A 288,358-nucleotide genomic window follows, 5' to 3' on the forward strand; every position below is an offset into this window, starting at 1 on the left:
CCTTAACCTTCCATATGGATTTCCAAAATTTATTAACAGCGTTAGTAGGGTCCATAGGATGGTGAAGTTGGATATAATAAGCTGATTTAATATTAAAAATCTCATTCTTGGAATATTGCCATCTAATGAAATCCTCTTCTTTATCATTCTTCGGAAGGGGGTAAGCTAAAATAAGGTTAATGATGTTAGGAGGGAGAAGGAGTTGGATGTCGTTTATATACCAATTCCCATTTCGAATAATTTTTGTTAACAAACCAATGAGCTTTGGACTCCGGAAATATAACATTCTCTAAGGTGTATAAAGGTGCATCTCCTATCCAATGATGAAACCAGAGAGAAGTACTGTTTTCATTTCCAATGTTAATCACAGTGCCTTTCTTAAGAATCTCACGACCTTTAAGGATGTCCCTCCATAGAGGAGAGTGATTACTATGGGCTATGCAATCCATAAAATTTGACTTTTTCATATACTTCTCTTTAAAACCTTAACCCACAACTTCTCTGGTTTAGTTAAAATCATCCAACCTAACTTTTCCATAAACGCCAAATTCCATTCTCTTAACCTCCTAATACCTAAACCACCACTATCAATCGAACAAGTGATCTTTTCCCAAGAAATTCTAGACAAGTAACGATTCCTATCTGATTTGTTCCATAAAAATTTCCTGTTACATTTTTCCAAGTCATATAAGGTAGAAACAGGTAAGATGCTTTTGCATAACGTAAAGAGGCTGAGAATTAAGGACAAATTTGATTAGAGTACACCTGCCTGCCATATTTAAAAGCTTACCCTGCCACCCCCTAACCTTGGTCATAGATTTATCCAACAGCTCAAGGTAATTACTAATTTTAAGCTTGTTAGGTCTAATATCCACACCTAAGTATTTACCAAAGCATGAAGAAATTTTGAGGATTCCCTTACCTCTATAATCAACCCAAATTTTTATTTAAGGATTGCGTACAATAAATATTGTAAGGCAAAGGTAATGTTAATTAACTTAAAATGTTTAAAAAGTTCTATCAATACAATGTAGAAGTTATCTTTTTTTTTATGCGGTTGCTAAATACAACCTGATTTTACTTGACGTAAGCCTTTTTGCTTTCATTTTTTCACTCCAAAAAAATGTTAAACACTCACTTTTATTATTTTCTCTCCACCTTTTTTGATAATATTCAGGTTCAAATAAATTTGATTTTTTTAGTGTCACGTGTATCTAATCAAATTAAAATACATATTTTGTTTGGAATAGACGATATTTTTTGACTTGGAAGACCTTGGAATTGAGGTGACTTTCATTATTTTTCCTGCTTTTTCGAGCTTTTTCATGCAATTTGTATGAAATAAAATTTCTATTTTGTACAGATTTGATAGAATATAATTAACTATTTCGTACAGATTGAACAAAACATAATGAACTATTTCATACAGATTGAACAAAATACGATTAAACATAACAACAACCGAGTATTTCGTACAGATTGAACAAAAATTAAGCATGACAGAAACCGAGTTCCATAGCCCACTTGAAGCAAAATGAAAACTAGCCCATATGTCCTTGTTATTGAGTTCTTTAGCCCAATTGAAAGAAAAAAACGTACCTTCACGTGAAGTAAACTCAAGATAAAAAGTAATATATGATTTTTTAAAAAATTTGTAAAAGATAATCTAACTTTTATCCGTTCTTCTAAAAACGGTATCACATTTGATTTATTCTTGAATAATCTAATTTAAGCTTTTGGGTGTATCTTCCCAAAACAGTACTTGGCCTGTTGGTGACCAGATTTATAAGTAAACGTGACGTGTGTCACTAACTAATTGGTCCAACTTTATTTTATTTAATTTTTTTTTTTTTAAAAAAACTCATATTTCTTCCTCCTCTATTTCTCCCATGGCAGCAAGTTAGCAACCCCTCCTCCTCCTGCTCCTCTCTCCACCTCTGTCTCACGCACCCTCACCCCCTTCTTCCCCTACGTTCACAACTATCCCTCTTTCCCTATTCTATGTGAATTCACCCGCACCATTTCCCCCTCTCTTCACCAGCGCTACCACCATGCAATCAACCAAAAGTAACAGACAACGATCACCCTGGCCTTCACCGCCGAAAAAAGACAAATTCCTCCTCTCCTCCACCATCTACAACGGAAAGACCCTTCCCCTTGCAAAGAATTCATCCTTGTTGTCGATGAACTCTAGTAACTCTTCAATGTTGACGATTTAAAATCACATCTTTCTCTCTCCAACGCGCACATCCAGTATGTTGGTGCAACCTCTCCTCACCTATCTCTCAATGATTTCATTGAATATTTTCCAATCAAATCGAGTGGAATTTACAGACAATGGGCCATAGAACAATAGAGAGCAAACAATTCCTCGATGACAATGTCCCAAATCTCAACGGCGAATCCAGGGAGGGCTGGGTGGGCCTTGGCCCGCCCCATGAAAAAAATCGGATCTTCGGTGTTTTTAAAATAAAATAAAAAATTATTAAACAGAAATTGCAGGAATATGCGTGAGTTTGTGAGACCATTTTGACACGGAAATCGAAACATTGAAAAGTACCCTATACATACTCCTTTTTACCCCACCTACAGATCTACCTAGCACCTATATACCTACTTTCCATCTTTTTTTCCATCTTTATCACAATTCTTTACCCCTTTTTAATTGCTGCAAAGTTGTCTGGTTGCACTATACCTCCCGCCTGCATCATTAATTTGTCAATCAAGATTCTAATTTTCAAGATACAATTTGGTGACTTTGTCAAACGCAATTAAGCAGGCTCTAAATTAGAGTTTTAAGGTATGTACTCTTAGTTTTAACTACTTTTAAGGTACTTTGTATTTTTTTTCTACCGTACTTCATAGTCTCGTATTACAGTGTATTTCTACTAATTTTAATTTTATTTGTTGAACCTTATTTGATGAATTAGAGTAAAGATAGATTTTTTGGGGTAAATTGCAATATAATATTATAAGGTTAAGAAACTTATTAATTTGTTTTACAAACGGAGTAGTTTATATTAATTTGTTCATATTAATTATTTATAGGTTTAATTATGAAGAGGAAAACAATCGATTCATACTTTACAAAATCGAAACCCACTACGGAAAATAATGTTGATAATACCAATCCCAGTGGTATTGTTGAGACGAATGATGTGGTTGAAGAGACATTAACTCAAACTCTTGACGCAACCTTCGGATACACATAGAGTTGAGTCGTCTACATTTAATTCGGGTGATATTTTTGTGCGTGATCCAGCATTGCGTAAGCCAATTACTAGTTATCCTGCAGACGAACAAGAAAATATTGTGGTAAAATTCGTAAAGTACGGACCTTACCAAATTCCTATGAATGAATATCCCCATTCTGGTCCAGTTGATCATTCACGGCGATTTCAGTCTAAGTGGTTTGAGACTTTTAATTGGTTGGGGTATTTACCAACTACCGATGCTGCTTATTGTTTCCCATGCTTTCTTTTTGGAAAAAAACCATTAGGAAAATCTAGTTCGGATACTTTTACAATGCAAGGATTTAGGAACTGGAAAAGAGTTGGTGGAAAAGATTGTGTATTTGTATCTCATATGGGAAAAGATACTAATTCAGCTCATGCATATTCTGCTTTGTGTTGGGAGAATAGGAAGAATCCTAAAGGTCATGTTGACACTGTCATTGAAAAACTTGCCCCAAAACAGATTGCTGATAATTGTTTGAGACTAAGTGTTTCAATTACAATTGTTCGATGGCTTACATTTCAAAAATGTGCATTTAGGGGACACGATGAGAGTGCAACATCACTAAATCAAGGGAATTTTTTAGAGATGTTGAAACTAATTGCTTATTATAATAAAGATGTACAAAAAGTTGTGTTAGGAAATGCTCCACAAAATGCTCAATATATAGCTCCGGACATCCAAAAGCAAATTTTGCACATCTTTGCTCAAAAAGTGCAAAATGAAATTCGCAAGGAGATTGGTGATTCAAAATTTGTATTATTGTTGATGAATCTCGAGATGTATCCAAAAGGGAACAAATGCCTATTTTCATAAGATTTGTTGATGGGAATGGGATTCTACTAGAACGGTTTCTGGAGTTGGTACATGTCAAGGATACTACTTCTAAGACCCTTAAAGAAGAAATCACCACAGTTTTGTCTAATCATGAGTTAAGTATTCAAAATCTTAGAGGTCAGGGATATGATGGAGCTAGTAATATGCGTGGGGAGTGGAATGGTTTGCAAGCCTTGTTTATAGAAGATTGTCCATATGCATACTATGTGCATTGCCTAGCACATCAATTGCAATTGGCTCTTGTTGCTGCTGCCAGAGAAGTGTTCGAGGTTCATGAATTTTTTAAAGATTTGATATTTATTGTGAATGTAGTCAATTCTTCTTCTAAGCGTCACGATGAATTACAAGATAGACAAGTAACCGAGTTGGAATACTTGGTTGAAATCGAGGAGGTTGAGACTGGTAAAGGGTTGAATCAAATAGGCACCTTGAAACGTCCCGAAGATACTAGATGGAGTTCTCATTTCAAGTCCATATATAGTGTTGTAAAGATGTTCAATGCTACTCGTTGTGTCCTTGAGACAATTGCTACAGATCGTCAAGCCACTTATGCTCAACGTGGAGATGCCACTTATGCTCTTAAAAAGTTGTTGCCTTTTGATTTTTTATTCATTTTACATGTGATGCAGGAACTTATGGGATATACAGATGCCCTTTATCGAGGTTTGCAACATAAATCAATAGACATTTTAAATGCTATGGATTTAGTTTCTAGCACAAAATCTTTAATTCAGAAGTTGAGAGATGATTGATGGAAAAATCTTTTACAAAGTACTCGTATTCTGCAATAAACATGCGATCACAGTCTCTGATTTGCATGTTCCTTATTCTGATTTTATTCGGTCTCGGCGTAACAAAGATGTCATATCGGTGGAGCATCACTATAGGGTGGATGTATTTACAGCTACCATGGATCAACAATTGCAGGAACTAAATAGTCGTTTTAGTGAGCAAACAACAGAGCTACTTATTTTAAGTACAACTTTGAATCCTATTGATGGCTATAAACATTTCAATGTGGAAAAAATTTGTCGTCTTGCAGAGAAATACTATCCGGAGGACTTTTCTAATCATGAAAATTCCAAATTCCATTTGAAGTATCAACTTGATTTATTTTATTGTGATGCTCCTAAACATCCAGAGATGAAGAATTTGTGCACTATAGCAGATCTATGTCGAAGTTTGGCCGAAACTGGGAAGTCGGATATCTATCCTTTGGTTGACAGATTGATTAGACTTATTTTAACACTACCGGTTAGTACATCGACTACTGAGAGAGCTTTTTCAGCAATGAAAATTGTCAATACTAGTTTGCGGAATAAGATGAAAGATGACTTTCTTTCAAACTACTTGGTTTTGTATATAGAAAAAGAAATTGCTGAAAAATTTACGGTTGAATCCATCACATCAGATTTTAATTCCATGAAACCAAGGAGAGTTCAATTTAGTTGAGAAAAATAGTTTATTTATTTGATCAAACAATTTTTTGAGAATATGTAGTCGTATGTTTCAACGCACAATTATTATTTTTGAATTGAAAGTTATATGTACAATTCATACTAGTTAAATTTCTTGTTATATTTAGTTTGGCCCAGGTCATAATTTTTTTATAGATCCGCCGCGGCCAAATCAATTATAATCCCACTTGTTACTGCTAGCTTGTTTAATTTTATTATTCTCCAATTCAATTTAGCAATTATTATTGATTTCTATTTTATTTCCTATTATTCTTTGGGGCTTTAGTAAGTGTTGACCTGATGTACAAGTAGAATACATTTGATAGGAGAGGAATGGAGTGATTGCTTCGTAATTGTTTACAAGTGTACTCTCATAAGTATGTCACATACATGTACAATGATTATCATTAATTGTTGGTCAGTTTATTGTTGTTGTATAACTTTGTGTTGACAGAAATGAAGTGGAAAGGTTGGTGTTATGGTGTACGTGGCTGGTGTTGGCGATGGATTAATTAGGGGTGTTGATGGTGACTGGTGGGACATTGTTGCGGTGGAGATGTGCATCGGGGTTGAATGTTGGCTGGATAATGTTGAGTAGGTTGGAGTAGACAAATAAAAAGGGAGTGAAGAGAGGAAGAAAGTGCAGCGAAGGTAGAGAGGTAGAGAGAAACGGGTGGTGGAGGGGTGGAGAGAGAAAGGGGCGTGGAGGTTGTGGAGGGGAGGAGAGGTGGTGGCGGGACTTCTTCGATGGGGGGTGTGAATGTTGGGGAAGGAGGTGAAGGAAGGAGGGAGAGTTCATCTTTTTAAAAGAAAATAATTAAAATAAGGAAAAATTAACAATAATAATCCGAACTATGGATGGTATTCTAAAAATAATCCTAACTATCGATTATTCCACTATAATCCCAACTATCAACCTAGCCTTCCCAAAACAGTCTTAGATTTTTGTCGACCTCTTCAACAGGTAAAATAAATTAGGTGTCGTAATATTATTGGTCCAATAACTTTTTTTTTCTATCTAACTTCCTCCTCCTCTTCTCCGGCATGTCAACAACTGAAATCAAGACTTTGCTTGATTAATCACCAACTCACTGTTAATTGCCATCGCATGATCCTTATTATCAAAAACAACATACCTTCATGATATTAACCTTGCTTAATTTTACATAAAATCCCCTGATTTACGTCTTCTTTGTATTCTTGTTCAACAGATTTTTGTTTTTATGAACTTGTGATTTGGGTTTTCTTCTTTTTAATAATAGTAGAACAGGAAACTATGTTAAAATGTAAAAGGAATGGGGATGGGGAAATTAAATTTGAGAAGAGTGGATTTGTATTCATATTATCCATCTTTGAATCTTTGATGAAGGATCTAATGCAAACTTCATGAACAAAACTCACGTGCAGGAGAAAGATAGGTGATTACAAAAACTCAGACAATCAAGTACCTACCGAACAATCTGGTTAGAGATAGTTCCGGTATTGAATGTGAGTTGGGATATTGTCGTGGTTTTTTATTGAGAAAGAAAAGGGGTTGAAGTGTTATGGTACGCTAAGGTGGAGGGAGAGAGACAGATGAAAGGTGAATAAAATAAGGGAAGAAGTCTAGAAGAAAAAACCGGCTTCGTAGGTAAATGGTAAACTGAGATTGATTTTGGAAGGCTAGGTTGATAGTTGGGATTATAGTGGAATAATTGATAGTTGGGATTATTTTTAGAAGACCACCGATAGTTCGGATTATTATTGTTAATTTTTCCTTAAAATAAATATAAAAGAATGTAAACCAATTATAGAATGACAAGTGGCATATATGTTTAAACTTTAAAGAAAACTTTGGATCTACTACTAAGGTCGTAGGTAAAAAGTACTATTTTGGAAGATACACCCCGTAACTTGGATTATTCGAGAATAAATCAATGGTGGTACTGTTTTTAGAAGAACGGACAAAAGGTTGGATTATTTACAAATTTTCTTTTTTTCTTTTTCCTTTTCCTATTATTTTTATCTTAATTCCATTAGATAGTGGACATCTTATCTTAACACAAAAAAAATGGCCTGATAATTGACAGATTCATCTCATCACTCTCTCCTCTGCATTGCTCGTATAATACTGGAATACCTACCATTTTAGTAAAATTAGTCTTTTAATTTGAAAGGTAAATATATAAGTCAATATTTTTAAAACACACTGCTTTTTTTAACAAAATAAAATAGTGATATGGGGTTTATAGTTTTTTTTTTAGGGAATGGGGTTTATAGTTTCTAGGATTTTTTTGGTATTTACTACCTTGAAAATACACCACTTTTGTATTTACTATCTTATGAAAATTTTATTTTAAATTACTACCTTAAAGTTCCAATTTATTTTTATTTACTAACACTTTACAGTTTTCTCATTTTAAATTTGAGATATTTCTTTCGTTTCTTAATCATTTTAAGTGATTCAAAGCCCATTCTTCTCATTTATGTGTAAGGATTCCATAGGGATCTTGCTTTTAAAATTTTGCAAAAGGTAAAATGAATTAAATATTATTTGTAAAAGTTTAAAATATTTATGAATTATCAAACGAATTGTTTTTAAATGCCATTCTCAATGAAATCCCTATAGAGCAAGGAGAATAATGAACTTTGAATCACATTAAACAATTAAGAAACGAAAGAGATATCTTAATTTTAAAATTAGAAAACTGTAAAGTGGTAGTAATTAATTTTTTTTTGAAAGTTTAAGGTAGTAATTTAAAATAAAAATTTCATAAGGTAGTAAATACAAAAGTGGTGTATTTTTAAGGTAGTAAATACCAAAATTTAAAAGAGTGTCAAATTATCGCAAGGAGAACAAAATTAATTTTAATTACCATCATTTCTTATCTTTTATCCTTGGGAGTGGCCAACTTAGTTGTTAGTTTTGTACTAGAATATACATAAAGGCATTATAAATAAGAACCAAAGAGATATTCGAACCAAAGAGAAATTTGCCCTCCGATTTTTATCGCTACTCATAGAAATTTGTGAATGATCACTTGTTGGAAATATATCGAGATAACTAAGTTGATCCTACCTTGTGTAGGAACTTTCTCAAAGTCTTTTATAACGGTTTTATATAGAAATGAACAATTTATACAAAAGGTCTTTCATGTACGCGCGCACAAGATGTATAATAAATAAGGGCTTGTTTGATTGACATGGGAATTAATTCCCATAGCAAGGGAAATTAATTCCCTTGTTAAATTCATGAGGATTATTTAAGTTGTTTGGTTGACAATATAGAAAATAGAAATTCCCATGAACTTTGATTGGCCAGGGGGTTAGGTAATTTATTTCCCATGTTTTGTACGAATTCCAACTTCCCATGAATTCCAACTTCCTCTATTTTTATTTTTTTATATCAACCAAACAACTAGTCAATATATAAATTTCCATGAATTTCCACTTCCCTCATTTTTAAATCATTGTAGACCAAGATAACGTTTATCCAGTTTTTTGTGACTTTTATCTACTTTTTTGTAACTTTTATTATGTTTTGGTTAACTTTAATTTATGAAAAAAAAAGTTGATAGATAAATATTTTAAAGGGTTAAATGAGTAATATTATGCATTATGAGTGATTTTAAAGAAATATTTTTATTAAAATAAAAAATCTTATCACTAAAAATAGATAACTTTTAAGTACTTTTAATTAACATTTGTTTCGGTGTACATATTGTATACTCCGTACTATTTGTGAATATGAATTCGTGTAATCTATATTAGGAACTCTCGACACATGAAAGGAATGTATATGACACAAGAAAAACACAAACTTCGTACACATTTTAGAAACTCTTAATTAAATCAGTCTAAGCCACAACATAAAAGAGACGAATTAAAACGGACTGTATTTTCACGCATTAATTGAAGTTGAAACATAACATCCATATATGGTATCATAGATTAAAATTTAAAACACTAGGAAATAACAACTTTGCAACGCAGAACTAGCTACATGTATTATTCATGTAATTTACAACAAAGCCACGCACTATCATAACTTAGCTAGGAAAGTATACTTCCATAAGAAGTTATTTTCCTAGTAGTGTGCTTATTATTAAGTAACGACTATTATTAGAAAGCAAAACGACTTTGCCCATCATCAAACCCGACCCGGCGACCCATTGGCAACTTTCAGCGTGAACTCGATCCGATCAAGGAGCTGTATGTTTAGCAGCAGCAGCAAGAATCTGACGAGTATGTGCGGCAATGTCACGGGCAAGGGCTTCAGACTCCTGATCGGGAGTGGCGCGGCCACAATATGCAGGTCCAGAACCACAGTAATTGAATCTGCTACAGCAAAGTCCTGGTCGGCAACTGCGGCTGGGACCACATGCACCTTGCTGCCCCATTGATGTTCCCACCATAGCAGCCATGATCACCATAATGATCATCACTAAGCTTTTCATCATCTTCATCATTTTGCTATTTTCCGTGAAATTAATTAAGTGTTTCTCACTGCACGTTAAGCTCTAATGGTAATATTATTATGTTATTTTGGTTTGTTTTGGTGATGGGTAAAAGTGGTGATGGATGAGAGGGTATTTATAGTGTTGTTATCGATCTTAAGATCAATGGAGAATTGGACAGATGTCGTACAAGTCTAAGAAAGAGACGAATTAATGGTGCGAGGGCCGAGGAGTGGCGCGGCGCTGTCGCAGCTTGACCTTTGAATGGAACTCCCTCGGTGGTGATAGAGTATGACAAATTGACAATCTCCTTAAACGTAGAGTTGCAGACGGATGCCGCCAAAAGAGTAAAGAGGTGATCTAAATCTTATCGTCTTCTTCAGTCAACAAAGTCAATATATCTTGTACTCCCTCGGTCTCTTTTTGTTCTTTACGTTTTTCTTTTTTGGTATTTCAAAATGTTCTTTACGTTTTCTTTTATATTATCACATAAATGACTTAGTATTCTATCAAAATTGTATTCAATTATAATTTTAACCAATTAAATTTATTGTGTCATTTAATCTCTCACACTTTTTTAATTGGTACATTAAAATTTTCTCATTTCTCAATATCAGAATTTTGATAAAAGTGAAAACATTATAAATAAACGTAATTATCTTGTTTAAATAAAAAAAATTAAGGAATATCGATGCAAATTAATTAATCGTTAAAACACGTGAAAAATAACAAACATAAAAACACAAAAACAGACGGAGGGAGTATCTTGGTATTTGTCCGTCAAATAAATAGGACTTTGCCGCCTTGTCTCTTATCATGCCTGGAACTAAGGTAAAAGATGATTGGGCCTGCCTAATTTTTCTACTAAATTGTGGGCTTTATAATAATATTGATTATAAAATAGGATGAGATCGAGTACTTGTTCGTTGTTTTGTACTAGTAGGCTAGTAGCAATCTCCTACTCCGTACTACAATCGAAGTGAGTTTAGGGTGATCACATTAGTAATCCAGCTATATTAAACTGAGCTGAACTGAATTAGTATTTAAAAAGTAAGGAATTGAGTTGAGCTGAACTAAACTGAGCTAAATATTACTTGAAATAAAGAAGTAATAAATAATAAATACTCTATATGTTCCTAAATATTCTTCATATTTCCCTTTGGCACAATTACCAATACACATTTTAAATCGCTAATATCTCTAATTACGTGTTATTAAAATTTATAAAATTTCGTATTGTTAAAGTATTCATTGTGACGAATCAAACAAGACCCCCACTATGTTTTTTCTTATCTATTGAAAATAATTCAAAAAGATTATATTCCATTGTGAATAGTGGCAAAATTCCAAATGGAAAGAATATTAAGTGTTTGGGAATACAAACGGCTCACGACACGTCGACACATGGGCCATACGCAATAGGCCTTGACAGACATTAACATGGGTAAAATACACATATTAGGGATGACCCACGGGGGACGGCCCACAAGAGTCGGCCGGCCCGTAGTCATTAAGATCGTCCAATTATACTCCACCGAATGGATGTGCTCCCAAACCTAACAGAAGTCGGCTAGGCAAAGAGTTCGGGTTGACCAAGGAACCAGATTAGGGTTTCTATCCTATATTCCTATATATACGGCCCGAATGCACATCAGAAGGCACGCAATCAAATCTCAAACCGAATTCTGGAACTTGAGCCCAGAACCTCCGTCTAACTCCGCCTAGGAAGAAGACTCTTGAAGACCTCTGGTCGTCTTTACCGTACAACTCATTAGTCAAGGATACCCTGTATTTGTGCCGAAACATTAAGGAACGGAGGCGATAATATATAGACAATAAACAATAGATAATAAATAACAAAAAATTATTATAAATTTTATAACTAGTAGTTTGATGATATTAGTTGATGTTATGAATAAATTTTGTTGCTTCCTGTTTTCATATATCATAAATGTTATTACCATCTTACGAGTCTTTTAAAGAAAAGTGTATTCTTTACCTGTTAACATATTAGCTCATTTGCACAAAGAACAACTTATTGAGAAAGGGGACATCTTGCAACACTTGGAGAAATGGAGTAGTATTGAGGAGAGAGCTAGTCTGGTTATAGAAAAGGACTGGAGTAAACTTGGGGATGCTAATACAAATGTTATAACAGATGCAAAGAAAGAACAAATAACGTAATAAAGAACGCAGAGAATTTAACGTGGTTCACTAACAATGTGTTAGCTACGTCCACATGCAAAGGGGAGGAAAGTTTTATTGATCTTGAGGATTACAGATTACAAAATACAACTAGGTTATGACCTAGAGAGTTTATATAGTACTGCTGATAACCCGTGCTGGGGCGTTGCAGTAAGGGGCTTGACTGATTCAAGACATTATCTAACAAATCTCCACCTTGACTTGAATCCTCTCACAAATAACCGATGTACCAGATGCACCATTACAATGCCAGATGTGCCAGAAACTCCTCTGCCTCAGATTTTTCCCTCAAAAGGGAAATCAACAACTCCTAACATTTAGCAAGTTCAAGCAGTGTTGAAATTTGCTATGTGGAACCGGCTTGGTGAACATATCGGCTGGGCTATCAGCAGTACCTACTTTGTTCACCTTAATTTTTCTTCTCACTTCTCAGAAAATGATACCTTACATCGATGTGCTTAGTCCTCTCATGATGTACTTGATCCTTAGCTAAACAGATTGCACTGAGACTGTCACAGTACACTATAGTCTGATCATGATGTAGACCCAAATCACTGACCAACCCTTTCAACCATATTCCCTCTTTTGCTGCTTCTGTCAATGCCATGTACTCTACTTAGGTTGCAAAATAGCTTTCCAACTGACAACTGAACCACCAAGAGTGAAAGCATAACCAGTCATAGATCTTCTACTGTCAACATCTCCAGCATAATCAGAGTCTGAAAACCCTGTCACCAAACACTCTGTATCACTTCCATAAATGAGACCAACATCAGATGTACCTTTTAGGTACGGACCGAAAAATCCTCTTCACAACTTGCCAATGCTCCTTTCTAGGTTCACCCATAAACCTACTAACAACACTAACAGACTGTGCCAGCTCAGGTCTAGTGCAGACCATTGCATACATCAAGCTTCCTACTGCACTAGCATAGGGAACTCGAGACATGTACTCCTTCTCCTAAGCAGACTTAGGTGCAAAAGCAACAGACAGATGTGCATTTGCAGCACTAGGAGTATCCACGGGCTTTGCCGTAGGAGTATCTACAGACAGATGTGCATTTGCAGCACTAGGAGTATCTACGGACTTAGATTGCTTTAGTCTATACAAGGACTTCTTCAACTTGCAAACATAATCTTCCTTACCAGGAACCTGAAAACCATCTGGCTGAGTCATGTATATCTCCTCTTCTAACTCTCCATGCAGAAAAATTGTCTTCACATCAAGTTGTTCAAGCTCCAGATCCTAATGTGCAACTATTGCTAGTAGCACCCTGATGGAAGTGTGTCTGGCCACTGGTGAAAAAATCTCATTGTAGTCTACTTCCTCTCATTGAGTGAACCCTTTAGCTACTACTCGAGCTTTATACTTGATACCCTCGACAAATGTTTCTCCTTCCTTTTTCTTGTAGACCCATTTACAAGTGACGATCTTTCTTTCTTGAGGTCTCTTGGTTAATTTCCAAGTCTGATTCTTATGAAGTGACTCCATCTCATCTCCCATTGCAGCAAGCCATTGGGTAGACTCAGTACATATAACTGCTTCTTTGTAGGTGGATGGCTCATCAGAGTCAGGATCCACCTCTTCAGCAACCTGTAGTGCATAGGCCACCATATCTTCAAAACCATATCTCTTGGGAGGCATCCCATAATTAGCTCTCTTTGATCGATCAAGAGCCAAACTGTGTTGATTCGCTACTGGTAATAAAGAAACTGATGGTTCTGACTCTGACTGTGGTTGTTGACCTTCATCTTGTGGTTCACTCTCGTCTAGAGTGACTTGCTGCTCCACCTGTTTCTTAACACTACCACTTTCTGACATAACAATAGACTTCACAGTAGGGTAAACATAGAATTTTCATCAAAGACTACATTTCTACTTAATATAACCCTCTTTTCAGATGGGGACCAGATTCTATACCCTTTAACCCCATCCCCATAACCTAAAAATACTCCCTTTTTAGCTCGTGGCTCTAATTTACCCACATTTACATGATAATAAACAGTACAATCAAAGGCTCTTAAACTAGAGTAATAAGCAGGCTTACCAGACCACACCTTAATAGGGGTTTTGAGATGTATACCTGTGTGAGGTCCACGATTGATCAGATAACAAATTGTACTAACCGCTTCTGCCCAAAATATTCTAGTTAGTCCAGCATTAAAAAGCATGCACCTAGCTCTCTCCAGAAGTGTCTGATTCATACGTTCTGCTACACCATTTTGCTGTGGTGTATCCCTTACTGTATGATGTCTAGCAATCCCTTCATTCTTGCAGAACTCATCGAACTCAGACCAACAAAATTCCAGACCATTATCAGTTCGCAGCCTTTTGATCTTCTTCCCTGTTTGATTCTCCACTAATGCTTTCCACTGTCTGAAATTCTTAAAAGCTTCACTTTTATGCTTCATAATGAACACCCAAGTAATCCTTGAGAAATCATCAATCATTGACACAAAATATCTGTGACCTCCTAAAGACTCCACCCGGGAAGGACCCCAACAGTCAGAATGGATGTAATCAAGTGTGCTTTTTGTTCTGTGTATACCTTTAGGGAACTTGCTGCGATGTAGTTCCCAAAAATACAATGTTCACAGAAATCAAGATCCGTGACCTTGTGACCACAAAGAAGATCCGCTTTCGACAGAATTTGCATCCCACTTTCACTCATGTGACCAAGCCTCATATGCCATAACTTGTTCATGTTCTCCTTATCAATCTCCGAGGACGCAACAACAACAAAACCTGATAACGTATATCCTTGAAGAAAATACAAGATACCACGTTTTACACCTTTCAGAACCACATTCGAACCCTTGCACACATGTAGAACTCCACCTTCACCCTGAAAACTGAAACCCTTGTTGTCTAACATACTCAAAGATATCAGATTCTTTGTCATAAGTGGAACATGTCTAACATCATTCAATGTGCAGAATTTACCATCATGTGTTCGAATTTCAATTGAGTCTACTCCAACCGCCTTACAAACAGAACTATTAGCCATAGAAATATTGCCACCGTCTACTTGCTCGTAGGTTGTAAACCACTCTCTGTGCGGACATATATGGTAAGACGCTCCAGAATCAAGGATCCACACATCACTCTGATGTGTGTGCTCATCAGCAACTAAAGCAATATCCTCTTCAGAATTGGTATCAGCTACCGCAGCAGTACCTGACGATTTAACCTGTTGCCTCTTCTTCTTGGGACAATCAGATTTCAAGTGTCCCTTCTCCTTACAATAATTACAGACATCATTAGATTTAGGACCCTTAGAAACTGGTTTCTTGAATTTCTTCTTCCCCGAATTTCCATGCCCATAACTCCCACTGGCTACTAACCCAACAACCTGATTATCTGTACATGTACCAGTCGCCCTATGGCGCAGCTCTCTAGTATGGAGGGACGATCTAACCTCCTCTAGAGAAATAGTATCTCTACCAACAATAAACGATTGCACGAAATTTTCGTACGATAATGGTATAGAAACTAACAGAATTAAAGCAGCATCCTCATCTTCAATTTTAACATCAATATTACGCAATTCTAATAAAATTGTGTTTAATTGATCTAAGTGATCTCGGAGAGACATACCTTCCTGCATTCGCAGACTGAACAGACGTTGCCTCAGAAGCAACTTATTCGTTAAGGACTTTGTCATATACAGACTCTCGAGCTTAACCCACATACCTTGTGCGGTTTCCTCCTCCGCGACCTCGTGATGATATCGTCAGCAAGACAAAACAAAATCGTCGAGTGTGCCTTCTCCTCCAGAACGGCCATCTCATCAGTGATTAGATCCGCCGACTTCCTAGCAAGCGGCGCCCACAGCCCTTGTTGTTTCAACAAGGCTCGCATCTTGATTCACCATAAACTAAAACTATTACTCCCGGTAAATTTCTCGACCTTCACGTTAATACCAGACATCTTTCTCAATGAAGTTTCAAACCCTAGAGCGGATCCGACTCCGATACCAGTTTGTTATAACGGATGAAAAGAAAGAAGAAATAATGTATAAAGAACGCAGAGAATTTAACGTGGTTCACTAACAATGTGTTAGCTACGTCCACAGGCAGAAAGGTGAAAAGTTTTATTGAACTTGAGGATTACAGATTACATAATACAACTAGGTTATGACCTATAGAGTTTATATAGTACTGCTGATAACCCGTGCTGGGGCGTTGCAGTAAGGGGCTTGACCGATTCAAGGAATTATCTAACAACAAGATATTTCCATGCCTATACTAAACTGAGACAAAATCAGAATACCATCAAGGTGATTATTAGAGATAATGGAACAAGATTATGTTCCCAAAATCTGATCAAAGAAAAAAAATCAAATCCTTTTATAGTAATCTGAGGGCTCAAAAACTTCTAGTCTCCCTGTGGTTGATAGAAATATTGTGGAGGGGGGGAATATCCTTAATTCTTCTCATCACTCTTATCTCATCATGCCTTTTGCGGTTGATGAAATTAAACCAACCTTATTTGGATGGATAAACTTAAAGGTTGCAGAATAGATAGATAAAACGTCCATTTCTTCAAGAGTTTCTTGGTGATTGTTGGCCAGAGTATTTATCGCAGTTCTATAAGATTTTTTATCATTTTAGTCCTCTTCATAGATAGGTAGACGACACTTATGTTACTTTGAATCCTAAAGTTCAAATTCAGTTCATGTTAAGAATTCTAGACCTGTTGTGTGTTGTACTGTTGTACAGTGTTATATAATATCATCTCCAAAGTCCTTGTCAATAGAATGCAAAATATACTTCCTGGTATTGTAGAGATAGCCAAACAGATTTTGCTAAAGGTCAATTAATTTCAATAATATCACTCTAAATCATGAATTAGTGAAGGGTTATACTATGAAAAGTTTTTCTCCTCGTTGTATGATCAAGATAGATCTCCAAAAAAAACTATGACTCTGTTGAATGACCTTTTTTAAACATTTTTTGATGTTTATTGGTTTTTCAACTCAATCCTCACCTGGCTTTTGGAGTGCTTTTGCAATGTTCCTTACACTGTAATCATTTGCGGAATCATTAATTAACACAAAGAAGAAATCAAACAGAATTTATCGCCAAAACTTTATGCCCATAACTCGAATATAATACATCAATAATGGGGGAAAGTATAGGAAAGAGAAAGTTCTCTCTGATTACAAGCTAATGAAGACCAAAATGAATAGTCAACTATTAGGACAAAATATCATATTTATACTACTGCTAGATTACAACTAATAACCTGCTAATATAAATAGGAAAAGAGCATTAATTATTTATTAAATCAATTAATATGTAGCTGACGTGTCATCCTTGTAACAAACACCAACTAGGCAGTTACATGGGATATAATCCCCTGTTGTGAAGAGTAGTTTAAGCTAGTGTTGCCTCGGCTATTGTCAAGAACAAAGTACAACCATTACGAGTCACGGCTTTGTAAGGCCCCCAAACATCTACATGTAGAATCTCGAATGGTTTGGTAGTTTTAATTGTGCGATGTGGGAAGGGTAACCTAGTTTGTCTAGCATCAAGACAAATTTGACAAAAACTGTTAGAGGCGTGCTTGACACTAACATTATTCTTGACCAAAAAAATATGAGAAAAAGGTAAATGACCAAGTAGAAGAGGCCACAACTTGGTTTCATTTGTACAAGAATACTGAAATTGAGCATTACATGTGACACTAGCAACATGTTTATCGAAAACAACAGAAGCAGACTCCCCTAAGCTAAGTTGGTCACCTCTTTTGACCAATTCTGATTCAGTGCAGTATATCCTTGATTCAAGTTACCAAGAACTTGTGGATGGGTCAAGTGAGGCCCTTGAATCACACAAGACATAGTAGTAAACTCTACGGTACAGTTCAAATCTTGACAGAACTGATGAACTAACACCAAATTGAACTCAAAACCATGCACATGCAACACATTTTCAGAACAATGTTATATTTCAAAGTTATGATCAATATGTGTGCTATTGCTAGATGTGTTCCATCAGGAATAGTGATTGTGTTCTTTCTTTTATTATGCATAGAACATATTCAAATCTTGACATATGTGATCAGTTGCACCATTATCTATCACCCAAACATTACTCAATTTAGAGAATAAGCAGAATTTACCTGGCACAAATGCATTTGCAGAGTTGTGGTGACTGTGAGATTTTTCTTTGTCGTTTTCAAGCTTGCTCAATAAGTCCTTCAGTTCGCTGCATTATGAGTGGTGAACAAAGCATGGACCATATATGATTCTTCATGACAAGTATCAACATCACCACCTCCTGCGCGCTTGAGCCAAATTTGTGCAGTCCTTCTTTCTTTAGCCCATCCTTGAGGATATTCATGCAACTTGTAACATCTTTATATGCCATCGCATGTGGCTTTACAGTGTTCACATAACCAAGTTCTCTTGTTTCTCGTCAAGATTTTACTATTTACATTCCCTCCTTGATTCTGGTAAGCAACTCTTGGATTATGCTGGTATCCTTAATTTATCAGTGTATTTATTATTGTACCTCCTCTTTTCTGCTGCAAAAGCCATCGGCTCAACATGAGTAGACATATTACTCACTTGCTTATGGCTTTCTTCTTGTGCACATAGCCTATAAGCCACAATCAAAGTAGGTAGAGGTTGCATCATCAAGACATTAGTTCTCACCATACCAAAATCGACATTTAACTTCATTAAAAACATCATGAGACTTTGATCTTGCTGACTCTTCAAAATCTTATGAGTGATCGTACATGTGCAATTAGTATAAGAACACAATGGCAGTGGATTATTACTGTCAATTTCATCCCATAGTGCTTTGATCTTGGTGAATAAATCGGAAATTGATTCATTTCTCCCTTATTGCATCTCAGACAGATTGTGTTGTAGTGAAAAAAGTTGTTTAGCAGAAGGTTGTCCAAACCTTTCCTCTAAGTCATTCCAAAGACTTCTTGCGGTCTGACGATACCACACACTCTTAACTATTGGCTTTTCCAAGGCCCAAAGCAACTAGCTAAGTACCAGATCATTGCACCTAGACCAAGCCTTATACATAGGATCTGTGAGACTATGAGATTCTAATGTTCCATCTATGAAACTCAACTTGTTTCTTGAAGACAAACTAAGCATTACTGACTGTCTCAATCAACATATCCAGTTCGGACAAACACATCACTAACTAATTTGTTATTTGAAGCATCAGGAACAATAGTTTGATCAACAGGTGTTTCATACATTGTTAAGAAGCAAATTGAACCTAGAGTTGTTCAAAAATGTGAAACGACAAAACCTCTATTCAAAAAGAATATCACTGGAATCTTCCAAGGAAGACAAAATTCAACTCATGATTACCATAACTTGATGGAGAAAAAAAACACAAAACCTCTTCAAATTTTGACGCCAAATCAATCGATCAATTGAATAAATAACATATCCAAAAAAAACTACAATTAACGATTTACTACAAAAATCACAGTGTCAACTATAAAATCCACCAGAAATCAGTAGAAAGAATTACCAGAATCAAGAAGAGTGCATTCCAAAAACCTCCCCAACAATCAACATCAAAAAAAGCTGATGGACAACAATCTCAGAATCATCATTTACGGAATCATTACATAAAGAAGAAATCAAACATAATTCATCTCTAAAACCTTATGCTCGTAGCTCAAAGATAATACTTCATTAATGGGGGGGAAAGTATAGGAGAGACAAAGTGCTCTCTAATTACAAGCTAATGAAGACCAAAATTAATAGTCAATTATTAGGATAAAGTATCCTATTTATACTACTGCTAGATTACAACTAATAACCTGCTAGGATAAATAGGAAAAGAGAACTAATTATTTATTAATCAATTAATATGTAGCTGATGTGTCATCCTTGTAACAAACACCCATTAGGCAGTTACATGGGATATAATCCGTTGTTGTGTAGTGTAGTTTTAGCTAGTGTTGCCTCAGCTAACATCGGGTATATTGTTTGAGGTGGAAGGTATATCATCCTTAACAATATACACTTTTAGTGTAAATAGAAATCTGGTTTTTGTCTCCCTATTTGTTTGGGATATGCATAGAGTTTCTCAATTGTTGTCCCATAATCCTTAGAGAGAATTTTGCTTTATGTTACCACCAGTCCACCCTAGGTACAAAAAACTTGATCCCACTCATGTGTGTTTTACAGATGATTTACTTCTCTCCTCTTCTCATATGCTTAATTAGGGTCTTAAAACAATTTTGAGAAACCACTATTTATTTTGGAGGAGCTCAACAACATGTCCAGGATGATATTCTTTATGAACTTTTGGCGTCCTTGAGAGTTCTTCTTTTTAAATATCTTGGGGTTCCCCTTTATACAAAGACATTATCATTTATGCAAAGTCAACCTTTAATTAAGAAGATTATAGAAAAAATCGGTTCATGCACTGCCAAACTTCTTAGTTATGCAGGAATTTTGTAACTTACGGAGTATTAGATTTGTCTTGTTTAGTATGCAGATGTATTGATGTCAAATACTTTTATTGCAAAGAAGGTTTTAAAATTGATACAAGCTGCTTGCAGGCATTTTTTTTGTGGACTGGTAACTTAGGTGCTCTCAATAAATCTCCTGTTGCGTGGGACCAACGACGGATCTTAGTTGGTGTTGGGGTGGGCCTGGCCACCTGGTCAGAAAATTTTATAGTGTATTTAATTACGTCTCCCCCTAAAATTTTGTATATAATTGTATTATTACATGGTATATTGATTAAATTTTTTCTACCGGACCCCCACGTAAAACTGTTCAAGATTCGCCCCTGCGTGGGACACCATTTGTACGACAAAGAGGGCAGGAGGTTCAAGTATTACTGATATGTTTGTTAGGAACAAAACAACAGTGTTGAAATTTTTTTAGAATATCCACGAGAAAAAGGATAAGTTGTAAGTTCATTGTATTCACGCTTATTACGTGAAAAATCATAATGTGCTGCATTTGATTCCACCATCCCAAGCTTCTTGGGTTGTCTGAAAAAATCTAGCGTTACTAAGTTTAAAGCTGAAATTCCTAATGATGCAGAACTTGTAAAAGGTTCTTCTTATTCTATAAGGAAGGTTTATACATCAATGGGGGGTGATTTTAAGCAAGTGGGACGGAAAGCTTATTTGAAATAACTAGCTTTTTGATCTCGTTCAATGAACGACGAATTATATAGTGGTTGTTAAGCCGTCTTTTAAAATATTAATTTTATTGATAGCTTGTTATTTTAGTGGGAATGTACTCTGTGTGATTTATATAGATATCACATTTGAAAGTTGAAAAAAATATAAATTAGATGGTGAATTTATATTGAGTGGTAAAGAGGGAGATGGAGTGAAAGATGTTGAATGAACATATAAATTAAATAGTGAGTTGGTGTTTAATGAGGAATATGAAGTAGAAGAAGTGTTGAAGCTGTAAAATATTCGTATAATGAACAACAAAAGGAAAAATTGAAAAAAAAAACAAAAATAAATTTATGGATGAAAAATGGGGGTGACACGTGTCATCTAATCATCTATGGATTTCCTTTTAAAATACTAGGTATAGATAGATTTAGTCATCACGAAGATGTGTTCTTATTAACTAGTTAGTTGCTCATGCTAGATTGTCTACTTCTAACAAACTTGAGAATTTTGGGGTTCATGTTGATCCTTTGTGCAACTTGTGTAATAAGAAGTTAGAAAATATTGAACATCTTTAGATGCCGAGATTTGGAGTGTAGTCTTGAAATGGTAGGTTATCACATACAACATGCAAATTAGCATCAAGAGTTGCAGAGTCTAATAGCGCAATTTAATGGAAATTATGTGAAACATTATTTCTAAAAGATTGCTATTGTCTTGTCACTTTGTATACGATATGGAAAGAGAGAAATGCAAGAAGATTTAGAAGTTGTAATTAAGCTTGATGTTCTTGTGGTTTTTGGAGAGACTCAACTGTTAGTTTATGATAGATGTTTCACTTATTGTAAAAAGCTTCGAAGTGTGAAGCTTATGGGTCAATTGTTTTAGGGTAAAGCTAAAAGTGGGGAGTCATCCTAGATGGGTACTTTATTTTTCACTTGGGGTTTCTTTTGATTTGTTCTTTAGCTCGTACTTCATCCGTTTATTTTTACTTACAATAGTTTGCTTTTCATGCTTGTCAATGCATAACTTGAAAAATTAATATATTTAATTATCGATAAGTAAAAATTATAAAAGATTGATATTCAAATAATATATATTAAGACGAATCTAACAAGAACCCACATGATGACATGATTATATTTTTCCCTAAGTATAAATTGTCAAAATAAACAAAGTAAAATACGTAAATAGTGCAAAAAGTAAAGTATTCCAACTATAAAGAAATGGAGGAAGTATATATTATTTTGGTCAATATATTATTTCATTTACCAAAAAAGCATGTAGCTCAATCTCTTGAAAACCAAAAAATCAAGCTTTAATCAGACGGGCATACCAAAATGGTTCAACCGGGAATAGACCGGTTGAAATGAATTGACCAAAACACTAACTAATACGAAACCCGAATTTTGGATGAAAAAAGACAGAAGTTATAATTTCTCCGTTTAATAATGATGTTTCAGTTAATATTTTTCACGTTTGTCAATGAACATTTTACATCATTTTTATCTTTAATTACACATTATTGAAATTATAAATTTTGATATCTCAAAGTACTTATAGTGAATTAGTGATGAATCAAACAAAATTCTACATGAATATGTTTTTCTTATATAATGAGAAAATTTTAGAAAATTCTCTTTAATTGTAAATAGTCAAAAAATTTAGAGCGATTTCCTTCAATAATGCTTGAAGATCCATTAATTCCCAAAATACGCTACATTATCACTTGAATTCGTATTTTGAAATCAATACGAGAGGGAGTCTTTGATTATCTGGGTTTGGAAGTGAACCGCCGAGTGAAATGACGGTTCCTTTAACGCTTAGTCGCTAATTGAAATAGCGGTTTGTATGTATGTTAACCGCTATTTCTGTTGGCGGTTTAACGCCGATTGATTAAATTTTTTTGACAAGTTTTAATGCTGACGTGGACGGTAAAGTGTGAAATAAGTGATAACATAGCGTATTTTGAGAATAAATGGATCTTCGAGCAATAGTGAAGGAAATCGCTCAAAATTTTAAATTGAAACATCATAATTGAACCGAGTAGTGTGCAATAATGAATATTGGTCTCTAAAAGAAAGTAAAAACAAAATAATGTCTATTGGACTAAGAGCATATGCAATGGTGAGTTGCTACTAACTCACCATGTTCTCTCTCCTACTTGTGAGTTAACACACCATTGTAGGTGGTAACTCACAACTTCACCACGCGGAGAGGAAGCAACTACTGTAGAGTCACTGAATGTAGGACCCACACTAGCAGAATCTTTTTTTTTGGTCCGTTAATTGGTAAAAACGACACAATTTTTATAAAATAGGGAAAATCTGCCTTAACACTGACGCGCGTCAGAAAATAAGAAAGACTCATTAGAATGTTGACATGTGTCCCTTGCATTTCATTTCCCCTGCACACAAATTACCGTTGGTGTTGATAAAATGTTACCACCTTTTTTTTGTTCTTTGTTAATTTTCTAACGTAAATTGACAATTCATTTAATTTTTTTTCACAAAAGTAATTACACCAGTGGTATTCTTATAATTTCATGTATAAATAGAGCCCATTATTGGTATAGTTTTTCACCCTTAAAATTTCACCCTTCTCTTTTTCATTGTAAAATCAATTTACATAGTATTTACATATAAAAATATTTCGTAATGATGGATCTTAATAATCCTAATTACCGAAGTGGTTCCTCTCAAATTAATCCAAACTATGGATCTTCCAATTCTCCAAATTTCTAAAGTAATTTTTCTTTTGATCCAAATAACCTTACTAATCCAAATGCTCAAAGGATATTGTTTTATAACATGCCTAACCAACCAATGCATCAAAACCAACAATTTGTACAACAATTCTCAAATCAATTTTCAAACCCAAATTTCCCACACACCAATTCTTAAATAGACTTGGTCGACACTAAATTTATTGTGGACATGCCTTAAAATAAAGTCAACAATTTGTTCCTAATTTATTTTGGCATTTTATTAGGATTATTATGAAAAAAATATCAAATTAGTGTTGTTGATACATGTTGTGCTTGAATAATGTGATTTTAAGTCAAATTCGCTTTAAAAAAATATAGGGTTACTATGCTTAAAAAATGGTTACTATGTCTAAAAATTTTGGTGTTTAATTTATTATAGTTATTATATGAACAATAAAGGTCACTATGAGCGTAAAAAGGGTGCTAGAGAAAACTATTGATTTTGGGTCCTCACTAATATTATTGTGGACCAAGTCCACGCAAAAATAACCCTTTCCCACAACAATTTCCAAACCAATTTTCACAAAATGACTTGGTTGAGTATATATGAAGTCGTTTCGGCAACGAATGAAGAGATTAAGAAGACCAAAGTAGTTCTTATTGAAGATTGTATATTAAATGTTTATGTATTTCTTTATGTTATAAATTTTTTAAAATTTTATTTTATTTTCTTTTTTATTTCGAATTCAAAAATTAGCAAAAAAAATTGAACTAGCTTACGTATTTAAGTGATTATATATTAATTAATAAAAAATAATTAATAATGTCATTAATTTTATTAATTAATTATATAAGCTTAATAACTAGAAATAATTAGTAACTAGTGTGTTGCCCGGGCGTTGCTCCGGGTTTCACTTTTAGTGGGATTCACCTTTTGTAAATATGTGTTTATATATATAGGTGGTGGTGCCGTTATCAGATTTCCACGCAAGATCATTGGCCAGTCAAAACAAAGTCGAGTCCTCTTCTTCATGATTAGTTGATTATTATACCTCTGTTAATGTTTCTGTCTTTCGTACTCATAATTACACTCCATTACACTAAGTTTTTATTTTTATTTTTATTTTTTAAGCTTAAGATGAAAAGAGAAGAATTGTACATTTATAAGTTAAGTAATTAATTCCCGCCCCTTTTGTTTTTTTTCTATAATTCATTGTTATTCATTTATATTTATATTTTATATTTATAATGGGAAAATATAACATCATTGTGGCTAGTTAAGATGGTAAGAAGTGTAACTTTTAATTCAAGAGGTCTAGTGTTCGATTCTTGCTATATGCTTTTTGGTTGTCAATGACATGTCATAATACTTATTAATGGTGATGTGGCGTGATAAGAAGGGATCTACGTGGAACATATACGTTCTTATAAACGCCTTTTAATATATTAGTATAGATAGATATAGATACATAAGAGAGAGAATAAATGGTGGGGTATTGATAAAATTAGGAGAGAGAGTGGTGGACAACCTCACCATTGTAGAAAAATTAAGGAGGTGACTCATAATAGATAGTGGGAAGTGACGTGGACGAATATATGGATCGAAGAGAGATAAAATCATAGTTATCAAACACCTTAATTGGTTTGGCCGGTGTTTAGGAGAGAGAAGGAAATAAAAAAATCATAAAAGAGGTAGAGAGATGAGTGAGAAATATAGATATTGGTGTTCATGAACACCAAATGGAAAACTAAAATCTTGCTTGGAAATATTGACATGTGCCACAAGGGGACCAAAGTTATTTTTTTTTTTTTAATTGCAACGTGATTTGTGACATAGATTTGTTGTGTTAAAAGTACATACCCATTGCAAATTTACAATGGCCATAAAATAAATATTACAACTCAAAAAATAAAAATAAATTATAAGTGTCTTTATTTTTTTACGTTTTATAAATAGACACCAATATAGATCCACTTTAGATCACAAAAAAATAATCATAATTTTCTCCTCTCTTGTTTAACTTTAGATCACAAATCTCTCAAGAAAAACCTTATTGAAAATGTATGGCAAAAATGTAGACAAACTAGTGATTGATTAGTTATAGTGATCGATTAGTTATATGTTAGTAGTATGCAATATCACTTATTTAAAGGTTGTAATGATCGAGTTTTAGGTAACAAGTTAAGTTTATTATTGATATAAATTATATACTTAACAAGGGAAGTTTTACTTAGTTTAATTTTGAAGTATTTTTTATTAAATATTTATTAGCTGATTATAAACTTAATTAATAAACAATTAATATGCTCTAACTTAATTACTAACGATTAATTATGCTACTAATAATTTGATTATTTACTCATCCATAACATCATGAGATATAAATGTAGGTGGGTATAGTCGTATAGATGACGTAGGAGAGATGATATTTTTGATAAATGTTGTTAAATGTTGTTGGTGTTGAATTTGGTGTTAGAGAGATAGAAATGAAAAAATATTTTATTTTATTAGGTTGAAGGCCAACCAAGATGTTTGATAAACATCCTCAAAGATCATGTATGATTGCGAGCATGTATGATAGTGACTCACCATTAGCCATGCTCTTATGGTAGGTGAAATCTGAAAATCGAAAAAAAAAAACAAAAAAAAAACACTACAGTACGTAGAATCTACCCAAATCCAATCGACTTTCTACTCTTCTATTTCACATTTTCACCCTTCTTTTTTTCAAAAAAAATCACCCTTTCTTCTTTATTCAGTTCGCCACCTCATACAAACATGTTAAACTCCAACGAAATTGCAGCAGGGCAGCAGCCATAACCATCGTCCAGCTCTTTTTTTCTCTCTCCTCTCTCATCTTCCATTAAACTCTCTTCCAAAAAACCTCAATAACTATTTCCACTTGCTCAAAACAAGCTAAAAATCAGTGATCTACAAGTCAAATTCAACGCAGTCGATCGTCAAAAAATTGAAGTCAAATCAAGCAAATTCAACTCTTGGATCTCTCAATTTCAGCTGCAAAATGCATTGAAATTTTCAGCTATTCGAATAAGAAGAGAATGATTGCGATGAAAGGTGCGAAATCGAAGTTAAGAATTGGTGGATTATTCGCGCTAACAACATTAATTAGTATAATTGGATTATACGGATTATTAAAGCCAATTCAAAATGGTTGTACTATGACATACATGTATCCGACCTACATTCCGATATCGGCGCCCAAGAATTTGTCGTCGAATAAGTATGGATTGTATTTGTATCATGAAGGATGGAAGAAGATTGATTTTGATCAGCATCTTAAGCAGCTTAATGGTGTTCCTATTTTGTTTGTTCCTGGCAATGGCGGTAGCTACAAGCAGGTATTCCAAGGTTTCTGATTAATTTGAAATTTATTCATATTTCTAAATTTGCTTAAGTTAGGTTTTACAGTTTTGATTGAATGCATTAGATAGTAACAAATTCGTTTAGTTATACTAGCGTTATACTACGTATGAGTATTGAGTAGTAGATTTTGTTGCTATTTTTGTATTTTCCGTAAGATTTTGTTACTATTTTTGGCTAGTAAATTATTTTAGATTAATTTGTTTGATTTTGATTCTCCAAAAATGGAATAGAAGTAGAAAGTTAGGGATTAGGATTTGAAATTGGCAAAAGATATCCGAATTACACTAATGTAAACTCAGATTTGAATCTAGAATTACAGCCTGGTTTATTTGGATTCGAAGGCATTTGATGATAAAGTTGGTGATAAAATATGGCCCTAGCTCTAGTCGGAAATTTGCCAAATGTCTTTAAACTAATTTTAAGCTTACATGATACATGATGATATGGTATACAGACAGATGTAGTCTGGCTCTGGTTTTGTAAGAGCTAGGTTAGGCATATGTGTTCATGAGAAAAATTGTACATCTTAGAAAATATGTGCATCAAGAATAGGACATAAGCATCATGACTCGTAGAGACGTAGAGTCAATAGACCGGTTTAATGGTTTGGAGGATGGGTAACTCTTGGATTGAAGTATGATTGCAAATTTGCAATAATAGTCAATGGTCTTCTGCATACACATTTGCAAGTTTAGAGTTAGGAAGAAGAAGACAGTTATAAATTGGGGCGAACAAATTTCCACAGAGGTCCCCTATATGTTATGCAAGGTTATGAACTTCTAACTATTTATGGTTTCATGCCAATTATGCACTTAAGCTACCATATTGCTGTTCTTAGTACTTGTATTTTGCTGCTCTTGCTTCTGTTTTTGACCAAGTTGTTGCAAAAAAGAGAATGAGAAACTTTCTCATATTCCTTTTTCAGAAGATTTTTTTTGTCGCTTTGCTCCTCATAGGTGCGCCCGGTCGCAAAAGAGTCTCATTGGGCATATATATGGTTTCATACCAATTATGCACTTAAGCTACCATATTTCTGTTCTTAGTACTTGTAGTGTGTTGCTCTTGCTTCTGTTTTAGATTGAGTTGTTGCAGAAAAGAGAATGAGAAACTTTCTTATCATTCCTTTTTCAGAGGTTTTGTTTGTTGCTTTGCTCCTCATAGGTGCGTTCGATCGCAAAAGAGTCTCATTGGGCATATACCTCAGGGCCACCTGAACGTACCTATTATCAGGAAGCTTCCCTGAGTCCAGAGGAGGGAGGGCTGGACATTGACACAACTAAGTTTTCTCTGCCCAATAAATATGCTTCTACGCTGGATTGGTTTGCTGTGGATTTGGAAGGTGAACATTCTGCCATGGATGGTCAGATCCTTGAAGAGCACACAGAATTTGTTGTATATGCCATTCATCGGGTATGGTACCATCTGCCAACTTAAAGCTGGCTACCTGTTTTTTGCTTTTCTCAAATCGCCTATATTGTTTTATCCGCTTGTTTTTATCTTTTGTGTTTCTTAGCTGCTATTATTTATTTTACCAGAAAGAATATTTTGCTTGCTTTTTCTTGCTAATTTTGGATATGGTAGCAGATACTGGATCAGTATAAAGAGTCTTCTGATGCCAGAACAAAAGAAGGTGCTGCTGTCTCTGTTAATTTGCCAAAAAGTGTTGTATTAGTTGGTCACTCCATGGGAGGATTTGTTGCTAGAGCTGCAACTGTTAACCCTAACTTACGGAAATCATCCGTTGAAACGATTCTTACACTTTCAACTCCACACCAGTGAGTTCTTATTTTCTTTTTTCTTTTCTATTTGTCATGGGGGTGAAGTGGGGAGTTAGGGGGCTGCTTCACTGAACTGCATACACTATAGCCACTCAGTAATTTACCATATGAGCTTTACTTGATACAGGTCACCTCCTGTGGCATTGCAGCCGTCTTTGGGCTACTACTACACCTCCATAAATCAGAAATGGAAAGAAGGATACCAAATACAAGGCCCTCATGCTCAGAGTTATGCATCACAACCTATGCTCTCTCATGTTGTTGTGATCTCAATTTCTGGCGGAATTAATGATTATCAGGTTCCTTTATGTCTTACTTATTCAGTTTGATTTGTGCTACTGTTGTCGGATTATCTCAATTGCATTGCTCACTTGGTTATTTGTTCACTGTCATCCTTCTGTTGTTCAAGTTATTTTCCAACTTGCTTTGTGGCAATTGCAGATGGTTTTTGTATTACCTACAATGATATATTTTTTCTTGCTATAATGATTTTCTATTTTTTTGATAAACAATTACACATTTACACCACTGCAATGGCTCTCAGTACTTGATTAACCCCCCCCCCCCCCCCCCACCAAAGAAAGGAGTACTACAGTATATAATATCCTTCGTTTAATAAGTTTATTGTACTTGATCTTTTCATAATAAAGTAAAGGTGATAAAGAACCAGTATGGATAGCTTTTAGAGGATCACTGCAATAAATGCTTGGAAAGATAATGGATAATCTAGGACAAATAATTTGAAATGTTATCAACATGGTAAAGAGGTAAATTACTGTAAGAGGGAGGGGGTAATTATATTGAGTTCTGCATCTTGCAAACAAGTTATTACTCTTTAAGGTAGTATGTTTGTAATTTTGAAAGTAACTAGACTGAGATCTTGGCAGGTTAACATATTGTATTGGCTGAGTCTGTTGATTAAACAATAACTGATAGCCAACTTATCAAACATTTGATTAGCTGAATACTTTATTGCACCAAGCTGACTTGTGATATTATCATATTTGGTTAAGTTTTATTATGCTGTGTGGCAATTACTAGAATATTGCATGGTCCAGCATTTTGTACTTGTGTCACTAATCCCTTTTAAGCCTTTCACTTCGTATATTGTCACCTGCTAAATCTTTTGGATGAAACAAAAAATTGTCCTAGTTTTATGAATATTTGAACTGACTTATAGAAGCGCTAAGATAACTAAGATTTTCTAGTATCCGGAACAACAGTTTTCTTAAAGAAACTCCAATGGTCGTAGCTAGGGACTTGCTTGCAACTTTTAAAAGTCTCAAGCTACTAGCTTAACCATTGGAGTGGAAATGACAAATTAGCTTGGCCAAGCAAATTAGCTTGCCCAAGCTAATTTGCTTGACAAAAAGTAATTGATGGTCGATTGACAAGTGGGACACAATTAAATAACAAGCTAGTAGCTAACCATTGGGGTACAAATTAGTAGCAATAAGAATAGCTTGTAATCTTATGTGGCATGGCAAGCTAATTTAGAAATTAGCTTTCCATTGAAGATTACTCTCTTAGTAATCTAAGTACTTTGAAGGTGGGACTCTAACTAGATTGTTGCTGATTTGACTATGTCATTAAGGTGCTCCTTTCATAGGATCCTGAGTATGCATTCATCCTTTTTGTTTGCGGCATCTCTGGTTTCACTAAGTGTTTTAGCTATTTGTGTAATTGCATGCTGCCTAGGTGATGTGCATTCTAACTCCTTTTACCCTATCTAAAGGTGCGGTCGAAATTAGAAACTCTTGATGGCATTGTTCCTCCCACTCATGGCTTCATGATCAGTAGCACCGAAATGAGGAATGTGTGGTTGTCAATGGAACACCAGGCCATTTTATGGTGTAATCAGCTTGTTGTCCAAGTAAGGATCTATTGTCTCTTTCCATGAGAGTATATAGCATAATTCTTCTGTTCAGAGTAATGATTTTTTGTACGTTCAATGTAGGTGTCACACACACTTCTTAGTTTGGTGGATCCAGACACGAGAAATCCATTCACTGATAGACAAAAACGACTGGCAGTATTTACGAAGATGCTTTATAGTGGCCTTCGACAAAGAGTTTTAACAACTGGTGGCGATGAAAGCTATTCACATGGTATTATCATCACGCTCCTAACTGCAAATGCTGATTTTTAAACCAAAGTTTCTGCAAATAAATTGATTTGCATTGTTTTATGACACAAAGACAGTTGCATATTTGGGTAGAATCTTTTAATGACAGGCTTGTATTGAGCCATGACTCCGTGTAAAGATGTAGGGAAATAAGGAGCAGGATATGCTGTTGTATGCACAAAAGGCTAAATATTTTCCTAATTTTAGGATTATAATATGCATTGGGCTCATAGCCTCATATAGAACTTATGTTGTTAGTAGTTAGAAAAAGTTATCACTGTTTTTAAAATAGTATGGTGGTAACTTCATTTGAATCATGTTATTAGAATTCTTATTCATTTTCAATGACGGTTTGGGAAAAAAATACATGAGCATTTAATTGTCAAGTATCCAGAAGGGCTTATCCCTCTGAGACTCTGACTATTGTAAGAATCTTAATATGCACTCAAGAAAAGTTACTTGGAATACATTGCTTATGCTTCAATATTATGTAACTGGTATCTTTGCAAGGAGCTAACTTTTGACGAAAATCCATATTGCAGGTTCTTGTCCAAAAAACATTCAATGGGATATGGACAGTCTTGAGAAGGATCTTTATATTCAGACGTCAACAGTCACTGTCTTAGCAATGGATGGCAAGAGACGGTGGTTGGACATTCAGAAGCTGGTTAGTCTGGGCATTCGTTGAACAATCAGTGCAATCAATATTTCCTGTTACTTTCCTTTACCTGCTGTGCTTTCTGCAAAATTGAACGTGTCAAAAAAGGAAATCTAATAGGAAAAAGGGATATGGTTGTATCCTCCTCCAACTCAAACATTGCAAAGAATCAGTGATTCTTTACTTTGCCCTCTGTTTCTTCTCTCACAAACTACGTAGTACTCCTTTGTCCCAATTCAGTTGTCGTAATAGTAGTTTCAGGGAGTTTTATGCGATAAGTTATTGTAAGCTTATCTATTATAGTTTAATAGAAAAGTAGGTATGTGGTAGATAGTGGAAGAATTCTTTTAATTGAATGTGAGAGGATGTGGGGCCATAACTTTTGGTAATGGGAAAAGAGAGGTAATAAAATATTAGTGGGTCCATGCCATAAATGGAAGTATGACAATTACATTGCGACGAACGAAAAAGGAAATTGTGACGATTATATTGGGATGAAGGGAGTACTTCTTTACACATCCATTAATACTTTAATTTCTAGTGCCGTTTAAGAGGGGTATTTGTTTGTCTGAAAGTGTTGCAAGAATTGCTATTAAAAAATTTCATCTAGTCCTTTTAGGTTGTTGACTAAAAATATTATGCCCATGGCTATAAATTCAATCTTAGTAGTCAGAAATTTATTGGTATGTTGATTTGAAAATCCATAGCAGCGGGAAAATGTCAATGGTTTATGTTGTTCGACTTCGGCTGCTTGCAGATGATTGTTTGTTTTTCTTGAACGCTCTGTATCTCTAATAACAATGTATCATTGTCTTTAGGGTTCAAATGGGAAAAGCCATTTTGTTCTGGTTACAAATCTTTCTCCATGTCATGGGATTAGAGTTCATCTCTGGCCTGAAAAGGGAAACTCTTCAACCGACTTGCCTCTGAGCCAAAGAGTAGTGGAGGTGACATCAACAACGGCACAGATTCCATCAGGACCAGCACCAAGGCAGGTACCAATCTGATACTTCCTAGTGTTACCCCTAAAGGAGTTGTAACTTGTAATTGGTTAAATGACCCTCAAAATTATATTTTTATGCCGAGGTTTCTTACTTTGCGCAATTATTGTGGTTTTTCAATTAATGTATGTGGAAGTAAATCATCCTCAATTCATGCTTTGTATCTGTAACCTGTCAACTTTTTTTTTTTTTTTTTTGCATATATTGGATTTGCAAGTTCCTTGTTGATAATGGTAAGTTAAACACATTCTTGTATCTTTATTTTTATCTTTCTATGGTCATTATTATCAGATAGAACCAGGGAGTCAGACAGAACAGCCTCCTCCATCTGCTGTATTTTGGTTAAGCCCTGAAGCTATGCAGGGATTCAGATTCATAACTATTTCAGTTGCTCCTCGGCCGGTATTGTCTTAGGACACCCTAGCCATATACTCTGTACTTCTGTATTACCTAATTATGTTAATTTTGAGATTGATTTGTTTGGCGTCTGTGTGTAGACGGTATCCGGTAGACCTCCACCCGCAGCTTCAATGGCTGTTGGACAATTTTTCAATTTGCAGGAGGGAGTCAAGGACATTTCTCCATTCTCGTTACTTCTGTCTGCTATTTCGCAGAATGTAAGTGTTCTTTCATTTGTATTCTTAAAAAAAAAAATTACATTGATATTAATTCTTACTATGCCAAAGAACTGATTGTGCAGGAGATGTTGTTCAAGGAGGATCATCCTATAGCTCTTAATCTTTCATTTTCCATTAGTTTAGGCCTACTACCTGTCACAATGTCTCTAAAAACGAGTGGTTGTGGAATAAAAAATTCAGGGCTTTCAGCTCAAGAGGATGACGATGCTGAAAACAACCGTAAGAACTCACTTTCTAAGTCGCTTGTGTTTGGTAGATCTTCATTTCATATTTTTAGATTTTGTTAGCTGTCAAATCTGAATTTGTAATCCTAATGCAGTGTAAATTCCCTCCTTTCCTAGTATCTGTTATTGGCAACTAGCCGAAAGAGTTCCATCATAGTATCCGGTTTTTCTTTCCTTTCCCCTAGTTTTGGACTCCATGATGACATGATTCTGTAGAATAGTAATCTGGAGGATTCTTATTTCCTACTTTCTCTTGGCTTGAGTTTCATGAACTCCTTCCAGTCGTCCCAATGATTACTGTAATCTGTTTTCAAAACTGGAAAAGATGCATCATAAATTGGACGAAACAATGAGTTGACTTTTATAAGTCTGCTGAACTTTTTCTAACTTTTTGCAGAATCTGCCTTCGTCATCTATGTCAAAAAGACTCTTTTCCCTGCTATGGAATGTTGAACATTCTAATAGTTGATATATTTCCTGAAGATGTTACATAAGTAAATGTGGTGTGCTTTATTGTCTTTGTTTCAAATTAGCTAGGATATAGACATACTATACTGTTGTAAGATTCAGCTTCCTCAAGATATAACAGAATAGACCCTCAGTTCAGCATCATTGTTATCAGTTCTTGAAGGGTTGCAGTTATAGTTAAAAAAATGTGTTACTTTTTGGCTTGTAAAGGCTGCCGAGTATTCCTAGTTCCTCCTTACATACCCAAGTCCTTTTACCGACCATTACAAAATTTCTAGTATTATACTACCTATGTCTGGATTTTGTTGTCAAATAATTAATTTAGTAGTTAGTACTCATTATTTATGGACAGAGGGATTATATGTTAAGGGTAATATTGTAATAGATGTTGCTGGGATTGCAAGAACCGTATTCTACAAAAGTGAAAGATTTGAGTATCTTTTCATTCGGCTTTCTTGCATTGAATTTTTCTCTCTTTCATATAGTTTCTCTATTTTAATTTGTGCTTGTTGCTAACTGTCATATCATATTAGGACTCTGCAAGATGCGATGTTTTCCAGCTGTGGCCTTCGCTTGGGACAGGACATCTGGCCTTCATATACACCCAAATTTGAATTCCGAGACAGTCGTCGTAGACTCTGCACCAGCACTCTGGAATTCAGCCCAGGGATCAGAAAAAACCACTGTCCTGTTATTGGTACAGCATTTCTTTAACTGCTAAGCTTGTTATCAGCTTATCACCATTCACCACTCATCATTACTTAATGATTGTATATACTCTAAGAATTTATTCAGTACGTAAATACTCATTTATTCCATTTATGATGTCTACAGATCGATCCTCATTGTGCATACAACGCTAAATTCTCCGTTTCCATCACTGCGGCTGCAAGTAGATTCCTGCTTCTATACTGTTCTAAGGTGACGACTTGTCCTCCATAGTCTAAGTATCAATGTTGTTTGCTGCAAATTTTGTTATGAAAGGGAAAGGCTCTACAATTTTATGCAAGCATTTTAAAGCAATTGATTGAGGGAAATTGTAGAATTTCACAATGCTCTGTATCCAATGTTACAGCCTTTTTTAGATGATAATGTAAGTACTTCGTGTTAACATTGCATCCTAATCAACCGAAACATTCAGTCTTTGATCAGTATCACATTTTACCAATAGCATTTACTAACTAGTCAGTGATAGTTTGGAAGTACCACAAATACCACCCCATCCCTCAAACAGCGTGAACGATTCAGTTTTCTTGATTCCTGAAAGACCATCAACGTAGATTATATTTTCTGATAACCAAGTAGAAAGTTTTTATTTTTTTAATTCTATAGAATATATTACTTTTATAATCAAATAATGAGATAGTAATTATGAAATTTGGTTTGGATTTAAATCAGTTTATTCCTATTAATTTGGAACTAACAATTTAGAAAGTAAAATTAAACTATGTGAAGGCAAAAAATCTTCCTGCTGTCGTACGGCTGCGTCCATTCTGAGTTTCTGACCCACCAACCCCTGCCCTAGGTGGGTGCCCTTTAGAGGTATGAGAATAATTATGGTAGTGAAATGGAAAGAGCTATTACATTATTTAAATATGCAGTAGTTAATTGTGATAGTTCTCATTTGTGGCAAATACTCCCTCCGTTCCAAAATCTTCTTCTACATAGCCTTTGGCATGCACTTTACGATTTTTAGTGGGGTGGAACAAGTAGTTAAATATGAATGTAAAATTTTAGACTGGATAGTGAAAAAGTAGTAAGAGGAAGAAACTGTGAGAGAAGTGTAGTAAGAAAAAAGATGGGACCACATCATATTCTTAAGAAACAACATTTATAGTTATGCCTGTAAACCTGAATTGAATCATAAGGTTCCTTATGCAATCAGTCATGGTTTCATTACATTTTGAGGCTTCTTTGTGGTTTTTACTGCTTACTAAACATAATTGTGAATTAAGCTGGCAGTGGTTCACTGTACACTTTCAGCAGTTTGGTTTTTGAATTTAGAGTAAGAGTACTAATAATTATTTGTTTTTATCACCTATTCCCTGTTGACTTCATACACTACCTTGTGTCGTTGTGTGCACTACATTTAGATCCTCCAATTGCCATCTATTTGCTGAATGCCTGGTTATATTACTGCTCTAGTTTAAAAAAATTGAATGATCAAATTTGTACATATTGGCAATGTGAGCTACGTTTTAAAATTTGCTGAGCTTTGCTTTTTATATTGTATCAAAGCCACCTGATATTTAAATCCATTTAAACAAATATGCCCATTCAGTATTTCGGTGTTGATCGCCAATTTATACGGCTATGTGGTTTCTGTTGCAGATAGTTGGTCTTGCCATTGCCGTAGTCTTCTTTGCTCTCATGAGGCAAGCACGTGCTTGGGAGCATGACTTGCCTATACCGTCAATGCTAACAGCAGTTGAGTGTAATATGAAGCTTTCCCCATTTCTCCTAGTGACTGCAGTTCCTCTGTTGATCCCGTTGGTCCTCTCGGTCCTTCAATTTCATCCAGTTCCATCAGTCTCAAGCTTCCTTGTTGTATCACTTGCCTGTTACATGGTTGCAAATGGCCTCATAATTATTGTGATAGTAATCTCACAGTTCGTTTTTCATGTCTGTGCTGTTGCTCATGTTTTCTTCAGAAAAAGGTCAGTTATCCTCCCTCGTTCACTTCTTTTTTTGAAGACAACTCATTCATTTAGCACAACTTTATTCTGCTCTGGCCTCGCTTTGGAGGGTTTCTTCTCTCCAATTATTTAATATAGTACTGCTTGTTATTCCTATTTTTTCTGCTTCACTAGATCTGCCTTGCGTTCTCCAAACATGCAATGAATATAGTTGTGCTTGATTTGAACTGTTGTCAATATTGTCCGTATGCCGTTTTGCACTTTCTGTGTGCTTGTTCTGTGCAAGTTCATGCACAAGGAAGAAGAATTTATAGAATTTCAAATTTGCGCCTGCAAAGTCAAACTATTATGTTTTGTGGAAGGTTTGTGATTTGTAGTTATCTTTTAAATGAAAGAATAAATTATCTAGAGAGAGTATGTGGTTATTGAATAATAGTCTATAGGGCTTGATAAACAATATAACTTCCCTGAGTCATTCACTTTCTTTTCAAGTTATAGTGTGCCATAATTTTCTAAAATGTACTTTAGTTACACAAATACTGAATGTCAAATGTCCTTCATAAAAGTCAAAGATTGTGAAACCTTGAAAACAGTCCTGATCATATATAAAGAGATTACATATTAGGTGTCCAAAAATATAGGGCTCTGTAAAATTTACATTACTGGATAAACTCGAATATGTATCACCCTAATAAAGTTAGAAAGAATGAAGAAAATCTTACAATTTTCTGCATCTTGTGTCACTGTTTTCCTTCTGTATCACCCTAATAAAGTTAGAAGGGGGAAATAGTGGGTTTTGGACCTTTCGATCCCCACTCTGGGTAGTAGATTAAGTAAAAGTAAAGGAGGAATAAGGGCAAAATTGAAATTAATACTGAAAAGTTACCAAAACTAGTGAAGTTGCAACTATAAGGAAATTTCCGTTTTAGGGAAGTGTGGCAACTATTAGAGAACGAAGGAGTATAAAATGAAATATTGCTAGTGCATTAGTATCTGGACTCTGGACTCTGGAGTAGTGAATTTTAAACTTTTATAACTTCAATGACACTATAATTGTAAAGTCGGAATTATTCTAAGATAACTGATGCTTGGAGAATAATACAAGAAGAATGCCAAAATTTGGCGTTGTTCTTAATAATTGATCAATATTCTCCTGTAGCTTGTTCAATTAACATTAACAAAATTTTCCATCACTATTTTCCTTCCATTTACCCAGTTGTATGTTTATAGAAATTAAATGTCCCGACCAAACTGAAGTAGTGCCATTTTTGTTTCGTCTATTGCAAGTAGGGTGATTAGACTTATCTGTTTTATCTTTGAATATATATTTTTGGTTTTTGTTAGCTGAAGAATGACATAAATTTCCAAAGAATGAATTCTAGCTGATTTGACAACTGTTGGGCTAGCACAGACCCAGCACAAGCCTGACTGGATTGCACTTATACCAGGGTACTAGCCTAGCTGAACCTAAATAGACATTGCCAGAAAACCTCTCAAGGAACTTACTGGTCTTACAATACTTACTGGCTTACTGCGAGCCTTAGCTTCAAGTGATGATCTTTCAGTTGTTCACTTCTCCTGAGTCAGACACTCCTATACATGCCTCCTTTTGTTCTTGTCCATTTATTTCCATTGTATTACAGTATTACTTCTTGAATACTTATACTAGATTCCAGTACTTTTTTATTCTTATACTTCCTCCGTTCATAAATACTCGCAACGTTTGTCACTTTTCACGCATGCCAATGCACAATTTAGATCGTCAATATCTTAAATTCTATTCAAGCAAAAATTATAAAAAGTTGATATTTTGAAAATACGTATTGAAACGAATCTAACAAGATCCCACGTTACTATGTTTTATTTGACATATAAATCACCAACAACAGTCAAAGTTGAATATGTGAATTGTGTAAAAATATCAAACGTAGCGAGTATTTATGAACAGAAGAAGTATAAGATTGATCGTATTTTTTAAAAATAATCGAAATGAAGATAGGTTATGCGTATGTCATAATATTTATGTGAATGAAGATGCACTGCTTACTGATGCATTGTCTCTTCTCTCTGTATTCTTTTATTATAATAATAATATTATTATTATTATTATTATTATTATTATTATTATTATTATTATTATTATTATTTATCATTATTATTTATCATTATTTATTTATTTTTATTCCATTTGCTCCTTATTATATGTTATTTTGGGGTGGTAGGTGGCAAGTGTGGGAAGGGAACTTTTGTTTGGTCTGTCTCCAACAGTTTATCAACCTTGGCTCCAGGATCTTTTCAATTAAGGTAGTCCTCTCCAACACATACAAGTTGCTCTTGATCTCACAGACTGACACACTAATAGTAGCTGTTCTGTAGTCATTTAACCTTAAATATTACTACGTGCATAACAAATTAACAACCATCTTGCCTTTTGTTTTTCTTCTCGTCAATTAACAGGAAATGTATGCCTTCTCTGATTTGTTTGGAAACAGGTGGTGAGAGTTGTTAGATCTAATCCAGTACTCATGACAGCCTTGGTAGCTATCATTTTGGTGTGCTTTGTTCATCCAGCATTGGGCTTATCAGTACTGCTGATATCACATGCTTTATCCTGCCATAATGCATTGTGCAGGTAATCTTTGCAAGTTGAATATTAAGTAATTTTTGTGAAAGATCTCCCTGTCTGTTACAACTATTAGAAGCCAGTGTCTAATTGTATTTATTAGGTTCTTGACATCCTTTGGCTAACAAAAACCCATAAATTTCTGAAATGAAATCTAGTCATAGAATGTCTCAACTCTCAACTCTCTGGGGTTTTGAATTAATACAACTTTTCTTTTTGTTAATGGTCGATATGCTTGGAGATACCAAGTAGGTGAGAGAGACCGCGAGACATTAAATTGCAACAGCATGTTTGAATGTAGACCTTAAAATCATTTCTCTGCGAAAAGTATTTTGAAATATAATAATGGGAATTGGTTACTTGGCGGTAATTACCTATGTGCTAACCTTCCTGGCATAGCACATGCTTCTTTCCGGCTCCCCCTCTCCCTTTTTTGGGGTGTCATGGAGGAGATCCTAAGAAAAGTCCTTTTGTGACAGCTATCTGACAGCTTCCTATCGCAGAGGAACATACAAGAAAGAATCAATTAGTTCTAAAGATAAAGACTATGATCGACCGGTTCAGTATGCTTATCAGCACAGCCGTCGATCGAAACGTTATTTGCCTTTAGAAGAGAATCATAACATTACTGGTGGATCCCCTTACAGCTACGATGACATACAGTTAGAGATCTTTCACCACAGACATGGGATGCTGATTTTGCATTTGCTTGCAATGCTGATGTTTGCTCCCTCCCTCGTGGCTTGGTTGCAGGTATAAATGCTAATATCTCGTTCTTCTTTTGATGTCTTCTTTTCTTTTTTTATATGGCTTTTTCATTGGTTGTAGTTACTAATTACTTTTTTCACCCACTTGAATCCCCTGATATTATTAGCTACTAGCACTATGTTATGATGGAGTATGAACACAATCAACTGTTATAAATTGTGTGAAGACTGTCCAATCTTGCATAACGTTCTTTGAACTGGAATAGGTTTAGCGTATTAATCTTACCTTCCTGATCTACTTGGGCTTTGGCTGTATTCTCGCGTTAAACCTTTGTTAGATTAGTTTAGATAAATTAAGTTCAGTTGAGATGAAATAAGTTAAGCAACTCACAAGTTAACGAAATTCTGAAGAAGCTTAAACTTCAGATTAGCTTTAAGTAATACGCTTCACTTCCCAGTCCCCCAGTGATATCTTCTCTAAAAGTCTTTGTTTTTCTGAAATAAATTTCTTTCATTTATATTCCCTAGTGATTCCCTCTCATGTGTCAACTTTGGGCATTGCTTTTGTTTGCAGAGATTAAGACTAGGTCAGAGCTTTCCATGGTTTCTAGATTCAGTTCTTTGCATTGGTGTCATCCTTCATGGTGTCTGTGACTCAAATCCAGAACTTAATTTCTTCGTGTATCCCATCCCTGGTGTACGTGGGCTAGAAGTAAAATTGAGCATTGCCTACTTGCTTGCTGGATACTTTTCATTCTTGTCAGGCCTGGCATTGGCTCCTTATAGGGTGTTCTATGCCATGGCTACTATTGGAGCATTTTCATTTGTATTCAGAATGATCCGAAGGAGAAACAGAGAAAAGGGAGAGGCAATTTTTAGTAGCCGGAAGCACTCTCATCGACAATAGTACGTGCCCCTCTTACTGTAAGTGTTCTTTTTGTAGGTAGGTTCTGTATGTTGTACCAATCATTCGTTGATTGCTTTTTGGAGGTATTGTAAACCTAGCCTCTATTACCGCAATTCTATAACCATAGTCACGCAACATGATTTTTACTCAACAAAAATGTAGATTGAAGCCTGATATAGGACAAAGGTTTTATGTGAAGTCACTAGTCAGTATCCCTTTAGGGAGATTACATAGTTTTTGCCTTTCTGTTTCCTCCTGTAGCTGTAACTACAAATTCTTATATGGATTTTAAACTTCAGCGTCGTTACAATTCTGGACAAAATTTACAATCAATCTGAGCTGAAATTGCTTGATATGGTTGTGAAACTTTTTGTTCTTTCTGAGAATATCGAGACTCTGAAGCTAATCTACGAACGGAGGGAGTATGGTCTTATAATTATCCTTGACTAGTCTTCCAATTACACAGTAGACCTGTAAACTTTTGGAAAATACGCTGTGGATATGCAAGGATTATCAGTACTTTTCTTCTTTTAACATAAATCAAATCTAGAAAACTTCTAGCAGTGAATATACACTAGCATTCCCATTTTAATCAATCCCCACATCATAATTAAAAACAAGAAGTAAATCATTGCAAATTCCAAGTGATTGTAACGTAGAAGAATGAGTAATATACTCGTCTTACTGGTAAACTGAACACCGTCTCTGTTTGATTGACAAAATTCATAGTCAGAATCAAGACAAGAGACAATTAAAAGGCCAAATAATGATAGTTCTGTTTTTACTACAGTGAGTAGCTAAATAGTATGCTTCCAAGAACAGAATATCACACCACTTAACTTTTGAACTTCAAAGATAAATCACTACTAATGGTTGCACAATCGAGGATAAGAACTCCAGGGAATGCTTTATTCGTTACATAACGCAGTTCGGTGAATCAGCCCATTGTGTAGGTTGGAGTAGGCAAATTGATTACTGTGCTCTTAATTTTCGTCATCATAGTAATACTGTTAGTTATCCCCTGGGAACCAATTCCACTGTCCTTTATTCCCTGCATTACAGAAGAATCATGAATTAGGCCTCATGGCTCATGCAATAGATTATAGACTGATAGATTGTTCATGGAAATATTGATATGAGTATTCTCATGTTCTACTGTAAAGTTGTTCTGGAATGATCTATTTGATAGCTTTAAGATGAGGTAAGTTTAAGAAGATGGGTAAAGCTCCATTCATGTCGATTTTCCCATTCAATTATTATCCAAAAATGGGACTACTTTATATAGTCAACAAACTGATTAAGTATTTAGCTTTGGAAAATCAGTATGTTAAGCTCACCTGGAAAGGGAAGTGATCTGGTCCACGAGCAGGCGCTGAATTGATCTGGACTGTTCCTGACTCCATTGCATCACTGATCAACATTGCCTTGTTTATGTCTTTGGTGAAAACACATCCCTACATGACATAAAATAATGTCAAAACAGAAAAGAGAAGCATTTTTCAAATAACCTAGTAGAATACTCCTATTCTGAACTGCCAGTGTGGCCAGACACGAAAATATGGTGTTGAATCAGGAATATTGAGTTTCATAGTCGTAAAAATATTAGTATCGAATAATTTTTAACTGTATCTGCTGATTTTGGTAAAATTACTCTTGGTAAAGATGAATGATACCTGGAGACCGAAATTACTAGCGTTACAATGGTGAATCCCTTCTTCGACAGAGTTAATCCTAATAACAGGCAAGACAGGGCCAAAAGGCTCCTCCCATGCAATCCTCATGTCAGGTCGAACGTTATCCAACAGCAAAGGCCAAATTAGATTGCCTTCCCTTTTATACTCTTGGCAGAAAGTTGCTCCCTTCTCCTTAGCATCCTTGACTAATCCTTCAATAAAGTTTGCAGATGACTCTGTGACTACCGGAGTAATATCACAGTTTTCTTCAGGAGGTCCAACTGTGAGTTTGGCCACTTTAGCGTTCACTTTCTCGACAACGGTATCAGCCACCGATTCCATTACTAGCACCACTTTAACCGCTGTGCATCTTTGGCCACTGAAGTGTAGAAATATAGGATTAAGAATATGTACGTTAAGGCAATTAGCTTAAGAAGAAAATAAATTATTATCAGCCAAAAGTTACACTACTTCCTCAGTTTCCTTAAGGCTTTGTTTGGCCATACAACATTAGTAAAGGAAGGGCGGGGAATGGAAGAGAAAAGAAGGGAAGAGAAAGAAAACTTAATTTATTTTCCGTTTTTAAAGATTGTTTGATGGATGTGATATTAATGGAAGAGAAGAATTATTAAAGATTGTTTGATATTCCGTAATTCAACACACACTTTTCTCTGGCAAAATAATTGAAAACAAGGTAAGAAACAGTACGATAAACAAGAAGCTTGGAGAAGATGTTACCTGTAAGAGAAGCCTCCTTTAACAATATTAGCAGCAACAAGATCCAAATCGGCATCTTCAAGAACAATGCAAGCATCTTTTCCACCAAGTTCCATCTGAAGAGGGATCATTCCGGCCTTCTTAGAAATTGCAATTCCAGTGTCTCCTCCAGTAAAGCTGATGTCAAAACAAAAAAAATATTCAGATATGCAGTATTATCCTCTTCCAGAACAGTACATTTGCCCAGGTGATGTAAAGTTACAAACTTAATCGAGATTATATATATGCCATCAACATCACCATCACCATCACCTTATGCAGTTAACTGCTGGATGCAGTGTTAGGAAATCGCCAATTTCAGAGCCTTTTCCGGTGATGCAACTAATAAGTCCCTTGGGAAAGCCAGCCAAGTGGAAGCAATGGATCATGTGGAGTGCAGATACAGCACCCTACCATATATACAGGTAACCCTCTAATCACTAAAATTGTCTTTGCAAATTAAACAAAACGATGAAAAGTTCAATATAAGATCAGTACCTGTGTTGGAGGCTTTAGTACAAGGGAGTTTCCAGCTATAAGTGCAGGCGCAATTTTTGAGACAGCAAGGTTGACGGGATAGTTGAATGGAGGAATCGCTAAAACAATCCCCAGCGGAATCTGCATTATTTGTGCTGATTGATATCATTATGGCAGCTTATAGTAATTGAGAATCAGTTAATTTCTGTTATACAAACTCACTGATCATTATTTGTGCTGATTGATATCATTCTGGCAGCTTATAGTAATTGAGAATCACTTAATTTCTGTTGTATAAACTCACTGATCAACTGTAGTAATTAATCGAGAAAGACAGCAGTTAAACGTTATTAATCAGTTAACTTCTGTTATGAAAATAAGCTCGCTTCTTCAATTCAGTGTATCCTAATCTGTTATAAACATATTGAATCTCGGATATTCAATCCATCAAGAACACCAAAGCACCGGCCACACTTGTGATGTTACTCTGCTGAATTATAGCGGCAATCTTAGTTCAGTAATCTTATCATAATGTAGGTGAATGGTGGGTCTCAGAATAAAAGGCTTCACAAAATTTTGGAGAGGTTGGTTCGATATTATCAACAGTCCTTCTCAATGGGTGGTTCACCATGTATGCAGGTAATAGCTAGCTATCCACATCTTTAAGGGGACCATTAGCCAGTGGCTACTAAAGTCTTTCACCTAACATGAATCCACGAATAGTAGATGTGTGTCTTGGATTATTGGATCTATCCATTCCATTTCCATATGTTTAGGAAGCCAATCATGTTAACTTACACATAACTAGTAGACAAACAACTTGAGGAAAACACATCCAAATTGATAATTTCTATCTGTAGTTTTGTGTTCCTTATCAAACGAACCCCACAAAAGCCAATCTAGATTTTCTTGAGTTTTAAACATAGGGTGATGATAAAGGTCGCAAGTTGCGACAACATTTAGTTATCGCAATCTTACGTGTCGAAATTTAATTGGTACACATAGGCGCCACGTGTGTTTTGTGTCATCAGATTATTTTTACTATCAATACAATATTTTTACTATGAAAATATTTAAATAAGGTATTCGAGATAAAGAAGGAAACAAATTAGAATATTAAGATTTTCCTACTTTTTTCTGAAACATGTATAATAGGTTATATAAGTTAAATATTTTAGTTTCCAATTTAAATCATGACACGTAAGCATGACATGTCATCATTGTGACACGGCTTAAAGGTCGCATGTTGTGACCTTTATCATTTTCGTTAAACATAATCAATCTCCATTCATAATTTTTGTGTTTAATGCAAAACTTATTGATGAACGAATATAAATAAGGAAAAATTGATATTATCGGTCCCAACTATAGCCGGTTTAGTTTAAAAGATATCAACTTTTGATTATCTTAGAGTGATCCCAACTATAGAGAGTCCTTCCTAAAAATGGTCCCTCAGTTAAGATTAAATGCTATATAACTTAATTAATATTCATATCTCTCATGCAATAATCATGTTTTTTTAATGAAATGAAGCTAATGAAATAGTATGATATGCTTAAATCAATTTAATTAATAGTTTAATTAAGCTAAATGACCATTCTGGGAAAACACACCTCAACTTTGAGACCGCTCTAGAATTATCAAAAGTTGAGACCTTTTAAAGTGAAGTGACCATAGTTAACCCGTTAGTCCGAAAAAATCACATTATCCCAATTCAGCGTATGAAACACTTTCATAAGAAGTGCGACACATATTTTTGTCCAGACATGCTAAGAACTGCATCTTGGTATAAGGACTAAGACACATTACACATAAACAGATTAAAAAGATAAAAAAAATGTGAGATTTAGGAATTTGTTTACCTTGGATGTTAAACAATACTTGGTCCTGTCATTTCCAGGGAAACTGTCAGAAACCAGGAATTTTCCTTCACCAAGAATTCTCACCCCTTCCTCGGCACAATAAGACACCAAATCTCCAGACCTAACAACCTACATTATTGGCCAAACAAATAAAATACTAGAGTATTAAAAACCCGAAATCAAAACTATGCTGAAACCGGAATTTCATACCAAATTAAAGAAATATTGATCATGCAGAGTTAAAGAAAACTTGTACACAAGTTGATTAGAAGACGGTCTCAAATGTCACAATAACATATTGTGGAAGGTTTCTTTTACCAAATATCATATCGCATATATACTCGTTATAGATTGTTGTGAAACGGTCTCATCTAAGACTTGCTCACTAAGGTCATCTGAAGATATCACATTTCCTAGAAGACTAGGAAGTCTAGACTAGTCAACGAAATATTTTGATAATTATGCTTTTGCGGTTAGAGAGTTTTATCCTAGACTGATTATACTAAATTTAAGGACTAATGAGACTAGGAGTACCCATAATTTGAACCCTTTGTTTGAAAATCTCTACATTCCAATTTCCAACTTCTAAAATAAAAAACAGGATTACCACAGAAAATAAGACAAAGACTTGCAATATATTATGCCATAGAATAAACCCTTTCAAGAACATTAAAATAAATTAAGGATTCATCTAAAACTGACAAATGAAATAAAAAAATCATGTTTTGAAGTCCATGAAATCAACTACTTCCTAGCAAATAAATACAAAGGTAATGATATATGCAGTCCTTAACCATGAATAAGTATCTAATGGCTTAATGCATATCCTAAATGTGCGTAAAAATCACTTATTGATCGGTATAATTAATGTTTAGTACTATGCATAAGTTAGTGTTTTCGTCCTTAATCAAACAAAGTTTAGTAACAAAAATGAGGGGGGAAATGATTACTTCAGTGACAGCATCCTTAGCAGGCTTGGCAATCTCTTTAACCAAACATTCAGCAATTGGGTGTTTATGTTCTTTCAAAATGGCAGCTGCTTTATGCAGTAACTCTGCTCTCTTCCATAGTGGTGTCTTTGCCCATGACTTCTGTGCTACTTTAGATGCTTCCATCACCTTATTTACCTCCTCTTGTGTGCATGCTATGTAACACAACCAAAATTCAGATTAACTTGTTGTATGAACATGAGTCATACCCTAAAGCCCAAAATAGGAAACGCGCGCAAATTCTTGTACAAGACTGTCTGATAATAAGAAACGCAAATTCTTGTACAAGACTGTTTGACAGCTAACTACGACATTAGTTAGTTACACACAAAAAGAACATTAGAAGAATATATATTAAAAAAAGAGGTTACCTTGAACTTTATATTGGGTCTTCCTAGAGGTAGGATTAATGATGGAAACAGATTTACCAGATGATGAAGTCTTCCATTCACCATCAGCATAATACTTAAACACTTCACTTTCAATTATATCAGCAAATACTCCATTTCCTGCCATGTCTAATTAAACTCTTAATCTTTACTTTTTGTTTTACACTATCTAAATAAAATTAGGGGATGATTAAGTAGATGAGGTTGGGTGCTAATTGGAAGAAAATAGTGCTGTGGGCTGATGGGTGGCCGAGGCTTATACAAGGTGTAAGGGGGAGAGCTTTTAAAAAGATCACGTCTTTGGTTTTTGTGGGGCCACAGTGAAGTGGTAGGTGGTTCTAAACTTGCCAAGTGTTACCATATTGTATGTCTCCAAAATGGTACCTAACACCTGAGATCGAGTCATTTTCTTTGTGGCTGGTAGCTTTCCTTTAAATAAAACATTTTAATTTACTAATACCACTATTTTTATATTGCTACATATTTCTAAAAGTCATTTTAATGAACATTAGCAACATCATTTCTCATAAGAGAACCTATTACCCACAATACACGCGTGATTAGTTATTTAAATGTGTTATTTTTTTTGTTATCACCCGGTTCACCTCTTTAGGATTAATTCGGATTCGGGGCGAGTTATGGGTGGATAGGTTCCAATCCCTTTCCAATTGTTGTTGCGGGGGATCGAACACGCGGTCATCTCTACCAAGCTCTGCCTCAATCACCACTGAAACAACAGACGATTGATATTAGTTACTTAAATGTGGGTGGCACTTAAGCATTGACACGATCATATGTTTCATTTTATAATTCATCTCGTGCTTAAATTAACTTCTTTATAAGTTGGGAACATAACTGACTTAAATGAGTACTCGGTCTAGTTAATTATGTGAATGTGAATGATGTGGGACATTTATATAAAACGAGTTACATGATGGGATATGTAATAGGATATGAAATATTATGCAATTAAGGACTTTGATTGTACATATACAGATAATAGTATGCTATTGTTCGCAAAATAAAAGCAAGACTTCCATTTTACGAAGTATAATTTGTTTTATGAAGGGGACATGTAAAAAATTACCTTTGCCAACTATTATGAGTACTACCACGTACTGACGTACCAATACATACCGGCATTCAGTCTCATCAAATTTGAATTGTTGTTGGTATTCAATTCAATTTGAATTGTAGGGTTGGACCGTTGGATATTGAATTTCCTATCATTATAAATGAGTTAGCCTAAGATTTGAACATATTTTCTTAACAACTCACAATATAGCAAAAACTAATTCATAAAATCGAGTTGATATAAGCTCCCTTTCTAAAAATTTAAAACATCTAGCTCCAAACCGCTAATTAGTCTTTTAAATTTAACATTGAGTAATTAATACTTATTTAATGTGGGTGGGGGAGCACATGATCTTCTATTTGTTTAATAGAGGTGCTTACAAGTGGGTTCAAGACTTTCAATCTCCAATTCTAGGGACATAAGTCCCGTTGTTTGGTTTGAGTAAATACTTCATCCGTTTCGCAATAGATGTATCATTTCTTTTTTCACGTATCCCAAGATGTTTCTTTAAACATTAAATATCTCCAATTGTTTGTTAGTAAAAATTATATAAAAAAAAAATTGATATTTGGAATCCTCATATTGATACGAATTTAACAAGATTTCACTTGACTATGTTTGTTTTTACATAATGTGAAAGAATAATTGTCAAAGTTAGTTAATGAATAATGTTCAAAAGAGAAACGATGCATCTATTGCAGAACGGAGGAAGTATGTGAAAACCAACCACAAATCAAGAAATACAAGCAACATTATGTTAGTACCAAAATATGGGACGGATACTCGTGGAGCATGAGCTTAGCTTATAGCCGGTAGTTGGGAGGGTCCGCTAATTGCTCAATCGGGTCGTCACTTTCATGCCTTATAAATTATAATGTGTGGATAAAAAATGTTGGGTACTTGGGGTCCATTAAACGAAAATGGACCCAAAAGACTTAATTTCATTTTTATGGTTTTGGTTGGCATGGTGGATGGGTTTGGCACGTTGGTTAGATGGAATTAGACATGTTTATTTGACTGGGTTACCCAATTGATATAGGGTTAAAATTGTGTTAAAAAGGCTTTTATTGAATATGTCTTTTATTGGACATGATTAATATAAGGTCCAACTTACACCCCAATAATTTAGAGAAAAAAAAGTTATTATTTACTTCATAAATTATTGTATGTATAGTTTCGCACTCATTTAATCATGTGTACTTGTGTTTGTTTCGATTCTTTTCATTTCTTCCTGATCGTTTAGTGGTTCGTCTATTATGGATCTGTTATTGACATGCGGCCCGCTTCAACCTGCCCAATATTGATCTGCTCCAAAATAGCATGTTTATGACCTAACCAGCTTTTGAACTACACCGTTCATAACTTTCTGTTATCAGATTGCCGATATTTTTACAAAGGGACTTGCACTCGTACTCTTCACTGATATTTGGGACAGTCTTAGCGTACAACATCCTCCCGCTACGATTGCGGAGTGCATTTATAGGGCCTACGAGTTTACGAACAAACTCCACCATTAGTATAATATTGTCCACTTTAGGCCAAACTCGCACGAGTTTATTTTTGGTCTCCTTCCCAAAAAGTTTCATAATAATGTAGTTGGTGAACTCCTATAACTAGGTAACTCTTTCTTATCTCTCCGATGTGGGACTTGGGATGTATACCCAACAACTTGGGACTTGGTGGTCAAGCGGTGTGTTCCGCGGGTTGGCGACAGTACAAGTTGATTAGATAGATTATCGCTAGAGGGGAGGCTTGTGGTTAGGGATGGCAATGGGTCGGATCTGGACCGGGTCCGACAGGATCCAGACCCAGACCCGCTTTTTAAGAGGTGGATCCAGATCCGACCCAGATCCGTTGGGTCCAAAAAAATCAGATCCAGACCCAGATCCACTGGGTCTAATGGGTTTAGGGTCGGATCTGGGTCCTAAATGGGTCTAAGCGTATTTGTTTTCCAAAAAAATTGTCCCTCATTTTTCTTATATTATGTAATTTTTTCGCCCATTTTTTGTATGTAAACGTAACGTTGCTTTAATAAAACCACTAAATATGGAATATTCGTTAATTTTGTTTAGGAAAAAAAATCATATTAGCCTTGTGATACAATAAGTATTTAAAGTTTCTAATATTATTATTTATATGTCACATCAAACAATTTTTAAATAGTTTAATATCATAAGAACTGAATAAAGTTTAGCACGCAAAGATTGAATTATATTTAAATTTTAATAATTTTTTTAAAATTATATATATGGGTCTGTGTGTCGGATCTGGACCGGATCTGGATCTTTAATTCCTGGACCCGGACCCAGACCCGCCCCATTGAACAAAGACCCAGATCCGCCCCAGATCCACAGGGTCTAATTTTTTTGGACCCAGACCCTTAAAAATGGACCGGGTCCAACCGGATCTGGGTCGGGTCTTGGACCCATTTCCATCCCTACTTGTGGTCCTTGTTTTGAGGGGAGGATTGTTGAGTATACATCTCAAGTCACACATCGGAGAAATAAGAGGAGTTACCTAGTTTATAAGAGTTCACCAACTACATTAGAGTAAGGCCTTTTGGGAAGGAGCTCAAAAATAAACTCGTGTGTGCTTGGCCCAAAGCGGGCAATATCATAGTAATGATGGAGCTATTGGTGAACTCGTGGGCCCTACAGTATTGGTATAGTAAATATCTTCATATATTCTAGAATATTTAGTGGAGTATGTAATCTTATACGGAGTATATACTAATACTCCCTCCGTCCCGGAATACTCGACCCGGTTTGACCGGCACAGAGTTTAAGGGACTTGAATTGACTTATTTAATTTAATAGGTAGTAGTTGATGGTGGGGTATTATTTTAATGTAGTTAGTGGGAAATGTGTGAAGGGGTGGGGTTGGGGAGAGTAGGGGTTGAATTTTTAATTATTTTTTGTATGGAGTAGGGGGTAGGTGGGTTAATAGGGGTGGAGTGAGAAATAATATAATATTGTTAGAATATTTCCATTTTTAGAAACAGGTCAAGTATTAAGGGACGATCCAATAAGGAAAACAGGTCAAGTATTCCGGGACGGAGGGAGTATAGTTTTACCGCACGCGGTATCTTGAGGTAAAAAAGTGTTGTTAAAATATATATGAATAATTATCTTATATGTATCATCCAATTGATGAACGATTATCTACAATTTTCATTCTTATGCATTAATATGTAAATTGAAATTGTTGTTTCAAGCCTTATCGTATAATAGTTATGCAATATAATTAGATTTAGTAAACATTGAATCGGCATTTGTGCAAACCAATTATTATTTTTTTATTTTTTTATTTTTTTTTGACATAGGCTTAAAGAAACAAACTAAGGAAAATTAGAAAACGAAAAAAGTAAAGTAGATGTTGCCTTTGCCAGCTCGTGCGCCTGATGAACCCGTTGTCTATCTACCTTGTTGATACACCACCATAGAAAGGTAGTCCAATCTTCCGAATCTCTGCAAGCGTCAAGATGAGCTGGATATTTTGTCACTTTAATTGATCTTAGTAACTCAATCAAGCGTTGGGAATCCGTAAAAATTGTAACCCTAGAAAACTCAACTTGAGACGCCTAACGCAAACTCAATATACAAGCCATAACCTCAGTGTGGAGAACTGAAATCGCAAAACCTGCTTGTGCTCCACCTAAAATACGGTCACTCCGAAACTGCCTATCCAAAACCCAACCCATACCCGCGCCGCCGAGCCCAATACATCTTACATCCATCTTTAGTCTCATGCCATCGTATGTTAAATGGGTTAGATACTTCGTATATACAACATACAAGTACTTGTATTTCTTTAAGCCAAATGGATTGTCAGAAGCGATATGGTCATTATTGTTAATCAACTTACCATAAGTATGGTTTTCTTGAACCAAACAACTTTTTACTACGGAGTATCAAATTAGTGACTTACCCATCAAGTTTGGGCCAAAAAGGCTGGTACACCACTTTAGAGGCCAAGATTGGGGCTCAAATGGATCAATTAGTAATCGAACTCGGTGACAAAGGCACATGATCATCAGTCATCACTTTCCAAGAAGGGGAAAAGAAATGGACATTATTCAACTTGGTCCCCATCTTTATTCTTTCATTCTATGCTTTTTTTTTCTTTTTTTTCTCCATATTTAGATTTTATTCCCCCTTTTACTATTAACAACTTTTTCTTTACAAACTAGAAGCCTACAATTACAACTAGTCTTTATATCAACCGTCTAATATTTATTTAACTGTCATAACATGCTTAATAATAGGGGTGAGCAAAAAGCTAGGGTACCTAAAATTGGGAACATGTTGCAACAGGTTCCGATTCCGGTTCTCAATTTTTCGGAACGGGTATCCTGTTGGGTACCATGTAGACACCAATTCTAATATGAAATACCCAAAATAAGGGTGATGATAAAGGTCGCAAGTTGCGACAACATTTAGTTGTCGCAATCATACGTGGCGCAGTTTAATTGGTACACATAGGCGCCACGTAGGCTATGTGTCATAGAATATTTTTACTATCAATTTAATATTTTTACTATAAAAATATATAAATAAGGTAATCAATGTAAAGAAGGAAACAAATTAGAATATTAAGATTTTTCTACCTTTTTTTTTTAAGGTATATAATAGATTATATAAGTTAAATATTTTAATTTCCAATTTAAATCATGACACATAAACATGCCATGTCATCATTGTGACACGACTTAAAGGTCGCATGTTGCGACCTTTATCATTTTCGATAAAACAATTCAAGCTAATTCTTAACGAAATATAAATATAGAATTACAGTTTAAGCCCAAACTATAAAACAATCAAAGCCCAAACCATAATTTAGTTTTTTTTTCAATAAATTAACAATAATTTATTTAAATTTTTAAAATGACAGGGTACCCTGAACCGGAACCTGTTCCAATAGGTTCCGGTTCCGGTTCTCATTTTCAGGAACCTGTTGTAACAGGTTCCGATTCCGGTTCTCATTTTCAGGAACCTGTTGCAACAAGTTCCGGTTTCGGTTCCTGAAATTTTGACAGGGTACCCTGTTGTGCTCACCCCTACTTAATACTTAATAGGTGAAATGATATGCGGTCACTAGTCTGACATACTTCGTATGATAAATTGTCAAAACATATTTTACAAGAACTTATACTACACTCATGTGAGATTAGTTTTCTTTAATTCTTCTGTTTCTCATAAATCATAATGCAAGTTTGGAGAAGATTTGGTAATCATTGTTTTATGAATCAATTATACACTCTTTTAGACATTGATAAAATTCGAGGGGTCCATAAAAATGTTACTCCATATCCGAGTATATGTCTTGTGTTTTTCATTAATTTGTTTGTCGGTGAGTTAGTTACATCATATGCCAAATTGGTATCCAAGTTAGATAGCTTTTGATAATGCTTTCATCATAATACTATGATAATGTGTACTCGAGTGTGGGTTAAAAACAACACTCTTCATTAATCAATCACAAAACTCATGCTACATGGTAATTGGTAAACAATTTGGGTTGTTTAGTATTTGGATATAGGTCAGTTTTGAATCGCTAAATTCACTTTTTTTATTTCTCACTCAACCAAAGTTTTTCATCCTCTACCCCCTCCCCCTCCCCCTCCCCCTCCTATTTAACATACTATTTTAGCACTAAAATTCCAAGCACACGTGGAGTACATAAACACTATTCCATTTTAGAACAAATATAATCGTTTAACTGACACACGTGCTAATACAAATCTTTGACCAACCATATATTTAATCGCCTATTAGTACAATTTATAATAAATTTTGATATTATAAAAATGTACATTGTAATTAATCCAACAACATATTACATAATACTCTCTCCGTTCCTAAATAAGTGTCACTTTTCCATTTTTGGCATTCCCTTATAAGTGTCACATTTCTATTTTTGAACATGTACTTTTTCCACTTTTCCATACATTTTTCACACTTTTCCCACTTTTCTATAAATCATACTTCCTCCATTTTTTTTATTATTGCACCATTTACCTTGGGCACAAGAATTAAGAAAGGAGGTAAAATGTGAGAGATTGACAAAAATACCCATGTGATTAAGTACAAGTTTTTATGTAAAGAACAAGTGGGGTTTGGTCCCCACCACCCATATGAGGATACAAATGTCATTTCATGTAGGTAAACTTGATAAAAAAGGAAATGGTGCAATTAATATACAACTTCTGAAAAAGGAAAACGGTGCAATAATAAAAAAAAATGGAGGAAGTAACTACTTGTACTTACACATTCTACACTTTTCCACTTTTCAATCCCCACATACACTTTTATTCGTACTTTATTCAATTAAACAATTATCTACTTTATCATTTCCCAAAAAAAAAAAAACATTCTCAATCATTAACTCTTACACACTTTATAATTTTCTTAAGTACCGTGCCGAGACCGAAAAGTGACACTTATTTAGGAACGGAGGGAGTAATAATTTTTTAATATTATTATTATTAAAAAATGAAGCCCAAGTTTCCGTATTTAAATTCCACTTCTTTTGAAACAAATTACTCCGTAACAATTTTGAAACAAATAGTCAAGATCTAATACTAATAACTATGGAGTAGTTCATAATAAAGAAAGAGGGGTGCTCCGTACAACACTTAGATCGACAAGATAGTAGTCCATGCATGAATCCTAGATCTTGACTATTTATAATTTTGTAAATTCCCCTACAAGCCAACCTTGTGGAGTTATGGGAGTGATGGTCAATCCTTAATAGTGGAGTACGAAGTAATTTACCAATTGGTCGTACATAACAAAGCACATGAAACATACGCTACGTTCTTCTCGGTAGCCCCAATAATTTATATAAATATTGCTGAAATTTTGACAAAATTGGTCTTGATTCTTGAATAATGGTGTACACACTAACCAACAAACTGCTTCTGACTAACTTGGACTTTCGCTTTCTCTACACCACCTTCCGAGTCTCCTTTTTCACACATTCAAGTTTACTTCTTTGCCTTCTATACTTCTATTACTTCCTAGCTACGATGTACTTTAACCAAAAAGATTTCGAAATTAGTAAAAGCCGGTGCACAACAAGCCATATCCTTTTTGGCTTAATTTCAGTTTCAATACTTATTTTACAGTTCAGTTCAGCTCTAAAGAACAGGGCCTTATTACGTTGTGGCTGTCAAAAAAATAAAAACTTATTAAGTTCTCCCGTGTGAGACTAGTGTTACTTCGTCTGTTTAGTGTTAGACGATCTCACATAAAACTAAATACCACATTGACGGTTGGATCTGGATGACTGCCACAGTATGCCCGCCTAATAATTTGTTGAAAGGACATAACCTACAAAGTCAAGCATATGCTCATGTGGTGATAAAGACGCCTATGGGCCGGGTCGGGCTTCGGACCATGGGCCTGAACAGACCCGGCCTACGCCAGCCCACTCTGCATCGTGTCAGACCAAGCAGGGCATTTCAAAATGTTGGGCCAGGTCGGGCCGATGTGCTAAGCCTAATTTGGTAACTAAAGTTAGAGTGCTTTGTCATATCGTACCCGAAAAAATGCGGCCCAAGCCCAACACACTGTCATGGCGGGGCCATGTTTTTTTCGTGTCGGCGCGGGGCGGGATTTTTGTGTGTCGGACCGGCCCTGCCCACATCCATCTTTAAACGTGGTGAGGGCTTCATTTTCCGGGGAGTTGAAATACAAATCGATTATCACGTGGAGAGCCAGAGAGGGTGAGAGCTGAGGAGAATGTAGTTAGGAATTTGGGTTAGCCCTTAAAAGAGCATCCCACATGAATCATGATCCCTAAAATAAACAAGTACTAAATTCAAAGGAATAAAGACTGGACACTATTTTGAAGTAAAAGGGGAGCACAAGAATAAGCTGGTTCTTGAAAATGTGAGGAGTGTAGGGACCTTGAAGTGATGCTAAGGCGGCCCCTCGGACGTTAATCATTGAACCAAGTTGAATATAAACTTGGCAAAGCTAAGCTATACAAAGCTGGCTGTAATACATTCACCTTAATGATCAATTATATACCTCCTATTGGGCACTACATGTCCAAATCAATGAAGTTAATTTACTGTGAAATTACGACCATTCAACAAATAACCTCAAAAAAAACCATACATAGTTTGTCTACCAACTTGTGCAAAAATCCAGAGATTTGAGAAAACATATCCCCAAATGTAATAACGTTTAGATCTAATGCAATTGTTTTCAAAAGTTTGTCCTTGAAGGCGAAGACGGTTGGAAAGAAAAAATTATGAGACAAAGACTTCAATAATGGGTCTACAATCAACTCATCAAGGGTCGGTGCACAACTGCTTAAATACGACTTAACTAGAAGATGAAACGGATGGAGTAATTGTCACTTCGGAAGTAAACATTGGTAAGGGGGGATGATTTTTGAACACTCATTATGAGAGCACATTTCTACGCGCTCTACTTAGAGGTGTGTCGAAATCAATATATGGCGTAAGATTCTTTTCACCTATTACTTCGATTTGAACAATCTATTTGATCTTATTTTTCCTGAAACTCTTTTCTAAGGTGAAAAAAATTAAGCATAATTGGATTAGAAACACTTCCGCCCTCTCGAGTCTCGAGAGTAAACATTATTCAAAACACTAACATACTACTCCGTACTCCATACTCTATAGTAGCTATAAGCCTAAAACCAAGATTCACACATAGAAGTTGACCAAGAAACCACCAACACAAATGGTACAAAACTTTCCAAGAAAACCTGAGCTCACCTTCTCAGTCTCTCACACTCACTATATGAGCTGGCTATCTAAATACATCATCTCACTTGAATCTAGTGGAAGTTCACATGACTCTACTAAAAACATAGACTTAGCCTAACAAACAATTGCCACAAATAAACAAAACAAATTGACAATTAACAAAATGTAGTACTCCTTAATCCTTATGTTTATGATCATGACATTATATTAATATAAGACAGAATGATAGAAATGAACAAAATAGGTCAGGTCAGGTCAGGGCATTATCATGTTCATTAACACAGATCCAGAAGCATATTTACAGCTAAGCAAAACACCCTCTAAGTCTAAGTATGTACTTAATTACAAGAAAGCAGAGAGAAAATGGGAAGTGACAGTTAATTAAGGTTGAAAACCTTAACCTGCTCTCAGAACCCGTCATGTGCTTACCATCTATTTATAATTATATATTTACCTAAACAAGAACAGAAGAGAAGCTCACTTTGCACTTTTTTCTTGTCTTTAATTACACTTCCGGCCACCAACCTAGATTCCTCTCTCTTTGTACTCCATTTCCTTGCCAAAACCCCTGCTTTAATATCTTGCTTTCCTAATCTGCAACATTTTTAAACAGAGGATTACTCAATGTTTAGTGTTAAAAGTCACAATGGTTCAGAGATAAAGAATGCGCGCAGTTAATTAATACTGAGTACTTCTCCCTAGGCTGGACTAAAGCCGTGATTATAAAACGATAATCCGGTGCATCTGATTACTATATATGTGAATGTAAATTTACGCGTCTTAGATCCAACATGTCCATGCTTAACGGCATAAGCAAAGCTTTCGAGTAGTAAATATGATTAAGAAAAGAAAATGACTTGAAAACTGACCCTTTTATGCAAGGAAATGAACATGGGAGAGGCTATAAGAATTGACCTTTTGATTGAAAGCTAATCCATGGCATTTGGTGATTTATATGGCTACCCTTAAGTTTCGGGGGTATGCAACTATGCAATGAAGCAACTTGAAGAATGTACATAAAAAAGCATTGCATATTGCTCTCAAGAAAATGAAAGATTGTGCTATTTAATTTATTCTTCTAGCCTTCAATAATGATAAGGACAGACACTACTATACAATGATCCTCTAGGCTCATAACAAAGAAAATGTCTAGTACTACTACACTAGCCAAACATGGATACAGCACATAATTATTAACTAATCTATATGAACATATTATGATTGATATCAGTATAATGCCACCATTACAAGCTGCAAGTGACACTGATGCAAGGAGAATGTGAGAGAACACTAACTCTTATTGCTCGGGAACTATCTTCATCTTTCGATATATAATCTTCAAAAGGGCAAGCTCTTCGATGTTGAACTCACGGTAAGAGACCGAAGATGCTCCGAAGGAACAAAATCTTGAGGCAAGTTAGCCCTCTTGACAATCCTTTTCATATTGCTCTGCAAACTCTGTTGAACTAATTGTTTTACCGCCTTTTTCTCTTCGCTCATCATGACATCATCCTCTTCTTTATAAACACTGTTTGTAGATGAGGAAGACCCACAAATAGGGGCAGAAACAGCTGCAGTTGATTTACCATTAATAAAGCTTCGAGAAACCTGCTTCCCCTTATCAACCCTTAAACATTCCAATATCCTTGATGCCCTTTTCTGTGCTAATGTGCTACCTAGAAGAGTTAATTCAAGCAATGCTGATCCAACCCCGGCTTCTATCATTGTCTGTCTATCACTATAAGATTTATGGGCCATCACCATTATTACGTAGCACGCCTTTTCTTGGCAGCCTGGCGAGTCTGACCAATTCAAAACATCTATCAATATCGGGAAAACATCCGGGGAACTGCTAATTGCTTTCCTCCCTTCCGAGATTGAAACTACATTGCTTAATATCGAAAGGCTTCGTTCACTCATTTCCATATCTCCCAACTTGCTTACGAGATACTGAATCAAATTAGTCTCGAGAATTAATGCAATGTTTGTTGGTGATATTGAGAGATTGTAAAGTGCTCTAAGCGAGTCTTGCCTCGCTTGTGAACTAGATCTTTTCTCCGTGTCTAGGAGTACGCTAACGAGATAAGGGATTGCCCCGGAAGTACCAATGATCGGCTTATTTGTATCTAACGCGCTCAATGCAAGGAAGTTCGCCACAATGGCTTCTGAAACAGACGGTTTCAGACACCAATTCGAGGACTCGATCTTCTTTAACATCTTGTGTACTGCCCCTGCTTGTACTATAGCTGCTTTATTCCTGTGATAAATTTACCAAAATGTTAAAAAAAATTCACAAACTTCTGAATGTATTATTTACCCTCCGAACAAAGATCAAGCTCAAAAGTAAATGCCTAAATTTTCCAAGAAATATTTCCTCTTTTCAAAAGAAAACAACAATACATCACACTAGAAAACAGAATATAGCAGGAAACGTGGTTGAAGTAAGAATCTAAAACAAAAACCCCAATTTACTCAAATGAAAACGACTAGAGATGAACAGAGTTCCCCATTCTACTGTACAAAATACTTCTTTTCTAAGCACAATCTTTCACTTTATTTTCTATTTTACTTTATTTTTTTTGTCCATTTTCAACAAATTTGATCCAAAAAATAAATCATCATTCATTTTGATAAACAACATGCATTCAATTTCATCAAATCAAAAAACCCAGAAACCAAATCTGAAAATTCATCTGAAAATATCTCACATTCTTTCCTCTCTTGTAAACTTCTTGTTGGGTCAAGCTGTCAAGTAACAAAATCTCATTTACTTACCCCAAAACAAAATTACAAAAAAAAAAAAATGCAGAAATTACCATTTGATTTATGATTTCCGAAGAACAACATGCATTGCATTTAAATAAAGGAAAAGGAATTAAAAAAAGAGGGGATCAAAAGAACTTACAAATCATTGCCAATGCCCAAATTAAGAAGGGCGTAAAGAGCTTGAATGAGGGATTGATCATCATCATTATCATTTTCATTATCAAGCATGGAAACCAAAGGAGGGATAGCACCAAGCATAGCCAAAGTGCACCGTGCTTCACTGTCTTCTTTCGCGAAGCTTCTAACCGACTTCGCGCCACTTTCTCTCTCCTCCACGTCACTCTCATTCTGCAACAACTTCACCGCCGCTCTTAACTCCTCTAGCCTCTCCTCCTTTCTCCTCACCTCAACTACATCTTCCTCCACTTTCTCTCTCCTCCCAGAAGAGCAAGAGGAGGAAGACAGGTTAAGGAGATCCGCCAGTTTCCCGGACTCCGCCCGAGAGGAAACATTGCTGGGTGAGATGGGTTTGGGCTTGGGTTCAGGTTTTTTGATTTGGGGTTTCGGGTCATCGGAGGTTTTAGCTTTGGTGCCGCCGCCGCAGCTGACGGTGGCGAGGAGTTTGCGAAGAGAGAAAGAAGTCCAACGACGGCAATGGTTGTGGTGGTGGGAGGAAGGGTGGTTAAGGATGAGAGATCCGACGTCATTTCGAGGAGGATGACACTTCGCCATTGTTTTTGTTTGTTGTGCTCTGTTTGATGCTACATTTGCGTGGAAAAACAGAGCAGAAGACGAAGAAAAAAAAAGAGGAGAGAGATTAGAGAACAGAGGGCTGTTTGGAAAGAGAAACGGGGAATTTAAAGGGGGGAGAAAAGTAGAGAGAGAAAGTGAGTGGGAGCTTTTTTTGTTCAGAATAGTGGAGTTTGAGGGTGGAGGGATGGGCGATGAGAGAGAAAGAGGAAGTGGAGATGATTATTGTATTGGAGTGTGTGAGTTGAGATTTGAGGGTATTTAAGGCTTTATTTGGTTATTTAATGTTTAATTAATGTTTAATGTTTAGCTAGGTTGACCATGTTTGTAAAAGTGTGTTTTTGGTGTGGCAATTGGTTTACTGGTTACAGCTTGTTTACGGAGTAGTTTCTAATTATAGTGGAAAAAGGAAGGAGGGAGTATGGGATTTACAAAAACTTATACGCACTACAAGTATATCAAGAATCAACGATTTTAGATATTTTTAATGATGGTATTAGCGAGCCTATGTATATGATGGTTCCATATAAGAACTATCCATGGTACATATTAAAGATGGTCGTTGGATGTACTTAGTGTCAAACTTGCATGTCTTGGTTCTAAATGGGTTCAACTAATACAAAAGCCTACTTGTTTTGTACTGAGTCGTGTCGTGACGAAAATATTAAAGGGGTAATCCAGTCACGCTCAAGCCCAGGTGCCCTCGTGCAGTGTTGTGTCGTATTGTGCATAGTTTCTTAATTTAAGTATTTAACATGTTTAAGTTCCCTTAATTTGAGTTTTTAGCATGTTTTGTCGGACCATACCTTGTCATTCCTTTTCAACAAAAAAATATATTGTGGCCCGGCACAATCCACATGCTTCGTATCCATACTGCGTCTTGCCTCTTCCCGACCTGGCCAAGTGTTGTCTTTATAAGGGATATTAAAAAAAATGATTATATAAGGTCATATTTGGTACTCCCTCCGTTTCATTTTGTTTTTCACAATGTTTGTTACGTGGGAGAATTTTTCCTTTTATAAATTTACTATACTATCATTTTTTGTGCCAACTTTTAATTTTAATTGGTCTAATTTTTTCAACTCATTAAATTTCTTTACAATTTCCCAAATATGTCAAGTTAGCAATCTTTGTGTTTTTCCATTATTGGTTCATTTTGATAAATAAAATAATTTTATTGGTTGTTGTAATGATTAGTTGATTGAGGTTTTACTTGAGTTTATTTTTTAATAAAAAAGAAAAAGAATTTTTATTATACGTTAATAAACGTGCAAAAATTTAAACGTAACAAACAAAAAGAAACGGAGGGAGTAATTAGCCGTTACTATGTATATAGATACTTGTAAGTTGTAATTGTATGATGTTACTTGATTATACTTCATGTTTAGCTTTTTCAAAATTAGGCTATGGAAATCCCTTCTCTGCCAAAATTCTCTTAATTAAACACCAAAACCGAAAATTTTAGAGAAGTTGGAGTAGTTTATCCATAATGAGATTTGAACAGTAAATATCATCATTGAAACTTTAATACTTCGCGTTATGTTGTTGTTTTTTGAGAGGATATATGTTTTCGTTCATACGGAATACTAAAATCGGCGAAGGTGTGTGTACATGTGTACAACCAAGTACATTGTACACAATAACACAAATACGGAGTACAACTAATCATTAAGAAACTCATGCAAACAGAACAACAGATAGTCAAAATCAACTACGGAGTATAATCATTTCCTAAATCTTCCATTAAATGCTGATAATTGGAAAATTAGCAAGCGCAAATTTTATGAAATATTAATGGAGTATTCATTAGAGGTTTTTTTTTTTTGACAGGCACTAAACAGATTACACTTATGAAATGTTAAAGAGACTAACCATACGATCCTGAGTAGGTCGTTCATGGGAGTCCTTAACATTTTCTCTAGAAATATGAAAAACATTGCATGATAGAAACTGCTTCCTACGGCCATTTAAAGCCCTTACACACCCAAAGTTATTTCGATGAGCTCTACTAGCTCTTACAAGCTTTGAAGCTATACCATTACGAACTACAAGCATAGCCAGAGCTTTGGTCGATGGCCCTTAACTGTTGCCTTCACCTTGCGCGCCCACATTCTCCTTTCTCCTCGGGATGAAGCTTGGGTGATAAGCAATAACAAGAACCCTTAATCGGTGGAACTTGGAAGAGGACGAAAGAAACGGAAGGACATGAAGTTTACGAACCGATTGAAACGACTTTGTGAGCAAGGGGATATGCTCACGAACAAACTCGACACTCTCAAGAACGAGCACCCAGAGTCTCCCAAAGAGACTCGTCTTAGTGAACATACTATGAACCCCCAAATTTTCTATTTGGGGAGAAGTCTTCAAATATGAATTTTTGATTGTAATGAGAGAACCTCTCACCGCGAACCTAAACTGGACAACCGAACTTCGAGAATACAAGATTCTCCTTCCATAGTCACCCCTACAACCTTCTTTCTCCCTCTTTAGACCCATCATACTATCGTCCAAGGGAGTATAAACACCAGGGACAAGTCCACTACCTAGGTTGACTGACTTTTTGATGACAACCAACTGGGAAAAACTTAAACCTAAAACCTCTACAATCCTCAGCAATGGATATCCCACCATAGAAGAACAAACCATTAACCAACTGTAACACCCCGGCCTCTAAATCACTTATTAAGGAATACTTAGCATCGGAATTACCATAATTAGGTCGGGACATTACCTGCCGTAACTCCCTCTTGGGAATTACAAGGCAACCATCAATCATAAGCTATTAAACTCCAAAATTAACATAATAATCCTTTTTAATTCCTTAATCAAAGTACGTAACTTAATCTCGAATCTTTACTGAAACTTGTTACAACTTAACAATAACTTAGGTGAACCTAGCTATAGTGAAAATCATCGCCACTACTCGTTTTCGTTGTCCCCAGCAGTACCTAAAACAGAAAACAAAACGGTGAGCCGAAGACTCAGTAACGAGTTACCCTAGCATCGTAACATCATTTCAATTCATTTTATTTAATAACACAGGGAGAATAGAATATAGTAAAACATTTAATAAATCATCATTTCAAAAGCATCATTTCGAAACATCATTTCAGTAATATCATTTCAGGAACATTATTTCAGGAACATCATTTCAGGAACATTATTTCTTTAACCTTTTTCCTTTTAACAGTATTATTCTGGTCGTCATGACTTTACAGGAAAACATGGTAGGACGTCTCCTACGAACAGGGGAAGCCAGTGCTTCATAACAGGGGGAGTCAATGCTCCATAACAGGGGAAGCCAGTGCTTCTTATCAGGGGGAACCTTGGTTCCATATCAGGGGAAGCCAGTGCTTCTTATCAGGGGGAACCTTGGTTCCATATCAGGGGAAGCCAATGCTTCTTATCAGGGGGAGCCTAAGCTCCATATCAGGGGAACTTGACCAGTTCTTACACTTTCCTTTATCATGTTTACATTTCTTTTACTGGAACATTAATCAGGAAAATCTCATTCATTCAGGGTGGTTCAATAAAATCATTAAATCTCGTTATTTCATAAAATCATTTCTTTCAGGAATAATAATTCATTAAATCAACACTTTGCATAAAGCTGCATTATCATAAAACAATTCAATCAAATCATACTTGTAATCCCGCAAATCATAAAACAACATTATAAAACATCAATCGTTCCTAACATCATTCATAAATACATTTCGAATGGATTGCGGGTACTAGCAATAACCGTCACCTCAATTCCACGATTTGCTAAGCCTTTCGTTGGTTCGTTCTTCCTGAGCTCCGAGTCCGAATTCTTTCAAAATATTAACTTACTGAATTAATATTATGACGATAAATACTTAAAACTAATATTTTATAAATAATACATTTATAGATATTAATTTTAGAATAATTAATTTAATAAAAATATAATCTTTGAAAATATTATTAAACAACATTTCAATCAAAATATTTATATATTTCATAAAACGATTTACATGATTTAAATTTCATAAATTAACGAAAATATTATTTACACCAAAATTATAGTCAAAATATAAATCTGAATTTATCATTTAAATTTCATTTAAAACAAATAATAATTGATTAACATGAGTGCTTAAAGAGAATGGAGCTTACTTTAGGGTATTGGGCCAAGACAAGAGTTGGGCCTTATTGTGAAAAATAAAAGAACCAAGTTCCAATTACTGGAATTCGTTCTCTCCCTTTTTTTTTTTTAAACTGACGTGAAGAACAGGGGAGGGGCCGAGACAGGGGAACATGAAAGGGAGGAGGAGAGGAAGAAGGTGGCGGCTGGGATCGGGTTTCTCGGTGTCGCTGGGTGGTACCGGAACCTCGCCTGGGAGGCGTCGGAGGTGGGGTGGTTCCGAGGCGGCGGAACAACAAGGGGAGGGGAGAGGAAGGTCGAACAAAGCAGGGGATGTTGAGGGTGTTTCTGGGCGGTTCTGGGCGGCGTCACGCCGGTTATTGGGGACGAAGGTGGATTCACATAGTGGAGAGGGTGGCTGGGAGCGGTGGTGCGACGCTGGTGGTGCCGCAAGGGGAGAAAGGAGGAGGGAACAGGGGAGTGGGTGGCTGCGGGAAGGGAAGAGAAATTAGGGAGGTGTTGCGGTGGTGTGCTGGGTGGTGATCGACCGCAGCAGCTAGGTGGTGGAGTTGGGTGGTTGACGGTAGACAATGGTGGTGGCAGCCACCGACGGTGGTGGTGGTTCGAACAAACAGGAAACAAAAGGGGAGTAAAATTGATTTTTAGTTATTGAAATTCAACTTGAAATTGGAGCTGATTGAATGAAGAATTGGGGCAGACTTTTGATCTGATTTATAGTTTTAAGTGGAGTGAAAAAGAAGCTAAAGTCCTTGGGGAGCAAGGCATGAACAAGGACTGAATTCAGGGAAGAGAGAAATGAAGAAATTCTTCATTCTTGCTTTGTACGTGGAGAGCAACGTGGAGAGCAAGGAAAGAAAGGGAAATGGAATTTTTGGTGCTCCAAGGGCATTTTCGTAATTTCACATGGTTGGACTAAAATTCAGAAATCTTGTTGTTATTTTTGGAAACTACTAAAATAGAAATGTTTAGCTAAAATTATTCTTTATGAAAATATTGTTAACGAAAAATAAATTTAGTTTTCGAATAAATTAAGAATGTTCCGAAATTATTAAAAATCCGAAATAAATCACATAATTTAGATTTTTAAAAAGTAGCCTAAGCTCGTAAATTTGAAATTTAATCATAGAATCTGAAAATTAATAAATCGTGTAATAATATTAAAAATTCAAGTGAAATAAATCTTCGTTAATTAAAATAAAGTTCGAAATTAATATTTAAAACGATTTTAAGCTAAATAAAAATAATTAAGCATGATTAATCAAATTTAAAAACTTCGGGGTATTACACTCTTACCCCCTTAGAAAAAGTTTCGTCCTCGAAACTTGAAAATTAGATTTATAAAATGTTTGTTGAAAATTGAAAACGCTCGAATAAAAGTATGATGTTTTATTTAAAACCAAGATCTCACAATTTCAATTCTGACAATGTCTAGCTTTCATTCCGCCATCATCTTTTAGGACTCCGCTTCAACCCGAGACCTAGAACCGAAGAGTAAAGAATACAAAAGGGGCAAAATTATATATTGATCCTTAATCGTCATTAAGGTCAATTACATTTCGCCATCGTCTTTCGTATCTCCACTTGATTTCATATAATAGGATCGAGGAGCAAAGAACGTAAAAGGGGCAAACTTGTTAGCATAGACTAGGCTCCTATTTTACTTTGCGAGATCCTGTTTGAAAATATTTTCCACCAAAAATAGTAGTTTTTAATGCGAAATTATAATTCTGAAAATATATGTATATATATAATGAAAATAAATATCTATCTATCAATTGCAATACTCAAATAGTTGTAAAAGTTATTTATTATAATAATAATCTCGTACTCTGAGCTCAGGAGAACTTCCATCGAAGACGGCATCCGCGTATAACCATTAGATTTCCAGTACAATCATGTCAGCATAAACATAATCCATATCATAGAGACATAATTCATAAATTGAAAATTTCAAATTCAACATAAGCATAACATTCATAATCATTTGATCTAACACACGAGCATGGTTGACCATAACATAATCATTCATAGAAAACATAGTCATTCATACAGCATATCGTTCATGGACGAATAATTAGAGACATTTCACTTTCATTTGCTATTGGCTTCTTTGTTGCAGGAATCTTGTCATTGACTTTCGTTGTTCGATTCGTTTTGATTTCGATCTTCGATCTTTTCTTATGCGTCAAACAACTTCGTTGACTATGTTCGTTGCGGGGGTTTGAGTCCAATCACGTGACAGGAACTACATCATTAGACGTACGACTTCGTTACTTATCCTTAGTATTTTAAGTCGACAAACACTTGGGTTTTGTCGGATAATTCTAAGCCATCGCATGTGCCTTAATCAGAAACAACCTAGGTTCCAGAGACTTAGTTCAGACTACCTGGATGTCATTTCGTCGATTCCTTTTCTTAACTCCATTGCATTCCTCAATCATAATTCTTTTCGAACTTCATAACATTCATTGATATCATCAACCTCATAGACAGACTAATCCTCGATAACTTACATTGGTAAGATCCCCAAAACTTTATGAAAACTTAGTTTCATCTTTTCGATCACCAGAAATCATGTTTTCCACCTAACATTTTGCAAAACCTTAATTCTCTCGCTTAGCTTTCTTCAAGCATTCTTTCAAAAACAATCCCTATAAATAATGCGGAAAGGTATACTGAAAACACCATCAACCTTACTGACTGACTAATTCCTGATTACTTCCTTTGGTATAATCCTCAGAACTCCATGTGTAACCTCAATTTCATATTTTCACCATAAATCATGTTTGGTCTCGATCACATAATATTTTGCATAACTTTTTAATACTCTAGCTTAGCTTCCTTAACATATCTGAAAATACACTTAGGTTCTTATAACCACAAAACAATCATTATGAAGGGTGCGGGAAAATAACCCATAAATCAACCTTAATCATAACTTAAACGCTTTGAACCCTGAATAACCTGATTTAAGTGATGATTCACCTTTTATGAAATACAAACTCACACTCTTCTTGTACTCTATCATTCATCCTTAAATACAAACTCATGCTCTTTCGGTACTCTAAAAAAAATCAACCTTAAATAATTCATAAACATAAAAGTTCCTTAAAACAATTCATATCCACAAAATTATGCTTTTATTAATTCTTTCATTAACTTCCTTGAGAACATTAATGATCCTTAAACATTTCATAACATGTCCTTGACAAAAGATCTATAACATGATTCAAATCTAAAACAGGAAACTTAGGTTCAAACGTACATGAGAACTAAATTTAAATGGTATCAACGTTGGCGTCATCTTCTTCTTCCTTGTCATCTCTCATCATGTAAGCCTTTCCAGATATTGGTGGTCGTGGTGGATCATGATCAACCTTAGCATTGTTGTTGTTTCGTTCATGATTGGTCGAGGTTGCTCTTCCAATATCCGTGGGAGGTGGTTTAGGGCAGTCTCTGACAAAATGATCTTTTCCTCCACATCGATAACATGTCTTTGTTCCTGCACGACATTCATTTTCGGTATGGTTTCTCTTTCCACACTTAGCACACCATACCTTACGAGATGCTCTATCATTGTAACCTTGGTCTCTACTATCGTTCCTTCTATGATTATGGTTTCCTTGGTTTGGCCTTTTAGCTCCTCCATGGTTTTGATTATCATTTTTCCTTTTATCACCAACATTGTGTGCTTCTCGAAGTAGTACAACTCGTTCAACATTAACTGCAATATCAACCATATCTTGATAGGAAGTAAACCTTTGAGTTTCCAACCTATCTTGGTATTTCAAATGAAGACCTCGCTCAAAACGGTTCATCCTAGATTGTTCTGTGGATACCAGCTCCGGTGCAAATCTTGACAATTCCATGAACTTGTTTGCATATTCCATAACACTCATTGTTCCTTGTTGCAAGTGCAAAAACTCGTCTTCCTTTTGTTTCCTCAGGGATGGTGGATAAAACTTATCTCTTAGTAACTTTTGCAGTTCGGTCCAACCAAATCTAGGCTCATTCTTACTTTCCTTATTAACTTTCCACCATAAACTTGCTTGACCCGTTAAGTAAAATACGGCGAAATCGACTCTCCATTCTTTAGGACATTGCAAGGTTTCAAACAACTTATCTATGCGATTAATCCAATCCTCGAATTCTACAGGGTCGGGCTTTCCATCGTAAGATGGTGGGTTCAGGGATGAAAACTTCTTGAGCATTGACGCATTTTCGTTCGCATTCGACGATTTCTTTTTCTGAGAATCTTTGATTAATTCAGCTAACATCGTGCTAACGGTTTCTAATCGTTCCATCCTTTCTTTGTGATCTTCGATAGGTTGATCGTCGTAAGGATCATCGTGGGCAACATCCTCGTAGATAGTGTCATCGTTGACATGGACGTTATGCTCGTGGTGCGCTCCACCGTTAATATCGTTAGTCACCTCGATAGTTGACATTCTGCATAACATGCTCAATCAGGAAAACATACATAATAGGAAAATAATCCCTTTTCAGCCCGTTCCTACACTCACACTCATTTGATTTTAACTTAACATGATTTTAACATATTCTTTTAAACTTATTCCTTAAAACTCTTTGCTTAAAGCCTATTGAATTCTACTACGCGCAAAACCCGTAAGGTTTAGCACTTATGGTCCAGAACCTTTGCTCTGATACCAACTGTAACACCCCGACCTCTAAATCACTTATTAAGGAATAATTAGCAGCGGAATTACCCTAATTCGGTCGGGAAATTACCTGCCGTAACTCCCTCTTGGGAATTACAAGGCAACCATCAATCATAAGCTAATTTAACTCCAAAATTAACATAATAATCCTTTTTAATTCCTTAATCAAAGTACGTAACTTAATCTCGAATCTTTACTGAAAATTGTTACAACTTAACAATAACTTAGGTGAACCTAGCTATAGTGAAAATCCTCGCCACTACTCGTTTTCGTGGTCCCAAGCAGTACCTAAAACAGAAAACAAAACGGTGAGCCGAAGACTCAGTAACGAGTTACCCTAGCATCGTAACATCATTTCAATTCATTTTATTTAATAACACAGGGAGAATAGAATATAGTAAAACATTTAATAAATCATCATTTCAAAAGCATCATTTCGAAACATCATTTCAGTAATATCATTTCAGGAACATTATTTCAGGAACATCATTTCAGGAACATTATTTCTTTAACCTTTTTTCTTTTAACAGTATTATTCTGGTCGTCATGACTTTACAGGAAAACATGGTAGGACGTCTCCTACGAACAGGGGAAGCCAGTGCTTCATAACAGGGGGAGTCAATGCTCCATAACAGGGGAAGCCAGTGCTTCTTATCAGGGGGACCTTGGTTCCATATCAGGGGAAGCCAGTGCTTCTTATCAGGGGGAACCTTGGTTCCATATCAGGGGAAGCCAGTGCTTCTTATCAGGGGGAGCCTGGGCTCCATATCAGGGGAACTTGACCAGTTCTTACACTTTCCTTTATCATGTTTACATTTCTTTTACTGGAACATTAATCAGGAAAATCTCATTCATTCAGGGTGGTTCAATAAAATCATTAAATCTCGTTATTTCATAAAATCATTTCTTTCAGGAATAATAATTCATTAAATCAACACTTTGCATAAAGCTGCATTATCATAAAACAATTCAATCAAATCATACTTGTAATCCCGCAAATCATAAAACATCATTATAAAACATCAATGGTTCATAACATCATTCATAAATACATTTCGAAGGGATTGCGGGTACTAGCAATAACCGTCACCTCAATTCCACGATTTGCTAAGCCTTTCGTTGGTTCGTTCTTCCTGAGCTCCGAGTCCGAATTCTTTCAAAATATTAACTTACTGAATTAATATTATGACGATAAATACTTAAAACTAATATTTTATAAATAATACATTTATAGATATTAATTTTAGAATAATTAATTTAATAAAAATATAATCTTTGAAAATATTATTAAACAACATTTCAATCAAAATATTTATATATTTCATAAAACGATTTACATGATTTAAATTTCATAAATTAACGAAAATATTATTTACACCAAAATTATAGTCAAAATATAAATCTGAATTTATCATTTAAATTTCATTTAAAACAAATAATAATTGATTAACATGAGTGCTTAAAGAGAATGGAGCTTACTTTAGGGTATTGGGCCAAGACAAGAGTTGGGCCTTATTGTGAAAAATAAAAGAACCAAGTTCCAATTACTGGAATTCGTTCTCTCCCTTTATTTTTATTTTTTTAAACTGACGTGAAGAACAGGGGAGGGGCCGAGACAGGGGAACATGAAAGGGAGGAGGAGAGGAAGAAGGTGGCGGCTGGGATCGGGTTTCTCGGTGTCGCTGGGTGGTACCGGAACCTCGCCTGGGAGGCGTCGGAGGTGGGGTGGTTCCGAGGCGGCGGAACAACAAGGGGAGGGGAGAGGAAGGTCGAACAAAGCAGGGGATGTTGAGGGTGTTTCTGGGCGGTTCTGGGCGGCGTCACGCCGGTTATTGGGGACGAAGGTGGGTTCACATAGTGGAGAGGGTGGCTGGGAGCGGTGGTGCGACGCTGGTGGTGCCGCAAGGGAAGAAAGGAGGAGGGAACAGGGGAGTGTGTGGCTGCGGGAAGGGAAGAGAAATTAGGGAGGTGTTGCGGTGGTGTGCTGGGTGGTGATCGACCGCAGCAGCTAGGTGGTGGAGTTGGGTGGTTGACGGTAGACAATGGTGGTGGCAGCCACCGACGGTGGTGGTGGTTCGAACAAATAGGAAACAAAAGGGGAGTAAAATTGATTTTTAGTTATTGAAATTCAACTTGAAATTGGAGCTGATTGAATGAAGAATTGGGGCAAACTTTTGATCTGATTTATAGTTTTAAGTGGAGTGAAAAAGAAGCTAAAGTCCTTGGGGAGCAAGGCATGAACAAGGACTGAATTCAGGGAAGAGAGAAATGAAGAAATTCTTCATTCTTGATTTGTACGTGGAGAGCAACGTGGAGAGCAAGGAAAGAAAGGGAAACGGAATTTTTGGTGTTCCAAGGGCATTTTCGTAATTTCACATGGTTGGACTAAAATTCAGAAATCTTGTTGTTATTTTTGGAAACTACTAAAATAGAAATGTTTAGCTAAAATTATTCTTTATGAAAATATCGTTAACGAAAAATAAATTTAGTTTTCGAATAAATTAAGAATGTTCTGAAATTATTAAAAATCCGAAATAAATCACGGAATAATTTAGATTTTTAAAAAGTAGCTTAAGCTCGTAAATTTGAAATTTAATCATATAATCTGAAAATTAATAAATCGTGTAATAATATTAAAAATTCAAGCGAAATAAATCTTCGTTAATTAAAATAAAGTTCAAAATTAATATTTAAAACGATTTTAAGCTAAATAAAAATAATTAAGCATGATTAATCAAATTTATAAACTTCGGGGTATTACACCAACCTTGCAAGGACAATAAACCAACAACCCCAAACTTAACACTTTACTAAATTAAACATCACTAAACAGCTAGACCAATAAAGCAGGGAGAGGGTAAGAATCAAGCCAAAAAACCACCTAAACACGTACCAAAGATGTTACTGAAAAAAAGTAATTAAAAAAGCCTTAATCTAAATCCCAAACCTAACCTTTACCTTTACCGGCAAGATCGGGATTTTCCCGACACTACAAGCCGGCAACGGCTGGGAACACATTTAGGAATCAGGGCCTTAATTCCCAAACACACAGAATACAACCCAAAATCAGCTATTCTATTCCAAAATTGAAACCTTACCCCTAAAACTTAACCTTTACTTGCGAAAAATACCAGCGGCACATACCTTTACCGGTGACTAATGCGACGACGATTAGGAGGTAGATGGAATAGATTAGGTTGAAATTCCGGTCCAATAACTTCCGGTACGAACGAACCAACAGCACCCCTACCTCTACCGACAAGATTATCGATGGCGGCGTTCGGAGGAGCTTTGGAAAAAAGGTCGGTGAAGATTGAAACCCAGATCTGAAAAACCCTCTCTCTTTATTGAAAAAGCTTGATTCCCTATCTTCTTCACCGGAAGGGCAAAGACACCAAGTGAACTAATTTCGGCTCGCCGGCGCCCTTAATTGAGCAGATAAAACTCAGGTCCGGCACCAGCGAGCCGGTTGCGGTGGTTAGGGTTTGAAGGGGTGGGGTTTCGTTTTTAGAGAGGAAAGCTAGAGAGGTTCGATTAGATGTTGTATTGAGTATCTGAACTTCGGACTGTGTATTCATTAGAGGTTAAATGATTAAGTGGAGCGCTAAAAGCCACCCCATATTACTCAAATTCGCCTCACTATTTTTCCTGATTTTCCATTAGTAACCTTACTTAATCTTACTTTCCAATTCTCTCCACCACCGTCGGCCACCATCGCCGGCCACTACCTCCGGCCACCACCATCACGTCGTCGGCGAAAAAATGGTCGAGTCTTCACAAGAGTTCTTTATTTTTTTGTCCGGAATTTTTTTTAGAAACTTATGCATTTTTAGTTTATACCATGGTACAGGCTTATGAATTTTAAGCTTGTACCATGGTACAGTCTCATGAGTTTTTAGCTTCGACCATGGTATTGACTTATGCAATTTGAGCTTGTATCATGGAAGGAGCTTAAAATTCATAAGCTCGTACCACGGAAGAAGCTAAAAATTCATAAGTCTCTATTTTTCTTCCGGTTACATTAAATCAAATGCAACAACAAATCAAAACCTTAAATAATAGACATATGAATATTTAGCTTGTACCATGGTACAGGCTTATGAATTTTTAGCTCCTTCCATGGTACAACCTTAAACTGCATAAGTCAATAGTCAATACCATGGTCGAAGCTAAAAACGCATAAGTCTGTACCATGGTACATATTAACTTACAATTCATAAGCCTGAACCATAGTACAAGCTAAAAATGCATAAGTTTCTAAAAAAAATTCCGACAAAAAAAAACTCTTGTGAAGACTCGGCCATTTTGTCGCGACGACATGATGGTGGCGGTGGTGGACGGCGGTGGTGGTTAGATTTGGGGTGGGAAGGTAAGAGGGTAAATGAGGGGGTAAATAAAGGAGGGTATATGGATAAATGAATGGGGCGGTTTTGAGTAATATGAGGCGATAAATAGTTAGATCATTCCGTTATATTGTACTCCGTCCGTCTCTTTTTGTTCTTTTTGTTTGGGAAAAGGCTACATGTACACCTAGTGTACAAGATTCTCTTGTACAACATCATTAATTTGTTGACATATCATCAAACCCACTAAAAAATGAGAATGAAAGACAATAAATATGTCTTGTACAACCAATAGAAAAGCATGATGTACAAGATGTCTTGTATACTAGGTGTACATGTAGTAGGATCCTTTTGTTTATATTTTGCACGCATTTTAACGACTAATTAATGTGCATTGATATTCCTCTATTTTTTTAATTGAAACAAGACAAATTATGTTTATTTATAATGTATTAACTTTTATCAAAATTCAGATATTGGAAAATGAGAAAATTTTAATGTCCCGTTGAAAAAGTGTGAGATATTAATGATCCAATGAATTTAATTGGTTAAAATAATCATTGGACACACATTTGATAGAATATTAAAACATTTATGTGATAATATAAAATGAAATGTAAATAACATTTTGAGAAACCTAAAAAGAAAAAGGTAAAGAACAAAAAGAGACTGTATACATTCACTGTTTCTCAAATCTCTTAACTCTCTACAATACTATTTTTATGTGATCAAACTTATAATACCCTACCAAGCAATGTGTTGGTCCAGTGAAAAAGGATTTCACCTTCCTACCGGTTAGGGGTTCAATCGCAATAGAAGCACTTTGAGGGAGGGTTCCCCTTATCATGCCCTGTTCTCAAAGTGCCTAACCCGCTATCTCGGATCGGGTTAACCCGTGTAGATTTTAGCCCATTATGACACTTTATCTTACCTTTAAAAAACACTTATAATACTGCGGAGTTGGTGAGGAACTCACCTTGTGACTTGGAGGTCACATGGTCAAGCCTCATCGGCTGCAAAAATCTTGGGAGTGGCTCAAGCGAAGACCTGCATAGCTGGACTTGTTAACCTGTGCTAGGTGCTAGTTCAGTAAAGTTCATTCTTCTTACCTTTTAAAAAAAAATACTCGTATATATATATATATATATTGTGTATGTACTCCATATCAATACTATTGGATTCTATTTTCCTTTATTTATTCTCATTTTAAAAGCATAGGAGACAGTGAATAATGGGGAAGATGAGCTTACTCTCCATTTAAGAAGTTACATTGCTACTCTACAGTCATGTACTCTGTATGCAGAGATGGCTTACGTGGCGGGTTGGGTGAATTATGGGTGGGTTTGGTGGATCGCATGGCGGATATATTTGACACATAACTGATAACCCACCTTATTGAAACTCGGGGTGAGTTTGGCCGTGGGTTGTGTCGGAAAAAATGGACACAATACGTGATGAGTCGTAGATTACGTAAATCGTGGTAGGTTGTACGGGTCGAGTGGCCGAGTTCGATGGGTTTGGTGGGTTACTACAAGTTTTGGGTCCTGGTGTTACTCTGATGGGTTCAGGTGGGTTAGGCGGGTTTATACGAGTTTTAGGAGCTGATGTGGGCGATGTGGGTTTGGACGAATACGTAAGCGTACAAAGTTATAAATTTTATACTTCCTCCGATTTTTAATACTCGCAACGTTTGGATTTTTTACACTATTCACATATTCTACTTTGACTATTATTGGTGATTTATAAGTAAGATAAAATATAGTCATGTAAGATCTTGTTAGATTTGTCTCAATATATAATTCCAAAATATCAATTTTTTGTAATTTTTACTTAAAGATAATTAAAGATATTAATGATCAAAGTTGTGCATTGACATGCGTGAAAGTGACAAACGTTGCGAGTGTTAAAAATCGGAGGAAGTATGGACTTAAATTAATTAACTTTTATGTTGTTTTTATACTCACATAAATGAAGTTAATGTATATTTAGACAATAAAAATATAATTTGTTAGCATTTAAAACATACAAAATAGTTTAAATTATGATGACGGGTGTGATGGGTCACGGGGTTAGGTAGGTTGATCTCGTGTGTCAAGTGGGTTGGATTCATGTGTCGGGTGGGTTGTGTTTTTTGGGTTGGGTTGGGTGTGTCAGGTGTGTCGAGGTGGGTTGTATCGGGTCTGATGGAGTGGGTCGAAATGGGATGCGTTGAAAAAACTCGACTCACGACACATTAAAAAAAGGGTTATAAGTGGGTTTGACCCACGTGACACACTATAGTTTATGTCCTCCATTATATTGAGATTTGATTTTGTTACCCGGAAAATTAGGAGATTTTTATTCGACGACCGTGTTTTCCTAGCAATTGGCCCCACATACCACCACGAGTTATTCTGGCGCATTTTGTCCTCAATAATGTGCACCCTGGAAAACTTCTCACAGGAGGTCGCTTGTCCTAAGACTACTCCCAGTCAAGCACGCTTGTGGAATATGATCTCAGGTTAGTCGCCTAACGGGGGAGAATTCTAGCCAAATATGTGATTAGTTTTCAACATGGGACCGAATTTCAGTTCTCAGGCGCAACGAGAACGTTACGATCTTAAGCAGGGGTGATATTATCCCCCTGCTTTTCTTTAACAATATTTAATGTACTACTTGTACCACCAAGGTGCACCTTGTTAAGTTATGATACATATAAAGCATATATATTTCATGCGGAAAAACCATAAAGCCAGGAATCCAAATTAATTGCCACATAACAATTAGCATAATTTAGGATGCATACATTTGTAGCGTGCCCTCCCTTGCTGCTTCCGAACCGAACAAGAACAAGTTTAGGACTCCAGGTGTAGTCCCTCCGTAGATAGTCCGCCTTAGATTTAATTAACTAGAATTCAACCTAAAGTTTTAAGTTATTCGAATATAATTTATGGAAAATTATTAGCTTAGTTTTAACCTTAAAACTTATATGAATACTTGAATTGTGTGTTTATAAATTGTGAATGCCATCACCTATTTATAGGGTTGGAATAATGGAATTAGAAGTCTACTAGGTTTCAATTAATTTAATCCAATTAGAATTAGACATTAATTAAAACTAATAAGTTAATGTTTAATTCAACAACTAACTATAGTAGCTTTAGGAAATTAATCTTTAATCTAATCCTAATTGCTTAAGGATCCGATGCATGCACGAACTCAACGCACACACGCACGCACAGCCCACGAGGGGCGTTGGGCATGCTGCGCGCGCCCGGAGCAGGCTCGGCCCACAGCGCTGCACGCTGCCCATTGCTTGGGCGCGACAGCTGTAGACACCTACTTTTGTCCCCATTCCCGAAAGGGAAAGGTTCGATGATGAAAGCATAAATCTCCACTTGACAACGCATCTCCTATAAAATAAACGAATCTCAATTCCCCTTTTCATTTCACCCGAAGCCTGATATTTATAGAAAACTGCTATTTATGGAAACCTGCTAAAAATAGTAACTGCCGTAAAAGGTAGCTTCTAAAAGTGGCAAATCATAAAGGATAGAAACCTGTCAGAATTAGGTGTTGCATTCCAACATAAATCCTAAATGAGATAGAAAACTGCGAGAATCCTGTTCCTAATATGATTCGGAAATAAGAGTTACGTATTAATTAAAATCCTAACGAGCCTAGAGTTCGTAACGGGCCCAGACGCATTCCGTCATGAAATTGATACGCACTAAAAGACTCGATTAAGTCTCAAACACTACGGATTTCAGAAATCCGAATCTGACTAAGAAAACAGCCCAGACCCTATTTTCAACGCCTGGCTCTGGGCGCTGAAAATACCTGGGTACGTGTTTTTTCCTAATTCTTTGTGGATTAGAACTCTGCAATTCTATCTTTCCACGAACTCTTCCCTATAAATACAGCCCCAAATTCGACGTGAAACACACACAACACACAATTATATTCTGAGTATTGACTCCAACCCTTAGCCTAAGCCTCACGCTGCGAAATTGTTCACGCGTTCTGTCGCAATCGATCCATAAATCGAACAGAACGTATCCTGTCCCATAATTGAGATTCGTTAAATAAAAAGGAGATATAGCAAAGTCAAAGTGGTTAGTTTTCTGAGAACCGTGACGCACCTCTCAAGGGTGCGTCGTAATGTGTCCCTTTTCGATGATTTAATTGCTTTCCTCGCCCCTTTTTATGAACTGTTAAGCTAACTAAATCTGATTGTTCTATCACGCCTAACAAATATAATATTTTCGGGAAATTGGATTATCATGCTAGGTCCCTTAATACTATTTAAATCAGATAATCGCGATCGATCTAGTATTATATGTTGCATATTGCTAAAATCAACTCAGATTAGTTTAATAGTTAACGCATGTCCCTTCAATTATTTATGCTGAGCTAGTAAGGATATCCTGCCTCTGGAGTTATCGACGAGCGAAGTACTCCTCTCGATAGTTACAGTCCCCCGAACCCTCAATCTCTACCTTGCGGGTGTATGTTGAGAGATCCCCACACCAGGGATCACAAGGGAACCTACGGCCGTCGTGGTCAAACATAATTGCACTCCCTTTATGTCACGATAACCTGGGTTTGTCAGTTTTTCTCATTGTCGTTAAAAACTGAATGGCGACTCCTATATTACTAGTCAATTGGGTGTAAACTCACAGGAAATCCAATTACACTTGATTGAATAAAAAGAATCGTCACACCCAAGAGGGACGAGGTCACGCATTAGCCTCGTGCTTTTTCGACCCCCTTACAGTGGCGACTCCGCTGGGGATAGTGAAGGAAATACTCGTGCTTTTAGGTAATCAAAATAGCCGAAGGGTGAAACGATCCTACCCCGCGTTTATTTCCCCATCAAGTTGGGACGACCTGAAAATCAGCATATTAATGTGAACGGGCAGAACCGCATAACGAATCTCGGCTCCCTCGGGAGTTGGGACTAAGGATACCTTTTTCCGCCAATAGGGGGGTGCATACGCCGCGCATGTTGCCCACTCGGTACTTGTGTAGGTAGTACACCTATCCCGAACCCAATCGCTCGCTCATTAGGTCCCTCTCGCCTGAATCCCCCTTGGCTTGCACTTGCGGGTTGGCCTCTTGGGCGAAATTCGTCTGTTGAAGACACTACCTCGACCGGGGCATGTGTTGGATCTACGATAGAAGCGGTACCAAGCCAGGCGCAAATAAACTACCCATAGAAGCCTATCATAAACTACGTGACATACTTAATTTTCAAATCCATGTTTGTAATGTAGTTATGTGTAGCGAAATATGTGATTGTGTGTGACAAACTATCCTAGAAAACCAGCGACCTTAAAAATTGCCCAAACATTCATAGACTAATTTGCCAAAGAGTTATACCGAAACACGTGTTCCGCAAAACCGAATGATCGCCACAAGAATAAGCGGGGATGGCCTGTAACGAATCCCACAAACGCTGCTACGCGTAAAGGACGTTATTAGGCAAGCACGCAAATCGAAGTCGCATAAACAGAAGACAGAAAACGAGAACCAGCCAGGGACGCATTTTCAACGCCCCTGGCTGGGCGCCAAAATTTCTCACGCCCCTCGCTGGGCGCTGAAGTTGCTGCTTGGCCTTCTGGTCAGGCGCAGCAGCCTCGGTGCCCGCGCGAAAGGAAAATACGTAGCACAAAAAAATGTTCGTAAAAAGAATTGCTACGAGGGCGTAAGAAAAGCACTCGATTTCAAAAGCGACTCGTGAAAAAATTAATAAATATTTGTGTCGTTGTTAGGCCTCCTACGACGGCAATGCTCGGAACCAAAACCGAACATGCTAATAACTATAAATGTCACACGGGCAAGTGTTTCGAAAATCCAAAGAATGACCAAAAAAAAAGACCAAAAAGTGTAACCAACAAAAGAAAGAGTGAAGAACCAATAGAGAGAGTCGAAGTCTAGACTAAGTAATGCTTGAAACTTTGGGAACCTAAACTTTAGCTTATCTTATGCCTAGGACTGGTCCTGCCACTTGGTGCCGATCAGGGAATCAACGGTTAGTGCGTCTCGAAGATACATCGCCAACATCAGGTTTAGTGACTCCAAGCTCCGTCCGTCATCCCTCATTTCAAGGGTTTCCGCTTCCCCAACCTCGATTCGCACCTTCAAACATGCCCATCGAAGATTTGCAAGAGCAGATGGCTCAAATGACCCGACTCATGGGCCAACTGAAAATGGAAAATGAAGCTTTAGCGGCTGCGCAAGCCAAAAATGACCTCGATAACGAGAAGAGGATTGAAAAATTGGTCCTACAGCAAACCATGGGGAGCAAATACTTCTCCCTCGATCCTGAACCTTTTCCTGGCAAACTACCAGAAAAGTTCAGTTCATCTGACTTACCAAAGTTCAAGGCCACGGACAACCCCCGTGACCATCTACTGAGCTTTGTGAATGCCATGAACTTGAAAGGCGTGGACAAGTCCATGTATTTACCTGCCTTTCCTTTGTCCTTGGAACCTGTGCCGCTCAAATGGTACTATCACCAGGACCCTAAGCTCTTCCCCACTTGGGAAGACTTTGTCAATGTCTTCATCAAGCAATACTCGTCGAACATGGATTTCCAAGTCACCATGCGCGAGCTGGAAGTTCTCTTCCAAAAGAAAAATGAGGGTTTCACGACCTAATTTCCTAGATGGAGGGACCAGGCGGCCCAGCTAATCAATAGGCCTCCCGAAACAGAATTGGTCCAAAAATTCATTGAAAACCTGGACCCGGCTTACAGACAACACCTTAGGTACCTGGGACTTGACACTTTCAAAAGAGTTTATGATGTGGGAATAAAGATCGAGGACGACCTCGCCAAAACCATACAAAGCAAACCCACATATAAAAACAACACCTATAATCGGGATAACATATCCCAAGCCCAAGAAGTCCATGCTGTAGAAGAGACTCCCGCCCGAAGAAGCCCTGGAAGATGGGTCCGAGACTGAAAGTTTGCCCCACTCGGGTCGACTTTGGTACAAGACTTTGAAAGACTAACCAATCAAGGAAAGTTGAGACCTATAGGCCCCACCCGTGACCCTCCTGTCAAAAGCAAATACTGGGTCGAAGGTACTTACTGCAAATTCCATCAAGGAAATGGGCATGACACTGAAAACTGCTGGAATCTAAAACATACGATCCAGGACATGATTGAGGATGAAGTGATACCTCTCCCTAACGTTGGCAAACCCAACAACAACAAGAGCCCACTCGGCTCTTGTCACATCTCTCTCGACCAACCAGAGAATTTCGACCCCACGGTGTATATTACACCTCAAGGTGCACCACTCGCTGTGGTCCCTATGGATCGAATCGAGAGAGAAGTGTGCGGTGTTTGGAATGATGATGCTGAAGATATTTACCTATCTCAAGTGTCGGGCCAGGACCTCTTCACTGAAACTTGGCCCGGGTATGCTCTCATTGACACCACCCCTTAGGAGCCCGAGGTCGACAACCTCACCCGATCCGGAAGAATATACCAACCGGATATTCACCCACCTCCTATGGACGACATCCCGGTTAGGCAAACTCCTGAGAATGGACGGCACGCCACCGTCGCAGAAGTCATTGAAAATCCTCTCCTGAAACAACTAAAAAGAACCAAGGCCGAGATTACCATCTGGGATCTCATGTGTACTTCAAAGGAACATCGCGAAAAGCTTATTCGCTCACTTGACCTCATCTCAGTACCTACAAATATCACACCTGACTCATTGGTTAGCCATGTCACGAGAGATGCGGGAGAAAAGGCCATAGTTTTCACTGACAAAGACTTGCCCAAAGAGGGGGGTGCTCACAATAAAGCCCTTTATCTAGTGGTTGGATGCAAAGGACAAAACATCCCTCTAGCGCTCATAGATAACGGTTCGGCGGTTAATGTCTGCCCATTGCGAACCGCCCATTGCTTGGGGCTAGGAAACGATGACTTCCAAACCTCCACGCAAGGGGTACGAGCTTATGATAACTCCCGAAGGCCTGTATTGGGAAAAATCAACCTTACCATACAAACCGGGCCTGTGGCACGCGCCACGGAGTTTCAAATAATCGACATCAAGCCCACTTTCAACCTCCTCTTGGGGCGACCTTGGCTCCATGACTTAAGAGGTGTGGCTTCTACCTTGCACCAAATGGTTAAACTTAACCATAACGGGGTAATACTAGAAATCCGCGCCCCTCCCCTCGACGTCAGTTGTACTATGGTTGGAACGGCCGAAACTGCAGACGACCTTTATGGGTTTCAAATGGAAGAAGCAATCCAGTTCATCGAAGATTATGATCCAGCATTTCTAGACCCGCATGCATCCCGAGTCATCCCTAGAATGCTGTTAGCTCAAGGTTATTTCCCAGGAACCCCATTGGGCATAAGGAAGAAGAAATACACATTCCATCCTTTTCCCGACAAATCTACTCCCTTTGGCTTAGGTTATGAACCAACGGAGGAAGATATTGTTGACCGCCTGTCTAGGCTACGCCTTACCAAAGCCAAACAAACCACCCTCCTTCCCCCGTATCAAAGGACCCTTAACGGGATGTTCGTTCGGGAAGCAGAAGAACAGCCATGCTGTGATTTCCCTGAACCCTTCGTTCAGGATGGCTTGCTAAAACCCGGATTTGAAATTTTCCATGACTGCCACATCTTGGATGAGGCACCCCACCTCACCAAGACTAAAACAGCTGAAATATTGGACAACCAGGCTCTATGGACATTGTTTAACGAATCGAGGCCTATGGAGAACGAGACTGTGATGACTACCCTAGCTTTACAAGATGAAGGTTTCGATCCAACCCGGTTAATCTCTCCTGCATCAACACTAGAAGAGGTCGAGAACGGATGGGTGAAGATATATCAGTGGGTCAATGCAAAAGGAATGGAATTCAAGATGAGTACCGGTGAAGGACCGAAGTTTTATGAGACTAAACCCCAGGCTTGAGCCACATAGAGCACCATTAGTAAAAAGCGCCTAGTAGTTCTTTAGATTGATAGGAAAAAAAAATAGAGACTTTAGATGTTCCTAAGGCCCCTTAGAATATGGGTCAGTTTTATTTCAGTGTGTTTTCCTTACTTTCCGAATCAATAAAGGCGTAGTATTTCTCCTAAATTTTTTTATTCTAACACTAAATAAACACCAAATGTACTTGCAAAATACTAAAATAAAGAGGCGGCCCACTCTAGGCCCAACAAACAAAGCCCACTCGGTTTTGAAATAGTGCCATGGGAACCAATTACCCACAAAATAAACCACACTATCCCATTCATATCCCCAAAACCTAAAAAGCCAACCAGTGTCATCATAAGAGCCAATCCATGCAACCCAAAATCAAAGGAAATCAAAATCCAAAACAATGCAAATGTTACCAAAAAACAGATTCATAAAACATAGATTCCATCATACCCTTCACTAACAACACGGACTTCAACCCACCTCAAAAGCCTACACAAAGATCTTCATAACTTCCGTACCCTAACCCCATTTTCGAAACTGTTTCGAGTCACGAATAGAAAAAAATTAATCCGGACAAAAACGCATTTCACGCTAACAGTCAAAAAGGCCTCCAAAATAGCCTCAAAATTGGCTTTAAATACGAGCAAAATATCAAGGCACAAAAAAAAGAAATAAATGCAAGAACATGTGAAGCAAAGCATCAAAAATTGACCGCCCAAGTCATTTTCAGCGCCCAGGGCTGGGCGCCGAAATTTCTGACGCCCCAGTCTGGGCGTTGAAACTCTTTGCCTGACAAAAATTTTCTTTTCAGAAGTGCTCGTCATTTTATCCGCACACAACGGAAAAATAACGAACACTTGGGGGGTACAGTACGTATCCAAATAGGCTTACCAACCAAGAATATAGCCATACAAATTAGTCGAATTTCGAATTTCATATTTTACGCGACTTATGGCAAAAAAAAAAGCGGCAGATGAAAATAATGATAATACTTCACTCATTTGACCGATTAAGTAATATGTTTCCACCTCAGGGCATATCTACCGAAATCCGGCATACTAGAACTTATTCTAAAGCTAGAACTACGCGCGACCTGATTCTGACAAGATACGTAGGCAATCCTTACCAAGGATTCGGTCCAATAAAAAAACGACGAATATTCTTTGTGCAAAAAGTGTTAGACATATAAAATACATAAAAAGAGGAGAAACAAAAATAAATGAAAATGAAAAATAAAAATACGCCTTTATTGAGAAATAATAAGAAGGAAAACAAAGTGCTAGGAATAAAAACAAACACAACTGAAATAAATAAAGGGCACCTACACCCTAGCAAGAACTACACTACTCTAGTTCTTCCGGATCATCAAATAAAGTCTTGTAGAGGGAAATGTTCGCAGGATCCACCCCCACAGTCTTATGCGCTGCCCCAATATCAATCTCCATAAGAACCGACTCCTGGACACTAACTTCCAAAGATGCCAAGGCTTCAGGAACATTCTCAGTTATAGCCCGCTCAGTCTCAAGGGCACAGACAATGGTGGGAGAAGAATTATTATCATCAACTAGACTAGCCGCTGTTTCTACAGGCGGCTGAGCCTTCCTAACCCATACATTGTTCCGGCGATGATCTCCGCGAGAGCTTGCATTTCTTTTAACAACAGCAGGCCCCTTCATGTTAGGCATCTTTTTAGGCCTGAAACTGGAACAGGGAGGAACTTCCTTTCGCTTTCGATCAGGACGAGCTTTCACAGTCTTAATACTATAGGTACGAGGTTTGGCAGAATCAGGACCCTCATACTTAACATGAATACGAGGTATCAAAAGCTCAGCCGGCTCCCCATTACGAGCCTCGGCCCTCACATCTTTATCATCGGAGCTCATCCACAACTTGTAGTTTTCAGAAAGACCCACAAAGCCATTTGTAGCTACGGCCCAACGCGGGAGACCATCATAATACTTAGCCCACGCTAGGACCCGTGTTTGTGAAAAGGCCGCTACCTTAGGTGGTACCGTATCAGAAAAGGGGATAGTCTGCCTTAAATCATATTGACGCATGACTCGGTAAGGGAAAATATAAATGGGACGAGATAGCCCCAACAAAGAAACATAAACCGATACATCAGAACCCCCTGTCATAGTAGTCAAACCCCACCATGGTACCACCCACTTAATAGAACAAATGCCATAAGTAAAAAAGGAGGTCCATTCGGCCTCGTCCTGGCCTTGGTGCAAGTATTTTCGGTTACCCAAAGCTATAGGGCGATAATGTTTAGGATCGGCAGGAGCTTCCAAAAGTCTAAGCCGTTCCGCAAGCCAAATCTGCAAAAACAGGTACGATCGAATCAAAAGAATGAAAAGAAAAAAACGGTTCCTGGGGCGCAGTTTCAACGCCCAGGACCAGGCGCCGAAAATTCCAGCGCCCAGCCCTGGGCGCTGAAACTCGGCCCCAGGCAAAAAGAAATATATGCAAAAGGGACGTATACGTGCGCAAGGAAAAATCGATTACCTGCAGTAATAGGGGGCTTCCCTTAAAGTGGTCAGATTTGGCATCCTTCTTCAGCTCATCCGCACTCAGCAAAGTCTCGGCAACAACCAACGGCATAATAGAATAGCAACTTTCCATCTGGCTAATCAAGGGGATCAACCTTATGTCACCGAACTCACCATTGTTATTCGATAGCAAATAGTGATTCAACAAGCAAAATACAAGGCCTCGAATATTCAATTTCTGTTCGGTCATATTCTTACTAGGCCTAAAGTGATGTTTTACAAGTTTTGCCAAGTTAACCTTATCATCTACAACAATTTCAGCAAACATGTTATCATCTAGTCCTAGGAAAGCCCTTATGGTTGTTTTACCCTCTTCAATAGTGCCAGGGGTAACAGGAGTAGCATTAGTAGGATAACCAAGGATCGCAGCAAATTCATCGGGCAAAGGACATATTTCGTTGCCCCGAAAGGCAAAAACATGATGATCGGAGTCCCAAAAGCTTAGGGCAGCATGCAGAAAGTTATAATCAATATTAATTTGTTGTAAGCCTAAAAGTGCCTCTAAGTGGTATTCTTTTAACAAAGCCTTTTCTGTGGGAGTAAGGGCCCGTAGCCAACGCCTAACAGTCCGTTGGAGTGAGAAAGTAGGGATCGACATGGCAAAAGTAATGAGTAATTAAAACACAACAAAAAAGAGAGAAAGAATTTGAGAGTGGTAGAAAATAGGGACGTATCTAGCCCCTATATATAGCTGGACGCACCCTGTGACATCCTGATCCCATTCGGAAACGTGTTAGGAAATCCGAAAGTCAAATATCACCAGGAAAAGACTTTCAGCGCCCACGGCTGGGCGCCGAAATGTTTAACGCCTCAGCCGGCGGGGTCTACGGCGCAAACCACGTAGGTCCTTATTTTCAAAAAAAAAAACACAAAACAAATTTCAAAATAGATTCGTCCACTTCTATCGGACGGGGTGTCCACCCTTAGCGGACAGGCTCGCCGTCTTTAGCCGGCGGGGTCTACGTCACAAACCGCGTAGGTCCTTATCTTCAAAATTTCAAAAACAGATTCGTCCACTTCTATCGGACGGGGTGTCCACCCTTAGTGGACAGGCTCGCCATCTTTAGCCGGCGGGGTCTGCGTCACTAACCGCGCAGGTCCTTAGTCGCTGCAGCGATAACTTTTTCTGGTTTTCCCTTTTCCATAAATTAAAAGGATTGGTTTTCCGTTTTTTTCCAAAAAAGAGCGATGTGCTGGATTTTCCTTCGTTTTATGTCCCATAAAAACAAGGGGGTTTTCTCGTTTAGCTAGCCCTGAAAATGAGAATCTTTAAAAACATTTTTACCTCGTGGTTGGGCTTGGCCAGGCCCAATTACACTTTATAGCTTTGATTTTGAAAACATCTGTAGCTACTCCCAATGACAAAGTGAGGGAGTTTCTACGCCCCTTTAGATCCTTCCAATGACAAAGTGAGGAAGTTTCTATACTATCAGTTGACTAATCCCAATGACACGTGAGGGATATGTCGACACTTCAAGTGATGACCCTTAAGTCAAATGTTATCACTCGGGGGCTCGTGAGACCCTCGCCAAAACGGGTCACATACACCATGGCTTGTGTGACGCACTCCGTCTAATACTTTGACCATCGTATTACTCCAAGACTCAGTCAAAGTGGGGGCTAACTGTAGACACCTACTTTTGTCCCCATTCCCGAAAGGGAAAGGTTCGATGATGAAAGCATAAATCTCCACTTGACAACGCATCTCCTATAAAATAAACGAATCTCAATTCCCCTTTTCATTTCACCCGAAGCCTGATATTTATAGAAAACTGCTATTTATGGAAACCTGCTAAAAATAGTAACTGCCGTAAAAGGTAGCTTCTAAAAGTGGCAAATCATAAAGGATAGAAACCTGTCAGAATTAGGTGTTGCATTCCAACATAAATCCTAAATGAGATAGAAAACTGCGAGAATCCTGTTCCTAATATGATTCGGAAATAAGAGTTACGTATTAATTAAAATCCTAACGAGCCTAGAGTTCGTAACGGGCCCAGACGCATTCCGTCATGAAATTGATACGCACTAAAAGACTCGATTAAGTCTCAAACACTACGGATTTCAGAAATCCGAATCTGACTAAGAAAACAGCCCAGACCCTATTTTCAACGCCTGGCTCTGGGCGCCGAAATCTTCGGCGCCCAGGCCTGGGCGCTGAAAATACCTGGGTACGTGTTTTTTCCTAATTCTTTGTGGATTAGAACTCTGCAATTCTATCTTTCCACGAACTCTTCCCTATAAATACAGCCCCAAATTCGACGTGAAACACACACAACACACAATTATATTCTGAGTATTGACTCCAACCCTTAGCCTAAGCCTCACGCTGCGAAATTGTTCACGCGTTCTGTCGCAATCGATCCATAAATCGAACAGAACGTATCCTGTCCCATAATTGAGATTCGTTAAATAAAAAGGAGAAATAGCAAAGTCAAAGTGGTTAGTTTTCTGAGAACCGTGACGCACCTCTCAAGGGTGCGTCGTAATGTGTCCCTTTTCGATGATTTAATTGCTTTCCTCGCCCCTTTTTATGAACTGTTAAGCTAACTAAATCTGATTGTTCTATCACGCCTAACAAATATAATATTTTCGGGAAATTGGATTATCATGCTAGGTCCCTTAATACTATTTAAATCAGATAATCGCGATCGATCTAGTATTATATGTTGCATATTGCTAAAATCAACTCAGATTAGTTTAATAGTTAACGCATGTCCCTTCAATTATTTATGCTGAGCTAGTAAGGATATCCTGCCTCTGGAGTTATCGACGAGCGAAGTACTCCTCTCGATAGTTACAGTCCCCCGAACCCTCAATCTCTACCTTGCGGGTGTATGTTGAGAGATCCCCACACCAGGGATCACAAGGGAACCTACGGCCGTCGTGGTCAAACATAATTGCACTCCCTTTATGTCACGATAACCTGGGTTTGTCAGTTTTTCTCATTGTCGTTAAAAACTGAATGGCGACTCCTATATTACTAGTCAATTGGGTGTAAACTCACAGGAAATCCAATTACACTTGATTGAATAAAAAGAATCGTCACACCCAAGAGGGACGAGGTCACGCATTAGCCTCGTGCTTTTTCGACCCCCTTACAGTGGCGACTCCGCTGGGGATAGTGAAGGAAATACTCGTGCTTTTAGGTAATCAAAATAGCCGAAGGGTGAAACGATCCTACCCCGCGTTTATTTCCCCATCAAGTTGGGACGACCTGAAAATCAGCATATTAATGTGAACGGGCAGAACCGCATAACGAATCTCGGCTCCCTCGGGAGTTGGGACTAAGGATACCTTTTTCCGCCAATAGGGGGGTGCATACGCCGCGCATGTTGCCCACTCGGTACTTGTGTAGGTAGTACACCTATCCCGAACCCAATCGCTCGCTCATTAGGTCCCTCTCGCCTGAATCCCCCTTGGCTTGCACTTGCGGGTTGGCCTCTTGGGCGAAATTCGTCTGTTGAAGACACTACCTCGACCGGGGCATGTGTTGGATCTACGATAGAAGCGGTACCAAGCCAGGCGCAAATAAACTTTCCGTTTCCGGCAATATCTTCGTTCCCGGAGTATTCATAATTTGCCTTTGACGATTTCAGCTCCCACTGGAACCGAGATCCGACGATTCCGAATATCCATAAATGGAGTATTTAATTCACTTAAATACTTGATCCGTTCACATACTATTTGTGTGACCCTATGGGTTCAGTCAAGAGTAAGTTGTGGATTAATATTATTAATTCCACTTGAACTGAAGCGACCTCTAGCTAGGCATACAATTCACTTGATCTCACTGAATTATTAACTTGTATAATTAATTAATACTGAACCGCATTTATTAGACTTAGCATTGAATGCATACTTGGACCAAGGGCATTATTTCCTTCACACCTTTCTATCAGGAGCCCATATGCTAAGAAATATTACAGTTAAGCATTGGTTGAGAGTAGTCTTAGGATATATGGGTGACCTCCTGAAATTTTCTCATTTCGTAACAATCGGCTACACCATAACTACGGGTTGGGGCTTGGGGGTGTTAGCACGTTTAGGGTGCTTTGCCACTGAGCGCCCAATTATTATGTGTGAGTAGGGATTTATCCTTTCCGGTGACCCTCCTCTCCCTCCCTTCCCCTGCTAAACTCCAGTGACCAAGGTTGCCCCCGACTCCTTGCTTCCCCTCCCCACACCCCTTGCCCCACATACATTCACCCAGTCGTCGCGCATTCTCGTTGACGGGAAGGGAAAAAAAAGCGATAGCTCACGAGAGAGAAGAAGCAGAGGGAGGGAGAAGAGAATTAAGTCGCTACCGCATGCAACGTCAAACCCGTTGTCACCTAGTCGTAAAATAAGGATTTAATTTTTAATTTTTTTAATGGTAATCGCACACAGTGCCAAGGACATGGCGGTGCAACGCGAGATATGTGGGACAGTCATGTCATCCGTGCAGAGCTCGCACGACACCTCCACCTCTCCAGCAAAAATTGCGTGCGACACATTATTCCAAATTTTATGATTTAATTTGTTTTATATTTTTTGTTTAATTATGTAATTAATTGAAATGTTTAATTATAATGTTTTTTGTGTAATTATAGATTAATTAATAATAAGATTTTTTGTTTTTGTTGTAAAGTTTAATTAATTGTCGGGCATATTAGCATTAATATAATAATCCTATTATTTATTATTATTATTATTATGTTTAGGACAAATTGTTTTTTACCACCCGAACAACTAAAACTTGTATTTTACCACCTAAAAAAAATTAAAATTTGTTTTTTACCCCCTAAAAACGGAAAAAAAAAATGATATCTTTATGTGAGGCTTCCTGATTCAATTGTCCTCTAATTTAATACACTTCCTCCGCGATTTTCTTTAACTTCTTCACCCTCCTCTCTTCATTTCCATTGATTTTTGTTAATTTTGTGAATTAATGAGAGGAAAAAATCATGTGAATTCATAAAAATAATGAAGTTAGAGAAGAGAAGGGGTTAAATACATGAAATCGTTGAATAAGAGAAAATATTAGATATATTATCATACTGTGGCCCTCCACATAAAAATTTCACCTATTTTTTTCATTTTCAAGTGGTAAAAAACAAGTTAAAATTTTTTTTTGGTGGTAAAGTACAAGTTGTAGTTTTTTAAGTGGTAAAAAAGAATTTTTCGATTTTTTTAGGTGGTAAAAAACAATTTGTCCTTATGTTTATCATTTTTTTCAACAGGGAAAACGATCTAGCATATCATTTAAATTGTAGCCTTGTCGCCAATTACAAAAGCAAGGGCTTCAGGTGGGCACTCCTCCATCCATACCACCAAATCTTTGAAGAGAAGAGAGGAGTATGCAATGGAGTGAGCCACCTTGTTTCACCTTATATTAGAAAAAACAAAAGAAATTGCATCAAATGAAACAGCTTTAGTAAGAATATCATTAACAATAGCCTGAATATACAACCTCTCCTTGCGTTTGTTTTGCAGCATAGACACAAGCACCAAACAGTCAAATTCAAATTCCAATTATCGAAAGCCTGTATCAAAACCTAATTCCAGGCCTAGTCCCATCGCTTCCGCTTCAGCTCACAAGGCTTCCATGGCATAGTCCACTCTCTGGCCTGCAGACATTAGCACATCCCCCACAAAATCCCTCACAATCATCCCATATCCCGTAGCATTTATAGCTGCTGCAGCATCAGTATTGAGTCTATATAAGCCAGAAATTGGGGTTGTCCATGTATGATATTCATTGTAGCTGGGAAGGTCCAACACATTCGTCTCACTCTTTTGCAGCTTCAAATTCGCCCAGAAGGTTCATCAACGTACCTATTGCAAGCCAACGCCAAATGAACTCTCTTTCTCTCAAACACCCACAAATTTCTTAGGTTCCAAACCTGCCATATAACCATCATCACTAGCTTCCACAATCTATCAATTTTACATTGTCCCATGAATTTTCTGCACCACTCAAGAAAAGTGTATGAGGCGTTGATATCGGGTTCCAATCTTAGAGGGGAGATGCGCCAAAGAAGGCGACTTTTCGGGCACCCCCAACACCATGTGAGTCACACTTTCATTCTTCTCACTACACCTTGGACACACTGGATTCACTTCAAGCCCACGACGAGCAAGAGTATCTGTTAGTTTTCATGATCTAATCATGAAGAACTTCAGAGAAAATAACAAGATAAAGCTTTGAGAGAGAAAGATTTTGAAGAGAATCAAACGAACTATTATTGAATTATGAATTGTGTTAAGTTATTACAGTCAAGCTAGCTTAAATACTACATAAACTATGATGTGTTACAACCAATCAAAAGTAATCTAGAATGTGAGAGCCAATCAAAATGATTGAGTTGTACACCTAGGATGCAACCAGTCTATTACACATAACTGAAGAGAATAACAAACTCCCCTAATTCAAGGAGAAGGTTGTTATAAGTTCAAGCTTCTAGAAGCTGCACTGTTGACTTGGTGCTGACTGTATTGTAATGTTGTAATGCTTGTTGTAGTGTGGTGTTGTAGTGTGGTGTTGTAGCAGTGTTGCAATGCGTGTTGTAGTGTGGTACTGATGCAACATGAGCATGGTGTAAACCAACACCCCTCCCCCCCCCCCCCCCCCCCCCTCAAATTAGGAATGGGATAGACATGAACCATTCCAAGTTTGGAAGATAATGATTCGTGTTGAGGACTAGGGAGGTTTTTGGTGAATATGTCAGCCAGTTGGTGCTGAGTAGGAAGATAGCTAAGTTGGAGTAAGCCTTCAAGCACCTTGTCCCTGGTGAAGTGGCAGTCCACTTCTATGTGTTTGGTACGTTCATGGAAGATGGGGTTTTTGGAAATGTGTATAGTAGACTGATTATCATAGTGCAACTCAACAGGTTTCAAATTAGTTATACCCAATTCCTCCAAGAATCGAACAACTGAAGTAACTTCACTAGTTGCCTGAGACATAGCCCTGTATTCAGCTTTAGAGGAGCTTTTGGAAACAATTGATTGTTTCTTAGAATTCCATCTTATAGGAGAGTTTCCTATTAAAAGAATATAGCCAGTAACTAACCTTCTAGTGGTAGAACAAGCAGCCCAATCTGAGTCTGAAAAAGCTTGAAGTGTTAGTTGGTCTGTAGCCCTAAGTAAGATACCTTGTCCTGCAGTATGATTAACATATCTGAGGGTGTGAGTGAGAGCTGCAACATGTTGAAGAGTAGGGGAAAGCATGAATTGGCTCAAGACCTAAACAACAAATGCAATGTCAGGTCTAGTGTGAGTAAGGAAGTTGACTTTTCCCACATAGCATCTATAGAGTTCAGCATTATCATAGGCTTCACCATCAGTAAGGAGTTTCAATTTGAGGGGAAAAGGAGTGATAGCAAGTCTAGAAACATCAAGTTCACACTCAGATAAGAGATCCTTGGTATACTTCTTTTGGGTGAGAATATAACCATCCTCGGTCTGACTGACTTCAATGCCAAGGAAAAAAATGTAGGACACCCAAATCCTTAATGTTGAAAGTCTTATGCAAATTATCTTTGAGAGAAGTGATTTTAGCTTCATTGGATCCAATAATGATGATATCATCAACATAAACTGCTGCAATAGTAAGGTCCTGGGAATCTTTGTTAATAAACAAAGAGTAATCATTCTTAGATTGAATGAAACCCTGAGATTTGAGTTCAGCGAGAAGCCTTACAAACCATTGCTTGGAGGCATGTTTAAGTACATAGAGAGACTTAGTGAGCTTGCAGACATGGCCTAGAGGAGCATGAACTCCTTCTGGAACCTTCACGTAGACCTCCTCATCAAGGGTTCCATGAAGAAAAGAATTGTTGATATCTAACTAGAATAATTTCCAGTGTTTGTTGGCAGCAAAAGAAATGAGGCACCTCACAGTAGACATCTTGACAACAGGTGAGAATGTCCCATGATAGTCAATCCCATATTTTTGGGTAAAACCCTTTGCAACTAATCTGGCTTTGTACCTTTCAATGGTTCTATCAGCATTTTTCTTGATTCTAAAGATTCACTTACAACCTATGGTCTTTGTACCTTTAGGAAAGAGAACAAAGTCCCATGTTTTGTTGTTCTAGAGAGCTTGAATTTATTTATCCATTGAAGCTATCCATTTTTCATCATAAATAGCTTCATTGTATGATGTGGGTTCAATGCACTCCATGTGTGCAGTAATAAGAAGTTTGTGTTTCTCAGGTAAGTTGTCAAAAGCAACCAGATTACACCAGTGCTTAGTTGGTTGAGGGAAAATGAAATCATTCAAATGAGAAGGTATTTTAGTGGATCTTGTGGGTTTTCTGATAGGAAGATAAATAGGTGGAGTAGGAGCAGAGATAGAATCAAGAATAGGATTAGGAATAGGATCATGAATGGGATCAGGAATTTAGTCAATTTCAGTGTGTGAAGGGTCAAAAGTTGGGTTTGAGAAAGAATGTTCTTCTGAAGAAAATGGTGTAATGATAGGTAAGAAGAATTGAGTGGAATAATCAGTGGATGGGGGTAGAAGAGAAGTCAAAGGAAAGTGTTTTCCATAGAAAATCACATCCCTTGAAACTATGGTTTTGTTGGTAGATAAGTTCAGTACCTTGTAAGCCTTTTGATGGTGAGGATAACCAGTTAGAACACATGGATCATCCCTTGGATCAAATTTTGATCTATTGACTTTGGATGTAGTGATGCAACAAAGGAAATTCCAACCAATCACCTTTAGATGAGAAATATCAACAGGTGTTTGAACAATCTTTCATAAGGTGTAGAAAATTGGATGCTCTTGAGGGGTTTTCTGTTGATCAAGTATGTTGCATTCAATACACAATCACTCCAAAATTTATCTGGAAGTTTAGATTGAAAGAACAATTCTCTAGAAGTTTTCAGAAGGTGCTTGTGTTTTCTTTCCACAACACCATTTTGTTGGGTGTATTGCTACAACTCTTTTGCTGTAAAGTGCCTTTACTGATCAACAATTGTTTCATATCTCCTTCTGTTAAATCAAGAGCATTGTCTGATCTAATGTGTTTGACAGTTATACCAAATTGATTCTCAACATATAACAAGAATTGAGTCATAATCTGAACTGAATCAGTATTACTTTTCATTATATGAGTACATGTCATTCTGGTGTAATCATCTACAATGGTAAGAAACTAATTACACCTTGAGGACTCATATACAGAGTAAGGACCCCACACATCCATGTGTAACAATTGAAATGGTGTTGTAGTCTTGATACTACTAGTTGTAAAAGGAAATCTAGTTTGCTTAGCCGGAGGGAAAATCTGATAGAAACACTATGCTAAACAACCTTTAACATCAACGCCCTTAATGTTATTTATTTTACCAAAAGATACATGACCTAATCTAAGATGACACGTCTTTGCTTCCTCAATATCATTGGTGCAGGCACTTGATAAGGCAAACTTATTTAAAGTAGACTTGTTGGCAGTTCTTAAAAAATCTTCATGTAAGCTGTACAAACCATTATCCAGATTACCAAGCAGAGTATGCTTGTTCTTGGAAGGGTCCTGAATAAGGCACCAATTATCAATGAAAGAAATAGAGTATCCAGTGTCAGAACAAATCTTTGAGATAGATATCAGTTTGAATTGAAACCCTGGGACATGGAGAACATTCTTGAGTGTAATGTTTCCATCTAGGTGAACCTGACCTTTATGTCTCAATAGGAGTTCGTACCATCAGGAATAGTAATTGAAAGTTGTCTGTCAGTTAAGGGTTCAAGAGAGCTAAACATAGTCAAGTCTGAACACATGTGATCACTGGCACCACTGTCTAACACCCATTTTTGCTTGAATTTAGACAAAAGACATAAAGTACCTCTCATTGAAGAGCTTGTTGGTAGACCAAGTGAGTTAGAGCTATGGTTCTCAACTTGGATAGCAACCTGAGTGTTATTAAGATGCTTCAACAACTGATTATACTGCTCCTCGGTGAATGTTGCATGAACCCCAGTCCAGTATTTTCATCACCTGGTTTCTCAGAGGCGGGACATTCTTCCAACCGAGCTGCAGCAACAATTCTTTTACCTTTGCCTTTGAAATCTTTTGGATATCCATGTAGTTTACAGCACTTATCAATTGTGTGATTTTCATCTTGCAATGTTCACAAAATAGATTGTTCCTTGACTGGCCTCCAGAGTGCTTTGTGTACTAGGTCTAATAGTGTACTGAGATTTGTAGTTAGTGTTGCATGCTTCTTTTTGTTGTTCTTCAAGAAACAATAAGACGTATGCCTTTGATATAGTTGGCAGAGGATTGATCATTAAAATCGTACTCTTAGGATAATCATACTTCTGGTTTCATTTCATCAGAAATTGAATTAGCCTTTGGTTTTGCTGAGACTTGAGAAGCTTTTGAGTTAGAGTACAACTAAAACTTGTGCAACTGCAAGAAGGCAGTGGATCCAGACCATCAAGTTGATCCCACAGGAGCTTGATTTTTGTGAAGAAACTTGAAACTTTTTCATCATTAGCTTGACTCAGATTATATAGTTGTTGTTGTTGTACAGAAAACAATTAAGGTCGAGATGATTGGAAAAACCTTTCTTCTAGGTCAAGCCAGATCTCCCTTGTTGTTCTTACATATAAAACACTTCTTGAATTGAAGGTTCAAGAGAGGCTAACATCCAAGAGATTACCAAATCATCACATTTGCACCAGATTATATAGTTAGAAGAATTTGCAGCAGGTTGATTGAAACTTCCATCAACAAAGCATAACTTGTTCCTTGCTGATAATGCAATCATCATGGAACGTTTCCAATCATTGAAAAATTTTCCATCAAAAAGAATGGTGACCAATTTGGAGACATTCAGATCATTATTGCTTAAGTAAAAAGAAGATTTTGGATTGAGAGAAGGATCTACTTGATCAGCAAGGCATTTTTTTGGACTTCCTGATGAAATTCTAAAGAATTTGAGTTGATCAAGTGAGAAATTAAGAAGAAATTCTACTGAATTCAGAGTGAGAATAGAGAAAACTTGCGGAATTTATGCAGGATCTAAAGATTATGCTCTGATACCATAGTTTTCATGATCTAATCATGAAGAACTTTGGAGAAAATAACAAGCTAACGCTTTGACAGACAAAGAGTTTGAAGAGAATCAAACAAACTATTATTGAATTATGAACTGTGTTAAGTTATTACAGTCAAGCTAGCTTAAATACTACATCAACTATGATGTGTTACAACCAATCAGAAGTAAGCTCGAATGTGAGAGCCAATCAAAATGATTGAGTTGTACACCTAGGATGCAACCAGTCTATTACACATAACTAAAGAGCATAACAAACTCCCTGAATTCAAGGATAAGGTTGTTATAAGTTCAAGCTTCTAGAAGCTGCACTGCTGACTTGGTGCTGACTGTATTGCAATGTTGTAATGCTTGTTGTAGTGTGGTGTTGTAGCAGTGCTGCAATGCGTGCTGCAGTGTGGTACTGATGCAGCACGAGCAAGGTGTAAACCAACAATATCCATAGTAGGTAAGCCCTTGCACGCAACCCTCTAAACCAGATTTTTCACTTTTCTCAGGAACGGTTGCACTCCATATCTTCTTCCAGATCTCTTTATTCCCATCTGCCATAGAAAACCCAACCTCACCCCTTTTTCTTTCCATTTCCACATGTTTATCATTACAATTATTATTTATTGTTATCATTATTATTGTGATTATTATTCTTAAAGTTATCAAAAGTTATTTTTAGGGAAAATTGCCAAAAAGGACCTTTATAGTCCAAAATTTGCGAGACCCTTATATATATTTTCTTAAATCACACCTTAATGTAATTTTTTTTTGCAAAAGACAACCAAAAGAAAGTTTTCGGCATTGACTAAGTTTTTTCGGCCTTTTACTTGCACGTGAACAACATGTGTTGCTTCTTTTTACATGTTAACTTGTGAAAACGAGCATGTTTAGTGGTAATGAATCAACTTCTCTTAAACACGACCACAATATATCAAAATCGAGCACTACCACAATAAACATTACTTTAACAATGCGTTTTGTTGAAAATGTAGCAAAATGAAGCCACACGTGCTGCTCACATATAAGTCAATGGCCGAAAAAAATCAGTCAATGCCGAAAACTTTTCTTAGGTTGTCTTTCGCAAAAAAGGTTTACACTAAGGCGTGTGTGATTTTACAAAAAAATAAATTATATAAGGTTCTTTCTCGCAAAATTTAAGTTATAAAATGTACTTTTTTGACAAATTTGCCTTAGTTTTATAAAGGTAATAATGTACTTTAATATTAAAAATGTAGACAATTTTAGACTTTAAAGTATGCGGACGTCGAATAACATTATATATATAAAATAAAAGGCAAATTTGCCAAAAAGGACCTTTTAAAACTCAAATTTTGCGAGAAAAGACCTTATATAATTTTTTTTGTGAAAACACACCTTAAAGTAATTTTTTTTGCGAGAAAGGACCTAAGGGAAGTTTGCGGCATTGGCTTAGCTTTTTCGGCCATTGACTTGAACGTGAGCAGCACGTGCGGCTTACGTTGGCTAAAGACATTGATTTTTCCGAGTCTTGAATTTTCAAACTTGATTTTATTTCGATTTTTTTTTTCAACTTTAGGTTTTAAAGCTTAGAATTTTGGAGGAAAATTGGGTGTGATTAGCAAAATAAAGTCACACGTGCTTCTCACGTGCAAGTCAATGGCCGAAAAAGCTCAGTCAATGCCGGAAATTTACTTTTGGTTGTCTTTCGCAAAAAAAATATTACATTAATGTGTGATTTCACAAAAAAAAATTATATAAGGTCATTTCTCGCAAAAAAATTACATTAAGGTGTGATTTCACAAAAAAAAATTATATAAGGTCTTTTCTCGCAAAATTTGGATTATAAAATGTCCTTTTTAACAAATTTGCCAAAATAAAAAAAGCTAAGATAAGATTATTATTTTTTTGGTTTTGCGGGGGATCGAACACCGGTCCTTCATATCAAGTTCAACCCCAATCACCACTTAATCAACGGACAATTAGTTCAGATTATTGTATTAAAATACTTGTAGTCGGTAAATCAGAGACATTGGACTTTGGGACAACTAAGCAGTTCGACATTTAGTGTGGGAAAAGCCGTAGACAGTAGAAACCTTCACCTGCTAGAGACTGCAAACTCGCAGTTAATGTGCGGTTCATCATGTGTCAATATTTTTATTTTTGATAACTTATTTTATTGACATTCTTTTTAATACTTCGTTCATATTATATGTATTTAAAGTAAACAATTGAAAGTTTAACAAAAAAATATCTCAATGGTGATTTTTAAAAATCTCAACTACGATTTAAACTATATAATTCTATTTACACGAGTAGCCTTTTTTACTTTTTATAATGTTATGTCTTCGGTCTTCCGGCCTCAAAAGTTGTTTATTTCTGTTATTGTTAGAAGTGAAATTTTCAAGAAACTGTATGATCGACTTCCCATACTTCTGTCAAGCAAACAATATCTCCTCTTCCTAAGGACACGCTTGGATTGGGTGTAATTCATTATGGGGGTAATAAAAGTCAAACCACCATAATAAAAGGACAATGAAGGTGAATTGAGGTGGTTGTAACGAGGGTGGTGCGGTGGTATTGTGATGAGAAGTTGTGGTAGTGGTGGTGTTGTGAGGAGAAGGGAGGAAGGGGGGAAGTAGTTACCCCCCAAATGAGGGTGATAATCACCCTAGTGGGATGGTGGGTAACTATTCCCCCTATAATGAGGGTATTTGTTCCCCCTTCCCTTTTATTTTCTTCTTGCCAACACTAGCTTGTTCCCTTTGACACCACTTCATCCCCTCATCATCACCTTCAATTACCTTAGTTTGACTTTTATTACCCCTTTAATACATTACCCTCAATCCAAGCATACCCTAAAAAGAAAGTTTTCCCAGTTCCCTTGATTTCATGATGTTTTTTTCTTTGGGTAGAACCGTAGGAGTCATGTTGAGATAACATAGTCATTTGAGAGGAAATTATCAAAAAAAAATAGTCATTTGAGAGGATATAATATTATTATATAAGTTAGAATTATGTTATACTTCCTCTGTCTTTTAATACTCGCAACGTTTGGACTTTTGCCACTATTCATATAATCTACTTTGACTATTCGTAGTGTTTTTTATATAAGATAAAACATAGTCGTGTGGGATCTTATTAAATTCGTCTCAATGTGTATTTTCAAAATATCAACTTTTTATAATTTTTGCATAAAGAAAATTTAAGATATAAATGATCAAAATTGTGCTTTGGCATGCGTGAAACTAACAAACGTTGCGAGTATTAAAAGACGGAGGAAGTATAATATTAGATGAAGTCTATAGTACTTGGGAAACTTATAAAGTGTACGATATATATCTGGTTTGTAATATAAATAGATCGAGGGTGTATGCGGTATGCCCGCAGATAATATGAAACAATCAAATAAAATAATATATTTCTCCATAGTTTAGCAAGTCATGAAGGAAAAATAAGGATTTCATCGTACTTCATCCGTTCCATTATTCATTGATGATGTTTCGATCTTTATTTTTTACGTTTATCAATAACACATTTTCTATCAGTTTTATCTCTAATTATACATTTGTAAAAGTTATTAATTTCGATTTTTTTAAAATACTGATTGAGATGAATCAAACGAAAACCACATTAAATATTTTTTTTCTTCTTCTAATATTCTGTATATAGGAAGAAATTTACCAGATTCTCTTCTATTGTGAATAGTGGAAAAATAATGAATTGGAATATTATTACGGAACTAAGTGAATAGGTCAGGTTTGTTTTTTGAGTCTAATTAAGATATGCGTCTTAGACTCTAGCTAACGGTGTTGAACCCACCTTGAGTTAACCTAGTCCGTTTAAAAGGCTAAACTCTTGGGAAGTAGAGGGGATGGGTAAGAGGATCCCCACCCCGAATCCTAGTAGGGTTGAACCTTCAACTTTTAGACTGGAATATGATATCCGTTTAGTCGAGCTTAGCTTGATAAGAAAAATAAATAGTGATTAGTTTTAAATTCTTTGTATTAATATTGCATATAAGAAAACATAAAACTACACAATAATGCGAAGCACAATCAATTGTGAGGTTATCAAGTCATTTTCCATTGGTAAGATATTGAAAATTGAGATGCTCAATTATGTATACATTCTGTACCAAGATCTTGACGGATGAGGGTGACTTAGCATGGTTGTCCTCTTTTGAGGGGGAACGTAGCAAGGTTGTTGGTTTATGGGTTGTCCTTCAAAATTACTAAATACGTAGTATACCAATTAGCTTAAATAACAATAGGAAGCTAAGGTTTGTAGTGTATGGCTGTATGCCGTATGGATGATGTTTGTTGACAAAAACGCCCCTATTGCTCCACAAAGTTACTACTAACGTATAATTCACATGTTATAAATGTGTATCCATGTTGGAACTTTGTAATGCCATATGATTATAAGTTTATAACTCAAGACTAATATATAAGAGAATATTTTTACCGATATAACTAGTCGGATATTTTTTTTAGTCTATTGTTTGCTTACTAGGTGCAAGCACACAAGTAATGAAGTAGCATTATAATGCATTATATATGTTCATATGTCTGAATATATATATGAACTAAACTTATACTCCGCATGAACTCATTTATTACATCTATACCTAGTTTATATATATATATACCTAGTATTTTAAAAGGAAAATCATAGATGATTACATAACAAGTGTCACTATCACCTTTCATCCATAAATTTGTTTTTTTTTTTCTCAATTTTTCCTTTTATTGTTTGTTATATTATACGACATATTTTTCTTTACAGCTTCAACACCTCTTCCACTCATCTTCCTCATTCAACATCAATTCACCATTTAATAAATATATTCATAAACCTCTTTCCACCCATCTTCCGCATTCAACATCTCTTCACCATTTAATTCATTCAACCACCCCGTCTCCCTCTTTAACACTCAATATTAGTTTACCATCTAATTTATACATTTTTTTTTCAACTTTTAAGTTTCACCCCTATACAAATTATATATTCCCCCTAAAATAACAGGCCCTCAAACAAATTAGCACTTTAAAAAACGGTTTAATAACCATCATATAATTGTCTGTTCATTGAACGGGCTCGATCAAAAGCCAGTTATACTAAATCAGACACCAGGAATGACACATGTCACTTCTTAGTACAAAATTTTCCTGTCAAAAATCTCTTTCCTAAAAAATAAACATATCTACTTTATTTATTATTTTATTTCTCTCCTTTTGAATTGTTTATGTAAGTAAAAAAATAAGATTATAAAATATGACATGTATTAGACGGTTTTGTTAATATTTTAGTCAAATTGACATATCAATTATAGACAACATATTTACTCAGTGTTTTGGTCAAATTAATATATTAAGCATATCGAATATTTTAGTCAAATTATCATATTCAACTTACAAAGTAATAATACGTAGTAGGGAGAAATTTTCATATTAGATGATTAAATTAGTACGTTCCAGGTTTTTATAATTAATTATGCATTAGATTTAAGCGATAAATCTTTCAGTTAAATATTTTAAAAGATGGTCAACTAATAATTTTAAAATATCCGTGCGTGCAAGGACCTAATCTAGCTAGTTTGACCTTATTAGAACATTGAACATGGTTAGACATGATTGCAAGAGAATAATTAACTTGAGAGAAATTAACTTATTGGATTGGACTAATTAAAACTTTTTGGATCTTATTGAAACTTATATAAACTTAAAGAATTTATTTTAATTTATCTAAACTAATACTCCGTAATTGTTTATCATGTTTATGGTATAATTGGTTACACATAGAAAATTGTTATTCCATAATGTTTTTCATATATGTGTTTTACACAGTATATGATGTTACCTTTTTTACCATCAATTTCATCCATTACGTATTAGTAAAAAAATAACGAAAATGATAAAGGTTTAAGCCATGTCACAATGATGACATGGCATGTTTATGTGTCATGATTTAAATTGGAAACTAAAATATTTAACTTATATAACATACTAGATTTTAGCCCGTGCGATGCACGGATTCTATTAAATTGTTAAGTTTAAATAAAACTCCTATGTATATACCAATTATATACTTCCTCCGTTTCTGAAAGTTCTTTACACTTTGGAATATGTGTCCAAAATATGAAAACTTTGACTGTAAATTCTCACTATTATATACATCAAAACATTACATGTAAGATCTTGTTAGATTGGTTTTGGTATGTATTTTCAGAATATCAACTTTTTATAATGTTTCTACATACGAAATTTGATATATTAGTAGTTAAATATTGCATTGGAGTTCGTACAAATAGTAACTGTAAAGAACTTTTTGAAATGGAGGTAGTATATAATTTGTATTAGATTATACTAGATTTTAGCCCGTGCGATGCACGGATTCTATTAAATCGTTATATTTAAATAAAACTCCTATGTATATACCAATTTTGTATACTTCGTATTAGATTAGAGAGTTTTTTATTTTGCATTGAATTTCATTTTAGATTTATTTTTTTAATTATGAGAGTGTTTGTTTTTTAATGAAATTGTATATGCGTAATAATAATAATTAATTAATTAAAATATCTACGTGGAGCTTAATTATTTACCTACGTGACACTCAACTTTTTAAATTCAAAATTAATTTTAAAATCTTATTTTTCATTGGCCGAAACCATTAGATTTCCTACGTGGCGCTCTAATATTTGATTAATGTTTTATTTTAAATTGAATTTTATTTATTTTATTTAAGATTAGTGTTTTTTTATTTTGGATGAATTTTATTTTAGATTTATTTTTTAATTATTAGAGTGTTTGAGTTTAGATGGAGTTGTATATATTAGTATTTAATTAATTAAAACATCTACGTGACACCTAATTAATTATCTATGTGGCAATTGATTTTTTTAATTCAAAAATAAAGTAGAAATCTTATTTTTCATTGGCCGAAACCATTAGTAATCCTACGTGGCGCTCTAATAATTCAACAAATATGCCTATTGGATTAATGTTTGATTTTAAATTGAATTTTATTTATTTTATTTTATATTAGTGTTTGATTTTGGATTAATTTTATTTTAGATTTATTTTTAAATTATTATAGTGTTTGATTTTAGATGGAGTTGTATATATTAGTAATTAATTAATTAATTAAAATATCTACGTGGCACCTAATTAATTATCTACGTGGCAATCGATTTTTTTAATTCAAAAATAAATTAGAAATCTTATTTTTAATTGGCCGAAACCATTAGTAATCCTATGTGGCGCTCTAATAATTCAGCAAATATGCCTCCTTTATATATATATATTAGATTAGTTTTTGATTTTGCATTGAATTTTAGTTTAGATTTATATTTTTTTAATTATAAGAGTTTTGGTTTTTTGATGAAATTGTATATACGTAATACTAATAATTAATTAATAAAAATATCTACGTGGCACTTAATTATTTATCTACGTGGAACTTGACTTTTTTAATTCAAAATTAATTTTGAAATCTTATTTTTCATTGGCCGAAACCATTAGATTTCCTACGTGGCGCTCCAATATTGGATTAATGTTTGATTTTAAATTGATTTTTATTAGTTTTATTTCAGATTAGTGTTTGAGTTTTGGATGAATTTTATTTTAGATTTATTTTTTAGTTATTAGAGTGTTTGATTTTATATGTAGTTGTATATATTAGTAATTAATTAATTAAAATATCTATGTGGCACCTAATTAATTATATACGTGACAATCGTTTTTTTTAATTCAAAAATAAATTAGGAATCTTATTTTTAATTGGACGAAACCATTAGTACTCCTACGTGGCGCTCTAACAATTCAGCAAATATGCCTATTGGTTTAATGTTTGATTTTAAATTGAATTTTATTTATTTTATTTTAGATTAGTATTTGATTTTGGATAAATTTTATTTTAGATTTATTTTTTTAATTATTATAGTGTTTGATTTTTGATGGAGTTGTATATATTAGTAATTAATTAATTTAAATATCTACGTGTCACCTAATTAATTATCTACGTGGCAATCGATTTTTTTAATTCAAAAATAAATTAGAAATCTTATTTTTCATTGGCCGAAACCATTAGTAATCCTATGTGGCAAGTTGTATATATTAGTAATTAATTAACTAAAATATCTATGTGGCACCTAATTAATTATATACGTGACAATCGTTTTTTTTTAAATTCAAAAATAAATTAGGAATCTTATTTTTAATTGGACGAAACCATTAGTACTCCTACGTGGCGCTCTAACAATTCAGCAAATATGCCTATTGGTTTAATGTTTGATTTTAAATTGAATTTTATTTATTTTATTTTAAATTAGTATTTGATTTTGGATAAATTTTATTTTAGATTTATTTTTTTAATTATTACAGTGTTTGATTTTTGATGGAGTTGTATATATTAGTAATTAATTAATTTAAATATCTACGTGTCACCTAATTAATTATCTACGTGGCAATCGATTTTTTTAATTCAAAAATAAATTAGAAATCTTATTTTTCATTGGCCGAAACCATTAGTAATCCTATGTGGTGCTCTAATAATTCAGCAAATATGCCTCCTTTATATATATATATATTAATTATACATGTTACAAAAAAGTATTAATATTCTAATTTGTTTTTTCTTTATATCGACTACATTATTTACATATTTTTATAGTAAAAATATTACATTGATCGATAGTAAAAATATTCTGATGACGCAAAACCTACGTGTCGCCTACATGTGACAATTAAACTTCGATACATAAGATTGCAACAATTAAATGTTGGCACAACTTGCAATATCATCACCCAAAAAATAATACTCCATCCTTATTTATTTAAGGGATACACTTGCCTTTTTCGGCCGTATTTATTTAAGAGATACACTTGACATATTTAGTAATTTATCAACTCCACTTTCTAATTAAATAATACATCTAATTTGCCTTATGACCCACCATCCTATTAAACAAATAATTTTAGAAACCCACCCCACCTTCCATCCACCCCAAAATGACATGGTCCTACTTGTTTACTTATTAAAATATCTACCAAAGCCCACTTGCTTTCTTATTTTGTTTCATTTAATTCTTCTTCTTAAAACCCGTGTCCGGCCAAGTCTATCCCTTAAATAAATACGGAGGGAGTATCTTGAAACAAATCCTTACAAGAAAATGTTTATGTACTTCGTAGTAGTTCGTACTATAGTGCATGCTACTCTGTCTCTCTGATCCTTTTTGTTCTCACCATTTGAAATCCGATAATTACTCCCAATTAAAGAAAATCTTTTAATACTTCGTATATTTTATGCATATGAAAAATATAGTCTCTGTGGGGTTATTGTTTCAATTATCTATACAAGGGTATACTCTATGAAATGAATTTTGTAATTTTCATAAACTATAATCATAACATAGTCTTGAATTAACTCGAATCCCTCAATCGTATCCGAAAGCATTATAAGATGAGCATGTTTATGCACGAGCGTATCTTTTTTGATATGATAATGGAAGTACTCAAACGCATACGGGTTGCAAGCATCTCCCATTATTATGAATGCATCATGTATGAAGTTATGAACATTTACATCGTGATCATATATTTTATTTTATTTCATTTTATTTCTCTTTTGTATTTTCTTATTTCATTATTTAATCGGTTCCTCCCCTCTAATTATTATTTCATTGATTTTCCTGAATCAAGAGGATCCATTTTGATTCTCATCTTAACCACTCTAAATGCTTCTTTGTTTATAAAAAAAAAAAAAAAAAAAAAAAAAAAATACAGCAAAACTAAATGCAACCATCCAGAATGATGCGTGCCTCATTAATTTCAGAATTGTAGCAAAAGAAAATTTAGGTGGTTAGTGCCTTAGTGGTTATTCAAATAAAAGTCCACAAAATTAAATTTGGGAGATTATTTTAATTCATACGGAGTACTTTGTACTTCGTACGTACTAGTGAATGCCTAAGGATTTTCATATAGGATAAATGAAGTCCATGAATATATTAACTTTTCTTTTGTCCTCTAACTTGTAGACTACTATAAAGTGTTTAGGCACACGATGAATATGTTACATTTATAAAACAAAGGTCATGTAGAATAGGCAAGTAGTTGCTAGATACGGAGTAAATGGAAAAAAATTATATTTTTTGTTTGAAATAATCTTTTTCAAAAATAGATGATTTTTTTTTTTGTAGTAAGTGTAACACGGTTGAAGCATATATAACCTTTTCAAACAATGAGTATCAAACGTTGATACTACGTAAGGCTAAGAAGTTATTCACTTTATTGGGTCTTACAACATAGACCCTCTTACTTCTTTACAGTTGCGGCTCAGATAGTAATTTTTCTTTTTTACAGACCAGACAATAATCATACGTACTAACTTACTACAGTCTACAGTTACGCGCACGTACCAAGTGCATAACTCTTCGATATAGGCCCATACCCACATCAGCCCACGCACATTTAAAATACTTTGACTTGTTCGCCTGCATTTATTTTCATGTATCAAGTATCAAGTATCAATTCCTTCTTCTTGTGCCCTTTTTTTTTGGTTCTAAGATTTACTCCTACTGACAATGTCTTAAATTAGTATTACTTCCGCATGGCTTTTGTTCAATTTGTATTGACTATTTTAGTTGTTTACACGTAAAAAGAAATAAAGTATGTAATATTGTTAGATTTGATTGTAACATATTTTCATTATACGTAGTATAATGTAACGACAAGTGAAAGTTATTTGATGAGATAATGAGATATGATCCGTACATACTCCGTAAATGACAAGACTGAAACACCGCTCAAGTAGAAACTTCGTAGCCTAAACGACGTAAACGGTAAGATATTGCAGGGACCAGAGATGCAGTCATGCAGCCCATATCAATTCACCGACGAAAACATTAAACTACCTTGACCCCCGTGGGCCCACATCATTTTTCCTTTTTATTTTGGAAAGATGAAAAGCTCCACGATACAATACAATGCCACGTTTGTACGAAAACATAGGAAAATTTTGCAAATTATTACGGAGTACTTACTTTGCTACATACTCTCTGTATTTATTTAAGGGATACAATTATTTTTTTCGGCCGTATTTATTTACGAGATACATTTGTCATTTTTAGTAACTTATCAACTCCACCATTTAATTAAATAATACATCTAATTTACCCTATGATCCACCATCCTATTAACAAATAATTTCATAAACTCACCCCACCTCCCACCCCGCCAAACTGACATGGTCCTCACTTCTTTACTTATTAAAATATCTATTTAACCCCACTTGCATTATTATTTTATTTCTTTCAATTGTTTTTCTTAATACCCGTGCACGACCAAGTGTATCTCTTAAATAAATACGGAGGGAGTACCTGTTAAAAGTTATCAATTACTATTTAGGTGTTTAGTTTTTTTTTAATGGTTAAACAGAGTCACTTCAACAGATTAAGACATCAAAATAAACATCATAACTTTGTGCTGATCTCGTCAGCTTCCACTCCGTGTGGAACAAAAATACAACCAATCAAGGCACAATTACTACTTGCAGATAGTGTTTCCAAAAAAGAAATGTCATTAGAGGTTGAAATTAGGCTGGTTTTGCAGGGGGTAATTATGCTAATTCCCCGATGTAACAGACTCAACTGGGTCTTGGCCTTCATCCTCTCCATTGGTCCACTTCCTTCAACTCCTCTCTTCTTCTTGATCTCAAACTTAGGCTTCTTTGGCTTCTTAGGATGTCCCTGCATTTTCCATAAAGGTTAGATAACCAAGTAGTGGTTATTTCCTCTTCATTTATGTTGTCAACTGCCACTTTGCAGTCTGAAAGATTAGCACGCTTGGCCACTGTTTTACACCGGCCCATGATATTGCAAGCAAGATGGCTTGAGTTTATGCAGCAGTAGGTGAGAAACTTAGGTGTTTAGTTATGGTTGTTAATTGTTACCTTAGCCCATATTTCGGTCAATTAGTCTTTAATCATATCATGCTGTTAATCATATTTTAATTATTTTAATTAATTTTAAAAAATTAATTTTTTTTAAAAAAAAGTTCATTAATTATATTTTTTTAATCATACATATTTCATATACAATTGTTAATTATACATTTTTTTAATTTTATTAGTTAATTAAATTATGATTAACGGTTGATTATGATATGATTAGTGAATTTATTAACCGGAATATGGGGTAAGTAGTAATTGACAACTTTTAACAAGATTACTATTGATTTGCAAAGTCAATAAAGACCTAGGTAGTACTCCGTAATTTGTAAATTTTTCGGAAAAATATCATCAAACTTAATACTAGTACCGTAGTACGACTATAAGTCAATAATACAGTATATACTACGTTATTTGAACTGGATTAATTTAAACTAAAATTGAAATAAATCGAAGTAAATTATAGTTAATTAAACTAAACAGGTCTATACACTTACTAACACTACAAGAAATTGTACTATTAACGACGGGAAATCCCGTCGCTAAAGGCCAATAATTGTTGATTAACGACGGGATTTTCCGTCGCGAACCTGTCATAAAAGGGGGACGTCGTTAATGGAAAATTCCGTCGTTAACCCGTCGTAAAACACATTGGCGACAGTTGTTCCCGTCTTTGTTGGGTTGTTATACCCGTCGCAAAATCCTTTTACGACGGGATATTTACCCGTCGTTATTAGGTTGTCATAAAAAATATAAATTTTTATAGTATATAAAATAATTAATCCTGTTATATTTTCTGAATCATTTTTTTGTTTAATTTACCAAATTTCTAACTAATTTATAAGAACTTCACGTTTTTTTTTTTTTTTTTTTTTATTATTATTATTATTATTATTATTATTATTATTGTGGGAAAACACCAAAACGTTACAAGCTTAACAAGCTACAAAGATCAAGTGAACTACAAGAAGTTGGAGGGAAGCCGAGATACAATCTGGGCCCCCACTCTTCTAGCTATTGCAAACTCGATCCTGCTGAAAATGTGGGCAGTTGCCCGTGCTCCAATGTCCTGAGCCCTGGAGTACGTCTAGACCCGTTTCAGCAAAGAAACAGCCCCTTTCTCAAAGGAAAGAAACCGTAACCCAAAGCCCTACAACGTGCCGCATACTTATCCTGCTTCCGCTGCGCTGCAACCGCCACAACCCGACCCGGAGCGAAGCCTGACAACCCAGATTGCGTCATAGGGGAAGACCCAGTCAAGTCAACACAGACATCTAGACCACCATTCCATGAATAAAGCAATATATCTGCAGGATGAAGAGCTCCATCACTCTCACTAGTCAGCCCAACATCAACCTCCTTGCGAGCAGAAATCCCCGACTGATAGCAAATATCCAAAAGGGTATCACGAACAACATTATGTAGATGTTTGATACCCACAATCCCAGCACAAGACACGGCATGATCCCATAAATGTCCCAATCGAAAACCCGAGAGCAAGCAGAACACGACGTCGAATCAGAGAACAACGGAATACCCAACCGATAGCAAAGAACTGAACGATAAGTCTTACCGTTCATAGTCTGGCCTAAACCCGAGATGGGGACTGCCCGCAACCAAGCTGAGGAGTGATCCCCCTGCTGTGATTTCCATAGGGCAACAAGACGTGAAGATAAGGAGTAGGCGGATTCCGCATCAGCAGTAACCTTCGTGAAATATATGTCTGCCAATTTTTTCATGAGTGTGGGGGCAGCGATCTCACTAGGGCTACTCATAAGGTTGGTCTCCACGGTCCTATTGAAAAGACCAAGAGCAACATCAAAGGCCGGTCTCGAACCATCAACACCTGAAAACCGAAGAAACGAATCATGCAAACCAGAAGACTGCAAACGGGATGCAAGAAAAGCATAATGCCGAACATCACCAGCTGAGTATAATAATAATAATAATAATAATTATTATTATTATTATTATTATTATTATTATTATGTTTATTTTATGTAAGAACTTCATGGTATAATTTGTACGGAATAAGAATTTTTGTATGGACTAACTTCACGGTATATTATATACTCGGTAATCAATTGAGTTCTTCTTAAATTCGTTTTATTGTGATGTATGATTTTAATTTTTTATAACTTTTATACAAGGAGCTAGTTATAGTCTTAAGATAACACAAACAGTGAAAGTAAAAATGAACAAACATTTTAAAATAGAGAAATCACATATACGTGGTCAAGTAGAGCAGAAGACGCATTGCATATCTTAGACGGAGAACAAAATAAGATAGGTTATTCAACTGTAAATGTAAGTCGCCAAAATAAGTATTCTCTCCGTCTCAAATTAGTTGTTACACTTTTCGTTTTTATCCGTTCCAGATTAGTTGTTACACTTTTAAATTAGGAATGACCTCACAATTATTATATTGTCTTTCTCTTTCCACTAATTTTTTTTCCCCATGCCCTCTCTCATTCAATTAAAATAATACTCCACTAACTTCTACGGAGTATCACATTTACTTTTTTAATAAAATAATAAATGATAACCAAACAACCACTTATCACTTAAACTTTGTGAAAAGGTGAGTGTAACAACTAATTCGGGACGGATGGGAGTAAGAAGTATATTTGACTAACGGTTAATATGATTCGCTATAATCCAATAGTACCAAAACAACTCTATCTTGAATCCGGATACACTTAAAATAAGCATTGTCCGAATAGATTATTTTACTCATTTGAAAACTGTTGCTCATAATTTAGTTATTCTGGGATAAGATGCTTTCGATTATTTTAAAAGAGTACGGTAACACACTAATGAACACAGTAGAAGTGTAGCGTAAACTGGAAGGAGGTTACCTAAAGATGTGAGAGCCACTCCGAGTTTAAAAGGGCTGTCTTGGGTTGTGTGGACAAGGAAGATTTTAGAGATACGTACATTTACTCTGATGCATTGCATGTCGACCAGCCTCTCCGGTGGCAACATCGATCTACCTTTAATAATATCAACAACCTAATTAGTAATTAGGATCTCACAACTTATGTTCCTCCATTGCATGTTTTGGTTGGCCCTCGATATGTCTAATATGTGTTCTACCACACTTTGTTTAAGAAGCCACAGTCGAAGATATATATTGTCGCGACGGACCAATTGCTTGTTGGTTCAGTTGTGATTGAGGCTAAACTTGGTAGGGAGAACCCGTGTTCGATCCCCCGCGACAACAACTGGAAGGGGACTAGAACCTATCACCCGAATTAGCCTTAAAGGTGAACAGGATGCTAACACCAAAAAAATATCGTCGCTACGGTATGTGCCGTTACAAAAATAAGTATAACATCCTTACCATTCCATTATCGACATTTATTACTTTTTAGTTAATAGTTTCTACTCCATATATGCATAAGCATAACCTATATTACCAAATTACAAATTACACAACATATTAACATACCGATTGTCGATGTTAGTCATGTTACCCATTCAACCCCACTTACCAACCTCTTTCATCACCACAAATAAAACGAAGATCCGACCCATGAGCATAAATAACACTGACCAACCTCACATCTGGCAAGGACCACATATTCAACACAGGCTCCAAAAAAAATCTAGCCAAGTAGGTGGGAACAGTTAGCCACTGCAAAAATCAGGAACAATTGCATTGAACATGAAAGCTAACAAAAATCAAATGCTATCATATCTCATCATTTAATGTAGTGCAGAAATCTAATTCACAGTAACTAACCTCAAAACTGTCCACAAGAGATCTCTAAAGTAGGTAAAACCCATTAACATCTACTGTATCTATTCATTTACATTTTTTTAGGTAATATTTCTGGAAACATTAGTCATTGGCTACCAAAACATTTTCCAAGGGACTGCTTTCCACTTTTCTGATGACCAGCTTATTCTGAGATGGCAGGTCTTTGGCTGACGACAGTGTATCCACATCAACAACGATAGAGTCGTCTTCTTTATAGTCTCCCCTTAGAACTCCCATCGCTATTTCGTTCTCAACCATCTGTTGTATCACTCGCTTTACAGGTCGGGCTCCATAGTTCGGGTCATAACCCAAAGTTCCTAGTAATTCCGCAGCTTCTTTTGTGTAGTGAAGATCAATCTTCTTCTGTTTCAACCTGTCTTTCACCCGATTCAGCTGCAAACAAAGATGAATTTTCAATTTGTTAGATTAAAGAAAATCTTCAAGATTATCTCACTCCTAACTAAGCATATTAAGGGACGTTATGAACAAAAATATACTGTAAATACAAATTTCATATCAATTAGTAGCTCAATCACATTTAAAGGACAGTTGTATGCAAGACCAGAAACAAAAAGTGGCTTGATACCTCCATTCCTATTCTTGTTTATACTCATATGGTCTTGTTTTCCACACAGACTTACTAATCATATTAAAGTTAGTTTTTAGTTTTTACCCAATGTAATGAACTGCGACTCAGACGCAATATTCATCAGTCAAGAGTACAGGACCAGGACTGACACTGCCGTAAAAAAGATCTGAGCCGAGCTTTTCTTTTCCTTAAAAAATCAAACAAAACAAAAAGGTACTAACTACTAATAAGCATCAATATTGCACGAACAAACCGACTATGCAGATGATAAACAATAATTTCTCTAAGATTGTTGTCTTTACCTGTAACTCAAGAATTCTGCTGATTTCTCTGGAATCAAGAGGCTGAAAAACGATGTATTCGTCGATCCTATTCATGAACTCTGGACGGAATGTCTGTCTAGCCAACTCTACAACCTGCCTTTTCATCAATTCGTAAACTGCATCCTTGCTATCTTGTGTATTTTTCAGAGTTTCCAGGATATAGTGGGACCCAATGTTAGATGTCATAATTACCACACAGTTAGTAAAACTGACAGTTCTTCCCTGAGCGTCAGTTATACGTCCATCATCCAATAGTTGCAATAAGATGTTGAAGACATCATGATGAGCTTTCTCGATTTCATCAAACAGGACAACAGAATAAGGTCTTTGTCGCACCACTTCAGTTAGCTGACCACCTTCCTCGTATCCTACATAACCAGGGGGTGCACCAACCAGCCTTGAAACTGCATGTTTTTCCATGTACTCACTCATATCTATGCGTACAAGAGCATTTTCTGTGTTAAAGAGGTAACCAGCCAAAGCTTTTGCAAGCTCAGTCTTCCCTACACCAGTAGGACCCATAAACATAAAGCTTGCTATTGGTCTATTCGGGTCAGACAACCCAGCCCTTGAACGACGAATTGCATCAGCCACAGACTTGACAGCCATGTCCTGTCCAATAACTCTTTTGTGAAGAACCTCTTCCAAATACACAAGCTTCTCTCTCTCGGATTGTTGAAGGTTTGACAAGGGTATGCCTGTCCACTTGCTAACAATTTCAGTAATATCTATATCAGTTACTTCTTCTCGAAGTAAGGATTTACCCGACTCCCGATATTCTGCCAGGTTCTTTTCAGCCTCTTGCAACTGCCGTTGAAGAGACATCAAAGTTCCGTATTTCAGCTCAGCAGCACGACTGAGGTCATACTCACGTTCAGCAGCTTCCATCTCCAGATTGACTCTGTCGATCTGAAGGGGAGTTTTCGTAATAAAAGAATAATATTAATTATAATCGCATCAGTATTTAATAACGGAAAAGACAAATGTAGGAACTTCTTAACTGTTAAAGTGTTAAATCCTAAATTACAAATAGAGAAGAAATACCTCTTCTTTGATTGACCGAATTCGATTCATAAGAACCTTCTCACTTTCCCATTGCTGGCTTAGCTCCTTTTGTTTCTCTTTCAAAGAGGTGAGATCACTTTCCAACTTGTTAAGTCTCTCTTTAGAAGCTCTATCTGTGTCATTTTTCAAGGATAGTTTCTCCATCTCTAGTTTTAGCACTGCTCTATCTATCTCATCCAACTCTGTAGGTTTAGAAGTGATCTCCATTTTCAATTTTGCAGCAGCTTCATCAACAAGATCAATAGCTGGATAGAACAAGCAAGACTTCTAATGAGATAAATAAAAGAAGGCAGAATTTTGTAAAGATTACATCAGAAAATGGTGAGCAGGGATAAACAACGCTAAGACAAACCTTTATCAGGTAAAAACCTTTCAGTGATGTAACGATCTGATAGTATAGCAGCCGCAACCAAAGCGCCGTCAGATATTTTAACACCATGATGCAATTCATACCTTTCTCGCAACCCACGAAGAATGGAAACCGTGTCCTCTACAGATGGTTGGCCACAAAACACTTGCTGAAATCTCCGTTCAAGCGCGGGGTCCTTTTCAATGTACTTTCTATATTCATTCAAAGTTGTTGCACCAATACACCGAAGTTCTCCCCGGCCAAGCATTGGCTTTAGTAAGTTACTAGCATCCATAGCACCACCAGTCGCCCCTGCAGTAAATTAATAAAAAATGAAGAGCTTGTGAATTTTGATTTCATCACTTCCAACCAATAATTATCAATTACACCCAACAACTTTGTTGCATTATATACTTTAAACTACAGTCTAAGCAGAGGGCATCCTCATGGAAACCTTAAAATTATCCTGAATCCATAGGCGAAACTGAAATCTGATTGATGCATTGTATGGGATGTCAAAGAGGAAAAATAGTAACAAAAACTAAGCCTAAAAACATATGTCACCAAGCAAGAAGCAGACCTGCTCCCACTACCGTATGGATTTCGTCTATGAACAGAATTATTTGCCCATTTGAAGCACTAACTTCCTTCAGTACAGCTTTCAGCCTTTCCTCAAAATCACCACGAAATTTAGCCCCCGCAAGCAGGGAACCCATGTCCAGCGAAATCAACTATAAAAAAGGAAACAATCCACAAAAAACCATTAGAGAATCGAGGACACCCAATATTCTTAAGTAACAAATTTAGAATAAAGCAGTAACACAAGCAAATCACTGCTTTGCTTTACACAAGCCAAAACGTTATATGGTGGTACTCTATCATTAAAGCAAGACCAACTAGAAATCGAGCATCAACTGCTATGAATCAATATTAGGGAGAGGGGATTTTACCGAGTATAAGTGTTATATATATAGAACACTAGAGAAAGAGAGAGGCGTATTGACTATTGATAAGTTATGTATTGAGCTTTTAAGAGTCCATTTGGGAGAGAATCAAGCCTCTCGAGAGCTTGAATATTGTTACATTTCGGTTTATTAATCAAATCATCTTCTTCTTGTTTAATTTCTGCCATATTAGTTGTTTAAGCTATGTTAATTCATAGCAAATCGATTCTAGGCCATCAGAATTTCTGGTTTTTGAATTTCCGGAAAAAAAAAAGAAAAAAAAAGCCCCTGATATTGATTCATAGTATCAACCCACAAAAGGCTTAAACTACTATCACTTCAGTGGGAGACACACCTTCCGATTCATCAATGGTTCAGGGACATCACCACGTATTATACGCTGTGCTAATCTGCAAAGGAAAGCGTGACGTGACTATGGCTCCAACATAATGGGGGAAAAGAACAATTGAATCTACAAAGCATGCCAAAATATAATAAAGCGAAGACACTACAACGGATATAAAATGTAACAAGAGAATCTAAACAAACCATATTACAACGAGGATCCAAACAGTAGAAGACCTTGAATGAAAAGTAAGGGGGGGGGGAAGCATAAATATTAAATAGGCTAAAGGCTCCGTTCTACTAGACTTATTTTGTCTGAAATATATTATGTCAAGTTGGGCATTCCCATATCTCATTTCCCTCATAAAAATTCCCAAATTTGGCAGGGCTATCTATCATTCATCGGATATATTGTTGCTTGATGACGTCCTAAGTGCAGATGATGCCAAAGTTACTCGAATTATATTATACAGTATCATCCATGGTCCTATTTTGAATCAGCAAACATGTGTTCTCTGTACGCATAATATTCAGGTTACCCAACTGTTTTTACAAGGATTCTATTATTAATTGTTATTTATCTTTCTCCTAAAATTATAAATAGCTAGTCTTGACATTCATGGGTTTTTGTAAGGTTGCTTTGTATGTTAAAGTTGGGTGCATCATAATTATGCTAATTGCAATTCTCATTTAGTAAAAGAAAGGGTATCAGATATATTACTCGTTTCTTGAATTTCAACATTGACTAATTTTGAGCAATGTTACTTTGAATCATCTCCAACTCCTTTTTCATTGCAAATGAGCTGGTATTCAATTCCTTGCCACTAAATCTTATTGGAGACAATAAAGAGAAATTACCATGATGGTCATATTGCCTTAACAGTCATGGTTTCAGAAGCGTTATTTGAATATTAGTTTAATCATAGTAATTCAAGACTTTTCTTCTGAACTTGTATTATCTGAACTTATTTTATCTGAAAAAAACTATTTTTTTTCTAAAACAAATGTGTTTGAGAATGTATGAAAAGAAACTGATTTTTTGTTTGAACTTATCTTATCTGAACTTATCGGAAATTAGAGCCTAAGCTTACCCTTCTGCTATTGCTGTTTTACCAACTCCAGGCTCACCAATGATAACAGGATTGTTTTTGGTTCTTCTAGATAAAATTTGGATGCACCGGCGGATTTCATCATCTCTTCCAATAACAGGATCAAGTTTACCTCGCCTTGCTGATTCAGTAAGATCACTTCCATACTTCTCAAGTGCTTCATATTTCCCTTCTGGATCTACATCCAGAGAATGAGAATCAATATGGCATAACCTTAAGCATGCACCATATATATAGAAAATAAAGAAGTGCTACAGATTTTTCGAGCAGAGAGGAAAATGTAAAATCCTAGAAAGCGAAGTCAGTAAAATGAAAAAAGAAGTACCTCTCATTTTTTATGAGATCATGCCTCCGTGAACAAAATTGAGGTACCACGTGAATAATTTAACACTATGTTCAAAGAAGCAAGGGAAGAGCACAGGATAACTGTACACATTTTACTTCTCAAAAGAGAGATGAGGGAGAAGTTTTCCAACCCCACATGGACTCTAATCACAAATTCACTTGTTGTAGCAGCAATTATGAAGCATGATTACTACGTAAAAAGGAATATTGACATATTTAGGAGCCGTATCCATCACTTACAACGTAAAAATGCTCATTGTATCAAGATACAAACTTAGATCACTGTCAAGTATTCTATCAACAAAGTGTCAGAGAAGAATCCACATTGTAGGAATATCTCAACTCCCGGTTAGATGAAAACTATCCCAACTTAATATTCTCCATTAAACAATCACAGGAAACATGTACCTTATACATACTATAATTTCAAAAGAGAAAAAAACCTTACTTTGATCTGTTACTTTTTGACTTCCACGAACAGCTTGAATGGAAGCCTTCAATTCCTTCTCGTCAAGGTTGAAATTTTGAAACAACTGCTTCCCAAACCTTGGGTCTGAATGAAATGCCAAGACCAAATGCTCTACTGACACAAAATCATCACCCATTTCTTTCTTATGTTTTCGAGCTCTGTCCAAGAGGGAACCAAGATGTGTGCCAAGAATAGGTCCACTAGTGTCACCTCCAACCTGCAGTATCAGAAGTTACTACCCATAAACAGTTCATTTTATATATGACATCAACTCATCAAGTACATGAAAACATGCCTTGGGCTGTTTGGATATGAAGTCGTCTATAGCTTGCAACACTGATGAATTGTCAAGCCCAGCTTTTGTAAAAATTCTACGAGCTAAACCATCCTTTTGTTCTAGAAGGGCTTTTATTAGATGTTCAGTCTCGACAATTTGTTGTTTGCTCAATCGCGCAGCTTCAACAGCCCCAACAACCCCCTCCCATGCCATCTCAGTATACTCTGGTTGATTAATCTGAAAAGGGTAAACATCAGGATGCAACAAGATGATAAAAATAATTAGTCATAGTATTTATAACGAGGGTGAAGCAAACATACAAACTACGAGTAAAAAGATGTGACTAATTATTAAGCAGAATTTCACGAGGGGAGAGTTAGGAAAAGGGAGGAAAGGGAATAGCAGAGATCTAAAGTCCAAACAACTAGTACATGGTTCAATGTACAGCATTGGAAAAAATGAATACTGAATCAAACTGATCAACAAAGGCAAGGGACCAAAATCAAAGTGAGGACAAGCAATCAGAAGACAATGTCTTCAAGATGAGCACTTATGCTACACCCATTCTTGCAATGCATACCTCCTAATCTCCAATGTTGAACTAAAATTATGACTAGGGCCTAGGGTTGATTCTCCCCTCCAAGGGTTACAACATTAATAAGCTAGTACCTTAAAAGTCTTTAAACCCAGAAGATTTATCCATAGCCACTTAAAAGAGTGGATAAAGAATGGCAAGAAAAACAAGACCAAAAAAATTTATCACTAGATCCTAGGGCTGATGCTCCCTGAAATACACATGTGAGATGATCATAAGAATCATTCATAGAAAACCATCTTTAGTGAAGTATACAAATATTGCAATATACAGTTCAACTGTCCTCTTAGACCCCCTAAAAGTACTTTGAGGTGTTTATATGTTTGTCAATTGCCTACACCCACCATTTAAGGGTGATCAGCTCACTGAAATTCTACTATTTATTTTTAAATACCCTCCTACTCACCTCAGATCAAGAGAACAACCAGCTTGTCCATCCAGTCCTAATAAAGCTTCTGAAGGGAATCACCTTGATCTTTTTTCAAGCTCCACAGAAATTTACTACTATAAACTTAACATTAGTACGCAATAAACACATTAATGAGTTGCAACACTGCCATCAGTTCATCACTATGAGCATCACACTTCATACATTGTACCAAATCGCCAAAAACAATTGCTAACCACCTCTATTTGCCTCAGTCGAACTTCCTAAAAATGGCAAATAGAACAACCAATAATGGTGTTCAAGGATAGTTCAAACAGAATTGAGAAAGAAGATGGAAGAAGAATTAGACTGCTTAACAGAGAGAGAGAAAAAGAGAGGAGGTTTGTATTATTTCTTGAATGAATATCAGAATCTGCATTCCAGATTATTTATACAACAATACAGCTTCAACATAATACAACAGAACAGGCTAAAAGAAAAAGCTGATGTGGCAAGTTTGTTATAGACTTATAACAGAATAACAAACTGTTATTTGGGGCCAACTAGCTAAAGTCAACAGAAACACTTAAGTTTGACTTCTTAATCTTAACATTTACTTGTACTCCTTAAGTCATACAGTATAAAGCTAGAGTGTATTCTTTTCACCAAAAGGCCCCCTGAAACTGAGCTTATTAAACCTAAAATGAATTAAATAGTCCTTTTTTAACTTAATTTAAGTTGTGAATCACTGAATTGAACTTATGAGCCCTTACCTGAACTTATTCAACCTACACTTTTTTACCCGGTGAAAGTAACACAACCTTAACAATGAACTAAGAACAATGGCCAAAATTTGAAGGTTAACCTGAAAAATTACATTGGAAAATTCAAATTTTCTAGTTTGATCAAAAATTAAACAGAAGGCGAACCAAACCATCATTGTATTATCATCAGGCGTAGCGAATTGTAGCAAATTGGCGCAAATTGGCGGTAAATGAACAAAAATCACACAAAAAAAGTACAGCCAATAAATTCAAGGGAGAATCAAATAAAAGGGAAATTGGACAACAGAAAAACAACCTGGCCAGAGCTTGAAGAAGGAGCAGCGGAAGCAGAGTAAAAGCGACGATCCAGAAAGGAATTGCAGGCGACGCCATTGATGGACTTCCTTAAAAATTCTCTCTCTAAAACCCCATTTGCGAAACCGCCTGAATTGCTGGGAACAGTTGTTGTGGGGGCAGAAAAAGAGTTGGAAGAAGAGAGAGAATGGGAAAGAGCGTAGGGAGAAGGGGCGGTTCTGGTAGCAGTTAGAGCGGCGTAAGCTGACCTTGTAATCAGCCGTTTGCTGGAGGTGGAGGTGATGGCTCTGGCAGCCATTGGAGACACAGAAAGGAGGAGAAAGAATGTGAGAAATTGGAGGAAGATCAGAGTTGAGTTTCGAAGATTAATGAATCTTGGAGAAGGGGAAAACCAAAGGAATGCAGTCGAACGTTGTAGAGAGAGATGAGCACAAGGTTGATGAATGATGTTGATGAACTACGGAGTGAGTTGTTGGAAGTTTCTAGTTTTATCCACAAATTCCGAATTTATCAAAGACATTAAGGGGGAACAAGTAAATCGCAATCTATACTACTCCCTCCGCAAAATGGATTATACTTGTACCCCGTTTAAACGATGTAGTTTTAAGCGTTGTTTATATTAATTAATTAAAAAATAACAAAAATTATTTAGATATGTGGTGTACTTTGGCAAATACGGTTGGTTATTACTCCCTTCGTCTCGGAATATTTGACTTGTTTTTCTTATCGGGTCGTCCCTTAATACTTGATCTGTTTCTAAAAATGGAAATATTCTAACAATATTATATTATTTCTCACACCACCCCTATTAACCCACCTACCCCCTACTCCATACAAAAAATAATTAAAAATTCAACCCCTACTCTCCCCCAACCCCACCTCTTAACCCACCTCCCACTAACTACATTAAAGTAATATCCCATTATCAACTAGTACCTATTAAATTAAATAAGTCAATTCAAGTCCCTTAAACTCTGTGTCGGTCAAACCGGGTCGAGTATTCCGGGTCAGAGGGAGTAGTCAGCATGAAATTAGCATGAAATTAGAAAGGGAATCTTTTTTTAATAATTTGGTTGATTCGGTGCTTAGATAAAATTATCTAATTAATTTTTACAAATTATAGTGGATAATTATTGTTCCCTCAAATCTAAGTGGATAATTAATACAGTATTTCTCTACATGTTCTATGGTATACCTCTATATGTTCTTTGGTATTAGTCAAAAAATCAATCATATAATTTAGGGTAGATAATTTAATACTAATAACCGTGTTTATCTTTTTTTTATATAACTTCTGCCAAAATATTTTAACAAAAAAAAAAAAAAATTGCATTCCAACTTCCACACTAAGTACGAGGAACATCTACAATTTTTTTATTATTATTATTAATTGATGAGTAATACTCCCTCCATTTCTTTTTGATGTATACATTTGGAATCTAGTGTGGTTTTTAAGAAAATTGGAATATTGGTTTGTATGGGTATAAGTGTAATGATTGGGTGTAAGAGAATATAATAAATAAATGAGTGAGAAATTAATAAAGAAATAAGGTAAGAGAGAGGAGTGATAATGATGGGTGATAAAGGAGGTGAGAGAGTGGGTATATGGGGAAGGGAAAAGAATTAAATATTATGGGTGGGGAAAATTAGGTGGGAATATGGGTAGAATCTTTAGGTATTTTGGTAATTAGATAGAAATATAAGGGTATTTTAGGATAAAATGTATGTCCAAAAATAGAATAGATTCTAAATGGATACAACAATATGAAACGCTTAAAATGGAAACGGATACAACAAAAAGAAACGGAGGGAGTACTTAAGTACGTCGTTTTTCACAAAGTGTACAATGCTTACTTAGCACCCGGATGTGTAAACTAATTATTGCTTCTTTTCCTTTCTGTAGATGAACGGCTGCAAGCCTGGAACAAACCATTGAAAACAATTATACATGTATAAGTCAAGGATTAACCATTTCGTACTACTCCATCCGTTATTAAATATGTGTCACTTTTATATAAATAGTGTTCCCTTCCATTTTTGAACATACAACTTTTCCACTTTCCCATAAAACATGATTACTTTTTCTTACATATTTTACACTTTTTCCACTTTTCAATCACCACATCCACCTTTATTTGTACTTTATCAATAAACAATTACCTATTTTTTCCTTTCCCAAAAAAAACATTTCAATCATTACATGTTACATACTTCTCATTTTTATTAATTACCGCACCACTCTCCATAAGTGACACTTATTTAGAAATGGATGGAATAACACAGATCATATCATCACTTATTTGAGCTCTATCAATAGCATCACTTATATGAGCTCTATCAATACACGTGCAGTAAATCCCCAATATGAAGATGAGACATTCTTCTTCATGAAGAACACGGAAAAAGGCCCAAACCCCTAATATTGCTTACGTATCTTGAAAATGGAGTTGAATATTTCTTTTTTAAATACTAGATATTGATTAATGTGCATTGAGATTCCTCTATTTTTTTTTTAACACAAGGAAAATTACGTTTTTTTATAATGTTTTCACTCTTATCAATAATCTGATATTGGAAAAATGAGAAATTTTTAATTTTCCAATATAAAAGTGTGAGAGATTAAATATATTAAAAACATTTATATGTTAATATAAAAGTGAATGTAAAGAACATTTTGAGACACACAAAAAAGAAAACGTAAAGAACAAAAAGAAACGGAGGGAGTAACATGTTTAACCTACGAATTGAAGTACATTTTTTTGTAACTTACTAACTCTTTTCTATAGGAGAATGGTGTTTAGAATTCTCATATTAGGTGTACAAATCCTCTATAAATTTATCATTGTTTTTGACAAACTTGTCTAGTTGGAATCTAAAATTTCTTAGAAATGAGAAAATGTTGCAAAGATGAATGTAGATGAGAGTGTCGCGCGTCAGGAAATAATAATCTTATCCTATATATATTATTGAAGGAAATAATGCCCTTGGTCCAAGTATACATTCTATGTTAAGTCTAATAAGTGCGGTTCAGTATTAATTAACAAGTTAATAATTCAGTGAGATCAAGTGAGCTGAATGCCTAGCTAGAGGCCGCTTCAGTTCAAGTGGAATTAATGATATTAATCCACATCTTACTCTTGACTGAACCCGTAGGGTCACACAAATAGTACGTAAACGGATCAAGTATTTAGTGGCATTAAATACTCCATCTATGGATATTCGGAATCGACGGATCTTGGTTTCAGTGGGAGCTGAGATCGTCACAGGCAAGAAATGAATACTCCGGAAACGATGATATTGCCGGAAACGGAAATATGGATCGTATCGGAAATATAAATATTATCCAAGTCGTAGATGTTGCCGGAAACGGAAACATGGTACGTATCGGAAAATATTATCGGAAATGGAAATATTGCCGGAATCGGAAATATTGCCGGAAACGGAAATATTGTCAGAATCGGAAATATTATCGGAATCGGAAAATAATTCCGTAAACGGAAATATTAAATATTTGTTCGAAACGGAAATTAATTCCGGAATCGGAAATATTAAATATTGTTCGTATCGGAAATGAATTCCGGAATCGGGAATTTAATCGGAAGCGTATCGTACGAATAAGCATCGGACTAGGCCTGCCGGACGAGGGCCCAGCACAAAGCCAGGCCATCGCCCAGCAAGCCAAGCGCGCCACACGAACAGCCAAGGCCACGCCAGGCCCAGCGCAAGGCCAGGCCCAGCAGGCCGTGGCAGCGCGCGAAGCGCGCGCAGCTGCGAGCATTGCTGCAGCTCGCGTGGGCTTGTAGCTCGCGTGGGCCGAGCGGCCGTGTAGGCTGTGCGCGGGCATGGCCTGCACGCTTGCGGGTCATGCTCGTGTAGAGTTTGTGTTCACATACGAAACCTAAAGAGTACAGGATTTGTTTAAATGATTAAAATTCCTAATCCTAAAAGATAAATTAATTAAATAAGAATTCTACTAGGATTCTAATTTAATTAATTCGTATCCTAGTAGGATTCGATTATTTATTCCATGGTCTATAAATATGAGTTAAGGGCTCATAATTTACATCGAGTATTCAAGTATTCAAAGTGATTTTTGAGAGCAAAAATTCAGTCATATAATTGCCTACAATATCCGAAAATTCTAAGTACCTTAAGGGCGATCCTAGTTGGTCAAGCTTAAGGCGGATCCGGACGTGCTGTGGACTATCTACGGAGGGACGACACTTGGAGTCCTAAAGACTTGTTCTTGTTCGGTTTGGGCGCAGCTAGGGAGGGCACGCAACAAAGTGTATGCATCTAAACTATGCTAAATGATTATGTGTAAATAATATGATTTCCTGGCTTTATGGTTTTTTCGCATGATTTATGTTTTGTCATATGAATCATAACCTAACAGTGGTATCACGAGCCTCTTATTATTTTCATAATCTAAATTGCATGAACATGGTTAAATATTACAAATTTGCAAGAATTAAAAGGGGTGATTAATTTTCGTAATTGTTAATTAATTGCAAATTGCATTTATTTAATTATACGTACGCAGTTTTTCGGCAGTTTCTTCGTTACTCATTTAAATCGAGTGATTTTTGTGTCAATTCCGCATGTAAAAGGCATTCTAAAATTTTGACAAAAATAGTAATTTTCGGCCGAACCCAGAATTCTCAAATTCGAAGCCTAACTATGACTTTTCGGAGGTTTTAGTTTTTCGAATGCAAAATTTCGTAAATTTAAGATGTTAAAATTAAATATTTGCGATTCTTGTTGATAAATCTTGAATTTTTGATTGACCTACTGTATATGTTTAACAAGTTTGAATGCCTAGCCTTGTTAATTATGCAATCTAATTTGTAATTATGATTAATTTGTTGAAAATTGGAATAATTTAGAATTAATTTGATTTTCATAATTAGTTATAATTTAATTAGATACCTATGATTAAAAACCACCATAAAAATTGTATATTTATGTTAAATTTTAAATTTTTATGACCTAGACTTGAATCCATGTTAATCGGAAATCAATTAAATAATAAATTTTCGATTTTTCGCCCTAAAATTATGAAATTAATATTATTTATTAATTTGTCATTAATTTTGAATATAAATTTTTAATTTTTATGCGACTCGCTCATATAACTTGCACGCACAAAGCAATGGACGCTACGTGTTACCCTTAAGGGGTGTTGTATAGTGCGGGCATGCGACGACAAGCAATGGAGCTCGTCGCCCATGCGGTACGAATGCAGCGAGCAAGGGCATGGTGCACGAGCACAAGGCAGCAGCCATGCCTTGTGTCGTGGGCTGTGAGCAATGGGCGTGTGGGCAGGGGCGAGAGCAAGGCACGAGCAGTCGCGTGTGGGCAGCAAGCGTGCTGCGCCACAGCGCGCACTGCCTCGCGCAAGCATGCGGAGCCTCGCGCGCAGCGAGCGCAAGCTCGCGTGCCACGAGCGCTACGCACAGCGTCGATGGCTCGCGCGCAGCGAGCGCCAGCTCGCATACTGCTGCCTCGAGCGATGAGCGCAAGCTCGCGTGCGGGAAAGGCAGGCGCGCAGCGAGCGATGGCTCGCATGGATCGAGCGCTGGCAAGCGAGCGCAGCGAACGATGGCTCGCGTGCATCGAGCGCTGGCGCGCGCAGCGAGAACCAGCTCACGTGTTCGATTGATGCCTTGCGGTAGTGAGCAGCAGCGATGCGACGCAGCGAATGGGCTGCGCGCACATGGCCAGCGATGGCTGTGTGCGTGTGGCCCATGGGCGTGCGTTGCGTGGGATTGTTGCGTTGCGATTAGATCATTTTGAAATTTTCAGTTTACGTAATTTTAATTAATTTTAAAATTAATAATTTAAATTATTTTCTTGGATTTTAATTTTGAATATTGTAATTATAATAAATTTTATTTATTCTAATTATTTTACTAAAATTAAAATCATGAATTAATTTAAATACGACTGAAATTAAATTAAATTTATGGATTCAATTATAAATTTATATGAGCTTTAAATTTTAATTAAATTTGTATGTTTCCGGTTAGACTAGAAATACATTTTTTTGTTTAAAATTAGTAAAGCATATGAATTTATTGGTTTAAGTGGGAGCCCTTTTTAGTCATATACTCTTGATTAGGTCTACAAATCCTTAAGGTTAAAACAACTTGATTAGAATTAATAAGGACTGAATAATTTGTAGATTATTGGTGCCCTTGATTAATTGCTGCAAATGTTTATGTGATGCATAATGTGTTTTACTAACCAGCTATGTGGGCCATTCATGATAATGAATGGGTGAATGGTATATATTGTATATGTACTGTTTTGCAGGTTATGAAGTGACTAGTATGGCCCAAATAGGATAGAAAATATGGTCTGCATACCATTAATTTGAATGTAATTGGTCTAAAGTACCAAAGTTGTTTTTCAATTCAAATATGGTCTGCGTACCATCAAATAGTTGTAATTAGTTTTAATTATAGCTTATCCTATTTGAAGAAAATGGTGCCTCCCACGGAGATTTTCAAGACGGACTTTGAAGTTAAAGCTTCAAGATGAAGTCGGACCATACTAGATCACATTTATCTTATGCATGTTTTAAGTTATTTATTGCTTTTAAATATGTCTTAAATATGCATGAGATCAAAGCTTGATTATGTTGCATGATTAAGGATTTTAGTTCACTTAAAATCTAACCAACATAGTAAGAGCCTTAAGTTCCAAACTTAAAAATTGAGTTATAAGGTGCCATGCCAAAATATACACTTGCTTGGATATCCTTTACATCAATCTAGTAATAGTTTTCGCTCAGCGAGGTGTTACTTATTGGTCCTAAAGGGGCAAGGTACACAAATAATTGTGAGTACATGTTAGTTTTGGTGAAACTCAACGATATAAGTAAGGAGTCCTTTTATGTCGTGGCAAAATCGATAGGTTTACCTAATAAGTTCTTAAACGTACCTATCAACCAAGAATAGTTTCTAGACTATTAGCAAAAGGCTTTTGCTTACCTAAGATGTTTTAGGATTAAGTCGACAAACTGTGCTTAGTTCTTCAATGATTTTAGGGTCTTGGAATCCTTTTATTCACACCTGCCGGAACACATAATTCGAATAAAATGCTAATGACTTGTTTAAATTGCATGATTGCTTTCATTTTCAAGTTATTATTCATGATAAATGTTTAGCTTTGCATGCTTCAATGTATGTTTTAATTATTGTTTATAATTAAATATCTTGCACTGCAATAAATCCTTTTAGAAAGGTAACAGTAAATTTCCTCGATTGGTAGTGAATCCAAGAACGATTCACGGAAATGAGAGAAAATGAGCAATTTAAAATGTACGTTTCTTATAGCGACTTTTATGGTTGTTTTCGAACATCAAAGTTGAATGGCAAACCAATTGGTGCTTGTGAATTCAAAATACACTGTAGTTTTGAGATCATAAAGCATTGAGTTTAATACGCTCAGCTTTACCAATGGTTAACAACCTAATATCTTTGTCCATTTAATTCTCGAATGAGTCTAGTCCCTAGACATTCGAATAGATCGATGCTTAGAGAACTTTAGAAGCTTCTGGTAAGATCATCTAGTTGAAACTTAATATTCAACATAAATTAAATGGTAAGAACCTTGTTGGGGTGACATTGGACATGTCTAATAAAGTATAAAAGTCAACACTAAAGAATTCAATTCTTAAGACTATAAGAAAGGGTACAAGAAATAGGAAAACGAGGAACAAATGAAAGGAATTTACGATTCCGTTTCTACCTATAAGTTTATGTTTAAAGAGAAGTGACCTAGCAATCAAACTTCCTTGGTATCATATACTGCTTGAGGTTCTTACTTCGGTAATAACTCAAACAATGGAAGCTAGGCTACACTAATGGCCTACAAGTGGGAAATGAAGCATGGCAATGCTACTTTAGTTGTAGGGTCATCTAGTTTGTTTTAAGTCCTTTCAAAGGCTGGAACTTAATGGATATTTTGTTCCATAATCAGCATACCTAAATTTCTGTTTCAAACACAGAAAGACTCACATTCAGAAGAACAAAAACAATGTTTGTTTGTTTATTTGAATGAAATGGTCATTTACGGGTTGAGTCAATATGCTTGATTAAAACAAACAACTCTTTAAAAATAAAAACTTTACTAGGTTCAAATCAAACCCTTGATTTGAGTTCCACTAATCTTTGGCATTGTTGCTTAGACCATATCAACAAGTTAACATTCAAAAGCTCTATTTTAATGGACTTTTGAAAGTTCATTGATTTCTAGATCAATTTAAGACGACTAGTCTTACTTGTTGAAAGTAACAAAAGATATGAACTATTGTTAGAACGCCTAGACAATAGAGTTCAAAGCTAAAGAAATATTTATGACTTTATTATTTCACATGGATTTGAGTGAATATAGGTTTATTGACTCAAATGTGATATAAGTTGAATCTGTTTGGGTAGTTCCAAGATTCAGAAGTATAAAATCCACTTGGCAAGAAATCATAAAGATCTAGGTTAGATCATGTTGATGATTACTTGAGACCAAATATGATCATCAATGGTTGTGTGTTGTAATTTCACAATCTAGGTCCATAAGATATGGCATATCTTAGTTGGAATAATCGAAGTCAATTAGTACTTGATTCGATTAATGATGAATCATAAGGACTTTTCCTATAATTTCTAAAACAAAATGCTCAACTACCACCAAACTAAACCAAATTCGTCAAAGCTATTGAAAAGTAATTTCAGAATAACTTTTCATAAAATATATCTAGAGAGTTGCAAAACTCAGTGGGAGCTTAGTGTTTGTCATTCGACAAACTAAGGCCCAAGTATAGATATATGTTTCATTGTGATTTATTCAAATGAGACACAAGGGTATTATTTCTACCACGAATTTTTGAGAACATAATGTTTGTTTGCTCGAAATAATGTCCTTTTGGAGATTCGTTTCCAAAATGACAAGTGGGAGAAAATAGACCTCAAAAGTCTTCGAGGCGAACAACAAACATAAACGGACATTCCGGAGGCTTTTCGAAGTTCTTTAGAAAATCCGAACACGTATTCTTTAAGGACTTTAGAAGTGGCTTTAAAGAATATACATCTCTTAGAAGACTTTACAAGTGCTTCAAGGAGAACAGAATATTCAAGGGACTTTTAAGTGGCTATTGATATTCTGTTGTTTGATGTTCTATACCCTTGTAGGCATAGAGTTCAAGTCACTGAAACTATGAGATTCTTCTATTAGATAGTGAAGAAACATGGAGTTCAGGTCACTGAAACTATGCAATTCTTCTATTAGATAGTGAAGAAACCTACAACTTGCAGTCAAACTATTATCATGTAGATTAATGAGTTTGTGACTTGTAAGAAAGCTATGACGAAACCCAGATTCCCTAAAATGGTTAGAGGCCATATATAGACTCAAATGTTTTAAATGGTTAGAGGCCATAAAACATACTCAATGTTTTGATGACAAAATTGAAATTTTGTTGATTTGCAAGAATAGTTTCACACCTATTGGTTGCAAAGTTTGTTTTAAGGATAAAAACCATCAAACATGAAATTGTGTTCACACACAAAGCTAGATTAGTTGCTAAAGGTTACAAGCAAATTCACGATGTGGATTGTGTTGAAACCTCATGCAAAATCGTAATGCTTAAGTCTATAATTCAAGCAATGATTGCATATTGGTACATATGGCAATTGGATGACAAAACATCTTCCTCAGTCAAATGTTGGAAGAAACTATGTACATGGTATGTCATAGGATTTGTGGATCCAAATAAATGCTTGAAAAGAAAAGCTAGTTTATAAAATCTAAGTACATATTTAAGCAAGCAATTGGGAATTAGAAATGTATTTTAGTGAAGCTAATAAGTATTTTAGTTTCATAAAATGTACATGATTCTTATAGATATATAAGAAGTTTAGTGGGAGTACATAAAACTTAATTGGTCCTATGTGTATCACACACATATCTCTCTATTGTTAAATAACATTCAAATGCTAAATACTTAGATTTGAGATTATTCATCAATGATGGACCAAGGCGAAACTTAGTACATACTGGGTACTAAGATCTATTTACAAAGATCTTATAATATTGTTTTGGATTAAGTAATGGCATTTACTAAATCAAACACGAAATACTCCATTGGAGATATTCGACCCATGTGAATAAATCTAAGTAAAAGAATGTTTGAACTATGTATAAGCATTTACTAAGTTAAAACATCAAAGGATCTAAGTGAGATTCTTAACCTATATTATATGTCAAAGAATTTAGCTGGATTCAGTATCTACTGAAATTGAATGAGCTAAAGTTACATGAATACAATTCAATTGAGAATTATTCTGCAAAAGAATTTATCATGTATGATATAATATGAGGATCGCCAAAAATGTATCGTATGACTTTAGGCATGACGAACATATACCAATCTCTATTGATCTAAGTAAAGATCAACTATATTGAGATCAAGAATACTTATGGTACTTGAAAAGGTACATAGGAATAGTTCTTGATTCAAGGAAATAAAGATGTGCTAAATATTGATGCTACACGCATAAACACTGGCAAAGGATCAAGCAAGACCCTATGGAGTTAACCATTGACAAAGACGAGCTATAGAGCATCGTGTTTTGAAATGGCAACATGGATTGGAGACCATGAGTTGTTGCGTGGGAAATTAAATATTAATTTCTATGTTCTAAGATACAGCTGGAAAGTCTTCCACATATCCGTGAACTGCTTGGATAAGTAAATCCAAACCAAAGCATCACTAGCAACCTATACAGTTGAAGTAGAAGTACTTATTGCCTAAGAAGCAATAAAACTGAGTTGTTTACATTAAAAGTTCTTCACTGAACTTGGCTGGATCACATGTCTGCTGACTTGATGGTTCTTCATTGCAAAATATGTAGAACCACTATTTAAGTAAGAAAGACTAGATCACATAATAAACAAACTCAAAAGATCTTATCATCCTATCTCGAAAAACATTCGATGAAAGGGATATTAAGATTAGCAAAGCATGATAACTAAACCTATGCAACAAGTGAGAAGCAACACTCACATTGTAGCATTGGAAATCAAGCATAGCTTTGAATTCCATGAAATGTTTTAAAAATGGGTTAGAGGCCCATGGTTGTAAAACATTGGGGTTGAACATTTATCATATATGAAATGTATTTTCATATTCCATTTAATCTTGGTTTAGTATTAAATGATGAGTCCCTTCAATTTGACGATATATTCAAGATAGACTGTCAGGACCAGTCCTGTGACTAAGAAATGTCTATCAAGTGAACTTGAATGTCAAAGGTTGAAAATGGTCCCTAGTCGGAGTTTTCTATAAAATTGGACGCATAGAAAACGTTAGACGATTAGAATGCAAGATGACTAGTAGTTCTGTTTCTTGAACTATGTGGACATGGCAATGCCATAATCATTTGCATAGATACTTACTTTGGGAAGACTAGTATCGGACAAGACCTATGAAACTTTGCTGTAAGAGATGAAAATCTGTCATAAGTAAATTTCATTAAAATTATTAGACACTAAATCCTCAATACCTGAGTGATTTGAGATTACTTGTTTGAGAACTGGTTGCTTTGACGTTGACCAACCGTCGCACCGTAAAAGGAGGCTATAAAGGCAACGCTCAGGTAATCACCTATCAAACGAAGTCTAATCTCAAGATCGCAAGATTGGGATTGTCCTCCCATAAATCGGGATGAGATGCTTAAAAGTTGTACAAGGCCACTCGGAGAGCTAGAAACTGTGAAATGCATGGCCGTGCTCAGATGAATCATAGGCTATGATTATCTGTCTATTTGATAAGTTGAACTCTGAAACCGAGGAACACCTCTGGACATAATAAGGATGACAACTCTTACCTTATGTTCAAGAGCAAGCATCGAGCGACAAAGGAATTAGGAAATGCACACTTGTCCCTAAGGACAAGTGGGAGACTGAAGGAAATAATGCCCTTGGTCCAAGTATGCATTCTATGTTAAGTCTAATAAGTGCGGTTCAGTATTAATTAACAAGTTAATAATTCAGTGAGATCAAGTGAGCTGAATGCCTAGCTAGAGGCCGCTTCAGTTCAAGTGGAATTAATGATATTAATCCACATCTTACTCTTGACTGAACCCGTAGGGTCACACAAATAGTACGTAAACGGATCAAGTATTTAATGGCATTAAATACTCCATCTATGGATATTCGGAATCGACGGATCTTGGTTTCAGTGGGAGCTGAGATCGTCACAGGCAAGAAATGAATACTCCGGAAACGATGATATTGCCGGAAACGGAAATATGGATCGTATCGGAAATATAAATATTATCCAAATCGTAGATGTTGCCGAAAACGGAAACATGGTACGTATCGGAAAATATTATCGGAAATGGAAATATTGCCGGAATCGGAAATATTGCCGGAAACGGAAATATTGTCAGAATCGGAAATATTATCGGAATCGGAAAATAATTCCGGAAACGGAAATATTAAATATTTGTTCGAAACGGAAATTAATTCCGGAATCGGAAATATTAAATATTGTTCGTATCGGAAATGAATTCCGGAATCGGGAATTTAATTGGAAGCGTATCGTACGAATAAGCATCGGACTAGGCCTGCCGGACGAGGGCCCAGCACAAAGCCAGGCCATCGCCCAGCAAGCCAAGCGCGCCACACGAACAGCCAAGGCCACGCCAGGCCCAGCGCAAGGCCAGGCCCAGCAGGCCGTGGCAGCGCGCGAAGCGCGCGCAGCTGCGAGCATTGCTGCAGCTCGCGTGGGCTTGTAGCTCGCGTGGGCCGAGCGGCCGTGTAGGCTGTGCGCGGGCATGGCCTGCACGCTTGCGGGTCATGCTCGTGTAGAGTTTGTGTTCACATACGAAACCTAAAGAGTACAGGATTTGTTTAAATGATTAAAATTCCTAATCCTAAAAGATAAATTAATTAAATAAGAATTCTACTAGGATTCTAATTTAATTAATTCGTATCCTAGTAGGATTCGATTATTTATTCCATGGTCTATAAATATGAGTTAAGGGCTCATAATTTACATCGAGTATTCAAGTATTCAAAGTGATTTTTGAGAGCAAAAATTCAGTCATATAATTGCCTACAATATCCGAAAATTCTAAGTACCTTAAGGGCGATCCTAGTTGGTCAAGCTTAAGGCGGATCCGGACGTGCTGTGGACTATCTACGGAGGGACGACACTTGGAGTCCTAAAGACTTGTTCTTGTTCGGTTCGGGCGCAGCTAGGGAGGGCACGCAACAAAGTGTATGCATCTAAACTATGCTAAATGATTATGTGTAAATAATATGCTTTCCTGGCTTTATGGTTTTTCCGCATGATTTATGTTTTGTCATATGAATCATAACCTAACAATTATATAATATATATATTTTAAACTAAAAATTGCATATGAAAACACAAAAAACAAATTTTCTACTTCCTTCCATAATGATGTTGCAGTTCAGGTTTTTGACATTACTAGTTGTTGGTGAAGGAAATAATGCCCTTGGTCCAAGTATGCATTCTATGTTAAGTCTAATAAATGCGGTTCAGTATTAATTAACAAGTTAATAATTCAGTGAGATCAAGTGAGCTGAATGCCTAGCTAGAGGCCGCTTCAGTTCAAGTGGAATTAATGATATTAATCCACAGCTTACTCTTGACTGAACCCGTAGGGTCACACAAATAGTACGTAAACGGATCAAGTATTTAATGGCATTAAATACTCCATCTATGAATATTCGGAACCGACGGATCTTGGTTTCAGTGGGAGCTAAGATCGTCACAGGCAAGAAATGAATACTCCGGAAACGATGATATTGCCGGAAACGGAAATATGGATCGTATCGGAAATATGAATATTATCCAAGTCGTAGATGTTGCCGGAAACGGAAACATGGTACGTATCGGAAAATATTATTGGAAATGGAAATATTACCAGAATCGGAAATATTGCCGGAAACGGAAATATTGTCAGAATCGGAAATATTGCCGGAATCGGAAAATAATTCCGGAAACGGAAATATTAAATATTTGTTCGAAACGGAAATTAATTCCGGAATCGGAAATATTAAATATTGTTCGTATCGGAAATAGATTCCGGAAATAGAAATTTAATCGGAAGCGTATCGTACGAATTAGCATCGGACGAGGCTTGCCGGACGAAGGCCCAGCACGAAGCCGGGGCCATCGCCCAGCAAGCATGCGCGCCACAAGCCCAGCCAAGGCAGCGCCCAGGCCTACCGCAAGGCAGGCCCAGCGCGCGCCAAGGGCCACGGATGCGTGGGCCGAGCTGCGCGGGCTGCTGCTCGCACGCGCATGGGCAGCCCTTGTGGCTGCCGTGTGTGTGTGAGTTTGTGCTCATACGTGACTCCTGAATCTGCAAGAGTCAGTGTATGATTAAGTTTCTATTCCTAATTGGATAAATTAATTAAATAGAATTCATGTAGGATTCTAATTTCAATTAATTCGTATCCTACTAGGATTACGATTCCTTTTCCATAACTCTATAAATAAAGGCCTAGGGGTCATAATTTATACACAAGTTTCAAAGTATTCAAAAGTGAGTTTTTTTGAGAGAAAATTAAAACACATCTTGCTCAAAAGTGCCGAAATTTTCTAGTACCTTAAGGGCGATTCTAGTTGGTCAATCTTAAGGCGGATCCGGACGTGCTGTGGACTATCTACGGAGGGACGACACTTGGAGTCCTAAAAGACTTGTTCTTGTTCGGTTCGGGCGCAGCTAGGGAGGGCACGCAACAAAGAGTATGCATCTAAATTATGCTATATGATTATGTGTAAATAATATGTTGTCCTGGGTTAATGGTTGTTTCCGCATGATCTATGTAGTGTCATATGTATCATAACCTAACAGTGGTATCACGAGCCCCTTATTATTTTCATAATCTAAATTGCATGAACATGGTTAAATATTACAAATTTGCAAGAATTAAAAGGGGTGATTAATTTTCGTAATTGTTAATTAATTGCAAATTGCGTTTATTTAATTATATGTACGCAGTTTTTCGGCAGTTTCTTCATTACTCATCCGAATTGAGTGATTTTTGTGTCAATTCCGCATGTAAAAGGCATTCTAAAATTTTGACAAAAATAGTATTTTTCTGCCGAACCCAGAATTCTCAAATTCGAAGCCTAACTATGACTTTTCGAAGGTTTTAGTTTTTCGAATGCAAAATTTCGTAAATTTAAGATGTTAAATTAAATATTTGCGATTCTTGTTGATAAATCTTGAATTTTTGATTGACCTACTGCATATGTTTAACAAGTTTGAATGCCTAGTCTTGTTAATTATGCAATCTAATTTGTAATTATGATTAATTTGTTGAAAATTAGAATAATTTAGAATTAATTTGATTTTCATAATTAATTGTAATTTAATTAGAAACCTATGATTAAAAACCACCATAAAAAATTGTAAATTTACGATAAATTTTAAATTTTTATGACCTAGACTTGAATCCATATCAATCGGAAATCAATTGGATAATAAATTTTCGATTTTTCGCCCTAAAATTATGAAATTAATAATTTTTATTAATTTGTCATTAATTTTAAATATAAATTTTAAATTTTATGCGATTCGTTCAAATAACTTGCACGCACGAAGCAATGGACGCTTCATGTTACCCTTAAGGGGTGTTGTATAATGCGGGCATGCGACGACGAGCAAGGGAGCTCGTCGCCCGTGCGGCACGAATGCAATGAGCAAGGGCGTAGTGCACGAGCACAAGGCAGCAGCCCTGCCTTGTGTCGTGTGCCACGAGCAATGAACGAATGGGCATGGGCGAAGGGCGAGCCAAGGCAGTCGCGTGTGGGCAGCAAGCGAGCTGCGCCACAACGCGCGCTGCCTCGCACAAGAGCGCGCAGCCTCGCGCGCAGCGAGCGCAAGCTCGCGTGCCACGAGCGCTGCGCCCAGCATCACTCGCGCGCACAGCGCGCGATGTCGCGCGCCCAGCGAGCGATGTCGCGCACCAGCGAGCGATGGCTCGCGCCAGCGAGCGATGGCTCGCGCGCACAGCGCGCGATGTCGCTCGCCCAGCGAGCGATGTCGCGCCCCAGCGAGCGATGGCTCGCGCGCACAGCGAGCGAGCCAGCGCGCCCAGCGAGCGATCTCGCGCGCGCGCACTGCGAGCGATAGCTCGCGTGCGATGGGGCGCTGTGCGGAGGCTTGCGATAGGACAACAGCAGCTATGCGACGAGCGCATGGGCTGCGCGCACATGGCCAGCAATGGCTGTGTGCGTACGGCCCATGGGCGTGCAACGCGTAGGGTGTTTGCGTTACGATTAGATCGTTTTGAATGTTTAATTTGAAAATTTCAGTTCACGTAATTTTAATTAATTTTAAAATTAATAATTTGAATTAATTTCTTGGATTTTAATTTTGAATATTATAATTATAATAAATGGTATTTATTCTAATTATTTTACTAAAATTAAAATGATGAATTAATTTAAATGCGACTGAAATTAAATTAAATTAAATTTTTGGATTCAATTATAAATTTATATGAGCTTTAAATTTTAATTAAATTTGTATGTTTCCGGTTAGACTAGAAATACAATTTTATGTTTAAAATTAGTAAAGCATATGAATTTATTGGTTTGAGTGGGAGCGCTTTTTAGTCATAAACTCTTGATTAGGTCTACAAATCCTTAAGGTTAAAACAACTCGATTAGAATTAATAAGGACTGAATAATTGGTAGATTATTGGTGCCCTTGATTAATTGCTGCAAATGTTTACGTGATGCATAATGTGTTTTACTAACCAGCTATGTGGGCCATTCATGATAATGAATGGGTGAATGGTATATATTGTATATGTACTGTTTTGCAGGTTATGAAGTGACTAGTATGGCCCAAATAGGATAGAAAATATGGTCTGCGTACCATTAATTTGAATGTAATTGGTCTAAAGCACCAAAGTTATTTTTCAATTCAAATATGGTCTGCGTACCATCAAATAGTTGTAATTAGTTATAGCTTATCCTATTTGAAGAAAATGGTGCCTCCCACGGAGATTTTCAAGACGGACTTTGAAGTCAAAGCTTCAAGATGAAGTCGGGCCATACTAGATCACAAATATCTTATGCATGTTTTAAGTTATTTATTGCTTTAAATATGTCTTAAAATGCATGAGATCATAAGCTTGATTATGTTGCATGATTAAGGATTTTAGTTCACTTAAAATCTAACCAACATAGTAAGAGCCTTAAGTTCCAAACTTAAAAATTGAGTTAAAAGGTGCCATGCCAAAATATACACTTGCTTGGATATCCTTTACATCAATCTAGTAATAGTTTTCGCTCAGCGAGGTGTTACTTATTGGTCCTAAAGGGGCAAGGTACACAAATAATTGTGAGTACATGTTAGTTTTGGTGAAACTCAACGATATAAGTAAGGAGTCCTTTTATGTCGTGGCAAATTCGATAGGTTTACCTAATAAGTTCTTAGACGTACCTATCAACCAAGAATAGTTTCTAGACTATTAGCAAAAGGCTTTTGCTTACCTAAGATGTTCTAGGATTAAGTCGACAAACTGTGCTTAGTTCTTCAATGATTTTAGGATCTTGGAATCATTTTATTCACACCTGCCGGAACACATAACTTGAATAAAATGCTTAATAAACATTGAATTATGCATGTATGCTAGAATTTAAGTTTATTAAGAGAAACTGTGAATGGTTATTTATTTGTTTATTCTTTTCAATTGTAGTTTTTAATATGGCAAACAACAATTCATTCAACATTCGATCAATTCTCGAAAAGGAGAAGTTGAACGGGAAAAACTTCCTTGACTGGCAAAGGAACTTGCAAATAGTTCTTATGCAGGAAGAAAAGGAGTATGTCCTAGATGAGGCGATGCCCGAAGCTCCTGGCGACGGGGTCACTCAGGCTGCCCTCAATCGTTGGATTGATGCCAACAAGGATGTGAAATGTCTAATGCTCGCCACCATGAGTGCGGATCTGCAGAAAACGTTCATCAACTCAGATGCTTTCACAATCATCAGTGAGTTGAAGAACATGTTCCAAGATCTGGCTCGAGTCGAAAGATTCGAGACTCATAGGCAAATTCTTGAGACCAAGCTTAAGAAAGGCGAGCCCGTAAGTCCACATGTTCTCAAAATGATTGGACTCATTGAGAATATGAGTCGGCTGGATCAGCAATTTTCTCAGGAAATGGCTATAGACACCATCCTCCATTCTCTTCATAGCGGGTATGATCAGTTCAAACTGAACTACAGTATGAATAGTCTGGACAAAACGCTCACTGAGCTTCACGATATGCTGAAGACCGCTGAAAAGACGCTCAAAAGTGATAAGCAGGATGTGCTTATGGTGCGTGGGGGCAAGTTCAAGAAATCTGGAAAGAAGAGGAATGCTAAGAAAGGTGGCAACAAGGCCAGCCCAACTAAGCAAACTGGCGCCAAATCTGCAAAGAGGAAGGTCAGTCAACCCACTTCTGAATCCGAATGCTTCTACTGCAAGAAGAAGGGGCATTGGAAGAGAGATTGCTTGAAGCTAAAGGAAGATCAGAAGAACGGAACAGTCGTTCCATCTTCAGGTATTTTCGTTATAGACTGTATACTTGCTAATTCAACTTCTTGGGTATTAGATACAGGTTGTGGCTCACACTTATGTTCCAATCCACAGGGACTAAGAAGAAGTAGAAAGTTAAGCAAGGGTGAAGTCGACCTACGAGTGGGAAATGGAGCACGGATTGCTGCATTAGCCGTAGGAACTTACTATTTGTCGTTGCCCTCCGGGCTAGTTTTGGAACTGGAAGAATGTTTCCATGTTCCAAGTCTTACTAAAAACATCATTTCAGTTTCTTGCTTAGATGCTAAGGGATTTTCCTTTATAATAAAAGACAATAGTTGTTCGTTTTATTTTAAAGAGATGTTTTATGGATCTGCTAGATTAGTCAATGGACTTTATTTATTAGATCACGACAAACAAGTATATAACATAAATACCAAAAAGGCCAAAAAGGATGATTCAGATCTCACCTATCTGTGGCATTGTCGATTAGGCCATATAAACTTGAAACGCTTAGAAAGACTTCAAAGGGAAGGAATTCTAGAACCATTTGACTTAGAAGATTATGGTAAATGCGAATCATGTTTACTTGGCAAAATGACAAAGCAACCTTTCTCTAAAGTTGGAGAAAGAGCAAATGAACTATTGGGTTTAATCCATACAGATGTATGTGGACCAATGAGTACAAATGCTAGAGGTGGTTTCAGCTACTTTATCACTTTCACTGATGACTTCAGTAGGTATGGTTATGTCTACCTAATGAAGCATAAGTCTGAATCCTTTGACAAATTCAAGGAATTTCAGAGTGAAGTAGAGAATCAATTAGGCAAGAAGATTAAAGCACTGCGGTCTGACAGAGGCGGTGAATATCTGAGCTATGAATTTGATGACCATCTGAAAGAATGTGGAATTCTATCAGAATTGACTCCTCCTGGAACACCACAATGGAACGGTGTGTCAGAACGGAGGAACAGAACCTTGCTAGACATGGTCAGGTCAATGATGGGTCAGGCCGAACTTCCATTAGAATTTTGGGGACATGCACTAAATACAGCTGCACTCACTATAAATAGAGCTCCGTCTAAAGCTGTCGAAAAGACTCCATACGAATTATGGTTTGGAAAGCCTCCAAATGTGTCTTTTCTTAAGATTTGGGGATGTGAAGTATACGTCAAACGATTAATTTCAGACAAACTTCATCCAAAATCTGACAAATGTATCCTTGTGGGCTATCCAAAGGAAACAAAGGGGTATTACTTCTACAATACATCTGAGAACAAAGTGTTTGTTGCTCGAGATGGTGTCTTTTTGGAGAAAGACCACATTTCCAAAATGACAAGTGGGAGAAAAGTAGACCTCGAAGAAATTCGAGTCGAACAACAAACTCTAGAGAATGCTCAAGATGACATTCAAGATGAAACTCAGAGATCTTTAGAAGAATCTGGTGAGAATCATGGTCAATCTAGAAATGTTACCCCGCGTAGATCGCAAAGATATAGATCTCAACCGGAAAGGTACTTGGGTATTTTGACGAACGAGAGCTATGACGTTCTATTACTTGAAAGTGATGAACCTGCGACTTACAAGCAAGCTATGACGAGCCCTAGCTCCAAGCAGTGGCAAGAAGCCATGCAATCTGAATTAGACTCCATGTCTGAAAACCAAGTATGGGATTTGGTCGATTTGCCAGATGGCTACCAAGCCATTGGAAGCAAATGGGTTTTCAAACTGAAAAAGGACAAGGATGGGAAACTTGAAGTTTTCAAAGCTAGATTGGTTGCAAAAGGTTACAGGCAAGTCCACGGTGTGGATTACGATGAAACCTTTTCACCAGTTGCAATGCTAAAGTCTATTCGAATAATGTTAGCAATCGCTGCATATTACGATTACGAAATATGGCAGATGGATGTCAAAACTGCTTTCTTAAACGGCGTTTTAACAGAAACTGTGTTTATGACACAGCCTGAAGGTTTTGAGGATCCAAAGAATGCTAAAAAGGTATGCAAGCTAAAGAAGTCAATCTACGGATTGAAGCAGGCATCCAGGAGCTGGAATATACGTTTTGATGAAGCAGTCAGTGACTTTGGTTTCATCAAGAACGCGGACGAATCTTGTGTATACAAGAAGGTCAGTGGGAGCAAAATTGCTTTCCTAGTATTATATGTCGACGACATATTGCTTATCGGAAATGACATTCCTATGTTGAACTCTGTCAAGATTTGGCTTGGGAAATGTTTTTCGATGAAGGATCTAGGAGAAGCACAGTACATATTGGGCATCAAGATTTACAGAGATAGATCTAAAAAGATGATTGGACTTAGTCAAAGCACTTATATCAATAAGGTGCTTGATAGGTTCAAGATGGCGGACTCCAAGCGAGGCTACCTACCCATGTCTCATGGAATGACTCTAAGCAAGACTCAGTGCCCAAAAACACTTGATGAGCGTAGACGAATGAATGGGATTCCATATGCATCATTGATTGGTTCAATAATATATGCTATGATATGTACACGCCCGGATGTTGCGTACGCACTCAGTGCTACGAGCAGATACCAGTCAGACCCAGGAGAGGCGCATTGGACTGCTGCCAAGAACATTCTGAAGTACCTGAAAAGGCACAAAGATGACTTCCTGGTCTATGGTGGAGATGATGAATTAATTGTTAAAGGCTATACGGACGCAAGTTTCCAAACCGACAAAGATGATTTCAGATCACAGTCTGGGTTTGTCTTCTGCCTCAACGGAGGAGCAGTAAGCTGGAAAAGTGCTAAGCAAAGCACCATTGTGGATTCTACAACTGAAGCGGAGTACATTGCTGCACATGAAGCAGCAAAGGAAGCTATATGGCTAAGGAAGTTCATAGGAGAACTTGGTGTAGTCCCCTCCATTAAAGGACCAATAGCCCTGTATTGTGATAATAACGGAGCTATTGCACAGGCAAAAGAGCCTAGACACCACCAGAGAGTCAAGCATGTACTTCGTAGATTTCACCTTCTACGAGAGTTCGTTGAAAGAAAAGAAGTCGAGATAAGCAAAATTGGAACTGATGACAACATATCAGATCCATTAACTAAACCTCTGCCGCAAGCGAAGCACAACTCGCACACTGCAGCTATGGGAATCAAGCATATTGGAGAATGGCTTTGATGTCTCTGTTTAATGTTTTAAAGTTTTAGAGTTTAAATCTTTGTAAAACATTATTGGTTAATCATTCACAATAAATGAAAGAAATTCATTTTTCCATTTAATTTGTGGTTTATTAAATGATGAGTCCCTTCAACTTGACGATATATTCAAGATAGACTGTCAGGACCAGTCCTGTGACTAAGAAATGTCTATCAAGTGAACTTGAATGTCAAAGGTTGAAAATGGTCCCTAATCGGAGTTTTCTATAAAATTGGACGCATAGAAAACGTTAGACGATTAGAATGCAAGATGACTAGTAGTTCTGTTTCTTGAACTATGTGGACATGGCAATGTCATAATCATTTGCATAGATACTTACTTTGGGAAGACTAGTATCGGACAAGACCTATGAAACTTTACTGTAAGAGATGAAAGTCTGTCATAAGTAAATTTCATTAAATTATTAGACACTAAATCCTCAATACCTGAGTGATTTGAGATTACTTGTTTGAGAACTGGTTGCTTTGACGTTGACCAACCGTCGCACCGTAAAAGGAGGCTATAAAGGCAACGCTCAGGTAATCACCTATCAAACGAAGTCTAATCTCAAGATCGCAAGATTGGGATTGTCCTCCCATAAATCGGGATGAGATTCTTAAAAGTTGTACAAGGCCACTCGGAGAGCTAGAAACTGTGAAATGCATGGCCGTGCTCGGATGAATCATAGGCTATGATTATCTGTTTATTTGATCAGTTGAACTCTGAAACCGAGGAACACCTCTGGACATAATAAGGATGACAACTCTTACCTTATGTTCAAGAGCAAGCATCGAGCGACAAAGGAATTAGGAAATGCACACTTGTCCCTAAGGACAAGTGGGAGACTGAAGGAAATAATGCCCTTGGTCCAAGTATGCATTCTATGTTAAGTCTAATAAATGCGGTTCAGTATTAATTAACAAGTTAATAATTCAGTGAGATCAAGTGAGCTGAATGCCTAGCTAGAGGCCGCTTCAGTTCAAGTGGAATTAATGATATTAATCCACAGCTTACTCTTGACTGAACCCGTAGGGTCACACAAATAGTACGTAAACGGATCAAGTATTTAATGGCATTAAATACTCCATCTATGAATATTCGGAACCGACGGATCTTGGTTTCAGTGGGAGCTAAGATCGTCACAGGCAAGAAATGAATACTCCGGAAACGATGATATTGCCGGAAACGGAAATATGGATCGTATCGGAAATATGAATATTATCCAAGTCGTAGATGTTGCCGGAAACGGAAACATGGTACGTATCGGAAAATATTATTGGAAATGGAAATATTACCAGAATCGGAAATATTGCCGGAAACGGAAATATTGTCAGAATCGGAAATATTGCCGGAATCGGAAAATAATTCCGGAAACGGAAATATTAAATATTTGTTCGAAACGGAAATTAATTCCGGAATCGGAAATATTAAATATTGTTCGTATCGGAAATAGATTCCGGAAATAGAAATTTAATCGGAAGCGTATCGTACGAATTAGCATCGGACGAGGCTTGCCGGACGAAGGCCCTGCACGAAGCCGGGGCCATCGCCCAGCAAGCATGCGCGCCACAAGCCCAGCCAAGGCAGCGCCCAGGCCTACCGCAAGGCAGGCCCAGCGCGCGCCAAGGGCCACGGATGCGTGGGCCGAGCTGCGCGGGCTGCTGCTCGCACGCGCATGGGCAGCCCTTGTGGCTGCCGTGTGTGTGTGAGTTTGTGCTCATACGTGACTCCTGAATCTGCAAGAGTCAGTGTATGATTAAGTTTCTATTCCTAATTGGATAAATTAATTAAATAGAATTCATGTAGGATTCTAATTTCAATTAATTCGTATCCTACTAGGATTACGATTCCTTTTCCATAACTCTATAAATAAAGGCCTAGGGGTCATAATTTATACACAAGTTTCAAAGTATTCAAAAGTGAGTTTTTTTGAGAGAAAATTAAAACACATCTTGCTCAAAAGTGCCGAAATTTTCTAGTACCTTAAGGGCGATTCTAGTTGGTCAATCTTAAGGCGGATCCGGACGTGCTGTGGACTATCTACGGAGGGACGACACTTGGAGTCCTAAAAGACTTGTTCTTGTTCGGTTCGGGCGCAGCTAGGGAGGGCACGCAACAAAGAGTATGCATCTAAATTATGCTATATGATTATGTGTAAATAATATGTTGTCCTGGGTTAATGGTTGTTTCCGCATGATCTATGTAGTGTCATATGTATCATAACCTAACAGTTGGATCGTGCGCTAGCGCGCACGATCCCCCAAGGTACAAAAAATGATCCGGTAAAAAATCTCGGTAAAAGACGGATCTTTATCATGTATTGTTAATGCAAGAAAGATGATAAATGAGAAATATCATGATAAAGTCGTATTATCATGTAATAGACAAGATTCTAAAACGTTCATCTTCTATTGAGATGCTTGCAACTTGTTTTGCACAAGTATCATCTCTATCAAACCTACAATATCAGGTGTTAGCTATCTTATGTTCTTGGATTCCAGCCACAAAAACATGAACATACTAAACTAATGAACCACACTTTTTCCCAGAAACAACAGTTTTCCCAGTCTGCTTATGGCAATATGCAAGTATGCAACCAATGCTCCATATATCCATATATGCAACCAATGCTCCTTATATATATCCATATATGCAACCAATGCTCCTTATATATATCCATATACAACCAATTCTCCATATACCAACGCTCCATATATGATATATCCATGGCAGGTGTATACTGCATTAGGCAAAGCCAAGAGTCAGATCAATTATCAAAATTAATGCATGTGACTCCAATCAAACTGCTTAAGAGAAACGGTCACTAACTTGACACTATTACCTGAAGGACCAAAAATATCAACTTCCATGTGAGATCATTAGTCCTCCCTGAACAAGAATTATTTTGATCTATGTATTACTATAACTTAAACCACTAAAAATCAATTGTAGTATTGAAATGCAGTACATGCCAGAAGTAAAATTCACAACTGCTGTGATTTAAATTTTATAAGTCTAAGTGATTTTGATAACAAATAACTTAGCGAAGACAGAAGAGACAATAAGAATGAATTACAAACAAAATGATACAGCAGGCACAAGATCAACAAAAAACATTAATAGCCCCCACAAATCTATGATATATTGCTCCCTGCTACAAGTTATCTCACTGAGCATACTAAACACTTCATTTTCCCTCAAGGACTGCCATTTATCTTCAAATGTATATTTATACTACAGTCTACATTATGTGTAAGAAACCGAGCAATGCAGCATATGTAGGTGCACCTAAAAAACTAAATCCATACTACATAAATGAAACTACAATTGTTTCTAGATGATGGGGAGTCGCACATAAAAGTAGTTACAGTTATTACATTCCCTTTTTGCCTTGCAAAGTTTAATTAGACAATTTACCAAGTCAATAAGCCACTAATGGTATCTGGTAAACAGCTCAATAAATTGCTTTCAGTGTTTCAGGGTAAATTAAAAACATACTAAAACACCTCATGGAACCCTCTCCATCCTATTGATTATCAAAATTAGGTAGTAACGTTAAATTTTCTAAATGAAGCAGAGTACAATTACACAGATTATTCAGTGTAAAGTTGTAAATTCAAGCCCCTTTTGCTTGGAATATATGTGAGAGAATTTGTTCTAATTCAATTTCATAGATGAGTTTAATTTGGGTGCTCACTTTTTACTCTTAATCACCAATTTTGGCATTTGCTTTTTTCAGCAAAATTTGGATCATGTGAATTGGTAAATTTCTTTATTAAAAGTCCAGAAAAATAACTGAAAAACTTACTTTGAAGCAATTAGTGTACGAGTTCTCCCACTCACTTCAAGCTTCTCCAGCTCCCACAAGTCGTCATCGTCGCTCTTAAACAGTTTATATCTCCTGAAGTTATAAGTTACATTAACATATTGAATAGTAGAAAATAAATTAATAAGTAGATTCCACCTCTTTCCATTTCTAGGTATAAAACAAAAGACTCACAAACACCCATAAACAAAAGCCCACTTGAGCAACGCCCGATTATTTCGAACAAGCAATATATGTTGTAGCATCTCAAAACTAAAATAAATGGCTTACTGAGTGTGGTTGTTGATGCCATGATGAACCGAGCAATATATCCACGGTGATCAGGATAAATGACCAGGCTATTAGTTGGACCTGTTGTAAGAAGAAGCGTACGTTGGCTGCATTGTCACACAGAAGATGTAATGAAGAGGGTGAAATATTTCGTCTTTAGAGATCCCTTTTATAAATAATTATTTTACATAGGAAAAGAACCTTTCACTTCGCTTGTTTCACATAAACGGACTTAGAAATGTCTTCAACAAATGTCAGGCCTTTAGAGCTTGTTGAAGTCTTAGTTGAACTGGAATTGCCATCATTAATAGCATCATACTGGCCAGAGCCATTTGATCGACCATTTTCCTTCGTAGTGGCCCTCTCAACTATATGTTCCAACACATCAACTATCTTCTGCAGATGCCAAGGTCTGAATTCACAGAAAAGGTTGTTGCTTGGCTCAATGGTATTGCTTCAAGTCCTTACACTCTAAATTGAATACAAAAGCCAAGGTGTTCAAACCTTTTCATGGGAAATACTTGTCATAAAATGTATTTCATATATATATATCAACAACAGATAAGAGAAGAAATTAACAAGGAGCGGCAAAGAAGATAATAGGGATTCAATGCAGCTTTAATCTCAGAATATTATGACAGTGATATATCTTCAACAAATTCATTATTTATTACTTGAGAGGTGTGACTCAAAAGTCAATACATCAGTTCTACCAATAAAACTGAACGAGACAAAGTACATCCTGAAATTACACTGACCTTAAGATCCCTAACAAGGTCCTCCCTTGAATGAGAAGCAGAAATGTATATACGTTCCTTTGCCAACAATAGTGTTGTTGCTGGCAATCTAACAACAACAACAACAACAACAACAACAACAACAACCTGTGATTTTATGCACCAAGACACAAATTAATAACAAAATCAACCTCGTAAGAGCTAGACCAATCAATCTTAAATAAGACAAATAATGACATGGTAATATGCTCACATTTTGCTTGAGGCATTGCCTAGTAAATGCAAGAATTTTAGACAGATTGTAAAGAACTATGGGCATTACCAGAGAGTCATTATCCTCGAGGACCTCAAAACCCATCTTCTGTAGTTCTGACCGGAAAGAAACTACTGTTTTCACGTATTCTAGCCAACTTTTGATCACCTGACATCCATGAATGGTAACGTAAGTCAGCATAGAACTATGAAAGACAAAGTTACTTCAAACAATGAAAACATGCATAGTAAAGGACCGGTTTATTATATTACACCTCTATTGGAACCATGCTCTCCAAGAAGAACCTTAATTGCACACACAATTTTTTGTGCAGCTGGTGGTGAAATTGATGTCCCATAAAGATGAGTCGGACATGCGTACTTAAGATATTGAATAAGCTCCTGCATCACAAGGGATTATATGAAAATTAGATTGAGCTGACAATGGTCTAATCAACTACAACAAACCTGCATGTAGAGGTAAATCGAACCTTTGAGCCAACAATATAACCACCACACGATCCAAATGGTTTTGTGAAAATTCCCATCATGACATCCACATCATCCGTAAGCCCGTATTAACGTCTAAGAGCTTACAAACACCTCTATCAGTTTTCTACAGCTCCAATGTTGTGTGCCTCATCCAGATAAATATATGCCTAAAATAAAGAGGGAAAAGCTGAAGTTGAATCAAACCAAGAAATGCATAGGATAACAAGCTTCAAGGAGGTCTCTCACTTTGTCATTCCAGGAATAGACTTTGCAAACCAGAAAAGAGAAGGAATCAATTGTTAGGTACACATCATTAGAAGTTGCAAACTCATCTCACAAGGCTTACAAGTTACAACAAAACACGTTATTTCAAACACTTCATCTTGCATACAACCACATAAGCAAATGACCAGTTTACTCCAATCTAACAGCGGAAAGGTGATCAAGAAGTCACCTCCTGCCTTAATTTCAAAAGCATCAAAACTCCACTAAAGATTAAACAAAGAATGTAACAATTATTTTCATCCAAGGTATGATTGGCAATAAATCTACAGACAAATGTCGTTCATGTTAACTATTACGTGGATCCCTTTAACTCAAGAAACAGGATCTATGATGTTCAATTGGTTCATGATGAGCTGCTAAAATCTTGATATGACATTTAGACCAACATTTTCACATATTCTAGTACAAACATTCATCCTAGATATGATTCTAAAAATTCTGAATGGAGAAACATAATCTATGATGTTCAGTTGGTTCATGACGAGCTGCTAAAATCTTAGCATGACATTTAGACCAACCTTTTCACATATTCTAGTACAATCATTCACCCTAGATGTGGTTCTAAAAATTCTGAATGGAATTAAAATGGAAATTGGATTATTGAAGCAGAAAGAAAAAAATTATACTCGGTGAATAGACCCTCCAAGGAAAATTAATGGCGGAAATGAAATGGGGAGAGAGAAACATGGGGATGTATATCCAATTTACACCTAAAATATTCGAAGCTTCTAAAAGTGTCATAAGGGGTTGACGACATATTAAAATTTCCTGATGAAACAACAGTAATGTCATCCGGGATTCATTTTCATCTTTGCATCCAAGCAATGTTTCCAAGTATATAATTTAGTCCTAATTTGTCATTTGAACCTCAGGATATGTGCATTAGTAACTTTTTCTAGTCCTAAATTGTCATGTGAACCTCAAGATATGTGCATTTGTAACATTTTCTCTTAGATCATTTATCCCTTATTATAGCTAAAGAAACAAATACATACCAGTAACCATTAACGTAGCAAATTCGGGTTTCATCTGCCCAGATCTAATGTCTTGGTTCATGTCAATTTTAGGTTATGGAAACGCAACAAATATTGCATGATACATCAGGTAATGTCTTAAAAATACTGGTCAAATCATATCCCAACCAAGTTTACATGTGTTTAATCGTGTCATGTGGTTAACATGCTTTATGAGTAATTTTAACCAACTTTGGGTTTTAAAAAATTACCAGCTTTAGTTATCATATTGCGATAGTCAAATAAAACATAAAACTTTTTGAAAGATTTCTGATTTCCCTAAAAGTTACAAATACAAAAAGATATACAACCAAAAATAGAAATGAGAATGTATGAAATTAATCAACAAAAAAAAATACAGATCATGCAAAGTTCATCCTCCATACCTTGTATTTTTTGCATATAGCAACTATCTCGGGAAGTTTGCGAACTCTCTTTCCATATTGTATATACCCTCCACAAGAACAATGATTTTCTTCCATGGTCTGTGTGTCCTGGGTTGACCCCGGGCAATTTGTTCTCTCAAAACTTTCTCCAACTCAGTTTGAATGGGATCGAAAATAGAGCAAGTCAGAGAGGAAAAAGCAAGTAAATTAAACATAAAAAAAATATACTCTTAAAATTTTACTTCAGTGGAAAATGAAGTTCTCTACATGACAATATAAGCAGGTTGTCTAAAATGACTCACTATTGTGCTGGAAAACACAAACGGTATCCCCTGATCTACGAGCACTATTAATAATGGAGAACCTACCTTGTTGTCGAACATCGAGAGAAAAAATTGTTAAGGTCCATTAATTTTCTTACTCCAAATTATTTAATGCACTTAATGAAAGACTTGTTTCACAAAATTTGCCCCAATACGTCCATATTAGGAGAGGGATTTGTAGCATATACCATTCCAGTGAAATCAAAAGAATAAACATAAGGCTAAAGGTTAAGTTTTGAAAATGTAAATGAAACATATTTTAAAGTCTTATTATTATTATCATTGGAATAACATACAATGAGAAACAGAAAATAAGCTACCCCAAATATCATTTCCACATAACCCATCTTAATAAAGGAAAATTGTACAAAACTACAAACCCTCAACCCCCAACCTCGCATCATCATAACATACAATTCTCCTCATCCTTTAATATGCTTACAGTTAATTTATGGAAACTCTCCTATAATATTAGTCTTATAACAGTTATTGGATAATTAGTTTACTAATTTTGCATAGGACACTTAAATATTATGCATAGTAGACCAAAATTACAGCTTACCTTTGGCTTCTGATGGTGTTATCGGGAAGTCAGATAGCAAACCTTCACAGAGAAGTACGCATTGTCGATGAAAGAAAGATACTCTTCAACTGGGTTGTAAGTTGTAACTATAGTTGTATGCAAAATTAGCATCAGCAGTAGCCACTTCTTGGGTTTTTCATAGCCTTCACCAACATCACAACAACCGGTTCTCTGATTGTTCAAAACATTATTTGGTTTCTCAAAAGAAAATGGGAGAAGATGGTGAAGATTTAGAGTAAGAAGGGAGAGGGAGGTAAGGAGGAAAGGTGAAAAGTGTTTTCTTCCCTTTCTAATGGAAAAAAGGTTTTTCCACCTTTGAGGGAGGTATGGAAAATTATTTTTCATCCTTTGTCAAACCAAACAACGTAGAATGATTGAAAAGAGGAAATTGTTTTCCACAAAAACGTTTTACACCCTACCAGACGGAGCCTAAGTGGTAATTCTAGTTGGTCAATCCATGCTCATTGCATCACTCAACGCAACCCAAGTAAGGGCATCTATAGAAGTACAACCATAAAACAAAAAAAAAGTACATACTCTTAGTTAAGGTGACAACATTTAACGAAATCCCAAAATCATATAGCCATAATTTCGAACACCTGCTATTTAATTTACATCAAGCTACTAAATCAAAGTTGATTAGAAACCAAGCCAGGACTCAAGAGTTTTCACAATCAATCTACATTAAGTGCTCCCAACTTCCCATGTGCCAACTATCAGCTAAACCAAAATTCTCACAACCAAAATAGGCCGGTTTGAAAGCTGTGCCTCCTTGGTATAACATTCAACTAAAAACACATACAATTTAGAAATGCGGAGCATATTCCACACCAAAAAAGTTACATAGAAAGACCAAGAAAGCGAAGGGTTTTCTATAAAAGTCCAATTACACCATATTAATTGAAATGAATACTAAGCTTAAAGCTGCAAAAGTATTATTTGGAAACGCAAATTAGCTTTTCTCAACCCTCCTAAATCAACTAAAAAGGCACCCAATTCAAACACGACTTGCAAATTTTCCAATAAAACACCCAAAATAATTCTTTGTGAATCCAATTACAAAAGATTAGTTTAAATGAATAATATCCAAGAGCTTGAGCCAGATTCAGCAATTTTTGAAAATTACGAATAAACTCGAACATAAACTTACTACCATGGAAGCAAGAGTGGAGTAACGAATAGCCAATCTTCTAGTATGATTCAATGTTCACAGACCTTAATCCAATCCTCGATTCCAAACGCTCAATTAAACCCTGCAAATTCAAACACCCAATTGAACTAAAAAGCAACGAAATGGGGAAATTAAATCCACAATCACATCTACCATTTTGAGAATTCACAGAGTAAGAAAATAAAAGAGATACTCATCTTTGAGATTTTCATCAAGAACCATAGCCACAGTAGAAGATTCATCGAAAACCCTAGCCGCCATTGTAGTATCATATTCATCAAAAACCATAGCCGTCAACTCCGGCACCAACATCGAAGAAATTAGTCCGTGAATAGTACTCAAAGGTCAGAATAATTAAAAAGTTCCTATATCTAAGAGAAATACTCCACGACGGTTCCTCCTCTTCCTTCTCTTCCAGTTCAGATCTCCAAAACATGGAGTTGGATGTGAAGATCAGAAGTGGAAGACAAGGGAGGAAGGAGACGCAACGAAAGTTTGAAAGTATGCAGTGAAAGGGAAGAAAAAAGGGAAATCAACTGGGCATATCAGAAATGAAACTACCGAAATGGTGAAGAGGAAAGGGGGAAACCCCAAAAGAACAAAGAGGAAGGGAAGCAGTGGAAGTGAAGACTGAAGATAGAGAGGTGGCACGAACTCAACGCTGGATGAAGAAGCCACGTAGCATAAGCTGGACAGAAGGGCAATATGAGTAATACATAGATATGAGTGGGGGCAAAAATGACAAAACACTATTGCTGCAATAGTAAATCCAAGTTTACATGTTTTAAAGTGTTAGGATTCAGTTGAAGGGAATCTTTTAAAAGGTTTTCAATATATTAAAACAAAATACATATTTATGTAAGGTCTTGTTTGATTCACCTCGAGGACTACTTTAAGAATATCACAAATTATAATTTTTAATATTATGTAATTAAAGATAAAAATGATACAGTATAAAATGTGCATTTGCAAACGTGAAAAAAGAACAATAACACTATTATGGAACGGGTGAATTGTTAATAAAGTTTATACTCCAACTTCTTATGAATCATTAGGTCAATTGAATTATCATGCTATTAAATAAATTACGATCATAAAATAATTGGCTAAAACTTTAGTATTGAGTACTATGAGAATAGCAGCACACTCAATCAATATGAATGCAAGTTGATATCAACAATAGTATTGTCATGATTATAGGTTAGAAGTAAAAAGAGAATCATACAGGTATCAAGATAGACATAAGAAAATCAATAATGTGTCGATAAGTTGATAACAATATTAAATTGAAAAAGATGGTCTAATTGTCTAAATTTGATCAACAATTGCAAGATAAATGACAACAAAAGTACAACTAGAGCGGTGAAAAAGGTCGGCCATCTAAATTTGATCATCAATTATATTGCAATATAACCTAAGCAATTTATAAATGTTTTATAGTCCAAGTACCGAAATCGTCACAAGTAGTACTATCTAAATTGAACCATAGTAAAAAAAAAAAAAAAAAAAAACCAGAAAAACAATAGTGAGAAAGAAGTGAAAAGAACATGAAAATGATTACCTCAGCTCCCACTAACCCAACTAAAGAATAACTTATCGCCTCATTTGACATATACTTCGTATATACCTAAGCATATTTCACGTGTGCCTAAACATGTCATGATAGAAGATCAAAAAAATTACATTTAAGATAAAGTTATACGAAGTAGTTCACAGATAAATCGCGTGCATACATTCTTCATAATCATTAGATATCGACACATCAATACGAAACTCTTTTATTTTCAAGTTGAATATAAGCATTACATCTCATGATAACCCTCTCAAAATTGGCAGCCTTTCCTTTTTCATATGTGTATCATGGAAGAGGCACAAATAACCATGCAATATTCAAGAATAAATGTGATTAATTGATATTTTATTGAAAGGATATGAAAGATTGAATCAAGATTAAGAAGTTTGATTCTTAAATAAAGTGAACAAAAGAGAAAAGAAATAAAACAATTAGATTCATATGAAATGTAAACAACACAAATCCTCATTAATTGATTCTCGTATTGTTTGCTCATAATTAAAACGCTCCTTTCCACAGGGTCCAAATTCAAATAAAAAACACAAATATTAAGTATAACATTGAAGAAATAGGTTAATTTTGACATCATATTAAAGAAATCGCTTGAGGGCGTCGGTGGCAGTAACTCGGACGTTCCAACCTACTACATTAGAAATACTTCTAATAAAATGTTCAACAAAATAATAACAATGATAAGAAAATGATACTCCAAAAAATATTTTAAGGAAGGATTTGAGATAGGAGTAGAACCACTTGCTTCTATAGAAGATGGAAGGCAACCAAAAAATAAAACAATCAAACCGTAAAACAAAACCAACACATAACTTATTAATCAAATAACTTCGATGAACATTAAAGTTTAACAAAATTAGACAAACATGAAATAATATATAACTAGTGTGTAGCGTGGGCGATGCGCCGGTTGCTACTTTGAATAATTAAACTAGTATTTTGGCCCGGGCGATGCCCCAGAGTATTATGTGAATAACAATTAATTATTATATTAAATGAAATTATGTAAGATTTTTTTCACAAGTTAATTTTTCTGTAATATATTTATATTAATTTTGCAATAATAACATATAAAAAGTCATAGCTCAATTGGATAACACTTTAGTGTAGAAAATGAAGGTTGCGGGTTCGAATCTTATACAAACCATTTATCTCATTTTTTAAATGAAAGTGGATTGATGACAATGTTGATTTATGGATTGAGGGAGAGCGACATGTGGCATGTAGACGTTTATAGAAACGCCTTTTAATATAAATATATAGTATAGATAGATTCGAATTTTTTTTTCAACTCAATATTTGACTAAGATACATGTAGACCATAAAAGTGAAAAGATTCATTAAGTTCATCAACTACACATGTACATTACCTTCACCATGCAAAATAATTTTCCTAATGTTTTAATTGTTTCATTCACGGTTTTCCTAATATTGTAACTGTTATTTTTATTCTAATATAGTCCATACAAAATAAGAAGTAACATAAAAATTTAGTTGTTTTAGACTTCATGTTAACATGTATTATAAATTAATGTGCATGGATAAATAACAATTAGTAGTTGGTTAAGATGGTAATGAGAGTTATTCTCCAAACTTGAGGTCTTGTATTCGAACCTTACTAGTTTTTGGCCCGTTCTACGAACGGACTATTTATAAGAATGTACTTCATGTAAATACTTCATAGGCATGTGGATCATATTTTTCCAATACATGTATTTTGTTTACCCCCAAAAAATACGGAGTATTTATTAAGCATTTGGGTGGGCTAAAGCACACTACCATTAATAGTTCAGTATACACATTTCTCTATAACCTAGATGTCGCAAAAGTATAAGTATGCTTTTGCAATGAAATTTTAAAGTATACGAAAATCTTCGGAAATTTTGTGAAACACTACCTTTAAGTTTAGTGGTTTTGTGAATTGCTACCTTTTAAAAACTTTTTTTAATTTTACTACCTTATAAGTTTGATTTGTTTGACTAACACTACCATTTGACGTTTTCCGTTAATGTTTTTCGTCGTGTATTTGTTCTATTCTTTTAAATATATGCGTTCCTTTGCCGTTTTGTTCATTTGCCATATTAAAAAAATCGTTGTAGTGGGGTTCAAAGACGGAAAATATTAACGAAAAACGTCAAATGATAGTGTTAGTCAAACAAAACAAACTTATAAGGTAGTATAATATAATTTTCTTTTCAAAAGGTAGCAATTCACAAAACCACCAAATTTAAAGGTAGTGTTTCACCAAATTTCCAAAATCTTCCAAATTGCGTCAGCATCTCTGTCTTCAATTCATTGAGACGGCTCATTCTAGATTCCATTGTCTGTTGTTGTGTAATCCAAATAAGTACCATGGAGCTTTGATCTAACACGATGGGGAAAAAACTTAAAAGCAAGTAATTTTTTTTTGGTAGTTATTACAAACAAACAAAAGATCAGTGCTCACCTCTTTCATTCTTCAACTCCTAACACAATATTTGTAATTCTTCTTTGCTCAGCATGTTTTAGACCCTTCAATACAGCTAGCAAGAGCTTAATTAAGACTGCAAGGCATTGTGGGAACCCATCCAACAGTTGTCCTAACATTTCCTGTTTTCTTATTCTTCTTCCAAGCACCATCTACCAGAAGAGTGTCAGCTGTATTATTCATACCTGACAACCAAACTTCCCTTTCCTTCAGACCATTCTGGTTGCCAGTAAAAACCATATGATCTGCCCTTAAAAAAAAAAAAGTTGTGAATTTTAGTAAAATTGAAGTAGTTTCAATTGCATTAACCAAATGACCTCACTCTCCAGTATCTCGCCTAGTATTTCAATTGATTGCCAAGTGCGGACAGCGAAAATAGATTCATGAAGCATACTTACAGTGATGCCACGCCCACAAAGGCTCAAGGCAGTGACACTATTCCAATGCTCTGCAAAATTCAGACATCCATCTCCAACACCAGTTGCGACAGCGGTGGCGAAAACTTTAGACCTCAGCAACCTCGTCAAAACCCCAATGCCATCACTCTGCTGACCAGATCCAGTTTTCCCCATAGTAATCGCTTTCAACGGCTCTCTCCTCCTAACAACCTTCATCTCCACCGCAACTCCGCCTATATTTATACAAATATTAAAATTCACATATAAATATAGAATTAAGTAGAGCTGGCAATGGGTCGGGTTGGGTCGAAATCAGGTCGACCTGTTTATAAACGGGTTGAGATTTCCCCGACCTGAACCCAACCTGTTTAGTTAAACGGGTTGAAATTTTCAACCCAACCCAACCTGGAAATAAACAGGTCAACCTGTTTTCGACCTGCTGACCTGTTTACTTATTTTTTTTATTAAAAATAATCTGCTAACCTAATAACCTGTTTTTCCAATCTGCTAAATAATAAGTCTCAAACAGGCTATATTTGCCATTAATTAATGCCCTGTCACAAGTCATAAGGCTTAATACATCACCAAATCTTAAATTAAAGTTTAATACATGATCAAATCCAACATAAAACTAAAATTCAAGTAGATTACAACGCATCAATATATTGTTCAAATTAAGCTAGTTGGAATCTTAAGAAATTAAGCTAGTTGAAATCTTAAGTTCCTGGTGAAGCAACTATGGGTGAGGATGGAGTATCATCCACATTCACGACCGCGTCAACTTGTTCTTCCACCTTCAACTTCATGATGTTCACATGTTCCTCCAATTATCTGAATTTTTAAGCTTCACATGTTCAACTACAACAAACAGTTTTAAGCACATAATTTTTTGGTAATATACATGACAATGCTTAACTTTAAGCTGGTCAGAAATGAAATCAATGTTTTAAAAATTTCAAGCAACAAAAAAAAGCTAGCTTTACTCCCCTTCGGTCTAATGGGCTTTGCAATCTCTATTAACTTACATCTCCACCTTATAATGGAAAAGAATTTTTAAAAAGCAAATGAAGTTGAGATAGTAACATCTCAACTCCTAATTGGCAATGACGTTGATATTCCATTTCCATCAACAGAGGATTTATCATTGGTGGACTAATTTTTGTAAACACAAAAAGACTAACATAAAAAATATGCAACCAATTTGGATATCACAACCAAATCGAATAATCATCATCATCACTGTTTTGTCAAATTTGGTCTAATTAAAAAATTTATTCTCAGACAAAAACCCTAAAAAATCGAAAACCCTAAGAAAAATTGGTTTGATTATGAAACTCAGACAAATCACAATGGAATACGAAGATTTCTCAGCAATTATATAACATCTAACTCTAATCATCTTAACAACAAATATAAACAACATAAATTATTAATCATACAAAAAAATCGAATGAAAGTTTTAAAAAGACTTACTTGGATGTTGAATCAGAGTGGGTGATCGACTAGCGTCGTCGGGGATCGACGAGCGGCGCAGTGGTGAGTGGAGGAGGCGCCGTGTGAGAGATTAGGGTTTCACCGTTTCAGTTTAGAGAGAGAGAGTGAGAGAGAGTCACTGAGTGAGAGACTGAGAGAATGAGAGATAGGCGTGAGAAATTCTAGGGTTTTCTTAGACCTAAAGGCTAAAGCCCAAACAAAAGAAGCCCAGAAATAATTAAAGATTTTTAGTAATTTTTTAAAAAAACATCTAAACGGGTTAGCGGGTTGGGTTAGCGGGTTGACAGGTTGACGGGTTGGCGGGTTGACCTGTGACCCAATAATTAAACGGGTTAGGCGGGTTGCTTTCGGGTTGGAGTTTTCAACCTGACCCAACCTATTTATTAAACGGGTTGGGTTGGGTCGACCTGTTTAGTTAAACGGGTTGAAAAATCTTGACCCAACCCAATAATAACGGGTTGGGTTCGGGTCGGGTTGGTGGGTTGGGTCAGCTTTTGCCAGCTCTAGAATTAAGATCAAATATGGGTATGATACCTTATTTGATCAACTACCATAAAACCACAACCGTTTCAAATCAACTATTTATTTAGTATTCTATTAATTAATTCAATTGATGAAAACGGTCAAAAGTAAATTGAGGAAAATGAAGAATTAAGAAAGAATTCATTACCTTGTATGAATCAATTCATGGTTTCAATGTCACTTTATTTGCTGAAAACGGTTAGAGGGTAGATGGATTGAGAAGTGAATTTAATTAATGGTTGAAGGTATCTCAATTAAATGGGCATTTGATTTGAAGGGTGAAGGAAAAATATGAAGGGGATGGGATCATGGAAGATGAGGGGAGGCTGAAAACGGGGAAATGAATAAAGGGGAAAAGGGAGAAAATTTTGGTGAAAATACAAAATGACACGTGGCAGATGTGGTTAGGATTTTATAAAAGAAAAGATGACATGTGGCAGATGTGGTTTGGGTTTTTATAGACTAGGTATAGATTGTATTGATTTTTGGTTGTTAATAACATCACATAACCTTGGATGATGCGACGTAAGCAGGAGAGTTCTATGTGACACATAAATATTTTTCGCAATGCCTTTTAATATATTAGTATAGATAGATAAGGAAGGCGTTACGCCGCTGTTGATGATGATCCAAAGGTGGAGTGTTGGCGTTAGTTGGGTTTCAATGTTAGTGCATGCTTGACTACTTCAACTAAGAATATGAATAATATGAAGAAGACGGTGGTTGGAAATGAGTGTCATGGGCTCAAGGGCATTCTTAGTTTATTGGGCATGACAAAGAAGTCGGTTTTTCTTGGGTTGAGAGAGTAAGATGTAATAGAGTGAGGGAGTCGGTTATTTTTTTTTTGGGAAACAAATCGTGTTATGTCAAGTAGTGGAATGATCAATTATGATTAAAACCGATTTTTAGAGTGTTTAAATTTTGAAATGTTGGGGGTGTAAATGTACTTTTGGCCGGAGTGACGAATGAGAATGGTTAGATGAGGTTTTGGAGGCTTTGCCTTAAGGCCCTATTTGGTTAGGAGCTGTTAATTATTATCTGGTCTGATTAGCTGTTAGTTGTTTGTATTAGCTTGTTTGACTAGCTGGTTGAATTAGTTGTTTGTGTAACAGTGTTTGGTAAATTAGCTGTGAGCTGGTAGCTGTTTAATATATAAAATGACCATTAAGGAAATTGATATAATTTGTTGTTTGAAACTTTGTTTCTTATCAATATTAGACAAATGGTTTATTGTGTTGATTATTTTCTTTTTATGTCTTGAATAAGCATTGAATAAATAAAACAAGTTTATTTTAAATAAATTATTCTTAATTTGAAATTTTAAATATACAAATTTTTGATTTGCAAATAGAGAAACACTACTCATAACATTACAAACATGATTACAAACAAACAAACATTTACATCAAAAAAAAATAACATTACAAACATGATTACAATAGTTTTCAAGTATTTCAAAGTTCTAATATATAGGGATTGTTTTGTACTCCCTCTGTATTTTTTTAAGAGATACACTTGTCTTTTCCGGCCGTATTTATTTAAGAGATACACTTGCTATTTTTGGTAACTTATCAACCCCACCATCTAATTAAATAATCTATTTACACCCACCCCCACCACCATCCCCTAAAATGACATGGTCCCCACTTATTTTACTTATTAAAATATCTACCCAACCCCACTTGTTTTATTACTTTATTTCATTCAATTCTTTTTCTTAATACCCGTGCCCGACCAAGTGTATCTCTTAAAAAAATACGGAGAGAGTACAAAAGAGGGAAAGGAAATGCCATCAAGAAAGGGAAAGAAGGGGAAATGAATGTAAAAGTGTTTGATTTCAAAGGTTGTTTGTTTCATAATAACCCCACCACAATCCGTCACTTAGGAGTCACGACTTTGCACCTCCCCCACCCCCCTTCACCGGCACGGCGCGCGACGCCTCCCTTCCCCCTTCTCCAGCCCTCCGGAGTCTCCCTCCCCCCTTTTTCGGCGCCTCCTCTTCCCCTCAACACCAGGTGATATGTTTCTCTCTCCTCTCCTCATCTCCTCTCCTCTCCTCTCCTCTCTTTTAGATCTGGTGGTTGGGGTTGTTCACGGGTGGTTTCGAGGTCGTTGGTTTGTTTTTTAAGTAGGTGTGGTGATTTTGGTGGGTGGGTGGGTTGTTTACATGGTGGATTTTGGGTGGGTTTTGTGGTGGTTGACCCCGATGAACGATGACAACACCGACGAATGATGACAATTACCGACGAACGATGACAACACCGACGAATGATGACAATTACCGACGAACGATGACAACACCGACGAAAATGGCGACTCCGACGAGGATGACGGCTCCGACGATCTAATGAGGGTGTCATGTGGTTGTGGGATGGTGTTGGCATGGAGGTGTGTTAGTGGTCATGGTGGATGTGTTGTTGACTTAGGGAAAGGGAATGGAAATATCATAGGGGGTGGGGTGAAATGGTGAATCAGAGTAGAGCCATTTGGGGGTAAAGGTAATGATTAAAATGACATAACAAACAACAAGGGAACTTGCCAAATTCATTCCCATCCCTTTCCTAAATACCTCCAACCAAACAGCCCCATAATGCAATACAATACACGAGTCTAGTGTAACAAATATATTGAACATTCAAACATCAAGTAAGAAGAAAATTGAGTTTAGATGACGGAGGCTAATGTAGAACCAAAATTCTGAATTTAAATTGTAAAAAACATTAAAAATTCTATACTCAATTAGAATTAGAAATTAAAATAAATAAATTAGTTTACATGGATACAAAGTTACGGATAGAAAAAAGAAAATAAAGGTCAAATGAGGAGACTAATGTGTGAATAATGTTTTTAGAGGGAAACTAGTATTTGGGCCGGGGCGATGCCCCGGGTTGATACACGTATAAAAATTTTAAATAAATTTCAATACTCTGTATTATTAAATTGTCATTTATTATATTTTGTTATGAAAAAATGACATATAATTTGATTTGGAGTAGTGGTTAATTGTTTGTTTACAATTAGAGGTCACGGGTTCAAGACTTGTACCACACATATTTATCATTTTTAAATAATTGTGTATGACATGGAACATTGAAATGAGATTAGTGCGAGTGCCACGTGGCACATAGGCTTGTTTATCCACGCCTTTTAATATATTAGTATAGATATTTGAGGTTGGTAAGGGTTGTAATTTTAGGCAATGTTAGGACAAAATAGGAAATTGATATTCACTCTCTCAAACCTCTAATTACAAAAAAGTCCTATAGTGAGCTTTTTCAGAATTACTCCAAAACTCTCTTCCAATCATCTCCTAACCAAACACTTCTAATTAGCATTTTTTAAAGGTTAATCCTTTAATTCAATTCAAAAAGCTCTTTTTCCTCAAACATTTAATTCAATATAAAAATTGTTGTTTTTAATTTCTTTAAAAAAAAATTAAAAAAAATCAGCCAGCAGTTTAATTTTGGGCCCCGAATTTGTGTATGTCCACCTAGATCTCCCAAGAGCAGGCCCCGTCATATAAAACCCAATTGTTTTTTTTCTTTTTTTCTTTTATCTTTCTTATCAGCCGTATAAAGACTCACACCAAAGCTGAAATCCTGAAATCCTAAAACCCTAGCCGGCGCATTCGAGGAGAGAGAAAAGCGAAGCAACTGCAGCAGAAGAACAACAGCTATGGGTAATCTCCAAATCCCTCTTCTTCTCTTTAAAGAACTTTCAATATCCACTTTTTCATTCGAAAAGTTCGTCACTTTTGAGTTTCAATGGTGTTTATGTTTATGATTTGGTTATGGTGATCATTGATTTTCAGGTAAGGTTCACGGATCATTGGCGCGTGCCGGTAAGGTGAGAGGGCAAACCCCCAAGGTTGCCAGTCAAGACAAGAAGAAGAAGCCCCGTGGACGCGCTCACAAGCGTTTGCAATACAATCGCCGTTTTGTTACTGCTGGTACGTTTTTCTCTCTCTTCTAATTTTTGAAGTTGTTTCTGGATTTCACTTTGATTAATGTTTAAAGCATATAGATTAATTTGTTTGTGGAATCACCAAATAATAGTGATTATAGTTAATGCGATTGTTTGCTTTAAATTGAAGGACATTAACGATAAACCGCTATCAGAACATCAGATGATTTTTCTCCTTTTATCTGATTTCATCCCTTTCCGTTTCTTGTACTTGGTGCGATTTTTGTGAGTGCATTAAAATATACTAGTAGTAATTTAGTAAGATACTAGTTTGATTTTAGGTAGAAAAAACCATCAAATTATTGATTTGATACCGAGCTTTGTTATCACGCTGTTAATTAAGCACATTTTCCCCTTAAATTTCTCTATGTTGCTTGATGTAGAATATGAGTGAGTTGTTTATGTTGTCTTTTAGTTTTAGATTTATTACCGTTTATGCTAAAATTAATCTTTTTCCTTGTTGGACTTTTAAGTGCCATGAAATAATGATATAGCATATAAGTAGCTGTTAATTCACTGTTGGCGAATGCAGAAAACTTACCGAAGTTCATTGTTTGAGCTGAATTTGTGGGATGGGGGTTGTGTTTGTTGTTTGTGTTTGTGAATTACTGCGAATTATTGCTACATTGGCTTTCTGTTTGGTTGCCATGTTCTTATTTTAAAAATCTAGCATGTTAGGTATCAAATGGGGTATAACTGAGTTCATTAATCCTTGTTGATCTTGAATGGTTTTGGTTAAACCTTTTAAAATGTCGCTGAAGTTTATGTTATTGAAGTTCAATTGGTAGTTTGGTATGGTTTTTGGTATAGTTGTGAGCCTAACTGAAGTTTATGCTATAAACTTATAGTAGCATTGTAATTTGTAGTGTTATACTGTAACTTTACACCAATATAAGTTTTTGGTATAAACTAGCAATGTAAGATGAGTATTATACTGTGTGCTAGTCCTTTTTGTCCCTTTGTCCTACTCAGTTAGGCTTTGATATACTTCCTCCATTCTTTTTACTTGCACCATTTGATGTTTCATGCTTTGCTTACGTGCTTGATCATCTTGTTCTACTTTTCAATATAGATATGAAAGTTATTTATAGCCAAAATAATATTTTTGCGACAAGGTAATTATGTGCTTGATTATTTTGTTCTGGTTTTCATTATGTTAAATTTGATTTCAGTTGTTGGATTCGGCAAGAAGAGGGGACCCAATTCCTCAGAGAAGTAAAGAGATTGAATAGCAAAATGTGAAGTCATGCACGCAGCAAGAATGTCATATTGCTTTAGGATATCTTAGTATTGCTCTATTACCTCTTGCCTCCGGATGTTAATGGCTTCAGAATCGTATTTTATTTTTTTTTGAGCTAGAGAGCTAAACTATGTAGTTGGAGCCTTGTTTTTCCGAGCTAGTTAAAAATTGTCACCTTGTCGCATATTTGCACTATTCCATTTGAAGTTTTGTTGGTCTTGAAGCGAATAGGTGATCAACGTGTACCTATTGGCCATGAATCTAGGTTTCTTTTACAAGGAAATTTTGTTGCATATTTGTGATTTATTGTTCTTATCACGGTTTGATCAACTTTCTGGTAATTTGTTAGATTATCTTGAAACATGTTCTTGCTGATGATATGCTATCAAGAATTGGTGCATACATATTCTTAATAGTTTGGATTTTCTTCTCAATTTCAATCCGCCAATCATTCATTTGAAAACATCTTTGTCTATGGTAATACTGGAACAGTTAAACTTGAAGATTTCATGATTCTTGATCAAGTGGAGTTCACATACTTATGAATCACCAATTCACCATTGTAATGAGTGAAGAGGCTTCTGTAGGACAAGAATGTATTGAGTCAGTTGACATTAAACATAGGTTTCTGTAGGACAAGAATGTAATGAGTCAGTTGACTTTATTGGGGTAAAAAAATTCACTTTCATTACAAATTTTTGAGATAATTTAAGCATAACAAATTTTAAACCATAAATCATACAAATTAATTAAATATATTTAGTAAAAAAAATGAAAAATAATTTGAGATCCTGTTTAATAGGTGTATATGGACAAGAAATCAATCCCGTAAAAAAGGGCTTGATTTTTCCTTCTAGACATGTTATAAGGGAAAAGAAAAAAAAGTAAGCTTAGGTCCAGCCTGCTATCTATCTGAGCCCGCAAATGATCAGCTCTAGCAAAAGGGAGTGAAGTACACGATTGAGACCTAAGTTTCAAATAAATCATCCACCAGGACCTCAATCTTATTTACTCACCAATTGAGACCTAAGGTTAAGAATCATGTCTAACTCACCGGAGCATGACGGGAACAAAATTACAAACTTAGGTCCTTTACTCAACAACTTTTAATAACATAGGTCCTTACTGCTTAATTACACATGAGTTTTCTAATATTCAAACTCCAAATTTAAGATTTGGAAATCATCAAAATAATGCAGCCTGCTATAAATGTTCCTGCACTACTGCACTCTTCCGCAAAACCAACTGAAGCAATTTCCTTTTGTTTCTCCGCACACAAAATAACAAGCAATAATCAATGCTCTGCACTGCAGAAATTACAAGCAAACCAACGAAAAGGCTACATATATCCTCTGGGTATGGAGTAGTGCCATACCCTGGGCTGTGATTGGTTTAGATTTACAAATATCATGTGGGGTTGCTATTTTAGATTTAAATTTAAATCCCATGTGGGGTTGCTTGTGTAAAAACAACCAATGGGAGCACAGGGTATGACACTATTCCATACCCAGGAGGTATATGTATCAGCTTCCGCAAACCAATGTTCTTGTACTTCTAGTTCTTGCATTCTACATATTACAACAATCTTAACATAGAGCAGCGTGTCAACAATCTCAGCACAAAAAAAGTAATACTCCATCCGTATTAATTTAAGAGATACACTTGGTCGGACACGTATATTAAAAAAAAGATATGAATGAAATAAAATAATAAAACAAGTGGGGTTGGGTAGATATTTTAATAAGTAAACAAGTGGTGACCATGTTATTTTGGGATTAGGAGGTGGGGTGGGTTTATGAAATTATTTGTTTAATAGGATGGTGAATCATGGGGTAATTTAAATGTGTTATTTAATTAGATGGTGGGGTTGATAAGTTACTAAAAATGGCAAGTGTATCTCTTAAATAAATACGGCCGGAAAAGGCAAGTGTATCTCTTAAAATAAATACGGAGGGAGTATATATATAAGACTAATATAGTGAAACCACAAGGATCCTTCCCATCCCCCCCCCCTCTAATCCAGACGATGCTACTAAAGGCTCCATCATGCAGCAAATTGCCCACATTTAACTCACCTTTGGTTAGCAATGATCAGAATTTTCAGGCCCCAAACGGTGAGTAAGCTCACGTCCTGATTGGTGATTAAAACTAAAACATAGATCCTTCTTTTGTGCTTAACTCAGCAAAAGGAGACAAACTAATGCTGACATTGACTAATCAACTTAAAGACAAGAGGGCACTATCGTAAATTCATACAACAACTCAAAAATCAGACCTTTGATATAAATATCTTAAACACTTTGAAATCACAAACAATTTTTAACCATAACCTTACTTTGTCAAAATAATTAAGCTAATAATTATCATAAAGCCTTTAATTGAAAGCTGCTTAAATCTAGGGCTACTACACTGGTAGTATTCACTTGTTCTTCTTTGGTTCCTTGTTATATTCATCTACTAGCCCCTCAACATCTTTCCAGAAAAGACCTTCCACCAAAACTCCATCCTTAGTGAACCTGTGAGATTAGTCAAAATGATGCAAATAAGTAAATAATTCAGGATCCTCAAAATATGAATGTATGAAAAGTATGTGTTCTAAAGTGTATAGAGAGAAACCATTTGGTAACACTCTTAGTCAACTCAACAGGTTTGTTAGCGGAGATTGATTTTGGATCAGCACTTTCGATTGTTAGAGTGTACATATCAGAGAACCTTGGCAACTTTGAAGATACCACAAGGCCTGTAGCATTGTAAGATCCCTGAACACAGCAGAAATCACAACTTTTATATGTTTGCAATAAACTCAAAATAGGAAAACTAAGAAAACTGCATATGCACTACACGTATCACTATAGACTATAGAGCAAAAGGGCAGAGAACCAATAAACAAACGGTGCATAGATGAAAGCTAATTTAAGCTACAAAGTAAAGTCTCTTTCAAATTTCAATTATCCAAAGAGAATAACCTCACATCTTACACTAAATCCTGATTCAATCACACATCTTATTCGACAAACATTGAAGGAAGTGAAGTCCGGACAATACTTCTCATATGTGAATACTAGATGCAGGGTTAAACGAAAAACTAAGCCCAAAATACTTTGCAGACTGAGACATACTGTAAACGTTCCACAGCAAGGTCAAAAAAATAAGATCAACAGTAAGCAGGACAGCAGGTCACATAAGCCACATGAAATGTGAATAGTCATGAAAAATTGTAGCTCATTTGTGGTGTCACGGATGGCAAGTTACTCTATGGAAATCGACTCTTTTGTAAGACTATGGCTAAAGAGTTTCATTGCAAATCTATAGGAAAAGCTGCATATATTGACCCCCTTTCCCTACCATAGTGGGAGACTGTGAGCCTCATTAGAGGCACTTAAGCAACTGTCGGTACGAGACAGCAAGATGCCTACCCTACTTCCTAGATACTATGTTCCAAACAGTATATTGCATATAATACTTATATCAACAAATCAGACTTAAAATACAGAATACGCTACACAAATGAATATGCCAACAGTATTCATCAAAATTTGAAGGCTCCACATTCTAGATTCACCCAAGTTTCTTTTCATTCAAGGAAAAATGTAGCCTGCAAAGGGCCCAAGCTTATAAATGGATCGATCACCATTTTGAACAAACTGTATAATAAATGCGATTTTTTATCTACTGAATACCAGATGAGAAAAGGGGTAAAATTAACACCAAGACCATGTATTCAGCTGCAGACCTTTTAGCATGACGCTCTACAAGACATATACATTATAAAAGATGGTGATGTAAAGATAAACAGGGAAATGACTAGCTATCTTCAGGACCCTGGTACCATGGGCCAAAACATAGACTCATGAACATTGGCGTGACAAAGAGAAGCTTGTTGCTTGTGAAGGCGGACATTTTCGGAATATATAGTTATATATTATTTTTCATGATCGCAATTTACAAATCAGTCCATTTAATTTCTGTTCACCAAGCAACTAATTTAGCATCCAAGTGACATAGTACATAAATGCAGACCCCAATTTTAAATCCATAAATGGATGATGTTTTCTGAAGTTGAGCACCATGCATCATGTCAACGCTAAATGTCCATATTTTAGAAATAAGATGTTCAATCAACTAAAACTATGCCTTGATCTGTCACATGCCTAAACATCAAGACATACTCACAACATTCAATGAGAAGCCTATAACTCATGGGAATCACACTTATCTTTAGATAAAAACACTTGATTCTCATTCTAGCACTAACAAAAAAAATCTCATTGGAATATACTTCCTCTGTTCTTATTTAAATGACACAATTATTTAGTCACGTTTGCCAATGCACGATTTCAAACATTAATATCTTCAAATATGCATAAGAAAAAATTATAAAATTTTGATATTTAAAAAATATTTATTGAGACGAATCTAACAAGACCCCACACGACTATGTTTTTTCTTAAAGTATAAACCACAAAAGGAAGTCAAAGGAACTTGTGTGAATAGTGTCCAAAACTCAATTGTGTCATTTAAATAAGAATGGACGAAGTAGGATTTAAGGTTATATCTTACATGATATAACCTCCAATTGTCTAACTTTAACGAGAAAACAATAAAGTAATTTTGTAAGATTCTGAGTTCCTACCGATGGAGGATAGGTGAACATTATAGCGTTCTTTTCCTTTCTGTAGATGATCAGCTGCAGCAAACCATTGAAGACAATATATGTGCAAGAAAGTCAAGGATTAACCATTTCATACTAAAACAGATCTAGACATCAGTTACTGCAGCTTGGTTGCAGGGAAAAATATATAGCTTACAGGTTATCCTTCCACCTACAAGCCCTTATATCACCTGGGCCTTCAATGAAACTACCATTCAAGAGGGTACCATTTAAGATGGTACAGTTTGTGGTATAGAAGGAACAAACCACCAATAACCTACCAGAAGAAAACAGAAAACCACCAATAACCTACCAGCAATAGAAATCACTACGACACAACAAGCTTTAGTTAATAACTAAATAAACTCACTTTCGATGTGCAATACCAAAGTTCTCCGATGCACTTAATGGGTTATTCAGAACGGCTCAAAAATCATGCCTAAAGATATAATTTTTCCAGTCATCAATTACATTCTACGTCATATTTATGAAGTTATAGTCCCAATCTCTCATTTCCTGTGTAGCTCACATGCAAGCATCAGACACAAATATTCAGCCATGCATCAAGAATAAAAACGAAGAGCGCAAAGCACTGGCAAGCAACATATGGAGTGGTCTTGACAAGGAGAACACTTGCTTGAGTTGATAACAACAGCAGCATGCACTATCAACCCTAAAGTGATGAAGCTCTTGAGAGGTCAAGATTCACGATAGAACCCAATTTTTCCACCTAGTTGAGAATTTAAGTTACATGATGACTCTTGTTTAAAAATTATTGGTCACAAATGACACTTCAAAAAAGATTTTGCAATATAAAGATGAAAAGTGAACTCAGTTCCCTTGTAGTTGTAGTTCCACTGAGCATGAAAAAACCTACAGAGTACGGAGTACTACGTATTATACAAGACAGGGTACAAAATAACACCAAGTATTTTATAATGTGAGTCTAATGATGGCATTTTATGTCATTAACAGTTTCAACAAATTGGTTAAGCTCACTATTTACCAAGGTAGTAAATGAGAATCGGTATTAGTTAGTAGTGTTGTTAACAGTGGTTGACCATCTAGTGAAAATGGAAAACGAAACTAATGAAAGTAAAGGATATAATATGATGCAGCCGATCAAAAAATCCTTGTTCTCCGGGAACTTCTTAGGGTAAAATTGTGCCACCAGGGCAATGGTTATGATAAAAGTTCCCATCAACAGCCGAACATTGCTCATCCTCACATTTTCCACATATCCGCGACTCTTAACAACCTTGAAAAAACAATGAACAGATAGTCAGAGTCTCAGTACAAACGTGACAATCTAATTTAGAGTTCTAAATAATATTCCCTATTCACATTCCCAGCATCTGCGACAGTACAAGGGACAAAATTGTGAATATTAACAAGAGACACTCCAACACACAAGAAAGATTGATCTAATTGTATGGATGGTTTCAATACAAAGATACATTGTCCTAGTTCTAAATTGTCGAGTGATAAGCCAAAAGCAAAGTCTGGATTCTGACTTAGTTCTTAACCTTTTAGGCAACATCATTGGCATAAATCGTAACCTAACCACCCTCTTTGTTCCAAAACACCCAGCTCAAACTGCATTTAAATAATGTGACCTATAATTAAATTCGCATTCACTCGCAACCCATAATCAAAATCCACAGAAGGGTTCATCTTACTGCACTTGAATCTTCTTCACTGAGCAAAAGACAATCAATTTGCGCGTTGACTATTCTTAATCAATATATCAAAATTTATCTAACTCATTGCAAACACAAATCTCATATTAAACCCTAAAACAACCAAAAATTGAAACAAAATCCCGACGAATTAACATAAAATTCATCCAATTCCCAACGATTCAAGGTACAGAGAATTAAAATTCTTGAAATAAGTGGAAATCAAACCCATACAACTAAGAGATCGGAAAAAAAAAACACAAAACCAAGAAATTGAGGAGAGAAAAAAACCTCACTAGCAGATTCGTCAAGGATATGTTTGAGGGAATTATGATCCAACAAATTAGCTTTTTTAGGGTTTTGCTGCTTCGTCGTGGTGGTGTTTGATTCGGACGACATTTTCTCTCTCTAAAAATTGGTCGGAAACTGAGGAGAATGGTGGTAGTGATGGTCGCTTTGAATTTTCTCTGTTCGAAACGAGTTTTATATCTCGTCGTCGATGATATATATATATAGGCGCGTGTTTCGGCGTTTGTACAATGTGGAAGACGACAGGGAAAAAAAATTGCTCTCGTTGAGAGTCGAACTCAAGACCTCCCGCTTACTAAACGGGTGCTCTAACCAACTGAGCTACGAGAGCTAGTATGACAAGTGATGGAGTTTTAAAGTATATGACAAGTGATGGAGTTTTAAATCTATATAATTCTTGTTTTTTTATTTCTGCAAATCATGATTCGAAATTAAATTGTTGTTCGTCTTTGTACTCATTAAGATGAATCTTACCAGATTATACTCAAGTCGGTTTTGTTTATAAGAAGTAGATCATAAAATACAGTTGAATCTTTGCTTATTATTTATTTATACTCCGTACTCAAGTAAATTTGATTAAAGAAACGTATGAAGTATATAACTTAGTTTATTGTTGTTTCTAAAGTCTTATATGTGATCAACCACACCATTAACTTGATGGCGTGACATGTTCATACTTGTAAATAAGCAAAACGTGTTTAAAGTTCACTAACGTAGGTTAACGGAACCTAAAACGCCAGTGCATTTATTTGTATAGGTTTAGGTTAGTCACATTTATAATTTTAGATTAGGTACTTTATTAGTTTTAGTCAAGGTACTACTATGGTGTTATAGTTTTAGAGGAGGTATTTCTATAGTTTTATGTGAGGTACTTTTATAGTTTTAGGGGAGGTATTTCTATAATTTTATGAGAGATTTTTTTATACTCCCTCCATTTCTTTTTGATGTATCCATTTGGAATCTGGTGTGGTTTTTAAGAAAATTGGAATATTGGTTTGTATGGGTATAAGTGTAATGATTGGGTGTAAGAGAAATGATTGGGTGTAAGAGATTATAATAAATAAAGGAGTGAGAAAATAATAAAGAAATAAGGTAAGAAAGAGGAGTGATAATGATGGGTGATAAAGGAGGTGAGAGAGTGTGTATATGGGGAAGGGAAAAGAATTAAATATTATGGGTGGGGAAAATAGGTGGGAATATGGGTAGAATCTTTAGGTATTTTGGTAATTAGATAGAAATGTAAGGGTATTTTAGGATAAAATGTATGTCCAAAAATAGAATAGATTCTAAATGGATACAACAATATGAAACGCTTAAAATAGAAACGGATACAACAAAAAGAAACGGAGGGAGTAGCTGTTAGGAGAGGTACTTTTATGGGTTTTAAGAGATGTACTTTTATAAAAGGAGTCTCTAACATGAAATTCAAGTAAATGCAGTAAAACAAGAAAAAGTAACAATGAATACAATGTATAAGTAACACCATCATAGAAAGTCAAGTAACAAAGTCAATAACCTTCTCCATAGCCGTTAATGGTGTGGGCCGCTGGTCACACAGAAGACCGAGGATTATTGTTTATGAGTTACTATTTTATCTTTTATTTTTTTTAAATTATAACATTTCTACATTTAGTAAAGTACTACTTCGTATACTTTTACTAGCGAAAATATCAAAATGTCCATACTTTATAAAGGGTTGATTAAGCAAACGGTATAAAACTTAACACCCTTATGACAAGTTCGTATAAAACTTAGCAAAACGCTACAAATTGGTAGATAACTTGGCAAAACGCGACATTTAACCCTCTTTTTTCTTATCGGGCTGAACTCATATGTTACACTTGTCTACTTTACTATTTCGAACCCCTTTATATTGCCTCATTGACTGCAATATTTAGTTTCCTCTATTTCCCACTAAACACATTGTCGATAAATAAGAGAACTAAATTACAAAAAAAAAAAAAAAACACACAAATAATTAAAAGAAATTGTACATCTACTAATGAAGAGTAAATGAAGGGGAAAAGGAGATGAAGAGTGTGAAAATGTTGGAAATACGTATATTATAACAATTGATTTGAGTATGTATATTATACCAAATTTGAAGTCAAAAATTGTGATGAATTTTGATTTAAGTATTAAATCATTTTAGTACCTGGTCAATTATGGGGTATCAACCTAGTTGTCATTATTCTCATAAAATAACCAAGAACCAATATGATTATGCTTAGAACATGAGCAATGGGTAAGGTATAACTCTTGAATTTTACTTGCCACGACAGATTTTCAAGGTACGAGTACTACTTTTTTAAGTTATAACTTCTCTAGATGGAAAACTACAACCTCTCTTAACTTGGTTATGATTACATGTGAATCATTCCAATTTGTTGTTCTCGTAGAGAGAGTAGTTGGCCCCACTTGAATATTACCAAGCTTGTAGCTACAACTCTTTAATATTTGCAAGCATTTCACGTCCACTATTGTTGTTGCTCTTAACTCATTAGTTAAAGCAGAATTGATTAAAAAAAGTAACTCGTTTTCATCATTTTTCTAGAGTAGACATTGTCAATATTCTTCGAACTTGCATAAAAATAGCTTATTAATAAATGTACGTGGACGTAAATCTTAATCATACTTCCTCCGTTTTTCAAATACTCGCAACGTTTGAAATTTTAGCACTATTCACATATTCCACTTTGACTATTGTTCGTGATTTATACATAGGGGGGTGTTTGTTTAGGAGATGTTTGAGGGAAAAAGAGCTTTTCTGAGTGAATTAGAGGTTTGACCTTTAGAAAAAGCTAATTGAGAGTGTTTGGTTAGGAGAGGATTAGAAGAGAGTTTTGGGGTGAAAAAACTCAATATAGGAGCCTTTTGCAATTAGAGGTTTGAGAAAGTGGATGAAAATAACTATTTTGTCCTATTTTGTCCTATTATTGCCTAAAACTCAATGTTTAGGATGTATTTAGAATGTTCTATTTTAGTTGTGAATGATTAGAAGTTGATTGGGAATCCTTGTTGGTTGTTTTAGGCAGAGAATTCTCTTTAGGCGACTTTTGAAAGTGTTAAAGTGACCTATCAGTTTGTTTACACAAGGTACATACACACCTGTGTGCTTGGAGATGTGTGCATATGTTGAAACCATGTTGTTATATCTTTGAACTTGGTTATGTTGAAATTTACATGTTTAATGTTGTTGGATGAACGTGTTGAACATGGATTTTATTATGAGAATTATAACATGTTAGCGTGGATGATTGATGCAAGCATGTTGGTTGGGAACATTATATTATTTCATATATATATATTGGTTTAATCGATTGATCGTTGTTCCCTTTTAGCATTTCACTACTTTATGAGGGCCGAGGACCTTGTTTAGTAAGTTGAAACTTTATACTCATATCAAGGGGTTGATCATTGTTAAAGGAAAGGTTGAATTAATTGGAATGAATTCTTGATTGACAATTAACTTTGTGATCACTTATTTAATTCCAAGATAAAAACAGTTGCGAATACTTGTTGATTGTATGATTAATGTGATTGTTGAGTCATAGCAGAGTATTAATCTGTAAATCATGTAAAGTGAAACTGAGTAGCAATAGCTTTAGATTGTGCACGTCTGAAGTGACGGACAATCAGGAGTTGGGGTCATGAGTCGCCTATGGCTTTTTCTGGGGCCTGATTGACCATCGGTTCTATTTTATTCAAAAGTTCCTCGATATCGCAGGTCATTGGGGTTACAAAGTCGCGTCCGTACCTCGTCTTCCTTAGTGAAGGCTTATGGTGGACAACTCGGTCCATTGACTATTTCAATTAAAATAATGTTAATGATTCAAAGGTCTAGTCTAGTCAAATATGGTCTTCAAGTTAGTATGTTTTGGTTGTCCTTACTTCTGCTTTATTAGTATCATGTTAGGGTTATTCGTTTAATAGAATCATGTTAGGATTACTATTGTTTTAGTATGTAGTATTCAGCTTTGTTGATTACGTGCTTTGTTTGTGTGTGTTGATCATGGCTATGCCTTATTGATCATGTGATGATTGACCCATTTTGGTGAGCAGTCTCTAAGGGTCAATAAGCATTGTCCATCTGCAGGTTTGAAGATGATGCATCACTGAGATCGGGATTAGAGAGCTTGTATTTAGTTTTGATTTGCTAAGTTGACTTGGGTTTGTTTAATTGAACGTTAAACTTGTTGAACTAGCTACATTGATTTTATTTTCGTTGATTCGTTTTGGGATTAACTATGTAGTTGATTATTTATAAACCTAATGTTATTTTTATGTTTTCCGCTGCAAAATTCTGAATAAGCCGATACGTTTTCACACGGGCGATAAAGCCTTGATAATTTTCAACGTTTTATATAAAAAGGGTTATTTTAGAAAATGGAGAATTGTCGGGGGTGTTACACCAGCATGCCAGCGCACAAGCAACAAGGCCAGCGTTGTTGGCCAGCGTGCATGGGCCAGTGCTGCTGCACCTAGCACACGAGCCAGCGCGGATGGGCCTTTGCGAGCAAGGCCATAGCTAGCCGGTTTCCTTGTTATGCAAGCAGTCAACCATCCCTAGTGTTTTAGGGTTTTGGTTTTTGGTATATTCCCAAAAATTTCCTATATCGTTCTAGCATTTTGGCTCTTAGGGTTTTCCCTATTTCCTATAAATACATGGCCTATGGTCATGAATTAATACATACAATTCAATACACTTTGCCTATCACCTAAAAGTGAGATCCCGAAATCATAAACCTTATTTTATATCCTAGTTGGTATGATCTAAGGCGGATCCAAACGTACTGTGGACTTTATGAAGGGACGACGTTTGACGTTCTAACTTGTTCTTGTTCGGTTCGGGAGCAGCAAGGGAAGACACGCATCACAAAGTGTGTTCACTAAATTATGTTAAATGATTATGTGCATTTAATTTGGATTCTGGCATTTATGGTTTATTCCGCATGACATTAGATTGTTCATAACCTAACTGTTAGATTCGTCCCAATGTGTATCTTCAAAATATCAACTTTTTGTAACTAATATTTTACTTTTATTTAAAAGATAGATAACCTTTCAAAATTGCGATTTATTTTAGAATTGAAAATAAACGTCACATAAGCATTATGGAAAATTCATTTTTTTTTTTAAAAGAACAGTAGCCGCGTAGAGTATATATAACTTCTTCAAATGATAAAACATTGTAAGTTTATCATCATGCATATAGACGTTGAAAATTTTATCATATTTAAAGATAAATTTATCATTATTATTAAGAAAATGAAAAAAAAAAAAAGTTACCCATGTAAAAACAACTTTCAATCCCTCCGCATAACATTTAGACGTTCTTTTGCTTCTTTTAGTTGTTTTAATTTTCTCATATTTCAACTGGCTAATTAATTATATAGTAGATTATATGAATAGTGGCAAAAGTCAAAACGTTGTGAGTATTAAAAAACGGAGGAAGTATTATATATGGTATTGCAATGAGCTTTGTAAAACTTTTGCTGATTGATTTTCTTCTTTCATTCCAGGTTGTTCAATATAGTATACTCTGTATTACATACCAATTATTGGAGGTAAATCTTTTTACTCGGTATAATTAATACAGAGTACTATAACTATGTTTTGGAATTACATTTTTTAGAATTACCGGTTATAATCATACATGTATGTGCTATTTTCTTTCTTATCCTAATTTATTTAGGCGTTATCTCAAAATTTTCCCAATGTATTGGCTCACATGACTGATTATAATACGTTATATCACTACAAGAAATTGTACTATTAACGACGGGAAATCCCGTCGTGAAAGACCAATAATCGTTGATTAACGACGGGATTTCCTGTCGCGAACCCGTCATAAAAGGGGCCGTCGTTAATAGAAATTCCGTCGTAAATCCGTCGTAAACCCGTCGTAAAAGACATTTGCGACGGTTATTCCCGTCATTGTTTGGTTGTTAGCCCCGTCGCAAAAGGCTTTTACGACGGGATTTTTGACCCGTCGTAATTAGGTTGTCGTTAAAGATACAAATTCTTGTAGTGTATATTGTATTTTTTTTTTTGGGGTCAAAATCATTATTTTTAGTTGCTATTTCAGTATTTTGCTATGGTCTTTGTTTGAAACTTAGCTATCTCGTCGGGGTTCGGCATTGAAAGAGTATGAAGTCATATTTTCTATTTATAGAGGCTGTAAAAACGACATTGGTTCGAGGATTCATCTAGCTCAGGAAGCTGATCTCCAACCATAGCACACAAACCCGAAAGTCTCAAAGTCTTCGTAGAACTCGATATGTCCAGCAATCTTTGTGGCAAGTTCCATCGGTATACTACCCCAATATGTTGTTTTTGTCAATGCTAAAGTTTGTATTTTTATTTTATTTTATGTAAATTTTGGTTTTTATTGTTAACAACTATCCAATTGTATAGCTTAGATACCTATTGTGTATTTGTATACCCGTAGTACGCTTAAGAAAATGCAAAACTTAATTATCCAAAATAAATGATATTCCGATAAGTCTCACATTTATCATTGCAATAGGTCTTGCGCGCACAAGGTGTACAATAAATTTATTGTACACCAAGATAACTTTAACCTTTTTTTTTATAACTTTAACCTAATTTTGATTAACTTTTATATTAGTAAAAAAAATTAATAGATAAATATTTTGAAAGGTTAAATGATTGATTTTATACATTATTGAAGAAATAAGTTTTACTAAAATGAAAAAATTTATTACTTAAAAATAGATAACTTTTACATATATAAGCTTAACTTTTAAGCATTTTGTGTTAACTTTTACTTCGGTGTACAATATTTATTGTACACCCATTGTAAATAAGAATTTGTGTTTACCCTTATTCCTTACTACGAGTACTACATATACCATTTAGAATGAATTTTTTATAACAAAAATACCCTAGATTTTTTTTAACACACGTACCACCTTTAAGATAGAGTATAACATGAACTTTATTAGTTGGAAATAAATAGAAGAGAAAATTGAAATATTAGACTATCAAATGATAAATTTTCTCCTACGTATATGATATCAAATAATAAACACTTTTAATTTTTTTTTTTTTTATACTACCAAGCTTAAGCACTCTGGACCCCGTTATAATTTATGTTTTAATGTTTTTTCCTCATATCTATCACAATATGATTTACTATTCATTAGTATATGTAATTTTTATTTCCTATTTTATTTATTTATTATAGGGAACGTATATGAAAAAACAATTCAAATAATACGTTTGATGATTTAATTTGAACGTGATTATTAATATACTAGATGTAAAGCCCGTGTATCACGGTTAAATTCTTTTTTTTTAAATGAGATTTTTTTTTTCAACTTTAAGCGATAGTTAGAACAATGCTTGTTTTTATAAACAATGAGTAGGACAGTTTTAACGGGTCTTTATTTATCTATTAAAATTTTTCAAAATTTATCTATTACTATCTCTTACCTGGTCTTTATTTATCTTTTTTTTTTTATAATTTTCTCTTATTATCTTTTACCGATTTTTAAAAAAATTAAAATCTATCTCTTAATATCTTTTACCGGCTCTTTATTTATCAATTTTTATTTTTCTATTATTATCTTTTAAAAAAAATTCAAAACTTATCTCTTGTTTACAGGTTCTTTATTTATCTATATTTATTTTTCTCTTATTATCTTTTACTTTTTATTTATCTTTATCTCTTATTATCTTTTACCGAGTTTTTATTTATCTATTTTTATTTTTCTCTTATTATCTTTTACTGAGTTTTATTTATCTTTTAAAAAATTTCAAAACTTATCTCTTATTATCCTTTACCGGTTCTTTATTTATCTATTTTTATTTTTCTCTTATTATATTTTATTGAGTTTAATTTATCTTTATCTCTTATTATCTTTTTGCGGATTTTTATTTATCTATTTTTAATTTTCTCTTATTATCATTTACCGAGTTTTATTTATCTTTAAAAAAATTCAAAACTTATCTCTTATTATCTTTTAATGGTTCTTTATTTATCTATTTTTATTTTTCTCTTATTATCTTTTACTGAGTTTTATTTATCTTTATCTCTTATTATCTTTTACCGAGTTTTTATTTATCTATTTTTATTTTTTAATAAATCTAAAATAATATTATTGTTTAATGACATGGAAATCCTACGTGACACTCCGAATGCTCTCCAAGAAACTTCCCTCTATAAATATATACTTTAGTTTAGCCCGTGCGATGCATGGATTTTATTAATTTTTTATGTTAAAATAAACTCCTATAACAACTGCTATATTTTATATATAGATTACATTAGTGTTTAATTTTGAATTGAATTTCATTATTATTATTATTATTATTATTATTATTATTATTTATTATTATTATTATTATTTTAGAGTGTTTGATTTTGAATGGAGTTGTATATATTAGTAATTAGTTAATTAAAATATCCATGTGACACTCGAGTTTTTTAATTCAAAAGTAATTTATATTTTATTTTCCATTGGCTAAAACCTTTAGATTTCCTACGTGACACTCTAATATTTGATTAGTGTTTGACTTTGGACGGAATTTTATTTTAGATTAATGTTTGATTTTAGATTAAATTTTATTTTATATTTAATTTTAGATTAATGTTTGATTTTGGATTAAATTTTATTTTCGATTTATTTTTTAATTATTAAAGTATTTGATTTCGGATGGAGTTGTACATATTACTAATTAATTAATTAAAATATCTATGTGGTACCTAATTATTTATCTACGTTCCACTCAAATTTTTTAATTCAAAAATAAATTAGAAATCTTATTTTTTTTATTGGCCGAAATTATTAGATTTTCTATGTGGCGCTCTAATAATTCAGAAATTATGCCTCCTTTATATAAAGGAGGCATATATATATATATATATATATATATATATATATACATATATATATATATATATGTATATATATATTAGATTAGATTAATAAAAATATCTACGTGGCACTCGATTTTTTTTTAATTCAAAAATAATTTCGAAATCTTATTTTTCATTGGCCGAACCCATTAGATTCTCTATATGGCGCTCTAATATTGGATTAGTGTTTGATTTTTGGATTAAATTGAATTTTATTTTAGATTATTGTTTGATTTTGGGTGAATTTTTTTTTAACTATTAGAGTGTTTGATTTTGGATGGATTTGTATATACAGAGTATCAGTAATTAATCAATTAATTAAAATATATACATGGCACATAATTAATTATCTACGTGGCACTTGATTTTTTTTAATTCAAAAATAAATTAGAAATCTTATTTTTCATTGGCCAAAACTATTAGATTTCCTATGTGGCACTCTGATAATTCAACAAATATATTTTATTTATCATTGGCTGAAACCATTAGATTTTCTACTTGTTGCTGTTATTAGGTTAGTGTTTGATTTTGGAATGGATTGAATTTTATTTAGATTAGATTTTGATTTTGGATTAATTTTATTTTTGATCTATTTCTTAATTATTAGAGTGTTTGATTTTGGATGGAGTTGTCTAGATTAGTAATTAATTAATTAATTAAAATATCTATGTGGCATACAATTAAGTATCTACGTTGCACTCGATTTTTTTAATTCAAAAATAAATTAAAAGTCTTGTTTTTCATTGGCTGAAACCAATAGTAATGCTAGGTGGTACTCTAATATTTCAGTAAATAATACTAATATTATTTCAGATTTATAAAAAATAAAAATAAAAAAATAAAGATCCGATAAAAGATAATAAAAGATAAATTTTGCTAGGAAATATAAAATGATAAATAAAACTCCGTAGAAGGAAGTATATAAGCGAAAAAGTTACTTATCCGGTTTAAAATAATAAAATAGAATGACAGATGTTATAAAATCGATCATATGTTAAGTTATGTATTGTGATTAAAAGACTACACGTATTTAATTCTCATATACTCCGTAAATTAATCAGGATAAAGTTGAAAAAAAAATCTCACAAACAAAAATAAATAAATTTAACTAAATCTAGTTTGACCTAAAATAAGAAATACGGGTCTCAAACGGTAGAAAAAGTTATAATTCGTACTCCGTATATCTTAAACGATGAAAAATAATACTCCCTCCGTCCCGGAATACTTGACCTGTTTTCCTTATCGGGCCGTCCCTTAATACTTGACCTGTTTCTAAAAATGGAAATATTCTAACAATATTATATTATTTCTCACTCCACCCCTATTAACCCACCTACCCCTACTCCATACAAAAAATAATTAAAAATTCAATCCCTACTCTCCCCCAACCCCACCTCTTAACCCACATCCCACTAACTACATTAAAATAATACCACACTATCAACTATTACCTATTAAATTAAATAAGTCAATTCAAGTCTCTTAAACTCTGTGCCGGTCAAACCGGATCGAGTATTCCGGGACGGAGGGAGTAAAGGCTGGACCAACTAACAACATTAGCTTAGGTCAGTTTACAATTTACACCAGTACAAAGAACAATTCATAGTCCAGTTAAAAAACACCGATCGGTGATAGTAAAAATAAAATAAAATAAAATTACAGTTCAAAGTAGGCAACTTCCCAGTGTGTTTCGACCGCGTGCAATCTGTTCACTCTCTCTATCGCCGCTCTCTCTCCTCCCATTTCTCCTCTTTATTTCGCCCCCATTCTTCACTTTTCTCTTCACCCTTCTTCACGCTAAGCTTTACCCTTCTCCAACGTTGACCCCAAAAATCCTCCACAGATCTGATGTTCTAGCACTTCATTTTCACCTCCCAAAGGTTAGATCTTTCACTTCACTTCACAGCTTTTTCTGGGTTTTTCTTCAACTTTTTTTTATTTTTATTTTTTATTTTTTATTTTAGTTGATTTTTGTTCGATGATTTTGTAGATCTGCTATTATTATGCGCTTGGACTGAAAAACCCATGGCGTCGTTGTTGGAAAAAAGCGACGAATCTATTCAAATCAGGGAGGTTTGGAACTATAATTTAGAGGAAGAATTTGGTTTAATTCGAGAAATCGTTGATTCATATCCTTATGTTGCTATGGATTCAGAGTTTCCAGGGGTCGTAATTCGTCCAGTTGGGACTTTTAAAAATATTACAGATTTTAATTACAAGACCCTAAAAGATAACGTTGATATGTTGAAGTTAATCCAACTAGGTTTAACTTTTTCCGATGAAGATGGGAACTTGCCTACTTGTGGGACAGATAAGTTCTGTATTTGGCAGTTTAATTTTAGGGAGTTTGATGTTGGAGAAGATGTTTATGCTAGTGATTCCATAGAGCTTTTGAAGCAGTGTGGAATTGATTTTAAAAAGAATAGTGAGATGGGTATCGACTCAGCTCGATTTGCTGAGCTTCTTATGTCGTCTGGGATTGTGTTGAATGATTGTATTAAGTGGGTTACGTTTCACAGTGGATATGATTTCGGGTACTTGCTAAAGTTGTTGACTTGCAGGGATTTGCCCGAAACGCAAGCCGGGTTTTTCAACTTGATCAATATCTATTTCCCTATGGTGTATGATATTAAGCACTTGATGAAGTTCTGTAATAGTCTTCATGGAGGTCTTAACAAGCTTGCTGAGTTGTTGGAGGTTGAAAGGATTGGGATTTGTCACCAGGCTGGGTCGGATAGTTTGCTCACTTGTTGTACATTTATGAAGTTGAAGGAGAATTTCTTCAATGGCAGCACTGAGAAGTATTCTGGTGTTCTTTATGGGCTGGGCGTCGAGGATGGTTAAGGTTATGCTTGTTTTTAACTCTTTTTAGTTAAAAAGAAATAACCTTTACCAAAAAAACCAAGCCATTGTTGAATTATATTATGTCTGATTTAGTCTGTTGTGGAGTTTCCAATTTGTATTTGTACACAATTTAGTTGAAGGGTATTGTTCTTAAGCCTGTAAGAAGGGTGTCGGTCACTTTGTAGCTTGTGTAGTAGAGTCAATCATAATCGCTGTAACGGAAACCTTTGCTCTTTTAGGAGCACGAGTTCTCTGTAAATTAGAACAGTCAGTTGTTCAACATGAATCTAATCATGCTTACCTTCTTTTCATCAAGCTTTGTCCTTTAACTTATGTTATCTACTTTATTTGATATCCCTCACCCCCCTTTATACAGAGTATTTCTAAATACAATACCTTCTTTTGAACAATTCGTTGATATGGTTACAACCCCGAATGTAATTTAGCCCTAACTTAAATGGTGAGTGTCACAGAATGTTGTTAATAAGTTTGCTCAAGTTCTTGTGCTTAAAAAGTTCATTCTTTAGTAATTTACATTTGTAAGTTAATAACTGCTCCCATTGGCCCACACAATATGATATTAGGTATGGTACTTCCTACAGTTTTTCAGTGTTTAACTTAAATTTTAATTTGTTTGAGTTCTGACAATGTTGTTGCAATGGAGGTGGCGCGACTGGTTGTTTATTGTTCAATACTTTGATCTTAAATCGTAATGACTGTCATCTTGAGTCCTGTTAATTATCTGATTTCTTATTCCTCTGCCTATTTGTTGATATATTGTTGATTAATTGATTTCCTTTGGTATTAATGTTCCAATCCAATAAAAGTCGGTTCTAATATGCAATGCATCTGTTTTGGCATATTTATGCATATTCTAGTAACCCACTTATCAGCATGGTTGAACAAAGCATTATTCTTTGTTCAATTATTGACAACTTTTTGGAAGGGGAGGCGTATGATTTGAGGGATTCGTTTTTCATATGATAGACATTGATTGTGGTTCTGTTTGATCTCAATCTTCTCGGTCTTATGAATGACGATGCTTTCTTTGTTGAATCTTTACTGTCTGTTTGTTGCTCGGTGTTTAGCTGACTAGTTTATCCGATGAAGCAATCTTTTTTGGTTTTTTTTCTTCTTATTTTGTGTTCCTTGCAAATTGTGTTGTTTTCTGTAATAGTGTGTTATTAATTAAAAAGGGAACAGAGAGACAGAACTTTTGCAGGTTAAAGAAAGCATCAATAGAGGTTTAAAGCAAAGCTGTGCTGGATTGCTTGCACTCCCAAAAGTACATTTGTTTCTTGTTGGGTTGGTTAGGGTTGTAGTGTGATGTTATTTTCTGGCACCTCTCTAGAGATGCTGGCTTGGTAAGTTGTCATTACTTTTGTAATTCTAGTGGATTGTGTATCTTTGTTATTACCCTTTCTTGCCCGCCTTTTACTTTTACCATCGGTGTATTCCCTAAGCTGTTTATTGTCTACATTGATATCTCCATCAGTTCAGTAGTCTAGTTGCCTAGTCTAGTTTCTTATTGGGGCCTTTCTCATAAATTATACTTGTAGGAGGTTTATCTCTTTTTGTTGTTATATAAAAGTTGCAAGTACTATGATTTAGCCGTTGGCAATATGGGGATTATGACCTGACTTTCATGCTGTTTTTAAATTCTCTACTCTTATTTTGTGTATTGTTGCTAACTAAACTGTGGTGGGTCTGTAGAGGTTTTCACCTTCTTCTTCAAATATGCTTTCGGCAGTTAATTCTGTTTTCCTGTCTGATTATGTGAAGTACCTTGCAGATTGTCAAGGAATTGAAAGCAGTCATTTGATAGACAATGTGATTCATTATATTGAGGACCCCTCTGCCACCCACATATAGTGCTTGATGTGCTGGGGCTGCTCTTTCTTAACGTATGTGATGCTTCGACTGCTTTCTGCTTGTTTTATTAACCGGGCAAAATAAGGGGATGGTGGCTAGGATCAGGTGTCCGGGAGGATAAAAATGTAATTTGTAATGCCGGTAAGTAATTGATGGACTGATAGTCTGACACTACTGAGTGATATCTTGAATGAATCTTTTGGAATACAGGAGCTAGAACCTTATGAGGAAATCGTAAGAGAGTACGTAATCCGAAGATCAAAATTTATGTCAATAGAAAATGGTGTTATTGATTTCAGATGTTTGCCATACAATCAGTTTTTTGTTTTCCCCACTTCTTGATTCCCTGATAGCTAGAGAAATCCTGAGTGGTTAGGTAATACGGAGTATGCAGAATGTAAAAATGCCTGCTGCTGTTAAGTGCTCACGAATTGATGCAGCAAAGTTGTGTGGTGGTCAAGACTGGTTTCATTAGAGAAGTGAAATTGTTAGACTAGATACATGAATGCAGAAATGTTAGGGAAATTGAGGTGTTATTAGGGCTACAAGGACTGTTTCTTAACTGATGCAGTAATTAAGACGGTAAGGCTACTACGGTAAAGTCTGATCAGTACGAATACACGATGGAAGGCAGTAGACTAAAATTCCTATATCTGATAAACTGCCTTGATCTATCTTCTGCTGTCGTGGAAACGAGCAGTATGTGGTGTGTGCAAGGGGCACAAAACCAGATCGTGGAGAAGAGAAAAGGAGGGTTTTAAATCATGCAGTTTGCAGAGAACATGAAACCTTAGTGGGAGTAGTCACTGTAGTGCTTACTTTTGTTGATATCTGAAGTTCTTGGTATTCAGGTGTTGCTTTTTATTTTTTTGTAGGCTAGTTGATTTCTGCGTGTATTATATGTGATGAGCATTTATGTACTTTTTCTTTTTAATATGAAAGTGGAAGTAATCTCTAGAGTATTAATCTTTTAATTTTCTTGGTTGGATAGTTGATTACTGCCTGTATCATGCATTAGCATTAGCATTAGCATTAGCATTAGCAGTCAACATTAGCTTGTCAACTTGGTTATGTAATGTGTGATCATCTTTTCAACTCACATGATTTCTTCTCCCCTTTCAACTGTCTGGATTTACAAATTGACTGTTCTTTTTCTTTTTCTTTTTCTTCTTCCCTTTTTGTTTGTTTTGTGACGCGGCTTTGATATATCTTGTCAATTACGGAGTGACTGGTTGAGATCTATTTCCTCATAGTGGGTTGTTACTCGTTACACCAATACAATTATGCTGTATAAGTAACATGTATTTCATTTTTTCAATTTTATCAGATGTTTCCAATTAATGTGAATTGTATATGTCTTGAATTTCCTTTTTATTATGTTAGGGTGAAGAGTCGCTAATTAGCTCATATTTGACCAAAGTTACCAACCCTCAAAACTCACAAGTGTTGGGGTGAGTTTTGATTGATTTTGATCGTTGTATTCCTAAAAGAATGCTCGCATATTATACAAAGAGGAACATATTATTTAACTGCCTTTCCTGGTGCTATGACTAGTACCATATTTCCAGCATCATAATACGAATCTGAAATGTGTACCTACAATATTTTAAGAGTGCTTTCACAATCATTGTAACTGCGGCATTAAGCCATCAACTGATCCAATGATTGCATCTTGTCTAGTTTAATACTCCGTGTTTTAGGCTCAATGTATCAGACAATTCTATTTGTTTATAGCACCTAATCAGTTGGCCATAATATATTTATTAATTAGCCAAGAGTCCAATTGAAAAATAATAAACGGTACTTATTCTTTGTCTCTTCAACTAAAATCTTAATTCGTTTAACCCAAATTCTTATATGAGACTGTCCTCACCATCAACTGATGGTGAGACCAGTTCACACTTGCGAATTTAGGTATGTTACTTCTATAGTTTAGTCATGTTACTTTTTTTTATAATTTTAGAAGAGATACTTTTTTTAGTTTAGGTATGTTACTTCTGTAGTTTATACATGTTATTTTTTTTATACGGAGTAATTTTAGGGGAGATACCTTCTTAGTTTAGGTATGTTACTTCTATAGTTTAGACATGTTACTTTTTTTTTTTTTTTAAAAAAAATTTTAGAGGAAATATTTTTTTTAGTTTAGGTATGTTACTTCTAGACCTGTCAAACGGGTCGGTCGGGTCGGGTTGTAAAAATTTACTTTCGGGTTCGGGTTGAATCGGGTCGGTCAATTTCGGGTTCGGGTTTACAAATGCTTGTTCAAGACCCAGAACTTTCGGGTTCGGGTCGACCCAACGGGTTGAGAGATTTTAAAACGCGCATTATATTTTCATTAATTTAGGTGAAAAATATACAAAATATTGGCACAAGTTAACAAATTTTCCTACGAAAGTTTATATTTTGTCAAATTCAATCATAAAATGGCGTATAATTCAAATTTAAATCATATTACACAGAACAATAGTAAAAATAACGTGTCTTTTATGCTTAAATTTTCTCATAATCTCATTTATTACTATAAATACAATGATTTTCAATCGGTCGGGTCTAAAACGGGTTCGGTCGGGTTTTGACCCATTCCTTTTCGGGTTGTTCGGGTTCGGATAAAATCGGGTCACGGGTCACAAAATCTTGTTCAGGACCCAGTAATTTCGGGTCGGGTTCGGGTCGGTTTTCGGGTCGGGTCGATTTTTGACAGCTCTAGTTACTTCTATAGTTTATACATGTTATTTCTTTTATACGGAGTAGTTTTAGGGGAGATACCTTCTTAGTTTAAGTATGTTACTTCTATAGTTTAGATATGTTACTTTTTTTAAAATAATTTTAGAGGAGGTATTTTTTTTAGTTTAGGTATGTTACTTCTATAGTTTAGACATGTTACTTTTTTTTTATACGGAGTAGTTTTAGGGGAGGTACCTTTTTAGTTTAGGTATGTTACTTCTATAGTTTAGACATGTTACTTTTTTTATACGGATTAGTTTTAGGGGAGGTACTTTTTTAGTTTATGTATTACTTCTATAGTTTAGACATGTTACTTTTTTTTTAATGTAATTTTAGATGAGGTACTTTTTTAGTTTAGGTATGTTACTTCTATAGTTTAGATCTGTTACTTTTTTTTATACGGAATAGTTTTAGGGGAGGTATATTTTTAGGATTTTTCATGAAATACCCCCGAATTTTGGCGTAATTCACCAAATGCCCCTCGACTTTCAGAAATTCACCAAATGCCCCTCACAAATGACTTAATACCCAAAATACCCTTACTAATGATGCGCCGTTAGTCCTCCGTTAACCTAATTTTCAAATTCACCAAATACCCCTATTTTAATACTTATTTCACCAAATACCCTTATTCAGAAACTTAATTCACCAAATACCAATAACTTAAAATTACTCATTTTGATGCTCAACGGCTAGTTTTTGTGTTTGAAAATTAGCCGTTGCTTATTGTTTGCTTATAAATACTCTTTTTCTGACGGTTTATTGTAGTTTTCCTATTATTTTGTTAATTTCATATCATTTTTGTCATGAGTTTTCTTTCAAAATCATCATCCACACCCAATGAGTCCACATATGTAAGAGTCCCAAATAATTTTGTTATCATGGGAGAAAATTTGACATCCGAATATCTGATACAACACTCAATCTGAAGCTCCGGTACAACACTAAAACATAAAACACTCCTAAAAACACCTCAAAACGTCGCAACTCTTCAAGAAAATAGCTACTTCTTTTGTACCTTATTCTTTATGTGACCAATTAATTATATTTACCATGCAATCGGAAGGTATTCCTTTTTCAATATGGGAAATATCTTTAACATATGCAAACAGATTAAAAATAAAGCTCTTATTAATTTGATTCTAACGCATATGTTCCAGCTACCTCGGCTTCTATTGCTTCCATGCCACATATTTAACGTTAACTCCCTTTTGTCTCCTGTCTCTACTGCCTCCAAACATCTTTCTTCAATCTCCTAACTTTCTCTCAACCTTACAGTCGAGGCATAAAGGTTTTCCCACTTTTCTTTTGAGGTAGGTCCTATTGACATGGTCAGATTTATGGACAAATGTCTATTTTTGGATTTGAGGGAACAAGAAAAAAAAAATGAAACTAAGGTATGTTCCAAAGCTCATGAACCAGTGAAAAAACATGAATCTTGGCACAAAGATTTGCCTCCAAACTCAAGATTTTCACATCATGAATCCAAGTTGAAATCGAGGTTGTGATAAAAATGTATGTGTTATTGAACTTGATTTCTTAGTTTCTTTACCATTCGGACAATAAGAAAATTAAGGTGTTAGCTTTAGATTGAATTACTTCAGCTTCACTTACATAAGATCCCTTTGAAAATGGGGTTTTTTGGCCTTTTGCTCAGCTAAAGTGCATTGTCTTTACTGGATGAGGCCTGAACTTATTGGATCATAATTGAAACTTACTGAGTGTTGTATCGGAGCCTCAGATGGAAATTTCCTCCCATAATATTAGAAATTGTTTGGGACTCTTACATATGTGGATTCATGGGTGTGGATGATGATTTTGAAAGAAAACTCATGACAAAAATGATATGAAATTAACAAAACAATAGAAAAACTACAATAAATAGTCAGAAAAGGGGTTTTTATAAGCAAACAATAAGCAACGGCTAATTTTCAAACATAAAAACTAGCCGCTGAGCATCAAAATGGGTAATTTTAAGTTATGTGTATTTGGTGAATTAAGTTTCAGAATAGGGGTATTATATGAAATAAGTTATAAAATAGGGGTATTTGGTGAATTTAAAAATTAGGCTAACGGAGGACTAACGGCGCGTCATTAGTAAGGGTATTTTGGGTATTAAGTCATTTGTGAGGGGCATTTGGTGAATTTCTGAAAGTCGAGGGGCATTTGGTGAATTACGCCATAATTCGGGGGTATTTCATGAAAAATCCGTATATTTTTAGTTTAGGTATGTTACTTCTATAGTTTAGACGTACATGTTACTTTTTTTTTTAAAAATAATTTTAGAGGAGACACTTTTTTAGTTTAGGTATGTTAGTTCTATAGTTTAGATCTGTTACTTTTTTTTTTTTTTTAAATATAGTTTTAGGGGAGGTACGCTGATGGTTTCGCGCTCGTCACACCATCAAGTTGATGGTGTGACTGGTCTCACAGGAGACGCGCTGTTAATTTAATACGAGCAAAAGTTGTCACTTGAAAATTAATATTTATGTGCTCACAGCTTGCGTATAATTTCACGATTACATGAAACTTAATATTACCATTTAGTTATTAACAATATTACCATATTTCCTATGGGTACGTTACCCGGACCCTGTCAGACCCTACCCTAAAATTAGGGTATGGGTCTTTATTTTTTAGACCCTATAGGGTAAGGGTAGGGTATGGGCATATGTTGTTTTTTTTAGGGTAGGGTAAGGGTCTTAATTTTTCACACCCGTACCCTACCCATACCCTACTCGCGGACCCTTAAGACCCATATCCTACCCATACCCTATATTTAGACCCACTTAAATTTTGTTATTTTTATGTACTTCACTTTTTTGTAGGATCTTGATGATGAAGTAGATGATGATATGAACGATAACTACTACTAAAGTACTGAATGAATGCTTATTTATTAACATTAATGTTGTGTATTTAAGAATGTGGGATTTTGTAATTTATGAGATTCGTACTTTAAAATGTATTGTGTTTAAGGAAAGACAAGGATAATTTTTGAAGACTAGCTATTTATTTGTTTTAAAATGCCTTATTAATCGTTGTTCTTGTATTATTTTTGCATATTACATATAATTGCATACAAAAAAGGAAATAAAAGTTATAGCTTTACGCGGATCCGCATAAGACCCTAGACCCTACCCATACCATGTCGGACCCACAGGGCTCGGGTAAGGGTGTTATAATTTTAGACCCTATAGGGTAAGGGTAGGGTATGGGTATATGTCAAAAAGTTAGGATCCGGGTCCGGGTATTACTAAACCCTACCCAAACCCTACCCATTGCCATCCCTAGGTACGTATCTTTTAATCATAATATGCATAATGGAACGCAACTCGGCAACTGTAACAACTATGCTTAGCTCAAACAACTTCAACTTCAATATAATAAAACCTAAATCCATGAAGGTTTTGATTATTTCGAACTTATACAATTCTTTTTACAACTCTGATCCGATTATTTTCAAGTTATACATTCTTTTAATAACTCGGGTCCAATACCAATTGAATGCATATAACTTGAGTTCCAATGTTATGTTACAACCAAAGGATAACCATTATTAACTCTTTTTGTATCTCATATTTTGAGATTTTCATAAACCTTTATTAACAATTACTGTCAATTGCATGTTGGTTCAGTGGTGATTGAGACTGAACTTGGTAGGCAGGATATGTGTTCGATCCCCCGCAACAACAATTGGGAGGTGAATAAAACCTATCCACCCACAACTCTCTCCGAATCCGGATTAGCTCTAAGGTTGAACTGGGTGATAACACCTAATTTTTTATTACCAATTATTACATTTTTAGTTATAATATAATTTTTACTTCATTTTATTAGTTTTTAATAATGATGTGCAATGATAAAGAGAAAACATTATGAATCTTGTAAAATGAACTTAACATTAAAATTCTTGAAGCTAGATTCACTGGAGTCGATCTTTGCCCGAATCAAGCTTTAATCGAGCCAATATTGACTATTGAACAACCAAATTCTTGAAACTCAGTTTATTAGGGTAGAATCGTAGATCTTTAACCGAGCCGATATCGACGAGAAATTTCTAAACAATCTCCTTAATTGGCGAAATATGTCAACCAAGTGAAATTATCGATTTTTTTTTTTTATCAATGACTACATTTTTTGTTATAATATAATTTTTACTTCATTTTATTAGTTTTAATAATGGTGTCCAATGATAAAGAAAAAACATTATGAATCATGTAAAATGAACTTAGCATTAAATTTCTTGAAACTAAATTCATTGGAGTCGATCTTTGCCCGAGTCAAGCTTTAATCGAGCCAATATTGACTATTGAACAACCAAATTATTGAAACTCGGTTTATTAGGGTAGAATGGTAGATCTTTAATTAAGCCGATATCAAAGAGAAATTTCTAAATAATCTCCTTGATTGGCAAAATATGCCAATTAAGTAGCATTATTGTAAATATAATGAAATTATATACAATCTAAAAGTTGCATATAAAATCTACCGAGTAATTGATATTAAACATTTGTTTTTTATAAAATACAATGTATATTTATTATTTATTATTGAATATTCAAACAATATATTTTGACAATTTATTTATAAAATATCCCTTAATAGTCGATCATCGAGATTGACTTGGCCGAGCTCGATATCGACTATGATTGAGCAACCAAGGTTCAGCGATATCGACTATCGATTCGAGTATCGATTGAGCAACAAAGATCCCCGGTTTGTTGCACCGTTGTGTCGCCATACCAAAAAATACTAGTCTTCCTCCTCCACGTTCCTCAACTTCTTTCTTTCTCTCTCTCCTCCTACGCAGTTTCCCATGAAACCAGCCCGATTACAGGCCCCTCCTTCAACAAAACTTCAACATTCTTCAACCTCCAAACCCATTATACTAATATTTCCCCAACTTCCGAAGAATCTCCCTATCTCCCTCTTTCTACGCCTTTAACCCCATAAACAACCACCTTAAACTTGCACCCTTTTCTCTCTCCTCTCTTTTTCTGCTGCGATCACACCTTAGAAGCTACGACAACCGCCCTATTTTTTCTGGGTACCCGCCTTTTTCCTCCTTCTCAAGGTATACCATTTCCCCTTTGGTGGCAATCACTAATTTTATTGATCTCCCCTTGAACTTTCAATTTACACATTATTGACATAAATTAGGCCTGATTTAGAGTAATTTTGGTGCTGAATATAAAGGGGTATTTGGCGAATTAGAGGGTTGATTTGTGGGGAGAGAGGAAGGGGTGCTCAGATCTAATTTTGGATCGTCCCTTCCTATGGCAAATAATTGGGTTTTCTCAGGGTTTTTAAAACCCCTTTTTATGTGTGTTGTAGTTTTGCATCTTGGTTGTTTTAATCTATCGTTGGGTTCTTCTGATTCAAAATGCTCAAATGACACCTCTTTAGCCGGTTTTCGGTCCGAATTTGTAATGCTTCAACATCAATTGAGAGGGGTTTTTACCATACTTGATAATTGTTCTTTTAGGGTTAGTGAATTCGATATGCTCCCTGGGTCTGATCATGTGCATTGGTGGGGTGGTTTAGGTGAGAGTTTTGTTAATTTGACGAATGGGTTTATTATTTCGGATGAGAATTTGAATAGGACTTATAGAAATGACAGTTTTGATGTTCATTTGAGGAGTAATGTTAGTTGGGATCAGATTAAAGTAGTTTCTGTTTGGGATTCTCCCACTGCCTCTGATTTTGGGCATGTTGTACTTCATGACTCGGTGAATGGGTCCGAGATTTCAGCCCCCCCAGCACCTGCACCAGTGAGTGATAGTAGTAATAATGCAACAAATGAGAAGAAATGGCGGTATGAACAACCTACGATGTTTGAAAACTGTAAGGTTTTGTCGCCTAAGTATAGGGTTCGGTGGACCTTGAGAGGGGAGGAGAATGTGATTGATATTGGTTTAGAGGCAGTGACTGGGATTCAGAACTACATGGCTTTTGGGTGGGCAAACCCTAAGGCTTCCTCGGGGTACATGCTTCTTGCTGATGTTGCTGTTACAGGATTTACCGAGGAGGGTATGCCATTTGCCGAGGATTACTATATTACAGACTATAGTGAGTGTTCGGTGGATGAGAATCATGTTGCTCGTGGTGTGTGTCCTGATTCATTGTATAATGGGTCTGATTCAGTTAATGATACACATCTAGTTTATGGGCACCGAAAAGATGGTGTATCTTTCATCCGTTACCAGAGACCACTAAAAGCGAGTGATCCAAAGAATGATGTCCCAGTGAATCAAATGGAGAATGTGACTGTAATTTGGGCATTGGGTAGGATAAAGCCACCAGATTACCTCCGACCTTATTCTCTTCCCCAGAATCATGGGGGTCCTCGGTTTGAGACCTACGGATATTTAGTTCTAAATGTTTCAGAGCAAATAAATGATTGTACAGGACCTCTCGATGCAGAGGACAAGGAAGATCAAGATCTTGTGATTGCAGATGCTAATGCGCCGCTTCTTGTTACTTCTGGGATTGGTTTGCATTATCCAAATCCCCCTAATCCCTCAAAGGTGCTCTATATCAACAAGAAAGAGGCTCCACTTCTGAGAGTGGAGAGAGGTGTTCAAGTCAAATTCTCGGTGCAAGCTGGGCATGATGTCCCGTTTTACATAACATCTGACCCGTTAGGTGGAAATGCGACAGAGAGGAACATTTCAGAGACTATATATGCCGGTGGAGCTGAAGTTGAAGGAGTTCCAGCTAGTCCCAAGGAATTAGTTTGGACACCTCACAGGAACACTCCAGATCTTGTTTATTATCAATCAGCATATGAACAGAAAATGGGTTGGAAGGTTCAAGTTGTTGACGGGGGCTTATCAGACATGTATAACAACAGTGTTGTTTTGGATGACCAGCAAGCTAGTTTCTTTTGGACTTTGTCTCAAAACTCGATATCTATTGCAGCCCGTGGCGAGAGAAAAAGTGGTTATCTTGCCATTGGTTTTGGTAGTGAAATGGTGCATAGTTTTGCTTATGTTGGTTGGTTTGACAGTGACGGGAAAGGTCGGGTTGATACCTATTGGATTGATGGCAGAGGTGCCTCCGATGTCCACCCAACAAAGGAGAATCTAACATATGTGAGATGCAAATCTGAGAACGGGGTCATCACTTTGGAGTTTACCCGTCCCCTTAATCCATTATGTCCGAAGAAGGACGAAAGGCCTGAATGCAAAAACATCATAGATCAAACTACCCCTCTGAAAGTCATCTGGGCTGTGGGTGCTAAATGGTCCAGTGACCCCTTGACAGAGAAAAACATGCATTCTGCTCATAGCAGTCGCCCTGTCCGGGTGATGCTTAATCGTGGTTCAGCAGAAGTAGAGCAGGACTTGAGACCGGTGTTAGCCGTTCATGGATTTATGATGTTTCTTGCATGGGGGATTTTGCTTCCTGGTGGGGTACTCACTGCAAGATATCTGAAACATATGAAAGGTGATGGTTGGTACCAAGTTCATGTTTATTTGCAATATTCAGGGTTATCAATTGTGCTGCTTGGATTCCTCTTTGCTGTTGCTGAACTGAAAGGCTTGTTTATTACCTCTTTACACGTGAAACTTGGATTGTCTGCTATAGTTTTGGCCTGTTTTCAACCCATGAATGCATTACTAAGGCCAAAGAAACCATCCAATGGCGAGGCTCCTTCTTTAAAAAGGGTAATATGGGGATACTCTCATGTAATTATCGGAAGATCAGCTATCATTATAGGTATGGCTGCCCTTTTGACAGGAATGAAACATTTAGGAGAGAGGTATGAAGAGGATGTCAGACGGCTTACGTGGGCTCTGATATGCTGGTTTTTGTTTGGTGGAGTGACCATCGTATATTTGGAGTATCGGGAAAAGCATCGTGGTGAAAGAAGCTCGGGAAGAGGCAAGTGGGTTCTGGGTAACGAAGAAGATGATTCTGCTGATCTATTGAGCCCTACTGGCACATATGCTGAGAAAGAGGCTCATCTTTCAGACAGAAATGGCATGGAAGTTCAGTTGGAGCCCCTTAACAGATAGATAGCTTTTAAGACAGCCTGAATTTTTTATATGTTTATACAGACTTGTACTCAATTTTGCCTTGTTTGTGAATTACGTCCAAAGAAAAGTAGAGGAAACGGCTTTTCAATATAGGATCATAGATGGAGATAGTTGACTCCATTTAGAGTAAAAAAAGAGTTTTACTTGCCAAATTCTCATCATGTATACTTATTGTGATTTTTGTTCTGTATACTTAGCTCATGTTGAATGCATAGAAAAATCCACTTGCACTTTTATACTACTAATCTGCAACACATTTGTAAAGATAATTCTCATACTCTCATGTTTGGCAGTTAGCCCTGTTGCCTGTTGGTTGAACTTGAAACAGAAAAGCATTTTCGGGTCAGCAGTAATACAGTGTTATACTGTTATGGGATTAATGTAATAAGAAGTACGTTTAATACGGGCTTAATTTAATAGCCGTACATGCTGAAATGATAGACGTTACAAAAAGTCTTGTGCGCATGAGGTGTAAATAAGATTTTGTGTAGACGTTATCATGGTCTTCGTCATGCTCTTTGGCGTCACATGTTCAATACTGTTATTCTTTCCGACTCTGCTGCTTTGGGTGCGATCTTGTCATACCGAGTGCCTTTGCTTATGGCTATGTCTTGGTTAGTTCAAGACTTGAGAGCTCTAGCCCTCATGGGGTAAACTGTATCATGTACCTCCTGTGATATATAATAAAGACGTCGAATACCCTTGTGACTAACATATTCATTAGCTTTATTAATTGAACACCCCATAATTAAGTTTAGGAACACAATTAAACTTTTTTTTATACATATATATTCATTACCTCATCTACAACTTCAATATGCCGGTCTCCATATATAATTTCTTCAAACATATTGTTACCAAGTTCGTTGATACTACAAACGGCGACCTAGAATGTGTAAATTAGTGATATATGATATACTGTACTTTTTTACTTTTTTTTTATTCGCTTACCAAAACCCAATAGTGAAATGTGTTATAATACCCATTTCGCTAGACCTGATCAAAAGTCGGTTTGGGTTCGTGCCATACCAAAAATTTTCATCCCAACATGTTGGACGAGGCGAAGCATCAACCCAAATTTTGATGCCCAAATGCGCTATTTTCGGCCAAAAGCAACAAACTTTCGGGCCATTCTTGGGTCGAGACAATTTTATAACTGAAGTTTATTTTTTAATAGCCCAAAATTTGTCCAATTTTTTTAAAACGGGCCCAAAATTATGCCAGCAACGGTCAATTTTGCGGTCGGTCCAGACTGCCTTTTACCAGGTCTACATTGTGTAACACAAGTCAACTTACGTAACATTTATTTCTTTGGATAGTTTTTTTTTTTTTTTTTTTGACATGAAATGCGTAGCTTGTATTAATCAAATAAGCGTCTTGTCCGCAAGAACAAGATGATAAAGGTTTGGTGGACATTCCTCCATGAATACCAAGGGCTCTTCAAAGTGAAGGGCTGCCTTAGCTATGGAGTGAGCTACTACATTACAGGTACGTCTAGCAAAGCTGAAAATACAATTATCAAAAGAACTTGCTAAACTAACAATGTCATTGACTACCACCTGTGCAGCCGTGACTTCTTTCCTCTTTCCCTGGAGCATATCAATCAGCAAAGAGCAATCTGACTCCATCTCTATAGACCGTAGTCCTGCCTCAAAAGCAAGTTTCATCCCAAAGCGAACACCTTCAGCCTCCGCCTGCAGGGCACCCATATTCCCTTCTATGTTTCGTCCCCCACTCATCATCACGTCACCAATTCCATCCCTTACAATCATCCCCAACCCGATTGCTCCCACCTTTGGCACAGCTGCATCAGTATTCAGTTTATACAAAGTGCTTTGTGGGGGTTTCCATGTTGCGTTAGGTACAGCTCCTCTCTCTAACTGGTGTTGTCCTCTTACTGTTGCTGCCTCGAACTCCCCTAAGTAAGTCAGCATCTTCGAGCACACCCTCCCAAGATCTTCCTTTCTTTTTTCAAAAACCCATTTATTCCGCATATTCCAGGCCTGCCATACCACCATCATAGCTATCTCCCACATACGATCCATTTTACATAGCTTTGCATACTCCTCACACCACACAAAGAAGTTGCGTTCCCCTTCCTGTGCTTCTAGACGAAGTGGTGACATTCGCCATAGCGTTCTGCTGCCCACACACTGGAGTACCATGTGGGTAATTGTCTCCGGGGCTTCTCCACACTGTGGGCAAATCGTATCCACCTGTATTCCTCTACTTGCCAGGGTTGTCATGACAGGAAGACCCCCTTTGGCCGCTCTCCATACTAAGTTCTTTACCTTCTCTGGGACATTTGCTTTCCATACCCTTCTCCATAAGCTTCTGTCCAATTCGGGGGTAGAAGAACTTACATTCCCAGTCTTGCACTGCATTTGGTAGTGGTAGGCACTTCGTACCGAGAACTCTCCATTCTTTTTACGGGTCCAACTTAGAAAGTCAGGTTGGTCACTTTCCGCCAGTTTAATCTTGCATATAGCTTCCATCTCTTCATTAGTGATGTGTTCCTTAATTCTATCCAGGTCCCAATCCATGTTGCCATCCCCTCGCATATCTGTTAAACACGCATTGCCGTCCGTATTTGCGGGAATTGGTGACAATATACGTCCCCCAGGAACCCCATTCATCCACTTATCTCTCCAGAATTTTATTGTCTTACCATCACCAGGCACCCACCTTGACCCTTCTTTTATGATTTTCCACGCAGACATGATTGATCTCCATGTGAAGATAGCTTGCGGGGGTACTGTCGCTTCCCAAATGGACGTACGTGGGAAGTACTTGCCTCGTAGTACTCTAGCCGCAAATGATTGTGGGTTGTTGGCTAGTCGCCAACACTGCTTTGCCAGGAGTGCTGAGTTGAACGTGCTCAGGTCTCTCATACCTATTCCACCACAATCTTTCGGTTTACACATAGTCTGCCACGCAATAAGTGCAAGCTTCCGTTCGTCTCCCCTTTGCCCCCACCAGAAATTACGGCACATCGTGTTCAGGTTGTGGAGGACACTTTCCGGCAATTTGAAACATTGCATTGCATAGGTGGGAATGGCTTGTGCTATAGACTTTAACAGAACCTCCCTTCCGGCTCTTGATAAGAACCTTTCCTTCCACCCTTTTATTTTCTTCCAAACTCGGTCCTGGATTACTTGGAAAACTACCTTCTTAGATCTCCCTATATAAGTAGGGAGCCCAAGATACTTATCGTGCTCGATAACAGCCGCAAAATTCAACTTCGATTGAAACATATCCCGCATATTGGTGCTAACATTCCGGCTGAAAGAGACTTCCGATTTTTCCATGTTGATCTTCTGGCCCGAGGCTACCTCATAAGAGGTTAGGATGTCTAGTATCGCGTCTGCCTCCGTTTCATTTGCTCTAGTAAACAACAGACTATCGTCTGCAAAAAGAAGGTGCGAGATAGGGTCAACATGGCGGCCTATCTTCACTCCATGAATGGCTTTCTTCATTTCTGCATCTCTAAGAAGGGAGGAGAAGCCTTCCGCACACACAAGGAAAAGGAAGGGCGATAGTGGGTCACCCTGCCGTAGTCCTCTACTTGGCTTAAACCTTGTCGATGGGAATCCGTTAAAGAGGATAGAATACGAAACAGAGGTAATGCAGTTCATGACTAGGCCCACAAACTGGCTGTTAAACCCCATATGCATCATCATTCCTTCCACAAAATCCCATTCGACTCTATCGTATGCTTTGCTCATATCTAGTTTCATAGCCATAAATCCCTTCGAGCCACTTTTCTTCTTTCGGAGGTAATGGAATAATTCATAGGCCACAAGAATATTGTCAGTGATCAAACGACCCGGGACGAAGGCGCTTTGAGAGTCATTTATAACCCGTGGGAGGACAGCCTTTAGGCGGTTAGAGAGGACTTTCGAGATTAGTTTGTACAAAACATTACATAAACTAATCGGCCGATAGTCTTTTGTTGACTCACACACTTTCTTTTTTGGGATGAGGACTACATTAGTGTGGTTGATCTGATCCATCGAGGCCCCATTATTCAGGATGTTAAGTACAAAATCTGTGGTATCATCCCCCACAATCCCCCAAATTTTTTTATAAAAAAGAGCTGGCATGCCATCGGGGCCGGGGGCTTTTAGAGGATGCATATGTTTAAGGGCAGTGATTACCTCCTCCTTTGTGTATGGTTGTGACAGAGCCTCGTTCATTTCATTAGACACTCTTGCCCATACCGTTTCTAGCACCTGTTGAGTCTCCACTTCCCCATTCGATGTGAATAGGGACTTAAAGTAGGTAACAAAAACCTCCTCTGCCTCCTCTTCCACATCCCTCCAAGTGCCACCCTCATCAAACACTCCCTTAATAGTATTACGGTTTTTCCTCATTTCCGCCTTCTTATGGAAGAAAGTCGTGTTTTTATCCCCTTCTTTCAACCAATCTTGTCTACTCCTCTGTGCCCAATAAACCTCTTCACGGTGTTCTAGCTCGTCAATTTCCTTATCCAACATACGAATACTCTCCAACACTTCACTAGATGGGTATGCGACCATTAGCTCCTTCACCTTTCTCCTACGGCTTTCAATCTCTTTTCTGAACTCAATAGACCGAGAACAGCTCCACGTTCTCAATCTACTTGCACACTCCGCAATCTTCTGTTTTACGTCCCCTCCCCCACCAGCCACCCACACTTCCTCCACTATCTCGGCACAACGGTCATCCCTCAGCCACTCCTTCTCGAATTTAAAGCTTTTTCTTCTCCTTCTTCTTCTCGTACTAACAAGGAGCTGTCTTTGAATGTGTATCTTTAGAGGGAGGTGATCCGACTTTCTTTTTGGGAGATATTCTATCTTTGAGCATGGGAATAAGCCGAACCATTCTTCTGTCATCAACGCTCGGTCCAAACGTTCTTGGACATTGCCAGCACCTCCCCGATTGTTACTCCACGTAAAAGGATAGCCTTCATAGTACAAGTCCAAGAGCTTGCACTTGCTAACAACTTCCCTGAACTTATCAATTTCGGCCTGATTCTTTGGATTACCCCCAATCTTCTCACTGTGACATAGGATACTATTGTAATCTCCCACACACAGCCAAGGCAGCGTGTTTTCCTCTCCCAGACCCTCCAACAAACTCCACGTTTCCTCCTTGTGTTCCTCCTCCGGGTGTCCGTATATACCTGTAAGTCTCCAAACCACATCCCCAGCCATGGTTACCATAAAGTCCATGTGATGTAACGAGGATGATTGGAGAGTGAGGTCAAACTCCTCATCCCAGAACATAGCTAACCCACCCCGACGCTGCCTTCCATCTCCCTCACAGTCAACCCCCACAAAATTCTTTAATCTAATCTTTCTTCTCAAACTCTCCCACTCCTTACCTTTTAATTTCGTCTCCGAGAGGAAGACGAAATGAGGATTTTCGATTTTTAATACACCCTTGAGTGCATTTTCTGCCCGAGGGCTCCCCAACCCCCGACAGTTCCATGAAAGGCCAATCATTGATATTCGCGGGGTTGGCTTGCAACCTCCGCTACTTTGCACAAGGACGTGGTGTCCTCTGAGAAAATTAAAGCCCTTGATTTTTTCACTCCCTCACTCCCCTCCTCAATCTCCTCTCCATCAATCTCCATTTGATCCTTCCGTTTCCCGCACACCATACTATCCTCACCCTTCTCCCCCCCTCCTTCTACACACTTTGTTCACCTTCCTTAGCTTGCGCTCTCCTTTTGTGCTGCTGCCTATCACAAAGGCTACCTGACACTCCCCTTGTTCTGCTCGGGGGTTCTCTGATGGCTTTGTATGGTTTGCATTCTGTGGTTCATGTCTTTCCCTCCCCTCATTCTTGTCTTCCACCACTGTAGCCCTACCACCCAAGGAGAGTGTTACTCCCGCCAGTTGCTGCACCACTTCACGCACTTCTTCCTCACCTTTTCCATCCCTCCTCGCGAGCTGTTTTTTCTTTGTTACAAACAGTTTGCGTGCGCATGTGATATTCTCCTCTACCTCTTCTCCATGGTCTCCTTTGTTAACTTGCCAAGGGGATGCCCGCAGTTTGTCACTGTACAGTCTTTTGGGGTTTGTCACGTTCATTGCCTCCTCACAATCTTTCTCGCCATGTCCCAGTTTGCCACATACGTAACAAAAAAGTGGCAATTTCTCATATTTCACAGGGAAGCTCTCTGTTTCACCACCTCTCATTTTCAGCGTGACTTCCTTCTTCAAGGGTTTACGTAGGTCAATCATCGAGCGAACTCTAAGAGATTTGTTTATCCCTATAACATCAGACTTATCTGCCTTGATAAAAGACCCTACCTTGTTCCCAATTACCCTGGCGTTCGCATCATTGGTACGTCCTACCAGAGGGAGATCATATATTCTGACCCAAAACGGGGTGTTGTGGATAGTTAAAAGTATAGTTTTCCCAGAGAATGCCGAAGGTTAGAGATGGAATTGAAGAATTATTATAAAAGAAGCTGGTTCTTGTTCACTAGTGAATATGGCTAATTGATATACTTCCTCCGTCTTTTAATACTCGCAACGTTTGGACTTTTGCCACTATTCATATAATCTACTTTGACTATTCTTAGTGCTTTTTATATAAGATAAAACATAGTCATGTGGGATCTTGTTAGATTCGTCTCAATGTATATTTTCAAAATATCAACTTTTTATAATTTTTGCATAAAAAGAATTTAATATATAAATGATCAAAGTTGTGCATTGTCATGCGTGAAACTAACAAACGTTGCGAGTATTAAAAGACGGAGGAAGTATATTTTTGCAAACCTCTAAGGAATGTGGTGTATTTTTTAAAGTATAAGGGTACACGACACTTTCTTTCAAAGTACATCGGTACATCGCAAAAAACCCTATCTTTAAAAAAAAGTTGGTGTTAATATAAGAACATCTCATAAAGTAGTGCTTCAATTATTGTAATTAATGTTTGATTTTACGCAATTTACTTAAAGGTTATATAAATCATTTTCTTTTTCTTAAAAGACAAAAACATAGAAGTAAAAATACCAACCCACATATCAATAATTTCGATATCATGCCGGAATTCATGTCAATATTATAATTCTTCCGTTTAGAAATAATGGTACCACTTTCATTTTATGCATTATTCTTATACTTTATATTTATTTGACTCTCTTTTTAGTTTTTACACATATTAAAAAATAAATATTATCATATATAAAAAATGATTGAATTAATCTCAATGTCTACTTTTCAATATTTTTTTTTTTTTTTTACTATTCTTCAAAGTAATACTCCGTAGATAACTAAAGATATTAACCGTTAAAATTGTGTATTATCTAACGTAAAAGTAACTGTAAAAATTAATGGTCAAAGTTGTGCGTTGATAAATGAAAAAAAAAAGGTGCTGTATTTATTTATAAACGGAGGTGATACTTTTTACATATAAAATATCAAAATATTCAAATTACCATTTACAAGTAATTTATTTAAAATATAAAAAATTCACTCTACCAATGTCCTAACTTTAACACAAGAAGAGTGAGAAAATTAAACTAGTCTCCTTCTCCTTCTTCTTTTACTCGCCGGAGAATGCAACTCAACTAAACGACTGTTTAAATTTGACTGACAAATTTCTCCGTCGATTAATTTATCGACGGTTGCGCTTGCATTATCAATTCGAAGCAGCTAAATTAAGCCTCTTTTCTTTAATTAAATCTCAAAATTCGATACGTTTTTGAAGAATTAGGGTTTTTGTATCCGAATTTTTCAAGAGCGCAATCACAAACTACAGAGGGCGTTCTTTGTATTGGAGGAACTTCCCAGAAATTGAGCTCCAGAGTTTCTCTCCTCTTTAGGTAAATCACTCAATTTCATACAATGTTTAATGCTTATGATTTCAAATTTTTAGGATTTTGGGTTTTGCGAATTTGTTAGAGAAATGTGATGATGGAGGAGTTTGTTTTGTTTTCAGAAAATGAGCAGCTTGGTGGAGAGGCTCCGTGTAAGGTCGGAGCGAAGGCCGGTATACAACATCGACGTATCGGATGATGAGGCGGATATTCGACATGGGAAATCTGGTCAGCCTTCAGAGACGTTTGAGAGGATGGTCAGAGAAGATATGGTCTGTGACGCTTGATTCTTTGTTACCATTTTATTTCTTCTATAGCATTCTGCTTGCTTTCAGTTTTAGATAGATTGTTTACTTTAGGATTGCTCAAATGTTCTGTTTGCGATACCGCAATAGTGGATCACTGTACTTTATTGCCTTTACACTGACCTTTGTGTGCATGCTAGATCGTGTTCGCCTCTATATGTTTAATTAGAACTTTACTGATACACAAGCTACTATGTTAAGTGGGTATCTAATCTTTCTTCACATCGTGGTACATAAGCTATCATATTCATATTCTTGAAAGGGGAAAATTTTGAAGTTGATGTCTCTTGTCAGTAGCTAAGATATCGATTGCATTATATCTACTTGTCTCTGAACATATCATATTTGTGAAGCAAGGTGTAAGACCGACTGAGCAATAACTAAATACCAGCATATTAGTAATATCACCTAGCGCTATGTGATGACCGGAGTTTAAACTTTTGGCAGCTTGAGTGTCATAAAACTTGGAACCCCCCAACCCCTCCCCACCCCTCCCTACCCTACTTTAATGCATGTATATTTATTTCCTGAACAGCAGGTTGTCGATCCAGAAACCATGCTATAGCTACAATGTAATAAGGTGTGGCAACTAAAAAAAATGACACATTTTTATATGTAGGGAAGACTTTCTAGTTCTTAGTTTGTGTGTACTTCACAAAACACAATGATTTTTTTGTCATCAGATGCAAAAGGTATTTCTTAGTCCCTCCTATTGCTGTCTAGGGGAAGGGACATGCAAATTTGATATAATGCACATGCACGTGTAGTCGTGTACCGATCTCGTTTTTCTTTGTTGTTAGATGCTAATGGTTTTCTTCTAAGGTGCTTGTTTGCAAGTAATGTTTGTATAGCCTCCAACGTAGATATGTAATTTTGTGTGTAGAGCAAAGTTTCGTAGTTTTGATGACGTGATCTGAACCACATTCTGTATGGTATGAGTGTATGACTTACTTTTATGATGACAGGGTCCGTTTGGTAAGAATATGTCATTCTTTGACAGGGGTGCTCTGTTTGTTGGGTATATGATATGTCCTGTGCTTTCTCATACTTGATGTTTTTTAACTGAACCTTTTTTGACATTCATTGTACATTCTCTCATTTTTTATGTCTGTTTTTAAATTGTATGTTTTCTAATGGTTTGCAGAAAGAGGATTCATGCCAATTATGCGGAAAAAGCGGAAATCTACACGAGTGTGAAACTTGTACTTATGCTTATCACCCCAAGTGCTTAGTCCCACCAATGAAAGCACCCTTCCCTGCTGGTTGGCAGTGTCCTGAATGTGTATGCTCTTGCGCACAGTTGAGTTACTTGTTTAAACCTTTAAGGGTATTTTTGCTGAATGAATTATGTGAAATATTTTTGGTCTTGTAGGTTAGCCCTCTCAATGAGATTGAGAAAATACTGGACTATGAAATGCGCCCTACTGCAGCTGAGGATGTTGATGCCTCCACGCTGGGCTCGAAGCAAGTATTTGTCAAGCAGTATTTTGTAAAGTGGAAGGGATTTTCCTACTTGCATTGCACATGGTAATCCTATGTATATATATGCTACCTCGTTGCTTTGTTTCTGGAAGTCTGCAACTGATTTCCACGAAAGATTTCATTGTCATATGTTGCAGGGTTCCTGAGAAACAGTTTTTCGAAGCCTTTAAGACCCTTCCTCGCTTGAGGACCAAAGTGAACAACTTTCATCGACAGAAGTCATCAGCTAGCAATACAGAAGATGACTTTGTTGCTGTTCGATCTGAATGGACTACTGTTGATCGGATCCTTGCTTGCAGGTTCATTTCTGAAAAGTTGTAAATCTTGTGATTAATACTCCCTGTCCCTTAATACTCGTACCGTTTTGACTTTTTGCATATTCACATAATTCACTTTGACCTTATATTATTTATAGTATATGAAAATAAATGTTAGTATATAATATATTGTTGGCTTGATCTTAATATATATTTTCAACATATTAATATTTTTATAAATTTTTATAATATGTAGTTAAAGATATTGGTGGTCAAAGTTGTGCATTGGCAAGCGTGTCTAGTCAAAATGGTGCGAGTATTAACTATTAAGGGACAGAGAGATTCTAACTTTATGCTCTCAATTGCTTCAATTATTTCTATTTTTTTTCCCCATTGTTATGGTTTTCTAGGCTCGGAAAGAAGTCCTTGACATGTGGGGATCTAGGCTATAGTTTTTAAGATTAACATTCTTTCTGTCCAAATATCATTACACGGAGAATCTTTCCGGAATAGGTTGTTAATTTGTTATGGACCTTTAAATGTTTATGTAAGTTAGGCTTCTGTAATTATAACTAAAAAACTCCGAGGTGTCTGATTGTAATTGAGAGTATCATTAGGCAGATTCAATTCCAAGTTTATGTTGGATGCTTCAGTTGTAAAAAACTCCAAGGTTCGAAGCTCAGTGTGTAATGTTTGGAGTCCTAGCGTAGAGGACTAGAGGGCCTGCCTAGAAGGACTATTAGGTCTAAGAGTCTTCAAGTTTTTTTTTTGCTTGTAATGGCTGTCTATAGCATTTGTAATTACAAGTTTGGTTAATAAAATAAATATTACCAAAATTATAACTAAAAATGTTCTGCTGTCAGAGAAGAGAAACATGTGTGCCTCTTAATCCTTTCAATTTTGGCTTTTCATCCTATACCTCTGTTTTTTTATTACTGCAACATGTAGGGGATGCAAGGTATTTTAGGACCCCTTGTGACAAGGAGATAGATAGAGAGAAATAAATGGAGGGACCCATTTGATGAGAAAAGAGACGAACATAAATCATGTGCAAATAAGGGAATGTAACTTTCATAGAAGGGTTACATTGCAATTTAAAAAGAGGAGGATGTGTCTTTTAAACCTTTTGAAGCCTGTTACAGAATGAAAATTATGTGGAGACCTCCACTCTACCAGATTTCATTGTCAAGGGTAAGGCTACATATGTGTACTTGACAAGCCATTTGCTTTTTTACCTCTCTTCAATGCTCGAAACTCTCACAATTGGCATGGGTATGGAACTTATACTTCATATTGAATCAATTGTATGCTAACTGTCATGGAGTGGTCGAGTGTGATACCTCACACCCGAAATTAGTGTCCAAGTTGTGAAATACTTGGACCTTCTAAAATCCTGCCATCCAATGTTTTAAAGATCGGGATTTTACTTTTGGATTGATTGGGCAACTTAGAATTGGATGATCGGATAAAATCATCATTTAACTTTTGCCAAAAATATGATAACATCATTGAATATAGTAACATAATTGAAGTTATTATAATGTATGTAGGAATTTTATTTGAATTGCTTGGATTTCGCAATGTCAGTTGTATTGATTAATATTTTTTAAATAGAAGCATTCACATATGAAACACATCGGTGATCAATTGCATGTAGGAGTGATTATTTATTCCAAATTGTCATTGTAGGACTGGATCGTTGGATCTTTGAATTGTTAACCATATTTGGAACCTTGTATTTCAATTTTATTTTTATTTTCTAAACGAAACTACTTTCACTTTCCAACCAAAGTGAAAGAAAGTCAACGCTCCGCTCCATACTCTAATGCGTAAGCAAATAGGAATTACCATACTTGTTCCAAGTAAGTGAATTGCATTACCTGCAATTGCGGCCAGTCTCGTTAATTTGCCTGCCACGAGTCATTTCTATCTTCATTGTTTTTGCATTTTATTGTTATAACAGCTTTACTAGGTTTATAGGAGGAGAATTGCGCTCCTAGGTACCTACCTAATGACATGGATTTTTTCATATTAAAGATGCTGGTTTTTATCGCGGTAATATAATTTTACAATTCTGCTTAGGATTAGGATTTATCGTGTGTATTGGTATAGTATGATTCTAAGATTCAAAACGAGATTCTAACAACAATGTTGCCATCAGTGGGATATGATGGTGTACTTTTATTTTTTTATTTTTTATTTTTTATGGTAGTATGGAATATTAATTATTGAAGTATGCTTATATACTTAATATTTTGGAAATCTTGTGACCACACCTTTTGGATTTGACACTTTAAGGTGACCGCACTTGCTAATAAGGTGATTTTGTGTCTGACTTGTTCTTCTATGGTTTGTTTGATTTATGCACTCTTCTATTAGTATTTAACTATTTAACATTACCAGTTGTACAGCATAGGAGTAGACTATTGATCACACTTAATTATAAGAAAATAAGAAAAGTGAGCCATTGTTAGTTACCTTTCTGACAGTTCTTGCTGACCTTTTTAATTTCTTCCCCCTCATTCCCTTGATTTTTTAAGCCCAGCCTGATCCATTAAATATTTTCATAGGGAACTCTTTATCTTGTTTGCTTTCCTCCTAGTCTCCCATGATCATGATACACGAGTATTATATGACAAGGGAACAAGTTCTTTATTCTTTACTTCTATCCTTGAATTTGTAGATCAGATCATGAGTGATTATTAAGCTTCATGATACAGGAGTATTATATGACAAGCGAACAAATTCTTTATTCTTGACTTCTATCCTTGACTTTGTAGATCAGATCATGAGTGATTATTGAGCTCGAGAACATGCTTACATGTATTTCTTGCTTCTTGCTTAGGGTCCCATTAAGGTTTGGATCTGATATTTCTCTCCTTTTGTGAATGACTGAGACCCTCTTATTGTTTTCTAGTACATTTTCTGTTACTTACCAGAAGAAAAAAATGCTAATAAGTTTATTTAATTAAGGGTCTCATGTAAGCTCCCTATATGCTTTCGCAATGGTTGAAACTTTGTAAATCTGACCTCCCAGCTCCCACTGCCTCATCAGTGGAAATGGGATATCATTTCAACAATGGAGATTCAGTATGGCCATGGATGTGCTGTACAAGGTCCAACATCTTGAGGATAGAGGATGTAGACTTGTAGAGGAGTTGATATTGGTATTGCACCATCCCGGGCCGTTATCTGACTTCTCCATCTTTGTTGGTTGGGGGTGGGACTTGGACGGAAGAAGATTAGTGGGAGTGAATGAAGAATTGAGGATGCTTCTATCTCATCTGTAGAGTGAGAACATGTTAGCTTTATTATTGCAAAGAAAGTCCGTTTGTCACCATTTAAGTTGTCTACAAGTATTATCATTTATAACGTCCGGAATCTGTAATGGTTTGTGGTTTCTTTTCAGTTTTGTGGTCATAGGATAGATTTTGACATTTCGAATTATAGTACGTACTAAATAATCTCCTTGTTGCCATTTCTGGTTAATTGTTTTATCCAATATGATAACATGTGACTTACAGTTTTTGTGTTGATACTTTGTTTTCATATTATTTGTAATATCTAAAATTCATTTGTGGCATTTATCTATAGAACGTGATTTCCTAATCAAAGATTTTCGTCTGATTTTTTGCAGAGGGGATGATGATGAAAAGGAGTATCTGGTGAAGTGGAAAGAGCTGCAGTATGATGAGTGTTCTTGGGAGTCTGAGTCTGACATATCTGCTTTCGAGTCTGAAATTGAAAGATTTCATATAATACAGGCTAGGCGCCGTAGACATTCTAGTAAGATGAGAAGCCTTCTACGTGATTCAGAATCCCATAAGAAGCCGAAAGAATTTCTACAGTATGAACAGAGTCCTGATTTTCTGATTGGAGGTATATTATATTGTTGCTTTAAGTTTTGTAAATATTGTTTCAATCCTTTACTGTACTTTTTGTGACTAAATGTTGTCATGTACGTCTTCATTTCTGTTCATTGAATTGAACTCTAAAGCTTGATTTTTCTTAAATTGAAGGCACTCTGCATCCGTATCAACTCGAAGGGCTGAATTTTTTACGCTTCTCATGGTCCAAACAGACCCATGTGATACTTGCTGATGAAATGGGTCTTGGTAATCTATTGTAATTCTATAGAATCAGAAACGTGCGAGGGGGTTTGGTTTCTTTTAATTTTTTATTTGTTAAACTTTTTATTGTTGCAGGCAAGACTATTCAGAGTATTGCTTTCTTGGCATCTCTTCTTGGAGAAGGGGTTTATCCCCATCTAGTGGTGGCACCTTTGTCGACGCTGCGCAATTGGGAACGTGAATTTGCAACTTGGGCACCACAGATGAATGTTGTATGTATCTTGATTATAAGGAAGGAGGGTTGGCACAATAGATATTGAGTACACTTTGTGCTTATTGATTGTTATTAAATGCAGATTATGTATGTTGGTTCCTCTCAAGCTCGCAGTGTTATACGTGAATATGAATTTTACTATCCTAAAAAATCTCTCTCAACAAAGCTTAAGAAAAAGAAATCTGGCCAGATTTCTAGTGAAAGCAAACAAGATAGGATCAAATTTGACGTCCTTCTCACGTCGTATGAAATGATCAACCTAGATTCTGCATCTCTGAAGCCCATTAAATGGGAGTGTATGGTAATATGCAGCTCAACTTTTAAATCCAATCTGATTTACATGGAAGCTATATTTCATTGTAGGTAAAGATTCTGATTTGTTTTCTTTTATTTTGTCTCCAATTTCTTTCTGTAGATTGTGGATGAGGGTCACCGCCTTAAAAACAAGGATTCAAAATTATTCCTTATGTTGAAGCAGTACCATAGTAAACATCGTGTGCTTCTAACTGGAACTCCTCTTCAGGTTTTGTTTTCATATCCTATTATTTGCTGCTATAATTGTTTGTTGGATTGGCCATTATACTGTTATGTTTAAAAGACGCAAGCAAATTTTTCACGAGGTTTACTGTGATTTATGGCTTTTTTTTGGTTTTACTTCTTATGTGCTTGATTGAATTCTGATTAGGGGACGTGAAGTCTATTTTAATGTAGTCATACATTGATATGAATCTTCCTCTTTCTGTGAGATTGTGGTGATTTTATCTCTCCCTAAAAAATGTCCGAATGTCTACTACTTGCATGCTTAAAGAAATGCTAGAAAGTAACTGACCTTATTGTTAATATTTCAGCAGAGTTTACTCAATGATTTTTGGATCTAAATAGTTGTAGTGGCTACATTTTGGTAAAATCGCTAGTTTTATCTCTTCAATTCTGTTCCCTCAAATAAATTCATGCGACAAATTCTTGGGTTGCTTATCATGTAGGGAGATGTCGTGACGAAAGAATCATGTAGGGTGTTATGTTGTGACGGAAGTTATAGATTGGATTTGCATCTCCTTTTTAATCATTGTAGATCTATATGTAAAAATTAAGTCCATTGGTGTTTTAAAATCTTAATGCAAGTTAAGAATAACTGCTTCACTCTTTTTTTTCAAACATTATAGTTCCGTGTATGCTTATTTTCATCCTTTCAATGTTAGCAACGCGGCATTGTTGAATTATCAAGAATCCTAAGGTTTATATATGTTTATGTATCATGATATGCTTAGATACTTCTATTCTTAATGTATAAAGTCGTGATATTTTGGTTTAGAATAACAGTTTATGGTATATTTATTTTTTACAAATATATATAGTTTGATGGGAACAAGGTTGTCTGCTTATATCAATTCATGTCTGTTTCTGGTTGATCATTTTCCATCATTTCTGCCTTGATTGAACTGGCCTGTGTAGTTTCTTCACTGTTTTCTACTATCCTTCTTACGATCTTTTGGGGATTTTTCCAGAACAACCTTGATGAGTTATTCATGCTGATGCACTTTCTTGATGCTGGGAAGGTCAGTCTCACTCTTTCTGTGGTATCTTTGAGATTGTCATTTTGCTATCCTTTTCGAGGAGATCAATGTTTTCATGGGTCACTTGTATTTGTCTGAACTTGTTTTGAATAATCTGCAGTTTGGAAGCTTGGAGGAATTCCAGGAAGAGTTCAAAGATATTAACCAAGAGGAGCAGATTTCACGGCTTCATAAGATGTTGGCTCCTCATCTTCTTAGAAGTACGAGTCTTGAACCTTGCACTGTTGGTGCTTTATTGAACGTGTGTGAATTAGAAGTTGCCACTTGATTCAATGTTATAATATTATCTCGATCACCATTATGTAGGCTCATATATGATCAAACCATCTGATTTTACATTTGTTCTTTTTTGTTTCATGAATGATGTTGGTCTCTCTTGTCTTGGTCGGTGAGCTAATATTTTATTCCCTTTGTCCCGAATACTCGCAACACTTGTGTTTGTGTGTAATTTTAGGAATGTTTGTGAGTAGTACATGAAAATGAATAAACCAATGAATAAACTACATCGTCCTCCTCTCTCTTTTCCTTGTGCTGCTTCCAACACATCTCTGATTGGTAGGAAGGTTTAATATGGAAGGTTTATAAGATATAAAGTAGCTGCGTTGTTGTTGGTCAAGCCTGTATTGAGGAGGGGTTGTTGGGCTCTTCACTCCATGTCAACTTTGTCTTTAGGAATACGGTGCTTAATTTTCATCCATTTTTTTATATTGGTCTTGCTTGTAGATTTAATTATATGGCTATGAATATTTGGTGTCATTTCAGGGGTGAAGAAAGATGTATTGAAGGAGATGCCACCTAAGAAAGAACTCATTTTACGTGTTGAATTAAGTAGTAAGCAAAAGGAGTACTACAAGGCAATTTTGACTCGCAACTATGAACTTCTTACTCGTAAAGGCGGTGGGCAGGTGAGGATACTGCTTTGTCATATCTCCTTTTGAAGACATTGAGTAGAATCTAATGTGTAGGGCTCCCGATTTGCCAGATTTCTCTTATCAACGTAGTTATGGAGTTGCGGAAGTTATGCTGTCATCCTTACATGTTGGAGGGTGTCGAGCCAGTGATACCCGATTCAAATGAGTCATTCAAGTAATTTCTCACGTTATGCTTCTTAGTGCACCCTTGTTTAGTTTTTCGGATCTATTTGTTTTTGTGTTTGAAGCATAGCCTATTCATCGGACATCATATTTCGTCAAGAGGCTTACCATTAACTTTGAAAAGTGCTAATCGCCTCTTCTCTACTATATGACAGACAGCTTCTTGAGTCTTCTGGAAAACTACAGCTGTTGGACAAAATGATGGTGAAGCTCAAGGAGCAAGGACACAGAGTTCTTATATATACTCAATTTCAGAACATGCTTGACATACTTGAAGATTACATGACATACAAGGTGTAGAAGTCATTGCCTTCTGTAACATCTTTTATTTGAAACTCTTTTATCTTGATTGGCTGTGCCTATAGTTTGTCTTTTATTCTGCATTATGGTTCTCATCTTTTTTTGGTAGATCTAAACCTTTGTTGTATAATCTTATTCCGCACTACCATATTTCATCTTTCTGTTTCCGTTTCTTCTTGTCCCTTAAGTTGTTTGTCTTGTTTCTTCTTTCTTTCTCAATAAAATGTGCCGATGGGGAAGTCCATAGCTTTATGATACTGTATTATTTACTATGTTTTGATTTACACTCAACGAGTCAACGACTTTTCTATTTAAATCAAACATATTTTCCCATTCTAACAGTCTTTTAATGGTGGTGCTCTATATAGTTCACACTCCAGTCTATCAATCTTACCTGATATTGACGCTGATATTTATACTTTTTTGTCCAGAAATGGCAGTATGAACGTATTGACGGTAAGGTCAGCGGAGCTGAGAGGCAAATTCGCATAGATAGATTCAATGCCAAGAACTCTTCCAGATTTGGGTTTTTGCTATCTACAAGAGCTGGGGGCTTAGGGATTAACCTGGCTACAGCTGACACAGTTATCATATATGACAGGTAATTGTTTCAGTTTTACTTCTTTTCTGTTGAAAATTTCAGTCTTATAATGGTCAAACCCTTTGTCCACGGGTTTGTGGTTTTATGCATCATTTTCAAAATGGTTATAATTTCAAACTCGTTTAGGTCTTGTATTGACACCTAAAGAAGAATGCTTGAAATGTATTATCATCTTGAAAGTTAAGATTCTTGGTTAATATCTTGACTTCTAGCCCTGTAATGCACCTGCAACAATGGTTTTATTTTATTTCTCCCCGTATAAGTAGTGTGATGTGGTATAGAAAATAAAATCCAACTTGTTTTATATGTGTTTTCTTTGGTCCAAAGGATGAGTTTGACAAGGAGAAAAAACTCGTTCCTGTTCTCTACTTGCATTCGGGCAACTTGCATAAGGATCTTGGCGTCTTTTGTGGGTCTGTTAATACATTTGATTTTCTGGATTCAGTTTTCGATTGTTACTTTGTTAGAAATGTCTCTGTAGTGAAAATCTCTATAGATACGAACATGTTCTGGAGTTCGTTCCTGGAAGATGTCTCTGGATTGGTTAAAATTTAGGAACAGAATATGGCTGCAAGTTAAAGGTTAACCTGCTCATTGCGTTGGTTAGGGGATGATTCGTTAAGACTTGTCCTTAAAAGAGGGAGTGTTCTGTAATGTATAGGGGTATACAATGGGAGTTTGATTGTGCCCCAGAAAGAATTTTGACATTTTTGCTTGAAGGTATGGACCCTTACTTTCTGTGGCCTTAACTTTCTGGTTGCATTGGTTAGGGGATGATTTATTAAGACTTGTCCTTAAAAGACGGAGTGTTCTGTAAAGTATAGGGGTATACACTATACAGCAGGAGTTTGATTGTGTGCCTGAAAGAACTTTGACATTTTTGCTTGAAGGTAAGGACCCTTACTTTCTGTGGCCAAGAACCTTTAAATTTATATGGAGAGGATTTACGGAGATAACTAGAAATAGTTTCTGTAGCTGATCCGATGTGATTCTTGATCTAGTCAGATATTTATGGTTGGATTGTGGTATGTGATCTGGGGCCGACTTGGTCATATTAAGAGAAGTTTGCATGTTTTGTCGTCAACGTAAGCTCTGTTCTCCTCAGCTTATTTTTTGCCAAACTTTTGCTCACTTTTAACTCATTTTGATGAAGTAAACTGTTTTTTTTGCTGAACTTAACTTATTTTCTTTTCCATTATTTTGGCTAAACATTACTTAATATTGCTGAAACTTATTTTGATAAGTCATGGAGAACATAGCAGACAGTGTAAAATATCCAGATTCATGTTGGAGTATCGAGCATCCAATACATGCATTGAAAGGGAAATAAAGAGCTAAAGTAAAATAGTTTGTGGCTTGACTTACAAAACTTCTTATGTCATGCCGTGGTATGAAAAAGGGAGAAGGAAAAAGAGGACTTTGAGTTTAGTTTTGACAACTAAGATTGAGAATTCGTGAGCACAAAGTTATAGTTTGGAATGCCTGGATATGAGAAGGAGAATAATATCTGGTGCAGCAAAGAGAGGTGTGCAAGGGCCTTAGGAGGTAAAATGGAGACTGGTGTTGATGTTTTATAGCTTTTGAGATGGTTATTCTTTTTTGTTAATTTGTTTAGCGGTGTGGAGTTAGGTGGAGTTTCTTTTACCTACCTTGGGATTGAATGCTTTTGTGGCTTCTGTTTAGGCTAGCTGGTGCTGTGCAGTGCTGTAGTATTACTTTTGTTTTTAGGTAGATGTGATAGGATTCTTGATTCAGGTTTTGTTTCTCTTTTCTAAGAAAAAAAATCCTATGAGCAGCACACCTCCAGCCTCATGCCCTCATGTTTCATTCATGATTGGTTAGCTGATTGTTTTCCTAATATTCTCTTATGCGTTGATGCAGCGATTGGAATCCACATGCTGATTTGCAGGCAATGGCCAGAGCTCACCGACTTGGGCAAACTAATAAGGTTGATTTTAATTACTCATACACTTACTAGGCGATTTTAGCTCCTATTAGAGTTTATATGGGATTTTCAATATCTTTTTAGGATCTTACATGTGGCCATTATTGTCTGAAACTCTGAACCATTTAGAAAATTGTTTGATACTTGGCCTAAAAAGATGTGGTATAACTGCAAATTGGAACTTTTGTCTCTTGGAATTACATTTTTATTTTGCATTTTTGCAGGTCATGATTTATAGACTCATAACAAGAGGATCAATTGAAGAAAGAATGATGCAAATGACAAAAAAGAAGATGGTGTTGGAGCATTTGGTTGTTGGGAAGCTAAAGACACAAAATATTAATCAGGTTTTTGCCAATCTGAATTGTTTTGATATGAAAAGTGATAGTCAGATTTAAACTTATTGACAAACTTGTGTAGAATGCTGTGGATAGACACAAAAAATAATATTCATCTCTGTTTCTAATATCTTAACCTCTTCTGTTTGAGAGATTCTATTGAAATACTTCTACTATAGAATCAGCTATAAGTCATCAATCTTGGTTAATTTCTGAGATGATTTGGAAGATAAATCATGAAGGGTATAGACTATAGAGAGTAGATCTGTGGTCTAGTGGCAGATTAAAATCAATTGTAGGCAAGAAGTGCTTGCCATGTGATGGGTTTATCTGAGTGATTTAAGGCTTGGTGGCTGTTTCGCATTGTAAATTTCTTTCAATAAAGATTGAACTTCACTTAAATCTCCTTTTGCTGTTTGAATGGACTCTGTTTTGTAGTCTATTTGGTTGGAACTGAGACTCATACTTTCTTTCATAGATTTACTAAGTTATTGCTTTTGTTTCTCTGTGAAGAGCTCAATGTTATCATTTCAACTAGGAAGTTGGGGAATGAGTGTATTTCAACGGTGTCTGTTGCTTGTTTCTGTAGCTGTAATGAGTATCATGCTAGATGAGGCTGCATTCCGGTAAGCGGTATTGATAATGGATCCATGGGAGGCATAGTAGCAAAGCATCTTGGTTGACCTATTTCAAATGCTCTTCATTTTTGGTTAGTAGATTTAAGAGGATCCGAGGTGTATGAAATAGGGGACCAGGGGTATAACAAAATCAATATTGGTACAAATGCCTAGTTTATCAGATGGACCAAGAAAGGTACGTTTGCCAACTTACCTTGCTCGGTGGCCACTGGTGACACTACAGTACCTTCATTTCCAACATGCAGATACACCACTAGAAATGGATGGAGTAGAAACCTTGCTTACAAATACATCACGAAAAGGTCGGAAGATATATACTTAACTTACATAGCACTTGAAGTGTTCCAACTCTCTTCTTTACTTGACTCATAGTTAGTGCCTTTATAGGCCTGTTTATACTACTATTGCACCAACTTGTAAATATTGTTTGTGGTGGTTGTCACAATTCATGACCTCCTGCATATCTGCCTTGTCAAATTCTTCAATATGTTAGACTCTTTTTAGGAGAGAACTTGGCTTTGAGTTTTGGAAATATCCGAGAGGTGGATGAAAGACTTGTAGCGACACTCTTGTGATAGCACTCAACTGGGAAGAATGCTGGGGAAGTAGTATAAGTATGATAAGAAGCATCAAATGAGCGGCTTCAATTATCATTCTCAGCTATGTTGCTTTGACCTCTTGGCTGTCTAGTACATGCACTTCTGGTGATGCCGCCTTGTATATGCATGTGCATACAATTTTTTTTCCCAATGGCCGCATAGTTCAAGTATGCTACTAAAGTACTAATACTTTGACAGTTGTAAATTTTCTGTTTTACATAGTTTGAATCTTGCTAAATGCAAAAAGGCGAATCAGTTTAATGTGCTGCTTTGATTATGTATCTATGAGATTACTTTGCTGGTACTGATAATGGGTAGTTTCCAGGAGGAGCTAGATGACATCATAAGGTATGGCTCAAAGGAGCTGTTTGTTGATGAAACGGAAGAGGCAAAGGCCCGCCAGATTCATTATGACGATGCTGCAATAGACAGGTTTGTACATTTGGTTGCCCTTTTTTCTTTGGTTTGAAATATCTTTGTTTCGATCTACAACGTTTGGCTATTATTTTTAGATTACTTGATCGTGAACGTACTGGAGACGATGAAGAGACTACTTTAGATGAAGTGGATGACAACGGGTTTCTAAAGGCATTTAAGGTTTGAATTCAGATTCAGTTTCTGACTCAAATAAGTGTTTGTGGATTTTAAACCTTGTGCTTGATGATCCTGTGATTGAGCTTTCCTCAATAGAGGAATACTTCAAGAACAGTAGTCTTTTCTGTTGGTATTTTATTTTTAAGCTTTTATGTAGTTGTTTGCTACCAAGACTTCATATTTTTGTTGCTAGGATCCGGCCACTATTTAATTTTGAAGAATATTGTCATTAGTTTGGTTGTGTTTTTGTACATGGATGAACCTGAATTTGGAACACCTTATTTTTTTATGAAAAAGAAATCTCTTATTGAACGAAAATAAAGTATCTAATTTCTTCCAACAACCTAATTCCCCACTGTTCTTATTTATTGTAAAATTGCAGATAGTTTGTTGTTGCCTATCAGATTAAGGGTCAATTAGAAATAGCCTCTTGATTATTGAGGGGTTAAGGAAACATGCCTTAAATCCAGTTTTCGCCTAGAGCGGAGGGTAATGTTAGTCTCGTTGCCAAGGCTATAAGCCTATATATATATATACCTTTTTATGTTTAACTTGGATTTTGCATATAATTTCGCGAATCTTCCACTTTTTATTTTTAAGATAACTATTACGTCATGTAGGTGGCAAATTTTAAGTACATTGATGAAGCTGAAGCTTCAGCAAAGGAAGCGGCACAAAAGGCTGCTGCTGAAACCAAAAGCACTGTGAATAATCCAGAGAGATCCAATTTCTGGGAGGATTTATTGAAAGATAAGTATGAGGTGCACAAAGTTGAGGAGTTTAATTCTCTTGGAAAAGGAAAGAGAAGCCGTAAGCAGGTATTACTTTTGACTTCTAAGCAGAAATTCATGTTTTAAATGTGCTGTTATTTACTCTGGCACAATAGGCTCAACGACTTTGACTGCTTCAATGCCATTATTAGCTCATATTTGTGTTGTTCTTAGACAAACATCATTGGCTCATATCAATGACTTCTACTGCTTCAGTGCCATCATTAGCTCATCGTTAGCTTACCTTGTTTTGGGTAAAATAAACTATAAACTAAAGAATTATGAAATCTTGTCTCAGCGAGTGCAAGGTTCTTTTCACACACATAATGATCTTAGGTTTTTTTCCCCCTAATAGAAAAAGATCATGGAATTTGTACGTAGATGCCTATGATGATTGACATATTGCTCTAGTTTGATTAGGTTTTATCTTGACCATTTGCTTGTTTTTTTTTTTATTATACTACTTTAGAACTTGACTACTTGAATGTTCCCAAAATACCTCTAAATTAATCTTATTTTCCTCTCAAATCTATCTTTTGATAAATATTTGTAATTATTGTATAATAAAACAAATGATTTTTACCTTTAAGAATTTGTTTACTGAACTACTATATTTGTTTCAAAATTGTACGAATGTACGCCACATTTTTACTTATGTTGTCATAATTTTCTAAATATATCCAGTGATTTGTCCAACAATTTACCCAAACATGCATCGAGTTATATTATAAAATTAAATGGTGGGTTTTCTACAAAGTTACCTGTGTAAGGTTATATAGTCCGGTGTGTTTTGCCACTTCCTTGCATTTTCCACTTTCAGCGAAAATAATATCTACAATTCAATGAATCAGTGGAAATATACTTCTTATTGTATTTCTTTTAATTTTTGATGTGTTCCCCCATTATTTATTTACCATGAAAAACTTAATTTATCCAAGTTTTGCTTCTAATGCACAATTTTTTATTTGTATGTTTATAAGGGATAAATTAGGAAATCGTATTACATATAATTCAGAACCTTCTAAGAATAAAACATTATCAAAGACATATTTCAATACAACAAACTTAGCTCTTACTTCTCTTCTGTTTATGTTTTCATTTTTCATTTGGTGTGCATTGTGTTTGCCACTTTGAATTTGATTGCCGAGTATATGCACAAGACGAGAGTTGGACGGTACATCTTGTTTGTTGATATTTACTTTAATTTATGACGTTGCACACATACAGATGGTTTCTGTTGAAGATGATGACTTGGCTGGTTTAGAAGAAGTTAGTTCTGATGGTGAAGATGATAACTATGAGGCTGAGTTAACTGACAGTGAGACAACATCAACTGGAGCACCTGCTGGCAGAAGGACTAACAAAAAGAGAGCTCGAGGTATGTGTTTACGGTCTTTAGTTTAAAAGGTTGGAAAAATGCGAATGTATCATATTGTTTAAGTGGATTTTGTTTAAAACATTTACTACAGTTGACGGTATGGAAGCTTTTCCTCTGATGGAAGGTGAAGGAAAATTATTTAGAGTGTTGGGTTTTAATCAGAGCCAGAGAGCTGTATTTGTGCAAGTTCTCATGAGGTTTGCAGTTAATTCATACACCTCCCCTGTAGTTAAATGAAAATTTTATCTTCCTCCCTGATTGACTTCAACTTCTTGTTTTTTATTTTATAGATTTGGGGTTGGTGAGTTCGACTGGGCAGAGTTTGTGCCTCGGTTGAAACAGAAGACTTACGAAGAAATTAAAGAGTATGTAATGATGCCCTTTTCTGATATGAAATGCGATACTAGTCCACATAAATTGATGAGACCCATATGAGTTTCACTCTGTTTGGAAGATTGAATTTCTTAACTGAAATTATCACCTGATATGTCTCCATTAACTTCTATTACCGGTCATTCAAAAATAAAACTTCTGTTATTGTTATGAATTGAGATTTTTTTGTTTTTTTTTTCTTCTCTTGTGGGCTTAGGCTTATAATATCGTGATTTGGTGAAGTTACTATTGTTGGATCTAGAAAAGGTGGGATTTAGTTGGAGATTTCTTGTTTTCGTCAGAGGAAGTCAGTAGGAGATGAGCTTCTAAGGTATGAATGTTGGTTTAAGAATGAAGGCACAAAGTCTTGATTTCCAGTTCTATGAGCCAAATTGGAAGTCGGTATTCTGATTTTCTTATGAGCTCCTTCTTCCTCGGTCAGACATGGAAAGATCGCCTCAAAATTTACCTCTAGATAGATATATCATGTATAGGGAGACTTCGAGTGATGTCTGACTCAGAGTAGTTTTATATGTTAATGAATGTGAACTTGTGACTGGATTGTAAGAAATAAGATGCAACCGGTACTGTGCTTTTATGGATTATCACATGTGCTCTGATTACTTGGGGTGGAGTACCTATGACTCTACGAGGCTATGATTATTTGTCACTCTAGTGGTCCAGACCATATCTTAGCCCTTGACTCTTGAGAAGATTAGCTCTTGCTTAGCAAATCTTTTTGTGTAAGCTAACTTGACAAATTCAAGATCACGGCTTTTTTTTTTCCTTGCATGCTTAATGTTTTTGTGGGAAAGGATACTGGTTCAGGAGCTCAAATAAAGGCTATTTTGACCCAGCATCTCATGAAATAATGCATATGTTGGTATCTGGAGTCTGGAGTTTTGGACATTTGCAAAGGATACATTGAAATCTTGTTTACACAACAAGAATAGGGTAGCTCTATTCTTAGGCTTATCTTTGTTCCTAAAATGTTAATCTTGGTTCTGGTTCATAGTGGGAAAGCCTAGATGATCGGAACAAAGGAGTTATGAATTGCTACAATTTGACTATTTTCTTTGGAGTCTTTGATCCTTTGCGACATTCATGAACAAGTGACATTTTCCTAGTACTTGATCATTGTTTCTTGAACCATTGAATATCCTTTTTCTTATGTTTCTTTTTTAATTTACTTTTGTTGGCGGATATTGGATGGATGCCACTTTTATCCAGGAAGAAAGCAAGAAATTCTTGCATGAAAGTTTGGTTATAGACCTTTTATGTCCTTTTCTGTTTAAAATTTCAGTTGTTTAACCTTTATATATATATACCAGTCTATGTGAGTACATTACTTATATAAGAATGAATCTAGGCCATTGAATTAGGAGGGATCTAACCGCGTGATTAGCCGTGTTCATTAATGGCGAAGTTGTAAATTAATAGAATTTTCTTATACAAGTTAGAGCATGTTGTATGCTTGTTTAGAATATGTTGTATGTTTATTTAGAACATGATGTATGTTTGTGTAGACCATGATGTATGTTTGTTTAGAATATGATGTATGCTTGTTTAGAACATGCTCTATTTTGATGCCTCCCTTGAATATGTACTTCATTTGTTTTTTTTATAGCATTTGGCTTTTATGTTTTGACAATCTTTTATTTGTTTTCTTTAGTTTTTCAGTTTTTCGTCCTGTTTGAAGAAATAAGTATTTCTGGTGTATTGTGTCTTTGTATTCACTTTGTATACAGATATGGGACTCTTTTCTTGTCTCATCTTGCTGAGGAAATCACTGATTCATCAAACTTTTCAGGTTATTTGCTTCTGCTTTTCTCCACGCGTTCTTTAATTTGGATGTTATATTAAAGACAAGACAAATAACAGTGTTTCATTCTGTCTGGAATCTGTAAAACCATTATACGACCTTCTTCAGCAAGATAAAATAATTTTTGATCGGTCAGTTTCAATTTGTTCAACGCCTCAACCCTAATGTCTTGTTCGTGTTGATCACAGATGGTGTACCAAAGGAAGGACTTAGAGTTCAAGATGTTCTCGTCAGAATTGCAGTCTTGCTCTTGATTAGGGACAAGGTACATGATGAAGCGCAAATCTTTTTATTGTGTTAATTTTCATATGCTATGTGCTGATTGCCAATGGTGTTAATTGATTTTGCTGCTAGTCTGGAGTCTGAACTCTCATACATGCTCGTTTTACATTGTAACAAAATGTAATGGTTTGGAAAGATCCGCTATTATTCTTTTATTACATTGAGACAACTCGAGTTATATTCTTTAAAAAGGGTCATCTCCGGAGTAATCTTATATTTTTCTGGACAGGCATAAGCTTATAAAGTTTGAAAGACTTTAAACCATGATATGTATATATTGTCCATGACAAGTAATATGGCGCAGAATAGGTTCACTTGTCCCCTTTATATATTTTCACCTTTGTTGGTAAAATCTTCATGAATATCCTTACATGAAGATTTTACATGAAGATTCATGAATAGGTTCGGGTAGAGTAATATGGAGGAAAGAAAAACCGAGAGATTAATCTTCCTTTGTTTATATAACACTTGGGGAAGAGGGCAGGGAAGAGAATCGGAGGGATCCATTTCCTTCTCCTTTAATAAACCAAATCCTTCCAAAATCCTTCCAATGTTGGAAAGTTTTGGAAGGAAAATGCACTCACATCTTCCTTCCACTCACCTACCTTTAAGTAATCATCTTACATGCTTTTATCTGAAAGTGATCCGAAAGGTTGATTAGGTTGGAGCTTCTTTTGTAAGGTGTTCCTGTTTTCTTCCCTTGTCATAAAATAAAAATAAAAATAATCCTTACATGCTCTCATGTGCATGTCCCCTTGCAAAGCAATTTTGTTGGTTCTTCATCACTAAGCCTTCATTCGTCTAGATTGTACCAACAATAAGATATGCTTATAAAGCCATTGCTATTTTAGTATTCAGTGAGTAGTACTGTTACTTTTTGACAAGTAAGTAGAAGAACAATAGTATGAGAAAGGAAATATGCTGTGTTAGTGTGTTACTCATTTTGGGTTCAAGTGTGGTAAGGTTAAGTTAATCAGCTAAGCTGTATGCCTGGTAAAAGTTTCTGACTCCACGAGTTACCCTGTTTACTCTTAGAGTTTGGTTGTGTTGTCCACTGCTAGTTGCAGGATCTTGTTCTTCTGTTTTAAAACATTTATCTCTCCTCTGGAAAAACAATAAAATGTTTTATTATAACTTATAACTATATGGAGATATTATTAATGATTGGGCATGCCTTGTCAGTTTATCAGTGTTTATGAGCGGTGTTATGTATATGTTGCTTCCTCATTTGTATGAGTAGTATCTACTCGACTACTTGGACATTTTACATAGTAATGAAAAGTTCATTTTTCTTTCGTTAGTTACATTTTATTTTATCGAAGTGGCCCACTTGCTTCCTTTGGGACCCAGTTTATTCAAATACTCCTATCATTCACTTGTAGATGCTAGTACAATAGGTAAGCTTGATCAGATCTATATAAGTGAAGTTCAGAGGACGTTTACTTCGTATAGGAAGTAATCATTCACGTCGAAACTTCCCATAATGGAATGGTGGACTTTCTTGTGTGTGCCAGAGGCAGTTAAAGATACTGTCAGTAAATATTTCAGTTTCTTTAGTGGATATTGCTGAGCCTGGGTGGGAATGCTATCTTTTGGAACACAACTAGTATAATGACCTTGATATTGATATTTTTTCTTCTACTCAACGTTACCTTTTGTTTGTCCCCCTTTTCTTTTTGTAAAACTTCCAGTGCACACATTTGATCATCAATGTATTCAACTACATATTATAAGATATTAAACCAGTAATTAATCTAACAAGACCCCATCAGTATGTTTTTCTTATTTTTATCAATTAATACTCCTTGTCAAAGTTCGTTTCGATTCAAATATTCCAAATGGGACAAACAAAAAGAAACAGAGGGAGTACTATTTCTGTTATAACTTTGATTCAATTTTTATTTATTGGGGTCATCTATCCTGATTTGTACGGAGTAATTCTCATCTTACCGTTTTCAGTCTTTTTTAAGTAATTTCCTTTCTACTTTTAGTAATTTCATTTCACTAACCATTTTCCACTACAAAACAGGTGAAATCTGCAACTGGAAACCCAGATGGCCCCTTGTTTGCTGATGATATATTTTTGCGCTATCCCACTTTAAAAGGTGGAAGGGTCTGGAAGAGAGGGCATGACCTTATACTATTGCGAGCAGTGTTGAAGTATGTTCTAATCATTTACTTTGAGCATTTGATATTAAACTTTTTGGTTGAAAACTCAGCACGGAATTGATAAAAATTAGTCATTCATTATCCTTACCCCAGGGGTAAGGAGGAGTCGGAATTACACAACCTTACCACTGCAATTGCAGAGAGGTTTTTTCCAATTGATCCATAAGCGATAACGAGACGGCCATCTTCTACTTCATGCAAAGGAAGCGAAGAGGTTTTAAGAGCCATTTTGATTTAGTCATTGTGTAGAGAAATTTTAATGTTAACAGCTTATGTGTTAAACAGAAGAGAGAGAATCTTTGGTGATAGTAAGAGTATCATTTGGGGGTAACATATTGAGCTCTTAAGAGCTGACTCGGTTCGAGAAACTAACATTGAACTCGGCTCTGGTAAAGTGGTCAAGCTAAACCAAACCTTGATGAACCTAACCTGATACTCCCTCCGTATTTATTTAAGAGATACACTTGGTCGGGCACGCGTATTAAGAAAAAGAATTGAATGAAATAAAGTAATAAAACAAGTGGGGCTGAGTAGATATTTTAATATGAAAAACAAGTGGGGACCATGTCATTTTAGGGAGTGGGGGGTGGGGGTGGGGGTGGGGTGTAGATATATTATTTAATTAGATGGTGGGGTTGATAAGTTACTAAAAATGGCAAGTGTATCTCTTAAATAAATACGGCCGGAAAAGGCAAGTGTATCTCTTAAATAAATACGGAGGGAGTATGTTCCAGGAATTTTGAAGAATTTGAAACCCAAACCCAGACCACACCTAAGACTAGGGAAAACTGAAAATCTCATATAGACACAGTGTATTAAGAAGCGCAAGGCACACTAAAGCGATAATACTCCCAGAGCCTAAGCGCAAGCGCAAGACGTGCGCCTCATCACATCAAAGTGAAGCGCACTTTTTTAAAATCAAAGGTTTCTTTACTATATATATCAGACTATAATAGAGTATTTAAACCACAAAAATATATGAACTTCAGATTTGCTTCCTTATTACTCTTTGTTTTAACAAAATTAAAGCATATACAGAGTCTTTATCATGCAATATCCATTAGACAATGAACAATAAAATAAACATCGGTGACTGCTGTCTTCTTCTTTGTCCTTTTCGTTTGGACTCCTGGCTCATTTTCTATTGTTAAAGATGAATAGTGTGTGGTCCAGAACACAGTAACAACATAAAAAGGGAAGATCCCAACATAAATAAAAACAGAAAAAAAAATCAATGAAGCGCAGAAAAGCACGCTTCATGCGCTTCTTCCAAAAGGCTTCGCCTAGGACTAATTAAGCGCTTTTTCCTAGGGCTTTTCGCTCAAGTACGCTTTTTCATACACTGTAAAGGCCTTGGAATTTAAGACCCAATCCGCACCCAGACGAGCAAAACCCGAAACCCAGTTTGATAAAACATGTTGACATCTAGCTATTAAAACCAGAAACGGTATCCAATTTAACCTGTTATTGACCCGGCTTTAAAAACCCCGTAATGATACATTGACAACCGGAGCTGGCATGCTGAATGCTAGTAGATTATGCTATTGGAAGACCAAAACAGACTTCACTGTGTCTTCTATTTAAACCAAAGATACGAGCTACCTATGACCCTAGTTAGCCTGGCTTTGATTAAGGGAATAACTCAGACTCAAATGAGGATCAACCTCATGATGTACGCAAAATGATATGAACCTGAGAATTTGATCTGAAACCTAAACAAAGTTGACTCGATCCCATACTCGATTACCTTTTAAGTTGAATCCGAACTAGCCTGATCCAAACCTGAAGCGACTGAACTGAAAAACGTGAAACAACTTGATTTAAATATGATTGGAAACAGTATTAACCAACCCAAAATCTGACTAAAGCAGAAATACTGAGATTACCCAATCCGAACATGACGGCAACACAAAATAACCTGGTCTGAACTTGGAAAGACTAGACAAATCCCCATTTGCTGAAACTGAATGCAACTCGGTCAAATGGGTAAATTGACTCTACTCAAGCACTTGAGTTGACATGTCTAGGTCTCATTGATTCAATAATGAGGATTAGGATGAGAGTGAATGTTGAAAAAATTAGAGTGAAAAAATTGGTTGAGGGAATTTGTACCAAGTCCTTTCTGAAATTCTCTTCTTGTTCTGTTGTGGTGTTGACGTGTTGTACTATTTGTTTCTAGTAATTTAAGGTTTTAATAAGTTGGTCACGTGTTATTTTTTCACTCTGAAGGCACGGGTATGGAAGATGGCAAGCTATTCTTGATGACAAGGAGTTGAAGATTCAGGAAGTTATTTGTCAGGAGTTGAATCTTCAAATGATAAATCTGGCTAGCCTTGGAGTTGGAGGTAATCAGGCGCAAATTGGATCACAAATGGCTAACAATGAAACATCTGGTGACTCGATGAAGGGCCCTGTCAGTCAGAATGGTTCAGCTGCTGAGCCAGCAGCAGGTGGTACAGATCCAAATACCTTATTATATCAGTTTAGAGAAATGCAAAGAAGACAAGTTGAGTTCATTAAGAAAAGGGTGCTTCTTTTGGAGAAGGGCCTAAATGCTGAATATCAGAAAGAATATTTTGTAAGTTCATTTTGGTATTGTATAAGGGTTTTCATTTCTGAATTCTGGCTAGTATCTGGAAATTGCCTGCTTCACATTGTTTCATGGACTGACAGACATGGTTCTCCGTCCTATGCTGTATTTTCCAATATGTTTATGTGTTTAATTACCCCCCCCCCCCCCCTAACACACACACACATACATTTTTCTTTAGGTGGAAGGACAGTCCGGGAGGCACAGTCATCCCACACGACCATGATTGTTATTTGGTACTTGAATATTTTTTTAAACGAGAAAGGCTGCCCTTGATACCTGTCAAATGTGAGCCTTCTTTCACACCAACCTCATACCTTGCTACTAGCAGGGTCCTTGGTGGAGTTGAAATAAGAAAAGCTGCCTCATTGACAGAGTTAAAGGTGAAGAGCACTCTTGAAAACGGGTACTAATATTTCGTGTGGTCTTTGTTAGTTGAGGTCCAAGAACTTCTACAGAAGTATTTTTATGTGCTTTTTGAAGCATCATGTTGTAGTCTCTTTGGCCTCTTCAAATGCTGGCGTAATTTTCTATTAAAATTTAAAATCCTTGTAACACAGGGTGATGGGAAGTCCAATGGTGATTGTTCTGAAGAACCTGAAAATGCATACAAAGCTACAGGCATGACAACTGCCACAGCTGAAGTTGTTGCTGAACTTGCAGACAAGCTTCCTCGTATAGAAGTGCTAGGTACGAGGCTGCAATTAATTATTATTTTTTGTAGAAGTAGAAATAAATATATGTAGTACATATTTGGATGACAATGCTTCTCTTAATCAGGTCTTCTGTGTGCTTACTTATTGCATCTGCAGAAAACGTTTTCGCTGGTGTATTTGGATTATGATGAAAATCAGATGGATATATTGAAATATATTTTTAAAAGGGGTTTTGTTAAATATATAGTGTGGTCCTAAGTTCCTAACTCCTAAGGGCTATAGATACGCATTAAATTTGTTCAAAATGGTATTAATTTTTGACGAATCACGTGTTTAGTGTTTAAAGCTCCCCCAGATTCTTATTTAATTTATTGTTCCACTTCCACTCTTTTTCTCGCACCAAGGAAGAAGGATGAGGGTAGCTATTTTTTGGAAAAAGCAAAAGAAGATGGAACAGGAGAAACAAAACCCTAAAAGGAAAGGAGTACTTATTTCTAGTTTGGGAAATTTAGGTGGTAGACTATATAATACACTTAGACCTGGTTATTGGACAGGGTAGTCCAATGGATATAGGGTTAGGGTCAATTTAATAGGGCTTTTATTGGACATGGCTCTTACTGGACAGGGCCTTTATTGGACAGGGTCATTATAGGGTCAAACTTATACTATATTTATTTTGAAAATTAAAATAGTAATGATACAAAAAATTACGTGTATAGCTCGTATTCACTTGTACTTGCACATGGCTCTTTTGTTTTTCATTTTTCATTGCTCGTTTATTGACCCGCCCATTAATGACCCGCTATTGACCCTCGACCCGCTTTTGACCCGCCCATTATCGACCCGCTAAAAATGACCCTTTCAATACCCGACTCTCTTTTGACCCGCACCGACCCTGACCCTACCCGCCCGATAACCAGGTCTAATAGTACTAAACAAATACATGTTCACTAAAAGAGAGTATTTTAACTTCGAAGAGCTGAGAGGGTTTTAGATGACCTTTATTTCTTAAATCTTTTACTTGAGGTTACTGATTCTAAATGATACTCCTGTATGGATGTCTTTGTGCATATAGCTGTTTTGATTTGTGCAGCTTGTTTGAGACTCTGGAGTAGGTATAGTATGTTAGAAATTTATTGTGCATCCCTTCACGGCTCAGTAATGTGTATACATCATGTACAGGGACATTGCGTTCAATTCTTGTAGGTAGTATGTTAGAAATTTATTGTGCATCCCTTCGGCCCTTTAAAGCTTAGTATTTTGAGCGCTTCGCTATAGATGTGTTGTGTTCTACTATGATAGAATTGCTATGTTGTTCTCTGCAGACTACAGCATATTTTTACTGTAAGTGATTTCCGAATTTCCTCCATGATAGAAAGGATAATGACCCTTATTGCTTTTCCTGCAGCTTCAGAAGAAGTAGCTTCTGCTTGTCACGATTCTGATCCTAGACGCGAGCAGTTGGCTCATCATTATAATCAAGTGAGCATCTCTTCTAGATTTAGCTTCTCTCTGTTCCTATTGTTTGTTTCATGTCAGCAAATTTTTCCTTGTAGACTGGTGCAATATGACCAGAAAAAAGGGTACATTTTCTCTGAACGCAAGGATTTTAAAGTTGTATTCTTATATTTCTAACTTTTGTGTACAGATGTGCAAGATAATGACTGAAAATGAAAAAGAATCCGTCAAAGCTAGTATAGTTAAAGAAGCTGATCAAAATTTGGGAAAGACACTTCACCAGCTAGAGGATCTTTGTGGAAAGGTAAACCAAATTTTGACCGTACCTCAGAATCATCCTACTGTTGATGGACCTGCATCAAAAGACCAGCAACAGCGTGGTGAAGCGCAGATTAGTGTTCAAGCAACGGAAATTAAAGGCCAGGATGTGGAAATGGCGGAAGCAGAAGTTGGTGCGAAAGAAGGAAAATAGGGTTTAGTTGTTTTTAGACTAAGCACAAAGCCTATTTTGTGTATCTCATTTCCTTCTCAAATCAATGTATTGAAATAGTTCAGCAACTCTTCAAACCACAGGTTTAGTTAATTTATCAAAGCTTATTTTGAATAGGGTACATGAAACGGAGACCGACTGCCTTGTGATTCTTCCTTTTGGGTTACAACTTACAAAGCCATGGTCCATCAATATCGTAAAAGATCTTTCCAACTTAAATGGTTAATACTTCGTGCCTCCATTTCTTCATGATCTTTCTTTGGTATGCTACATACTCTGTGTATGGACCTTGTTAGTTTAGGACTTTAAGGGTCCAATATTAATCTAACAGACTGATATTAGACCTTCAGCAAATGTACCCAATCAATCATAACATAATGTACATTCTTATTGTAGATGTTAGCTAATAAATTAGGTTTAGTGGTTTGGTTAAAGTTGAGACATTTTGTCCTACATATAAGGGAATATTGTATACAAGTAAAATATAAACTTTTAAAATTTTGTAGATTGGAAGGTAAACATTACAGCCGAAGTTTTTTGGGCTTTTGTTGGGTGCGAAAATTAATTTTAGGACCATACTTGTTTAGTTGCTTTTTCTTAAAATGTTTTATCTTAAATTATCTTATGAATCATGAGGTTGTCACTTTTTACATGATCAAGTCAAATTTTGATCAATTGACAAAAATGTATGGATATAATTGAAATTAGGAAAATTTTATTTTTCTTCAAAAAGAATGTTCGTTTGTCCAAAGTGGTGGTATTCATGTGGGGTGCCCTAGTTCACAAGATATTGAAAGCGGAATTTAACGGTATCTTGTCACAATGATAGTGTAATTTACACCATCAACATAGCAATTAAATTCCAACGTAGGAAACAACACAAAAACAGATATGACATCCACATTTAACCCCGACCAAGAAAGTAAAAGGGGAGTGGTTTCAATCATTTCTAGTTTAGAATTGAACTCGAACGCTCAATTACCTCATATTGTCTAGTGTTCATTGGTAAATTTGTCTTTGTTTCTGAAATAAACTACTTAAAATATTTTACCAGACATCCATATGTAGCTATTTATCATATTACTAGTTCAAATTACACTATCAACATAACATACAGTTTATTAAGTTCATTCTGACTTAAAGAGCAATACACACATCCACGTTCAATCGCAATAAATGAAGGCATAACACAACAGAAGAAGTATCATATAAAAGATAATAGGAAATAGGAAATTACAATTCAATTAGAAGATAGAGTTGGATGGCTTAGTTTAATTAATTAGAGTTGGACACAGTTTGTGGCTGGCCATGTGGGTGCCCTAGTTCTAAAGTGAAACCCAACCAACGGTATCTTGTGTCACAATACTAGTTCAATTTACACTATTAACATAACAATTAACCCCGGGGAAGGAAATAATGTAATGCAATTAGAAGATAAATACGGATGGGTTAGTTTAATTAATAATGTGTTTTAAGTAATTAATCAAAGAAAGGGGAAAGAAAGAGAGAAAAAGCAAGAAAGGAGGAAAAGGGATGACTGGAAAAACGGCAAAATGCTGGGAAAGTGGAAACCAAAGAAAGACAAGTTGGGCTTCAAATGCACGCATGCCTTTTTCTTCTTCAAAGGCCAACCTGTTATTCCAACAAACACTCACTTCACCTTTGCTGCTTCAATTTCCCACCTCTCTTTTTTCCCCTCTTAACAAACAACCCCTTAATTAATTACTACTACTAATTTACATTAAATTATTTTTATTAGGACTTTTGTGTTACTTTTTATTGGTACAATATGTGTACAAATACTATCTTCGTACGACCAGACAGAATCCCTAAAATTTTATTAACTAACCTAATCTGTTTCACTAATCACTAATATAATAAAAAGGTTCCTTTATTTTTCTTCATACACATCTCATCATATATGGATATCATGCAACCTAAACGTTCCAAGACTTTGCATATGTGTGTCCTTTTCGCCTGAACTCTACACTTGTAATAATGTTGAACACTCAGAAATATTACTATCACAAAGTTCCACTAATTAATTAGATTAAATAATTTACCAATGGTAGTTGTTGATAGTTTCTACCAATTTTAACGACGAGTATTATTGGAAGATTAGTGTTCTAAAGTGACAATTAATGTCGTTAATATATACTGGTTATATATCATGTCAAATTTTCATGTTGGGCATATGTGAGTTGTCCAATATTAGAGAAGATGAAATACAAAGCACATATTAACCACCTTATAAGGTTTATGAATTGTTTCTCCTATCTTTAATATTTCAGGATGAGATTGAATCTCTTATGGGGGTCTGTAAGTCTGTAACGTGGTTTGAATTGAACTCCCCTTAGTTATCTAGGAATAATCACATTAATCATACATACGTTAGATACATAGTACTGTAACCCTACTAAACTGACACCTGTCTCTAGCTAATTGGTCAAATCTATCTTTGAAGGGCCGGACTTATTGGGATTGGTGGGGAAAGGATAAGAAAATGTTCAACCCTAAAAGTCCACTAGCTAGTGGGATTTGGTCTTGTGATCTTGAAGTCATGAGGCAAATCTTTATAATTAGGTTAAGTCTTGCTCGATAATCTTAGCCATGCATATTAGTGAGTTAATGGCTACATTGATCATATAGATGTACTTCGTAATAGATTTGTCCAAGAATGCTCCTTTGTTCCACAATTGGATATTACACATAAGTGCAATATTTTTAAAACTACAAGTGCGATTAGAAAATGCGACGACTTTAAAAACGTCTTAATTATATACCCGACAATCCGTAAATAACATACTCCATATGAGATATGACTATATGAGTAATGAGACTATCAATTTGTTGAGTTATGGACAAAGATGGTACACATTTGTTGAAAAAACTTGGTTATACTTGTATAGTCTATAGACAACTTGATTGGAAACAAAGATATTTCAACAACCCAAGAAAAGACCTGTTGGCTGTTTACCAGAATTTCTTGGGTACTTGGAAAACAGTACAAACAAAGCTGTTATTAGAATCTAAACACTTTTTACAACACCATTGTTTTCTATTGTTTTTGTCTCTCTTCATTAATTATTTTGCTACTTTTTTGCCTTAACAACTGCAATTCTTCCATTAACAACTTTATTAACTTATTATATATCCTTAATATTTAAAATTTAATTATTAGGTTCATGAATATAAGTTTTGCTCCTCAACTTTGAATATTGTTATTCATAAAATACATATTACTCCATTTTTATTTATGTATACAATTATTTTCAAAATAAGATAAAATTATTTAGTATAAGGACAAACCGGCCACCTTTTAACCATGTATATCTTGTCTGTGAATTTATTAAATTATAAAAAATAAAGGGGAGAGACAAAATATAGTCAAATATAGGAGTATAAACCTGAACTTTCATTTCATAACACAATAAACATATGAACAGTACCATGCAAATTCAATGGATTTCTCTAAATTAAGTAAAAATGTAAAGGAATTAATCATTCTAATTAGATTATTATTTAGATAATTAGAGAGAATAATTAAACCTGTTAATATATAGACAGAGGTCGGCTCCTAGGAATCTACCCCCCTAGCTACTCTCTTCTCTTTTGCTCTCCTTATATATGTTCATCAGAAACCCTCATTCATATGTCCCATTAAACCAAATTAATCATACAACCTCCTTAATTACACTAATTATTCTTTAATTAGCAAAATTGATGGGTAGTGTTTTTGTAACAAAAAGGGTAAATGTATATCCAAAAACCATGCAACCTACCAAAATTATGAAACTTTCCAATTTGGATAGGCAATGTCCTACACTTATGTACTTGGTGTTTTTCTATAATCCTTGTCATAATCATAATTTTAGTAATGATTATGTGTTTAGTAGCTTGAAGTTGGGATTAGAGGAGACGTTGTCGCTATGGTACCCGGCTGCCGGGAGATTAAGCAAAAACCCTAATAATGGGAATAAGCTTGATCTTTGGTGCAACAATGGTGGTGCAATTATGGTTGAAGCTGTTACACAAGCTATGATTTCGGAGCTAGGTAATCTTAACCAATATAATGAATTCTTTGAGAACTTGGTTTATAAGCCTCCTTCCAATAATGGAAATATTTCTGAGATGCCCCTCCTTGTTGCTCAGGTAAATTCTCTTCAAATTTAATCCTTTATAAATTTCAAGTTTTACTATATATAATACGTTATTATTGCATCTAATTAGCAACAATCACACCAATAAGGTTTTAGACTAGTGGCAAAGACTGCGGCCTAGTGTTATGTGTATGATAAATCACAGGTTTGAAATTCCCCTTTCCATTTATAATTTGTGATGTCTTGAGGCTGGATCGTATAAAAAAATAAAAAATCTTTTTACTCCTTCACAATCATACATCAAAAAAAAAAACATTCTGATGACCAACTTGAAGTTTTTATTGATTTTAAGTAACATGAACTTACTTACTGAACAATAATCTCTTTACACTACAAAAAAATCATTTTATAGAGACGAGGGATTTCGTCTCTAAATAGTCCAAATTCGTCTCAAAATGATGATTGGAGACGGATTTGAGACGAAATGGGGCGTCTCTACAGAGGGCGTCTCAAAAAAATTTGAGACGGAATTTTGGCAAGTCCATTACAAATTTGAGACGAAAAGTTTGAAACTCTATATACAATCCCATCTCAATTTTAATTTAGAGACGAAATTTTAGTAATCCTTCTCAAGTTTGAGATGCTTATAGTTTCCGTCTCAAATTCCGTCTCTAATAATCCATAATTTTGTAGTGTTAATTATAATAATAATAATATGAAATAAATTGTAAGCAAGGTTGTATCAGAGACTTTCTGCAGTCCTTTTCACTCTTGTTTTCTTGTTTGTTCATACATGAAAATTCTATGATGGATATTAGTGTCTATGCCGATTGACGATTCACCAATAGAAGTACGTGGTAGTTATTTTAATTCTAGTTTATAAAATTAAAAACCATCTTTGTTTTATCCTCCAAACAAGGTCTTCTTTTTTTCTTTTTTAATGGGGAGAACTTGATTATACATAAAACTCATTTGTGATAAATTATGAGGTTGAAATTAATGATCAAAGGTTCATATAATTGTATGATAACAAAACTAATACTTCGTACTTAATAGTATTCGCTAAAAAAAGTTATTAAATTCTTTATAATGATTAGCCCTAATTTGCTAAATTGCAACAACCTTTTTCTTTCCTGGCTTGTTAACATGAAATCTAAGGGAACTAGATTAGTTGGTAAAGTCTTGAGGGAATGGTACCCAAGGCCTAGAAATTTGGGATCAAATCCCGTCTACTGTCTACATCATTTGTCGTCTTTCTCTTTTTTTTCTCTCTCTACACGCAACAAAAAATAAATCAGCATATGTTGATTCTAATGATGAACTATAGTATATATGAATATATCTCCTTGGTTCATGTTATTCCCAGATTATGCAATTTAATTGTCTAGCAATATATATACTTCTACATGTACTGAACGGATTCATCTCGAATTTTGATGTCTTCCTTATTGGTAAGTTATGCAGCTATATATGAGATCTTAAAACTTAATTAGGCATTTAGGCGAACTTCGATCGATTACTACCTAAGTTAAATAGCTGATCAACACGTACCTGTGTGTATTAGTGTATGTCTAAGATTAAGATGATGAATTTCATTTTACTTAGTAAAACCCTTTATATGATCTAAGAATCACCAATTAGTATCTTTAACGACAACCTAACTAATTACGGCGGGTCAAAAATCTCGTCGCAAAAGCCTTTTGCGACGGGGCTAACAACCAAACAAAGATGCGAATAACTGAACGAAATTCATCATCATTTATGTAAGATTGCTAATGCTACTGTACGTAGTAGGATTTTTATTTTGTGATACTCATAACTTCCTTAGACATTTCAATTTAATTATTTCAAGTGAAGCAGTAATGATGAATTTAGTTGTCCAAGAATGAACGAATAATGAAAATAAACTGAAATACTCTAGTACAGTATTGATCATCAGACTTTAGTGTTCGATCTTAGAAAATACTTTTTGATATTTAGGGTATTCGTACATATGTAAGGAGTATACGAAGATTTGGAGTAAAATAACACCTAAAATTTGACTTGTTTACTCCAATCTCAAGGATCAACTAGGAGTTACGTTCCTCGATTTTGCTCAAGTTAAAAGTATGAAATGGCATACGATTTTGTATTTAATCCAATCTTATTCTCCCTCTGTCATCTCCGTTTGTTCTTCTTATTTGGAATCCTTTTGTGAGACAAAAAAAAAAGTCAGAGCAGGAAGAACAAAAATAGACGGAAAGTGAGTACGAGGTTTAGTTCCTAAATGATGGATCACTTAGGTGGTTAGATGTAAAAAATCTTGCACACACCAGTGTACGTACAATTAATTTATTGTTCAACAATATAACTTTTACCCAATTTTTTGTAACTTTTAATATGTTTTACGCAATAAAAAAAAAGTTGGTAGATAAACAATTTAAAGGGTTAAATGATTACTTTTATACATTATTAGTGATTTTGAAGAAATAATTTTTATTAAGTGAAAAAATTTATCATTAAAAAATAGATAACTTTTACATGTATAAGGGTAACTTTTAAACATTTTGAGTTACTCCACTTTTATAAATGCGTACAATATTGTACACTACTTGTAAATAAGAATTTGTGTTGTCAGATTGTATGCGTAATGTCTTAAAAATGTAAAAAATGCAGGTAACAAAATTTGGATGTGGAGGATACTCAATAGGAGTAGGAACAAGTCATGCACTCTTTGATGGGCAAGCAACCTTCAATTTCGTATCAGCGTGGGCTTCCAAAGCTCATCATAATACCAAGCTTGGAATTGAGTGGCATAAACCTCTTCATGAAAGAGATACATTGTTGCACTTGAAATCTAACTCTAATAATAACCCAGAATCTGCACTTACAAAAGTTGCAGCAATCCATCATTTGTACCAGTTGATCACCCAATCAGCTCCTGTTAGTGGTGGTGGTATGCTTATGAATCCTCAGTTGTTTGTTCCTTCTATTCAAGACGATTGTGTTCTTCGGACCTTTCACTTTAGCTCTTCTATGATCGATACCTTGAAGAGGAGAACTTATGGCCTTAACAATTATTCTTCATCGTCGTGTTCGTCTTTTGAGATTGTCACTGCACACTTGTGGAAGGTAAATACTTCATCCGTTCCATAAATATTGCAATTCACACTACACCTTTGTTCATATTTTGTGGTTCATATCTAACAAAAATTATACGAAGTAGTTATGTTGGATCTTGGTAGATTCGTATCGATATATATTTTATTTTCTAAATATCATTTTTTTTTTTTAATTTTTACTTATACATAATTCAAGATATTAAGAGTCAAAGTATGTGTTGGAAAACATTAATATTTAAGGAACGAACGAAGTATAGGTATTACCGTTTACACCGGCCAATTCTTAAATGGATCTGGTCCATGCTAAATTTATTGTATGCCTAAAAAATGTCAACAATTAGTTCCTAATTTATTTTGACATACTTATTCAGAATATTATGAAAAAACAAAAAAATCAAATTGGTGTCGTTGATACATGTTGTGCTTGAATAATGTGATTTTAACTCACAATTATGTTTAAAAACCTAGGGGACTATATCTAAGAAATTTGAACTGAGGGTCTGTATACGATAAGTCACATGTTTAAATCCCCTTCCCTATTCGTAATCTGTAATGCCCTTAATTATGTCTCATTCGGACGAAGAAAAAAAATAAAATTATTCAAGGTTATAACATGCATATATGTTTGATGGACTTATTTATGCTAATTAATACAGGCAAGAACAAAAGCACTAGGGCTAAGAAGAGAAAGAATGGTATGTCTCCAATTTGCAGTAAACACAAGAACAAGACTCACACCTCAACTCTCCCAAGGCTTCAGTGGCAACGCCTATGTTTTAGCCTCAGTAGCCCTAACTGCTGGCGAGCTCGAACTCGCCAGCTACGAAACCCTTGTAAACAAGATCAAAATGGCCAAGAATTCCGTCGATAACGATTACGTTAGCACGTATCTCGAGGTACTCGAGGGTTCCGGTGACGCGCTCCCGTCTCTAAGGGAGCTCACCATGGTCTCTGATTGGACAAGAATGCCATTTCACAAGGTTAATTTCATGCACCCTTATGCAAATGCAGCTGTTTCTGTATGCCCTTTGACTCCTCCTGTTCCACAAGTTGCTTATTTCATGCAAAGTCCTAAGGAAGATAAGGGTATTGATGTTAGGATTGGGTTAAACTCACTAATCCTCAATGCTTTCTCTCACTATTTCCTTAATATCTCATAATTAACACCAACCTTTTTTTTCTTGGTTAATTTGTTTGTCTAATCTAAGTTATTTATGTAATATAATCGGAGAAAATTGTGACCATTGTAAAATGATCTATAATCTAGTGGCGAAAATGCCAGGTGGCACCAACCAGTTCACGCTGATTGTAAGGTGACATTAGCTAATAATTACCCTGAAATTCAATTTCGGAGCTATTTAGCATTATGGATTTTGATAATATCGATGGAGATAATTGCAATGTTTAAAGTTAATCCTGACAATTAATGATATAAAGAAGTACTTTGACATACGAGGTAATAGTACAAAATTTTCTTGTCTTTATTATTTCAACTGCAGATTTATGATCTTAGTTCAGAGATGGGAAATCATTTGTATCTTCCTGTCAGAGGAGTAATTATTGGATTTGGATATTACCTCATCCAATCTCTTTGTGTACCTGGATACCATGAAATTACGCAATATAATGATTCTATTAAAAAAGATTGTTCTTTTCTCCTGAAATTTACTCATCGTAAGTTGGTATGTGGGGAAAGAACGGATATAGTGAGGTTTGAGTAGAAGTGGCTGCATACCTAAAGTCTCAATGATTAGTATGAGTTTCCTAATACGGAGCTAGGAAAATGGGAGAGTATAGTGCTTTTTTCTCCTCGTAGTTTTCGTAGCATGTATTAGGGCTCCGTTTCATTTGGCATAAAATGATTTTTCATGAAAATAAATAAATTTTAGGAGAAATACAAATCCAAATTAGTTTTATCGTTTTGTTTGGCTGCTTATAAGATAATTAATAGAAAAAGCAAAATGGGAGAAGATGAGTGAAAAATTGATGGGAAGAAGGAAGACGAAGGTAGGGAGGAAAGGTGGTTTTCCTTTGAGGTAGTTGTGGAAAACTGTTTTCCGTTCCTTGCCAAATCAAACAACGTAAAATTATTGAAAATGGGAAAAACGTTTTACCATACGGAGTCGGTTGTACAGATACATACATTCAAGTAAGTCAAGTTACTGTTCGAAAAAAAAGGAGAGATTCATGTGAAAAGAACGAAACCTTAAATTGGAGAATGGGATATGGTAAGCATCTGAGTACTACTAACCATAACATTTATTCAGAACAGCAACCACTTACTTAGCCTAGAACAAAGACAGCAAAGTACCACTTAGCCTAGAACAAAGACAGCAACCAACTGTATAGTAAAAATTACAAATAAAAGGGAGATTCCCCAAACCGGGCTGTGCTTCTCCTGTGTACCTTCTTCTACTGTTTCACAATCCTCAACTAACTAGGAATACATATATCAGATTCAAAACTCCCATTCTGCATCCTTGTCCCGTCTTACTCCTGGATCAGATACCATCAAATTAATTAGTGGCATTACGAGTTTGTAACGTACAAATCACAAGTATACAGAACAATACCTTGACATAGACAACGAAAGATCACGACTGCTTAAACATTGCAGTGACAACATCTTCCAAAGACCCAGCACCATTACCAGTAGTAGTATAATTTCCTAGAGGCCTCCCACCTTGTTCCATAAACATCCCTTGCTTCATTTTTATATTCATGTCTACTGCTGAATTCCTGAACATCTGGTCATGTTGAGGGGCTAAGGAATGATCAAATCTGGGTTGACCCATTAAATGATAACCCGTAGTATTCCTACTACTCATGCTCCTTGGATCATATGCACTTTGAGTACCGGCCACTGGAGAGTTTACCGAGCCATCCAGAAAATCTGCATCCCATACTTGTTTGGTCCCATAACTCATGTTCTGCATCATATTCGAGTGATTTTGGATAGAAATATTTGGAGAAATAATAATATCATTATCCATGGAGTTCATAGGATTTGGCTGTGACTGGACAGCTGCAGGCCAATTGGTATTACATCTATTATGATCAAGCAAGTTAGGGGGAGAGGTTGAGGTTCCTACCCCATAACCATCGAGATTTTGTCGTTCTTGAGAACATCTCCCTTGCATTGTCAATGAACTGTTAGGAAGGCTGAGAATTGAGTTGTTGTTTGAGTTACTTAAGATGGTGTTGTTTTTGTGGAGCTGATCATACTCTAAAGATGTTGGCATTCCTTGAAGAACGGTCCCAGTATGATCCCCACCAAACAAGTTAGGGTGGAATTTAGTGGAATCAGTGATGGAAGGAGGTGGGTTTTGGGTGTGGGTTTGGGTTTGGGGATGGGTCAACTGAACAAGTCCAGAAGGGGGGAGCCCGTGAAGGCCCATCCCGGCCGGAGTGTTTAATCTGCCTAGGACTCCAGGAGGTGGGATGGGTCTCAAAGTGTTGTGAAACTGTGGACTGCCATTGAAGCCGTGGAAATTCACAGCATTCATTCGGAGATAATCAGGCCCTCCAAATGCTGCAGCCATGTTTGCTTGCTGGTTGGCCACCGCGCTGATTCTTTTCAAATACAACCGATATTTCTGATAACACATAAACAAATAAGTTCAAATCTAAGATTGTGAAATGCTATTAAAAATAACTTCAGAAATTGAGTCTGAGGAAATTACTTGGAGATGACTAGCCACATTTTCTCTTGTAAGCTTATCGACATTCATCAATTCCAGGATTTTCTTAGGTACAGCTTCTGCTTTAAGAGAGAAAACAAAATCATTATTTGAAAGAAAAGCTTTTATTAGAAGAATCTCAAGTACCATAGTAAGTATCATCACTATAGGTTACGTAGTACATCACATGACAATAGCTACGAATTTGACAATTATGATGTTTTCTGTGTAGCCTGATAGTTGTTGATACTATGATGAGTTATGACAACTCTCTATAATCACCGTCTAAGGTTCTATTCTGTTCACGAAAATAAGTTCAGATAAGTTCAGGAAAAATAAGGGTTGACCAAGTATAATTTATAACTAAAATAAGTTTTGATAAGTTCAGATAAGTTTAAATAACTTCATTTAAATTCAAATAAGATAAGTTGAGAAAAAATAAAGTGAAAATTAGGTGAACAGAAAGCACCCTAAGAATGATTAACACAAGAATTCCTTCTATAAACTTTATTTGATCCAAAGTAAGTGAATCATATCAACTGGGTAGAACGAATGCCATTATAAGCAAAAACAGGAGAATAAGAGAACATACTCTCAAGGCCAAGTTGGTTTACAGCAGCAACAAACTTGCGGTGCAGCTCCACAGACCAGACAACACGAGGTTTCTTCTGAGCAGAAGGGTCTTCATTTTCATTTTCATCCTCATCTTCGTCTTCATCATCATCCAAGTTTTGGTCCTTGCGCTTTCTACAAAACTTCACATCCTGATCACAGTTTGCACCTCTAACTCCATTTCCTTCACTAGAATTATTGTCCTGGTTGTTAGAGTTGTCTCGGTCTTTAGGGTCGACCTTCTTTTTTCTGATTACGTGCTGCCATATATTCTTCAGCTCCTCCAACCTTACAGGCTTAAGCAAGTAATCACAAGCTCCATGGGTTATCCCTTTCATTACTAGTTTGGGATCACCATTACCGGACAACACTGCAAAATAAGTATTCATTTGTTAGCGTGTAAACTCGGTGAGACCATTGTGATTTAGTAGTAATCCTCGTAAATGGATTGAGCGTGCCAAAGTACAAGTACATACACTAAAGCTCCGTTTGGTTTGGCGTAAAGCGTTTCAGTGAAAAATGATTTTCCATGGAAAACTTTTTTCCAGGAAAAACACAATTTCAAATTAGTTTTCCTTTGTTTAGTTCCTTACAAGAAAATTAATAAGAAAAGGAAAGTGGGAAAAGATGTGTGAAGATCGATTGGAAGAAGGAAGATGGAGGTAAGGAGGAAATATGGACAAGTGGTTTCCTTTCCTTTCAAATGGAAAAGGTTTTTCCATCTATGAGGGAACTATGGAAAATTGTTTTTCATCCCTTGCCAAACTAAACAACGTAAAATGATTGAAAAGGGAAAAATCGTTTTCCATTAAAACATTTCACACTCTACCCAACGGAGCCTAAGGCTGCCGAAAAAATTCAGGCTCTAACGGAGCTAAAACTGGGCCTTGACTAACCGGTTTGATAAGTTAGAAAGAATCCAATTAAATTGAGGTAAATATAACCAAGAAAGCACAAAATCAAGTCCTCAATTAATTTCCAAAAAACAGAATTCATTCCGAAAATTTTCACCCAATCAATGCAGATATTGTACATTACTGTACACATGAACAGAATCAAATCTGATTTCTTCCCTAGCTACAATGCCACAATTAAACATATTTCCATAAGTAGAAGATGTACTAAATCATTGTAAAAGGAAATGAAATCAAGAATTAAAATGATTTCAAAGCTTACTTATGACAGGCAAATCCATCTCAAGCCCAACAAGCTCAAGCAACTTAAAACCATCCATGTCCGGCATGTGAACATCGCTTATAACGAGATCGAACTTGTTCTTGTTTTCTCGAAGCATCTTCAGAGCCGTAATGGCTTGGTTCGTCGTTGTAACTACAATGTACAAAACACTCATATATAAGGACCATTTTTCACCCAAAAAAGTTGGATAATAATGTAGTTGAAACTAATTAACCTTTTTCACAACAGAGTTTCTAAATTCCAATTGACAAGAATATTGAAAAATTAAGATACATGACACCAATATCCACTCAAAGTATCCACTCAAAGTTTGGACATAGATCTCAATGCTCAAGGTTGATTACTCGTGGATATGAAATGGGGTTAAAAGATTGAAACCCATCTTCACAGATTTCTCAATTTACATTATTTATTTTTAGTTAAAATAACCCAAATCAATGGCCAAATTAACAAATGAAGTATACACAAAGTCAAACTCTTTTCAAGCACAAATCTGAGTATCTATATGCATATGCAGGAAACCAAAAAAAAAGGATTCAATTCATAATCAAACAGGAGAAAATCATCCCAAATGACAAATTATGAACGAAGTATACAATTAAACAGAAGAAAAAAAATCAGAAAAAGCAAGAAACGAGAGTACCAAATAAGAACAATTCAAAGGGGGGAAATTAGCAAATTCACCAACCAAAAAAGCAAGGAAATCCCAATAACAAAAAACATGAATCTAAACCCAATATCTATATGAATCAAATGAAAAACCCAAAAAAGTTGAAGAAAATCATACCATGATATTTGCATTTTCTCAAGAGAGAGTCCAGAAGGGTAAGACAAATGGGGTTATCATCAACAGCCAAAACTCTCATACCAATTGGAAATTGATCATTTGCTTCATCTCTCCTTTCTTCAACCGTCATTTTTTCAACAAATTATCCCCAAAAAAAATCAGCAAGTCCTTATCTTTTCCGTTTTCTTTTAGAGATTTGTGAACTCTGTTTTTCCCCTGTTTTAAAACAGAGCAACACTAAAAAGAAACAGTAAGAATTAGTTAAAGTCACTATCTCTCAAATTTTTCAACTGGGAATTTTTTTGAGCAAATAAAAAGGAGAGAGAGAGAGAGAGAAGGAGAGAATAATGGATGGATGGATAGAGTTAAAAACAAGGGTAAAAAGGAAGACTTTGAAAATCAAGGGTAAGCAAATGGGAGAGTTTTGAGTTTAGGAAATGATTATGTAATTTTAGAGGTAAAAAGTCAATTAATTAATTAATTAAATAGAATTAAATGTTTGAAAATTATATGGGAATCTTTAACCATATATGGATGGCTCTGTCAAAGCTGGACGAAGCATGCAATCAGTCTGACTTGCTGAAAGTGTTACTCCTTTCATTTTATTTTATTTTTATCACTTTGTAATTATTTCATTCTATGTTAAAACAATTCAAGTCAATTTTTCTCTTACAAAAAATAATTAAACTAAAGGCTATTTATATTGTAGAATTGCAGAGGCAATGAGGCGTGTATCATTACTTCATATTCACCTTTACAAGTGAGTGAGAAGGTATTATGGTTAGATTGAAGACTTGTGTACGGTAGATTATATATGACCGCAACCCTTATATTATTGACGCGATATGAAATTCGTTATAAAACTGACCTAAAAATATTGGGTCTTAGAATAAAATTTTATAACACGAAATATGATTTTATCTAAACCCAAACAACCTGAAAATAATGGGTCGACTCCCAACCGAACTGGTTTTTAACCTAATCGACTGAGAGTTATTGTACTCATGGTAATGAATGAGATTATGATAAATTTTAAGCACAATAAACACGTTATGGTTATTACCATTGGTGTAATATGATTTTGTTTTACTTATACGCTATTTTATGGTTGAATTCGATTACATATAAACTTGTATATGATACTCTCTCTGTCCCTAAATGTTTTTCCCATTTGTCATTTTACGCGGTTATTAAGGAGAATGAAACATTATTATAAAATGAATTATCATTGTTGTACTTTCATAGGGAATTGTTGCTTTTTTATTCCATTTTTAAAAAACATTAAATATGTGTAAGGGTTGTGAGCCAATATAATTTCAAGGAATAAAAGTGTCAACTCATTCATCCATCCAAACTTGAACCAATCAATGAGATTACAAGGTCTTTTATTGGTAAACCAAATATAATTACAAGATTAAAAATACAAAGATAGAGGAGATTAAAAAGGAAAGAAAATAAATGGAAAAATCATTTTGGGACACCTTAAAAGGAAATGGGAAAAAATGTAGGGACGGTAGGAGTACTTTGTTATTGTATGTGCATATTTTGTACTAACTAATGAATATATAATACACGTTTTAAAATCTCTCTACCCGTTGGGTCAACTCGAATTCGAAAGATCTAGGTCACGAACAAGCACTTGTCAACTCGGATCCGAAAGTGACCGACCCGAATCTGCAAAGTAATTTATTATACCCACCCCACTTGTTTGACAGTTCAAATCCAACGTCATATTTTTTGGTGTGAAACGTAGATACAATTTCTCTTCTGTCTCTCCCTCTCCTATCTCAGAGTTTATTTTCTTGGGCGTTGCAGGCCTAAAATAGTATAATTTCTTCGGAAATTAGACTATTTTCGACATTTTTTCTTCAATTAATTCAGCTATTGTCACTTAAATTCAATAAATCTCCATCCATGTGGGCGTAGTTTGACCTAGCTTTGTTCATTATATGGTAGAGTTAGTTTTAATATATTTGGTTTGTTATTGGATTTATGTAGAATTGATTCGTTGGTAAATTTTTACGCTAGATCTCAAAAGATATCAATTTTTCGAGTACATGCAGATGAATCAAGTAGAAATCATTTTCGCGGCTACAACAAAACCTCAGACCCTTTATCCGAAAAGGTTGCATGTTACAGTGTTATATACAGGAGACGTTCTACAGTGCATAAGGGAGATGTTCTACACTGCAAAATCTATTCAATTATCGTAGTTTTGGAGAAGGAAGTCTTTATTTGATTCAATTTGTCAGGTACTCCCTCCGTATTTATTTAAGAGATACACTTGGTCAGGCACGGGTATTAAGAAAAAGAATTGAATGAAATAAAGTAATAAAACAAGTGAGTTGGGTAGATATTTTAATAAGTAAAACAAGTGGAGACCATGTCATTTTAGGAGATGGGGGGTGAGGATGGGGTGTAGATAGATTATTTAATTAGATGGTGGGGTTGACAAGTTACTAAAAATGACAAGTGTATCTCTTAAATAAATTCGGCCGGAAAAAACAAGTGTATCCCTTAAATAAATACAGAGGGAGTATTTGTTAGATATATATATATATATATATATATATATATATATATATATATATATATATATATATATATATATATATATATATATATATATATATATATATATATATATATATATATATATATATATCTCTGATAAATGTCGTATGACTCTTTTTTACTAATAAATTAAATTTTCCTTGAAAAAAAAAGTGAATACAAATTACAAATGGGGAAGGGAGGATTCAAACTTCTGAATTAACGTATATAAGACTTTAATCATACGTTCTCATATATCATTAGGCAAAATATCATTACTATTAGGAAAAATTAACAACAAAACGGCTCAACTATGGGCCACCTTCTCTAAAAAGTTCGGCCTTTTGAATAACTTATGACAGTCTCAACTATAATGATTCTTTCTAACAAAGGTCTCATTTAACTAGCAACCTACTAAATCGGTAAAACATTTATATATTTTGGATAAATTATTTTTTACCACCTATAAAAATTAAAAAATTATTTTTTAATACCTATAAAATTAAAACTTGTATTTTACCACTTAAAAAAAATATTATTAAGATTTGTTTTTCTACCACTTGGAAACGAAAAAATAGATGAAACATTTATGTATGGCTACCTAATCCAATTTCCCTCCAATTTTTTACACTCCCTATGTGATTTTCTTTAACTCTTTTACCTTTTTCTCTTTACTTTCATTAATTTTTGTCAATTTTGTGAATTAATAGTGGTGAAAAATTAAGTGAATTCATGAAAAATAAGGAAACAGAGGAAGAGAAAAAAAAGTTAAGACGTAGAAAAAAAAGAACATATTAGAAATATTACCGTTATTTCGGCGCCCCACCTAACATTTATCTATTTTCCAATTTTCAGGTGGTCAAAAACAAATTTCAAACTTTTTTGAGGTGGTAAAATACAAGATTTAATTTATTAGGGTGTAAAAACATATTTTTTGATTTTTTTTAGGTGGTAAAAATAATTTATCCTATATTTTTTATTTTTTATTTTTTTCACAATCATATTCCATCTTCAACAGTAACTGCCCAACATTTTTCCATTCCTATAACTCAACCTTTAATTAATTTTACTCTCCACTTGTTCTAACAATCAGACAACAATAACAACAATTATTTTCGGATAATTTATTACGATTTTTTTTTTTTTTTTTTATATGGAACGGTTTCGCTTACGAAATTCCTACCGAAACCTTAGCATGTCAAATTGAGTTAAATGAAAAGAAAAAAAATACTTCGTAATAATTATGTGTTTCAAACAAATAAAACATTTACTAATCTTTTTTATTTTTCATTTACTTATCTACGCAATTATTCATTTACTAATTTTTTTATTTTTCAAATAAAATATCACGCATTCAACATATGTATAAAAACACTACTCCCTCCATTCTTAAATACTCCGTATTACTTACCTTTTGAGTTTTTCACCCGTTTCAACTCAATATTTAATGTAAATATCTCTAAATACGTACGGTAAATAAATAAAAAAATTTGATATTGTTAAACTATACATTGAAACGAACAAAATAAAATCTTACGTAGTACATGAGTATATTTTAAAAAGGTATTGAAAATAAATTAGAAGATTCTCTTCAATTGTAAATAGTGACAAAATTTCAAAATGGTTAATATTCGAGAACGGATGATGTATCTTAATTTTAATCCAAAAAACAAAAAAAAAAACACTATCTTAATCAAGTGAAAAGTGAGAGTAATCCGTTTTAAACATCTCTTTATTTTTCAGTTGCTCCACGTTCCTTATTTTGTCCTATTTATGGTTGTACTCCTACAGTCCAACTCCACATGTGTTGGTCTTATATTTAGTCTAACTGATTTCAAAGAATCATACATATTAGAAATGCAGACAATAAAAGGAAAATAAAGTGATTAGCATACATTGATGTGAAAATGGACAAAATTATTAAACAGTTTTTAGTATTAATTAGAGTTGAACATGTGAAGGAAATCAAAAGATATGGGAGGGCCTTAAGCCTTTTTATGGCAGTTTGCGTAGGGTAGATGAATATAATGCCTTACAAAATAGTAACGACACTATTACTTTGTTCTGATTGGAACAGGCCAACAGGGTATATGTTTTCGACCATGCATGTCTTGGTGCAATGCATTAACCTTCTAATATTGGAAACATTCATACATTATGGTATAACCTTCTTTTAGCTTTTCATTTATTAAGATTCTACTACTTCAAATATGTCTCCTTCCGATCACTCTTTCGGTTAAAATTAAGATTGAGATTATTACAAGTTAAGAGCTCGTCCGGTATCACTGTCAGTTTTCAGTTTTCAGTTTTTAGGTTTTGAAAGTCATATGATTTCAATTGAATCATGCACTAAAACATAGTCATAAGTGATCATGTTAATTTTGAAAACTGAACCAGACTGAAAACTACTTTTTGTGATTGATTTATGATTTTATAAATAAATAAATAAATATTGAAACAAAAAATGATACCGAACAAGATTAAATGAACAAATAAGCACCTTATTTGTTTTATCAACTGCGATGCAATTGTAAATAGACCCGTGTCAATGGTTAGCTCTATTTATCTTTTACTTAGTGGAAAGCAAATATCAATCTTACTCTAATGTACGTACTTTTAGTTGTTTTCAAAAGTTATGCTAGAATTTGGTTATTGATTAATTTTATCTTCGATTTCTTAAAAAGTATAAGGGTTTTTCAACTTTCGTAAAAAAAAAAAAAAAAAAGTATTTGTCAGCAACTATTCAAATGATGACAAGCACTTTGACCTAATCAAATCCAAAATACTAGTAACGTCACAATTCGATTGTATCAACATACTTCATGCAGAGTATAAATAAAATTTAAACGTTAAGATGATTAATCAATAAATAGTTTTAATTAACTAATGGTTCTTGCAATAGATATTTGTTTATAAACCCAAAGTAAATTCCATACAATCGATATATTTACATGGTACAAGGAAATTACACGACCTTTCTAAATTCTAAAATTTACAGCCACAAGCCAAATGAAAGCCAGTTATAATTGTGACGATGATTACAGTTTTCTTTTACCAATTATTGGCACTTGAAACATTTCACTTTGCCAATAAAAATGTAACAATTGTAGGCCCGTTGTTTCACTAATGTCAGCCCTACAACTTGAAATTTTCGACCTAACAATTCCGCATTGGTTAACTGTGACTCAGCTTCTCAACTTCTTGCAGTAAAGGTTGAACAGACAGAAACCAGAAAGGTAAATTATCAATCTTTTGTACTCTATTTTATACTACCTCCGTTTCAAAAAGATCTTTACAGTTACTATTTGCACGAACTCCAATGCAATATTTAACTACTAATATATCCAATTTCTTACGTGAAAAAATTATAAAAAATTGATATTCTGAAAATATATACCGAGATCAATCTAACAATATCTCACATGTAACGTTTTGATGTATATAATAGTGAGAATTTGTAGTCAAAGTTATTATACTTTGGACACATTTTCCAAAGCGTAAAGAACTTTCAGAAACGGAGGTAGTAAGTATTACTATAAAAAAAACAAAAAAAACTTAGATCATGGTTAAGGGAGTTATTTCCTCCTAATTAGATGTCTCGAGACTCAAGAGCGATCAAAGCATAACCTAGACACCTAGTGATAAATGTTTGACTTCATAATTTTAAGATCATGGGATCAAATTTCGGTATGGGTTGTTGCCTTTTTGGTAATAAACATATATTCTCCTCCGCGAAGCTGATTGTACATAACTGCATGAGGTACCAATTATTTGTTGATTCAGTGGCGATTGAGGCTGAACTTGGTAGGGAGAACCCGTGTTTGATCCCCCGCAAAACAATTGGGAAGGGATTGAAACCTATCCATCCATAACTCGCCCCGAATCCAGAATAGCCATAAGGGTGAACCGGGTGCTAACACCTTAAACAAAAAACTGCAAGAGGTGTGCTAGTTCAATAGGATCAACTCCAATAATATTTATCAAACAACCGGTTACAAGGTACAATAAGAATTTTTTTTTTATTCATTTAAGGAGTAAATAAGCCAAAAAGAAAAAACTTTAGTTGTACCTAGCATAAACCGAAAATAATTATAGACAAGGAGAAGATATTAATTACTTGATTGTATATCTCATAGGAATAGCATTGCGCCGTGGTATAGAGGCCACTATTTTAAAAGCGAATTTCGCCACCCTACCAGTGCAAACTTATAGTGGCGAACACCCTCAAGGTTAGGTTAACACAACACCTTCCAATTCTACACTCCGAACTCAAAGGTTGAAATTGCTCAGATCACGAATGGAGATATGAGGGTTTTTTATCTCTCCATAAAACTGAATAATATATTGCCCAATAAAAGAATAATATGAGAGTATTTATATTTTTCATGAGAAAAAGAAACAAAACAAAATAGGTTCAAGTACTATCGAATCCACCGGGCCATTTAACCCAACCGGACTCCAACTTGAAAACCTCTTAATACATTATTATTTCCAACAAGTAGTCCTACTAAATTAAGGTAGTAATCCTAAATCTGAAGTATGAAGTGTATATTAAGGAGATTGGTATGTTGTTTGTACGAAAAGCATTTGACAGATTAAGTATAAAACAAATACGGGGATTGGCTTTTAAGGAGGGGTTTTATCCTTTTAAGGGGGTTAAGGAGGGTCAGATAAATTCACTTTTAGCTGCTTTATGCATAAAGCTTCAAAGGGACACCCATTTTAATGAAAGGCGCATGATTATTTGTTTAATGAAAAGCTCAAGGTATGGGATGGATTATTAGTTTGCGCTAAAAGAAGCTACTTATTGTTTTTAACTTGCTAATTACTCTAATTACAACTTAAAAGGTACAAATTTTACATGCGGCAATAAGGACGAATTATCTTTTAAGATATTGAAATTAATAGACTAATTGATATTACTCACATATACTTTACTAGATTTTAACATGTGAGATGCACGGATTCTATTAAATTGTTAAATTAAAATAAAACGTATATACCAACTGTTATATTTTGACCCAAGATTTAAATTACACATTCTCATACCTTAAAATACCGGGAAAAATCGAGCTCCTTGGAAGATATGGCGGTAGAAATAGCCTATCATATAAAAGTACTTCGTAGTCGCCGAAGAGATTTATAAGGTTAAAAAAAACCACCTGCTAACCACTTATAACAATTACATATATGCTTTATTTGGAAGTATATATGTGGTGTCCAGTGTGTCCCTATTCTATAAAGTAACAACATACAATCCTTATTATATGCACAATTTGAAACAAAACATTAATCTCATTGTTTGAAACATTAAGCCCTTCCACATTGGTATTGTGGGAATGAGAATCATTGGTGGAAGGGATGATGAACGAATTAAAACTAAATATTCATACTATTTGAAAAATGAAGAAACACTGAACTTTGTTAAAGGTTTATAGAACTTGTTTTGCACTCTACACTAAACAAAATCTCGTTGTTTAGACGTTGGAGGCCGCGAGGTTATGACGACATGATTTACACACGAAGTAAAAAGAGTCACATAGTAATATGATTCTATATATTATTATTTCATATCAAATAAGAATTATAGTAGCGTTATAATTCTTTCTAATATCTTTTATTTATCATATTACGTAAAATAAAATGAAAAATTATTTACTGAGGTGGCGCTCTTTATTATATTCAAAAGTTCATCTTTTACATAGATTGTTAGATAGCTAGATATAAGATTATAGTGTTTGATTTTGGATGGAACACACTCTCTCTCTCTCTCTCTCTCTATATATATATATATATATATATATATATATATATATACATATATATATATATATATATATATATATATAGGGGAGGGATCCGGTGAAAATAGGAACCTATGTGAATATACTAGTATATATGAGAATGAATCTAATCCGTAGGATTAGATGAAAATCAACGGCTTGGATTAAAAGCAAGTAATGGCAATAATTTAAATAACCTCCCACACACCAAATAATAAAAAACAAAAAACAGACGTTTCTCTCTCTAAAAATATTGTTAAGCCTCTCCCAAATTCAACCCCCTTCCTCTCTCTCTCAGACTTTTCTCTCTCCTCTAAAAACTGCCATTAAAGCTTCAAAAATTGTCGATGAAGCTTCAATTCACTCGATTTAGTCGTTGATTTCAAGTAGTTCTTGGCGAATTCTTCTATATCTCTTCTCTTCTTCAACAGCTTCGTCTATTTTAACCTAATTTTTTGTATTCGTTTAAGATTGGAGATGAAGGAAGCAGAAAAATCCAAAAAAACAAGCCGAAAAAGCTAGGAACGAAGAAGGTAATACAATACACGAATTTCACACTATTTTTTTTGTTTTTAGATCTTGATTTAGGTTAATTTGTGTTTATTTTTTATTGCAAGGAAAATTATGAAAAAGAAGATGAAATTGTGTAAAAACGGAAGAAAAACACATATCAGATTCAGAAGATCGCGAAGAATCGTATGTAAGTAATTGATTGGATGTTCTATTTCATGATTTGATTTTTCTGAAATTTTTTGTTATTATTTTCTGAAATCATAATCAGTTTATTGTTAATATTTGTGATTAGTTTTTGAATTAATTGTTCATGTTTCTAAATTATTTTGTGATTAGTTTTGAATTTCTGGATGTTTAGGTGATTAATATCTAATTTTTCTAATTAATTTTCTATATTTTTGGATTTACTGATTTTATGAATTAATTCATGATGTTCTATAACTTATAGTTATATGTTCTGAATGTTTGAACAGAGAAAATTCAAATGTCGGAAATGAGATTAAACGCGCCCAAACAACAGAGTTATATCGCACTGGTAGTTCTATTGCCGAACAAGCACTTGTGAATGACGTCCTTGTAAATGTTGGGTGATATTTTATGATCTCAATTATTTAGAACATGAAGGTTTAACATTTAGAACATGAAGGTTCTCTGTTTAGAACAAAAATGTTTAATGTTTAGAACATGAAAGTTACCTTTTAGAACACCAAAATTTAGGGATAGTGATGGTTCAATTATTGTGAAATGAAAGATATTTGAAAGAATTAGATCTTATTTGACTACATTTACCATATTTGAACCTTGTGCATGACTATGTCATCAAACTAACTATTGTTGGCTTTTGTGTCTAATAATAAACGAACGCGCCAAATCAACGGAGCCTATTGTCCCTCCATCACTTCTGAACGACATCATGAACAATTTAGAGTAATATTTTATACTCTCAATACTTTAGAACACGAAGGTTAAGAATGTAGAACATCATAGCTCACTGTGTAGAACATCATAATTGCATATGCTCTAATTATAAGTGCACATGTTCTGAATTTGATGAGAATAATATTTCTCCCAAACATATTAACTTTTGATCAAAGGATTTTCATATAGTCTTCTGGCCTCTATGTCAAACTTGAGTTTCGTTCTTGAGTAGCTACTGCATTCCCTAGGACTAGTAGTCTAACACTCCTAGCATGGAGCATTACTGCTTAAAATTGTTCAAATCTATCATGTATTTAGGATTACATTTCTTCATTCTACTCTCTCTATTAGGACCATGAACCCAAAGCATGTAGTTGTATGAATTCAAAAAGACAAAATTTTGAATTAAAAAAGTATGTGAGTGAGAAGTTGTTGATGAGGTATGCCTTGAATTCAAAAAGTAAATGTTTAGTTAATGAGGTATGCTTTGGGTAGGTTTATAATTTGTTGATTACTGGGAGAAGTTGTTGACAAATGGTGATTTTTTTCTTGAATTAGGCTAAATACTTTAAATTTGTTTGTGTTTGCTTAGGATTGTTAGGTTATTGATGAATAGTACCCCGCATTGCCAGGCATCAAATCCTTGATCCCATTCTTATGCATTTTTTCTGACTTTTCTTTGGATATTAAGAATTCTAGATGCACTTTCTTATGCAATTTCAGCAGGATCTGCATTGAAACTATCAGTCAGAGAAAGTAGAGAATTATATTTTTTGTAGATTCTCAACATATGTTAGTCACATGCTTTCTTAGAATTTAAGGTGTTTCTTTCTTGTACAATGTCTTACTTTTCATGACAATAACAATTGAGGTTGTGTGGGTTAACTGATTGTTGTTTATCAACTATTTGAGAATTAGAAAGTAATTAAAGAACTGCCACAAAGAAAAGTAGGTCATACTTTCATGTTCTTTGTTCTTAGGAAACATTAATTCCTTTATCTGCTTCAATTTTATCTTTTACCAATTTATGAAAGGTGAAATTAACAGAAGATAATACTCATAGTTCACTGGAAAGGACAATTGTTCATTGCTCAAGCCTTCTGATCTACAAACTTTGTGGTTCTTTTTTGAAGTGATTATGCAATTAGTTATTATCGTCATTAAAGTTCTCAAGTCTAAACTTATTTATTTAGTTTTCCGGAGGAATTGCCTACAATAATTCAAATGGTCATCTTATGCAACTTGTTTTGTTTGCAAAGATGTAGGCTCATGTTTGATGCTTCTAATGCATTTGTTATTATCAGTGGTTATATTTTTTGTTAGAACATATAGCTGAACTGATAAGAACATGTAGCTTAACCGATTAGAACATATAGCTTCATAGGTTGGAACATATAAATTCAATTGTTAGAACATATAACTTATCTTGTTAGAACATGTTGGTTCACTAGTTAGAACATATAGTTTCGTTGGTTAGAACATATAACATATGTTGTTTTTGATATAATATCCATATTAAAAACATAACTAAAATTTGGTTGCGTTTGGTTTAGAGGAATTACCTGTTATGTTGATATTTGGTTATGGTTGTTAGCTGCTGCGATCTGTGCAATTGAGCTTTAGGTTTGGCTAGCATTTAGTCCGAAAGTAAATTAAATCTCTCAAATAGTAAACAAAATCTCTCTAAAAGTAAATTAAATAAAAATGAAACATCATCTCTAATTGTGTTAGAACATATAGCTTAACTGCTTAGAAAATGTAGCTTAAATGATTATAACATATAGGAATAATGTACAATGGTAACAATCCAAAGAAAGGCGGGAGAAGCCGTTAAGGAACATTAAGCCTATATCAATACAAATTACAATCTTTCATTTAAACTATGAGTTTGAGTGAGTGAGTTTGTTGCATGATAACAAAAAGAACCACCTGAACATTCCATTTGGAGAACAAAACCAGGTTCATAAGACTATTATCCATTTATGGCTCATGTTAGTAACCAATTTGGGAAGAAAAATAAGTGTATCACTGTAGATAAAGGTACAAAAATCTTGCAGGACAAGTGCAATGGTATGTTTTTCTTTTTTCTAATCGGCTAGTTCCCAGATGAGTGTAATGGATGTTCAACAACGTAACAGAACATGTACTTTGTTAATCCAGAACATGTCCCTTAACTAGTTAGAACATATTGCTCAACTTGTTAGAACATATAAGTTTAATTGTTAGAACATATACTTTAGCTGTTAAAACATGTAGGTTTAATTATTAGAACAATTAGATGAAATGCATAGAACACAGGGTATTGGTCCTTGGTACTTATATTAAATGAGTTCAGAACATAATTTTAATTACTGCAGAACAAAAGATAAGTAACTCATAACATATACTTTGTTAATGCAGAACATGTTCCTTAACTAGTAGAACATATTGATCAACTTGTTAGAACGTATAAATTTAATTGTTAGAACATTATATGCATTATTTAAGATTATTTCGGTTCTAAATTTCCTAACAAGATGTTCTGAAACTAGAAGGATATGTTCCAATATTATTTTCTTGTATCTAATATGTTCATGAAGTTGCTTTGGGTCTGATTTTATGCCTGTTTTTATGACAATTTTGGCCAGGTTAGCTGTAATAGCCCCATTTTTAAGCAACTCGTAATTAATTGATAATCATATAATTAGCTTAACTTATCTTAAATTGTGTTTTAAAATATTTGAGGAAATGGGTTTAAGGAATACAAATTTAAGATAGACTGATTAGTGTTTTAAAGATATTTGATATTGTATTAAATGTCAAAAGACTATTTCACCCTTGAGTTCTTGTCAACCTTCCTCCCTTTCCTTGCATTGGTGTCAATCAAGGAGGAAGACACCAATCATCCATGTTGTCAACTCCTCAATGCCCCATATTTTGTGAGTTAGTTTCTTAATTTGTCATCTCAATTAGAAAACCCAAAACCCCATCTCATCTTGTCTCTCCTCTAACTAATTACTTTTCCATCGTGACTTCTTCTTGATCAAATTACTCCATCATGCGTTCATGTTTTGCCAATATCTTGTTCATGAAAGTGGTAGCCCTTGAAAAATTAATCAGTTTAGGCTCAAGAATCAATCAATTTGGAGCATTATTCTAGGAGATAAGCCCTTCTGAAACTGAGTGTTGCTGCTGTTGTTATCAGTCAGCACCAGATTCTCCTTATCATATTTAAGCACTCTTCTGATCATTTTGAGGTTATGTACTCAGAATAAGAATTGTATATCTCTCTTCCCTGATGAATTTAGGCTCAAGAATTACTAAAATCGGAACCCTGAGCTAAGAGATACGGACTTCTGAAGCTGACGATTGTTGCTGCCAACGTGTTGTTGCTGTTGCTCCTCTTCCTTGTTACTTCTCACTTCCCCAACTTCTTAGTTTTGTTGTTGGCTTCTAAAGTTCAAGGTAAATTGTTGGTGATTAATTTATGAAGTTCAAGATAAAATCAATGGTCAAGATTATGGTTATCGCTGGAGATTAAAGTATGGGGATGTGTTCTGGAAGATTGAATTCAGATTAAAGCGATTGATGGTGGTTGTGAAATGAGATTCTTGGAGGTTAGGTGTGACGATTGAAGGTACACATTGTCCATCCACCTTTGTAAAATTTATGACTTGTGTTTCCTAGATTTTAAGAATTTTGTGAATTATGTGATTTACATTTAAGAATAAGACTTTTGAATTAATTTCAAGTGTTACGTTATTATGATTTGGAAGTTGTGATTTCGTAAAAATATGTGGGATCTTTATATTATTAGAATTTCAATGAACTCAATGTTTTATGTTTTGAATCGAAATATTTTGATTGATTTGAACATGAGACTTGTGACCATGCGGTAGTGAGATTTGTGAGTTTGATGGTGAGACTTGTGAAAGTTGGTCGTGTGTTTGGGTATACGATTGATGTTAGATTTTGTTACAAATAATTATGCCTACATAACAATGATATGGGTTGTGAAGACATTAGTCTTTTGCAATATGGAAAGCCATGGCAAGCCTATGCTAGTGTAATTATAATGTTGGTATGATTGATAAATACTGTTTGGGCATCTTTCTAAGTATTCGAGCTATGGTGTGATAAACTTTGAAATAACCTACGGAGTACATGATTAGAGAAATATGAGTGTGACTAATATATATTAACCTCTGTTGGGATTAATAAGGTTTAGCAAGAACTATCGATTGATTCATAAGCGACAAATATATGTCCTTTGCAATTGTGCTTTTCTTGAACTATTATTTGAGCCATATAATTTTATAATAAGATTTACAAATTATTTTTATGAGATTATTATTTTCTTTATTTATGTTATGATTAAAATTATCGCTAAACTGATTTCACCAATATACCAGTTATTGCATGATTTTAATTCGAATATGACGAAAATGATTGTTTACAATGAAAAACACTTTTGAAATAAGTTTTATGATTTGGAATCATAGGAAGTAAACTAATTGATCTTCTAGAATCTAGTTTTTGAACTACTCAATATATTATGTATTTTAATTAATTACTTGATTTTTCGAATTATGAGGAATTGCCTATATTTAGCAAGTTATCCTTTATCGAGTTGGGAAGCCCAACATGTTATTAAATTATTTCGTTTGAGATCTTTATATGGTTTTCTATAAAGAGTATGTTTGAAATTGAAAGACCAAGATTATTCTTGAAAAAGATAAAATAATATAAATAATTTATATTTCAATACGGTTAAATTGTGGATTTATATATCGTTTTATACTTTAACCCTAATGAGAATTACTTATAAGATCTATGTTACAATGTTGAGAAGGTAACCATGTGCGATTGAGCATTAAGTCAAGTTTGACTAGAACGGATTGAACTATTAAGCTTGTTTGGGGTATAGTATTTTATTGAGAAGCCAGATTCATTTAGGACTACTTATAAGTGATCAGACTTTATGAAGATTATGCAATTAAAGGATATGAGCTTGTTATGCTATTGCGATTATAAGCTAATGGTTTAGAGGTGTGATCTTTGTGTTATATACCAAATTGATTGAGCAATTGTGTACTTCAAATTAAAGGTTCTATGGATTAACAGTGAGTTTGGAAATTTGAGCTGAAGAGTATGATTTGTGATAAGCTTAAGAAATTTGAATTGCCCTAAAGTTTAATTCGCACTCAGGTGCGGTTAAGAGTGTAGAAATTTATATAATACTATGTTTAAAATTGTTTTTCAAAGCATCACGTATACGAAATTTGTGAAAAGTTATGAGTAATTCATTTTGATCTTTAAGAGAATATATTGAATTTTGTATAAGTATGGTTTGTGCCAAGATTTTTAATTGTGTTTAATTCAGATGTGATTTGGTTTGTGATACAAGCCTTTGAAGAATTTTATTTATATATTGCTTAAATTTGTTAAATTAGTTTTCAAATGTGTTTTAGTGGGGAAGAAGCCGTTAACAACGGCCATGAACAACACTTGTGTACTTGTGTGTGATCTGTGTAAATGCACATCTCTGCATCTGTGTAAATGTACATATGTACATCTGTGTGGGGACATGTCCTAAAAGTTTTGCAAGCATGTGTGGAAAGGTGGGTGACGACCCCTAAAAGTTTGGAGACAGTGGTTCTTCAACCCATCTCTATTCGTGTTCTCTTCCCCGATTTATATATACGTTTGAAAGATTAAATTCGTTTGATTATGCTGGGAGTAACAAATATTGTGAAGTTTGTTAATGTGTGTTATTCGAAATGCAAATGATTTGCTAGAAAAAGCAAATATCTCTTAAATCTTTGATCTTGTGCAAGCTTTGAATTATCAAAGATTTCTAAGAAATACATTTTTGATATTACTATGTGATATTATTTCCAAAATAAATTATCGAGAGAAAATCGTATTAAGTTTATTGTTTCCGAATTAAGGAATGTATATGTGTGATGTGGAGGTGAGCCTCAACATGAAGATTTTCTCCATGTTATATCGGGAAGCGGAGAATTAGTCTTAGTTAAGTTGTGTTAGTTGTTTAAGCTCAGGTAGACTCTGAGATACGAGTTGAGGATTTGTGATGGATTCATTTTCAAAGCATATGAGATTAGTTACGTTGAAAAATGGATTTGAGGACTTCTGAAAATATAAATCTTACGATCTTTGGGAATCACCCGGTGATTGAGTCCAAGCCCTTACTTGATTTATTTATCAATTGTGAACATCAAGTTTTGCTCAATGTTTCAAGTGCTTTAAATTATTGCAATTTGGTTACTGAGCTTAATTTGAATATGATTTGATTCGTATTGAGTCGGTTTTATCTTTGAAATAAATAACTCACGAAATTATGTTTTAAGCCACTAAAATGAGTTTCAGGTTGGGTAATGTGTACTCAGTTTCCCTGACTTTGTTCTTTGAACCTGTCCTGGTGGGGGCAGATTCCTACTCGTGATTTTACAGGTTTAGTTAATGCTGGAAGTTGAATCAGGGATCGCGAATGCAAAAAGAGATATATGATAGTTGAATTTCATATATAAGGTTGTAATAGTTTTTGTGTGAATATTCTTAAGTTAAATATGAAGAGTTATTGAATATTATGGATTAAATTCCTTGTGGGTTAAGAGCTAAGTTTGATTAATGCTATTAAGTAATTCTGATTAGCAGCTTGTTAAGAGCAGGCTGTTATATTAGCTATGTTGTGTTTTCATGTGCGCCATTATGGGATAGTATATTGTTTCAAAGATTGGTGTTGGTCTTAAGTTGTTGCATAGTTGCTGGTGTAGGCTATTTGTTTTGCAGGGAGGGTTGTTGCATGTCAGTCTAGGGTGGGAAGTGGTTCTGCTATGTTTGGTTGTTGCTATAAGCTTTGTGTGTGTGGTGTTGTTGCAAGTAATGGTCGTCAATGCTTGATGTTTTGGGACAATGCCTATTAGCTCAATTCGTAGAGCTTTGTGCAGTTTCACAATGATGTAGGTTCAAATCCTACATAGGCAACTCGTTTCAAATCACGGTATTTATCCATGAACACATACGAGATTGTGATGTCTTTAGTTATGTGTTGGGTGTAGTTATGCATATTGTGTTTGTTACTTGCATGTGTCTGTGCTCGGTCTTTCATGTATATCTGCGTCAATTCATAACATTTAGTTTCGGAATTCATAAAGTTTAGCTTAGGAATGCAGAACATTTAGTTTGGGAACTCATAACATTTAGTTTAGGAATTCAGAACATTTACGTTGGGAATTCAGAACATCTAATTTGTGAATTCAGAATATCTACTTTGTAAATGTAGAACATATGATATTTTATTGTTTCTAATATTCAAAATTTAATTCACTGCAGTTTGAGCAAATGAAGAGACTGAGGCTTGAGTATTGTGGCGAGATATTGGCGCACAAGAAAAATGATGAACATCATGTTATGGTTTCCGAGTTAAGGAAATGGGAAACAAAGAATCAAATTTAACGGGATCATAATGTCTTTGTAACATCAAATGTTAAATTTCTTGTAAATACTTTATGTTGAATTCGTAAAATTAGTAAACCAACAATTTATATTGGATGGTTTTGATCAACTTGTAATAGATTCATTTGCTTGAAGTTTAATTTGACGAATAGACTTGTAATGTGATATGCTAATGAATCTATTAAAAAAAGAAGTCAATTACTTCACAAATCTACTAGCTAAACCATGTTTAAAAGATCGGTAAAAAACATATTCTATTTTTCTATGTAGAACAAAAGATGTGAAAATTTAGAACATGATCAACAACACGTAGAAAAAAAAGGTGTTTAATTTTAGAACATCGTCAACAAAACCAAAATACGCTTATAATAAAATATATAAAATTTATACAACAATTTGAACCGTAACACTATGTCCATCCAGAATGATAACTAAAATGTAACACTAAAAATAAGATATAAAAAATTAATGAAAAAAAGAGTACAACGTACATAATTTTTCAAAATTAAAAATAAAAAACATGTAACAAATAAAATCATCAACTCTAACTGCACGACAAATATTGAAATCGAGTATTGTTTGAAGAAAATAAATCAATGACAAAGTCCTGAAAATAACAAAAAGGATTAGTGTCAAGACAACTAAACAAAAAATAATAAAGGTACTATACAAATTAGAACATTATATATGTATATTTTTTAGAACATTATGTATATTGTTTAGAACAGTAAGCATGTTGTGTAGAATACAATGCAAAGTTTCCTAGAACATGTTGTGTAAAGTTTAGAACATGTTGTATATTGTTTAGAACATGTATATTTTTTAGAACACGATGTACATTTATTCAGATCATGAAAGAAATAAAAACAGTTATCTAAATATTCAAATCATATTATAAAAAAGTTATAAAGTTCACTTCACTTTTTCTGGGAAATTTCGAATATCATGGTAACCAAGATCCTCGATCACATCCTCTATATAAACGAATCTATACAAGAATGTGAGAAAACAGTTCATAACATATATAATAATAACATAGAACATATGAATAAAAGTGCAGAACAAAAAGAGCAATTATTCAGAACATCAACATTTTCAGTTGCATAGTAGTTTAGAACAAAAACATCGGTTATTCAAAACATTTAAAACAATCATCCAGAACAAAATGAACAATTATTCAGAACATTAAACTAGATAAATATTAATAAGAAAACGCACCAGATTTAGTGATTGACGATTGCGGACTATGAAAATTTCTAATTACATAGCACAAACAGATAGCATAAGGATTAATGTGAAATTAAAAAGCATGAAAAACACAACAATTATCAAACAATATACATAATCGAATCAAAGAACAACATGATTTCGAATATCGCACAATTACATGAATTCACAAATCCATGTTTGAAATTCAAACAATACGATTTCGCAAAATATGATCGAATTCAAATAAAAAACAAAAAATTAAGAACGAAATTGAATCAGAGAACAAATAATATTTCCAAAACACAATCCAATTCAACTAAATCTTTCTAAAATCAAAAAATTAATCACAGATAATCATGAAAATAAAATTTGAAAAATTAAACAAGAAAATGAAATAATACCTTTAAAGTCATGAAATCTTAAAATTTGGTGAATATATTTGAGAATCTGGAGTGAAATCGCGGCTATTAGGCTGAAAGTGAAGTGAAATTCGACCTTGATTGAAGCTCTAATGGTGGCACAATGAAGAGAGAGAAAATAGAGGTCTATAGTTTTTTAGAGAAGCAGTGAGAGTGAAAAGGGAGGAGAATGGCTGGGTGATAGTTTAATAAATTTACAAATATGCCATTACTAATCCCTTGATTTTGAGCTGTTAGATTAGAAAAGATCCAAAGGCTCAGATTAATTCTCACATAAGATTGTGTTCTCACATAAAAGGGGTGTTCTCACATGAGCCTTCCTCCCTCTCTCTCTCTCTCTCTCTCTCTCTCTCTCTCTCTCTCTCTCTCTCTCTCTCTCTCTCTCTCTATATATATATATATATATATATATACTAGTCTTATATGCACGCGATGCGTGCGTGTAAAAAACACTAAAATTGTGTTATTACCTTACATAATCGTTCTATATTCCTTTAATATAGAGAGTAATTTCCTTAGACAACTGTTATGTATTCCTTCTTTAATTTATCTTAAAAAAGAAATATAAAAAGAACATTCTCATTGTAAATTTTGTAATTGACATCCTCCAATTCTAGGAATTAACCCAAAATACCAAATCAAAATAAACTGACTGTATGAAATTTCAGCCAGAATATAATCTCTCTATGCATTGTTTAAATGTTAAAATACAAATAGTGAACAATAAACAATTTGATTTCTGTAGCAAAAAGGATGAAAAACTATAACTTTAAAAAAAGAAACTACTTGTCTTCTAGCAATTGTACTCTGTTCCGTATATAAATCTGCAAAACCAAACACAGGAAAAAAATCAACTTCCAATTCAATTCTATTTCTGATAATAGGGAGGAACATACATTTATGAACAAATGAATATATTAATCTAGTATTATGTTGAATGATTAAAAATGCAACAGGGAAAATGGTTGATCATCCTAGATCGAGTACAACCAAGCGCACGCAAAATCAAGCTAGAAAACGGCTAGCTCCAAAAACGTGTATTAGGATAAGATACATCAAAAACCATACTCTCCGTAAACCAACCCCAATTAATCAACTCTAATAAAAATATTTAAAGGTTTGTTTTGTTCATATAAATGGCATCATCAAATAGATAGTAGAATAAATTTACCATCTAATGCCCATCTTAAAGCATCCAAATTCACATCTTCAAAACTTAAACTGGTTTTTCCAAAATTGCTTATACAACTAACTCCCAAACAAACTACATTTTTCAAAATATTAAAATCATTATGAAATTACCATCAATTTATGCAAAAAAGGGCAGAAACCTCCTACTTATACCAACATTAAGCAACCTCCACAAAAAGTCAAGGAGGTGGTTCAGAGAGCTATGTTACCTCTCTTTACATTGCAATTCCCATGTATTAAGCCCGTACCTCAGATTGAGCTCATATCTTCAATCTGAGGTACGGGCTAGAGGAGCTCAATCTGAGGTACGGGCTTAATACACGGGAATAGAGTTCTCAAAGCTCTTCAAGAGACTGCATAAGAAACAATAGACTACAGGAGAATCCAAAATCATAGAATAGACTATATTACACACAACATGCTACGCCGTTTTAAAAACCTCCCAATCCCAGTTTGAATTTGAGGCCTCAAATGTATAACATGAGCCAACATAAAATAGACAACATGATTAACAAACTTCCTACTTATACCCAACATTAAGCAACCTCCACAAAAAGTAACCAACAAAGATATGTGCCCAACTACTGCCCAAGTGTTCAGCCTGACAACTGATTTTGGTCTAAACAGAAAACTCAAAGTGCACCATACATTAGCTAGACTGCCGATCATCTCTATTAACCAAGAGAAATAGAAACCTTTGGCTTGGTTCCCAACAAAGATATGTTCTCAACTACTGCCCAAGTAACAAACAAAAATAATTTACAAACATTTCTGAAAATAATCAACTACTGTGCCCAACTTAAAATAAAACAAACATTTCAAATTAAAATAATTTACAAACAAATTGATTGAAAAATGAAGGAAACTAAAACCAAAATCGGATCAAACAGAATTTCCATAAGACTTGATTATTAGCAATTCAAAAAACTGTGCTAATGAACACACAAATCATTTACCGGTAACCAAATTGTTTAATTTAGGTCCGTTTGACAGGTTTTGTGATTCGGTTTGACCGAGCAGAATCGTATAAAAATTGCATATAATTATTAGCAGAAAGTATACATTAGTAAATTACCAATAAAAAGACAATTATTCAAATAAATATCCATGTTCATCACCATATCAGATAAAGTAGTCCTCTTCTCAAAATAGCAAAAATCAAAGCATCTAAAATTGCATTGAATCAGATCATACAATTTCAATATAATCTTATACCCTTGAACACACAAACTATTTATGCATCTGTATAAGATGCCAAGTACAACACCAAGCTGACCTCAAAAATATAGGTGCCATGCCTTCCACCCACCTACAGACCATATTTTCATAATACATAGAAGATATGAGCACGCTAAACCACAAACAAAGAATCACAATGAACTATATTAGCAACAGGCTACTTCTTCTCGACCTTCAACCCTTAAATGACAGACCTAGAAGATAAAGGTAGGTCGACGCTAAGAAACCACAATTATTATCCATAGCCATTTCAGTGAACCAAATGAGTGCAAAATGTCAGTGGCATTAGTCATGATACACAACGGTCATTTTTCACTGTTTATTACGACCTTCCCCAACATCCTCAACAAATCACCCTCAATTGCTTCAGTCATCCTTCAAAGGATTTATCTTTATAGAACCCTCGTATTACATTGAAGTAAATCTGAAATCTCTGATTAAAATTAACAACAGAGTAATTCTAATCTCTATAAACTTCTGGTCTAGGCTCTTTCACACCCTCTCTTGCTTCCTATTTTAGTAAAAAATAAAAAAAAATCAAAATACTTTCACTAATTCAAGCTCAAATCAAATCAGTTTCTGATGCAGGCTCAATTTAAAACAGTAATAACAAAATTAAACAATATAATTAATTGCACTTAAATACCTGTCCAACTGCACTTAGTAGTATTACATCTGATCTGACTTATATTGTTGGCATCTATAACAAAAACAAAAAGAACAAATCATCAATTTCTCGACAAAAATGAAAATAATTCAATTAATTGGAATAATTGGAGAGAGAAAGAGGAGATACATACAATACTCGGTAAATCTTCGACGAATTGTTTTTCCCTAAAAACAAACATTCAATCAGAATCATAAAATTATCAACAACATTGAACAATTAAGATCATTGAACACCGAAATTACCTTGAGAAGTAAGAGTTTTGAGTCTAATGCAGACTAAAACCAGAGGAGGAAATATAGGAAGTGAAAGAAGAAAGAGGATGAAGATCCTCTACCATCTTCGAAACCACTTCATCAATCAATTTAGTCGAATAAATCAAAATCAAATCAATTAAACGAACGAAATCAGTACAATTGAATGAATAATACGAAAGAACGCGATCAGACGAATTTACAATCTTTGAAACACCTCAATTACTTTACTGATTTTGCAATCTTTGAATCAGAAGAGAGGAGAGAGAAAGGGAGTGGAGGAAGGTGATGGAGTTGAGAGAGAGAGAGAGGGAGAGAGTTTGTGCTTTCATGGTTAAACAGTTTGTCGGCAGAGGAGGAGAGAGTTTGTGGGTAAACGACGAAGGGTTTGAAGTAAAAGATAGAGGGTGTTTTAGTCATTTTTAAGGGGGACACGAAAAGTGTTATTACCTAAACACCCTCAGCTGTTCCTTTATATAATAGAGATATATATATATATATATATATATATATATATATATATATATATATATATATATATATATATATATATATATATATATATATATATATATATATATAACCTCTGATAGTTGTTGGATTAAAACAAAACGGACGGAAAGTAAACATAAGATCAAGAAAAGTAAACACAAGATCGGAAAAAGTAAACACAACATCGAGTAAAAGTAAACACAATATAATCAAAAGTAAACGCACTATCGACAGAAAGTAAACACAGGATCAAAAAAAGTAAACACAACATCGAGTAGAAGTAAACACAATATAATCAAAAGTAAACACAATATCGACATAAAGTAAACACAAGATCAGAAAAAGTAAACACAAGATTAGAAAAAGTAAACACAACATCGGATAAAAGTAAACAAAAAATAATGAAAAGTAAACACAGCATCGACAAAAAGTAAACACAACATCAGAAAAAGTAAACACAACATCAACAAATGAATAAGAACTAAAAACCCTAATTTCACTTGTTCAAAAATAAAAATTGAAAAGGGGGTTACCTGGGAAACGTAAGAAACGAAAAAACAAATCCCAAAATATGAATTTAGAAGAAGAAAATATTAGAAAGAAGGAGGAAGAGATTGAAAGAGAGAGAGAGTGAGAGAATTCGCAGGGGAGGAGGGAGGAAGAGAGAGAAAGAAATTCTGAAAATTGAGGAGTTGGGGGAGGTCATTCAACGCGGGTCAATTACCATTTTACCCTTACTAATTTAGAAATTTCGGGTAGCTTTACAGCCAATAGATTCAATTGATCGACGACTGAGATTATTCTCAGTTCTCATCTTAAGGGGTGGTTCTCACCAGATCCTATATATATATATATATATATATATATATATATATATATATATATATATGCTGAAATATTAGAGCGCTACCTAGGATTACTATTGATTTCGGCCAATGAAAAATAAGATTTCTAATTTGTTTTTGAATTAAAAATATCAAGTGCCACGTAGATAATTAATTAGGTGTAACGTGAATATTATGTGCCACATAGGTATTTTAATTATGTTATCTCACTTTAACTTAGATTCCACTTTTCATCAGCGTTGTAATTAATACTACTAATACTACACCTATTTGATAACCGTACAATTCAAAGTTTAGAAAGTATAATTCACGTAGCATATGGAATTTACTATTTAAACTAACTAACTAATTAACTAATAATAATAATAATAATAATAATAATAATAATAATAATAATAATAATAATAATAATAATAATAAGTGATAACGTATATATAAATCATAAAAGTCCTAACATTAGTCAACGCAATGTACTCACTAATGCACTATAACTCTTCAAGATTGGATTTTAATCAAATCATGATTCCAAGTTACGTACTAATACTAATGCACTATAACTCTTCAAAATAGATATTGAAAGTTCTAATCATATTCAACTTTATAATTGATTTAAGTCCTATAAATCGATTGTATTGTTCAATTCATAACCCATACACAATCACAACTTTGACTTTTAATTTTGGTTATCAATGACTACTTCTTTGATCCATGATTTAAATTCCACTAGGAACGATTGGAAAATAAAAATTCGTGTTTCGCGCTTGATTGATGTGGTGAACTTCCGGAAACAAAATATTTTAATTAGTTTGGACATGATCCTCATCGACGTAGGTATATAATTCTTCTAATAATTACTTTATGATTTCACTGGTTGTTCTCTTGCTTAAGATTTCTCGACAACTATGTTAAGCCAAAAGGAAGCGACCTCACACCAAGATGTGCTATGCACAACCAGTAAATGTGGACGACCTTTATGAGAATCATAATCTCAATGTCAATGAATTATTACCTCACACAGACGTTCTCAGGTAAGAATAAGACAAGCTTTAACAAATTAGGCCAGTATTTTGGAATATTTGGCCATAAATCATTAATCCCATTATGATAAAATTATCAATTATGACCAATTCATTTTAACTTAATCTAACATAAATACAAAACCGTTACTAAAAAGAAAAAATAAAACGAAACCCGTGCATCGCACGGGCATCAAAACTAGTAATTAATAAAATAAAATATCTACGTGGTACCTAATTAATTATCTACATGGAACTCGATTCTTTAAATTCAAAAATAAATTGAAAATCTTATTTTTCATTGGCCGAAACCATGAGATTTCCTACGTGGCGCTCTAATAGCTTAGTAAATATGCCTCCTTTATTTATATATATTAGATTAGTGTTTGATTTTGAATGGATTTTTATTTTTCATCTATTTTTTAGTGTTTGATTTTATATATATTATTAATTAATTAATTAAAATATCTACGTGGCACCTAGTTATTTATCTAGGTGACACTCGACTTTTTTAATTCAAAAATAATTTAGAATTCTTATTTTTCATTTGCCGAAAGCATTAGATTTCATACATGTTGCTTTTATATTGATTAGTACGAAATATTTGATTTTGGATTACATTTTATTTTAGATTAGTGTTTGATTTTGGATTGAATTTTATTTAAGATTAGTGTTTGATTTTGGATGGAGTTGTATATGTTAGTAATTAATTAATGAAAGTATCTACATGACATCTAATTATATCTACGTGACGCTCGCCTTTTTTTAATTCAAAAATAAATCGGAAATCTTATTTTTCATTGGCCGAAACCCATTAGATTTCATACGTAGTGCTCTAATAATTCAGCAAATATGCTTCCTTTTTTTAAAATATAATATTAGATTAGATTAGATTAGATTAGATTAGATTATTTCCATCCAATTACTTTTTATTGTCCTATTTAGAATTTTTTTGTTTACCACCTAAACAATCCGACTTTGTGTTTTATCTCCTAAAAATCTCAACCTTTTTTTTATTACCACCTAAAAAAAAAATCAATTTTACTACCGGCCTTTTAACGACACTATTAGTGTAGCCCACAAATTAAGCTTCCCCCCCAATTCTTTACCCAATTTAGGTTACGTTCTATTCACCTGATTTTCACTTATTTTTCCTGAACTTATCTGAACTTAACTGAACTTATCTTAACTTATTAGAACTTATCAAAACTTATTTTAGTTATAAATTGTACTGGCCAACCCTTATTTTTCCCGAACTTATCTTATCTGAACTTAACTGAACTTATCTGAACTTATTTTTCCAGAAATAAGTAAAAATAAGGTGAACAGAACATGGGCTTAAGGGAAATGTTATACTAGTTGTTGAAGTGGGCCCATTAACGATTATGTTAACTTTCCTGTTAAAAGGTGGTAATTTATTTATTTTTAATATTTTTTAAGTGATAAAATGAAGTTTGGGATTTTAGGCAGTAAAACACAAATTTGAATTTTTTAGGTGGTAAAACACAAAAAATCCAAATATTTATTCTAAATAGAGTACTGAGTAATGGAAATGGAATCAAATACTGTATGATAAATCTACATGAAAAAAATGTACTTATGTTGATCTTCTTTGATATGTTTTGTTGGGTAGAATATCAACTCTTTATAATATGTTTTTTGAGTTAGTTGCTCTTTCATCTCTCTACTTAATTTATAGTTTTTATTCCATTCTCTCTCTTGAACACCAATTTTTGATGTTTGATAAACACTCTTGTTGGGGTGTTAAAATGGGCCCACCATTTTAACCTAAAAGCCAATAAAATCCACTCAAGCCCAATATCCCTTATAAGGCCTCAAAGGCCCAACAAAGGCACTATATATACCCCTCAAAGGGCAAGGTAAAGGGGCCATTCTCTAACCCTAGAGAAGCCACCCTACTCTCTCTCCCCTAAACACCTCATTTTATACATCAATTGTACTGACTTGAGCGTCGGAGGCTCCGCCTCGGGGACCCCCCCTTGGCCCGGAGTTCATCTTGCAGGCACCGCACGAGACCGGAACTCAAGATACCAAGGACGCTCCTACTATCGTTTCAACCCCGAAACAATTTGGCGCCGTCTGTGGGGATCGAGTACAATAACCCATGAAAATCCACTTTTCATAACCACTGTGTTCAGCCATAAAATGGGCGGAAATCTGAAATAACCGACCAAGAGCTACTGCTTGTGAACAGATCGGGTTATCAAATTCGATAGTGGTGGCAAGCTCATTTGGGATTTACCAAAACAAATAATAAGTGGCCAATATGGTCGCTACATTTTTGAATGATCGGGTAATTAATTTGCTCAAACTTTAGCCCAGTAGACCTCAAAATACGCACAACTGCGAGTTGAGTAATCAATTTGCTCGATTTACTTCAAAAGAGAAAACCATAACATTAGATCTACTTTGCTAAAAGTCAAAGATGATGTTGGGTGATATCTCTTGTTCTTCGGCTACCACAGCAAAGATGCTTTCTTTTTGAAAAGGAACAAAAGCACTGAGATGATAATAATATCAAGCATTTGATTGAGCTCGGTGCCGAAAAAACCAAATTGCTGGAAGTTGGAGCATCTTCATAATAGTTCAGTAAGCTACTTCCCGAAAATGGATTCTTGCTACACCCAAATCACCCGAACGGGTCAAAACAGAGGCGATAAGTGTCGATATTGAAGCCGACCTTTCCAGGTTGAAGTTGATCTCCCATGGTTGAAACTGACTTCTCAATGCCCGAGCCAGGACTTCTCGAGTTTGACCAGTGGTCTAAAGCACCGCACCGAGGTCAGGCAATTGGAAATATCAAGTTGGTGCCCACAAGGTGTTTGGAAATATTATGCCAAGTTAAGTAGCAAATCAGCTCCTACAACTTACGAAGGCAACTCCATCATCATCAATTCAGTTGTGCCCACAACGTGTTTGATAAAATGCTTCAATGAAGTCAGGTTCATATTCATGCTACCATTCTACAGTGAGAGGTTATAACTGATCTCCCGGAGTAGAACAAAGTAGTTCCAAGCATTGCCGAAGCTCCGAGGCTAGCGCCAAAGCTCAGTTTGCCGAAGCAGCCTCCCGAGCTAAACTCTTGAAGCTCATCTCCCGAGCATAGTGACCCCGAGGCTCAAACAACGATGCTCAGTGCCGAAGGTGAGGTCGATCTCCCGAAGTGGAGAAGCTTCCCAAGGTCAGCCAGTTGAGCTGAAGCTCCCGAGCTCAGCCTCTTCGGGCTACCGAGGTTGACCCGCCGAGCTCCATTCCTCAGTCACAAGCTAAGAGCTAAGTTTCACCATCTATTTTTTGATGTTTGAAAAATTATTATACCTACATCTATTTTGATTGCTGCGCATTGCCTATGCATCAAGACATAACTAAACAGATTATGTTATTAATTGAGTAAAGGAGACATTAACTACTCATTATATAGCTATGCTAATGCCATTTGCAAAGGTGCCCACCAAATGTTTGTCAAAATGCTAAACAGATAATGAATGCTTAGTATGTCATTTATTGTCTTGCATAAACTCATGACGATGATCTGACTTGTACAAACTACTTGTTATGAATGCCCCCCCCTTCGGATTTGAAGAGCGAGGTTAAAAATCGCTCCGAGATTACAACTCGAATCGACGTTACAATCCGAGCCGAAGTAAAGAAATCGCTCCGAGATTACAACTCGAACCGATGTTACAATCCGAGCCGATTTTAGAAGCACGTTCTTGAACAGATCTTCGGATTTGAAGAGAGAGGTTAAAAATCGCTCCGAGATTACAACTCGAATCGACGTTACAATCCGAGCCGAAGTAAAGAAATCGCTCCGAGATTACAACTCGAACCGACGTTACAATCCGAGCCGAAGTAAAGAAATCGCTCCGAGATTACAACTCGAACCGATGTTACAATCCGAGCCGATTTTAGAAGCACGTTCTTGAACAGATCTTCGGATTTGAAGAGCGAGGTTAAAAATCGCTCCGAGATTACAACTCGAATCGACGTTACAATCCGAGCCGAAGTAAAGAAATCGCTCCGAGATTACAACTCGAACCGATGTTACAATCCGAGCCGATTTTAGAAGCACGTTCTTGAACAGATCTTCGGATTTGAAGAGCGAGGTTAAAAATCGCTCCGAGATTACAACTCGAATCGACGTTACAATCCGAGCCGAAGTAAAGAAATCGCTCCGAGATTACAAATCGAACCGATGTTACAATCCGAGCCGATTTTAGAAGCACGTTCTTGAACAGATCTTCGGATTTGAAGAGCGAGGTTAAAAATCGCTCCGAGATTACAACTCGAATCGACGTTACAATCCGAGCCGAAGTAAAGAAATCGCTCCGAGATTACAACTCGAACCGATGTTACAATCCGAGCCGATTTTAGAAGCACGTTCTTGAACAGATCTTCGGATTTGAAGAGCGAGGTTAAAAATCGCTCCGAGATTACAACTCGAATCGACGTTACAATCCGAGCCGAAGTAAAGAAATCGCTCCGAGATTACAACTCGAACCGATGTTACAATCCGAGCCGATTTTAGAAGCACGTTCTTAAACAGATCTCCGGATTTGAAGAACGAGGTTAAAAATCGCTCAAAGATTACAACTCGAATCGATGTTACAATCCGAGCCGAAAAAAAAAAAAAAAAACCGCTCCGAGATTACAACTCGAACCGATGTTACAATCCGAGCCGATTTTAGAAGCACGTTCTTAAACAGATCTCCGGATTTGAAGAGCGAGGTGAAAAATCGCTCCGAGATTACAACTCGAATCGATGTTACAAACCGAGCCGAAGGTAAAAATCCGAAGGACAAAACCGAGCCGAAGGTAAAATTAACTTTCACTGCCAAGTGATCAAAATCAAAACCCAACCCATTTTTCAAATAGAATTGGGTCTGGGGGGCATTTGTTGGGGTGTTAAAATGGGCCCACCATTTTAACCTAAAAGCCAATAAAATCCACTCAAGCCCAATATCCCTTACAAGGCCTCAAAGGCCCAACAAAGGCACTATATATACCCCTCAAAGGGCAAGGTAAAGGGGCCATTCTCTAACCCTAGAGAAGCCACCCTACTCTCTCTCCCCTAAACACCTCATTTTATACATCAATTGTACTGACTTGAGCGTCGGAGGCTCCGCCTCGGGGACCCCCCCTTGGCCCGGAGTTCATCTTGCAGGCACCGCACGAGACCGGAACTCAAGATACCAAGGACGCTCCTACTATCGTTTCAACCCCGAAACAACTCTTATATTTCAATCCTAATATTACATTTAAAGTTATGCAAAAAGTGAACCTGAACAATGAAAATAAGTAGGAGTGGTATTTTTTCTTTTTGGAAAGGTAATTAGAAGAATAATACATTAGGAGTCTTTCCGCACGAGCTAGAGTTTCTCCTAAGTAATCACCGTCAAGAATGGAAAGTAATTGTATACTAGTACATGTCTCTATAAACATATACTTATATAAGATCTTATGGAACCAAGTGTGTCTTGGCCTAGTGGAAAGGATTCCACCTTCCAACCAAAAGGTTGGGGGTTCAATCCCCACTAGGGGCACTTTGAGGGAGGGTTCCCCTTATCACTCCCCCCACTCTCAAAGTGTCTAGTCTGCTAATCCGGGCGGGTTGACCCGTGCGGGGTTCCGACCCGGTAGGACTATTCATCTTACCTTGCAAAAAAAAAAAAAAAAAAAAAAAAAAAGATCTTATGTTAATATTAAGGCATAAAGACAATACAAATTATAAATAGGGGCGAAAGGATTCAAACTTGAAACACTTTCGTGCATAAGCACACGGTCTTAAGATGTACCACTAGCTAGGCAGAGAGATCAATATGTTAATTATTATTTTTTGGTGTTAGCACCCGGTTCACCCTTATGGCTAATCCGGATTCGGGGCGAGTTCTGGGTGGTTAGGTTCCAGTCCCCTCCCAATTGTTGTTGCGGAGGATCGAACACGGGTTTTCCCTACCAAGTTCAGCCCCAATCACCACTGAACCAACAAGCAATTATAACGGTTATAAATTCCTCAGTACTTTGAAAGGTTGGGAAGCATAGTATTCAACATGTTATACTAAGAATAAGTGAAAAACATAATTGGCCAAAAAAGTATAAAAGCACTCTAGGTCTCTAGCACATTGCATATAAAGCATGAAATCACTAAATAATCTTCTAGTGGTTAGAGATTTTATACATGAATTTACAATATGTCATAGATTTAAATCCCTTCTCCCCTTTTATAATTTATGTTGCCTTTAAAACTCATTTGTAATAATAATAATAATAATAATAATAATAATAATAATAATAATAATAATAATAATAATAAATAGTTCGTAGTATATATATATATATTTTTTTTTGGTGCAAATGAGCCACAAGGGCGAAGATGAGAATCGATCACAGGATCACCTGGAATCGGGATGGAAGCTCTAACCAACTGAGCTATCCATCACTCTCTCGTAGTATATATTGTGCATTCACAAGATATATAAATTGGACAAGATGATGTCTGTTGCATTTTCTTGGGGTTTTTGTGTCATTTGATTCCCACTTTCACAAATTAGAGAGAAACAAAAATCGACAAATTAAAGGTGATGAGGTCTTTATGGTGAAACAAGCCTTGGTTTGACAATTGAGAACCAAAATTGCTAAAAGACGCCTAGTCAACCAAACATCTAGGCCACCTTAACTTGAACACACAACAAAGCCATTGTGATTTTTTTTGAATATCGACAAATATAAACGGAAGTTTGTAATTAGACGTTTTTGTCCACACTCTTTCAACTTGTATGCCTAATTGTCTTTAACTTTCACTTGTATATGCCTACAAACCTACAACCCTATAGTTGACAACTATGTTCAATTGAATAATTAAATAAACAGATTAATTTTTTTAGTACGTGTACGTAATATTTACAATTACTAACAAGTTTATTAAGTTTAATTCACCCCTAAGTAATCCTCGCCTACAACTCTGAGTTTATTGAATGTCGATCCCAATCCCCAATAAAGGAAGAGAGTTGTGCGTGCTAGTTTTGTGATTATTAACAAACGCAACACTTTGTCATATCCATGAGCATGATGTCACCAGAAGAAGAACACAAATCGTCTGTGCGGTGCTTGACTCCTGAGCCTTGATTCAGCACGTACAACTTTCTTCATATGCGCCAAAACAATATAATCTATAACGTAATTAAGGAATAACAACATGTGATGATACTAATAAACATGCACAAAAACATAAGTATGATCGATCAGCACAAGCACACACTTTAATAATTGCCTCATATGTGACTAGTAATGCACCATGCATTGGAGAAAAATATGCATTTGTTCGTCACAAAGAGTCGATGAGATGGTGGATGACCAAGTACATGAAATATACATATACTCTCGATCCATGCAGTTGATCGTTCTTGTACGTCTCTTTGGGAACAAGGTTTCGACTTTGTTGTTGTTGTTGTTATTGTAAGTTCATTAATATTAACCTTATACAAAAATTAGTCACTTCATTGATTGATCAACAACTAAGTAAAGGGATTTACATGAGACTGATTTGTGTAGGAGTATTGCCACCTTAATACACTAGACTTAGACGTAAAGTTTAATTAATTAGTCGCCAACCTATGTAGCCTACGTTAATTAATCAAAACTTTAATGATTGATTTAACTTAATCTATTGCATGATTGTTGAGATAGAATAATAAATCAAAGAACACCATTAAGATAATTAAAAATATTGTAAATGCAAAACAAAAATCAAAAGCTAGAAAAATGATTGAAGAAATATTCCTATAGTATATAATTGGTGGATAGGAGAAGACTCAATTATTATTGTTTATTAAATTGAAAAGTAACTTTTAATTTGTAGGTTTAAATTGAAAAGCTATGGACCTTAACTTTGACCTTGGAGAAGTACTTGTGCAATGAACAAAGGAATAATATAACTATGAGATTGTGTGTGTAGATAAGTATATATAAGTACGATTTTGTGAAGACTTTGATGACCATGCATTTTGGAAAAGGAAAAATAGTAAGCTTGCTATTTACTAACCAATTATTTATCTCAATCATTCTTTTCTTTTTAAAATCCTCCCAAATATCCATTAGCACGTTTTCAAATCAAATTCTAGTTAATACTCTGTATTAGAATATAAAAAACCAATTTACGTTGTTAAGTAAGAATGATAATCGTATTCATATCCTAGCTAACAACTGTGGTGGTAAGTTGGTAATATATATAGGGAGTATATCCATCCTTTTTTCAACTTTTAAAACTAGTGAAGAGAAGACAAGCCATTAAGCCAATTATAGTCTCTAGTTTTATCGAGTTAAGATAATAACGTGCGTTAGTATATACTACGTACTACCTCAGTTACTTAAATTTATTTAAAGTACTTTGAAATATGTGTCCAAAATATGAAAACTTTGAATGTAAATTTTTACTATTACATCGCCAGCATAATGCTCATCATACCTCCGAAGACGTTCCTCTTTGTAAAGACTACATTCAAGAGCTAATGTAGTCCAATAGGCCGCCTGGAGAAAGAGAAGAGATTCGATTCATCAAAGTCTTCGAGTGTAAACAAAAGATACACAATAAAAAAAATTAAGTCATACCTCTGGCTGGAAGTATTCGGCCATGACAGCAGGGTGATTCTCCATCTCGATCTCCAAGAAATCAATACCTTAGAATACTTCGGAGAGCATTCTCATGAGCAACTTCTTAGCCCTCCAACAAATCCAATCCATGCCATGGAGCCTCCTCATCGGTCTGATACTTTTCCATCATCTCACGGAGGACGTTAGGTATCCTCTTCTCGGCACGTTGGCTAGAGGATCACATGGATCGGCCTATCCATAACTGAAGCAGAGGTTGAGTTCAATGCACAATGTTGCTTCCTAAACGGCGGTTCCGGAGTATTGGCTAAATCAAGTGGATCCAAATGCTTGAGATCTTCCTGAGCAAACTCAAATGAAGTAACAAGAACTTGAGGCCCCTTTCCTAAGGCTGTAATCTTCCTCAAGAAGTCCTTGCTAAACACCTTCGAAGGTGAGCCCTCATCCTTCAAATCAATGATGATTTTCTCCCTATTTCGGGCGCAGCCTGATCCAGTTCAGCTAGAATCGGAGAGAGAGGAGGAGAAGGATCCTTTTGTTAGGTTATGATACATATGACAATTCATAAATCATGCGGAAAAACCATTTAGCCAGGAATACATATTATTTACACATAATCATATAGCATAGTTTAGATGCATACTCTTTGTTGCGTGCCTTCCCTAGCTGCGCCCGAACCGAACAAGAACAAGTCTTTTGGACTCCAAGTGTCGTCCCTCCGTAGATAGTCCACAGCACGTCCGGATCCGCCTTAAGATTGACCAACTAGAATCGCCCTTAACGTACTAAAGATTTTCGGCACTTATAGTCAAGAAATGTGTCTGAATTTTCTCTCAAAAACTCACTTTTAATACTTGAATAATCTATTAAAATATGTGACCCTAGGCACTTATTTATAGAGTTATGGAAAGGGTTTTGGAATCCTATTAGGATACTAATTTATTTAATTATAACCCTACTAGGACTCTAATTAAATAATCATTATCTAATAGTTTTAGGATTTAATCACACTTCGAATCCTGATTGCTTTAGGATTCCCGCACAAGCATTGCACGAGCACCGTACACCCGCGCAAGCCTTGCGGCCCACGCTAGGCGCACAGCGCTCGACCCACTGTTGTGCTCCGCGCGCGCGCCCAAGGCCTTGGCTGGGCCTGGCCTTGCGCTGGGCCTGGTCGAGGCTTGGCGTGCGCTGGTGCGCGTTGGCTTGCTGGGCGACGGCCTGGCTTCGTGCTGGGCCTTCGTCTAGCGGGCCTCGTCCGATGCTAATTCGTACGATACGCTTCCGATTAAATTCCCGATTCCGGAATTCATTTCCGATACGAACAATATTTAATATTTCCGATTCCGGAATAAATTTCCGTTTCGAACAAATATTTAATATTTCCGTTTCCGGAATTATTTTCCGATTCCGATAATATTTCTGATTCTGACAATATTTCCGTTTCCGGCAATATTTCCGATTCTGGCAATATTTCCATTTCCGGTAATATTTTCCGATACGTACCATGTTTCCGTTTCCGGCAACATCTACGACTTGGATAATATTTATATTTCCGATACGATCCATATTTCCGTTTTCGGCAATATCATCGTTTCCGGAGTATTCATTTCTTGCCTGTGACGATCTCAGCTCCCACTGAAACCAAGATCCGTCGATTCCGAATATCCATAGATGGAGTATTTAATGCCATTAAATACTTGATCCGTTTACGTACTATTTGTGTGACCCTACGGGTTCAGTCAAGAGTAAGCTGTGGATTAATATCATTAATTCCACTTGAACTGAAGCGGCCTCTAGCTAGGCATTCAGCTCACTTGATCTCACTGAATTATTAACTTGTTAATTAATACTGAACCGCATTTATTAGACTTAACATAGAATGCATACTTGGACCAAGGGCATTATTTCATTCAGTCTCCCACTTGTCCTTAGGGACAAGTGTGCATTTCCTAATTCCTTTGTCACTCGATGCTTGCTCTTGAACATAAGGTAAGAGTTGTCATCCTTATTATGTCCAGAGGTGTTCCTCGGTTTCAGAGTTCAACTGATCAAATAAACAGATAATCATAGCCTATGATTCATCCGAGCACGGCCATGCATTTCACAGTTTCTAGCTCTCCGAGTGGCCTTGTACAACTTTTAAGCATCTCATCCCGATTTATGGGAGGACAATCCCAGTCTTGCGATCTTGAGATTAGACTTCGTTTGATAGGTGATTACCTGAGCGTTGCCTTTATAGCCTCCTTTTACGGTGCGACGGTTGGTCAACGTCAAAGTAACCAGTTCTCAAACAAGTAATCTCAAATCACTCGGGTATTGAGGATTTAGTGTCTAATAATTTTAATGAAATTTACTTATGACAGATTTTCATCTCTTACAGTAAAGTTTCATAGGTCTTGTCCGATACTAGTCTTCCCAAAGTAAGTATCTATGCAAATGATTATGACATTTCCATGTCCACATAGTTCAAGAAACAGAACTACTAGTCATCTTGCATTCTAGTCGTCTAACGTTTTCTATGCGTCCAATTTTATAGAAAACTCCGACTAGGGACCATTTTCAACCTTTGACATTCAAGTTCACTTGATAGACATTTCTTAGTCACAGGACTGGTGCTGACAGTCTATCTTGAATATATCGTCAAATTGAAGGGACTCATCATTTAATACTAAACCAAGATTAAATGGAATATGAAAATACATTTCATATATGATAAATGTTCAACCCCATTGTTTTACAACCATGGGCCTCAAACCCATCTTTAAAACAGTTCATGGAATTCAAAGCTATGCTTGATTTCCAGTGCTACAACGTGAGTGTTGCTTCTCACTTGTTGCATAGGTTTAGTTATCATGCTTTGCCAATCTTAATATCATTTTCATCGAATGTTCTTCGAGATATGATGATAAGATCTTTTCGAGTTTGTTTATTATGTGATCTAGTCTTTCTTACTTTGATGGTGGTTTTACTCATTTTGCAATGAAGAACCATCAAGCCAGCAGATAGGTGATCTACCCAAGTTCAGTGAAGAACTTTAAACAACCCTGTTTTATTGCTTCTTAGGCAATAATTACTTTTACTTCAACTGTATAGGTTGCTAGTGATGCTTTGTTTGGATTTACCTATCCAGGCAGTTCATAGATATGTGGAAGATTCTCCAACTATATCTTAGAACATAGAAATTATTATTTTAATTTCCCACGCAACAACTCATGGTCTCCAACCCATGTTGCCATTTTCAAAACACGATGCTCTATAGCTCGTCCTTATCAATGGTTAACTCCAAAGGGTCTTGCTTGATCCTTTGCCAGTGTTTATGCGTGTAGCATCAATATTTAGCATATCTTTATTTCCTTGAATCAAGAACTATTCCTATGTACCTTTTCAAGTACCATAAGTATTCTTGATCTCAATCTAGTTGATCTTTACTTAGATCAATAGAGATTGGTATATGTTCGTCATGGCTAAAGTCATACGATACGTTTTTGGCGATCCTCATATTATGTCATACATGATAAATTCTTTTGCAGAATAATTCCCAATTGAATTCTATTCATGTAACTTTAGCTTATCTAGTTTCAGTAGATACTAAATTCAGCTAAATTCTTTGACATATAATATAGGTTAAGAATCTTATTTAGATCCTTTGATGTTTAACTTAGTAAATGCTTATACATAGTTCAAACATCCTTTACTTAGATTTATTCACATGGGTCGAATATCTCCAATGGAGACTTTCGTGTTTGATTTTGTAAATGCCATTACTTAATCCAAAACAATATCATAAGATCTTTGTAAATAGATCTTAATACCCAGTATGTACTAAGTTTCGCCATGGTCCATCATTGATGAATAATTTCAAATCTAAGTCATTAGCATTTGAATGTTATTTCTCAATAGAGAGATATGTGTGTGATACACATAGGACCAATTAAGTTTTACGTACTCCCACTAAACTTCTTATATATCTATAAGAATTATGTATATTTTATGAAACTAAAACGCTTATTAGCTTCACTAAAATACAGTTCCAATTCCCAATTGCTTGCTTAAATCTGTACTTAGATTTCATAAGTTAGCATTCCTTTTCAAGCATTTATTTGGATCCACAAATCCTATGACATGCCATGTACATAGTTTCTTCCAACATTTGACTGAGGAAGATGTTTTGTCATCCAATTGCCATATGTACCAATATGCAATCATTGCTTGAATTATAGACTTAAGCATTACGTTTTTATCCTTAAAACAAACTTGCAACCAATAGGTGTGAAACTATTCTTGCAAATCAACAAAATTCCAATTTTGTCATCAAAACATTGAGTATGTTTTATGGCCTCTAACCATTTAAAACATTTGAGTCTATATATGGCCTCTAACCATTTTAGGGAATCTGGGTTTCGTCATAGCTTTCTTACAGGTCACAAACTCATTAATCTACATGATAATAGTTTGACTGCAAGTTGTAGGTTTCTTCACTATCTAATAGAAGAATTGCATAGTTTCAGTGACCTGAACTCCATGTTTCTTCACTATCTAATAGAAGAATCTCATAGTTTCAGTGACTTGAACTCTATGCCTACAAGGGTATAGAACATCAAACAACAGAATATCAATAGCCACTTAAAAGTCCTTTGAATATTCTGTTCTCCTTGAAGCACTTGTAAAGTCTTCTAAGAGATGTCTATTCTTTAAAAGCCACTTCTAAAGTCCTTAAAGAATAAGTTCGGATTTTCTGAAGCACTTCGAAAAGCCTCCGGAATGTCCATTTATGTTTGTTGTTCGCCTCGAAAACTTTCGAGGTCTATTTTCTCCCACTTGTCATTTTGGAAACGAATCTCCAAAAGGACATTATTTCGAGCAAACAAACATTATGTTCTCAAAAATTCGTGGTAGAAACAATACCCTTGTGTCTCATTTGAATAAATCACAATGAAACATATATCTATACTTGGGCCTTAGTTTGTCGAATGACAAACACTAAGCTCCCACTGAGTTTTGCAACTCTCTAGATATATTTTATGAAAAGTTATTCTGAAATTTCTTTTCAATAGCTTTGACGAATTTGGTTTAGTTTGGTGGTAGTTGAGCATTTTGTTTTAGAAATTATAGGAAAAGTCTTTATGATTCATCATTGATCGAATCAAGTACCAAATGACTTCGATCATTCCAACGTAGATATGCCATATCTTATGGAGCTAGATTGTGAAATTACAACACACAATCATTGATGATCATATTTGGTCTCAAGTAATCATCAACATGATCTAACCTAGATCTTTATGATTTCTTGCCAAGTGGATTTTATACTTCTGAATCTTTGAACTAGCCAAACAGATTCAACTTATATCACATTTGAGTAAATAAACCTATATTCACTCAAATCCATGTGAAATAATAAAGTCATAAAATCTTTCTTTAGCTTTGAACTCTATTGTCTAGGCGTTCTAACAATAGTTCATATCTTTTGTTACTTTCAACAAGTAAGACTAGTTGTCTTAAAATGATCTAGAAATCAATCAACTTTCAAAAGTCCATTAAAATAGAGCTTGTGAATGTTAACTTGTTGACATGGTCTAAGCAACAATGCCAAAGATTAGTGGAACTCAAATCAAGGGCTTGATTTGAACCTAGTAAAGTTCTTTAAAGAGTTGTTTGTTTTAATCAAGCATATTGACTCAACCTGTAATTGACCATTTCATTCAAATAAACAAACAAACATTGTTTTTGTTTTTCTTGAATGTGAGTCTTTCTGTGTTTGAAGCAGAAATTTAGGTATGCTGATTATGGAACAAAATAGCCATTAAGTTCCAGCCTTAAAACAAACTAGATGACCCTACAACTAATGTAGCATTGCCATGCTTCATTTCCCACTTGTAGGTCATTAGTGTATCCTAGCTTCCATTGTTTGAGTTATTACCGAAGTAAGAACCTCAAGCGGTATATGATACCAAGGAAGTTTGATTGCTAGGTCACTTCTCTTTAAACATAAACTTATAGGTAGAAACGGAATCGTAAATTCCTTTCATTTGTTCCTCGTTTTCCTATTTCTTGTACCCTTTCTTATAGTCTTAAGAATTGGATTCTTTAGTGTTGACTTTTATACTTTGTTAGACATGTCTAATGTCACCAACAAGGTTCTTTACCATTTTAATTTATGTTGAATATTTTGTTTCAACTAGATGATCTTACCAGAAGCTTCTAAAGTTCTCTAAGTATCGATCTATTCGAATGTCTAGGGACTAGACTCATTCGAGAAATAAATGGACAAAGATATTAGGTTGTTAACCATTGGTAAGGCTGAGCGTTTAAACTCAATGCTTTATGATCTCAAAACTACATTGTATTTTGAATTCACAAGCACCAATTGGTTTGCCATTCGATTTTGATGTTCGAAAACAACCATAAAAGTCGCTATAAGAAACGTACATTTTAAATTGCTCACTTTCTCTCATTTCCGTGAATCGTTCTTGGATTCACTACCAATCGAGGAAATTTACTGTTACCTTTCTAAAAGGATTTATTGCAGTGCAAGATATTTAATTATAAACAATAATTAAGACATACATTGAAGCATGCAAAGTCTAAACATTTATCATGAGTAATAACTTGAAAATTAAAGCAATCATGCAATTTTAACAAGTTATTAGCATTTTATTCGAATTTATTGTTCCGGCAGGTGTGAATAAAATGATTCCAAGATCCTAAAATCATTGAAGAACTAAGCACAGTTTGTCGACTTAATCCTAAAACATCTTAGGTAAGCAAAAGCCTTTTGCTAATAGTCTTGAAACTATTCTTGGTTGATAGGTACGTCTAAGAACTTATTAGGTAAACCTATCGATTTTGCCACGACATAAAAGGACTCCTTACTTATATCGTTGAGTTTCACCAAAACTAACATGTACTCACAATTATTTGTGTACCTTGCCCCTTTAGGACCAATAAGTAACACCTCGCTGAGCGAAAACTATTACTAGATTGATGTAAAGGATATCCAAGCAAGTGTATATTTTGGCATGGCACCTTATAACTCAATTTTTAAGTTTGGAACTTAAGGCTCTTACTATGTTGGTTAGATTTTAAGTGAACTAAAATCCTTAATCATGCAACATAATCAAGCCACAATCTCATGCATAATTAAGACATATTTAAAGCAATAAATAACTTAAAGCATGCATAAGATAAATGTGATCTAGTATGGCCCGACTTCATCTTGAAGCTTTGACTTCAAAGTCCGTCTTGAAAATCTCCGTGGGAGGCACCATTTTCTTCAAATAGGATAAGCTATAATTAAAACTAATTACAACTATTTGATGGTACGCAGACCATATTTGAATTGAAAAATAACTTTGGTACTTTAGACCAATTACAATCAAATTAATGGTGCGCAGACCATATTTTCTATCCTATTTGGGCCATACTAGTCACTTCATAACCTGCAAAACAGTACATATACAATATATACCATTCACCCATTCATTATCATGAATGGCCCACATAGCTGGTTAGTAAAACACATTATGCATCACGTAAACATTTGCAGCAATTAATCAAGGGCACCAATAATCTACCAATTATTCAGTCCTTATTAATTCTAATCAAGTTGTTTTAACCTTAAGGATTTGTAGACCTAATCAAGAGTTTATGACTAAAAGCGCTCCCACTTAAACCAATAAATTCATATGCTTTACTAATTTTAAACATAAAAATGTATTTCTAGTCTAACCGGAAACATACAAATTTAATTAAAATTTAAAGCTCATATAAATTTATAATTGAATCCAAAATTTAATTTAATTTCAGTCGTATTTAAATTAATTCATGATTTAAATTTTAGTAAAATAATTAGAATAAATAAAATTTATTATAATTATAATATTCAAAATTAAAATCCAAGAAAATAATTTAAATTATTAATTTTAAAATTAATTAAAATTACGTAAACTGAAAATTTCAAATTAAACATTCAAAACGATCTAATCGCAACGCAAACACCCTACGCATCGCACGCCCATGGGCCACACGCACACAGCCATTGCTGGCCATGTGCGCGCAGCCCATGCGCTCGTCGCATAGCTGCTGCATCTTCCCATCGCAAGCCATCGCACAAGTGGTGCTCGCTGCGCGCGCGCCAGCGCTCGACGCACGCGAGCCATCGCTCGCTGTGCGCGCTCGCCAGCGCTTGCTGCGCGCGCTCCAGCGCTTGATGCACGCGAGCCATCGCTCGCTGTGCGCGAGCAACTGCGCGCGATCAACGTTGGGCGCAGCGCTCGTGGCACGCGAGCTCGTGCTCGCTGCGCGCGAGGCTGCGCGCGCTTGCGCGAGGCAGTGCGCGTTGTGGCGCAGCTCGCTTGCTGCCCACACGCGACTGCCATGCCATGCCTTGCCTTCGCCCATGCCCATTCATCCATAGCTCGTGGCCCACGACACAAGGCAGGGCTGCTGCCTTGTGCTCGTGCACCATGCCCCTGCTTATTGCATTCGTGCCGCACGGGCGACGAGCTCCCTTGCTCGTCGTCGCATGCCCGCACTATACAACACCCCTTAAGGGTAACACGAAGCGTCCATTGCTTTGTGCGTGCAAGTTATATGAACGAATTGCATAAAAATTTAAAATTTATATTTAAAATTAATTACAAATTAATAAATAATATTAATTTCACAATTTTAGGGCGAAAAATCGAAAATTTATTTTTCAATTGATTTCCGATTATCATGGATTCAAGCCTAGGTCATAAAAATTTAAAATTTATCATAAATTTACAATTTTTATGGTGGTTTTTAATCATAGGTTTCTAATTAAATTATAATTAATTATGAAAATCAAATTAATTCTAAATTATTCTAATTTTCAACAAATTAATCATAACTACAAATTAGATTGCATAATTAACAAGGCTAGGCATTCAAACTTGTTAAACATATACAGTAGGTCAATCAAAAATTCAAGATTTATCAACAAGAATCGCAAATATTTAATTTAACATCTTAAACTTACGAAATTTTGCATTCGAAAAACTAAAACCCTCGAAAAGTCATAGTTAGGCTTCGAATTTAAGAATTCTGGGTTCGGCAGAAAAATACTAATTTTGTCAAAATTTTAGAATGCCTTTTACATGCGGAATTGACACAAAAATCATTCAATTTGGATGAGTAACGAAGAAACTGCCGAAAAACTGCGTACGTATAATTAAATAAACGCAATTTGCAATTAATTAACAATTACGAAAATTAATCACCCCTTTTAATTCTTGCAAATTTGTAATATTTAACCATGTTCATGCAATTTAGATTATGAAAATAATGAGAGGCTCGTGATACCACTGTTAGGTTATGATACATATGACAATTCATAAATCATGCGGAAAAACCATTTAGCCAGGAATACATATTATTTACACATAATCATATAGCATAGTTTAGATGCATACTCTTTGTTGCGTGCCTTCCCTAGCTGCGCCCGAACCGAACAAGAACAAGTCTTTAGGACTCCAAGTGTCGTCCCTCCGTAGATAGTCCACAGCACGTCCGGATCCGCCTTAAGATTGACCAACTAGAATCGCCCTTAAGGTACTAAAGATTTTCGGCACTTATAGTCAAAAATGTGTCTGAATTTTCTCTCAAAAACTCACTTTTAATACTTGAATAATCTATTAAAATATGTGACCCTAGGCACTTATTTATAGAGTTATGGAAAGGGTTTTGGAATCCTATTAGGATACTAATTTATTTAATTATAACCCTACTAGGACTCTAATTAAATAATCATTATCTAATAGTTTTAGGATTTAATCACACTTCGAATCCTGATTGCTTTAGGATTCCCGCACAAGCATTGCACGAGCACCGTACACCCGCGCAAGCCTTGCGGCCCACGCTAGGCGCACAGCGCTCGGCCCACTGTTGTGCTCCGCGCGCGCGCCCAAGGCCTTGGCTGGGCCTGGCCTTGCGCTGGGCCTGGTCGAGGCTTGGCGTGCGCTGGTGCGCGTTGGCTTGCTGGGCGACGGCCTGGCTTCGTGCTGGGCCTTCGTCTAGCGGGCCTCGTCCGATGCTAATTCGTACGATACGCTTCCGATTAAATTCCCGATTCCGGAATTCATTTCCGATACGAACAATATTTAATATTTCCGATTCCGGAATAAATTTCCGTTTCGAACAAATATTTAATATTTCCGTTTCCGGAATTATTTTCCGATTCCGATAATATTTCCGATTCTGACAATATTTCCGTTTCCGGCAATATTTCCGATTCTGGCAATATTTCCATTTCCGATAATATTTTCCGATACGTACCATGTTTCCGTTTCCGGCAACATCTACGACTTGGATAATATTTATATTTCCGATACGATCCATATTTCCGTTTTCGGCAATATCATCGTTTCCGGAGTATTCATTTCTTGCCTGTGACGATCTCAGCTCCCACTGAAACCAAGATCCGTCGATTCCGAATATCCATAGATGGAGTATTTAATGCCATTAAATACTTGATCCGTTTACGTACTATTTGTGTGACCCTACGGGTTCAGTCAAGAGTAAGTTGTGGATTAATATCATTAATTCCACTTGAACTGAAGCGGCCTCTAGCTAGGCATTCAGCTCACTTGATCTCACTGAATTATTAACTTGTTAATTAATACTGAACCGCATTTATTAGACTTAACATAGAATGCATACTTGGACCAAGGGCATTATTTCCTTCACCTTTTGCTACCAAAACTTTGGAAGCAATAAACGCAACAACCACAAGCTCAGCCGCCTTCAAGGCAGAAGGGATCTCTAAGGATGGCTCAACATACGGTTGATCCACCGGCGCCTCAGTCACAAGCTCCACCTTTCTCTTCAGCTTATCCCCAATCCTTGGGATAAGTTGGAAACGATTTTTTCTCCGACAGTAAGGCCCATTTTCTCCTCTTGTAAACGTACAACAGCTTCAGCGAGCTTGGGATGCGCAACAACTGCATGTTTTAAAGAACATTAAGATATTAGACGCCTCTCCTTCAACAACTTGAGCACCTCGGGACTAGAGCTTACCTTCTCATTTAGCTCCGAAGTCTTTCTCCTCTTTGATTAGGGAGACTCGTTCCCATGCAGTCGAAAAGATTCTGAGGAATACTTTTTTCTACTCTTCCTCGTCTCAAGAGACTTTCGCTTTTTCTGTTGAGGAGATCTTCCCTTTTTCTCAGGAGACTTCTTCTTAGATCTCTTATTTTTCTCCTTCGGGGGGAGAGAGGATAGACATCAGCATCGCAAAAAATGGAAAAGAAACAAAAAATCAATAAATTGTTATTACCTGAACATCGAGAACAAGAGCTTCTAATGAAGCAAGAGAAGAGGAAGAAGGAATCTGTTGCGAAGCAGCAGAAACTTCGGGACCCTGCTAATTTGGAGGCCAAACTTCACTTTATGACTCCGAAGTCCAATAATAATTTAAAGAACTTGAACTTCGGGAAAGAGAGCTCACCGGATCTGAAACCGTCACTAGTGGACGAGGTATAAAGTTTAGCGGCACAACGTCTAGAAAATCCTCGGATTCCCAAGGATCAACTATCACCTCGTTCACCCGAGCAAGAACTTCAGGAGACAACTTATGCTGATGCAACCTCGGATTCCGAGGATTACCGTTGATGAACCTGTACTCGGTAGCAGAGCAATAGATTTTGTCGAACTTCGGCGATATACCAAGCTTCTCCTAGCCTGAAAATCGGTCTTTGCACAAAAGAAATGAAAACAAGTTAGATCCAAAAAGGATAAAAGCGGAAATCAAACCGCTGAAGCACGATCTCAGCCCAAAAATTGTCACCCTTATCATATATGTTGTTGAGATCGGCATCAACAAGAATGATCTCTCGGCAAATATAATGCATGTTCGGCAACCAATTCTCTGGTTCTTGGTATTTAACACCCTTAGTCAGAGCTTGGAACCATAGAAGAAGATCGGTGTAATTTTTTTCTACGACGATCGGGAGCCTCCGCTCCGGACATATCTGCGTCGGGGAAGACATGCCACTTCGGGAGACTGTAGAAATTTGGGTGCTTTAGATCCACGGGCACCCTAACATTCAGCCATTTCCCTTTCCATTCCTTATTCAAATAAATGTAGGGATGGGTAGTTTTGTACCCCTGACCTTCTTCAGCCTCTTATTCACAATGGACCACCATCCATGTCCAATGATACCCACAGCAACGACATTCCTTTGCAACTCGTAAAAATTCTTGAAGATCGGCACACTTAGAGAAAATTTCAAAACCTCACAATGAATGAAATAATGCCCTTGGTCCAAGTTTGCATTTAATGTTATGTCTAATAAATGCGGTTCAGTATTAATTAAGGAAGTTAATTATTCAATGAGATCAAGTGATCTGAATGCCTAGCTAGAGGCCACTTCAGTTCAAGTGGAATTAATGTAATTAATGCCACAACTTACTCTTGACTGAACCCGTAGGGTCACACAAATAATACGTGAACGGATCAAGTATTTGGTTGAATATTATATTCAATGAGTACTCTAATTATGGATATTCGGAAATGACGGATGTTGGTTTCAGTGGGAGCAAAACAAACTGTCAAAAGGCAAAAAAAGAACATTTGCCGGAAATGAAGATATTGTCGGAAACGAAAATATAGTTCATAACGGAAATGTAAATATTATCGAAGTCGAAGATATTGCCGGAAACAAAAATATGGTTTGTATCGGAAATATTACCAGAAACGAAAATATTATCGGAATCGAAAATATTGTCGAAATCGGAAATATTATCGGAAACGTAAATATTGTTCGAATCGAAAATAAATTCCGGAATCGGAAAAACCAATCGGAACCACGAAACGAGTGACGGACCGTTGCACGAAACAACGGCCCATCGCTCAAGGGCCATGGGGCAGCGCCTTGTGCCATGGGCCAGCAGGCCAGCACACGGCAACAAGGCCAGCGCTGCCGGCCAGCATGCATGGGCCAGCGCTGTTGTGCCTAGCATGCGGGCCAGCGCATGAAGCAGGCCTCGTGCCTTGCTTGTGCACCAAGGTTGGGCGGCTTGCTTGCTATGCAAGTAAGGCAGCCGACCAGCCCTAAGGGTTATAGGGGTTTTGGTTTTTGGTATATTTCCAAGACTTTCCTAAACTCGTGCTATGGTTTTGGCTCCTAGGGTTTTGCCTATTTCCTATAAATACATGGCTTATGGTCATGAATAAAATCATCAATTGAAATACAATTCAACACACTTTTCCTATCACCTAAAAGTGAGATCTCGAAATCATAAACCTTATATTATATCCTAGTTGGTACGATCTAAGGCGGATCCGAACGTACTGTGGACTTTCTACGAAGGGACGACGTTTGACGTTCTAACTTGTTCTTGTTCAGTTCGGGAAGAGATAGGCAAGGCACGCATCACAAAGTGTGTTCACTAAATTATGCTAAATGAGTATGTGCATTTAATTTGGATTCTGGCATTTATGGTTTTTCCGCATGACATTGGATTGTTCATAACCTTACACACAAACCCAGCAAAAGGCGATGATAAGCCGCATCAACTTCGGGGCCAACTTCATCCAAGGGGAACCGAAGTCCATACTCAAGGTGACGAGTGTAAACCGAGACAAACCCCCTCGGAGGATGAGTCACCCTGGAATGCTTCGACCTCGGGAGCTCGCACCAGTAAACTTGAGAATATTGGATACCGTATAAATCTTCGGCCACCCGATGGTAGTGACCTTCTACGGCATTTGCTAGCCAAACTTCAAAGGGTGCCTTGTTCAACGACCCATCAAGATCATCGGTGTGATGTAGATACGACGCAGTTTTAGATCTGGGGTCTGCCTCCCCATGAAAGTGAGGATGATGACGGCGAATAGGGTACTTCCCCAAGGTCAAGGGCCCAGAAGTGCCAGTCTCCTTGCCGAACTCGACACGGATATTCTCTTCGACAATCTCGACAACAACACTGCTCCCCGAGGCACCATCTTAATTGACGAGAAACCTTCCAAGGTCTCTCGAGAGGAACTTCCTCTTCCTCCCTCTCACTAGAGGTCTCAACAATGAATTTCTCTTTACCTTTATCTCGATCCATCACCGGAAAATCTATATCTACGGTTTAGAAGGTGGTAGGAGAGAAATGTGAAGGAAAGCAAGAAATCAACAAAGAAAATAATTTTTCGGAAGCGGAATTTGCCGATGAGTTGAACACGTA

At 35.6% G+C, this 288,358-nt stretch overlaps 13 protein-coding genes, 1 long non-coding RNA gene, 1 other non-coding gene and 1 pseudogene across 19 annotated transcripts; 8 read left to right on the forward strand and 8 right to left on the reverse strand.

Annotated features, from left to right (window-relative positions):
* The first annotated feature begins 3,351 nt into the window (after nucleotides 1–3,351).
* On the forward strand, nucleotides 3,352–5,523 carry LOC110803483 (uncharacterized). The gene is made up of 3 exons (XM_022009002.2): nucleotides 3,352–3,976; nucleotides 4,081–4,734; nucleotides 4,877–5,523. Exons 1-3 carry the CDS (start codon nucleotides 3,352–3,354, stop codon nucleotides 5,521–5,523), a joined length of 1,926 nt encoding a protein of 641 aa, XP_021864694.2.
* Nucleotides 5,524–26,707: 21,184 nt separating this feature from the next.
* LOC110803490 (uncharacterized) lies at nucleotides 26,708–41,469 on the forward strand. 3 transcript variants are annotated; one of them, XM_022009011.2, is made up of 18 exons: nucleotides 26,708–27,369; nucleotides 28,556–28,804; nucleotides 28,979–29,169; nucleotides 29,300–29,471; nucleotides 30,908–31,045; nucleotides 31,130–31,280; nucleotides 31,840–31,964; nucleotides 32,774–32,950; nucleotides 33,248–33,358; nucleotides 33,454–33,573; nucleotides 33,657–33,813; nucleotides 34,820–34,983; nucleotides 35,121–35,207; nucleotides 36,618–36,943; nucleotides 39,145–39,226; nucleotides 39,415–39,554; nucleotides 40,193–40,298; nucleotides 40,827–41,469. In XM_022009011.2, exons 1-18 carry the CDS (start codon nucleotides 27,070–27,072, stop codon nucleotides 41,157–41,159), a joined length of 3,129 nt encoding a protein of 1,042 aa, XP_021864703.1. In that variant the 5' UTR covers nucleotides 26,708–27,069; the 3' UTR covers nucleotides 41,160–41,469. The 3 variants fall into 3 exon arrangements, with proteins under 3 accessions (XP_021864703.1, XP_021864701.1, XP_056694501.1); XM_022009009.2 differs by having other exon boundaries at nucleotides 26,710–27,369; nucleotides 40,025–40,298; XM_056838523.1 differs by having other exon boundaries at nucleotides 27,238–27,369; nucleotides 28,526–28,804; nucleotides 40,025–40,298.
* A 338-nt stretch (nucleotides 41,470–41,807) lies between these two features.
* Nucleotides 41,808–47,602, reverse strand: LOC110803491 (NADP-dependent glyceraldehyde-3-phosphate dehydrogenase). The gene is made up of 9 exons (XM_022009012.2): nucleotides 47,288–47,602; nucleotides 46,878–47,071; nucleotides 45,928–46,056; nucleotides 44,087–44,206; nucleotides 43,862–43,998; nucleotides 43,571–43,726; nucleotides 42,833–43,211; nucleotides 42,497–42,613; nucleotides 41,808–42,210 (listed from the first exon to the last, which is right to left on the reverse strand). The coding sequence occupies exons 1-9, from the start codon at nucleotides 47,430–47,432 to the stop codon at nucleotides 42,097–42,099; spliced, it is 1,491 nt and encodes a 496-aa protein (XP_021864704.2). The 5' UTR covers nucleotides 47,433–47,602; the 3' UTR covers nucleotides 41,808–42,096.
* A 9,703-nt stretch (nucleotides 47,603–57,305) lies between these two features.
* LOC110803472 (U-box domain-containing protein 45) lies at nucleotides 57,306–60,930 on the reverse strand. Its single transcript, XM_022008988.2, has 3 exons — nucleotides 60,029–60,930; nucleotides 58,419–59,380; nucleotides 57,306–57,717 (listed from the first exon to the last, which is right to left on the reverse strand). The coding sequence occupies exons 1-2, from the start codon at nucleotides 60,619–60,621 to the stop codon at nucleotides 58,462–58,464; spliced, it is 1,512 nt and encodes a 503-aa protein (XP_021864680.2). The 5' UTR covers nucleotides 60,622–60,930; the 3' UTR covers nucleotides 57,306–57,717; nucleotides 58,419–58,461.
* A 50,991-nt stretch (nucleotides 60,931–111,921) lies between these two features.
* LOC110803469 (chaperone protein ClpB3, mitochondrial) lies at nucleotides 111,922–120,383 on the reverse strand. 2 transcript variants are annotated; one of them, XM_022008981.2, is made up of 10 exons: nucleotides 119,867–120,383; nucleotides 117,843–118,061; nucleotides 117,527–117,764; nucleotides 116,716–116,911; nucleotides 115,635–115,689; nucleotides 114,916–115,066; nucleotides 114,339–114,647; nucleotides 113,966–114,231; nucleotides 112,901–113,830; nucleotides 111,922–112,402 (listed from the first exon to the last, which is right to left on the reverse strand). In XM_022008981.2, the coding sequence occupies exons 1-10, from the start codon at nucleotides 120,161–120,163 to the stop codon at nucleotides 112,091–112,093; spliced, it is 2,973 nt and encodes a 990-aa protein (XP_021864673.1). In that variant the 5' UTR covers nucleotides 120,164–120,383; the 3' UTR covers nucleotides 111,922–112,090. The 2 variants fall into 2 exon arrangements, with proteins under 2 accessions (XP_021864673.1, XP_056694513.1); XM_056838535.1 differs by lacking the exon at nucleotides 119,867–120,383 and adding an exon at nucleotides 118,826–119,175.
* Nucleotides 120,384–143,929: 23,546 nt separating this feature from the next.
* On the reverse strand, nucleotides 143,930–157,805 carry LOC110796333 (long chain base biosynthesis protein 2a-like; annotated as a pseudogene).
* A 3,132-nt stretch (nucleotides 157,806–160,937) lies between these two features.
* On the forward strand, nucleotides 160,938–162,911 carry LOC110796320 (40S ribosomal protein S30). Its single transcript, XM_022001378.2, has 3 exons — nucleotides 160,938–161,094; nucleotides 161,227–161,364; nucleotides 162,551–162,911. The coding sequence occupies exons 1-3, from the start codon at nucleotides 161,091–161,093 to the stop codon at nucleotides 162,595–162,597; spliced, it is 189 nt and encodes a 62-aa protein (XP_021857070.1). The 5' UTR covers nucleotides 160,938–161,090; the 3' UTR covers nucleotides 162,598–162,911.
* A 1,956-nt stretch (nucleotides 162,912–164,867) lies between these two features.
* On the reverse strand, nucleotides 164,868–169,441 carry LOC110796319 (signal peptidase complex subunit 2). Its single transcript, XM_056838543.1, has 5 exons — nucleotides 169,240–169,441; nucleotides 168,372–168,527; nucleotides 167,252–167,329; nucleotides 165,235–165,377; nucleotides 164,868–165,134 (listed from the first exon to the last, which is right to left on the reverse strand). Exons 1-5 carry the CDS (start codon nucleotides 169,345–169,347, stop codon nucleotides 165,038–165,040), a joined length of 582 nt encoding a protein of 193 aa, XP_056694521.1. The 5' UTR covers nucleotides 169,348–169,441; the 3' UTR covers nucleotides 164,868–165,037.
* Nucleotides 169,442–169,514: 73 nt separating this feature from the next.
* Nucleotides 169,515–169,588, reverse strand: TRNAT-AGU (transfer RNA threonine (anticodon AGU)). Its single transcript has one exon. It is a non-coding gene; the product is annotated as a tRNA-Thr (tRNA).
* A 10,239-nt stretch (nucleotides 169,589–179,827) lies between these two features.
* Nucleotides 179,828–181,296, forward strand: LOC110796318 (probable CCR4-associated factor 1 homolog 7). Its single transcript, XM_022001375.2, has 2 exons — nucleotides 179,828–180,021; nucleotides 180,132–181,296. Exon 2 carries the CDS (start codon nucleotides 180,167–180,169, stop codon nucleotides 180,983–180,985), a length of 819 nt encoding a protein of 272 aa, XP_021857067.1. The 5' UTR covers nucleotides 179,828–180,021; nucleotides 180,132–180,166; the 3' UTR covers nucleotides 180,986–181,296.
* An 8,934-nt stretch (nucleotides 181,297–190,230) lies between these two features.
* Nucleotides 190,231–193,856, forward strand: LOC110796317 (cytochrome b561, DM13 and DOMON domain-containing protein At5g54830). The gene has a single exon (XM_022001374.2). It carries the CDS (start codon nucleotides 190,861–190,863, stop codon nucleotides 193,603–193,605), a length of 2,745 nt encoding a protein of 914 aa, XP_021857066.1. The 5' UTR covers nucleotides 190,231–190,860; the 3' UTR covers nucleotides 193,606–193,856.
* Nucleotides 193,857–194,975: 1,119 nt separating this feature from the next.
* On the forward strand, nucleotides 194,976–195,664 carry LOC110802869 (uncharacterized). Its single transcript, XM_022008328.2, has 2 exons — nucleotides 194,976–195,114; nucleotides 195,194–195,664. The coding sequence occupies exons 1-2, from the start codon at nucleotides 195,021–195,023 to the stop codon at nucleotides 195,550–195,552; spliced, it is 453 nt and encodes a 150-aa protein (XP_021864020.1). The 5' UTR covers nucleotides 194,976–195,020; the 3' UTR covers nucleotides 195,553–195,664.
* Nucleotides 195,665–201,106: 5,442 nt separating this feature from the next.
* On the forward strand, nucleotides 201,107–227,741 carry LOC110796316 (CHD3-type chromatin-remodeling factor PICKLE). The gene is made up of 31 exons (XM_022001373.2): nucleotides 201,107–201,448; nucleotides 201,565–201,714; nucleotides 202,892–203,029; nucleotides 203,120–203,274; nucleotides 203,367–203,528; nucleotides 207,124–207,365; nucleotides 207,506–207,601; nucleotides 207,692–207,828; nucleotides 207,913–208,131; nucleotides 208,246–208,353; nucleotides 209,336–209,386; nucleotides 209,505–209,604; nucleotides 210,167–210,309; nucleotides 210,387–210,490; nucleotides 210,654–210,792; nucleotides 211,230–211,399; nucleotides 213,281–213,347; nucleotides 213,569–213,691; nucleotides 215,245–215,351; nucleotides 215,432–215,516; nucleotides 216,134–216,331; nucleotides 217,511–217,661; nucleotides 217,753–217,858; nucleotides 217,952–218,026; nucleotides 219,782–219,843; nucleotides 220,044–220,120; nucleotides 222,167–222,297; nucleotides 224,536–224,884; nucleotides 225,457–225,586; nucleotides 226,961–227,034; nucleotides 227,201–227,741. The coding sequence occupies exons 2-31, from the start codon at nucleotides 201,568–201,570 to the stop codon at nucleotides 227,480–227,482; spliced, it is 4,128 nt and encodes a 1,375-aa protein (XP_021857065.1). The 5' UTR covers nucleotides 201,107–201,448; nucleotides 201,565–201,567; the 3' UTR covers nucleotides 227,483–227,741.
* A 3,336-nt stretch (nucleotides 227,742–231,077) lies between these two features.
* Nucleotides 231,078–236,246, forward strand: LOC110796329 (brassinosteroid-related acyltransferase 1). Its single transcript, XM_022001396.2, has 3 exons — nucleotides 231,078–231,652; nucleotides 234,256–234,711; nucleotides 235,358–236,246. Exons 1-3 carry the CDS (start codon nucleotides 231,224–231,226, stop codon nucleotides 235,859–235,861), a joined length of 1,389 nt encoding a protein of 462 aa, XP_021857088.2. The 5' UTR covers nucleotides 231,078–231,223; the 3' UTR covers nucleotides 235,862–236,246.
* A 645-nt stretch (nucleotides 236,247–236,891) lies between these two features.
* Nucleotides 236,892–241,366, reverse strand: LOC110796315 (two-component response regulator ARR12). Of its 2 annotated transcripts, none has more exons than XM_022001372.2 (6): nucleotides 240,978–241,366; nucleotides 240,170–240,322; nucleotides 238,974–239,363; nucleotides 238,385–238,461; nucleotides 237,275–238,297; nucleotides 236,892–237,197 (listed from the first exon to the last, which is right to left on the reverse strand). In XM_022001372.2, the coding sequence occupies exons 1-5, from the start codon at nucleotides 241,105–241,107 to the stop codon at nucleotides 237,296–237,298; spliced, it is 1,752 nt and encodes a 583-aa protein (XP_021857064.2). In that variant the 5' UTR covers nucleotides 241,108–241,366; the 3' UTR covers nucleotides 236,892–237,197; nucleotides 237,275–237,295. The 2 variants fall into 2 exon arrangements, with proteins under 2 accessions (XP_021857064.2, XP_021857063.2); XM_022001371.2 differs by having other exon boundaries at nucleotides 238,385–238,464; nucleotides 240,978–241,356.
* Nucleotides 241,367–260,393: 19,027 nt separating this feature from the next.
* LOC130466096 (uncharacterized) lies at nucleotides 260,394–263,662 on the reverse strand. The gene is made up of 4 exons (XR_008926120.1): nucleotides 263,173–263,662; nucleotides 263,061–263,094; nucleotides 262,907–262,960; nucleotides 260,394–260,654 (listed from the first exon to the last, which is right to left on the reverse strand). It is a non-coding gene; the product is annotated as an uncharacterized lncRNA (long non-coding RNA).
* Between the last annotated feature and the right edge of the window lie 24,696 nt (nucleotides 263,663–288,358).

This window comes from Spinacia oleracea, chromosome 1, assembly GCF_020520425.1.
Source record: "Spinacia oleracea cultivar Varoflay chromosome 1, BTI_SOV_V1, whole genome shotgun sequence".
NCBI lineage: Eukaryota > Viridiplantae > Streptophyta > Magnoliopsida > Caryophyllales > Amaranthaceae > Spinacia > Spinacia oleracea.

Coding starts and splice junctions, on each gene's coding strand:
- LOC110803469 (XM_022008981.2), bottom strand. CDS start 120,163: ATGGCTGCCAGAGCCATCACCTCCACCTCCAGCAAACGGCTGATTACA. Junction 115,690..116,715: donor AAAACAGCAATAGCAGAAGG/GTAAGCTTAGGC, acceptor TTTCCTTTGCAG/ATTAGCACAGCGTATAATAC. Junction 114,232..114,338: donor AAGGTTTTTACCTGATAAAG/GTTTGTCTTAGC, acceptor TGTTCTATCCAG/CTATTGATCTTGTTGATGAA.
- LOC110796318 (XM_022001375.2), top strand. CDS start 180,167: ATGGCGTCGTTGTTGGAAAAAAGCGACGAATCTATTCAAATCAGGGAG.
- LOC110803472 (XM_022008988.2), bottom strand. CDS start 60,621: ATGGCGAAGTGTCATCCTCCTCGAAATGACGTCGGATCTCTCATCCTT. Junction 59,381..60,028: donor TTGGGCATTGGCAATGATTT/GTAAGTTCTTTT, acceptor AATTTATCACAG/GAATAAAGCAGCTATAGTAC.
- LOC110803491 (XM_022009012.2), bottom strand. CDS start 47,432: ATGGCAGGAAATGGAGTATTTGCTGATATAATTGAAAGTGAAGTGTTT. Junction 44,207..45,927: donor AGTATTGTTTAACATCCAAG/GTAAACAAATTC, acceptor CAAATAATGCAG/ATTCCGCTGGGGATTGTTTT. Junction 42,211..42,496: donor CAGATCACTTCCCTTTCCAG/GTGAGCTTAACA, acceptor TCTGTAATGCAG/GGAATAAAGGACAGTGGAAT.
- LOC110796315 (XM_022001371.2), bottom strand. CDS start 241,107: ATGACGGTTGAAGAAAGGAGAGATGAAGCAAATGATCAATTTCCAATT. Junction 239,364..240,169: donor GATGGATTTGCCTGTCATAA/GTAAGCTTTGAA, acceptor CTTATTTTGCAG/TGTTGTCCGGTAATGGTGAT. Junction 238,465..238,973: donor AAACCAACTTGGCCTTGAGA/GTATGTTCTCTT, acceptor TCTCTCTTAAAG/CAGAAGCTGTACCTAAGAAA.
- LOC110803483 (XM_022009002.2), top strand. CDS start 3,352: ATGAATGAATATCCCCATTCTGGTCCAGTTGATCATTCACGGCGATTT. Junction 3,977..4,080: donor TGAAATTCGCAAGGAGATTG/GTGATTCAAAAT, acceptor GGATTCTACTAG/AACGGTTTCTGGAGTTGGTA. Junction 4,735..4,876: donor TACAGATGCCCTTTATCGAG/GTTTGCAACATA, acceptor ATGCGATCACAG/TCTCTGATTTGCATGTTCCT.
- LOC110796320 (XM_022001378.2), top strand. Junction 161,365..162,550: donor TCGCCGTTTTGTTACTGCTG/GTACGTTTTTCT, acceptor ATTTGATTTCAG/TTGTTGGATTCGGCAAGAAG.
- LOC110803490 (XM_022009009.2), top strand. CDS start 27,070: ATGATTGCGATGAAAGGTGCGAAATCGAAGTTAAGAATTGGTGGATTA. Junction 29,472..30,907: donor GCGGAATTAATGATTATCAG/GTTCCTTTATGT, acceptor CCCTATCTAAAG/GTGCGGTCGAAATTAGAAAC. Junction 39,555..40,024: donor TGCCATAATGCATTGTGCAG/GTAATCTTTGCA, acceptor CTTTTGTGACAG/CTATCTGACAGCTTCCTATC.
- LOC110796319 (XM_056838543.1), bottom strand. CDS start 169,347: ATGTCGTCCGAATCAAACACCACCACGACGAAGCAGCAAAACCCTAAA. Junction 168,528..169,239: donor TTGACGAATCTGCTAGTGAG/GTTTTTTTCTCT, acceptor TGTTTTTTCAAG/GTTGTTAAGAGTCGCGGATA. Junction 167,330..168,371: donor TCGGCTGCATCATATTATAT/CCTTTACTTTCA, acceptor TCTTGCACATAT/ATTGTCTTCAATGGTTTGCT.
- LOC110796316 (XM_022001373.2), top strand. CDS start 201,568: ATGAGCAGCTTGGTGGAGAGGCTCCGTGTAAGGTCGGAGCGAAGGCCG. Junction 209,387..209,504: donor ACTTTCTTGATGCTGGGAAG/GTCAGTCTCACT, acceptor AATAATCTGCAG/TTTGGAAGCTTGGAGGAATT. Junction 227,035..227,200: donor TGGCTCATCATTATAATCAA/GTGAGCATCTCT, acceptor TTTTGTGTACAG/ATGTGCAAGATAATGACTGA.
- LOC110802869 (XM_022008328.2), top strand. CDS start 195,021: ATGATAAAGGTTTGGTGGACATTCCTCCATGAATACCAAGGGCTCTTC. Junction 195,115..195,193: donor AGTGAGCTACTACATTACAG/GTACGTCTAGCA, acceptor CCACCTGTGCAG/CCGTGACTTCTTTCCTCTTT.
- LOC110796317 (XM_022001374.2), top strand. CDS start 190,861: ATGGCAAATAATTGGGTTTTCTCAGGGTTTTTAAAACCCCTTTTTATG.
- LOC110796329 (XM_022001396.2), top strand. CDS start 231,224: ATGGGTAGTGTTTTTGTAACAAAAAGGGTAAATGTATATCCAAAAACC. Junction 231,653..234,255: donor TGCCCCTCCTTGTTGCTCAG/GTAAATTCTCTT, acceptor TAAAAAATGCAG/GTAACAAAATTTGGATGTGG. Junction 234,712..235,357: donor TCACTGCACACTTGTGGAAG/GTAAATACTTCA, acceptor TAATTAATACAG/GCAAGAACAAAAGCACTAGG.